The following is a 254,537-nucleotide window of genomic DNA, read 5'->3' as shown; positions in this document are numbered from 1 at the left end:
GGAGGGCGGATCGATAAGGGAAGGGACAAGGCGCAGAAGACTAGCGAGGGGCAAGCTACAGGCGAGAAGTCGAAGCGAGGACAGGGGAAGAGGTGGGGCGTGGGGAAGGTACAGGTTCGGGAGAGGGACGGGTCTAGAGGCAGGATCTTGTACCTACGCAGGGCCCGAGCACGGAGAAAGGGGCGGTGCGGAGAAATGTGGGGGGGCGGGGCAAGACGTGGGGGCGGAGCCAGGCCCAGGTATGCGAGGAGAGGAACTGGGGGCAATAAGTGGGGCATAGCTAAACCGGGAAACAGAAATAGAGACCGACTGAAGAGTAGGTGTCGGAGGCAGAGCACAGGCAGAGCAAAGAAGGATAGGGCAAAGTTAAGGGGTGAGGCTGGGAGGCGGGGCGAAACCAGAGGTAGGGGCATGGCCAGGAGCAACAGTAGGGGAGAGCCCTGGAGTAGCCGCAGAGGCGGGGTCCGGAAGAGCAGTAGTTGCCCGCCGGAGGTCTGGAGCAGAGGTGGAACCAGGAGCAAGAACAGGAGAGAAGCCAGGAGCAAGAGCACAGGCGGAGCCGGGAGCAAAAACAGGAGAGAAGCCAGGAGCGAGAGCAGGAGAGGAACGTGGAGCAAGAACAGGCGAGAAGCCAGGAGCGAGAGCAGGAAAGGAACCTGGAGCAAGAACAGGACCGGAGCCAGGAGCAAAAGTAGGAGTGAGGCTAGGAGCAAGAATAGGGGTGGGGCCAGACATCTGAGCAGAGGCGGGACCAGGAGCAGGGACTGGGCGGGGCGCAGGAAGAAGGCGGGATCTAAGACGGCGCCTACCAAGAACAGTCTGGCCGGCTGGTGACCTCCGCCTTCCCCAGGTTGAAGCCACGTTACCCACTTGCCCGAGATGTTCCCTGTTGGCCCTGCTCCGTGGCCGAGGCTCCGAGTCCTGTGGGCGCTGTGGGCACTGCTGGTGGTGCTGTTGGCACCGTGGAGGTTGTGGGCGATACAGGAAACCCAGGAGTGCACCTGGCAGGTTGTCCTGAACAACTTAGAGTCAGTAGGCAAGAACGACGCGATTGATCATTTCGTCGATCAAGAGCTGTACACAGTGGACAAAGTGTTCGACCTGCTAGTGGACGCGCCCATCGACCGGGACGAGGTGAGGGGACTGGGGGCAGACGAATGGGAGAGGCCCTGGAGCTGCACCCTTCTGGGCTCTGGACATTTGCTCACCATCTCCTTGCAGACATACTTGGGCTTTCCTTACTACCTGAAGATCAACTACTCCTGCACAGGAGAGGTGGTGAGTGGGTGCGGGGGCAGGGGATGTTCATTCTGTTGGGGCCTCAGTTTTCCCCCTTTCTAACATTTAAATAGGCATGCCACCATTGAACCCTAGGGACCTTAAAGATTCAAGAAGATTCCTGGTATCTCACCAGGCACATAGTTCGTGCTTGTTAGCTTTTAATTTCCATTAAAAAAAAAAGAAAAGAAAAAAACCAGAGAGATACTCCCTGGTGGTCCAGTGGTTAAGACTGAAAGCTTCCACTGCAGGAGGCACAGGTTGGGCCCCTGGTCAGGGAACTAGGATCCCACATGCCAGATATTGGGGTCAAAAAGAAAAAGAAACAGATATTTTCCTCATAAAGTAAAGAAAATATTTTTTAACTGAGATAGAATTCACTTGTCCTAAAATTCACCATTTAAAAATATACAGTTCAAGAGTTCCCTGGTGGTCCAGTGGCTAGGAGTCCCGGCTTGGTGTGCAGGGAGCATAGGTTTGATCCCTGGTTGGGGAACTAAAATTCTGTAAGCTGCCCCTGGAGACCACTAATCTGTTTTCTACTTCTGTGAAATTGTTTATTCTGGACATTTCATATAAGAATGGAATCAAGCAATATGTGGCCTTTTGTACCTGACTTCTTCCACTTAACATGTTTTCAAGACCCATCCATAACATGGATCAGTATTTCCTTTTTATGGCTGAGTCACCGATGCAATGGACTTGAACTTGGGCAAGCTTTGGGAGATGGTGAGGGACAGGAAGGCCTGGCATGCTGCAGTCCATGGAGTTACAGAGTCAGACACGATTGGGCGACTGAACAACAATATTCAGTTGTATGGATGTGCTACATTTTGCTTAGCCATTCATTAAGTGATAGTGATTTGAGTTATTTCCACTTTGGGGGTGGTTATTATGAATGATGCTGTGTTTGTGTAAGCATCTGTTTTCAGTTCCCTTCAGTATATACCTAGGAAATGAATTTCTGGGTCATATGATAACTCTGTTTAACTTTTGAGGACCTGCTGGGCTGTTTTCCAAAGCAAATCCATGTCATTTTACATTCTTATAAACCATATATGAGGGATCCAGTTTTTCTATATTGTCATTTGTTGTTGTCCATTTCTTTGATTCTTGCCATCTAATATGTGCGAAATGGTATCTCAGTGTGGTTTTGATTTGCATTTGCCTCATAACTAATGATGTTGAACATCTTTTCATATGCCCATTAGCATATGCCCATTTATCTGTCTTCTTAGGAGAAATGTCTGTTCAGATCCTTTGCCCATTTAAAAACTGGGTTATTTGTCTTTTTATTGTCACATTATAAAATTTCTTTTTAAATACTGGAAAGTAGTTCCTTCTCAGATATATAATTTGTAAATATTTTTCACTTTCCATGTCTTTTCACTTTCTTAATGATGTCCTTTAAAGCACTAAAGCTTTACATTTATTGAGATATAATTCACATATCATACAATGGCACCACAGTTTTAATTTTTGATAAAGCCCAATTATCAATTTTTTTTTTCATTTGTTGCGGGTCCTTTTGGTGTTGTCTAAGGCTTTACCTAACCAGAAGTCATGAAAATTTACTCCCATGTTTTCTTCTAAGAGTTTGTTTGTTTGTTTTAGGTCTTATGTTCAGGCCTTTGATTCATTTTGAGTTAGTTTTTGTATATGGTGTGAGGTAGGGGTCTAATTTTTACCTATGAATATCCAGTTATGCCAGGACTGAAAAGATTATTCTTTCCTCATTGAATTGTCTTGACATCCTTGTCAAAGATCAGTTGACCATAAGTATAAGGGTATATTTCTGGATATGATTCTATTCCATTGTTCTATATGTCCATATGCCAGCACCACACTGTTTTGGTTACTGTAGCTTTGTATTAATTTTCAAATTGGGAAGTTTGAGTCCTCCAAGTTTGTTCTTCCTTAAGATTGCTTTGGCTGAAATAAGCAGAATGTGGTGGTTTAGAACTGAAATTCTGAAGGCTACAGACCTGGGTTTGAATCTACCGTGGACTCATATTATCTGGAGGAAGTACAGCATGATTGTGAATCCTTTGAGCTCTGAAGCCAGGCTACCTGGTTTCAAACACCAGTCTGCTCATAACAGCTGAGTGATCTCAGGCAAGTCACTTAACTTCTCTGTACCAAAGTCTCCTCATCTTTAACAAGGCTACAATAATGATCGTACCCACTTCATGAAATGATTAAATATGTGTGAAGCACTGAGCACAGTGGCTGGTTCATAGAAAGTGAACACTAGCAATAAGTTCTAGAGTGTGACCTGGGCAGAGAGTTGACTCCATCAACCTTCTCTCCTTATCTGTGAAAGCCTGATAGTCATTCCTTTATCTGTTTATGCAACACTGAACTCTGAGTCGGACCCTCTTTTTTTTTTTTTTTTCCCACAACGGGGTGGGGAAGCAGTACAGTGATAAACAATGTGGCCTGAATTTTCTTCTGGATTCAGCCCACCAGGGAAGCAGACAATCAACAAGTAAATACAGAAAACAACTTAATAGTGTAATCAGTGCAAAGATGAAAATAAAATAAGGTGAAGGCGTTAGCTGGAATGGTTGGGGAAGATCTCTGAAGAGCTTGAGCAGAGGCCTGAATGATGAAAAGGGAGAGAACTGGGGAAAACATTGGAGCCTAGGGAACAGCAGGTGCAGCAGCCCTGAAATAGGACCGAAGCCCGTGTATATGAGGAACCGCCCAGAGCCCATGTGTGGCTGGAGCAGACTAAGCAAGGGGGACAGTGGGAGGGGAGAGTGAGACCTGGCTTTCTCTCTAGTGAGATGAAGCCATGAGGTTTTGAACAGAGGAGGGATGCAATGGTATTCAGGTGTTAACAGGCTGAATGGGGGGCAGAGCAGGAGCAAGGAGACAGGGAGGAGGCTGATGCTTGGTCCAGACAAGAGTTAAGGGTGGACAGCACCAGGGCAGTTGTGGCCAGTATAGCCCTGATAAGGAAGAGGTCCCCAACACACCCACACCTGCTCCCCTGTGATTGGAAGCCAGAGGTAGGGCTGGGACAGGTATAGGGGGCAGGATTGAAAGGGCCTGGGCTGAGGCATTCCTCAGGATGAAGGCCTGTGCCAAAGGAATCAGACTAATTTTAATTAAATCTCCCACCCGTGTCTCATAGCTCCCCCCACACCCCTGCCCACAGTGACTTGAGCACAGCTGTCTCTTGGGGTTGCCTCCAAGCCTTTTCTAATGCTCTTCTAGAGACTTCCCTGGTGGTCCAGTGGTTAAGACTCCATACTCCCAGTGCCAGGAGCTTGGGTTTGATCACTCATCAGGGACCTGCATACCGCATGGTCTGGCCAAAAAATGAAATGTTAATGCTGTTCTATACCCTAGAACCGGCTTTCCCTGGTAGTTCAGCTGGTAAAGAATCCGCCTGCAATGCAGGAGACCCCTGTTTGATTCCTGAGTTGGGAAGATCCTCTGGAGAAGGGATAGGCTATCCACTCCAGTATGCATGGGCTTCCCTGGTGGCTCAGATGGTAAAGAATCCTCCTGCAGTGTAGGAGACCTGGGTTCCATCCCTGGGTTGGGAAGATCCCCTGGAGGAGGGCATGGCAACCCACTCCAGTATTCTTGCCTGGAGAATCCCCATGGACGGAGGACCGTGGCAGGCTACAGTTCATGGGATCACAGAGTTGGACACAACTGAATGACTAAGCACAGCACAGCACATACCCTAGAATACATGTCTTCCTCCTTCCATCTCCATGCTAAGTCAGGGGTCCCCAAACTCTGGGATCTAACGCTTGATGTTCTGAGGTGGAGCTGATGTAATAATAATAGAAATAAAGTGCACAATAAATGTAATGCACTTGAATCATACTGAAACCTTCCTCCCACCCCCCAACCCTGGTCAGTGGAAAAATTTAGTCCCCACTAAACTGGTCCCTGGTGCTAAAAAGGTTGGGGACTGCTGCTCTAAGCCCTGCCCTCCCTTATTAGCCCAGCCAGGATCCTGGCATTTCTGGGAGGTTGTCCCTGGCCGCCCGGTCACCCTCGTCCCTAGTTCCTTTCTGTCTAACTGCCCCTGCCTGCCTGCTTGCTAAGTCACCTCACTCATGATTGACCCTTTGTGACCCTATGGACTGTAGCCCCTCCAGGCTCCTCTGTCTGTGGGATTCTCCAGGCAAGAATACTGGAGTGGGTTGCCATGCCTTTCTCCAGGGGCTAACTGCCCCATCATATCCCAGATCCCAGTCCCTAAACCAGAAGCCCCAAGAGTGAGAATGGAATCCCTGAAGTGAGGGAAGATGCTGCTAGTAGTTATGGGTGCCAGGTGCTCCCACCTTTACATTTTTGTTTATCCCACGCTTTCTTGCCCTATGCATTCCCTATGTCTAATTTCTGTCTGAGGACCTTGCTCTGGACTCACCTCCTCCGGGAAGACCTCCTGACTCCCTCCCAGCCGAAAGCACTTCCACCCTTCTCCTAGACTGGTCCCGTCCCCCTCCTGAGCCCCAAACCTAGAACATGTTCTCTGACCTTCCCACGATGGAGAGTCTGTTCTCCTGACCCAGCCTAGGAAGAAGGCAGGCTAGTAAAGGTTGGGTCAAGGCAGGGGGACCCACAGGCTCTCTTAAGGGCACCCCTGTGGGGCCATCTCGCCCTCAGTCCTCTGAGGCCCTGGTCCGCAAGGGCCACCTGACAGGGCTGAAGCCAGTGGTGCTGGTCACCTTCCAGTCCCCAGTCAACTTCCATCGCTGGAAGATAGAGCAGCTGCAGATCCAGATGGAGGCAGCCCCCTTCCGCAGCCCAGGTGAGCCTGGATGGTCACAGCCTGCCTGGTGGGTGGGGGCGTGGCCGTGTGGGCGTGGCCAGGGAACCTCAGCAGGGTTCATGGTCTCAAGGGGCGGCTAGGAACATCAGAGGGGCCTATGACCTGATGGGGATGTGGGGATGGTTGGGGGCCTCACAGGGATCTCTGACCTGGGAGGGGGGTGGCCAAGGAGGCCTCAGCAGGTTCCGGGGCCCAGATGGGGCCACACAGAGGCCCCAGGGGTATCCATGGCTGAGAATGGAACATGCCAAGTTGTGGGGGGATCCCAGTGGTTTGTGGCCAGGGTGGGAGGAGGCTACTGGAAGGCCCCAGCAGCCTCAGTGCCCACCGCCTGCCAGCAGAGAGATGTGACGCAGAGGAGGTGTGTCTCATGAGCTGGTACACACCCATGCCCATCAAGAACGGCAGCGTTGTCATGCGCGTGGACGTTAGCAGCAATGGCCTGGGGCCCTTCATTCCCAATAAAAGGTGCCCTTTCCCGATCCCGGGCTGGGTGAGGTGTGGAGACTCTGGGAGGGGCTTCCTAATTGGCGGATTCCCATAGAAGACAAGAGGGGTCCTCAGGGAGGGAAAGGGGCAGGGAAGAGGCTGTGAGCCCTGGCAGCAGCCGGAGCCCACACCCGTGCTTGCCCCACACCCACCTCCAGGTTTCATGTGAACATCAACGGCTTCCTGGAGAGAGGGCGAGACCACGAACTCCAATTCACTGTGGGAAATGAGGTGAGGGGGCCCCGGTGATGGGAAGCGCCCTGGTGCCATGCTCTGCTAAGTACATGTTAAGTCTTGACAGTGACCTGTGAGAGAAGGTCCTCTAACATACCCATTTTAAAGAGTAGCAAACTGAGGCCCCAAAAGGATGGAGCCATTTGCCCACAGACTTGAAACTGTGTCCACCTGACTCCTGCACCCATATTCTTAATCACAGTGCATTCATTCATTCAGTAGGCACTTCCTGAGCACAGAGTGTGGCACCACAGGAACATAACAGTGAACACACAGACCCAAATCCGTGCCTTCTCTTTGAGCTGACAGTCTAGTGGGAGAGACAGACACCAGACCAGCACACATGAGATCAGGTCAATCCCATAGCAGGTTAAAGTGCAGTCAGTGTGCTGGAGAGAATTCAGACTGAGGGGAATTAGATCTCTGTAAGAGGGGGTGGTGGGGGCTTCCCAGGTGGCTTAGGGCTAAAGAATCCATCTGCCAATGCAGAAGACACAGGAGACATGGGTTTGATTCCTGGGTCAGGAAGATTCCCTGGAGTAAGAAATGGCAACCCACTGTGGTATTTTTGCCTGGGAAATCCCATGGACAGAGGAGACTTGTGGGCTACAGTCCATAGGGTCACAGAGAGTCAGACACAGCTGAGCACACACACAGGAGGGGACAGCAGTGTTTATATGGATGCTCAAGAAAGGTGTAGTTGAAGTCGACATTTGAGTACAGTCTTGGTGGAACAGGGGCAGGAATTACATGGTTACTAGAAGAGCATTTCGGGTAGAGGGAACAGTTGGTATAAAGGCTCTGAGAACCAGTGAGGAAGCCCATGTGGCCGGGAGAAAGTGAGCAAGGGGGAGAGTGGTGGAGGATGAGGTCAGAGAGGTGATGGAGGCAAATTGCACATGGCCTTGTGAGTCAGGGTAAGTTCTTTAGGTTTTATCTTAAACGAGACAGAACCGTGGGAAGAGAGGGGCTTGTTGAGCAGCCCTCTGGCCCCTGCCCCACAGCTCTTCCATCTGATACCCCGGCACTTTGTGAATGTCCCGTCGAGGCCGCTGTGGTACACTGTGGACCAGACACCCGTGCTCATCCTGGGCGGCATCCCTGAGGAGAAGGCCATCCTACTGACCGACACAAACTTCAAGGACTTCTTTCTCATGGAGGTGAGTCACTGCAGGGCAGGTGGTGGGCTGGGTTCCAGCTCCTAAAGTGGAAAGGGGCCCAGAGCCACGGAAGGGGTCCCCAAAGGTACACCAAAGCCCAGAAGAGGCAGATAACATCAACAAAAGACAGACTCTGCAGGCTGGGTTCAAATCCTCCTTCTGCCACCTCCTGGCTGTGTGATGTTGGGCAAGTCGCTTCACCTACCCTGGCCTCAGATTCCCCATTTGTAAAATGGGAACGATATTTATATTTACCTTACAGAATGATTCTGAGAATGATACAAATGCATAGCAGTCAGACCCAGAATGAGTAATATGGGAGTTGAAGCTATTATTTATAGGTCACCATTTGTAGTTCTGAAATCCCAAATCTTTGAAATGGCATTTTCACAATTCAAGGCTAAAACACATTTGTCAAGAAACTCTGACTTGAGCTAACAAAGACTTCTTCTTCTTTTTTTTTAATCTTTATGCATTCTATTTAATAATATTCTGATGCTGCCCTGCAGAAATATTAAGGAATTTGATTATGGGGTGCTGCCCCAGGCCTCATTGGGTGTTTGGGTGGTATATATGTGCCATGATGTGTGCTCAGTCACTCAGTCATATCCAATACTTTTGTAGCCCACCAGGCTCCTCTGTCCATGGGATTTTCCAGGCAAGAATAGTAGAATGGTTTGCCATTTCCTAATCCAGGGGATCTTCCCGATCCAGGGGGCTCCAGCATCTCCTGCATTACAGGTGGATTCTCTACTCCTGAGCCACTGAGGAAGCCTCATATATGTGTCATCTTACCTTCTAAACACTGGAAAATTCTGAATTTCAATATACACCTGGCATCTAGGGTTTCAAATTTGGCTTTGTGAGCCTATATTACTTCCAAAACATGGAAGTAGTATCTGAAGCAGGGTCCTTTCAGTGTGAAAGACAAACATGTTTGGGTTAATTGCAGTTGTAGACAGAACTCCAAACCAGTTTGGTTTCAGCAGAGAAATGGGATTGAATAGGTGCACCCAACTGCAAAGCCTGGACACAGAGCAGCCTGCAGGCCTGGCTTGATTCAGGGCTCGAATGAGGACTCCAACTTTCAGCTTCACTTCTTCTGGATTAACTCCATCCTCAAAGTGATTCATATCATCCCAGCTCATAGGCAGAGAAAGGAAGCACCTCTTAGAAAAAATTCCTGAAATTTATTTGCTTGGTCCTGATGGCCCCAGCTTGGGTCATGTGTCCCAAAAGAATGGAGCGTGCCAGCTGGCTTAGCACGGGTCATGAGAAGACAAGAGACAGTGAAAGGATGACTCCCCCGGAGTGAAATCAGGGTAGCTTTGCCACATGCTGGGGGGACAAGATGCTGGTTAATTTTGTCTAAGATAACAATGTGCACTACAGCAACCCCTAAAGACTGCTTGAACCTCCTCCCATCAAAGTTGAAAGTGCCATCCATGATTTCTTTTTTTTTTAATATTTGTTTGGCTGCATCAGGTCTTAGTTGCAGCGCACGGGATCTTCATTGCATCACGTGGCATCTTTTGTACTGTGGCCCATGGGATTAGTTGCTCCAAGGCATGTAGGATCTTAGTTCCTCCACTAGGGATAGAACCCACGTCCCCTGCATTGAATGGCAGATTTTTAGCCACTGGACCACCAGTGAAGTCCTCCCACACATTGATTTCTGACAGCGCCACGTGGGTTAATGTTCTCTCAGTTCCCTCTGGCTCTGAATTCCTGCTTCTGTTGAACTCCTCCTGTTTATAGAACATCTCTGGTCTATAGAGCTGTCCTGTCAGTTCGCTCTCTGCTTCTCACTCAGGTCTTTGCAGACCTTGTTCAGTTTTCACGCTCCTGACGCAAACACACCCACAGGAGAGATGTAGCCAATGAATTCTGCTGAAGAGATTTGGAGGGCAAAGGAGGGGAGTTAAGTCATGAGAATTAAAGGGGCAATTTGAACTTCAGGCATCCTTTTTTTTTTTTTTAATTTATCAAGATGAAAATCATAAAATTCATAAAATTCACCATTTTAAAGTGAACAGTGTAGTACCATTGAATATGTTGGTATTGTGCAATCACCAATTCTATTTCCAAGGGATTTCCGTCACTCCAAAATCAAAGTCTATTTATTGTCATTTTTTAACCAGAAGGACTTTTCCCACATTGCTGTCTCTGCTGTTTTCCCTCTTTCTTCCTGTTTCACACCTCAGCACTCCTGTCAACTGCCCCTAGGATCTCATAAGAACAACCCCTGCCCCTCCCCCCCGCCCCGTCCCCCCCACACACACTATGCAGCTATCGTCAGCCCTGTGTTGGTCATGTTTAGATGCTGTAACAGGAATTCCCCAGAAGTCTAGTGATTAGGATTCCAGGCTTTCACAGCTGTGGCCCAGGTTCAATCCCTGGTCAGAGAACATTCCAGAAGCTGAATGGTGCATCCAAAAAAAAAAAAAAAATTAATAGATGCTGTATCAAAGAGACCCCTGAGAGAGAACAGCTTAAATGGATGGTATTGCTCATTTGCCAAACAGTCCAGATGTGAGAAACCCCAATCTCTTTTACTTTCCTGCTTCACCATCCTCTAGGCCCCAGGTGTTGATCTTACCCGTGTGACTGGAGCTGCATCATGCCCATGTCCATATTGAAGCCAGCTTGGAAGGAGAAAGAGCAGAAGTGAAGGGCAAGCTATTTTCTCTTAAGCAAGTTTCACTTGCAGTCACATTCCATTGCTGAGGAATTAGTCAGTTGGCAACATGTACTTCAAGGGAGCCTGGGAAGTCTAATTTCCACCTGGCTGGCACATACTCTGCTAAAACTCCATTACCAAGGAAAATGGGAGAAATGGAGTTGAGCCCAACTAGCTACCTGCCAAAGATGGAAGAGGGAATTTGTTGGTTCATGTAACCAAAAAAATTCAGGACTTCAGGTCCAGTTTGATCCAGGATTTCAAACAGTGTCACCAAATCTGAGTCTCTCTCTCTCTCTCCAGTTCTCAAACCTGGTTCCTCTGTATTGACTTTCAGTTCAGTTCAATTCAGTTCAGTCACTCAGTCACGTCCAACTCTTTGCGACCCCATGGACTGCAGCACGCCAGGCTTCCATGTCCACCACCAACTCCCAGAGCTTGCTCAAATGATTGACTTTATGCTCAAACATCTCTGGACTTGGAACTGCAGAGGTTGCATCTTCTCAGGCCCACATCCAGTGGGAAATATCTTTCCCATTATCTTCTAACCCTCAAATCACAAGATTCCTTCCACTTGGTGTGGCTCACCATTCGCCCACCTTGACTCAGTCATTGTGGTCAGAGAATCCCAACAGGCTGCTTGTTGGGGGAAATGAGTCAGAACTCTCAAACACTGCTCAAATAAGAAATGCAAAAAAAAAAAATCCAGCTGACTCACAGCTTTTCTTTTTCTCAGGCATGTGGAGGAAGAGGGGAGATGTGATGATCTTCTAGTTTAACAAAGAAATTTTCCAAGTATTTCTTCCAGAAAACAGAGGCAGCACTTTAAATATTAACAGGGCAATACATTGTGATATCCAATCAAAATGACAGATTGTGAGGGTGCACGTTAGTTTGCCCAGGCATAGCAACAAAGTCTGTAGTCTGCAGAAATCTCATGTACTGAATAGATAGGGAAGTGAGAATGTTTATGTTCCTCTTAACTTGGTAAAATTTCCCTTAGCAGCAGAGCCTAGAGTTTTATTTTGATTTATACTTTTTTTTCTTTTTCTTTTTTTTTACATCCACTTACTTAAATTCTCCACAAGACATTCATCACTATTAGATATTTTTCATGTTTATTTGTTTTGTGTTTGCTTTCCATCACAGAATTTAAGCTCTTATCTCTCAACAAGGAATCTGTTTGTCTCCTTCAGTGTTGCATTGCCAGGTCCTCAAACATTGTCTCAATATTCTAGGACAATACTTCCATTGTCTTTATAGGCTCTAAGAAATCTGCTCTTACTTCTCTGACCTTATCTCCAACTACCTCCTCCTTGGCTCACTACTCTACTTACAAAGAACAATTTGCTGTTTCTTTGCCAGCCTCCCTCTTTCTTCAGGTCTTTGCTCAAAAGTTACCTTCTCACTCAGGCTTTCTCAATTTGGGAACTTAAAATTGCAGCCCCTTACCCTTTGCCTCTTTACTTGCTTAATTTGTTTCCAAATTACCAAATTGTTATATACAGTTACAATTGTATATTACAATTGTATATTTTCTTATTGCCTGTTCGCCTCATGAAGGCTTTGCTGAACCCCCAAGCCTACAGCACAAAACAAAAAATGTTTATTAAATGAATGGGTTTGTGAAATAATTGCTTAAATGAATATCAGATGTGAAATTATTTGCATGTGTAAGGTATCATTATGGGCAGTAAAATTATCTATGTTAATAAGTAATCTTAACTTCAGTATTCATGCTTTAATTCTTCACATTTCGGGCATGGAGTCCTACACACGACAGACTCCGATTTATACTTTTTAAAAGTAAAAAATAAATTTTTCTTGTCTTCATTGCACAGCATGTGGGATCTTAGTTCCCCAACCAGGAATCGAACCCATGCCCTGGACATTGAAAGCTCTGAGTCTTAACCACTGGACCACTGGGAAATCTCTGATTTACACTTTTTGTTGGAAAAGTTAGTAGAAAATTCCACTTTCTAGTGGAAATTTTCAGTCAAACACATAAGTAGAGAGAATTGTATGATGAACCCAGCTTCAATAATTAACATTTTGCTTTTTTTTGCCCTACTTTTTTCCCCCTAGAATGTTTGAAAGAAAATTCTAGCCATCATACCATTTCACTAGTAAATTCTGGGAATACTTGAGGAAATATCTCTAACACATTAGGACTTTTAAGAAATAAAATCACAATGCCATTATGATGCCCAGCAAAATTAACAATAAGCCCCTAATATTGGATGGGCCAAAAAAATCATTTGGATTTTTTGGTAAGCTGTTACAGAAAAATCCAAATGATTTTTTTGGCCAATCCAATATCATCTGACCTGGTCATAGTTAAATTTCCCCCATTATCTAAAAATGTGTTTTATAGTTGGTTTGCTTGAATCAGGATGTGCACGTTGCATTTGGTTGTAAACTCTCTTAATTCTCTTCTCACCTATAAGTCTGCTCTCCCCCAACCCACAACCATCAATCACCTTTTTTTTTTCGGGTAATTTAAGAAGCCAGGCCTTTCGTCCTATAGAATTTGACTGTTTGCTGCTTTTTTTTTTTTGGCTGCTCTGGGTCTTCATTGCTGCACGTGGGCTTTCTCTAGTTGTGAACGGGGCTACTCTGGTGAATGCATACTACTCTGCAGTGCATGGGCTTCTCATTGCAGTGGCTTCTCTTATTGCAGAGCACTGGCTTGAGGCACGTGAGGGTTACTGGTTGCAGCTCAAGGGCTTAGTTGCTCCATAACATGTGGGATCTTCCTGGACCAGGATTGAACCCATGTCTCCTGCATTGGCAGGTGGATTCTTTACCACTGAGCCACCAGGGAAGCCCTGGCTGTTTTCCTCTTCATAGAATCAGTTAACTTATTCCTCTGACCTTATGTATTGAATATTAGTCTCAGGGTGCCATAATAAAATATAACAGACTGGGTGGCTTAAACACAGAAATTTATGTTCTTGTAGTTCTGGAGTCTGGAAGTCCAAGATCAAGGTGTCAGCAGGGTTGGTTTCTAGTGAGGCCTCTTTCCATGGCTTGCAGATGGCTACCTTCTCACTGTCCTCATGTGGCCTTTTCTCTGTGCATATGTGGAGAGAGAGATAGCTCTGGTGTCTCTTCCTCTTCTGATAAGGACACCAGTCCATTAGGATTAGGGCCCCATCCTTATAACCTCCCTGGACCCTAATTATCTTCTTTAAGGCCCCAACACAGTCATGTTGGGGGATAGAGCTTCAACATGTAAATTCTATCCGCAACACCCTATATTGCCTATAAACTGGTAGTGAGTTCTAGAAGCTTGGTTAAAGTTATACTCAGTCTTTTAGGCAAGAGCCCTTCATTGCTGGTGCTTTCCCACTGTTAATGATATTGCCAGTGTTAGTGATCAGTCAGTGAGTTCAGATAGCCAGTTGTTCAAATAGAATAGGATAGGGACTTGCCTGGTGGTCTAGTGACTAAGAATCCAACTGCCAGTGCAGGGGACATGGGTTTGATCCCTGGTCTTGGAAGATCCCACATGTTGCGGGGCAACTAAACCCATGAGCCAAAACTACTGAAGCCCGTGCTCTAGAGCCCATACTCTGCAACAGGAGAAGCCACTGCAATGAGAAGCCCTCGTACCACAACTAGAGAAAGCCCACATGCAGCAGCAAAGACCCAGTGTAGTCAAAAATAAATGAATATAAAAAACACAGAATAGTATTATTAAAATGTGCCTTAGGCCAAGCATGGAATCTTTTGGATCCACTTGAGGACAATCCTGACTGTAGCCTGGGGAACTAGCTGTGCTGAGCCCTGTTGAGTACATGGAGCACTGCCCAACTCCAGGGAGCATAGAAAGCCCCCACTGGCTCTGGCCTGGGTCACCTGCTTCCAGGGGAAGTTTGTTGGGGGAAGTTTGGCCACCAAGATGCTGCTGGAGGGTGAGCAGAAAGGGAGCCCTGGGGGCAGCCACATGTGTCCATCCCAAGCAGTGGTCAGAGCAGGTGCCTCCCCATAAGGCGGGACACGGGGGTGGAGATCAAGGCCACCTGCTCACCACTGGCTCCACTCCCCTGCAGTTGAGCATTGACAGTTGCTGGGTAGGCTCCTTCTACTGCCCCCAAGCCAGCTTCACCGCCACCATCTACGATGCCATTGCCACTGAGAGCACCCTCTTCATCCGGCAGAACCAGCTCATCTACTATTTCACAGGCACCTACACCACACTCTACGAGAACAATCATGGCAGCGGTGAGGGGTCACTGGCCGGGTCACATACCCGGGCGTCCTGGGCATCTTAGGCCGTGGGACCTGCCTGTTGGAGCCCCAGGGAGGGCACTTCAGGGACTCCATCACTGGAGGCACCTGGGAATGGAATTACCATGGGTGGGAGAGGGGGATGTAGGAGGGACTTCCCAAGCTCCTGAAGCATCACTTCCCACCCTGCAGGCGCCTCCTCCTGCCCTCTGTATGTTGGGGCAAGGCTTTCATCCAGACCTTCCCAGGAGTCTTGAACCGACTAAGGGCAGAGAGAGGCCTGAGAGTGAAGGGAGGGAGCAAAGAGAGAAAGACACACGTGCATGCTCACTCATATGCAAAGGCGCAGAGAGTGTCAGAAAGACATACGAGAGAGAGATGCACACCAAGTGAGAAGTGTGGGGCGCTGGGGAGGGGCAGAAAGTCAGACAGAGAGAGAATCAGAGATGGGCTGTTGGAAAGGCAGAGCCATGAAGGAGACTGATCAGGGAGGGAAAGAGAGACTTAATTTTTAAAAATTTACTTACTTGGCTGCATCAGGTCCTAGTTGCAGCGTGTGGGATCTTTAGTTGAACACGTGAACTCTTAGCTGTGGCATGTGGAGTTTAGTTCCAGGGCTTGAACCCAGCCCCTCTGCTTTGGGAATGCAGAGCCTTAGCCACTGGACCACCAGGGAAATCCTGAGAGAGACTTTGGATTCAGCCTCGTCTTTTAAATGATATCAAAGCCCTAGTTCTTCTGACCCCTGCCTCCTGCCCCTGCCCCATGTAAATGGGCGATGTGAACTTACAGGACCACAGAAACTTCCACTGTAACCCCTATTTCATTAGTTAGTGAGTGTTCCCAAAGGCTTTATTTTTCTCACTTTCTTTCTTTAGGAACTTTGACAATGGGAAGAACCAGGTTAGAATAGGTATAAGTCAAAGAAAGGGGTGTTTACTGGCTTAGCTAGAAAACTCAGGAGCATGTTGGTTTCAGGCATAGCTGGATCTGGGGGCTCAAGGTCCCAGGCTCAAATGTCTATGCTGGCCCCCACAGAGAGATGGGTTCGAGTCCTGGCTAACGAGTGCATCAAGAGGTTGTGCCCCGTGCATTTCCACAGCAATGGCTCCGAGTATGTGATGGCCCTCACCGCTGGCAAGAACGAAGGTTACGTCCACTTTGGGACCATCACAGGTAAGGTCTGGGGTCTCCAGCAGCCCAAGAGACCCCTCTGGATCCTCTCACTCCTAAGCGTTCTGACCCCAGGCCCTCACCTCTCACCCCTTCCTTCAGGAGGGGTCCCAGGCTGTGAGTCAAGATGGGTTTATGCCTTTGTAGTGGCAGGGCTTGGCGGGGTGGGAGGGGTGGGTAATGTATCTTTCACAATGTGTTTGGTTTCAAAGAGCAGAAGCCCAATTCAAAAATCATTTAAGTGTAGAAAGTGTATAAACTTATATAGATGAAAAGACCCAGATGCAGCATCAGGCATAGCTGGATCCAGGGCTTGCAGAGTGAATCGTCAGGACTATCCCTTGGCAAGGGAGAATAGCCTAGGGATTATAGCATGGGTTCAGGAGAGAGACTGCTCTAACACACCCAACTCAAGTCACCTGTGGCTTTGGACAGGTAACTCAACCTCTCTTTTCGGGTGCTTACCCTCATTTGCAAAATGGTGCTGAGAATACTAATACCCACATCATCGTGTTGCTATCAAGGTTAAGTAAGTTGACATATATGAAGATCTTAGAGCACTAGGGACATGGTGAGTCCTACTCAAGGGTTTGTCATTATTAGCCCTGTAATTTGGCCTCATTTTCACAGGGGTTAGAGATGGCATCCAGGAACTCGGGGCTCACATCTCCCACTGGTTTGAGTCACCCCTAGCGAGTCTTTCCCCACTGGCCTTAGCACAGATCCCAGGGTTCACTCTGGCCCATTTCTTGGTCATGTGCTCAGACCTGAGCCAATTACTGTGACCAGCAGGCAGACATATTCTGATAGGCCAGTTGTGAATGGACAGAAAGGCCAGTTGGGGGAGAGCTGCCCAGGGCTAAGAAGGAGGCACAGGTATTCAACCCTGGATAACTGAAGAGCTGGTGTGGTGGGGTGCCACATGGGCTGGGAAGGGCCTGAGCATTGATCTGCTCTGTTCCTCAGATGGCCTTGTGTCCTTCAAGTTGCTGCCCAGGGATCGGTCTGTGTGCAATGCAATTCTAGGTACCCTGCTCCTACATGGGTCTGCGGGGGTGGGGAATAGGGCGGGTTTGGGAAGGTTGGGGGGCAATCGGGGATGTGGGAGAGCAGGGAAGAGTGGGAGAGGCCACGGGAAAAGACAGGCAGTTTCTTGGGGACGGGTGGAGAGTCACCAGGATAGACATGGCAGTCACAGAGACCATGGAGGGGGACGGGGCTGGAGGGGCTTCTCTGGACCTCTATCTTCCCTCCCCAGTTGACAACTGCTCCATCACCTGGGCTGTATTCATTGCCGGTGACTACAATCTACTGATGCTGGTGGAGATTGTAGGCCCTACCTCCTCGAAGTATTTCCAGGTGGTCAGCTATGACCTGGGTAATTGGGGCATCATTGGGGGCTGCTAAGCAGGAAGGGGCAGGAGCTGGGGTTATGAACTGCTGCTCCATCCTGTGGCATCTGTGCTCAACAGATAGCAGAAAGGAAATGTGGCTCCTGCCACTGCTAGGTCAGGGGGCAGTGGTGGAGAACAGGCTGAGTGGCCTGGGGAAACTGAGAGGAAGTCAATGAGACTGGAGCAGAGGGGGAAGGGGAGGGAGGGAGATTGAAAGCATGAGCAGATGTGAGACCTGGGAGGGCCTTGTGGCTCCCAATAAGATTTGATGTGAGCTGACAGAGTGAGAATAGGGCTTCCGAGGTGGTACTGGTGATAAAGAACCCGCCTGCCAATGCAGGAGACAATAAGAGACATGGGTTTGGAAAGATCCCCTGGAGGAGGGCATGGCAACCCACTCCAGTACTCTTGCCTGGAGAATCCCACGGACAGAGAAGCCTCTAGGGCTACAGTCCTTAGGTTTGGATACTACTGAAGCAACTTAGCAGGTGTGCATGTACAGTTGTTTAGGCTGTGTCTGGAGCTCCCCAGCCAAGGAATCAAGTCCTCTGCCCTCACAGGACTGTATCCTCTTAGAGGAAGTGCCTTTTTATAATTCACATGAAGAAATTCTAAGGTCTAAAGAGCCTAGTGGGCTATAGCCCATGGGGTCACAAAGAATTGGACACAACTTAGCAACTAAACAACAGCAACAACAGTGGGCCCAAATGGGAAGCTGTTGGGATGGGGTTGGAGGCGTTGGGGAGCTGGGGACTTGCTCAGTTGCAGGTCTTGAAAGCTTAGGGTCTCAGGAGATTTTGCTGTCTTCCCCACCTGCAGTCAGTGATTACCTGGTTGTGCTCTACACCATCCCAGAATTCATCCCTGACGGTAGGAGGGGAAGGCAGAGGGGGCTGGAAAAGTGGGTGGGTGCCAGGAGAGGCCCAAGCGACCCCACCTCACTGCTGTGTCCACTTTGCTGTGTACCCTGCCAGCTCGAGGCCTGGAGTTCCTGATGATTCTAGGGACAGAGTCCTATACCAACTTTCCTATGGTCCCCAAGGGCATGTCCTACAACCCATATAACAACCTGCTGCTCATCTGGGGCAACTTCCTCCTCCAGAGGTATGGAGCCGGCCTCCCCAGCCCCACATAGGGTGGGGCTCCTCTCTGAAGTCACCAAGTTTTCAGGGTGTGAATGCCCAAGGCCAGAAGAGATCAGAACCATCATGGGAGAAAACATGGACTGGGGTGGGCACAGATAGAATAGGGGAAGCTGATATTTTAAAGCTGGGAGTCCTTTAAAAAACAAACAACGTTTTATCCTTATTTATTTTTGGCTCCACTGGGTCTTGGTTGCTGTGCACGGACTTTTCTCTAGTCACAGCGAGCAGGGGCTATTCTTCGTCATGACGCACGGGCTTCTCATTGCAGTGGCTTCTCCTGTTGCAGAGCTCAGGCTCTAGGCATGAGGGTTTCAATAGCTGAGGCACTTGGCCTTAATTAGTTGTGGTGCACGGGCTTAGTTGCTCTGCGGCATGGGAGACTGAACTCACATCCTCTGTATTGGCAGGCAGATTCTTAACCACTGGATCACCAGGGAAGTCCCAGTGGTGGGAATCCTTTCTTAAATGAAACCTGCTATGAGGACCCAACCTGTGTGAGCAATAGAGGGACATGGCCCAGGCAGAGGGTAGGATGCTTTTCACCATTCAGGAAGCTGGAGGACCCAGAGCCAACTCTGTGGGGGGCTGGCAGTTTTTGGTTGAACGCTCCTGTTTATGGATGGGCAGGTCAGCCAGAGGGTTTGGAGGTGGGGGGCAGAAACCAGAGTCCCAGGCTTCCTTTGTGCGTTCTCATCAGGCTGGCGGAGAAGCGAGTAGATGGTTCCCGCAGCGGCATGTCACGACTAGTCAGGGAAGCAGATATTCTCCAGGCCTCACCTGGGTGTCCTGACCTCCCACCTCTGCCGTTTCAGTTTTAACAGTGAAAACTTCATTTACCTGGCGGACTTCCCCAAGGAGCTGTCCATCAAGTACCTGGTGAACTCATTCCGAGGGGACATGGCCATTGTCACCGAGAATGAGGAGGTGGACTGCCCTGCCCCTCTCCCCACTTCCTTTCTGCCCAGCCACAAAGCCCAGGGGTCTCTCTTCTCCCCCACCCCCATCAGGGTAAAAGGGCCCAGGAGAGGGAACATTCTCAGGGACCCTGGGGAATGGAAGGGCAGCAGAAGCTCCATTTATAGCTGAGAATCCTTGAACTCAAAAAGGAGGTGTCTTTTCCAAAGTTACTCAGTAGGGTAAAGGGCCTGTGCTCAGAGTCACAAGTGGATGTCCAGAGGGAGCCCTCTTTCATTCTGCCATGCAGCTCAGCACACTTGATCCAGTGCTAGAGACATAGTGGCCAATGAGTCAGCTGTGGGCCCTGCCCTCACAGGGTCCCAGTCCAGTTGGGAGGATGGATTCATTCCCAGACAGTGACAGTTCAGAGCAGCCAAGGCTACAGTGAGGAAAACAGCACCCATGGAAGTTCAGACGCTGTCTGGGGGTATACGCGTCAGGGAGGGCTTCATAGCGAAGGCCACATGGAGGGGGGATGTACTGGAGGCTGGAGAGGATCCTCCAAGCTGAAGCTAAGGAGGAGATTTGGTCTACAGCCAAATGTGTTAGAGGATAAGAGGGTGGGCATCAGTGCAGAGGAGGGAAACTGGGGCCAAGGGGATACTAAGACCCTGAAGGGGTCAAAGAGCGAGAAGGGAGACTTCCCTGGCCATCCAGTGGTTAGGACTTCACCTTGCATTGCAGCAGGTGTGGGTTCGATCCCTGGTCGGGCAGCTGAGATCGCACATGTCTCAGGGCCAAAAAACCAAAACAGAAAACAGAAGCAGTATTGTAACAAATTCAATAACAATTTTAAAAAAGGTCCACATTAAAAAAGAATCTTAAGAAGGGTGAGAAGGGAAAAAGAGGGCTTAGCCCTCAGATCCCCAGCCTTCTGGCATTGTGTATATAAGGAATGGTTACATTGCAAGTAATAAAAACCCAAGCAGACTGAAACACTGAAGAAATGTATCATGGGGAGTGAGGGCTGGAAGCAGAGGTGGCTGGGTCTGAGAAGCAGAAAGATGGCTCACCTGGTCCCAGCCGGAGGTGAGCACCCAAGACCCACCCCTCAGGGAGTGGGGTCCTCACCCCTCGGGGGGGGGTGGTCACAGCACCCCCGGGCCTCACGCACACACCCGGCTGTCACACCCCCAGATCTGGTACCTGCTGGAGGGCAGCTACCAGGTGTACCAGCTGTTCCCGTCCAAGGCCTGGGAGGTGTACATCAGCCTCCAGGTTCTTCAGCAGTCCTCTCGCTACGCCCCCAATGAGACCATGGTCACCCTCTTCTACGAAGACAACAAACTGTACCAGGTGCCAGGGCGGGGGGATGGTGTGGGCGAGACATGGGGGAGCTGCAGGGTGGTTGACACCGGCTCATGTGGCCCGTGCCTTCCCACTGCAGCTGGTGTACCTGATAGACAACCAGCAGGGCAGGCTCATCAAGAGGCTCATGCCCGTGGAGCAGCTACTGATGTACCAGCAGATCAGTAAAGAATATGTCTTGGAGCGGCAAGGGTGAGAAGATACTGAACCACAGAGATAGTCAGAGAGCCTTAGGCACTGCTGTCTGAAGCTCCCATTATGGGGTGGGGGGGATGGGGAGGGGAGACCAAGCCATCCCCAGTGACAGCCTTTGGGCTCAAAGGAGGAGGGGTCTAACCCAGCCTGAGGGCAAGGTGCATCACAGAGGGCTTCAACGAGATGTGCATGAAGGGTGAGGAGAACTGACGAGGTGGTAGATGGAGAAGGGTGTTCCAGACAGGGGGAACCACTTGTGCCAAGCGGAAAGGAGATTGGGTGATCAAGAACTGAGAGGGAGCGTAGTATGGATAGAATGCATTGCCATTGAAGTGCCCTGAAGACCAGGCGGAAAAGGTGACCCTGGTGGTCGTAGGGAGGAACTTGAACTTCATGATCAGATTTTTACATCCTTCTGCTCACCTGCAGAGGATCCTCGCCCAGGGAGGCAGCTGGGAGTGGTGGAGGAGTGAGGTGGAAGAACCCTTAGAAGGTTGAGTACTGTGGAGGGGCCGGGGAGAGTCTAGGATGCGGTCCAGAACTCTGTTCTGAGGGGCTGAGGGACAAGCAGATGAATATGTCCAGGGGCTGAACCTGAGGAGGAAGGTCAGGGATTGCGTAGGTCAGGATCAGCCTTGCGTAGTCAGCCGCGCAGGGGTGGGAAGCAGGCCCGCGGAGGTACCTGGTGAGCGGATCCCGGAAAAGTCAGCTTCCGTCCTCCACTACCACCACTCAGGAGCCACCTGACGCTGTCCTTCTCCAACTTCTGCCCCTTCACGGTGATGCGTCTGCAGGAGCTGCCCAATCCGCAGATCTACACGCGCCAGGAGCGCTACCGCGCGCAGCCGCCGCGTGTCTTGGAGCCCTGGGGCTTCCACAGCGAGAACTCACTGGCTGTCTATCAGGGCCTCGTCTACTACCTGCTCTCGCTGCACTCGAAGTACGACAAGGTGGGCGCTGTCCGGGTGGGCGCCATCCTGCCTGAGGCGGTATCGCAGGGGCTTCTAAGCCTGAGAACCGCGGCGGAGGGCGGAGCAGAGCAGAGCCGCCTCGGTGCTTCCGAGGCTGAAGGGGGGCCGAGGAGGGGATCGACCTCGGCTCAGAAGAGATGGCTTTGGGCTGGGGGCGGGGGTGGGCGGTCGGGCCGAAAGCCGGGCTTGGGTGTATATCTTTCAGTTTGGGTCAGGGGCTGGGACTGAGGCTAGGGACACTGCCTGCCTGGGCACGCCCCTTGACATACCCACCCCCTCCCCTCGGTGCCTGCAATTCCTGCAGCCATACGCGGACCCAGTGCACGACCCCACCTGGCGCTGGTGGAAGAACAAGAAGCAGGACCAGGTGCGTGGAGAGGATGGCGAGTCGGGGGAAGGGGCCGAGCACGGATCTCCCCCTCACCGTCCCCCTGTCCGGGCACTGACTTTGCCCCGGACCCTGTCGCCTAGGATTACTACTTCTACCTGGCCAACAACTGGCGGAGCACGGGCAGTGTGCACGTTGACATGACCAGCTACGAAAAGATCTACGACCTTAAGGCCGAGAACGAGCTGCCCGAGCGCATCTTCCTGGACAAGGGTACCAGCTACAGCTTCTCAGTCTTCCTGACCACCCGGAAGCCGGAAGTCCAGCACGGTCTGTGGGCGGGGCCTGAGTGGTGCCGAGGGGCGGGCTTCGGCTGGATCACGCCCCCAGCCTTAACCCCGCCCTCTGCTCCAAGCAGGCCCCTCCTTCCAGGTGCTGAGCCCGGTGGATCTGGCTGTGGTGCTGGCGGACCCCGACTGCATTGAGGCAATGGTGAAGGAGAAGGTCCTTGTTAATCGCAACTCTGTGCTTTTCTGGGTGAGACCAGGTGGAGAAGAGGCGCTAAGGTGATGGCGGAGCAGTGGACCTTTTAGAAGCCCGCAGTTATTTGAACGGTGCCTGGGTCCTCCTGCTGGCCTACTGACCCCTTCATTTCTGCCCCCACGCCCAGGTTACGCTCAGTGATAAAAGGTCTTGCTTTGACCAGGGAATTAGTGGACATCACCTCATGAAGACCTCCATGCTCGTCAAGGTGTGTGGTCCAAGCCTGGAGGGCAGGGAAGCAGATGAGGGGAAGGATTAAGTCATGGGGTCCCGTCTCATCTGCTCCTACTCCGCAGGTGTTGGGCTCATCTGGGCACTGCTTCCAGAACACGAACCGGGGCCCCCGTATGCAAGTATTGGACTTGGGGTCCTGGGCCCTGTGCTGGGAGGGAAGGGTGTGGGTCAGTCTCAGCAGGGTGGGATCTGAGGGGTCTAGCTGAGAATCCCATGAATGCCTTCCTAATTTTTTCTTTCTCATACATTTTTATCATTTACCCCACCCAGACGCCCCCTCCCTCCTTTAATCCCATGTTTTCAGGAAGGGCTGCATTGCATAGATTGTACACAAATTTGTGTGTTCCTTCTGATACTGTTCTTCTAGGGGAAGTTAAGTATCTGTGACACAGGGCTTGTTTTTCCCACTGGTCCAAAGGTTGCATGTGAACAAGCTTGGCTCTCCCTTCATGCCTTGCTCTTCCTTTGCCCTCTCACACGTGCTTTGTTAAAGCCTTTGGGTCCTTGGTTCTTCACCTGCTATGGAGGCAGGCAGTGAGGCTCTGAGAGATGCAGACATCTGCTCCAAGTAACCCTCGGAGCTAACAAGTGGTAGAGGAGGGCTTGTTCTCACCCACTTCCCTGCCCACTCTCCAGGAGACAGACTCTGGTATTTCTCTTTGCTGGGTTAGTATGCGTGCATGCTAAATCACTTCAGTCATGTCCGATACTTTGCAACCCCATGGACTGTAGCCTGCCAGGCTCCTCTGTTCTTGAGATTCTCCAGGCAAGAATACTGGAGTGGGTTGCCATGCCCTCCTCCAGGGGATCTTCCCAGCCAGCCCAGGGATAGAACCCTTGTCTCTTATGTCACCTGCATTGGTAGGTGGGTTCTTTACCACTAGGGCCACTTGGGAAGCCCGAGTTGCTATGACCCAGGGCAATTTAAAAAAGGGACTTGTAACAGCTCCCAACTCCTTGGATTACATGGGATATTCAGGGTCAAATGCAAGGAAGAGTGACCACAGCCCAATAACTGTTTCCTGCTAAACTTAGTAGTGCACACTATTTTCCTCTTCATCATAACCCCAGAGTGTCAGTTCGTATCTCTATTTGGGCCCAGCAGATCCCTTCCAGGAATCTGATCCGCAGCACACTGCAAAAGACTTGGAGACATTCTAAATGTTCATTACTAGGGGAGTGGTTAAATAAAAGGTGGTACATCCATTCAGTGGAAAACTATGCAGCTATTTAAAAAGAACAGGGTGTGTGTGGGGGTGGGTGGTGCAGGCGGGTGAACTCCCTGGTGGTCCAGTGGTTAGGAGTCAGTGCTTTCACTCTTGTGGCCTAGGTTCAATCCCTGGTTGGGGAACTAAGATCACACAAGCCTCGTGGTGTGGCAAAAAAAAAAAAAAAACAAGAGCAAGGGGGCAGAGATTTCCACATACTGCAACAGTGTATACTTGATAACATATATTCATGTTTGCTTTTATTTTCATGAAGAAATTATGGAGAAAAGAGCAAGAAAGTATTCATAATGGTTCCCTACTGGTTGAATGAGCCCTTCCCTGGTGGCTCAGATGGTAAAGAGTCTGCCTGCATTGCGGGAGACCTGGGTTTGATACCTGGGTCAGGAAGATCGCCTGAAGAAGGAAATGGCAACCCACTCCAGTATTCTTGCCTGGAAAATCCCATGGACAAAGAAGCCTGGCGGGCTACAGTCCATAGTGTTGCAAAGAGTTGGACACAACTGAGCAACTTCACTTTCTTTCTTTCTTTCTTTCTTTACTGGTTGAATAGGGAAGAGTCAGGACAGTTGGAGGATAGGAATGGAAGTGAAATTTTCACCATGTATATATGTGTGTGTCTGTGTGTGTATCCCAATATATATCTACGTATCTGTCTGACCATGATACCCGCCTAAAGATTGTTTTTAAAAAGTCAATGATTTTTTAAAAATCATCTACTCTTTTTTTATTGTAGCTTTTTACAAAAATAATTTTTTTTTAATCTTTGGTTGCACTGGGTGCTCCTTGCTATGTGCAGACTTTCTCTAGTTGCAGCAAGTGGGGGCTACTCTTCACTGTGGTGAATGGGCTTCTCATTGGGGTGGCTTCTCGTTGCAAGACACAGGCTCTAGGCATGTGGGCTTCAGTAGTTGCAGCACTTGGGCTCAGTAGTTGTGACTCCTGGGCTCCAGAGCACAGGTTCAATAGTTGTGGCACTTAGGCTTAGTTGCTCCGAGGCTTGTGGGATCTTCCTGAATCAGGGATCGAAACCATGTATCCTGCATTGGCAGGTGGATTCTTCACCACTGAGCCACCAGGGAAGGCCCCAAGATACTGTGTTAAGAGGTGATGTGCACTAGGAGAAAAAGGAGGCAAGAGGCATAGGTAGGGAAGCCTTTTCCATAAGATGGCTTGGGGAAGACCCGGCTGAGGAGGAAACATTTGAGCAAAGACTTGAAGGAGAAGAAGTGAGCATGCGGTTATGTATCAGAAGGCATGCCAGTGAGAGGGGACAGATAGCAGAGGCCTGGAGATGGGAGTATGTTTCCTGTCTTAGACTAAAGGAATAGCAAGGAGCAAGCATGGCTGGAACAGGGTGTACACGGAGGACGGTGTAGAGAGATGAGGTTGAAGAAGTTTTGGGCAGGTCACATGGGAGGCATCTGAGCAGAGGAGTGACTTAAGTTTCACAGAGTCCCTCTGGCTGCAAGTGTGGGACAGCCTGGAGAGGAGAGATGGGAGCAGGGAGACCACGGGGAAAAGAAGGTTGGGCCAGCCCAAGTAGGGCAGAAGAGTTGGGGAAGAGTGGCTCTATCTTGAACTCCAGAGACAACAGGATTTCTGAATGGACTGAATGTGGGGTTGAGAGAAAGAGAGGTTTCCAGGAAGAAACCAAGGCTTTTTAGCTTGAACACGGAGAGATGGAGTGGCATGAACAGAGGTGGATTGTGGATAGATTGAATTTGAGAAATCTTCCTAGTGATTCAGTGGCTGATAGGTGTTAAGTCTTTGGCTCAGGCTCAATCTGTGGCCAAAACCCCTCTCCACAGAAGCCAGCAAGCCCAGATTTCAGTCTCTAGATGCTCATGTCCTTCTGACAATGAAATCCTTGAGCCCTAACCCCAGAATGGGCCAAGAGCCTTTCATTCCCAAGATACTGAACTCCCATCCTGGGCCCTACTTCCCTCACATATCCCATGCTTCCCCCAAGTCTACTGTTTAGGAAATCAGGCTCCACCTCAGCTCTTCATCTTATTTTTTGGCTATGCAGGCTTGTGGGACCTTAGTTCCCCAACCAGGAATTGAACCCAGACCCTTGGCAGTGAAATAAGGGTCCTAACCACTGGACCACCAGGGAATTCCCTCAGCTTCAGCCAATTAAAGTCCAACAAGGAGCTGGGACTTTCCTGGTGGCTCAGACTGTAAAGAATCTACCTGCAATGCAGGAGACCTAGGTTTGATCCCTGAGTTGGGAAGATCCCCTGGAGGGGGAAATGGCAACCTACTCCAGTATTCTTGCCTGGGAAATCCCATAGACAGAAGAGCCTGGCTGGCTAGAGTTTGACATGACTGAATGACCAGCACACAGAGGAGCTGGCTGCTCCATGGGTGTAGGTGTTAGGGGTTTTATATGTCTTACTCTGAAGAAGGCAGTTGGTAGCCACCTGACTCAGTTTGAATCCCGGCTCTACCACATTCCCAGCCATGTGTGTGACTGCAGATAATTAATAAGTGACTTGATTTCTCTGTGCCTCACTTTTGCCATCTCGTTAAATGGAGCTGTTCATGGTCTATATTACCCAAGGTTGTTTTGAGGATTAAACGAATTTGAATATGTAAAGCTCTGCGCAGAATCCCTCCATGCCTTGTGCACAGTAAGAGCTATACAAGCGCTTGCTGTTTTTATTGTTTTAACGGTAATAATAATAACCAGTTTGGCCCTAGTGAGGGTGAGCCTGGCAAGCAGTGGTGGTGTGTGGGGGAGGAGGGGTGTCCCTCCTGCCGGACCCCCAGAACCAGGCTTTTCTCCTCCCTCTCAGAGCAACCTGATGGTGCCAGTGCTTATTGGCTGCCCGCCAGGCAAGCGCCTGGCCTTCGATATCACCTACACGCTGCAGTACAACCGCGTGCAGAACAAACACTACTTCGACTGCGTCAAAGTGGACCCGGAGATGCCCTGCTTTCTCTTCCGGGACAGTGGGTGTCCAGCACCCTCTCCTTTACTCTCCCCGGCCCTCCCTGCCTGCCCGCTCACTGCCCCCACCCATCCTCTGCTCTTCCTTTGGGTCCTTTCATCTCTCCTCCTTCCCCTCTCTCATTTCTCCTCCCGGCCTCCACCCCTCCGACCCCACAGTCTTCTACCCATTCTTCTTGATCCAAGATTTGGTGACGGGCGATTCTGGCAGTTTTCAGGGCAGGTAAAGTGGGGGCCAAGCCAGCGGCTGACGGGAGTAGGCTGGGGGCAAGGGACTGGGGGCGGGGCGGCGCGGAGAAAAGGGGGTGGTAGAGGTGAGGCAGGACTCCAGACAGCCCCTTCGAACCTCTGCTCCCCATAGCTACGTGCTGAAGGTGGTGGGCGGCGGGCCCACCCTTGACACCATCAAGGAATACAGCGAGGAGGAAATCTACCGCTTCAACAGCCCCCTGGACAAGTAATCCCTGTGGGACCGGGCCCATAATCGGCCCTTCTTCCCCTGCAGGCCCCCTCCAGCTGCCCAGCCACAGACCAAACCTGGGATGCAAGCCATACCCACAAGGCCCCGCCCACAGCGCAGGCTCCCAGGCTCCTGCAAACTCTAGCCCTCCTGTGGCATGAGGCTCCACCCACCCAATCCCCGCCCCCTTCCCCGCCTCCTTTTGGGGCCTCGGTCTGCTGAGGCCCCGACCCCAACTGAGGTTACCCCTGCCTGCGCAGGACTGGCAGCCTCATCTGGACCACGGAGAACACAACGACCACCGAGGACTTGGCCTTCAACATCATGTCCCACAACAGTTTAGGCATCGAGTGAGTGCCTGGGCCGACTGCAGGCCCCTTCTCCCCCACCTGCCCACATTCTGTTGGGCCTTTCCATCCGTTCTGCCTCCGGAGACTCCTTGGTCCCAAGCTACACTGTCTTTGAGTTCCTCGAATGAGACTGACTTTGACCTTTATGCAAACTGGACCCTTTGTCTGCAGGACTGGTCCCTCTTAATCTTTCTTCAGGCCTTGGTTCAGATGCCACTTCCTCCAGGAGGACTTTTCTGACTGTTCTAGGTGGGACAGTTGGCTCTTGCATCCTCTTGCACCTTCCCTACTCTCACCCTGACCCTCTGAGCTGTCACTGTCTCCCGTGGAGTCTGTCTCTCTTATAAACCCAGGTCCAGAATAGATAATATAGTATTTGTTGAATGAGACAATGAAAAATTCATTCATTCTTGGCAGGCATTTATTGACCTTTGAATGGAGGTATCAATGAATGAATAAAACAATGAGGTAATAAGTTAGCATATAGCAGGAATTCCCTGGCGGTCCAGTGGTTAGGACTTTATGCTTCCACTGCTGGAGGCCTGGACTTGATCCCTGGTTGTGGAACTAAGATCCTGCAAGCTGTGTGGCATGGCCAGGAGAGAAAAAAAAATTAGCATATAGGGCCTCAGTAGCTATTTTTTTTTAAGTTCTCAAAATTTTTATTATGAACAGAACAGTGACAGAATATAAGCTTAGTCTATGGGGTCACACAGAGTCGGACACAACTGAAGTGATTTAGCAGCAGCAGCAGCAGTCTATAAGTTGTATCTGACTCTTTGCCACCCCGTGGACTGTAGCCTGCCAGGCTCCTCTGTCCATGGAATTTCCCAAGCATAAATAACTATTTTTGATTCAATGAATGAAAGAAAATGATGCCATAAGCAAATAAAGGAAACGAATGAGTGAACAAAGTAGCCGACTTGCACCTAGTCAGTATTCAACCTGCATTTATTGACTATATGAAAAAAGGAATGAAGATGCGACTTTGTACCTAGCAGCTGCTCCAGCTCCATTTGTGCCGTGAAGGAATAAAGGCAGCAAAGAATAAATGAGGAATTGGCACATCATAGGTATATAATCCATAATCTAGATGAATACATAGTAACGGAGGAATTGACAACTCCCCTAAAGAAGGGAGGAAAAGAATGGATAAACGAACAGCCTGTCTCCTGGTAGGGGATCAGTCAGCCTTACCAGCTGAATGAGTGAAGGCGTGAATCAGGGAGGGAGGGAGGAGGTTGCACCGAGTTAGCGCTCATCCAGAATTTGTGGGGTAGAGGGGAAGATCGGGCTGTCATGCGCTAGGCATGATTTGTACCACAAGTGCCTGAACTTGCTCCCCCAGGTGGCTATGTCTGGAGAACTCACCGTGCCATGACACCATTCCCCACAACATCTTTGCCCCTGAATTCTTCTTCAAGGTGTTGGTGAGCAATAGGTGAGGCACACACACAGCTGAGGTGGGATTGGGGGCTTCCTGGGGGAGGTGCCCACCTCCTCCCCACCCCATCCTGACCCCCATCCCCACCAGAGGTGTGGATGAGAGCACCTATTGCGACTACCAGCTCACCTTTCTGCTGCACATCCATGGGCTCCCGCTCAGTGCCAGGCGGGCGTTCCTCATCCTCCTGGTAAGTAGCTGCCTTGGAGCTGCCCTGCCCAGTGGAGGGCCCCCCCACCCAACCCAGACCGCCTACCGTCACCTGTTGGCCCATTTCCTACAGGTGTCAGCCAGCCTGTTTGTCGGCCTGGTGATTCTCTACATCATCTGCTGCCTTCTGTCACCCTACATGGTGAAGGTTTGCAATATCCTCCGCTGGAAGATCAACAGCATCATTGGCTTAGAATCTAACTACACCTACAGCACCCCCTCCGACAGCAGGGCCTTCAGCCACTCCGGGACCGTGTCTTGGAGGAGCTCCAGGTTAAACTCCAGGGTTGTCTACAAGGGGGCAGAGGAGAACAAGGCTGAAACTTAAGGACGCCTTGAAGAGGAAGTCTACCACCTAAGCCTCTGGCCTGCCTCAGTACCACCCACCCTTGTCTCTTATTTCCTGGGTTGCCTTGGACATGCAACCCATCGCTTACTCATCCTAGGCCTTTCTCCTTGTTTTGCTTGAATTTTCACTTCGCATTTCAGCATCAGCTACGGAACCTTGTAAGGACTCGTGTTCAGTTAGTTTGTACCACCCAGCTGCATAGGTTATTAAAATATCAAAGTCCTCCTGTGCCAAGCTGGTATATAGTGGCTTCTCTGTATGCCTTCTGGCTCAACCCCTCCCCAGAGTGCCCCAGACCTCCCTACAGTCCAGCAGGGTCCTCCATGACCCAGGCCCATTGCCATGGCCTGCAGTCTGTTCTGATCAGTCAGTGCCTAGGTTTAAAACTAATTGTGTAAGATTTTGAAAGGCAACACCTATCTACCGTCTAGTTTAAGGAAGGGTCTCTGGGGAGGTTTAGATTTTTGTTTTAGTTGCAAGTAGCAAAAAATTTCGGAGACGGCAATGGCACCCCACTCCAGTACTCTTGCCTGGAAAATCCCATGGATGGAGGAGCCTGGTAGGCTGTAGTCCATGGGGTCGTAAGAGTCGGACACAACTGAGTGACTTGCCTTTCACTTTTCACTTTCATGCATTGGAGAAGGAAATGGCAACCCACTCTAGTGTTCTTGCCTGGAGAATCCCAGGGACGGGGGAGCCTGGTGGGCTTCTGTCAATGGGGTTGCACAGAGTCGGACACGACTGAAGCGACTTAGCAGCAGCAGCAGCAAAAGTTTCTGTGGTCCACATGGAAATGGTAATTTATGGACTTTGTTAAGATGGGTTTCAGGTACAGCTTGATCCAGAAGCTTCAATGTCCGTAGAATTCTGGCTCCATTTCTCTAGCCTTCCCTGCCCTGCCCTCATCTAAGGGTGCTCTCTGACCTCAGGCCAGTGCATCTCACAGTCTGAGGCAGCACATCCATATGGTTTATTATCTAGAGAAGAAAAGGGTCTGGAGTCCAACATTCCCAGGCAAAAGTCCTATTGGTCACTCTGATTGGATGGGGTTGAATCATAAACTCAATACTTTGCCACTCACTCTGCCAGACAGATGAGCCCTTGCTTGGCTTAAGCCCTTCAGAATCCACCCCTGGAGCTGAGGGTTGTCAATCCCATCCTAATCTCTTGCTTATGTGTGGGGAAGGGACATTCTTGTAAGGAACATGTGTGTCAAGAAGGGGAAAAGGAGGACTTCCCTGGTGGTCCAGTGGTTAAGAATCCATCTGCCAATGCAGGGGACATGGGTTCCATCCCTGGTCCAGGAAGATCCCACATACCTTGGGGCATCTAAGCCCATGCACTCCAACTATTGAGCCCCCGCACTCTAGAACCTGGGAGCCGCAACTTCCGAGCCCATGCACCACAACTACTGAAGCCCGCACGCCCTAGAGCCCGTGCTCCGCAGCAGGAGAAGCCTCTGCAAGAAAAGCCTGCATGCCACAGAGAGAGCGTATCCTCCACATGCCACAACTAGAGAAAACCCACACCCAGCAACAAAACCCCAGCACAGCCAATAAATAAAAATTTTAAAATAAAAAAGAAGGGAAAACGGAGACCAAAAGTCAAAAAGCAAATGTGCCCATGTCCTCCACTTCCTGTCCACCCAGTAGGCTCCACTCTAGCCCCTTCCCAGAGGTCTTGGATGGAGTGACTGTGCAAGTCCTCTGACCAGCCCCTCCACTCCTTCACTATAGAAGCAGAGCCCCAGGGGACACACCCTCTGAGGGGTCACCAGGGCAAACAGCTGAACCAGCTTGTCCATGTTGAGGCAGCATAGCTCCAGAGCAGGCATGGCCATTGAAGTTACATTATAGGGTTTGGGAATCATCAGAGGAGCATCAGAGTGGAGAAACTGAAGGACATGGTCAGATGTAGAAGGATGCTCTGGCTGCCCTGTGGAGGACAGCTCAGCTCTCAAGGCAGCAGGCCAGGAACTGGTGCAGAAGGAGACGGTGCTGGACCAAAGCCTGGTGTAGGAAGGAGGAGAAGGGGCAGGCAGGAGGGATGCTCAGGAGGTCTAGTGAACAGGCTGTGAGGCTGGCAGGCCATGGAAGGGGAGTGGGTGCTTTTAGGAAAAGGTCCAGGCCTCTACCCTGGGGACTGGGGGACAAAGAGGCTATTCCTGAGATGAAAACTGAGGAAAAGGAACAGGTTAGGGGGAGACACTAAGACCATTTGCGGTCACAGTAGGTGTGGGAGGTCCCCGAGACTTCTAAAGAAGTCTATTCAGGAGGCTGCGGGAACCTCAGGTCTGGGGTTCAGCAGGGAGGTCAGCGATGGCCAGGCAATATGCTCAATAATCAAAGGTACAGATTTATCAACAAAATTTATTGCACTAATGCAAATTAAGGAGAATGTGACGAGACAACATCCTATTTTGACCTAAGTCCATTTGAACTGCTGTAACAGAAGACCATAGACTAGGTGGCTTACAAGTAATGGAAAATTATTTATCATACTGCTGGAGGCTGGGAAGTCCTAGATCAAGGTGCCTGGAGATGAGGCGTCTGGTGAGAACCTGCTTCCTGGTTCATGGGTGACCATCTTTTTACTGTGTCCTTGTGGTAGCCACCAGGGCTTCCCTGGTGCTCAGTGGTAAAGAACATGCCTGCCAATGCAGGAGAGGTGGGTTCAGTCCCTGGGTCGGGAAGATCCCCTAGAGAAGGAAATGGCAACCCACTCCAGTATTCTGGCTTGCAGAATCCCCATGGACAGAGGAGCCTGGAGGGCTACAGTCCATGGGGTTGCAAAGAATCAAACATGACTGAGCGACTAAACCACAGCGACGACACATGGCAGAAAGGATGAGGAAGTTCACTGGGGCCTCTTTTATAAGGGCATTAATCTCAGTTACGAGGGTCCTGCCCTCACAGTCTAATCCCCTCCTGATACAGTGACGTTGGGGGTTAGGTTTCAACATAGGAATTTGTGTGGCACTCAAACTTTCAGTCTATAGCAGATCCCTTTTCTTAGATGAGCAATCTAAGAAAATCTTCACAATGTTCTATAAGGAATATTCTATCATTATCCCCATTTCATAGATGAAGAAACAGAGGCTCAGGTGTGCCACCTGTTACATGAATGTTGCTGCTGCTAAGTCGCTTCAGTCGTGTCCAACTCTGTGTGACCCCATAGACGGCAGCCCACCAGGCTCCCCTGTCCCTGGGATTCTCCAGGCAAGAACACTGGAGTAGGTTGCCAGGTATCTGCAAAAGCTTTTTCTAAAATTCAACATCCATTTCTTGTATTAACCCTAAATCAGATAAAAATAGAAGGAAGCTGAGCAAGATTATAAAATTACCTGATTACTAAAGACAGGTGGCATATGGCAGATGGCAATTAAATGCCAAAGCCATTTTCAATAAAATTTTATAGGTAGAGTCCACATACATGGAAAACAGCTAATAAACATGTTCAGTTAAGTTGAAATACACAAAATCAACCCAAAAATCGGTTGCATTTCTATACACAAGCAATGAATAATCAGAAAAAAAAATTTTAAAAACAATCCTACTTACAACAAAAAGAATAAAATATTTAAGAATAAATTTATACAAGAAGGAAAAAGACTTGTGTACTGAAAACGACAAAATATTGCTGAAAGGAATTAAAGACTTAAATAAATGGAGAGACATCCCATTAACATTGTTGGCAATACCATCTGTATTAGTTTGCTAGGGCTGCCGTAACAAAACACCTTTTAAGACCTTTTATGATTGGTTTCTGAGGCCTCTCTTCTTGGCTTGCTAATGACTGCCCTCTGGTGGTGTCCTCACAGTCTTTCCTCGGTGTGGTCAAGTCACTGGTATCTCTTCGTGTGTCCAAAAGTACTCCTCTTATAAAGAAACCTTTCAGATTGGATTAGGGTCCACTGGGCCTTGTTTTAAAATAATCACCTTTTAAAAAATGTATTTCAGGTCTTAGTTGCAGCATGGGGACTCTCTAGTTGTGGCACCCAGGCTGAGTTGCCACCCAGCATGTGGAATCTTAGTTCCCTGGGTTGGTCGTTCAGTTGTGTCCAACTCTTTGCAACCACATGGCTGTAGCCCACCAGGTTCCTCTGTCCATGGAATTTCCCAGTCAAGAATACTGGAGTGTGTTTCTATTTCTTCCTCCAGGGGATCTTCCTGACCCAGGGATCGAACCTGGGTTTACCCATGTCTCAGGTAGATTCTTCACCATCTGAGCCACCAGGAAAGCCCCTGACCAGGGATCAAACCCATGTCCCCATGCATTGCAAGGCAGATTCTTGACCACTGGACCACCAGGGAAGTCCTGAAAATAATCCCCTTTTAAAAGGTTTCCTACCTAGATAGCATATTAAAAAGCAGAGATATTACTTTGCCAACAAAGATCCGTCTAGTCAAGGCTATGGTTTTTCCAGTGGTCATGTATGGATGTGAGAGTTGGACTGTGAAGAAAGCTGAGCACCGAAGAATTGATGCTTTTGAACTGTGGTGTTGGAGAAGACTCTTGAGAGTCCCTTGGACTGCAAGGAGATCCCAACCAGTCCATCCTAAAGGAGATCAGTCTTGGGTGTTCATTGGAAGGACTGATGCTAAAGCTGAAACTCCAATACTTTGGCCACCTCATGTGAAGAGTTGACTCATTGGAAAAGACTCTGATGCTGGGAGGGATTGGGGGCAGGAGGAAAAGGGAACGACAGAGGATGAGGTGGCTGGATGGCATCACTGACTCGATGGACATGAGTTTGAGTGAACTCCGGGAGTTGGTGATGGACAGGGAGGCCTAGCGTGCTGTGATTCATGGGGTCGCAAAGAGTTGGACATGACTGAGCAACTGAACTGAACTCATCTCCAAATACAGACCTGTTCTGAGGTCCTGGGGTTAGGGCTTCAACATACACATTTTAGGGGAATACCATTTAGTCCATAACATGACCCATAGTGCTATACAGATTCAGTGCAATCTCTATCAAAATCCCAGTGGCAATTTTGAACATCTTAAAACTCATATGGAATTGCAAGGGACTCCAAATAGCCAACACTACCTTGAAACAGAAGAACAAAGTTGTAGGACTCATACTTTCTGTTTCAAAATTGCAAAGCTACAGTAATCAAAACAGTGTCTAACTGGCATAAAGACAGACATACAGACCAGTGTAATGGAACACAGAGCTCAAAATAAACCCTCACATATAGTCAACTGATATTTGATCAGGTGCCAAGACCCATCCAAGGAGAAAGGACACTCTTAACAACAAATGGTACTTGGAAAACTGGATGTCCACATGCAAAGGGAAAAAGTAGGCCCTTATCTTATGCCAGGTACAAAAATTAACCAAAATCAGACCAGATTTCTAAATTTAAGGGACTCTCTGGTGGTCTAGTAGTTAGACTCCCCACTCCTAATGAAGGGAGCCTAGGTTTGATCCCTGGTCAGGGAACTAGATCCTACATGATGCAACTAAGACCCGGTAGAGCCAAATAGATAAACAATTTTTTTCTTAATGAAAAAGCAATGATTTTAAAACAGAAGATTTCTAAATTTAAGAATTAAAACTACTGGGAATTCCCTGGTGATCCAGTGGTTAAGACTCAGCACTTTCACTGCCATCAGCCTGGGTTCAATCCCTGATCAAGAAACAGATCCCACAAGGAATGCAGGGTGGGAAAAAAAGTTAAAACTATAAAAAAAAAAAAATAGGGGGAAATCTTTGATATGTCAATGGTTTCATAAGTATGATGCCAAAAGTACAAGCAACATAAATTGAACCTCATCAAAATTTAAAACTTTTGTGAATCAAAGGATACGATCAAGACCAAAAAACCCAACCCATAGGAGAAAATATTTGTAAATCATGTATCTGATCAAGACTACAATATAGAAAATGAAAAACTTCTGTAACCATAAGCAATTCAATTAAAAATGGCAAAAGACTTGAATAGAGATTTTTCCAAAAAAGATATGTAAAATAACCAATAAACACATGAAAAGATCATTAATTTTTTAATGAAAAGATCATTAAAAGCACATTCTACATCATTAATTATCAAGGAAAGTCAAGTCAAAACCACAGTGAGATATCCCTTCACACCTATTAGGATGGTTATAATAATTAAAAAATGACAACAGATACAGCTATTGCAAGGATATTGAGAAATTGGAACCCTCATATATTGCTGGTGGAAATGTAAAATCGCTTAGATGCTGTGGAAAAGAGTTTGGGGTTCATCAAAATGATTACCCTAGACTTACTGAGTCATTCAGCAGATCCATTTCTGGATATACAACCCAAAAGAATTGAAAATATGTTCTCAAACAAGTACATGTACATACATGTTCATATCAGCACTATTCACAAAGTCAAAAGCTGAAAACAGCCCAAATGTTCATCAACAGATGAACTGATAAGCAAATGTATATCCATACAATGGAGTATTTATTATTCAACCATAAAAAGGAATGAAGTATTGATGTATTCTGCAACATCTATTAAGGTCGAAAACATAATGGTTTTTGTGAAAGAAGCCAGACATCTAAGGTCATGTATTTTAAGATACCGTTTATATGAAATACCGAGAATAGGCAAATACACAGAGACAGAATGCAGACTGATCATTACCAGGGGTGAGGAAACAGTAGGGAATGGAAAACAACAGCTTAAGGGGAATGGGGTTTCTTTCTGTGATGATGAAAATGTTTTGGAGGTAGATAGAGGTATTCTTTTTTTAGAGGTGGTATTTGCACAACATTGTGGATATAATTAAGGGACACTGAATTGTTCACTTTAAGATGATTAATTTTATGTCAGTTTTACCTCAACATGAAGTATATATGTATACATATATAAAATATATACAAAAAACAGTATGATATTTACCAAGAATAAATATTTAAAAAGCAGCATGGGGCTTCCCTGGTGGTCTTGTGGTTAAGAATCCACCTAACAATGCAGGGGACACCTGCCAAAGCAGGGGATCCAGAAATACCCCACATGCCACAGAAGAACTAAGCCCATGTACCACAGCTACTGGGGCAGCACCCTAGAGCTCTCGAGTCACAACTACTGAGGCCACGCAATGCAACTACTGAAGCCCGAGTGTCCTGGATCCTGCACTCTGCAACAACAGAAACCATTGCAATGAGTAAAGTAAAGTGAAGTTGCTCAGTCATGTCTGACTCTTTGCGACCCCATGGACTGTAGCCCACCAGGCTCCTCCATCCATGGAATTTTCTAGGTAAGAGTACTGGAGTGGGGTGCCATTTCCTTCTCCAGGGGATCTTCGGGACGCAGGGATTGAACCAGGGTCTCCTGCGTTGGGGGTAGATGCTTTACTGTCTGAGCCACCAGGGTATCAATCATTGCAATGACAAGCCTGTGCATTTAGAAGTGGGTGCTTTCACTTGGATGTCCCAGGTTCAATCCCTGATTGGGGAGCTTGCTGCTAAGTCTGCTGCTAAGTCGCTTCAGTCGTATCCGACTCTGTGCGACCCCAGAGATGGCAGCCCACCAGGCACCCCCGTCCCTGGGATTCTCCAGGCAAGAACTCTGGAGTGGGTTGCCATTTCCTTCTCCAATGCACGAAAATGAAAAGTGAAAGTGAAGTCGCTCAGTCGTGTCCGACTCTTAGCGACCCCATGGATTGCAGCCCACCAGGCTCCTCAGTCCATGGGAGTTTCAAGGCAAGAGTACCGGAGTCGGGTGCCATTGCCTTCTCCAGATCGGGGAGCTTAGATCCTTGGCAAATAGGCTGGGCGGGGCGAACCGCGGGGGCGGGGGCGGGGGCGGTACGAGCCCAGCGGAGCGTGGATGAAAGACACAATTTATTTACACATTCGTTCATTCATTCAACAAATATTGTCTTCCTCGCGCTGGGAATACAGCAGTAAAGAGAACTGATAAATATCCTTACCTCTTATGACATTTTAAATGATGGAAGACAAGAGAATTGGGAAAAAGTAGATGTTAAATAGGCAGGTGTGATGGAGGAATCAGGGGTAGGATTAAAAAAAAAAAGAATTGGGAATTCCCTGCATATATGGTGGAATTTAAGCCATTAATACTGGATGATTTTTGTAAAGTTTATGCGTATTCGTACAAGCTTGGAGAAAATGTGGAAAGATGCACTGAGAAACTAGTGAGAAAGATCTAGAGTCAAATCTCAGCCGTTAGTCTCTTGGAAGTTTACCCAGTCTCTCAAAGCCTGTCTGTAACATGGGAAGAATAATAGTTAATCAAGTGGCTCCACCACCGCCACCTCTTGGTGTAGAAAGAGGTGCCGCGCAGGTGAAATCTCCAAGACACAGAGCCCAGGGTGAAGCCGGTGCGGCCATATTGGCTACGGGAACTGCGGAGGCGTTGCGACCGCTGCCATTTTCAGTTAGGGCATGGGGCGACTTCCGGTTACCATTTTGAGTGACAGTAGAGGCGGAGCTCCGGCTGACAAGTTCATTCAGGGCCGGGCTTCGAGGGCACCTCCCTGAGAGCGACTGAAGGCTAAGCCCGGAGGGCGGAGGCAAACCATCGTAGCCTCGCCCCCGATTTGGGGCTCCACCTCCCGGCCCCACTTCCGCCGGGGGTGCGTCGATAGGCGTCGCTGCCGTAAATCGGGCTGTCGGTTTGCCGCATCACGGAAGATGGCGGCCACGGCGGTGAACGGGGTGGCCGGCACCTCGAGCTCGGGGTCTGCGGCGGCCTCGGGCGCGATCCTGCAGGCCGCGGCCGGCATGTACGAGCAGCTCAAGGGCGAGTGGAACCGGAAAAGCCCTAATCTTAGCAAGTGCGGGGAAGAGCTGGGCCGTCTCAAGGTAAGGATCGGCCGGGGGTGCTTCGAGGGGTCCAGACCCAACCGAGCTTCGGGCTCAGGGGGAAACCGCGGCGCCGACGGGACTAAGGCGGACTGGGCCATCTAATAGGGTGAAGGATTCAGAGGAGCCGAAATGCGGTTTGGAGGCATGTAGATGTGAGAGGGACCTCGAACGGACTAAATGCGGCCCCACGGTTGGGGGTGATGGAGATGGTGTTTCTGGCACACCGAGTGAGAGGTTAAAATTTTGGTGCTTGGAGGCCTAGCTGGTTGGAGTGGTAGGATGGGGCTGTCAGCTTTTGTGATGTAGGGTTCTGGCCGCCACCAAGTGGGAAATGAGGACTGGACAGGGAGATGGAAGAAGGAGGCTGGGATGATGGGGTTCGTGGTTAAGACCAGGCTAAGCTGGGGTCCTAAAAATCTGGGGCTTAGGGATAGATCTGTGAAGAGAGGGGCCCAGCTAAGTTGTGAGGGCAGGATTGAAGCTGGGAAAAATACTCTTAGAGCAGAGGACCTTAATGGGGCTTGGGTTGCTTCAGGCCGGGTGGAAGGGGTACAAATACAGTGGGCTGGACCACGTTACTGAGGTGTGTGGGGTGGTGTCTGTTAAGGGATGATGTGTGAGCTGGACCATAGGAAGAGATTAGCCCCCTTTCCTCCTTGGTGTAGGTTGAGGTGGGTAGCTGGTCCCAACCCAGCAAGGTGTGGGAAAGTGTTGCCAAAGAACCGAAGAAGCTAGTGTCTCCCCTCCCTCTTGATTCCACTGGGTCAGGCATGGAGTGGGTCTCTCCAGTGGGTCTATTAATACTTGTAACATGAAGTCATCCTAAATGAACCCACATCATGTGTCCAGGCCCTGATCTGACTGACTTCTTTAATACTCATAACAACCTTATGAGTCAGGGATGATGGCTAGCTCCATTTTCTAGGTGGGAAAATGAAGGCCTAGATAAAAGTAAATAACTCATACTTAAAGTCCCATCTTCTTTCCTTCCTTCCCCTGCCCTCCTCTTCAGCTGGTTTTGTTGGAGCTCAACTTCCTGCCAACCACAGGGACCAAATTGACCAAGCAGCAGCTCATTCTGGCCCGTGAGTGTCACTGGAGTTGATGGGGGTGGGGGCGGTTTATGGACTTAGGTTGTGGCAAGAATGGTAGCAGTGGTGGTCAAGGTCGGGACTCTGGTCACCTCCTGAGAACTTCCTCTGTTGCCTACAGGTGACATACTGGAGATCGGGGCTCAATGGAGTATCCTACGCAAGGACATCCCCTCCTTCGAGCGGTACATGGCCCAGCTCAAGTGCTACTACTTCGATTACAAGTGAGGATGGACCTGGCCCCTAATTTGGGGTGTGTGTGTGTAGCAGCTTCCTTGGTGGCTCAGTGGTAAAGAATCTGCCTGCCAGTACAGGAGATGGGCAAATCCCTGGGTTGGGAAGATCCCCTGGAGAAGGGAATGACAACTCACTCCAGTATTCTTGCTTGGAAAATCCCATGGACAGAGGAGCCTGGCGGGCTACAGTCCATGGGATCACAAAGAGTTGCATGCAGCTGGGCACACAGTAGTGTGTGTGTTGGAGGGGGTGGGTGGTTTACATGGCAGCTTTATATCCTTGTTGCTCTAGCCACTTGGGACATCTTCCTTCACCTGGGAATTCCCCCTCTGCATAGCTGTGTGCCCAGAAGCCTCAGGGTTCGTGGTTGGCCTGGAGGGCCTGAGTCTGGGATTATGCTGTCCAGTCTCAGTTACCCTCTGGTCTGTCTCCTTCTTCACTTTCCCATTCTAAATTTCCACTCCCCAAGGTAGCCACAGTCCTGTTTTACCTGCCTTGATCCCAGCCTTGCTCTCTTCCATTCATCCCTCCATGGCAGCTGGTAGGATCTTTGTGACGCTAAAATTTGACCATGTTGATTGTCTGCTTAGAACCTGTCATGACTCTCCGTAGCACTCAGGTTTCAGACCAAGCTCTTTCCTGTGGTCTCCAATGGGGTATCAGCCCTGACTCCTCTGTCTGTGTGTCTCCTGTCCCGGCCTTGTCTCTCTTACTGGACTGTGAGTCTTCTAGAAACAGAAGGGTCTTGGTCACTGTTGGGTCCCAGCACAGCCTAGTATGGAGCCTGGCCCAGAGCAGAGACTCACTGACTGCACGTTGAATATGAAACTGAATGGTTTCATAACCGAATGGGGTTTCCATGGAGACTGATGGGTAAGAATTTGACAGGAGAAGCTTGGAAAACCGAATTTGAAGCTATTTTTCCCCTTTCCTGATTATATGATCTTGGGCAAGTGGCTTCACCTCTCTAATTCTGTTTCCCCCTAGAAGTGAAGGTAATGCTTATTAATATAATTAGCACTTCTGTGGTATTTGTTGGGGCCAGATACCATTCTAATCACTGTACCTGGATTAAATAACTTAATCAGTTAACCTTATTCATTTAACCCACCTCTATGAGATGGGTACTGTGATGAAACCTGTTTTACAGTTAGGGGAACGGAGGCTTAGTCACTTTACTGGAGAGGTCACTTTCTAGGGCCCATATGATTGTGACTTCTTTATGTCTCTTTGAGCCTCAGTTATATCTGAAAATCCAGGAACTAGTGGTCCTCCAAGGAGAGAGCATCGGGCAGTCATCAGGGTGGATCCCTGGAGCCTGTGGTGTGGGGAGCCTGGTTGGCACCTAAGCCCTCCTTACCTTGGATTCCCACTCTGGTCCATAGGGAGCAGCTCCCAGAGTCAGCCTACATGCACCAGCTCCTGGGCCTCAACCTCCTCTTCCTGCTGTCCCAGAACCGGGTGGCTGAGTTCCACACAGAGCTGGAGCGGCTGCCTGCCAAGGACATCCAGACCAACGTATACATCAAGCATCCGGTGTCCCTCGAGCAAGTGAGGCTGAGGAAGCGGCGGGGGGAGGGCCTGGCTAAAGGGAGGGGTGCAGGGAGAGACACTCGGGAGGGCTTCCTGGAAGACTAGGCAGGGCTCAGCCTGAGGACTCATTTGCTTATTTGTCTAACAAATATCGAGCCCTAGCCATGTACGCAGGCACTTTGGTTGGTTTTCTGACTGTACAGTGAACAAAACAGATCAAATCTCAGATCTTATGAGGTTGACATTCATATGAGGAAGCAGATAGTAAATAAAATGATTGTGTGTGTCTGTGTGTGTGTGTGTGTACATACCAGGGAGGGCTTCCTAGAAGAGGAGGACCCCATCTGCATGGGGAATGGTGACTATGGCAGAGTGGTCTGGCAGAGTGTAGATTATGGAGGCACTGGGATTACAGTGAGGCCTCAGTGGGGATGCCTCTCTGCTGCCTCTTCCTCACCCTCTCTTCTTCCCCACCCGTCCTCTACAGTACCTGATGGAGGGCAGCTACAATAAGGTATTCCTGGCCAAAGGCAACATTCCCGCCGAGAGCTACACTTTCTTCATCGACATCCTGCTTGACACTATCAGGTGTGTGGGGGCCAGGGCCCTGCGGAGTGTAGAAAGAGCTTGGACTCCAGAGTCAGATAGCTCTGTGTTTGAATCCCATTCGGGCCACTTGTGATCTGGGGAGGCTGGGCACATGAGTTTCCTTTTCTGTGAACTGGAACTGGTCATGAGATGGTGGTAAGAGCCCTCTTCTCACTCTGGGCCGTGTGTGTGTATGGGCCCATGGAATTCGACCCTGAGCATGGGCTTGGTGCCCAAACTGCTCAGCTCAGTGCTCAGACAGAGACCTGGCTGCCTTTCTCATGGAAGTACTCCTTGAGTCATCTGGCTTCACCTCAGGTCACCTAAACTGTGGAACCTCAGTTTTCCGTTCTTTAGAAGCGGGCCACCAAATCCCGCTAGCTCCTTGGGGGTTGCTGTGTACACAGGTGGCACTGCATGGGTGGATGGGCGTGACGTGTACAAGTCCATGTGTTCAGGTAGTATCAGAGTTGGTTCACCCGGGCAAAGCGCCAGACTGAGTGGCGTTTTCATTCCTCCAGTGACAAAGCTGGGCCCAGAGAGGTGTGGGGAGTGAGGAGGGGCAGTTGAGTAGGTTTAGGTTATTTTTAACTCTGAAATATTTCTACTCTCTGCAATGCACAGGGAATAATATAATGAGTGCCCACATACCTACCACCTAGCCTAAGAGATATTAATAAAATACCTCCCAAACAGGCAAGCTCCTCCTTTTCACTAGTTTTTGCCCAGAGCTACTCCCTTGTCCCATTTCAGTGCCTTGATGTCTTGCTGTTTTTTAACTTCAGTGTTGACCTCTTAAAGTGGGTACAAAGATCCCCCTTGGGATTGGATCCTGTGGGGAGGGTGTTAGGTGAAGAGATCGCCTTATGTGAATCTGAGGCTCAGTTTCAGCCAAGCCTGAAGTCCTGAAGTGGCTAGGAGTGAGAATCTGAGCCTGGGCCCAGGAGTCCCAGAGACCTGAGTGTGTGCCCTGCTGTGGCCCTAGCTTTGCAGCTCTAGTCAAGCTACTCTCCCCTGAGCCTCGATGGGATAAATGGGGCAGGTAACATACTTCAGTTGTAAGTGCTGAATTGAAGGACCAGGCCTTGTCTGTGCACAATAATGAGACTCATCTTCCCCCAGGGATGAAATTGCTGGTTGTATCGAGAAGGCCTATGAGAAAATCCTCTTCACAGAGGCCACCCGGATCCTCTTCTTCAACACACCCAAAAAGATGACAGACTACGCCAAGAAGGTGGCTGGGGTGGAGGTCAAGGGACCATAGGTGCACTCACTAACAGCAGGGAGGGATGGTCTGGAGGGACACTGGAGCAAGACTCCAGTTGTGTGACCTCAGGCAAGTGGCCAAACTGCTCTGAACTTCAGTTTCCCTATCTGTAGAAAGGGGCTAGGGTTTCATGTGTGGGATAAGCTGAGCCCAGCACCTGGCACCAGCCAGAGCGGGAGGCTTAGCGCTTGATGGTGTCTGTCCTCAGAATTCCTTGGAGAGTGCAGCTTTTCCCCACAAGACTTTGGTTCATTGGCTCTGGGGTGTTTGTGTGGGATCAGGGTCCCTGGAGGTGCTGATGCTTGTGGTGGAGTAGCCCTGGTGACTGACGAGGGTCACGGTCAGACTGGAATAGGTGAAGCTCAACTCGGGTGATGGGGACAGCTGATATCTAATGATCGTTTACTCTGGGCCATTGTTCTCAGTACTTTTGATTCATATGATTCCCCACAACAGACCCAGAGAGGTGTGTGATTAGGGTCCCATCTCAAACATGGAGAAACGGGGGCACAGAAAAGTGAAATTACTTGCCCAGGGTTGGTGAGGAAAGTGAGCCAGGGCCTACATGGGTTAAGTGCTGGCTCGGGGGGCTGGGGAGGGTGTGTGTGATCACCCCACCCATCTCCCATCTCTCCTTTCTTGCAGCGAGGGTGGGTCCTGGGCCTCAACAACTACTACAGCTTTGCCAGCCAGCAGCAGAAGCCAGAAGATACCACCATCCCTTCCACGGAGCTGGCCAAACAGGTCATCGAGTATGCCCGGCAGCTGGAGATGATCGTCTGAGCTCACCAGGCACTGGGGTGGGGCAGGGCTTGCATTATTTAAGGCAGTTGCAGTGCAGAGTTCCCCCCACCCCCAATAAAGATGGATTGACATTTTCTTTTAGGCCCTTGTCGCCCCAAGTGGACTGGTAGGGACATAAGTTCTTATCTCTGAAGAACTTGGAAGTTTGAGGGCACGAGGAAGTCTGAGATAACCCTGGATCAGCCTCTTTCCAGTGGCCATTGCTCCGAGTCTCCAACACAGATGCCCACTGCAGGGCCCAGTGGCGCTGTGGCCTGGGGGAGGGACAGGCCCCAATAGAGCAACTATTGCGGCTAGCTGTGGACACTCAAAGGCCAGGCCAAGGTACCAGTGTTCAGTGAAGGGGGTGAAATGTCCTGATATTGAAAAATACTTGCAGTGAATTAAACCAGTTTTTAAAAATGACAGGCTAAATCGACCTCTGTGGAACAAAAGGCACAAGGCCCTGGCCAGGGTGGGCCTTACTCCCACTCTTCTGAGCCAGTGCTCTGATGTAGGACCTCTGTACCTCCCAGCCTATGTTTCCTGCCCTTGAAGTTCTCAAGGTGTTGAAGGCAGAGTCCAAATTTGGGCCATTTGTGTGATTTTCAAGATTTTCTTTGAGTCAGTTTCCCCAGCTGCATAATGGGAATGAATCATTCCTGCTTTCCAGAGTGATTTGTGCTAAACCCTGAGCTTGGCACCAGATTGATTGGTTGGAAATGCAGTTGATATTAAGGGGAATGAGAACGTCTCACCTGTGGCCTCATCAGTCCACATGCTGGATGAACAGAACCTCCCTTATTGCTGGTCCTGGTCCAGCTTCCTGTTCGCAGGATATGGTGCTTTCAGGGAGACCTCTGCCCCACCTCAGCCCTCCAACGCTTAGCTGGCAGGCATCTCGGCATCTGGATAGTTATTTTATTGTCAAGGAGGGGGAGGCAGAGGGCATTGGGCAGACTACTCAGTTGGAATGGGTAGCCTGCAAGTCATAGTGCTCCAGCCCGGCTACCAGGGAGCCGGCCAACTTGATGGTGGCGACCCAGGGTGGCTCACTCAGGTGGTTGGTGGGTGTGCTCAGCCTACAGGGAGGGTAGAATCATCAGAACCTGTGTGGCCAGGCCTTTACCCATTCTAGGCTCCTCTCTCTCCATCTGTATAAGAGACCATGACTGAATATCCCAAAGGGAGTTTAGATCAGGGCTGTATCTGAGTAATAAACTTAGTAGGAAAGAGAGCTGAGGGCTGGTGATAAGGTTCCCCCAACTCCCCCTCCAGGCCCCAGCTGAGCCCCAGAGGTTCCAGGGCAGAGGGTCTCCCTGTGACTCAGGACCCAGGGTCCAACAGACCCGGATGATGACCAGATTCTGAGATTAAGGGGTGAAGGAGAGGTAACCGGAGGATGCAGTGTCTCCCCTGAATCTGCAGAATCAAGGGTAATCTCTGCAGGACAAGGACTGGGACATCAGGGCCCTCTGGTGGTCAAAGACTGGAGCGGTCAGGAGTCAGGGACTAGGCCTGGGGCTTCCTTTGGAAGCCTGCATTTATAACCATTTGGTTCCAGAAGACCATCATCTTCTCTGTCCCTGAAGAGCCTGGGACATGGTCCTTCTTAATGTCATCGGGGACAGGGTCAAGGAAGTGAATAGGATCAGGCCAGCTGGGACCAGTACCCCTGATGGCTCCAGAGAGTAACAAGGGAGGTTATCCATCAGAGGTCTGGATACTAAGGGGCTGGGCCAAGGTGTTCTCTGTCAGGGAGCAGTGTGCTATTAAGGCTCCTATTGGTTCTGAAAGGTTGGAGTTCAGTTGGGTTTAAGATGCAGCCAAGGGGAGGGTCTAGGGACAGCTGGGGTCAGGAGGCCAAAAGGTTGAATGGGGCCCCTCCAGGAAAGTGAAGTTCAAGACTTGGAGGGGTATCCCCTCCCCTCCCTCCTCCCTGACCTCCCCTCACCAGGCAGACACGTTTCTTGGCAGGCGGCGGTGGCGTGGCTGGTGGCGGCAGTAACACTTGCAGGGACAGGAGTTAAGCACCTGGAAGGGTGGCCAGTGGCGCACGGCGCCCGAGTTAGCTGTCCCCGCCGGAAGAGCTCCGCTGCCACCACCCCCTGCACCACCGCTGTCAGTCACAGTAGTGGCTGTACGTTCGCGGGGACCATCTCGGGGGGCGCCATCCTCACGCGGAACCGCGCGGGCTGCACGGGGACCCTTGTTCCTGCGCGTGCGGGTCTTGGCGGGCGCGGGCGCAGGTGGCAATGGCTCGGCCACAGTGGGAGCTGGAGCCGGGGATGGGGCCGGGGCCGGGGCCGGGGCCGGGGCCGGGGCCGGGACCTGGGCCTGGTCAGCAGCCAAGGCGGAGGACAGAGAGGGAGCCGGGGCGGGAGTCACGGCCGACTCCAAGTGGCCCGGGCCCGGGGCGGGCGGGAGTGTCACGGGCAGCGGCGTTGTCTGGATCACGGGCGGCTGCGGTGTGGGAGGCGGCGCTGGAGGCGGCGTGGGTGGTGGCGTGGGCGGCGGCGGCGGCATCAGCTCCGGCGGGCCGGGAGGTCGGGGGCGCACAGGCTCGCCATTGGTGGGCGCCGGGAAGATGAACATAGGCGGCGCCAGCAAGGCGGGTGCGGGCCTCCGGGACCCGGGAGCAGGATGCATCTGCCCTGAAGCAGGCGGTGCGGAGCCCCAGGGCCCTGAGAAAGCGGCTGCGCGTCGTCTGGGCGCCCCGACGCCTCCGCCAGCTCCATTGAAGCGAAAGTGGCGTTCAGGGCCATCAGGAGGGCTTACCCAGTCAAATTTGGGCTTCGAGCCTGGGAAGGTGGTGTAAGGTGGCGGCGGAAGAGTCCGGGCGTGGGACGCAGAAGCCGAGGGGGGTCCAGAACACCCCTCGCCATCTCCATCACCGCCCTCTGCTTCCTGAGTTGCCCGAGGCACCTCTCCCGAGGGGCGAGAGGCCCCTGGAGCCAGGGGCCCCTGCTTCAGGACCTCAGCGTAGGAGATGGCGCCCGAGGCGGCGAAGAGTCCGCCGCCGCCGCCGCCGCCCCCCAGAGAGGCTTTAGTGGCTAAAGAACTCGACGCTGCCGCAGGGGGCAGCGGGGGCCCCGACTTGAAGGTGACTTTACACAACAGACTCAGGCCGGACTCGGAGGCCGCAGGCCTGGCCATTTCGCCCTCGCCTGCTTGAGGAGGTGCCCCGCTGCGGGCCCCGCTGGCCGTCTGGCCCTCGCTGCCGAGTCTGGCCTGGCTTTCTGTAGGGGTTGCGGCGGGTGTGGCCAGAGCAGGAGTGATTCTGCGGTCCGGGTGCTGCCCGTCGGAAGGTGGCGGTAGTGGCGGCTTCCGCGGCTCCAAGGGCGGCGGAGTCGGAGATGGGGCCCTCGGGACAGGGTCGGGGTCCTCTTCGGCTAGTTGCAGGGATGGCGGCGGCAGCGGGCGGAGGCTCGGAGGGTCACCCTGGCCTCGATGACTCGCCTCCAGCAGACCGCGGATCCGGGGCACTGGAGTGCCCATGGGTTTTCGCCACTTAGACGGCGCGGGCAGCAGGGTCCCCACGGGGGGCGGGGGTGGTGTGGAGACCGCGGCCGCAGCCGCCTCCTCTGAAGGGGGCGTCACTGGCGAGGGCAGTTCTAAGGTCAGGGGCAGGGGTGAGGGTGAGGCCTGGGGCTCCGGGGGTACCAGGAGTCCCGGGGGCGCGGAGCTGCCAGGGAACCAGACGCCCAGCCCGCGAGCCAGGCGCATGGCCGGGGAGGAGGGGGTCACCTCGGGCTCCACCAGGGATGTCCGGCGGGAGTCGGAGGACCGGTCCGAGGCCTGCTCTTTTCGGGAGCCCCCGCCCGCGGACGGCTCCGACTGCACGTTCCCCATTTCTGACGGAGGTCGGGGACTGTGGTCAGAAAAACTTTAGCCAGTCAATCTGCCAGGGCTGTGGGGAACCCCCCGAAGCTGGCTGAACTTGGTCCTGTCCGCCAGCACCGCCTACCCTTGTTCCTCAAGACCTACTCAGGCACTGGTTTCTCCCCTCATTCCTGTTCCCTGACTCTTGACGTTCACGCCTTCTTCCTCATGGCCCCATACAGCTAGCTGCTGCTCAGATACTTAGTCTCCCATCCTCTTAGTGTACTAAGGTCCGGTCCCTGTGTCTCTAGCTGGTCCCTCATATCACATCCCTACACTGTGGCCACGTTTCAAGTCTTTAAGCTCCGAGACATTGGTCTTGCCCGCTTCCCTGGCAATCACGCAGGCCGCGACACTCATGATGTCGGCTTCTGTAGCCTATAAGGCCTACAAAGAGTTCAAGCTACTTTCCCAGGACTTTAACTGGGCTCCAGAGGCCCAAGCCCCGCCCCGCCCTCTTGTCCCGCCCCCGAGTGTCAAAGAATCGGGCCTTCTCAAGTCCCCTCCCACCCCTGCCCCAGGTTTGGCCCCGCCTCCGCTTAACAATTCCTGGTATTCTTGTCAGTCTAACCCCTCAGTCATCACCTCTAACCCTCAGATCCCTCTCTCTGTGTTGATCATTTGGTCCTGTCCTCTTCCCGGCTTTAATCCTAAATTTCTTTTCCCGCTGCTGGTCTAGAGGCAGGCCTCACACTCAGGCCCCACCCCTTTCCCCAAGCTCCTCCTTGGCTCCTCCTTCGCTCGGAGGATGCCACTCACCAACTCCTCCAGCTGACCAAAGTTCAGACCGCGGCCCCCTGGGCCCAGGGCAGGGCAGGGAACGGCCGTAGCAGAAAATAACCGAAAAGAACGGGGGTGCGGGTGAAGGCAAGTGGGCGAGACAGCGAGGGCGGACCCCGAGATCTAGGCCCCGCCCCCGAGCTCGAGGCTCCGCCCTCCTGTGAGCCATCCTAAGCACAGCCCCTTACGAACCTGGATCTCCCTTTGAAATACTCCGGTGTCTTCTTCCCCGCCCCCCAGACCTCGTAGTCCTAGGCCTCATCCCTTTAGAACCTTCTTTTAGCCCCGCCCATTTACAATGCCCCGCCCCTCAGTTATTACCTCTCCCGAAGCCCCGCCCATTACGAACTCTGCTACGTAGCTCCTCCCTTTTGGAACACTCCGTCGTCCTGCCCCTAAAGACAATTTACTTATAAGCTCCGCCCTTCTAAGACCTAGCAACCTCTCTTCCCAAGACCCTGTTCTTCCTCGGGGCGGCCTAGAAGGCCCTTCCTCCGTGGGCCCGCCCCTTCCCTGACGCACGCGCTCGTCCGCGCCTTCGGCGTCCGCACCCTCTCCACCTCTAGGCCCTCCGACCCCGCCCCCTTGCGAAGGCTCCCTTCTCGCCCCACCCCATTTCGAACCCAGTCAGGCACCCAGCCCCTCCCATTTAGAACCGCAAACTTAGACCCTCGCCTCTATAGAATCTTGAGAGCAGGCTCCGTCCTGGACCCCTTCTCCATATCCTCAGGGGCCAATGGCGCGGATGGGTGGGAAAGTAGGGGATCCTTTCTGGATCCTGAGAAAATGCGGGCTGGGGGGCTGTTCGCTAGAGCCACTGCCGGGCTCTAGGACCCAGCGGGCAAGTGCGCCTGCCTCGCGTTTACCCCTCCCCCAAGCCGCCCCCTCCCCCCCACCCATCTTCCAGGTTCCCCCTCCCTCCCCCTGCGCCCCGGCTCCCGGTGCCCGTGTCTAGCGCCGCCGGAGCCAGCGAGGGAGCCGGAGCGAACAGGAGGAAGAGGAGGAGGAGGAGGCCACGTCGCCACCGCTCGGAGCCCGGCCGGAGCCTCCCAGGCAGGTGCCGAGGGGGGCGAGGGGGCGGGGGCTGACGGACCGCCTGTCACGATGAGGGGGCGGCCAGGACCGCGCTGCGCCTCCTGCCCACCCGGGCGCCCCCCAGACCCTGGCTGGAAGGAAAAGGAGGTGGGGGCCCCTGAACTGCGCGGCAGCCATTTGGGGTATCGGTCACCATTTAGGGGGCCTGGACTTCCTCCGAGGACTCCCCATTCATAAAATTCCGTACTGGACCCTCACCATTGAGGAACTCAGGGGACCACTCCCCCCCGGGGAACAGCTGTGTGAAGAGCGTAGGGCATCCAGAAATCCCGGCGTCCCATCCCAGTAGGCCCTGGAGAGGACCCCTGCCCTCTCTCTGTTTCACCTGTTGTCGGGGGAGGCGGGCGGACAAAGGAAGCAGCGTCACGTGACTGCTCATTCACAAAATCCCATCCCATTGAGAAAAGGGGGCTGGGGGCGCTGCAGCCTCCCCCTCCCCTCCCGAAGGACTGGGGAAACCCGGCAGCCTACTGGTAGGGGAAGGGGCTAGAGCTCGTTGCTGGGGTCCCTAAGGCCGGGGCTCCAATGTCCCAGCGCTAGGTGGTAGTGAGGGGTTGGACGCTGATCCCTATTATGGGCGGAGGGCTACGTCCCCTGAGCTGGGGGGCGGGGTAAGATGGTTCTGAAGGATGCTGGGGCGGGGAGGGAAAGGAGGAGGGATCAGTTCCTCCCCCAACCCCTCACCCTGCAATCTCTCCCCCTTGCCTTTCCTCGGCAGGGGCCTGAGGGAGCAGGCTTGATTTTTGTGAATGAAATGCTCTCTGGATGTCTCTCGATCGCCCGTTTCTGGCTTCCTCTGCCTCCATCTCCCTTTCGGCCTGTCTCTGGCCATTTCTGGTTCTCTCCCTGCTCCCTGCCCATCTCCCGTTGCTGGGTGACTCAGTGAGCTTTGCATCCGGTCTCATTCATAAATCCGGGAAGGGGTGGGGGGGGGGGGTTGGGGAGGAAGACAGCCTGGGTTTCTCACCCAGCCAGTGGCCTGGGTGGCAGGGTGCGGAGGCAGTGTAGGGGGGACTGGAGCTGAGTTGATGGGCTCTAAGAAAATACATATGCGCAGGCACCCAGCTGTGAGGGGGACGATGGGTGGGGCTGTGGGTACGTGCTGAGGGAGGAGAAGGAGACAGGGTTGATAGGGGATGAGCAGGAGGAGGAAGGGAAGTGGAAGAGCGAAGCTCTGGGGGTGAGGATGGGGAAGATGGGGAAAGGGAGGCAAGGTGAGTATGGAAAAAAAAGGTAGATATGGAGAAGGAGGTAGGCATGGGAGAAAAGAGATGGCAAGAGGAAGAAAGAAGCCATGCTGGAAGAAGGTGGGCATAAGAGAGGTGACGGGTATGGGCTGAAGGTGGGCATGGGGAAGGAGGTGGGTGTAGAAGGTAAGGGGAGTATGGGTGACTAAGGAAACAGTAGATCGGGCTGTGAGGGATGAAGAGGGGAGGTGAGGGTTGGGGAAACCCTGACTAGGAGAGCAGGAATGACGCTCACTGACCATATTGTCCCTGTCCCCCTACCTCCTCCAGGTACATGGTTCGGGTCCGAGCCGTGGTGATGGCCCGAGATGACTCCAGTGGGGGCTGGCTGCCTGTGGGGGGCGGGGGCCTCAGCCAGGTGAGCGTATGTCGGGTCCGAGGGGCCAGGCCCGAGGGGGGGGCCCGCCAGGGGCACTACGTCATCCACGGGGAGCGCCTCCGGGACCAGAAAGTGAGCCACCCTGGGGCGTGGGGGTTGGGGTGGGGGTGTGGGGAAGTAGGGGGATGGGGCTGGGAATGCAGAGGTGAGGTCAGGTCATCTCCCAGCCGAAATCAAACCCGGGTGTGGGATGGAGCTGGAAGTGACTCTGTCCTCTGGATGAGAGTGGGGAGTTTGGGGACTATTGAGGGTGTCAAACAGGTCCTGTCCCCTGCCACTGCCCACTGGACGGCCACAGCAGCCTGCTCACTGGTCTCCTTGTCGTCCTGCTCCCTCCCCCAACCTCAGCCTGTTCCACTGGGGCTGGGCTAACACCTGACTCAGATCACATCCCTCCTCTGCTGGCTCAAAACCCTCCCCGTGGCTCCATCTTGCTCAGAGATCCTCACCCCGGGAATTTTACACCACCTGCCCCTCTGGCCTAAGTATATGGAGGCCTTTGGTGGGGGGACCATCTGGAAGTGTCACATAGGGTTTACCATCCTGTTGTGGGTTCAGCAGGAATATTCTGGGCTGTCTGGCATGAAATGGAAAGAGACTGTTGACGTTTCAGCTGGGGATGTAGTAGAAAGGTTTGGATTGTTCGAAAAGGCTTGGGGTAAGGGTTGCATTTCAGAGCAGGGGTTGGAAGGAATAGTGTAGGGGGATTTGAAATGGTGTGGAAAAAAATATGGTGATGTTGGGCAAGAAGATGGGAGAACATCTAGGGTGTTGACCAGCATCTGAGGGGAAATCTGTGGGATTTTGATTAAAAAAAATTTGGGGGGTAGTATTTGGGGAGATTACTGGGGCATCAGAAGGGGATTAACATTTTGAGATGTTCAGTAAAGCTTGGGGAGTACAAGTGAGTCAGATGGGCAATACTGGCTATCAGAAGGAGGTTAACATTTTTTGAGGCATCCAATAAAATTTGGGGTGCCTACTGAGATATCAGAGGGAGGGAGGTGTTAGGAAAATGTAGAGATCAAGGGTTTGGGGGGAAATATTGGAGTATCGGAGGTGTGCTCAGTATCGGGGTGTGATCGGGGTTCAAGGGTGCACCTGGGATGGGGAATGAGATGTGTGAGGTGCTCTGGCAGGAAGGGAATGTCTGACCTGGACCCTTCCTGCCTGCCCCCACTTCAGATCACCTTGGAGTGTACCCTGAGGCCAGGCTTGGTTTACAACAAGGTGAACCCCATCTTCCATCACTGGAGCCTGGGTGACTGCAAGTTCGGGCTGACGTTTCAGAGCCCGGCCGAGGCAGATGAGTTTCAGAAGAGCCTGCTGGCAGCGCTGGCTGCTCTGGGTCGAGGTGAGTGGTGCAGGTGGTGGGGGCTGGAGCCTGGGCTGGTTTGGGTGGGGAGTGGGAGAAGCTTGGCCCCGAGAACTCACTGCTCTGCGTCTCTCCCTACCCCAGGCTCGCTCACCCCCTCCTCCTCCTCCTCTTCCTCCTCCCCTTCCCAGGACACTGCAGAGACCCCCTGCCCTCTGACGGTGAGTCTCCTGGGTGCAACGCTGCCGGGAGGGCAGGGGGCTATTTCTATTCTGCAAACATTCTTGAGCACCTACTGTGTATCTACTTTGTATCACGTGCTGGGGACACAAATTTGGGCCAAAAACGATCAGTGTCAATTTCAATCCCAGTGATTTTAGTTTTTCTGTTCTATTATGATATACCCATTCATCCAAGGGTATTTATTGAACACCTTCCATAAGAAGTGTTTTAAGCACTGGGGATACATCAGTGAATAGAATAAAGTCTCTTTCCTCGTGGAGCTTCTATTCTAGTGTGGAAAGGCAGAAAATTTTTTTTAAGGTACACTATAAAAATGAATAAATATTAAAAGTAAATAGATGAACAAATCAATGGGAAATCCAACCTTCTAGTTGCTCAAGGTACAAACCTTGGAGCCATCCTTGACTCCTTTCCTTTTTTAATGCCCCCTCATCTAGTCTCTCAGCACATATTGGCTCCACTTTCTTTTTTCCACTTTCTTTTTTTAAAAAGTTGGCATCACCTCACAGCACACAGGATCTTAGTTCCCCAACCAGGGATGGAACTTGGGCCAGTCAGTGAAAGCACCAAGTCCTAACTACTGGGACCTCCAGGGAATTCCCTGGCTCTACTTTCAAAATGGTCAGACTGTGCCTCCAACCTGGTGACTATTCAAGCTCATCTCCCAACTGGACTGTCTCATCAGCTGCTCATCATCAACTGCCCCCCTCCTCCATCTCCTTTCCTCCCACACAGCCAGAGGGACCCTACTGACATCTAAGTCTGATCACGGATATCCTCCACTTAGAATCCTACCGGGGCTCCATCTCACTCCTGGTAAAGGACAAAGTCCTCACAGAGGCACATAAGACCCCACACCAACTGGCCCCCTATTACTCTCCCTCATGCTCACTAGGCTCCAGCCACATTGGCCTCCTCACTGTTAAGTCAAAAGGGAAGACAGACTCCTGTCTCAGGGCTTTTGCACTGGCTGGTCCTCTTGTCTTGGAACATTCCCAAATTTCCACATGGCTTATTCTCTTATTTCCTTCAGGGCTTTACACATGTAGTCTCCTCCTCAGTGAGGGCCCTCCCTGTTGTTATTCAGTTGCTAAGTTGCATCTGACTCTTTGCGAACCTGTGGACTGTAGCCTACCAAATTCTTCTGTCCATGGGATTTCCAGGCAAGAATAATGGAGTGGGTTGCCATTTCCTACTCCAGGGGATCTTCCCAACCCAGGGATCAAACCCAGGCTCCTGCATTGGCAGGTGCATTCTTTACCACTGAGCCATCAGGGAAGCCCTGAGGCCCTCCCTGAGTAACCTGTGTAAAACTGCAGTCTCCTAATTCTCCTTATCTTGTTCTTTCCCCCATCTTCTAAGATAGTTTTATTTCCTCTCCCAATAGACAATTTTCTTATCTATGACTTTACTATCCATCTCCCATGCTAGAATGTCTGCTCCAGGAGGGCAAGGATCTTTTGTTGCTTTCTTGCTGCATCTTCAATGCTTAAAACAGTGCCTGGTAGACAGTAAGTGTTCAGTAAATATGTGTTGAATAAATTGATTGAATGAATAAATGCACATAATGTCGGATTCGATTTGGCCCTTGCTGGGAACAATGGGAATGTCTCAAGAACACATGGAGGAACAAACCTGGTTCCCTGGGCAGAAAGGGGGGCTTCCCAGTATAATAGGAGATGTAGAGGGGTCTACAAAAGTCACACAGACAGATCCCATTTATTGAGTGCTTCCTCAGGAAAGATGCTGTGCTTTCTGTGCTCCATCTCATATCCTCCCAATGGCCTTTGCGAGCCTGGCAAGTCACGGGTGCTCAATGAATGTTTATTGAGGATAGTAATCTGTTGAGGTAGGAATGATTCCCAAGTCACAGAAAGGAATGGAGGGTCTGAGAAGTGATGTTTCAGCTTGTAAAAAGGACAGAGCTTGGTTTGGACGGGAAGGAACACATTCTAGGTGGGTGGAACTACCCCACTAAAGGTGTGGTGGTAGGCAGGAGGCAGGAAGGCAGCTGATGGCCAAGGGACAGGGGTTCTGGGAAGGGAGGATGATTTGATGTTCTGTAGGTTGGTGAGCTGAGCAGATAAGAAGAGGGAATCCAATAATCATAACCATTTCCTGCTCTTCCTGTACTTCAGGCATGTTTTATGCCCTTTACAGTGGGTCCTAACCACATCCTTATGAATAGACAATATTATGATCCCCATTTTACAGAGGAGGAAACTGAGGCTCAAAGAGCTGAGCTCACTTGCCGGAGGTCACACAAGCAGTCAGTGGCATTGCCGGGGCTTGAACCCAGGCCTGTCTGGCCGCAGAGCCCTCGCTCGCAATGGGAGGGGGTCTATATAAGGGCATCGGCTGTGCCAGAGGTCCCGGCTCTGAGGCCGCCAATCTCCCCCAGTCCCACGTGGACAGCGACTCCTCCTCCAGTCACAGCCACCAGGAGACGCCTCCCAGCGCAGCGGCGGCCCCCATCGTCACGGTGGAGTCAGCTTCCGGCTTCGGGCCGGCCACGCCCCCCCAGCGCCGCCGCTCATCAGCTCAGGTGGGGCTCCCGGGAAAAGGGGGCAGGGCGCCGGGGTCCCGAAGTGGGCGGGAGCTGAGGCCGCAGAGGGGCAAGAAATCACAGATTCTAAGGGATGGCTGACATGTCTTGTGGCGAGGGAGCTTAGGCCTGGGAAGCTTAGTTCCTGGGAAGATTGGGTGAGGGCTTCCCGTGCGTCTCCTGCGCTCTTGGAGACTGGAACGCTCTGAATTCCAGAGGGGTTTAGGGGACGACTTGGACAATGAATATATATTAGGGAGTTGGTGGTACTCATGGAAGGAGTTCTTTAGTACTTAACTCACAAGGAGTGAGACTCAATATCCAAGGGAGTAAAAGGGACCTGGTGACCAGACTCCTGCAGGAGAAGGAGAAGATGGCTGGAGTCCAGGAATCTGAGAAGGGCTGGGTACAGGAATCCTGGATCTTGAGAGAGGACAGGACTGAGAGCCTGGCCCAATGAGTCCTTAAAGTCTGGGCTTGTGCCTGGAGTCTTCTGTCTGTCCCTGGGAGTGGAATGGGCTGAGGACTTAAAAGTTCGGGACCCCAGGCAATCAGGATTCCAGTACAGGATGCTAAGATAAATGAGGCCTGTGGCTGGGTCTTTGGATTCTCGTGTCTTCTAAGGCCGGGATGGATTGTGGTGGCATGTGGGGGATCACAGAGCCCGTTAACCTGTTCTCCTGTATCTTGGTCCCACAGAGCTACCCTCCGCTCCTACCATTCACGGGGATTCCGGAGCCTTCAGAGCCCCTGGCTGGGGCAGGGGGCCCGGGCTGGGGCGGCCGCGGCTATGAGGATTACCGGCGTGCGGGGCCGCCCGCGCCCCTCGCCCTGTCCACCTGCGTCGTGCGCTTCGCCAAGACCGGCGCTTTGAGGGGCGCAGCCCTGGGGCCCCCCGCAGTCCTACCCGCCCCTCTCACCGAGGCTGCTCCTCCAGCACCCCCGGCTCGCCCACCCCCAGGCCCTGGCCCGGCCCCTGCGCCAGCCAAGGCCTCCCCGGAGGCGGAGGAGGCGGCGCGCTGCGTGCACTGCCGCGCGCTCTTCCGCCGTCGCGCTGATGGTCGTGGCGGCCGCTGCGCCGAGGCCCCGGACCCGGGTCGCCTGCTTGTGCGCCGTCTCAGCTGCCTGTGGTGCGCTGAGAGTTTGCTCTACCACTGCCTGTCGGATGCCGAGGGCGACTTCTCGGACCCATGCGCCTGCGAGCCGGGCCACCCGCGCCCCGCCGCGCGCTGGGCCGCGCTGGCTGCCCTCTCGCTCGCGGTGCCCTGCCTCTGCTGCTACGCGCCCCTGCGTGCATGCCACTGGGTCGCAGCGCGATGCGGCTGCGCCGGCTGTGGAGGTCGCCACGAAGAGGCTGCGCGGTGAGAACGGCCTGATGGGTCCGGTAGCCGGACCAAGGACCCCAAATTGAGGGTCCAGGACCCCGGACTCCGTTCGGACCCCAAACCCAAACCTAGGCACACCCGGAACTTGGAGCTTGAGTTTGGATTGAGAGACCCCAGACCTGAAACCTGGACCCCAAATGTAGGACTGAGAGACCCCAGAACCAGCTTCATTGGGATGTCTGTCCAAGAGGTTCCAGGCACCCTGAGTTCTGGCTTCCTGTTCTCAACCCCCACCCCGACCTAGACTAAGGAGATTCCAGGGATCCCCAGACTCTTCACCCCAGGCAGGCAGGGAGCACACAGATCCCTGAGAGCCGGGCTCATCCTGACTCCCTGTTCAAATTACCAACCTAGACCCCCGTCATGCCTGGCACCATGAACCCCGTCAGATTACAGCCCAATAATTAAGAATGGCCAGAACCTGACCCTACCTGTATACAGTTACTCCCAGATCTTAAATCATAGGACCTGGAATCACCCCCCAATGATTCTTGAATGCACCTAAAACCTGGGGTACCTGTATCTAAGATGTTCTTGTAGCCCCAGGACTTCTTAGACACCAAATCCTCTTAAGATGCCCTGAGTCCTTGGATGTGCTCAAACGGCTGTTCTCTCACCCAAATGACTTGGGAGATCCACCTCAGAGCCCTCCTTCCCACATGCACATGGCCCAAGATCCAGAAGTCAGACTCCGAGATGCTCTGTGAGCCAAGGATCAAAGACCTCTGTAGACCCACCCATCCCAAGCTGGTGTTCCCAGGAATTTTCAATTCCATATATAGAACTCTGAAGTCCTATATACATAGGACTGATCTAGGACTGAAGGCCACCAGTACCTCAGGGTCTAAGACATGGGTCCCAGCCCTTCAGATACCCTTCTTCCAAACCTCCTTGGACTTGGATTTCAAGCCCCAGATCATCCTGGAATCTTCAGCTTCTTTGTACCCACATATTCCCAGTCCCCAAAAGGCTAGGAGCCCAGTTCCCAGAAGATGGGACATTCATGGCAACTCAGACCTCTGACCCCTTGCCCCTGAGCGGCCCCAGAGTGCTTTAAGAGCACTCCATCAAGACCCTAAGGTGCCATTGACCCTCCAAATTCAGAACTCAAGCCTACACAGTATTGGGATTGTCCCTGACCCAAGACCTTGGCCCCTCCATGCCAGAAACAAATCTGAGGTGCCCTGGGACTTTCACACCTTCAGATCCCAGATTTTTTGGGGATTCCAACCTCTCTAGCCTGATAATTTCCAGGCCCAGCTTGTGCATCTCCTGAGACCTGCTGCCCGTTGAATCCTGCTGTCCACAGGCCCCTGAAACCCCAAGGTCCCACACTCTCAGAATTCTAGTCCTAAGAGCCCCGGCCCAAGCTCTCAGTATCATACAGAACTACCCTTTACCCTAAAGGGAAAAAAAAAAAAAAACATTTTGAGCTAATGTTACTGGATTCCAGGACCACCCAAGAGCTTCCCTGCTCCCATATCTAGGAACTAGCATTGCCATAGATGAGTGTGCAGGCTGTTCACTAAACAAAGGCTCACAGCCAAGGCTGTGAGTGGGGCTGGCCATGCTGTGCCTTCAGAGGAAGGTGTGCATTTGTGTAAGTTGCACAAAGGCAACTAGATATGGCTCTATTGGCACAAATGCCCGTGGTTGCACACTCACACCTATACACACCCACACCCACACAATTCCCAGCCTTGCAGACTCTCTCCCAAGCCCAACGTTGAGTCCTAGCCTTAGTCCAAGCCTTTCATGTTCTGCCCCTCTGTTAACCCCTTCACGTCCATCTCAGAGTTGGGGGTTGTTTCAGAAAGTTTGAAAGCCTGGTTCATGGCCTTCTGAGACTCCTCTTCTGGGAAAAGGGGATTCCAAGATCGCTTTCTCTTCAATGGAATGGGACTTCTAGTGTACCACGGATCTGACAGCCTGCATGGGGGAGATCACGGTCTTGGAGCAACACAATCTCAATGTTGTTTGGGCTTGGGACCTAAATCTGGTCCTAGGCATCTTGAAGTGTGCCCTTACCTTTCCTCATTACCCAGACCTGGATGGCCTTGTGGGGGTTCAAGGGATAGGTCAAGGGGGCCAGAGGGATGGATCCTCCTGTCACTTCCTTTAAATTATTAACTATTTATTACATCCGGAACCTGTGAGATTCAGCTCTCTCAACCAGACCCTGGGATGGGTGAGAGAAATGAGGGGTGTCCCTCCCATCCCCACTCTGCCCAGCTCTCATCAGTGTCAGACCCACCAGAGCTGAGGGCGGAGGGACGAGGGGCTGGGGCAGCCTGGGTCCCCATCCCCCTCTCTGTGCCTCGGTCTCCTCCCTTCCGTGGTGGGCGGGGGGAAGCTCCATTCTTAACCTACCTCGTTTTGGGGAGGGGTGGGACGGGGGACCAGAGTGCTGTAAGGTGCTGTGGGATCTGTGGATGAAGTGGTGGGGGCTGGGGGAAGGTTCCCTGGCTCCACCTCCCAGCACCGCCTCTCCCAGGTCTCCCAGTCCTGCTCCCTGCTAATACCCACCTCTGATCCATGATTACTCTTCATCACCCCTAAATCAGGGGCGCATGGAGGGATGACCCTGGGAGCCAGGAAGACCTCAAACCCTGGAGCCCCCAGGCCCAATTTCCCAGCTGCTTGCCCCTCAGATTGGATGCTTGGCCCCCAGGCTTGGGGGAGGCACCTCGACATTTATCTTCCTGATCTTGATTCTAAGCCAGTCTGTGACCTCAATATTGTTATCAGTGCAGGCTGAAGTAGTGGGGGAGGATGGGGGCCGAAGACCAGCCTTGTCATTGGGGGAGGGGGCATGAGATATCGGCTCCAAGAAATGTCTGTGACAAAGTCTCAGCCTGTGTTCTTTATTTGCATTGATGCACCCCATCCGCTCACCTTCCTGAGTCACCAGACCAGACAAATCCTCCTTTCCCCTTCTCATCCTTTAGTCCCAAGCAGACCCTCTGGCTGAATTTTATACATCCAATCACTCCACAAGTACATTTACTGAACACTTGTTGTACACCAAGCCCTGTTCTAGGTGCTGGGGATAAAACAGTGAACAGAAAATTTCTTTCCCACAAGGAACTTGTGAACTTTATAGTGAAGGAGACAACATGTGAAGGAGATAGCATGTTAGTGAAGGAGATAAGATATAATGAAGGAGATAACATATTAGAAATGATATATGCGTACATGCTGAGTTACTTCAGTCGTGTCCAACTCTTTGACTCTCTGCAACCCTATGGACTATAGACCATCAGGCTCCTCTGTCCATGGAATTCTCCAGGCAAGAATACTGGAGTGGGTTGCCATGATCTTTTCCAGGGGCTCTTCCCAACCCAGGGATCGAACCCGTGTTTCTTATGTCTCCTGCATAGGCAGGTGGGTTCTTTACCACTAAGAAATGATATATCCTATAAAGAAAAAATAAAGTGAAGATGGGGGATACAGACAGTTATTGCCTTGGTGGTCAGGGAGGCCCCATGGAGGAGGCTGGCATTTAAATAGCCCTGAAGGTGAGGGAGTCCTGGGGATGTCTGTAGGAAGAGCATTCCAGGTAAAAAGGACAGTCGTGCAAGGCCCTGAGGGAGGAGCATGTCTGGTAAATCTGAGGGATGTCAAGAGAGCTGGAGAGGGGGAGGAGCAAGAGCAGGAGGGTGCTTAGGAGATAGAAAGGTGAAAGAAGGGGTAAAGGTGACAGGGAAGATCTCTGGGACCTTGCAAGCCATTGCATGGACTTTGCTGTTCACCCTGAGTGACATGAAGCTACAGGAAGTCTCCAACATGGCAGCTTGGAGCTTCTATGTCACAGCAGATGTGACCTGACTCAGTTATTCACAGGTTCCCTTTGGCTGCCTGTGGGGACAGATCCTGGTGGGCTGGTGGAGGCGGCAGGGGGGAGGCTTGGAGACAGGGAGGAGGCTGCTAGAATGGTCCAGGGGAGACAGTGGTGCACAGGACCAGGGTGAGAGGAGCAGAGGCCAGGAGAAGTGGGCAAGATAATGGTCGAGTTCAATTTAGGTATGAAAGTGAAAGTCTCAGCTGCTTAGTTGTAAAGTCATTATCCCACCTTCTTTATCCTAAGAGGTGGTGGTGGTTTAGTCACTGAGTTGTGTCTAACTCTTTGTGACCCAATGGACTGTAGCCCACCAGGCTCCTCTGTCCATGGGATTTCCCAGGCAAGAATACTGAAGTGGGTTGCCATTCCCTTCTCCAGGGGATCTTCCTGACCCAGGGATCAAACCCAGTCTCCCAAATTGCAGGCAGATTCTTTACCATCTAAAGCACCAGGGAAGCTCAATTTAAATAAGGAGTACACCATAAAAAGAGTCAAGGTTATAACTCCATGGCTTTGGTCTGAACGATTTTTAATATTAAGATCAATAACTGCTGCCCCCTCCTCACCCAGTACCCAGCCATGGAGTAGACAGGACTATGGAGGAACCAGATTAAGGGTAGACTTCCCCCTAAGAATCAGGTTCTGGCTCTTTTTCTCCTCCGAGTCTCTACTTCCAGTCTATTCTCACTCCCAGTAGAACTATCTAGAAACTACTGGAGATCAGGACAGAGTTGGGAAGAGAGTAAACCTGGAAAAATAATATGAACAACAGCTACAAAAGCAAGAGCAGTAATAACTAGTAACAGGTTAAGTGGTTAAAAGCATGGACTTTGGAATCATCTGAATTTGAGTCCTGGCACCACTGTGCAACTCACTCTGTGATTCATCCTTTCTGCACCTCAGTTTTCTCTTCCATAAAATGGAGATAAAATACCTAGCCTAGTACCACATATGAAATGCACTAGGTGGCATACGATATCTTAGTTTCCAAATTAGAGATTAGACAAGTGTTCCCTCCAGTAGAAGGGTGGAGGCTTAACCACTGGACAGCCAGGGAAGTCTCTCTGTTAGTCATTTTTAATTGAGTACCCCTTAGATGTTTGTTAAGCACTTACATACAGGACTAATCCTCACAAACAACTGTAAGAGATAAGCGTTATTACACTTACTACACAGATGTCAAGCAACTTAGCAGGAACACAACGATGGTGAATGGTGGAATCAAATACCTAACCTTTGCCTGCGGACCAAATTGCACTGGTAGAGTGCAGTCTCTTAATCACCATGGTATATTGCCCTTGCTCCCTCTCTGAAAGGCTTAGGGAGGCAGAGGGGTGAAGGTGCAACGGGCGCACTGTGATCGATGAAGACTAACTCGGCTGTGTGTGTGCGTAACTGGGATTCCTGGTCCCTGACAGAATTCCAGCTCTAAATAGGAAAGGAGGAAACGGGTTTCTGGACTTAGAGTGGAGTTGGGAGAACAATATTTGGTATGGGATGCTTTAAGAGCAGAGGGCATTTGGGGGAGTTGGAGGAAAAGCTGCTTCTATGTCGCAGCACGAGCGACACCGCTGGTCTGTCGCGACAGCCGGGATCCAAAACGTCTGCTCTGGATTTTTACAAAGCCAGGTGGGTTTTCCAGCACCCTGACTGGTTACCCGAAAGGACGCGCTCTAGTATTCGGCTAAGGCGGCGAACTTGAGAGAGGATTCTACCTCCTTCTACACCAATTGGAATGACGAAGGCCCTTAGCGAGAAGAGGCTGATTGGTCAGTTAAAGGGGCCGCGCGCACGCCGCTCCTGGGGCGGAGCCTCCCACCGACCGGCAGGGGGCGCGCGCCTGAAGAAGAGGCGACACTCTCATGGAGGGGGCGGAGGCCGAGGAGCAGGAGTGGGCCGCAGTGGCCCAGGACCTGCTGGCCCTGGGGTAAGAGGAGCCGGGTGTGGCTGGGGGTGCAGGAAGGGGCAGGTCTTCCCTCAGAAATTCCTATTAACCTCTCCCACCCGCTCCCGCTCTCTCGACCGCGCCGCAGGTATGAGGGTTGCCCGGGGGCAGCGTCGCCGGGCACCTCGTGCCCAGACTTCAGGGCGCTGTGCGCGCGGCTGGCGGCGGAGCTGGCGACTCTGGGTGCTCTGGAGCGGGAGCGAGAGGAGGGCACGGAGGCGTTGAGCGCCGGCGACGGTACGCATGGAGGGAGGTCGGGAGGTTTGGAGCCTTGGGTGCCGCCGCCACGCCCTGACCATCTCCCGCCTCCAATAGATCCCGGCGCTGAGGAGGAATTCCTGCGGCAGTTGGCCGGCCTGTTGCGGGAGTTGCACTGTCCGGACCGCGAGCTCTGCGGCGGGGACTGCGCGGCCTCACTGCGGGAGCCCGACGCGCGCCTGCGCCTGCTGCGTGAGCTGGGGGGGGGGGGCCAGCCGGGAGGCGGAAGTGGGCGAGGCCACAGTCTCGAGGGGGGCGGGCTCCGTACGTTGAGGTGGAGCCAGGATTCCCCCCGCCTCCGGGGGGCGTGGTCATAACTTTGAGGCGTTCGAGCCGGGCGGGAGGCGGGTGGAGTAGAACTCTGGGGCGGGCTAAGGGCTCTGAGGTGGGCGGGGTTAGGATTCTGATGGAGGTTCTTGAAGCTCAGGTAGATCGAGTAACACGGAGTCAGACAGGGTGGTTCCGAAGTGAGCAGGGTTTGAATTCTGCAGCTGCTGCTGCTGCTAAGTCGCTTTCAGTCGTGTCCGACTCTGTGCGACTCCATTGAATTCTGCAGAAAGAGCTAGGTCTCGAAGTGGGTGGAGCTTATCCTGGTGGTGGAGTCAGGGCTCTAGGTGGGTGGAACTAGGAGGCGTAAGTTTCGAAGCCGCTTGAACTTTTCGACCCCGGTAGCGGGGGTGGCGGCCCTCCTTGATTGTACTGCTCCTTTTCCCTACTTTTAGGCTTTCTCTGCTCCGAGGTCCAGGCCGCCCGCCTCCTCCGCCTGCGCTCCCGTCTGGATCCCAACCCCGAGCCATCCTGTGGGGAGGAGGCAGAGGAGGGATCTGGCATGGTCCAGGAACTGATCCTTACTCTCCAAGCCCTGGGGCTGCCCAGACCCACGCGGGGGACCCCAGCCTGTCAGCTGCTTCAGGACTTGCATGCCAAGGTAGCCAGAATCCCCTCCACACCAGGGCCACCCCACCTTCCTCGTAGGGGGAGAGCCCCCTCTCCAAGAGGCTCCAGGAGGAGTGCCACCGCCTCCGATGTCTTCATCAGCAGAATTGTGACTGCCATTCTTGGTTCTATGGCCGGGGTCCTCAGGGTCATAGGGAACTGGGGTTCACGGAGGAGTCTATCCGATTTCAGCGAAGTTAACTCTAGCTTCCTCCTTCTCCCATCAGATCTCCGCGCTGCTGCCTTCCCTGCCCCCAGAGTCCCTGCAGCCCCTCCTCAACCACCCACTGGACGCACCCAGATGGGTAAGGTTGTGTATGGCTGTAAGTGAACAGGGTTCTCATCCAGAGATGGGAATGAGGGCGACCCCTGGCGTGACTGAGACCTTTTCCCCCAGGAAGCGTTGGCGTCTCTGTCCCAAAGCCTGCGGGATCAGTACGGCTGCCGCCGCTCGCTCCTCCTTAAGCGCCTTGACCTCACCACATCTGCTTTCCACTGGAGTGATCGGGCTGAGGTGTGGGCAGAAGACCTAGGCGGGAGCAGTTGTGGGAGCTGCGGCTGCAGCGGGGAGGAAGGGAGGGCCAGGAATAGGACCCTCTTGCTGATTCTGAGACCTAGGTCATTTTAGAATCCTGTGAGGTTGGGGATGTGGAATCTCTGGGCCCCCAGGGCATTCTAGGATTTCCTGGTCTGAGCAGGAAGAGTATTTAGAGTAATACTCCTTATTAAAAGATGTGAGGGCCCTCCCTGGCAGCCCAGTGGTTAAGACTCTACGCTTCCCTTGCAGAGGGCAGGGGTTTAATCCCTGGTTGGGGAGCTAGAATCCCTCGTGCTGCATGCTGCGTGGCATGCCTCCTTCCAAAAAAAACATACATAAAAGATGTGGGAAGCACACAACATTGTAAGTCAACTATACTTTGATAAACAAAAATCGTAATGAAATATTAAAGAAAAAAAGATGTGGGCCTGAGTAGGGAAGAGAGATGCTTTCAAGATTACAGGTCCCATCTGATGAGGGCTCATGGGCATGTTTTCCCACTACCTCGTAGGCCCAAGGAGAGGCCATGAAGGCAGTGCTGATCCCAATTCGAGAGGCTCTGACCTCAGAATCAGACATCTCCATCGCACACGTCCTGGCTGCCCGAGCCGATCTGTCTCGCCTTGTCCCAGCCACTAGCAAGACTGCCCGCCAAGGGACTTGCTGTGCTATCAACAAGGTGAGCACCTGGGGATGGGGAAGGGCGCTAAACACCCTTGGCCTTCAAACTGGCCTTTCAGCCGCCTCTGCCCTGGACGAGCTTGTCCTCTCCAGCCTGGGCTGCTGCTCTGGCCTTCTCCTTAGGTTCCTGGCCTCTGGACTCACCACCTCTATCGTTCCCTCTCCACATGGCATTTAGAAGGAAATTTCCAACTCAAAAATCTGACCATGTCCTTCCCCAGCTCAAAACCCTTCTATGGCTCCCCAGTGCCTTCAAAACAAAGTCCATCTGTTTACTGAGTCCTTGCCCACCTCTCCTGCTTTGGCTTAAAATCCTCCCCTATCACCGCAGTCTGTTGTTTTGGGTTTTAACCATTTTTAAAAGCAAAACTACCCTCTGTTCAAATGATTAGTCTCAAATTTAGCCTCATAGATCTCTGTTTAAACAGTCTTATATGACCTGGGCGTCCTAGCTGGCGCTAGTGGTAAAGAACCTGCCTGCCAATGCAGGAGACATAAGAGACACAGGTTCAGTTCCTGGGTCAGGAAGATCTCCTGGAGGAGTGCATGGCAACCCACTCCAGTATTCTTGCCTGGAGAATTCCATGGGCAGAGGAGCCTGGCGGGCTACAGTCCACGGGGTCACAGAATCGGACCTGATTGAAACGACTGAGCACACATATGATTCTTAGGGCATAAAATCTAGCACAGCAAAAAGTGAAGCAAAATTTTAAGTGAGGGAAAAAAACCAAAACACTGATTTGCTGGAAATGTTATACAAAGCCCAACTATGAAACAGACAAAAGGTGGAGTGCCCTCATTCATATTGCTGGGGATGTGGACCTCTATCATCACCCTCCCCTGTATTCCTCTTCTGCTGAAGCCCCTTGACTGAAAGCTCCAGGACTGTTTCTCCCACCATGCAGTCCCCACCACTGTACCACGCAGCATGCAGGATCTTGGTTCTCCGACCAGGGGTTGAACTTGTGCCCCCTTCATTGGGAGTGTGGAGTCTTAACTACTGGACTACCAGGGAAGTCCCCAAATCTGCCCTTCCCTTCCTGTTCTCTTGGGTCTCTGGTCCCCTTGTCCAAGATATTTTTCTTCTCTCAAACTCAAGTCTAATCATCTCTCAGGTGCTTATGGGCAGCGTTCCAGACCGGGGGGGCCGCCCAAATGAGCTGGAGGCTCCCATGCCCAGCTGGCAGAGCAGAAGAGAGGACGGAGGTGGGCGGAAGGCAGGCCGCCAGTGCTGGGGCCGGAAGAAGAAGAAGAAGTAAAGGGGACTGATGATTGCAGGGAGGGTTCCTTCATGCGATGCTAATCTCTGAGGAGTCACTCTGAGGGTTTCTCTTGGCACCTGGCATCCCAGCCCCATATCCCGTTCCTGAGGCCCCAAAGTCCTCCCCGCATCTGCCATTCAACACCAAGGACCGTATTCTCTGGAAAATAAATGTGATTTATTACAGCCCTAGGACCTGTCTCTGTGGGGGCCAGGGCAGGGGTGCTCAGGTTTGAGGTGAGATTGGAGGTCTCTGTCCCCTGGGTCTGAACAGGCAGGCCCCTGCTGCTCTGACCCTTCAAGTCCCGTTCTCTTCAGCAACAACCTTTGCTCCTGTGGGCATGGGGCAGGAGATAGGCAGGCATTGGACAAACATCCGTCAGTAAGCACTGTGTGCCAGCCCTGTTCTAGGCATTGGGGATACAGATAATAAACCTCCCTGGTCTCCTGGGGCTACCTTTCAGGTGAGGGAGGGCAGACAAGAAAGTTTAGTTTGTCAGATGAGGAAAGGGCTTTGGAGAGAAATAAAGCAGGCAGGAAGCCAGGATCGGGGGACTATGGGGGGACTGCAGCTTTGTGTGATCCGGGGAGGCCTCACTAAGGTGATACTTGAGCTAAACCCCAGAAAGGGAGCCACGTGGACCCCCTTCCCGGCAGAGTGTCCTGTGCAAAGGTCCTGAGCTAGGAGTGTTTGGGGGCATGATCAGGGACCACTGGGGCCAGTGTAGCTGAAGCAGGATGAATGACGGGGTGAGTGCCGGGAGGGGAGGCTGGAGAGGTGACGGGCAGACCATGTGGGGTGGGGCACAGTGAGGATTCTGGTTTCCCTGAGTGAGATGGAGCCACAGGAGGGCTCTGAGCAGAGGAGGGGTTTGATCTGACTTGGGTTTCAGAGGTTCCCTCCCTGTTCCACCCTTTCTCTGGCCTTCTCTCCCATCTGAGTTTGGAGCTCTACCCCCTGTCCCCTCTGGCTCCTGACCCATACTGACATCAGTGCAGTATATTGGTCAGTAGCTTCCATGTGAGAGGCAGACAAACTGGGTATGAGTCCTGACTCTTAACACTCAGGAGTTCTGCCCCCTTTGGTGAGCAGTTTGACCTCACTGAGCCTGTTTCTTCATCTGTAAAATGGGAATTTAAGGACTTGGCAAGATGATGATGTGGTTTAGTCACTCAGTCATGTCCAACTCTTTGTGACCCCATGGACTATAACCTGCCAAGCTTTCCTGTCTGTGGAATTCTCCAGGCAAGAATACTGGAGTGGGTTGCCATTCCCTTCATCCAGGGGATCTTCCCAACCCAGGGATCCAACCTGAGTCTCCTGCATCGGCAGGTAGATTCTTGACCACTGAGCCACCTGGGCTAGGTCTAAACGTATCCAACACAGAGCTGCACGGATATCACATGCAAGAGAAGGGAATACGATTAACAGCCACTCTGATGCAAAAGAAGAAAATAACTTTCTTTTGGGGTAAGAGATGACAGAAGCTTCAACAAAGGCAGTGTGGATGGGAAGGAAACGGAAGAAGAGGACTTGAGACTGACTCTGGAGGATGAAGTAGGGACGAGACGAGACCAAGGCAACATCTAAGAGTTCAGCTTGGAGGACTCGGTGGGTGGTGAGGCCTTCGCTGGCAGAGGGACCTGGAAGGAGGAAGACATGGGGTGACGTGGGGAGTGTACAGTGTTCAGGTTCACTGCGGGGAGAGCCTCTCCCCAATGTGTCAAAGCAAAGTTTCCTTAGCTCATTCTGAGAGGTCGCCCTTTTGATGAGTGGAATTTACTCCAATATTTATTAATAGTATCTGATCTATTTGGCCTTATTCTTGACATCTTATAGTTTTCTTTCTGTTTTTATTCCTAAACTCACTTTTTCTTTTGTACTAGGGGTCACCCCTTCCCCTCCCTGCCAACATACTGAAATTGCTGTCAACATTAAATATTAACCCATATCTACACCCTCCTGCCCAAGCACTTGAGGAGTTTTGCCTCGTTTCACTTTTCCTTTGCTTCCCCATGTCTATCTGGGTTCCTCCAGGCAACCAGGCTGGTCTCCCCGTATCCAGTTGGGGGTAGGGGGCAGTTCCTCCTCACCGTCTCTGGTTCCCAGGAGGGGTGTGGGGACTCTGTCTGGGTCCAAGCATGGCGAACGTGGCACCCAGTCTCAGGTTCCAGGGATAGCGTGTAGGAGAGATTGTCCTCGGAGCCTGTGTGCAGGGGCGCAGGTGGGAGGGACGTAGGTATGATGGGAAAGGCCTCATGACCTCGGAATGAATCCCCGTCCGTCCACCAGGCCCCCCTTCCCAGGACTGCCACACCCTGGGTCTTACCACAGCTGGCCTGGGGAACTGGAGTGGGTGGGACAGGGGCTTCTGGGGGACTCGCATCGCCCTTGGCCCCTGGCCTCTTCTTACACTCCACCTTCACTTGGTCTCTGCAGTGTCTGTGGCAACACAGCCCACAGTCTGGGGGAAATTCAGAGGTTAGTGCCAGAGGCCCAGTCCATGTCCCCCATTCTTCCAGCTTGGAGGTCCTAGATCCCCTTTCTCTACTGATGCTCCACTCACCCCGACAGCGGTAGCCTTGCTTGGTGACACCCCAAAGCTGGGAAGAGAGAGCAGAACAGGTTACCTAGGCTAGGAGAGGGAGAGCTCTGATTGGGGTAGGGACAGGGGCTGTCTGCAGGAAACCATCCAGGTTTTGGAAGTGCCCAAGGCTAGAGGCCTATGTGGAGTCTGGGAGACTCAAGGAATTTGGAGATTTGTCTCAAGTTTGGAGAGTCACCTATGATATGAGAATCGGACAAAATCCAGAGTTAATAAAACATACATTCTATGGGCAAGGGTTGCGTCTGTTCTGTTTCCGCCTGTCCCCCTCCACCCCCGCCCACAGCCTATAACTGCGCCTAGCGCCCTGGAGGTGCTCAGTGTCTATTCAGTGAATTAAAAAAGTGAATTTGGAAAGCAATCCAAGGTTTGCAAATCGGTCTGGGTTTGGGAGTGAGAGATCTGTCCGTTCCACAGATTGGAGGACAGACTTCCAAATCCAACTGGTTTTGGAAATTGTACAGAGTTTGAATCATTCAGGGCCTAGAGACTTGGGAGCCTGATTCAGTTTGCAGATAACCTACCCATTCAGTCCAGTGCGTGGATGCTCAGTTGTATCTGACTCTTTTCGACCCCATGGACGGTAGCCCGCCAGACTTCTCTGTCTGTGGGATTTCCCAGGCAAGAATACTGGAGTGGGTTGCCATTTCCTCCTCCAGGGGATCTTCCCAACCCAGGGATCGACCTTGTGTCTCTGGTGACTCCTGCATTGGCAGGCGGATTCTTTACCACTGTGCCACCTGGAAAGCCCTTATTATCCAGGGTTTGGCAGTTATCCAGGATGGAGACTGGGATTTGGGCATTGTCGAGACTTCAGCATTATCCAGGGTGTAGGGAACAGCCATTATTTAGGGTTTCTGTGAAGTGTTTGTTGTTGAGTCGCTCAGTTGTTTCTGACTTTGTGACCCCATGAGCTGAACCACGCCAGGCTTCCCTGTGAAGTATGGGGACTATTTGAGCTGGAGGATTTTCCTGAATATGGGCATTATCTGGGGCTTGGGGATTGTGAGCGCCACAGGGAAGGGTTGGCTTTCCCAGCCCAGGCTGTGAAGAGTTAGGGTGCTCCAGGAGGGGTCCCTCAGGGTGATGGCGGGCAGAATGCTCACGAAGCCACTGCAGCTGTTACAGAAGGTGGGCTTGCGGAAGGTGACCTCCTGGAAGGTGTGCAGGAAGGCCAGGCCCAGCTTGGAGCAAATGGCACTGGCCCGAAGCAGGTATCCTGTCAGCTCCTCACGGCTGAAGGAGCCGCTCCTGGGGGAGAGACTGCACTTTAGCAGGCCTGGCCCTGTTCTCCCAGACCCAGGAGCCCTGGCTACCCCATGTCCTCATCTTAAGGGAACCCAGGAGTCGGGAGGACCTACCCCTGGCAGGGGGGTGGGTGAAGCCCATGGCAGGCGAAGGGGAAGTTGCCTGAGAGTCGCTCAAAGTCCTCCTGAGAGATAGTGCCGCGGCCGTCAGGGTCATAGTTCTTGAACACAGACTTGGGAGGAGCATGGGAAGGGGAGAGTAAGGTCAGATTAGGGTCCCCACCATTATCTTATTTTTTTAATCTTCTGTCCACACCCCATGGCATGTCAATCTTAGTTCCTTGACCAGGGGTTGAACCCACGCCCTCTGCATTGGCAGTGTGGAGTTGTGACCTCTGGACCACCGGGAAAGTGCCCGGGGTCCCCACAGTCTTAGATCCCTCCTCCGGCTCAGGGCACCTCCTCACCTCCACCAGCTGCTCCACGTGCCGACCCAGAGTGACCGTGTCAGGCTTAGGTGTCACACCAGGGGCCCACTCCACCACCAGGGGCGCCTTGAAGGGCGAGGGTGGCTGGGGCAGGGACAGAGGGGCACAGTTAGTCAGGGCAGAGGCTTGGGCTGGAGGTCAGAGGTCAGGGCTGGGGTCTCACCAGACTCTTGGGACAGCGGGGCTCCCGGGCGTAGGAAAGCTCATAGATCTCGTCCTCCGTGTAGAAGAGATCCAGGGAAAGCTGGGGATGGGCAGGATGTTAAGGACCATTCTTGTCTCCATCCTCCCCCTGCAAGCTAGGACTGCCCAGACCCCCAGTCTCCTCCTCTTTCCAAAACCCCTCTCTCCATGGTCCTCTCTCCCACTGAGCCCCCATTCACTCTCCATACCGCCGGCCTCCTAGTCCAGAAACACCATCTTCTCATTGAGGTGTTTTTTGTGTGTTGGTTTTTTTTGATCCTATTTAGAAGTGCAAACCTCTATCACTTTCCATTATCTGTTTCTGCTGTAATTTTCTCTATAGCACCTATTTTCTAGAAGACCATACGATTTACTTATTTACTTTTTTCACTGGCTCTCTCCCCCACAAGGAAGTCAGCCCCACAAGACAGCAATTTTTTTTTTCCTGATGTGCACACTGCTGTGAGCCTAAGTGCCTAAAGTAATGCCTGGCTCACAGCCGGTGTGCAATAAATATTTGGGCTGATGGCCTCAGAGCCAGCAAAGCATGGCAGCTTAGGCACCAATCATCAGAGGGCAGGACCAGCTTCAGAGGCAGGCCCCACACATAGAAGGGCCTTTGGTTCATTTAAGGCCCTGCTGTCACCCTCTTGAAATTCTCAAAAATTTCAAACAAGGAGCCCCACATCTTCAATTTCCTGGTGGTCCTGACTTAGGATCTGAAAGTCAACTTTTCAGTCTTTGACTACATGGTCCTCGAAATCCCAGTCTCTGTCAATTTATTGCTCTTTAGAAAGAAATCCTCTATCTTCCTATCTATCTATGTAAAATAAAATATAGCCAGGACTGCACATTTGCAGTCTTGGGACATAGTGTGATGGTTAACATATGTTAACACTCATGTTCTGAAGCTGGCCTGCTGTGGGACAGGGGGCAAATGACCTCACCTCTGTGGGCCTCAGTTTCCCAGTCTGTAAATGGGCAAATAAGGGTCCCTTCCTTGTAGGCGTGTGAGGATGGAATGAAGTGCTCTGTTTAACATGGAGACTATTTAACATGGTGTCTGGCACACAGAAAATGATTAATAACATTATCTTTTTGCTTAGATTCCTGAATATGTTATAGCTTGGAATTTTGATCTGTTGGTGTGAGAAGCTCAGAACCTTGAAGTTTAGGAGAACGAAAGCCCAAAGCAATTCTGGAGCTAAGATCAATGGATATTTGAGTTCCTTGGCGAATTGGGGGAAAAACGTATTTTTAAAAATTTATTTATTTGGCTGTGCCAGGTCTTAGTTGTGGCATGTGGGATCTTTAGTTGTGGCGTGCAAACTCTTAGTTGCAGCATATGGGATCTAGTTCCCTGACCAGGGATCGAACCTGAGCCGTCCTGCATTGGGAACTTGGAGTCTTAGCCACTGAACCATCAGGCAAGTCCCTCAAAATACATTACTTATATAGAGCTCATTGTGTTCCAGATACTACTTTAAGTACTCTGTGTGAACTGTATGAGTGATATTTACATGAATTATATTATTGATTCTTTTCAACCACTCTCTGAAGTACATCCTATTAGTATTCCCATTTTGCAGTTAAGGAAACAGGCTGAGGAGTTAAGTGACTTGCCTGAGATCACAGGAAAAAACAAGAACAAAACTTACAAGCTCTGGCTTCAAAACCCATGCATTCCAGGGCTATTCTACTATTCTGTCCTGATCCTCATCCATCAGGACCCTAAATCTCAGGGCCCTACAGGCGCAGTCTCTGGGAGCTCAACTGGGGCAGCTCCGGGCAGCTCACCGTGAGCAGGTGCAGAAGGTCCTCACTGGCATTGCCCGGGGGGTGCTGTTGCTGCAGGGCTGCCAACTCCTGCAGCCGCAGGTAGAGGCTGTTGAGTTTGGGCAGGTGCAGGCGGCCATCAGGCAACCTGTCAGGCTGCGCCTCGTTCAGGGCCACCAGATCCTTGAGGTGCACACCCAGGACAGGCAGCCGGAAGTCCATGCAGCCAGCCCAGGTACGGCGGTAACGGGCGTAGTTGTTGTGGGCTGCCAGGAGCTCTGTCAGCTCCAGCAGGGCCTGTGTGGGAGGGGCATGGAATGGGGGAGGCTGGCATTGTTCCCCCAGCTCCCTGAAGGGGAGTGCCCAGCAGTCTGTGGTGTGGCTTCGGATCCCCAGGGGCCCAGTGGAATTTTGGACCTCTCCCCAAGCCCTTCCTGTCCCACACTGGCTTCAGCACTATCCAGACTGCTCTTTTTCTTGGGTCCCCATCTCAGAAAGGCCCCACTATCTCCCATTCCCCAGCCAAGAGTGATTTTTAAGAAACCCAACTCTGATCATGGGTGCTGTCATCTTTCCTAACTCCCCAGTGCCCTCTAGATAAAAACCAGACACCTTAGCTGGGCTTGCAAAAGACTCAACAGAATCCTCCCTGCCCCCCACCCTGGGGCATCTCTAGCCTAATATCCTGTCACGTCCTGACCTCAGCCACACACCAGACTCATGGATGACGTACTCTCCTTAAGACACTTTCTTAAGGGACACCCCAACCCATGCTCTCCCATGGGTAGCCCAAATGTTGGTATCCTTGGGGACATCATTTCACTCCCCACCTAGACTGCAAGTTCTCTGCTAGCATCTCTCATCTGTCTCCCTCCAGTGCTGCTCAGGACCAGACACTCAGGAGAGAGGTCAGCACCATGGGTGAAGAAGGAGGAAGAGTGACAGGGAGGACAAAGCCTGGGGGGCTGTCGGATTTGGAGGAGCAAGGTCTCCAGGTGGCTCCAGGGCTCCTGGGAAGGGGTGGAGGGGGTTGGGAAAAGTGTGGGGGTTCAGGGTAATTGATCACTGGAACTTTGAGGAGGGCAATAGGAGTTCACCTTGGTGCTGTCAGGGCTCAGGTGGGCGTGGGAGTCCTTGAGTCTGGAGATGGCACTATGACAGAGGCCGCCGGTGACTGCCATCAGCGTGTTGAAATTGTGCAACTGGAGGAGCTTCTAGGGAGGGAAGGTGATGCAGAAGTGGCGGGTACCACATGGAGGACAGGTAAATTGGGGGTTCAAGTGACAGCATCCCCCCAGCTGAGATGAAGTCTTAAGCATGCGTGGGGGGTTGCCGTGTAGGCATCAGATAGGTGAGATGTGTCAGGCAGGAGTGGGCCGCAAGCAGGTATGTGGGCATTATCAGGGGGTCATGCAGATGATAGACTAATGTGAAGTCAGATGAAAGTGGGGGGAGTCAGGCGAGTATGGGGAGTTGGACCAGTTTGGGGACTCAACAGGTCTGTGTCAGGTGTGAAGGATTCAGAGAGAGGTTAGGGTGTCAGGCAACTAGGCGGTCTCTGCCCTGGGAGTCAGACAGGTGAGAAGGGGCAAGAAGGCCCGTGCTCTGGGCAGGAGTTAGGGGCCGGGCAGAAGTAAATGGGGCTAGAGTGATACGGAGGGGTCAGGTAGATATGAGAGGCAGGTGCGGGGTCAGCCAGTCACCAGGAACAATAGCCTCACCCTCCCCTTTTTCAAGTTTAAGAGCGGAGGTCGCTGGGGGGAGAAGGTGGGGCCAGGGAAGAGTAAGATGCTCAGACTGAGGAGACCGCAGGTAGAGGCCAGAACCTCTAAGTCTAGTGGGCCAAGGAGGGGAAGCAAGGCGAGGAAAGACGCCAGAGGAAGGGCGTGGTCTGCGAGGAAGTACGCAAGGGGGCGTGGCCACGCTGGGGGAAGGAGGGCTTCCCTTTTCTCCAGAAGGGAGGGAACCTAGGAGGAGGGGGGAGGGGAGAAAGGGGGTAGGGGGAGGAGGGAACGGCGGGGCCTAGGGAGACCTCAAGTGGTGGGGCCGGATGCTGTCACTGTCCTGAAGGGGCAGCTGGGGCCTAGGGACCGGGGCAGGGGATGACGCAAAGGTGGAGGCACGAAAGAGCCTCCTCTTCCGTTGCCCTGGCGACAGAATATTTGGGCATAGGGCTTGGGTGTCGTCACCTGCCACCTCTGGGACCAAGGAGTGGGGCCATGGCGGGTTTGCGTGGTGAAATCAAGGCCAGAGAAGAAGTGCCATCACAGTCCTGAGTTAGAACGATGGGACTGAGGCCTCTGGGGCATGGCCAGGGTGGGACGAGATGCGGCAGGGCGGGGCCAGGAGATGGTGACGTCACAGCCCGAGAGCCCCGCGGGCCAGGTGTTCAGAAGGCGGGCCTCACCTGTGCCACTTGGATGAACTTGTCCAGCACCTGTGCTCGCTGTGCAGGCCCGGGACGGCTCAGCACCATGACCTGCACCCAGCGGGACACGCTGTTGCTGAGACCTACAGATCCCTCCAGGGTCGGGCAGCCCCGTACAGAGCCCTGCAAAACGTAGTCCCGCAGGTCCTGGGGCTGGGGGAGAGGTGGGCGTCAGGGTGGGCCCTGGAAACCTCAGGCCCTAACCCTCACACTCCCATCCCCCAAGCAGTCATGACCTCCGATGTCCTAGCCAGGCCATCACATGTCCCTGACGTCACCATGGCCCCCTTTCATCTGAGGAGACACGTTTAAAGAAAGCTGGGCACTATTCTGAGCCCTTTGTCACAACCTTACAGCAAGTTGATGAATAGAATACTATATGATTCCCATTTTACAGATGAGGTCATTGAGGCACAGAGAGGCTAAGTAATTTGCCCTGGGTCACACAGGCCCAAGTCACAGTGGGAACTCAGTCTATTGCCCTTAACGGTATACCTGACTTGTGTACAGAAGAGGATACAAAACTAACTGCTATTTGTTCTGCACAAGGGGTCAACATTACATACCCACATCCACTGCAGTGTACGGTCAGGAAATTTTCACATTAAGGAACCAGATCCCCACCTACCCTCAAAATGATGTCAAGATGGCAATAACTAAATACATATATAGTTTGAAAGTGAAGTCGCTCAGTCATGTCCAACTCATAGTTTGAAGCATTTTAAATAATCATTTGAGTAGGTAAAATATGTCAAACTATGCCAATTTCATATGGTTCAACTGTATGGCATTTACTCTGCCTCAGGCACTGATCCTATGAAAATGAGTGTTAGTCGCTCAGTTGTGTCCGACTCTTTGCGACTCCATGGACTGTAGCCCACCAGGCTCCTCTGCCTATGGGATTCTACAGGCAAGAATACTGGATTGTGGTTCCCTTCACCAGGGGAAATTCCCTACCCAGGGATCGAACCCAGGTCTCCTGCATTGCAGGTGGATTCTTTATCATTTGAGCCACCAGGTACCTACGAGACAGGAACTAAGCCCCCCTTTTACAGAAAACAGGCCGAAGCACAGTGTATTTAAATGCTTCTCAAATAAATGAACAATTAATAAAAATATTTTGAGCACTTACTATGTGCCAGGCACTGTGACAAGCCTTTTAAAAATATTCATTTATTTGGCTGCACTGGTTCTTAGTTGCAGCATGTGAGATCTAGTTTCCTGACCAACGATCAAACCTGAGCCCCCTGAACTGAGAACAGAGTCTTAGCCACTGGACCACCAGAGAAGTCCCCTGTGATGAGCATTTTTAAATGGACATATTGATTTAATTTCCCCAACGAGCCAATGAAATATTATGACTTCCATTTTTACACATGAGAAAACTGAGTCCCATAGAGGTTGAGAAACTAATTCAAAGTCACACAAGTAGGAAGGGGCTGATGGGATTTGAACCCTGGGGGCTCCGTATTGAGCCAGCTTAACTCATTTTCCGGTACCTGCTAGCACCCAAGTTTGACAGTTTGGGTCCTCTCAGTCCTTCCTGGCCCCAGCCAGGCCCAGCTCCACCCTAAGCCATCCCTAGCTGGGAGAAGAGGGGTCCTTACTGTGATAGCCTGGAAGGACCGGAACTCCAGGTAAGTGAGGTGCTCTGCCAGCTCCCCAGTCTCCAGATGGTCGAAAAGCAAGGACACTTTGCGCTTCTTGCCCAGGCCTGGGCTGCTCATGGGATGTGGGGGGCCTGGGCCACCCGGGCTAAGCCTGGGGGTAAAGAGAGGCAGCGTATTAGAGGGACTCAGGGTGGGAGGTGTTGGGGTGTGGGTGGGGAGGGAAAGGGGCTGACTCACCGACTGGAGAAGTCTCCTAGGCTCTGCTGGACTGAGTTACCCTCCTGCTCCACAGTGGCCCAGAAGCGGCCTATAACCTCTTCTAACTGGGGGTCCTGGTGCATCGTCTCAGGGTGTTGGGTCAGCCAGTACCTGCGGGGTGGTTTAGAGGCGGTGGGATGGAGCTGGGGGGAGGGACGCAGGTCTCTGAAAGCGGTCTCAGGCTGAGGGATCTCTAGGTGCTGGGCTTGGGGTGGTGACTCTAAATATGTACAGGGGGGTCTCTGGAAGGCCAGGGTTCAGAGAGGCACCAGGCTGGGAGGAGCTCTGGGAGTAGGACTGGGGGCCTCTTAGTACAGGTTGAGGGATCTATGGAGGATAGACTGGGCAATCTCTGGGAAGTGGTTAGGAAGCAAAATAGTCAGGGTGGGTCTCAGGGACTAGGTTGGGGCTTATGGGATGAGATTTTGGGGTAACAGGGTGAGCAGAGTCTTAGAAGCTAGGTGAGTATATGGGAGGTTTCAGGAATTTCAGGAATCTGAGCTGGAGGTCTTGGGGTACCAGATGGGAAAGGGTCCATAGGATCTGGTCAGGGGTCTCTAAGAGGTGAGGGTTCTCAGGAGAACTGGGAGGTTTTAGGAAAGAAGCCATGGGCTTCTCAGAAGTGGGATGTAGGGGAGTAGGACTGCATAGTCTCTGGGAAGTGTTTTTTTTGGGGGGGTGGCAGCAGGGTGAAGATCCTGGGTCATCATGGGCGTAGTGTCTTGGCCCAGGCCTACCTGACCAGGTGACAGATCTGCAGCCGTCTCAGCTCCTGCGTGCTCCCTGTGGCCTCCTGGTACTTGAGTTCCAGTCAAGGCTCGGTCATCCAGCATCTCACACCTGACTGCTCACCCCGTCCCCACAGGTTCTCACGTCTCTGTCCTCCGCCCTCTACCCACTGCTTATGGCCCCAGGAGGATATAAGGTCAGCAGGCGGGCAGCAAAGTGGGCAGAAGGCAGCACCCAGCTGTGCATGGCAAGTACCATGTTGAGAACGTGGTCCCCGCGGCGCAGGCTGCCAGCTGAGTCTGCAGGCAGGAGAAGGGGACTCTGGGTCAGAATGGCCCCTGTTGGACAGCCTGGTTCAAACCCCAGTTCTACCAGTGACTCGTGTGTGAGCTCGGGCACACAACCTGGCCTCCTTGTGCTCCAGTTTCCTCATCTGGACTGTGCATGGACCAACATTGTGCCTGGCAAGTCATGCTGAAGATGGAAATAAGAGTCAGAACCCCACCCCACCCCTGCCCGCCAACCTGCCACCCCATCCATGCAGGTCAGGAAAAGGAAACACAGGTATCTCTTGTGTTCCTACTATAGTGATTGAGATTCATTCCACATACTCCTGCTTCTGTTTCTATACCCCTCAAACTGAGCCCGGAGAGAGGTGGGTGCTTGGCCCAAGCTCAGACTTGGGGGAGGCTGGCCAGGGAAGGGGAAGACTCACCAAAGGACTGAATGCATTTCTCCAGCAGCTCATCTTCACTGCAGCCACCCTCGTTCAGCATGCCCAGAGCCATGGAAGCCATGACCTTGCTGATTTCCCGGGGGCTGGGGCATGTCTTGTGGCGGCGGGCCTGTCGGGGCCGGCCCCGCCCCCCTGTCTTGACTGGGCATTCCTGGTGGGACTTCCTGTGGGAACATCCCCTGGGGATTCATGGGAGCCCCTTCCTTTAGACAGACCCCTAGCATTCTTCTTGTCCCCAAAGCCCCAAGGCATCCTGGGAGAAGCTTCCTAAAGGAAAGGGGCTGGCATTAGTCCTGACCTACATTGGATCCATAGGAGAAAACCCCAGTAGTCCGGATCATGGGAGCCATCTCCTACAGGTAAACTCCAAAGGAACCAGGGGGAAAACCCCTAAGGCTACCCTGATTGCCCCCCGAGGGAATCATGGGAGAAGACCTCCCAAGGACTAGTAAGGACCCACCAGGAATCATAAGAACTCTCCACCGGCCACTGCCCCTGAATTCCCCTTGACTATGTGGTCCCAAGACCTCATGGAAGAGACTTCCTGTTGGCAGACGGGTTACTCCAGACCTCCCAGAGAATCATGGAGAGAAGACCCCCAGAACTATTCTTGTCCTCCCTAGGGGGAATCATGGAAGGTTCTGCCTTCAGGGCCGCTCCTCAGAGTTCCTCTTTGCAGGGCTTCCCTGTTGGCTCAATGGATAAGAATCCACCTGCCAATGCAGGGGACTTGAGTTTGATCCCTAGACTGGGAAGATTCCACATGCCATGGAGCAACTAAGCATGCACTGAGCCCATGCACAACTACTGAAGCCTGTGTGCCTACAGCCCGTGCTTTGCAACAAGAGAAGCCACTACAATGAGAAGCCCGAGCACCCCAATGAAGAATAGCCCCCTGATCACTGCAACTAGAGAAAGCCAATGCAAAAAAGCAATGAAGACCCAGAGCAGCTGAAAAATAAATAAAATTATTGAATTTTAAAAATTGGAAAAAAAAAAAAAACTAGAAAAAAGAATTGCCCTTTGCCTTCCAACACCCACCCCTCCTTCCCTGAGCCCTCAGGAGGGAAGCAGACCCCTGAGATTTCATTTCTCTCTTCTCCCCCTCTCCTTGATCCCCACTAAGATGACAGACCCCTCCCCCAAGCCAGCCTTTCAGCAGGACTGAGTCTCAGCTATGAGCCTGGGTCTCTAGATTTGGAGCCTGGAGAGAAGATACGGGTGCAACGTGGCCTCACCAGGGCTCTTCAGAGCTGGGTGCGGTCCCTTGGGCTGAGGCAGCTTCAAGAAGTTTAAAAATAGCCCTCACTCTGCCCTTCGCCTCTCTGAGGCTCCTGTTCTAGTTGGGGAACGAGGGTAATGGGGAGACAGGGGTGGTGAAGGAAGGAGGGAGCAGAATCCAGGCAGAAAGCCTTGACTTCCGCAGGAGTCAGATAAAACTGGGTTGGAAGGACTTCCCTGGTGGACCAGCAGTTGTCTCCATGCTTCCACTACCAGGGGCAGTTCAATCCCTGGTTAGGAAACTCACCTCCTGCTTGCCTCGAGGCCAAAAAAAAAAAAACCCCAAAAAACTGGGTTGGAGAAATTTGTGCTGGCTGTGTAACTTTATGTAAATGACATCATTTCTCTGGACCTCAGTTTCCTCATGTGAAAAATGAGAGTCATCTTGGGACCTTCCCCAGGAATTTATTATGAACATTCAATGTCCTGCTCTTCAAAAGTGCTAAATAAGGGATTAAGTTTGCTGAGACTGTTAAGTGGCCAGGGGTGGGAAAGTTAGATTTGAGATGCAGAGAGAGAATGTGATGGAGCAAACTGAAAGCCAGGCTAGGGGGATGGGGATGAACAGAAATTGGGAAACCCCCATAACAAGGGCACTGCTATGACCCTGGAGCATCCTGAGGGCTCAGTAAATCAGTACTGAATGTTGTCGAGTAACAGCTGGCATTATTGAGCACCCACTGTGTACTGGGCAGAGAGGTAAACACCTATCTATAGATCAGGAATTTTCAAAGGAGGTCCAATCCCAACAGCATTACCTGGGAACTTCACATAAATAGAAATTCTCAGCCCCCACCTCAGATCTACAACATCAGACACCTTGGAGGTGAGCCCAGAAGCCTGTGTTTTAGAAGACCTCGGTGGCTCTGATGTGTGCGCATGCTTGAGAGCCATAGGTCTAGGCTGTACCACTGAGGGCTTATGAGCCAGTCTGAGGAGGGACTATGACTCTGAAGAAGCAACTGAGGCACAGAGTGGGCAAGTCTGTGTGACTAGGGTCACACAGCGAGAGAATGAGGCAGCCAGGTCTCCACCACTAAACTCCTGGATATTATAGGGGAGGGGACCTTTTGCCATCAGAGACAAACCGGGGGAGGAAGGAGAAGCTGCCCAAGCTAGGGATGCAGCCACCATTGCCCCTGTGAGGACAGGAGGGCAAGCTTCTCCAGGTTATAGGAAGCCTTCTCTAGAACCTGCGGGCATAAGCAGCTGCTAGGCCCTTACCTTCCGACTGTCTGCCCCCGGGGGACAGCCAGGAGTTGCTTAGGCAGGGAAGCCGCCTTGCCCCTCGGCACACTCCCCTCCCCTAGGGTAGGGCCCTGCAGGAGTCTGGAGTTTCCAGTCCAGCGGGCAGCCAAGAAAACCCCCGGGGAGGACAGAGACACCCAGCCTAGAGAGCCAGGATGATTGAGGGGCGTGAAGGGTGCGGGGGAGAACGGGATCAGAGCAGCTCGAATTCCAGCAGAGCAAGGATAAGACAGCCGCCCGAGCCAACAGCCCCAGCCTGAGCTTTCTCTGGACACCCCGAAGCATCTTTCTACCTGGCGCCCCCTGCTTCTGCGGCGGCTGCGAAAGTAGCTGGACACCGTGCCCCACCTCGTCAGAACCTCCCCGACCTTCCCCCTGCAGCCCGAGAGAGACCCAGGGGCTTACGGAGCTCCCGGTCTCCTTGGGGAGGGTCCTCTCACCTCTTGCTGTCTTTCCTGTTCATGCTTCCTGGGGGGGGAAGGGGGGTCTTATAAGAGTGAGGCTCAGCTCCTCCCCCCTCACCACAGCTCCATCTTCTTAGCCCCTTGGGAGCTGGGGCCTCCTCGGCGCTTGGGAAGGAAAGAGGAACTGCCCCTCCCCACCCAGCCCCAGGCCAGGGGGAAGGAAGAGGCTGGGGAGAGACCAAAGGTCCCCCCTCCCCCCACTTGGGGATCCCTTCAGGCTGAGGTTTCCGGTGCTGCCGGCCCCCACCCCCAATCACCCGGCGGGCTCTCTCTATCTCCCCCATCTTTCGATCTCCAGACCCGTGATTCTCTGTTCTGTCATTGTCATGCTTCAATAAAAGCCCTTTTTAAAGAAAATGTGCCTAATATGACACATTTATGTACACACACTCAAAAGAAAAGTCTGTATTTCTGTAAGGACATACTTAACGTCTAACAGTGCACAGAAGTTTGACTGGAAAGTCACAAGACATGGTATTTTGTATATTTCTTCTTCTGTTTCTTTTATTTCTAGCTTAGTTTTAATGCCATTTGTGCCCCCAGAAAACATTTTCACTCTATTCCTTTTATTGTAAGAAAACCTCATGTAGCATCTACTGTATGCCTCACACTGTTGTAAGGGCTTATATTAACTCATTCAATTCTCACACAATCTTAAAGACTGTTATTATCAAAACGTTGCAGATGGAAGCTAACCCCCTGGGAGCCCCCACCCTAGCCCACTGCCCCTCTTAGGCAGGGCTGACACATGGTTGGCTTTCATCTGACCTGTTGGCTGCGAGTTTGTTTAAATACATAGAAACATGCTCATAGAAACAGACTTTTCTTTTGAGTATGTGTGCTTTTTTTTCGTTTACCTAAATGTGTCATGTTGACATATTTTTAAATGAAAGTACAAAAAAGAGTCAAATCATAAGTGTTTAGGTTGCTGAACGGTGACAAACTGAACACGTCCATGTGACACAAATCAAGGGAGAGCATGTTTCTGTTTCCCATAAGCCCCCTTGTGTTACCAGCAGCCTAATTTCTAGCAAAGTGGTTTTGCCTGGTTTTGAGCTATGTATAAACTGAATCAACTGTCTTGTCTGGCTTCCTTCATTTCACCTGGTGTCTTTGTGATTCTTTTGTATTGTATTTAGTTGTAGCTCATTATTTTGGTTGCTGTATAGTCTTCCATCGTGTGATTAGTTCATGATCTATCGATTGGTTTTTCTGTCATGGACATTTGAGTTGTTTCCAGTTTGGGGCTGCTGTGAATAATGTTGCTGTGATCATTCTATCCCCTGTCTTTTGGTGAACGAAGCAGTGCGTAGTCCTGTAGTGTAGATACCCGGGAGTAGAGTAGTAGTTGCAGTATGATTCTGCCAAACTTAGTAAGTGAGTCCATTCAACCAAAGCTCTCATATAAGTCTATTTTTTAAAATATTTATTTATTTGGCTGCACCAGCTCCTAGGTTGAGGCATATGGAGTCTAGTCCCCTGACCAGGGATTGAACCCAGGCCCCTGCATAGGGCGTGCAGAGTTCTAGCTATTGGACTACCAAGGAAGGTCCTAGAAGTCTATTTTTGTTCCTTTCTTTTTTCCACTGAGAGAAGTCACCATGGATTTTTTTTTTTTTTTCCAGACTGGAACATTTAGACAAGTACAGAGTGCATTCTCTTTAACTTTTCCATTCCACGCCATGTGATACGGTTTCAGACCCTCTCCTCCGTTTTCCTCCTCCAGCATTTTCTCTTCTCTCTCCTCTAATCTCAAGGATGCTCTCCGTGATGTGCTGTTTGTGACTCTCAGCCAATCTCCTCAGCACCCGCTTCACACAAGGTGATGTAATGGCCCTGACTGAACTGAGCTCATAGTGAGAAAGTGTCTCCAGGCCTCCTGGACTCAAAGGAGGATCAAGGAGAGAGATTGGAAAGCTCTGGGCACTGGTATATACATGTGTCACCCCGCCATGGCCCTCAGGGATGGTTAATACCAGCAATAACACCAGCAACCACAAAGGAAAAGACTTCTCAAGCAAACCACAAAAAACTTATGAGGCAGAAAAGGGTGCATTTAATAACATCCAAATAAAGATTTCTTTTAATTGAGGACACTGTGGAACAAATATCAAATGACAGAGAGGAAAAACTATATTTAAAATGTCTAAAATCAATGAAAGGAGCTTCCCTGGTGGTCCGGTAGTTCAGAATCCACCTTCTAATGCAGGGGGCGCCGGTTTGATCCCTGGTTAGGGAACTAAGATCCCACATTCTGCGGAGCAACTACACCTGTGTACTACAACCACTGAGCCCCTGTGCTCTAGGGCCCATGCGCCACAGCTAGAAAAAGCCCGCACGCTGCAACAAAGACCCAGCAAAGCCAAAAATAAAAAAGTAAAATCAATGAGAAGAATATCCAGAATGTATATAAAAAAGGAATAGCTGCAAGTCAGCAAGAGAAAAAGATAGCCACTCTGGTAGAAAACTGGGCAAAGAGGATGAGCAGGTGAGGAGGAGACCCAAAACTCTGACAGGCACCTGAGCAGATGCTAGAAATTATTGGTAAGGGATCAGGGAAGGGCAAATTGAAAGAACATTGAATCATCCTATCGGTCTGGCAAAAATTAGGACTTGGAAAAATGCCAAGTAGAGGTTGAGACTGTGGGGACCTCGGGACCCTCCTTGTACTGATAGCAGACAGCCATTCCTGAGGACCACTTGGCACGGAAAGTGAAAGTGTTAGTCATTCAGTCGTGTTCAATTCTTTTCAGCCCCATGGACTGCAGCCCACCAGGCTTCTCTGTCCATGGGATTCTCCAGGCAAGAATAATGGAGTGGGTTGCCATTCCCTTCTCCAGGGGACTTTCCCGACCCAGGGATTGAACCCGGGTCTCCCGCATTGCAGGCAGCTTCTTTACTACCTGAGCCACCAGGGAAGCCCCAACTTGGCAATATGGTCAAATCAAACGTGTACATGGAGCTGTGACCCCCTCACTTAGCTCCTGGATGTGCATCCCTCGGTTCCACTCAGGGACATATACTAGGACGTTCACCACAACATTATTTGGGGAGACCTGGGGGCAACCTGGGTGTTACCTTCCCAGATGAGAGGGTGAATAAACAGAAGCAGACAGTCACGAGAAGGGCCTGCAAAACTCCCACAGGCATAGACAAGGTGTCCACAGAGCAACATGGGTGGGTCCTAAGACACGTAATGATGACTAACAGGAGAAAGAAATGCTATTAATATCTTATGATATAAAGCCCAATGACATAGAATAATTTTCTGTTATATACACAATTCTAAGGAAAATCTTAGATACTTAATATACAAGTGTGCATTAAATAGTGTACAATAGATAAACATATAATTGGTTAACAATTATATTAGCCTAAATATCTAATTTTATAATATGCATTATATCATCCAACGATGTGGTACAAGCTTGTGTGCCATATAGTACAGTTGTATCAGTAAATCGGTATTTATGTAACATGTAGCAGTCTATTATACTCAACTCTCTAGGTATCAACATAATTTTATTAAACTGCAAGATATTGTTTTGTATAGCTTAATAGATACCATTTCATGTTAATAATATATTTTTTTCGCTTCACCATATGGTGTGTGGGATTTTAAATCCCTGACCAGGGATCGAATTTGTGCCACCCGCAGTGTAGGTGCAGAGTCCTAACCACTGGACCACCAGGGAAGTCCCAAAAATATATATTTTTAAAATATGTATTTATTTGGCTGCACTGGGTCTTAGTTCCAGAACCTTTTAGTTGTGGCATGCAACTCCTGGATGTGGCATGTGGGATCTAGTTCCCCAACCAGGGATTGAACACTGGGCACCCTGTATTGGGAGCACAAAACCTTAGCTACTGGACCATCAGGGAAATCCCCCAATAATAATTTTAATAGATCCTTAAATCAATCAGTTACCATGTGGTAGGCTCTAATTGGTTTCCTCATGGAATCTTCACAATCCTAAAAGGAGGGAACTATCCCAAATTAATCTAGTGGACAAATGAAGAAACTGAGACCCAGAGGCAAGAAGTTAACTGCCCAGCAGGAGGCCCAGGTGTGTGTGGGATCCCACTTTGGGACTTAAGTCCCCACAGGAGCAGGAAGGAGCTGGTTGCCCCCCTCAGGGTTCCCCAACTTACAAAGCCCAGGGCACTCATCTGCATAAAGGGTGGCCCAACTAGTGGCCATGGGTGGCTCAGGCAGCCCCTGGTGAGATGAGGATTAGTATTCTGGGGGATGTAGCCTGGCTCTGCTAAAGTGTCTTTTTGCTATAACTAAGAGATTTTATGCAAATAGAGAGACAGTATAGTAAAATGGTTAAGAACCTTGGCTCTGGGTTCAAATTCCTGGCTCAACCTCTGTGTGAGCTTGGGCAGGTTGCTCTACCTCTCTGTGCTCAGCTTATCTGGAAAATGAGCATCATAAAAGTACTGACTTCCCAAGATTATTGTGAGGAATACAGTCATTGCTCAGCAACTGCAGAGGCTTGGTTCCCAGACCCCCTTGGAAAGTCTGTCCCGTTTTATATAAATTGTATAGTATTTGCATGTAACTCACATACATCCTCTGCTGCTGCTGCTAAGTCAGTTTAGTCGTGTCTGACTCTGTGCGACCCCATAGACAGCAGCCCACCAGGCTCCACCGTCCCTGGGATTTTCCAGGCAAGAACACTGGAGTAGGTTGCCATTTCCTTCTCCAATGCATGAAAGTGAAAAGGGAAAGTGAAGTCGCTTGGTTGTGTCTGACTCTTCGAGACCCCATGGACTGTAGCCCACCAGGCTCCTCCATCCATGGGATTTTCCAGGCAAGAGTACTGGAGTGGGGTGCCATTGCCTTCTTCGCATACATCCTCTGGCAACATTTAAATAATCTTTGTGCGTGTGTGCTAAGTCTCTTCAGTCATGTCTGACTCCTTGCAACCCTATGACCTGTAGCTCGCCAGGCTTCTCCGTCCATGGGATTCTCTAGGCAAGAATACTAGAGTGGGTTGCCATGCCCTCCTCCAGGGGATCTTCCCGATCCAGGGATCAAACCCAAGTGTCTTATGTCTCCTGCGGTGGCAGGCGGATTCTTTACCACTAGCACCACCTGAGAAGCCCAAATCATCTTTAGATTATTTATAATACCTAATACAGTGTAAATGCTATGGAAATAGTTGTACATACAATGTAAATGCTATGGAAATAGTTGCAGGCCTGTGCCAAATTCAAGTTTTGCTTTTCGGAAACTTCTTGAATTTAAATGCATGCTCAGTCTCTTCAGTCATGTCCGACTCTGTGCAACCCTATGGACTGTAGCCTGCCATGTTCTTCTGTCCATGGGATTCTCCAAGGCAAGAATACTGGAGTGAGTTGCCATGCCCTCCTCCAAGGGATCTTCCCGATGCAGGAATTGAACCCACTGAGTCTCCTGCATCTTCCGCATCACAGGTGGATTCTTTACCGCTGAGCCACCCAGAAAGCCCCTGAATTTAAATATATATATATATATAATTTAAGTATATGTATATAATTTATATACAGTTGGTTGAATCTGCAAATAGGAAACCCACAGGTATGGGGGGCAGCTGTACTTCATTTATTTAGGTCGTGTCCTTAAAACCATGCATGGCAAGGACCACACATGTTCAATTTCCCCTCTAAACAATGTAAATAATGACAGGATTGTTGTGAGAACTAAAAAATGACATGCAGGAACAGGTCCTAGCTCAGGGCCATTAATGCAACAGGTACACAAAAGACATCTGCTCTGGCTAGTACTCCTTCCTCATCAGTTTTTATAGTAGTGATAATGAAGATGAATTTCCTTGTATAGGGAGTTTTTAAATACAATTTTAAAGATTATTTCCATTTACAGTTATTACAAAATATTGGCTATATTACCCATGTTGTATAATGTCCTTGAGCCTGTCTTGCACCCAACAGTTAGTACCTCCTACTCCCCTCCCCTTCATTGCCCCTCCCACCACTAGTAGCCACTAGCTTGTTCTCTGTATTTGTGAACCTTCTTTTTTGTTATATTCACTAGCTTGTCGTATTTTTTAGGTTCCACATGTAAGTGATATCATACAATATTTGTCTTTCTCTGTCTGACTTATTTCGCTTAGCATGCTGCTGCTAAGTCGCTTCAGTTGTGTCCGACTCTGTGCGACCCCATAGACGGCAGCCCACCAGGGTCCTCCATCCCTGGGATTCTCCAGGCAAGAATACTGGAGTGGGTAGCCATTTCATTCGCTTAGCATAATACCATCCAAATCCCTCCATGTTGCTTCAAATGGCAAAATTTCATTCTTTTGTTAATGACTGAATAGTATTCCATTGTGTATATGTACCACATTTTCTTTGTACATTCATCTGATGATGGATAGTTAGGTTGCTTCCATCTCTTGGCAATTGTAAATAATGCTATGAATACTGGGTGCATGTATTTTTTTTTGAATTAATGGTTTTTTTGCTTTTTTCGGATACAAACCCAGGAGTAGAATTGCTGGTTCATACGGTAGTTCTATTTTTAGTTTTCTTAAGAAACTTCCATACTATTTTCCATAGCAGCTTCACATGTATTGGTACAGTTTTAAGTGCTGGAAATAATCTAATTTAATACTTGCAGCAGCCCTGTAAGGTAGGTGCTATTAATATCCTCCTTATTAATTGAGGAAACTAAGCACAGAGAGGTGAAGTGACTTATTCAAGGTCACACAAAGGAGTGGCAAGGCAGGAATTTGGATCCAGCCCGGCATATTCTTAATCATTGTGTGTGATGCTTTCTTTTTAAAAATTTTTAAATTTTCATTATTTATTTATTGGCTGTGCTGGGTCTTTGTTGCTGCATGGACTTCTCTAGTTGCAGCCAGCGGTGGCTACACTCTATTTGTAATTTGCGGGCTTTTCATTGCAGTGGCTTCTCATTGCAGTGGCTTCTCTTGTTGCAGAGCGTGGGCTCTAAGGAGCGGGTTTCAGTAGTTGCGGCACATTGGCTCAGTAGTTGCAGCTCCCGGGCTTTAAAGTACAGTCTCAGTTGCTGTGACTCATGGACTTAGTTGCTCCGCAGCAGCTGGAATCTTCCTGGACCAGGAATCGAACCCGTGTCTCCTGCCTTGGCAAGCAGAATCTTTACCAGAGCCACCAGGGAAGCCCTGTATGATGCTTTTTAAAGCCAGGAGAACCGGGTGCTCATTCCGACTCTGCTGTGTGACGTCAAGCAGGGCCTTCACCACTCAGAGCCTCAGTTTGCTTTCTGTGAAATAAGAGAATGATGGCACTATGGCGTAGAAGGACAGAGGGTAGCTATCTTATAGACACTCCCCCTGAGCTTCCTCACCCCAAGCACACCTTTGGCAGAGGTTTGGAGTCTGCGGGCCGGGCACCGTCTAGGGGCGGGGCCTTGGTCGCCCTGGTCCAATGGGAGCCCGGGGGCGGGGACCTCCTCCCAGCTCTGTCCAGCACACGAGTCCTCCACGCAGTTCCATCTACCCCGCGGGTGCCTCTGGTGTCCCCAGAGGTCTCCGACCCCAGCCCGCCCCCAGCCCACCCTCCCGGCCTTCAGCCCCCTCCTCAGTCCCCGACTTCAGACCGACTTCAGACGCCTCGGGCTTCGACATCATGGGTGACGGAGGAGAGGGCGAGGATGAGGTCCAGTTTCTGCGGACGGTGCGTATCTCTGTGTTGGGATCTCTGGGACTGTCTCTCGGGTCCCTCTGAGTGTCTCTGTCTCTGAACTCTCTGCCCTGATTGCTTGTGGTCACTGAGACTCACGGTATCTTCCTCTATCCCTGTGGGTGACTGTCACTCTTTCTCTTTCTCTCTCAGTCTTCCCCTACCTTCCTTGCCAGAGAACCAGCAGAATTTGGGACTGCAAAATGGGGAGTGGGGGTGTCTTCTGCCACCTTCTCTGACACTAGCAATTTGTCCCAGAGAACAGGGCCGCTGAGAGAGCACCCCCCTCCCACCTCTCTGGAAGCAGGCACTTGGGGAAGGTGGTTCTAATTCCTGAGCTTAATTTAGCTGTCCCCCTCCCCACCCCCACCCCCCCCCCCTAGCCCTAATTCTCTTCTTGCTTCAGACTCTGACCTATTTAAATTCTTGGGAAGGGGGCTGGTGTGGGTTGACAGACCGAACTCCTTTGAACTCCCAGCCCTGGAGGGTCTCCTGAGGGTCCCTCTGGTTCTGGGTCTTCTTTCTTCCCCCACTTGGTCTTCAGAGGAGGGTCAAATATGGATGCTAATGGTCTCTGGGTGGTGTCTCTCCGGATCTGTCTCTTTGGGTTGTCTGCACCTCTGTCTCTCTCCATCTCTGTCTCCCTGTCTCTGGCGTTGTTCTTCAGCTTCAGGCCATCTGCGTTTCACACTGCGTCTTCAGTGTCAAAGACTGTGTCTCTCCCCGCATTTCTGATCCTTGGCTGGCAGAGGGTGGCGGGGGGCAGGGCAGGGTACTGGAACAACAGGTGTCCCTCCCAGAATAGACCGTTTTTCTGGGGCCTGGGCAGGGGACAGGGAGAGAGGATGGAGGAGGGGCTGCCCATCTCAGAGTCCTTCCCATTTTTCCTCCCAGTGGTTCTGCTTGGTGTAGGGGTGTGAGGAGGGGAGGGGACGTTCTCAGTCCTGGGCCAGGTCTGCTGATCCTGCACTAGCCCTTCCCCACCCGCTCCCGGCCCTGGGAAATGCTGACACAGCATTCCGGCCCCAGAATAGGGCCCTGGTGAGCCAGCTCTGGTTTCCTGGGAGGGAGGAACAGCTGGGGCTGGTAGTGAAGGATGGGGACAGCTGGACATTCGGCCACGGGAGGAGGCCTAGCTTCACCCTAGACGCTTGCCCCAGCCCCAGCCCCTTAGCAGACATCATGGGTTGGGCTCTGCCCTGCTCCCCAGCCCTAATAAGACCATGGCCATGGCTATGAGCCCTTGAGCAGCCACTCTATGTCAGGCGCCATGCCCAGGGCCTCAACCTCCAGAGGCATCTAATTATATCCTTGCCGCTCTATCTTCTGAGGTAGGGCCCTATCTTTATCTCCCTGGGAGTTTTGAGGGAAACCGAGGCCTGAGTGGCAGAGTCACTGACCAAGGTCAAGGCCAGGAAGTGTCATCTCTGGATGCCCCTGGGTACAGCTCTCCTGCTTTCACAAGAGGAAAACTGGACTCTGACTTGCCTGGGTAGTCAGCATTGGGTTCTAGAGGCTTGGCCTTGGCATCTCTTGGCCCCAGACTGGGTCCATTTTACTGAACTTTTTTGAGGTTATCAGGTGATTTTCTCAAACTCTCATCCCACTAGTAAGAAATATATTTTATATTGCAACCCAGTACATGCATCTATACACATGTATTATAAAAAGTCAACTTTGTTGAGTTATAATTGACAGGCAATAAATTGTACCCATTTTAGGTGTTATAGTTGACAAGCTGTACATGCCCATGTAACCATTATCATAATCAAGACATAGGATATTTCCTTTACCCCAGAAAGTTCTGTTGGGCTCTTTTCAATAATCATCCTGGCCATCTGCTTTATGTCACCATAGATTCCGTTAGTCACTAACCAGTGTTTTGTGTAAAGTATATGCTCATTTGTCTTGCTTCTTTTGCACACTGTAATATTTTTGACATTAATCTATGTAGCATGTATTAAGAATTCATTCCTTTTTTGTTGCTAAGTATTCCTTTGTGAATATGCTGCAATTTGTTTATCGGTTCACCTGCTGATGGACATTGGGTTGCCTCCAGTTCATGATATTATGCTCAAATTAGGTGCACTCACACACGCCTATTTTTAACTGAAACAAGTTTCATAAAATGTAGGTAGCCCTTAGAACACGAGGGGCATGCTGCTATTTTCTGTTCTTGCTCTACTTTTATTTCACTTTTTAAGCATGATGGCCATGGTTCCCAAATTCCTTTCATTTCCTTCTGATGCGTGGCAACATCCAGCCCTGCGCAGGCTGGGATTCATCAAAGCTTGGCCCAGGTCAGAACCTCCTGGGGGCTGGCTAATGGTCCAGATTCCCCGCTGACCCCAGAGCTACTGAATCAGGCTCTTGGTGTTGAGGGGGAGAGTAGGGCAGCTAGGAAGTTGCCTTTTTAACCAGCCTCCTCCCACTTCATTCTGATGCAGGAGAAAGTTAGAGAATCATTGGCATAGGAATTAGGCTCCCTGTCTCTGGTTTACATCTTGATTTTGACATCTTCCTGTTTCCTAACTTTAGGCAAGTGATTTTTATTTTTCTTTCTGAGCCTCAATTTCCCAGTCTGGAAAATGAGTACAAAAATATGTACCCTAAGGGTTCAAGGGGTACATGCAAATATGCCTCTGAGCTCATCTCCCACTTTCTCCCTTACTCTTGAAGACAGCACCACCAGGCTGTCTCCCTTGCTTTTTCTATTTTTTTAATTATTCATTTATTTGGCTGCACCAGGTCTTAGTTGCAGCATGTGGGATCTAGCTCCCGGACCAGGGATCAAACCTTGGGCCCCTGTTATTGGAAGCACAGAGTCTTAGCCAATGGACCACCGAGGAAGTCCCTCCTTTGCTTTTTCTGAACACTCTCAGCCCCAGGCCTTTGCACAGGCTGCCTCCTCTTCCTGGAGCATTCTTCCTCCAGAGATGATCAGGCCTGATTCTTTCTTGTTATTCAGACAAGGTTCAGCTCAAATGTCATCTCCTTGCAGAGGCAGTCACTTCACCCCCCTCACTGATGTCATCTCTACCCCAAGAGCCACTCACTTACATCACCCTGAGTTATTTTTTCCATAGCACTTATTACTGAAATTAAAATTATAAATTGATTCACCTGTTTTTTTTCTTCACTGAGCAGCATGCAGGATCTTAGGTTCCCAGACCAGGGATTGAACCCATGCCCCCTGCAGTGGAAGCATGGAGCCTTAACCACTAGACCACCAGGAAGTCCCTGATTCACCTGTTCATTACATCTCCCAGAAGGATGTCAGTTCCACAGCCAGGGATTTTGCCTGCTTTATTTGCTGTTTTATATCCACACGTAGTCAGTGTCTAGCACAGAGCAGATGCTCAGTGTTTATTAGATGCATGTAAAGCCCTGAGCATGAAGTCTAGCAGACAGCAGGTGCTTGATAAATGCAAACCATACGATCCTTTTGAATAGATAGCATACGCCCGGATGTCGGGGTTGGGGGTTATGGAACAGGGTAGTCCTGGGGCTCCTCCTCCCAGGCTGGATAGAAAGAAAGAGGGCTGTCTGTGGGGAGTGAAGCCCAGGATTTGCTGGAAGGACTAGGGGCTGTGTGACTTCCAGCAGGATGCCTAACCTCCTTGAACCTATTTCCTTGGCTGTAAAATGGAATAATCACTGCCTTACTTGGTGGTTAAACACTGAAGTCTCCATCAGTATTTCCCCCCCATCAGTTGTGATTGAAACCTCTGTCAGTAAAAATGTTGAGCATGCCCCTAAGTACATTTATATTAGTTATAAATGTAATATAGGCTACTCAACTAACATATCAAGAAGTAGTCTAGTGTTCTAAGAGTGAGGCATATTGGGAATTCCCTAGAGGTCCAGAGCTTTCACTGCCAAGGGCCTGGGTTTGAATGGGAAAAAAAAAAAAAAAAAAGCAGTGTGTGGCATATAGAGCCGCAGCATTGGGATCAAATCTCAGCTGTGTCATATTCCGGCTGTGTGACCTCAGGCAAGTCACTTCACCTCTCTGGGCCGTGTTTCCACAGGTTCAAATACTAGGACTTATCTCAGAAGGTTGTTTATTTTACCTACATTTTAAATTTATTTCAAGCTTAGAGAAAAGTTGTGAGGTTAGCTCAAAGGACTCCCATGTAGCCTTCAGTCATTTTCCCCAGATGTTAAGATGCGTTCCCTTCCCTTCTCCTTCTCCCTCTCTCCAAATGTCTTTTCCTAAACTGTTTGAGAGTAGGTTGTGGACATGATAACCTTAACTCCTAAATCCTTCAGTGTCTGATTCTTAAAAACAAGGGCTCTCTCTTACAAAGGGGAAGATGATGGCTCAGATGGTGAAGAATCCACCTGCAATGCTGGAGACCTGGATTTGATTCTTGGGTTGGCAAAATCCCCTGGAGAAGGGAATGACAACTCACTTCAGTATTCTTGCCTGGAGAATCTCATGGACAGAGGAGCCTGACAGACTACAGTCCATGGGGCCTCAAAGAATCAGATAGAACTTAGCACCTAACACTTGGTTATTGTTGGTGGTCTCTCACAAAACCACAGCACAGTTATCAAAATCAGATTTCATGGGAACTTCGCTGGTGGTCCAGTGGTTAAAACTCCACGATTTCAATGCAGGTGACATGGGTTTGATCCCTGGTTGGGGAACTAAGATTCCACATGCTGTGCAGCATGGCCAAAAAATAAATAAAAATCAGGAGATTTACTATGGCTGTGATACCATCATCTAATTCACAGGCTGTACTCACCTGTCACCAGCTGTCTCTATACCATCTTTACATCTATACTCCCCTTTATCCAGGATCCAGTCCAGGCTCTGGCACTGCATTCAAGAGTCACTAGGCAGCACTCCTTAAATGATAACTACTATTAAAACAACACACAAAAGAAAAGTTAGAGAACACTGAGCTTAAAAGCCATTTAACTCCAGGCGCCCATATTTCCCATCCTTGTGGACCCCCACCTGGGAGTCCTCTGGAGCCACTTGGCGTGGGTGCGTGCTAAGTCGCTTCAGTCGTGTCCAGATCTTTGCAGCCCCATGGACTGTAGCCCGCCAGGCTCCTCTGCCCATGAGATTGCCCATGATTCCAGGCAAGAATACTAGAATAGGTTGTCATGCCCTACTCTAGGTGATCTTCCGGACCCAGGGATAGAACCCGTGTCTCTTACGTCTCCTGCTTTGGCAGGCAGGTTCTTTACCAGGGCGCCACCTGGGAAGTCCGGAGACCGTTAGACTGGAGTTCAAATACCAGTTCCTCCTCTTATCAACCATCTGGCCTTGGACAGGCCAGGTCCCCTCATTGAGCCTCAGTTTCCATATTTTAACACTGGGATGACACTGGCTCGGATCTCATGGGGATTTTAGAAGCGTGCAGCGCCCTCAACACGAGCCCCTACTGGATAGCTGGCGAGGGTGGGCGTTACTAGCAGTATCTTTTTCACGAGAGGAAGGGGTGGACCGGGGGGCGGTGTCCTGGGGCGGCGCCGCCCCTGATGCTCCGCCCGCCCCCAGGACGACGAGGTGGTCCTGCAGTGCAACGCCACGGTGCTCAAGGAGCAGCTCAAGCTCTGCCTGGCCGCCGAGGGCTTCGGCAACCGCCTCTGCTTCCTGGAGCCCACCAGCAACGCCCAGGTCTGTGCGGGACAAAGGGAGAGGGGGTCTGACGAGCAGAGAGGCTGGGACCTGAAGAAAGGGGTCTGGGGGGGGGGGTCTGGAGAGGGGGTGCTCTCCCCACGAGGGAAAGGGGCGAGGTCTGGGGTGGGCGGAGGTCTGAAAAGAGCGGGGCGGAGGGTCTTCAATCCAAGGCAGAAGGGCTGGGAGGGTCAGGGGGTGCTAGCAGGGGGCTGACTAGGGAGGGGGCTGGAGGTTGGAGAAGTGGAGGGAGTTTGGGGTCTGAGCCTGAGGTGTACTCAGGATCTAAGGGAGGAGGTGACCTGGGGGGATGGGGTTGGGGCTGGGAGAGGGAGGGGATCTGGAGACTGACGGAGGACGCGGCCGGGGGCCTGAGGTGCCTGGGGTGGGAGGCTCAGGGGGGCGGCGTGAATCCGTGACCGCCGTTGTCTGAGGGAGGGGCAGGAGCTAGGCCTGTCTGCTGGTGATGGCGGGAGGTGGGGGTTCTCTGCGGGGAGGGCCAGGAGGAGGCTCCAGGGTTGGAATGGGCGCAGTGTGTATGCCGGGGCCGGGGCGGGGCGGGGGGATGAGGCCTCCTATGAGATTAGGTGGGGTGTGGAAACTTCTGTGAGGTTCGGGCGGGATAAAAGAGTGTGCAGGAGGAGGAAAACAGGTATTTCCCGGGATGTTGGCGCGGATGTGGGGTGTCTGAAGTGGACGGCAGAGGGCAGGGCTTCTTGGAGGGTTGGGGTCAGGTCTGGGTCTCTAAGGAGTGTAGGTATTTCGATTAGGGGCAGGGGGTGCACCAGCACTTTGGAGCTTTCAGGGCCCCGTTCACCTCTCCCTACCCGCCCCGCCCCCCAGAATGTGCCCCCCGATCTGGCCATCTGTTGCTTTGTCCTGGAGCAGTCCCTGTCTGTCCGAGCCCTACAGGAGATGCTGGCCAACACCGTGGAGGCCGGCGTGGAGGTGAGGCTCCCCCAGGCGGGATGGGTGGTGGGGACAGATGGGAAGACCTGGGGGTCATTTACCGTCCTCTCTTCTTCCTCTCTCTGCCCTGCCCCCCGCAGGCCCTCAATTTGGATAAGTGGGTAGGTCTGGCCTTGGGTGTCATCTGTTCTTGCCACCTCTCCTGACCCCAGGCCTGCCTCTTGGGCTCACATCCTGCACACAGGGGTTGGGGGTCTCCCCCACCCCAGTTGTCAAGGTCTGTGGAGCCCAGAAAAGGCCAGGCAGGCAGGAAGGAAGGGGTGGAGGCTTTTGAGCCCCCTGTTCCCCCACCTGTTCCTTCCTCCTCTTTTCCTTTCCTCCAACCCCGCTCCCAGCTCTTCTCCGCATGGGACCTCTCCCCTCATCACCTCCTGCCGCCCCAAGTGTGGGTCCCCTCTGGTCCAGGAGTGGGTCCGCCATGTGATCACGTGGCCCCATCACATGGCCCCCTCAGAGCATGGGCATGTGATGGGCATGTGATAGGGGCATGATGCCTTCAAGCACCTGGGTGTACCCACCCCTCCAAGAGGGGCTGAGTCTCCTTGTGCCCAGGGGTGAGGGGGTGGTGGAAGCACAGGGCAGGTCTCTATGGACGATGCTGCAATGTAACAACTGGCAGGACAGTACCGGTGCACAGACGTGTTATGACGGTGACAGCAGAGGGGCCAAGGTCCGTGGAACATGAGATACGGGGCTTCCCTGAGTGACCCTAGGAATCTGAACCTCTGGAAGAGGGGTTCAGCTCCCTGGGTGACTTTGGGGCCTGGCTAACAAGTTGAAGGAGGCGAGGAGGACAGAGTGGGCTTTGGGGAATATAAAACACCCCATCCACAGGCTTCTCAGAGACCAGATGCTGCTTCCCTGGGGAAGCAGGGAAGCTGAGGCAGAAAATCTGTTTCTGGTCTAAGCTGAGTTTTCTTCGAATCCAGGCCTGAGAATGGTGTTTTCTGGGGAGCATATTCCCCCCTGGTAGGCCAGATGTTTCGGGGGGCCCTGTTCTCACTCTGTGCCCTCTGTGCCCCCACAGTCGTCCCAGGGTGGGGGACACAGGACACTCCTGTATGGCCATGCCATCCTGCTCCGGCACGCGCACAGCGGCATGGTGAGTGCATCCAGGAGGGGGCGGGGCAGGGGGTGAGGGGGCAATGCCCGCCAGGAGGCTGACTCCCTGCTCCAACCCTAGTACCTGAGCTGCCTCACCACCTCTCGCTCCATGACTGACAAGCTGGCCTTTGACGTAGGACTTCAGGAGGATGCAATAGGTATAGGGGCTGGAGGCAGGGGGTGTGATGGGGACACCGCAGGCAACGAGTTGGGGTGCAGGTCTGCACCCCAGACCTTTGGAACTGAGAGTCTTGGGGTGTGGATAGACATATTCTGGACAGAGAGACTTGGGTAGACGTGGGGGAACTCTAGGCAGAGAGTCTGAGGGTGGGAATGGGAAACTGAGGCAGAAGTAATAGGAGAATTTGGGGAGGAGGGTTTGGAAGGCTTCGTGTCTGGGAATACCTTGAGGAAGAGCACTGTTACCTGGAAAATTCCATGGACAGAGGAGCCTGGTGGGCTACAGTCCAGGGGATCGCAAAGAGTCGGACATGACTGAGTGACTGAGCACACACGCACACACATTCAGAGAGCCTTTCCCACCCCCGCCCATAGGAGAGGCCTGTTGGTGGACGACGCACCCAGCCTCCAAGCAAAGGTCAGAAGGAGAGAAGGTCCGAGTTGGCGATGACCTCATTCTTGTCAGTGTCTCCTCCGAGCGCTACCTGGTGAGCAGTCCCTCCCCCACCACAGCACCTACTGTGCCCCGGGGCTGGGGGTCATGGGATCCACCCCATCTCCTCATCATGGGTTTGCTTGGTCTCTGGCCCAGTGTCCTGACTCCCAGTTTCCGGTTTCCATCCAGTTTCTGGTTTCTGATGCCCCATTTCCTGACTTGATCCCCGTTTCCTGATCTGTGACCTCTAATTTTCTGTCTGCCCATTTCTTGGCTTCCACTTTGGTTTCTGACTGACTCTGGAACTATTGTTCACACCCTATCATCTCTGACCCCTACATCCTGGTGGCCTCCAGCACCTGTCAACAGCCAGTGGGGAGCTCCAGGTTGACGCCTCTTTCATGCAGACACTGTGGAACATGAACCCCATCTGCTCTGGCTGTGAAGAGGGTGAGGACCCCAGGCTTCTAGACCCTAAGCAGATACCCCCAAATCAGACCTCCAACCTCACTCCTCAGACCCCATCTCTAGATCTCCCAATTATAACCCTCACTTAGATCTCCAACTGACCCCAAGTCTGAGACTCTAGAGCTCAAATCTCCAAACTGATTGTCAGATTCTAAATTCAGACTGCAAAGCTTAGATGCCAAACTCAAGTCCTAGAGGTCAGACCCCTAAACTCAGATCCAAAGCTTTAAACATTAAATTTGGAGCTTATCTCTTAGACTCAAAGCCTCTAAAGGCAAGCACAAGCTTATCCCTCAACCCCCAAAACCAGCCCCCCAAATTCAAACTCAGATCTCCAATCTAAGACCCCTAATTCAGACTCAAACTCAGCCAATCAACCTCAAACCTCCAACTTTAACCTTAAATCTCCAATACCATCTCCTAGTTCAGACTGCCATGCTAAGACCCTGAATAAACTGGCCCTAAAACTTTGACCCCAAATCTCACACATCAAACCTCAGGGCCTTAAGCCAGACCCAAGCTGAGACTCAAGTCACAGATAACAAAATTCAGGCCTTAATCTCAGACCCTCAAATCCACCAACTTGTAACTACAAAGCTCGTATCTCCCCAGACTCACACCCAAAAGTTAAAACTTTCAAACCTCAGACCTCAAACCTCAGATACTAGCCTCAGACCTCCAAAGTAACACTCAAAATTCAGATCCCAACTTCAGATCCAGCCATTGTACTTCTAAACCCAGGCCCCAAAGCAAGCCCTGGAACTCAGACCCCAGTGTCAGGGAATATTAGACCCAAATCTCTGAGGACGTTTTCTGACCCAACGTCAAAAATCCAAACTCAGACCTTTAAACCCCAGACCTGCAAACCTGCCAACCTCAGCCCCACACACCCAGACTGCCAAAATTATATCCCCCACCTCAGACCCCAAATCTCATGCCCCCAGCTCAGGCCTCAAACTGAGCCCAAATCTCAGACTACCACTTTGTACCTTCAAACTCAGATGAAGGGGGGTCTCAGATTGCAGACCCCCAAACCCGGCCCCCAGCTTCCCACAGGGCAGAAGGAAGGCCCCCAGTTTTGGTTCCAGACCTTTTGGGGGCTCCAGCTCCCCGTGACCACCTGCCCTTGCTTCTCGTCCAGGCTATGTGACCGGTGGCCATGTCCTCCGCCTCTTTCATGGACACATGGATGAATGTCTGACCATTTCCCCTGCTGACAGTGATGACCAGCGCAGGTCTGGGCTTGGGGACAAGAGGGTCTGGGGTCTTGGGGCTGGAGGTGGGGTGGCAGAGTTTGGCTGGGGGACTGGACCCTGAACCCTTGACCTTGCTATCTTCCATGTACGCAGACTTGTCTACTATGAGGGGGGATCTGTGTGTACCCACGCCCGCTCCCTCTGGAGACTGGAACCACTGAGAATCAGGTACAGGTCGGGTTGGGGGAGGCAGGCTGCAGGGGGGGTGTGAGGGGTTCCTGGGGGGCCTGGGAGGAGAAGAGGGTTTTGGAGGAAGAGCTGAGGAAGAGACTGGAGGGTTCTGAGGGAAAATCTGGGGTCCCTAAGGGAGTAATGAAGGTCCTTAGGGGTCTTGGGGGTGGTGAGGGTTCCTGAGGGAGAGATCGGGGGTCCTGACTGAAACTGTGGGAAGTGGAGGGGAGAAAATGACAGATCTGGGAAACTTGGGTGCACCAGAATTATCTGGGGAAGCTCTGAGGAGGCGATGAGGGCTTGAGAGAAGTTTGGGGTTCCTGAGGGAGACCTGGGGGTCCTAAGAAAGATCTGAGGGCTTGGAGGAAGGCTTGGGGCCCCCTGGAACAGGGTAGAGGGCTTGAGAAGGTTTCAACAAAGACTGTGGTGTCCACTGGAAGAACTGGGGGGCCCTCTGACCCCCACCTCGTCCTTACCCTTTGCAGTTGGAGCGGGAGCCACCTGCGCTGGGGCCAGCCGCTCCGCATCCGGCATGTCACCACTGGGCGGTACCTGGCGCTCGTTGAGGACCAGGGCCTCATGGTGGTTGACGCCAGCAAGGCCCACACCAAGGCCACCTCCTTCTGCTTCCGTGTCTCCAAGGTTGGTGCAATCAGGATGCCCGCGCTCACCTGGAGCTCTAAATTCCACTCCAGCCCCACCTCACACTTTGCAATCTCTTGTCGGAGGCGGGGGTTCCCCATTAAACTCACAGGCAGAGGAGGCTGACCTCTGACCCTTGCCCCTGTAGGAGAAACTGGATACGGCTCCCAAGCGGGACGTGGAGGGCATGGGCCCCCCGGAAATCAAGTATGGGGAGTCACTGTGCTTTGTGCAGCACGTGGCCTCAGGCTTGTGGCTCACCTATGCTGCCCCGGACCCCAAGGCCCTGCGACTTGGTGTGCTCAAGAAAAAGGTGGGTGCCTGGAATGGGGAGGGATGGGCTGCAGGAAGGGGACTGGGGGTGGTCATGCTTGGACCTTCAGGGTTTGAGCATGGGATTGAGAGAAAGAAAGGCTGAGAGAGAAACTGAGATTGAGAGACACAGGAAAAAAGAAATTTTATATATTTAGTGGGAGGGAAGTTCAAGAGGGAGGGGAAATATGTATGCTTATGGCTGATTTTCATTGTTGTATGGCAGAAATCAATGCAGCACTGTAAAGCAATTATCCTCCAATTAAAAATAAATTAAAAAAGAATGAAAATAAAGTGAAACATTTTGGAGGATTTTGTCAAATTATACTAAAAGCTAAAAAGATATGTCCTTTGGCATAAGTAATTCTGATGTTAGACATTTATCGTAAGGGAATCAATTGGATAATTGTACAAAGATTTGGGTATATTTATCAATGTAAATGTCCAGTTAAAAAAGAATATATATATATATGAAGAGAGAGAGAAATATAGACAGACATGAAGACATAAAAATAGAGAAAGATAGACAGAAATAAGAAAAGACAGAGATGGAAAGAAAAAGATGGACAGTAACAAACTGAGAATAATATTCAACCAAGTATTGAGTAGCCCAGTTGTTCTGGATGTATATGTGGAAAAATAGGCAAGCTAGATTGACCTGTTCCCTGCCTTCCCCATGCTCAGACACTGGCTAAACTGTCTCTAATGAAGTACATAGTTTTACAACCGAACAGTAGGAAAGCTATTAATACTTTTGATAGAGGGAACAGCATGTGCAAAGGCCCTGAGGTTGGGAATGAAGTTGGTCTGTTGCAGTCACAGAAAGGAGATCTAGTTTGGCTGGAGGAGAGTGAGCAAGGGGTGGATTATAGAGATGAGGGCAGAGAGGGGATGGGAACAGATTGTGTAGGGCCTTGTGGGCTGTGGTGATGGAGGTGTGGGGGGTGGGGAATCTTGACTTTTACCATGTATGAGATGGAGCCACAAGAGAGTTTTGAGCAGGCCTGGGGGTGACCTGATTAAGGGTCACAGGGTTCCTGAGCTGCTTGTGGGAACAGACTATGGGAGTGAGCAGAGCTGGAGGAGGGAGATGGGGTGGGAGGGGGCAGGTGGGGGATAACAGTGGACAACACAGGGGTTTCTGTGGAATGAGGAAAGGCAGAAGAGCCTGGTTGTATTTTGAGGGCAGAGCCAACTGGATTTTCTGACAGATTGGATATCAGGGTCAAAGGGATAGGGATTAAGGATGAGGCCATTATTTTTGCCCTTTTTGTCCTGAGCAGCTGGAAGGAGGGAAGTGCCATTAAGCGAGTCAGGGACAGCCAAGTGTCAGTTCAGGAGAACAGGCCCCAGTGCCAAGAATAGAGACATGCAATAGACTTGCTAACGGAATAAGTGGGAAGACTAGAGTGGCACCTGTTTGTAAAAAAAAGTGAGGACTGAAGTTGGATACAAGAGCAGAGGATTTAGAGACAGGCCTGGACCAGAGAAGAGAATGTGGGAGTTGTAGGCAAGTGGATGATATTTAAAGTTGCTGGACTGGGTGGGGTCCTGGACTGGGAGGTCAGCTCAGGGGAAAGCCAGCTGCCATGATGGGCTCACCTTCCAGAAAGGTGTGCAGGCATTCTGTCTGGGACATGTTAGGTTTGGGGTGCACTAGGGCTTTCTGATGGGGGGGGGATGTTAAATAAATAGGAGATACAAATGGAGAGGGTCTGGCCTGGACAAGATAGAGACAGAGAGGGAGAGAGTGAAAATCAAAGAGGGACCGAAAGAGAGAAAGAAGACAGATGCTTGGACTTACCTGGTGGTCCAGTGATTAGGAATCCACCTGCAGATGCAGGGGACATGGGTTGGATCCCTGGTCTGGGAAGATCCCATGTGCCTTGGGGCAACAAAATCCAGGCACCACAACTACTGAAGCCTGCACTCCTTGACTTTGTGCTCCACAACAAGAGAAGCCACCACAACGAGAAGCCCACACACCACAGTGAAGACCTAACACAGCCAAAACTAATAAATAAATAAAATTAAAAAGAGAAAGAGGCACAGAGAGAGAGATAGAGACAGAGAGGGAGGGAGGGAGAAAGAGACAGTGTGGGATAGACATGAGAGAGAGAGATAAAGGTAGAGAGACACAAGCAGAGGACAGAGACAGAAGGATGGAGAAAGAGGAGAAAGCTAGAGGGGAAAAAAGAGAGAGGGATTGAGGATGAAAGACACAGAGACAGATGGAGAGGGATGGTGGGGGACTGGCAGAGATCTGGTGAAAGATGGGGGCAGTCAGGGGGCTAGAGAGTGGGTGGAGGTCTGGGGAGCATGGCCCTTAGGGACTGGGTCCCCTTCCTGACTTCTCTGTTCCACCACTGCCAGGCCATTCTGCACCAGGAAGGCCACATGGACGACGCACTGTCACTGACCCGCTGTCAGCACGAGGAGTCTCAGGCTGCCCGCATGATCTACAGTACTGCCGGCCTCTACAACCACTTCATCAAGTGAGCCACCAGCCTGCCCTGCCCTGGGGGGCCAGGCCACACCTTGACCCCCGTGCTTCTGGAGTTTTTGCACCTGACCATTACATCTCTATCTCTGACATTCACATGCCCAACATAGATAAACTCCTGACCTCTATACACTTGGGGCTTCCTTGGTAGCTCAGCTGGTAAAGAATCTGCCTGCAATGAAGGAGACCCCGGTTCAATTCCTGCGTTGGGAAGATCCCCTGGAAAAGGGATAGGCTACCTACTCTAGTATTCTTGGGCTTCCCTGGTGGCTCAGATGGTAAAGAATCCACCTGCAATGCGGGAGACCTGGATTTGATCCCTGGGTGGGGAAGATCCCCTGGAGAAGGAAATGGCAACCCACTCCAGTATTCTTGCCTGGAGAACTCCATGGACAGAGGAACCTGGTGGACAGTCCATGGGGTGGCAGAGTCAGACACGACTGAGCGACTAACCACAGCTATACACTTGACCCCTAATCTGTCTCTACCAGTCATGACTTTGACATCACATCCCTGATCATTACCTAGTTTCACACCCCTGACACCCAGACCCTCGACCCTAGACATCCCTTAGCCGTGACCTATGCTTGCATGACGTGTCCTACACAGACGCTTTGCCCTTGGCGACTGTGTGAACTCAGGCCGATGCCCCTCTATCCCTGCGCCTCCGTCTCCCGCTCTGTTAAACAGGTGTATCTGTGGGAGTCCTGCGGGGACTCGGGGTGGGAGGGGGCGGGACTTGCACAGTGTTGCGGGTCCCTTGCTGACTAGTGCGCGGTCCCCGCAGGGGCCTGGACAGCTTCAGCGGAAAGCCGAGGGGCTCGGGGTCCCCGGCGGGCACAGCGCTGCCTCTCGAGGGCGTCATCTTGAGCCTGCAGGACCTCATCGGCTACTTTGAGCCGCCCTCCGAGGAGCTACAGCACGAAGAGAAGCAGAGCAAGCTGCGCAGCCTGCGCAACCGCCAGAGCCTCTTCCAGGAGGAGGTGAGGCCACAGCCCAGGAGGGCATGGTCTGTGGGCGCGGGGGCGGGGCCTGTGAGGGGGGCGGAGCCTGCCGGGCCTGGAGAAGCGGTGGTCTGAGTGGAGCGAGGCAGGAGGAAGGACCTGTCCTGTGTGAACAGAGCTGGGGAGCGGGTCATCAGGGACACGCGAGGGGGCGGAGTCTTGAGTGTCCTGACTGAGCGGTGGGCGTGGTTTTGGTGAGGGGCGGGGCGTGTTGGCAGAGCAGGGGCAGGGCCTGTGAAAGCAACTTGGGACCGGAGCCTGGAGGCCCCGGGCAGGACTTGTTTCCTTTCGTGGGAGGACGCGGCGCGGTGAGGCTAAGCTCTGAGCCAAGACAAGCCTGTGGAGGGAGGCAAGGCGTGAGAAGTCAGAGGCTGAGCTGCTGGCCTCAGGGGGCGGTGTCTGTAGGGGCGGAGCCTGCGGGATGGGAAGACAGAACCTGAGCGGGGCATGGTGAGGGTCAGGGCCAGAGAGGTTTTCGGGTTTCAGGTGGGTGGTGTAAGGAGGGACTTCAGCTTGAGTCAGAGGCTGGGAGTTTGTGTTTTACGAGGCTTGGTGGTCTCCACTCGGCGAGAGGTCTGAGTGGGAGGGGCCGAGAGAGGTGAGAGGCTGGGGCTGGACAGAGGCCCAGGGTCAGATATTTCCACACGGTGATTGGGGAGCATTTTCATTTAGGGTCTAACAGCTTGGGCCCCCTTCCTCTTCAGGGGCTCCCATTCTGATGGGGGCGGCAGACTTAGAAATGATAATACTAACAATAACAAAATTTATGGCGTGGGATTAGTATACACAAAGTGTTTGGAACAGTACCAGCACATAGAAGATGCTATATTGACTATGGTTATTATTAGCGAATTTAGCCCTTACTGTATGTTATGGGTTTTGTATACCTGATATCCTCCCCATAACCCCATGGGGGATTGTAATTCCCATATTGCAATGGGAATTACAATGGGTCACTGAGTCGCAGAGAGATTAAATAACAACCACTTATTGAACAGATATACCAGAGGGATTATAGTTGTCAACAAAACAGAAAAATCCATGTCCTTGTGGAGCTGACATGGGGGAGAGGATAAATGATCAATAAAATAGAAGGATTATAGGGTATATTAGATGATGATAATAAACGCTAAGGAGAAAAACAAAGCAGGGCAATAGTAGAGAGTGCTGCTGCTGCTGCTGCTGCTGCTGCTAAGTTGCTTCAGTTGTGTCCGACTCTGTGCGATCCCGTAGATGGCAGCCCACCAGGCTCCCCCGTCCCTGGGATTCTCCAGGCAAGAACACTGGAGTGGGTTGCCATTTCCTTCTCCAATGCATGAAAGTGAAAAGTGAAAGTGAAGTCGCTCAGTCATGTCCGACTTTTAGCAACCCCATGGACTGCAGCCTACCAGGCTCCTCCATCCATGGGATTTTCCATGCAAGAGTACTGGAGTGGGGTGCCATTACCTTCTCCGAGAGAGTGCTGGGGTTGTGGCAATTTAAGGTAGAATGGTCAGGGACTTCCCTGGCAGTCCAGTGGTACTCCCAATGCAGGGGATGCAGGTTTGATCCCTGGTCAGGGAACTAGATCCCATTTGCCACAACTTAAGATCCCATTCCTGCAACTAAGACCTGGCCAAAGACATAGATATTAAAAATAAATAAAACAGAATGGTCGGGGAGGATGACCTGAATGAAGATAGGCAGTTACACCTACACCTGAGGGAAGGGAGATAGAACAAGTACAGGGGCCGTGAAGTGGGAGTGTGCTTGAGAGTTTCCAGAATAACCAGGAGGCTGAATTGACTGAAGCTGGGTGAGCTAGAGGAAGAGTGGGAGGGGATGAGCCGGGAGAGGTGACAGGGCCAGGCCATGGCGAGGACTTTTGCTTTGGGAGTCACAGAAGAGTTAGGTCTTTGAAAGTCACAACTGGCTAGGGGCAGAGCCACTCTGTGTGACTCCAGCTGGTTGTGTTCTCTACCACGAGGCGCTGCATCTCTTACCATGAGCCCAGGATGTAGATACAATGGTTGTCATAGCAGCCTTATTGTCTGTTACTGCTGGAATGTATCCACAAATGTGGCTTCTCCATACGATGGCTATGGATGCCTCTCAGCAATGAAATGAACAAATGACAACTGCGTGAGACAATGCTCTTCATCTTTTTTAAACAAAATATTTATTTTTTTAATTGGCTGAGCTGGGTCTTTTTAGTTGTGCCATGCGGGATCTATAGTTTTGGCATCTGAACTCTTAGTTGCAGCATGTGGGATCTAGTTCCCTGACCAGGAATTGAGCCCGGGTCCCCAGTACCAGGAGCACAGAATCTTAGCCACTAGACTACCAGGGAAGTCCCACAGTGCTCTTAATCTTAAAATCTAGTATTGAGCAAAAGAATCCATGTACAAAAGGATACTTACTGTATATGTCAAGTTCAAAAAGAGGCAAAATGCCACTAGACTGTTTACCAATGTGCACATAGGTAGTAAGCATAGAGAGGCAAGGAAAGAATTTCCATACAAGTTAGGATGACAGTAATCCCTGGCTGAGAGAGTTGTATAATCAGGAGGGGCATAGAGGTGACTTCTAGGTGGCTGGCAATGCTCTCTTTCAAGGTTACACAAGTGTTCTTTATATTTGTTTGTTAAACCATAGTCACTTAATCTTTATTATTTGCAGATACTGTCTTTGCAAACATGCCTACTTGCTCAAATTTATTCGTAACCCTCCCCGCCACCAAATCAATACTTGTAGTGTATTTGTGGTCATTTGTGGACGTGTACAGAGAGGAAAAAGTTTAAGTCAGCTGATGCCATGTTTCTAGTTGAGGTTGAATAAGGTGACAGTCTGCCTTTTTATTTCAACTCTCACCTGTAAACAAGCGTCCTTTTCATATTGGTATATTGAGAGCCACACTTCATATTTTTGTGCTTTTTTGTTAATTTTGTTGATTAAAATGACCCCTCAGCACAGTGGCAAAGTGCTATCTAGTGTTTCCAAGTGCAAGACAGCTGTGATGTACCTTTCTGAGAAAATACATGAATTACAGTGTCATTGGTTGTGATTTTAATGTTAATGAATCAACAGCATCTATTAAATTGGTGTCTTTAAACAGAAACACACATAAAACAAGAGTGTGTATTGATTGTTGGAAATGTTGTGCTCAGAGACTCAGAGATGCTCCCTGAGTTTCCTCTTTGAGCCATGATTCTCAGGATTCACTAATTCAGTGCTCACGTCGACTATACAGAACTTAGCTACTGTGAAAATCAAGAATTGATTGTGCATTTTTATGTGCTTTTCTGTATATCTGTTATAATTCAAAATGAAAGAAGACAAAAGGAGAGAGAGAAGGCAAACATCTCTCTGATGGTTAGTATGGAGAGTGAGCTGAGCCAAATGGGACCAGGAGTAGGGTGCTTGGAAGTGGAAAGGAGGAAAGAAAATGCTGGAAGGAGAAGCACAGATACAGTCCTGATGTTAATAGGAATGTGTTATGCTGGGGACAGAGGCAGAGCAGGACAGAGTCAGGTCTGGGCAGCCGAGGAGGAGAAGAGGGAAATAGGAGTGAAGGTGGACACGGAGCCGGTGGCTCTGATTTAACATTATTTATGTATTTATTTGGGCTTCCCTGATAGCTCAGCTGGTAATGAATCCCCCTGCAATGCAGGAGACTCTGGTTCGATTCCTGGGTTGGGAAGATCTCCTGGAGGAGGGCATGGCAATCCACTCCAGTATTCTTGCCTGGAGAATCCCCATGGACAGAGGAGCTTAGCGGGCTACAGTTCATGGGGTCACAAAGAGTCAGACACAATTGAGCGACTAAGCACAGCACACGTGTATTTATTTATTTATTTGGCTGTACTTTACAGCATCTTAGTTCCCTGACCAGGGATTGAACCCATGCCCTCTCAGTGGAAGTGTGGAGTCTTAACCACTGAACCACCAGAGAAGTCCCTGTGACTCTAGTTTAGATCTGAGAACAAGAAGTCACTAGCTACTGAAGGATTATGAATTAGCAAATTCAAGAAAGGTAAGGAAGGGAGGGCCTGGGGTTCCTGTGATGACCCCCTATTTTCTCTATTCCAGGGGATGCTCTCCTTGGTCCTGAATTGCATTGACCGCCTAAATGTCTACACCACTGCTGCCCACTTCGCTGAATTTGCAGGGGAGGAGGCAGCAGAGTCCTGGAAAGAGATTGTGAACCTGCTCTATGAAATCCTGGGTAAGGGGCCCCAGTCTGGACTCCCCCTTGAGCACCCCGGGTTCCCAGTCCTATGGGATCTGACCCCTCTTTCCACCTTCAGCCTCTCTGATCCGTGGCAATCGTGCCAACTGTGCCCTCTTCTCCAACAACTTGGATTGGCTGGTCAGCAAGCTGGATCGGCTAGAGGCCTCCTCAGGTAGGAGAACTCACGGGGAGGGGATGGGGACTTGGGGGAGGGGAGGGCTGCATCCGTGTCAGCTCTCATGCTGGTCCCTGTGCAGGGATCCTGGAGGTGCTGTACTGTGTCCTGATTGAGAGTCCGGAAGTCCTGAACATCATCCAAGAGAACCACATCAAGTCCATCATCTCCCTCCTGGACAAGCATGGGAGGAACCACAAGGTTGGCCCCTCATCCCCTGAATTCTGAACCCTGACCTTTCCCTATGGCCCTCAAATTGCCCCCCCTTCCCCAATTTGTCCCTTACCTGGACTCTCCTGCTACAAGCTTCCATCTCAATACCGAGTCTTCAACTCATGGTTCTTAAATGAGCTCTGCGCGACATCAGATGCTTCATTAGATCTTTGAAGCAGTTTATTCAGTTTCTAATTTTGTAGTCTTCAGTGGGAGCTGCACAGATACCCTCCAGTTTGCCACAAGTGCTACTGGTTCCCATAGAATTATTTCTAACCACCTCAGATACTCGACTGCAATGCAGGAGATACGGGTTTGATCCCCGGGTTGGGAAGATCCCCTGGAGGAGGAAATGGCAACCCACTTCAGGATTGCTGCCTGGGAAATTCCATGGATAGAGGAGCCTGGCAGGCTACAATCCACGGGGTCACAAGAGTCTAAAACGACTGAGTGCCTAAACGACTAAACTGCCACCACCACCTCACATGTTTACGTTATCCACCTGGGCCCTGAAGACACTCCACTAATCTGAAAGCCTCATCTTGATCCCTGTGCTCTTTCCCTGACTGATCCTTTCACTCTTCCCCTGACCTCTCAGCTGTTACTGCTGTCTCCCCTTCCTTACATTCCTGATGTCTTATCCTAATTCAAATGGCCCCTCGCTTCTCGCCTGACCTTTCCTTTTGACCCCAATCTCGCTCAGTGATTCCTGACCTCCCACTTACATCACCTCGTCTCAGTCCAAATCTCTATCTCCCATCCTGGTGCATCATCCTTCTGGTATCCCATCCTGGGTCTCCCATAGACCCACCTCCCCCACTTCTCTGGTGCCCTCACACCCTGACCTCTGACCTTGACCTCCAGGTGCTGGATGTGCTATGTTCCCTGTGTGTGTGCAATGGCGTGGCCGTGCGCTCCAACCAAGATCTCATCACTGAGAACTTGCTCCCTGGCCGCGAGCTTCTGCTACAGACAAACCTCATCAACTATGTCACCAGGTCTGGCCCCTGACTCCTGACTCCAGGACTCAGAACCTCTCAAGCCCCTCCCTAACTCCCGGGTGGGTGGGCCTTCCTCCACCTCCCACCCTGGGACTTGACACCGGTCCCCACAGCCGTTCCCAGGTCATCCCTGGCTTCTCACACCTCTTGTCCTCTCTCCCTGCTCTGTTTCTGCCTGTCTCTTCCTCTCTTTCTGTGTTGCTCTTTCTGTCTTCCTCTGTCTCTATTTCTCCTCCACCTCTTTTTCCTGGGCTCTCGTCCACCTCTCTCTTCTCTGTCCTTTGATGCTTCTGTCTCTCTCTGCTTTCTCTGTGTGTGTGTCTCTCTCTGTCTGTTACTCTCTGTCTCCATGTCTCTGCTTTTCTGTTTTTCTTGGGTGTGGATCTCTTGGTCTTTCTCCCTTCCCTTCCCGCCCCCAGCAGCCTGGGTCTCCTCTCCATCTCTCCTTCACCCTCCTCTCCTGTTCTGTCTCTCCTGTAGCATCCGCCCCAACATCTTTGTGGGCCGAGCAGAGGGCACCACGCAGTACCTCAAATGGTACTTTGAGGTGATGGTGGACGAGGTGGTTCCGTTCCTGACGGCTCAGGCCACCCACCTGAGGGTGGGCTGGGCCCTCACTGAGGGCTACAGCCCCTACCCCGGGGGCGGCGAGGGCTGGGGCGGCAACGGGGTCGGCGATGACCTCTATTCCTACGGCTTTGACGGGCTGCACCTCTGGACAGGTACCTGGACCCTTCTAGGGGATCCTCAACCCTGACCATTGACCCCAGGGTTTCTAAGGGTCTCACTGAACACCTTGGGGTTCTTGGGATCTTGACCCCCCAAACAGGCTAATTTTGACCCCTTTACTCCTCATTTCCCAAGACCCTAACCCTAGAGCTTCGAGAATCTTGGCCCTCACCTGTTTCTTCATAAGCCCCAGAACTCTGATCCCAGAGGAGGTCTGATCTCTGACCTGAGAGATCCTAGAAAACTGCCCCGATTATTATGACCTCTGATCTTTGACTTCTGACCCCAAAGATTCCAGAATCCTAACTCTAGGACAGCTTTAATCTCTGACTCCTACACCTCTCAAGAACCTAACCTCAGGGGAAACTTGACCTCTGCCCCTAATCTCTAAGAGCACTTGACCTTGGAGATCCTAAAACCCCATTGGACCCTCTAATATCTACCCTTGTCTCCTGAGCCCACTGGTTCTGCTGGACCTCTGACTTCTGACTTCTTCCCGGTGATCTGGGTGCAGGACACGTGCCACGCCTGGTCACTTACCCTGGGCAGCACCTCCTGGCCCCCGAGGACGTGGTCAGCTGCTGCCTGGACCTCAGTGTGCCGTCCATCTCTTTCCGCATCAATGGCTGTCCCGTGCAGGGGGTCTTCGAGGCCTTCAATCTTGATGGGCTCTTCTTCCCTGTTGTCAGCTTCTCGGCTGGTGTCAAGTAAGGACTCATCCCTGCCCCCTTGCCAGTCTCCAGACCAGGGCCTGTCCTAAGACAGCTTCTGCAGGCATGCCGTGGCCTGCTATGGGGCCAGGACCCAGCGGCCTATCCTCAGGACCGACAGGCCAGACCCCTGTGTGAGGGTCACTGTGACACTCTCAATGACCTCCGCTTCTCCCCAATCTCTGTGTCCCCAAATTTCACAATGACCTTCTAATGATTAATAAGTTTCTTCCAGTGACCTCCCAAATGAACCTCTGATCCTCCCAATTATTCTATGCCATTCCAATAACCTCCAAATGATTTCAAAATCTGAATGATGATCTTCCAGTGACCACAAAGCCTCCCAATGATCTTGGACTCTCCCAATGACGCCATGCTCTTAACAACTCCTCAATGACCCCAGCTTCTCCCAGTGGTACTCTTAAGAGCTCCATAATCTCTCAGCTACCCTTCAATGACCACAGTTATTTCAAAGACTTCTCAGTAGCCCAGTGTTTTCCCAATGACCCCAAACTCTGTGTGTGACTTCTCACCATTTCAGTGGTAATTACAGTTTCTCAAGGTTACACCTTGAAAGTCTCAATGACTTCTGGATGACCACCTTCTTGGTCTCCCCCAAACCTTCTGGTATCTCTAAATGCTCTATTGACCCAGGACCTCCTCCAAAGGACCTTCCTGTGACCATGGATTAACTCCTTAGTGACCTGGCCCCCACTTTACTTTTTTTGACTTTCTAACAATTCCTATTGCCTTCTGACAGTTTCTTTGACCTTAGACTTTCCTGATTCCTAAAATCACTTCCATGACCCTATGACTGTCCACTGACCTCAAGTCAACCCAGCACCTCCCACCAATTCCAGGATTGCTCCCTTCCCCTCCCTGAGTACAGACTCTGCTAGGTAAACTGTCCTCACTAGTGACCCCGCTCTCCCATCTAGAGTGCGGTTCCTCCTTGGTGGCCGCCATGGAGAATTCAAGTTCCTCCCTCCTCCTGGGTACGCCCCTTGCCACGAGGCTGTGCTCCCACGAGAGCGACTCCATCTGGAACCCATCAAGGAGTACCGGCGGGAAGGGCCTCGGGGGCCCCACCTGGTGGGCCCCAGTCGCTGCCTCTCACACACCGACTTTGTGCCCTGCCCTGTGGACACTGTCCAGGTACTGCCTGCTCTGTAAGGGTTTCCTGGAGTGGCAGACCCCCTTAGGAGTCAGTGGGGTGGGCAGCTGAGCTGGAAGCTGGGGACCTTGTTGTTTGACAGATGGGGAAACTGAGGCAGGAGGGAGGCAAAGGAATCTCTCCAGGCAGAATCTGAGTTTCAGGGGGTCCTCACGATAGCCCCCTAAAGAAAGGACTATTATTTGGACTTCCCTGGTGGCTAAGGCTCTGCGCTCCCAACACAGGGGCTCTGGGTTCAATCCCTGGTCAGGGAACTAGATCCCACATGCCACAACTAAAGATCCCGCATGCCGTGATGAAGACAGAAGATCCTGCATGCTGCAACTAAGACCTGGTGCAGCCAAATAAATTAGTAAAAATAAATATGTAATAAAAGAAAGGACTATTATTGCCCCAATATACAGTTGGGGAAAGTGAGGCCCAGAGAGGTCAAGCAGGTCGTGCAAGTCACACAGCTGATTTGCACCCAGGCAGTCTGATCCCAAAGCCTGTGATCATATCCACCACAATTTGTGGAGCAAGTTTTCTATTCCAGGCCTCCCCCCATTCCTCTTATCCCAACCTGAGCTCCCCACCCTTCTCTCCAAGTGTGTTCCTCTAGAAGGGGATGTAAGTCATGTTTAAGAGCCTGATCACGAGGGTCTGACTTTCAGCATGTCTCTGTGGGCATGCGACTTCACTTCTCTGTGCCTTGGTCCCCTCACCTGTGAGGAAAAGGGGAGAATGAGCGAACGTATCTGTGGCATGGTAGTGAAGTTTAGATGAATTAATATATGTGAAGTGCTTAGCACAGTCCTAAGAAAGTGTTAAGTCCTCAATTGAGTTATTGTCATTATGGGTAAAGTGAGTGAGTGAAAGTCACTCAGTTGTGTCCAACTCTTTGTGACCCCATGCACCATACAGTCCATGGAGTTCTCCAGGCCAGTATGGAGTGGGTAGCCTTTCCCTTTTCCAGGGGATCTTCCCAAGCCAGGTCTCCCACATTGCAGACAAATTCTTTACCGGCTGAGCCACAAGGGAAGCCCAAGAATACTGGAGTGGGTAGCCTATCCCTTCTCCAGCAGATCTTCCCGACCCAGGAATTGAACCGGGGTCTCCTGCATTACAGGTGATTCTTTACCAACTGAGCCAGGGAAGCCCCATCATTATGGGTAGTAGTAATGTTATTGCAAATCAACCTGCCATCCCCCTGTAGCTTGGATGTCTCCCTTCCTGTCCCCCACCGGTCAGCCTCAAGAGCCGTCCACTTGGTCTCCTGGACATCCCCTCCCCACTCCTCCCCTCACAACCCAACCTGGTCCAACTATGTGCCAGGTATTTATACAAACTACAGTTGATCCTTGGACCATGCAGGGGGTTTAGGGGCCCAACCCCAGCAAGCTGAAAGCCCCAGTACTACTATTTCTGTCTTAGGTCAAAAGAATTCGTAAATAGCACATGAAGAGCAGGAAGCTGAAACAGTTTGGATAGAATGACTCAAACCCTTCTTTTGATTCCACATATTGTGATCTCAATCAAACACAAACTTTTTCCTACCTTGAGTTAATTAGAGATCTGTAAAATGAAAACATGGGGCTTCCCAGATGATGCAGTGATAAAGAATCCTCCTGCCAATGCAGGAGACTCAAGGCACAGGTTCAATCCCTGGGTTAGGAAGATCCCCTGGAGTAGGAAACGGCAACCCACTCCAGTATTCTTGCCTGGAAAATTCCATGGACAGAGGAGCCTGGCAGGCTACAGTGCATGGGGTTGCAAAGATTCAGACATGACTGAGCACATACACACACACACACAAAATGAAAATACAGCTACTATATTTACTGAAAAAAATCCACGCAGTTTAAGCCTGCATTGTACGAGGGGCTACTGTATATAACATTTAGTAACTTATGTAGATGATTTCACTGAACCCATATAAAGTATTGTGTTGGCTAAGAAGTCTGTTCGCGTTTTTTCATATGATTCTATGGAAAAATTAGAACGAACTTTCTGGCCAACCCAATGTTATGAGTTAACATTGTTCCAGTGTTCATTGTACAGAGAAGGAAAGAGACCCATCCGTTCATTCAGAAAACATCTCCAGAGCATCTCCTCTGGGCTGGGGAGGGCTGGGGAAATGCTGGAGACAAACGCAGCCCCAGCCCTGCCCTCATGGAGCTCCCAGTCCACAGGGGGAGACAGACTCATCCCCAGATAATTCCTTGATTCTGAGGATGTCAAGTTCTGAGCATCCATTCTGGAGGCAGGATAAGGTGATGGGGAGCAGGGCTTGGATGGCAGGAAAGGTCAAAAGAGCTCCCTGGTGAACTGTCGAGAGCTGGTGCGTGTTCTTGGGAAGACTTTATAGCACGGGGTGGAGGGAACTCAGGGACCTCACGAATGTCCCCTGCCCCCAGATTGTCCTGCCTCCCCATCTGGAGCGTATTCGGGAGAAGCTGGCCGAGAACATCCATGAACTCTGGGCACTGACTCGCATCGAGCAGGGCTGGACCTATGGCCCGGTGAGTGGACTGGGGAGAGAGGCTAGACTGGCTATGGAGGAGTGAGAACCGCTTGCTATTGGGGAGGGACCGGGGGTTGGAGGAGGAGACTTTGGGAGGGCTCCTTGGGTTTCAAGTGGCAGAACGAGGGGTAAGAGGTCAGAGGTCACAGTCTGGGAGTCTTGGGGAGGGAAGAGGAGCCAAGGAGTGACTCTGGGGTTTCTCCAGGTTCGGGATGACAATAAGAGACTGCACCCCTGCCTTGTGGATTTTCACAGCCTACCGGAGCCCGAGAGGAATTACAACCTGCAGATGTCGGGGGAGACGCTCAAGTGAGGAGGGGACTGGGGAAAGGGCCCTGGGCCTGGCCGCTGGGCGGAAGGGCACAGGGAAACAGGGACAGTGAGACAGAGACTGAGAGAGAGAGAAATAGATAAAAGAGCAACACAGGGAGTGGGAGATGGGGATTGTGAAACTGACAGAGGGTGAGTAAGAGATAGAGGCATAAAGAGAGATGCTCAGGACTTCCCTGGTGTTCCGGTGGTTAAGAATCGCCTGCCAAGGTGGACACGGGTTCAATCCCTGATCCAGGAGGATTCCACAGGCTGCAGGGCAAATAAGGCTGTGTGCCACAACTACTGAGCCCAAGCACTGCAACTACTAAAGGCCGAGTGCCCTGGGGTCTGTGTTCTGCAACAAGAGAAGCCACCGCCATGAGAAGCCTGAGCACTGCTACGAGAGAGCAGTCCCCACTCACTGCAACTAGAGAAGAGCCTATGCAGCAACGGAGGCCCAAGGCTGCCCAAAATAAATAATAAATGAATAGATAACCTAAAGACAAACATTTCTATATACTAGCAATGTATACACTGGAAAACAAAATTTTTAAAAATACTATTATTTAAAATGGTTCCCCTTGCTAAATAAAGATGCACAGTAAATGGAAGAAAGAGAAAGAGACAAGGAAAGAAGCAGAGAGGAAAAGAACATAATCAAAGAAATACAGAGACAGAGATACAGGGAGAGACAGGAGTCAGAGAGGCAGAGAGATGGGACAAATAGTCAGAAAACCAGAGCAGAAAACAGGGAGAGAGCTGGTGACCCAGAGACAGAGTTGACAGGGGCCTGGGGAGGAGGGTAGCCGGGCTGGGGGAGGGGAGGCTAGGGACAGGGTGGCCATGTGGGGTGACCTGCTCCCCTGCCCCCACCCCCTGCCCCAGGACTCTACTGGCGCTGGGCTGCCACGTGGGCATGGCAGATGAGAAGGCGGAGGACAACCTGAAGAAGACAAAACTCCCCAAGACGTGAGTGTGGGTGACCTGGGCCCTACCTGGGGAATAGAGTAGGGGGCTGGGGATGCCACAGTGAGGGCTGGAGTGATCGAGAGCTGGAGTGGTGAGGCTGAGGTCAGAGACAAAGGGGCCATGGGTTGGGGTGGAGGTCTAGGACCAGGGATCAGAGCTGTAGAGTTAGTGGTGAGCGTCCTAGGGAGTTGAGAACACAGTTAGGAGTTCCTGAGAGAGTAGGAGTGAGTCAGACTCAGGGTCAGGGTCTCCATGGAGTCGGGAAAATGAGAGAGCAGAAGTTGTGTCTCTGAGTTAGAGGTGCGGGGTCAGTGGAAAGAGGTGAGAAATTGCTGGAGTTGTCAGTAAGGGATCCTGAAATGATAGATGAGAGGTCACAGGTCCTGGGGATAGATGCCAAGGTTCAAAAGTCAAGGACTCCAGAGTGAGCAGTTTGAAATGATAGGGTCCTGGAATCAGAGGTAAGAAGCCTTCAAGTCAGAGGTGAGAGGTCAGAGCACCCCAGGACCAGAGATGAGGCTCCCAAGATCAAGATGAAAGGGGTCACAGAGGCCAGAGGTCAGTGAAGTCAAAGCCCTTGCTAAGGTCACAGGATCCTGGGGTCTGAGGTCAGGTAAGCTTATTTGAGAACCTTGATGTCAGATGGGAGTTCCCTGGTGGTCCAGTGGCTAAGACTTCATGCCCCCAGTGCAGGGGGCCTGGCTTTGACCCCTGGTCAGGGAACTAGATCCCACATGTCACACCTGAGAGTTTGCCCACCACAACTAAAGATCCTGCATGCTACCCCATGCAGCCAAATAAATAAACAAATATATTGAAAAAGAACCCTGCTGTCAGAGATCAAAGGTCAAAAGTTTCAAAGATCATGGGATCCTAAGGACCAGGGTCAGAAGTCAAGGATCCCGTGGCACAGAGCCCAGTAGTGGAGGCGAGGGTCTCGTCCCACTGGCTCCCCACCACCACCCGCAGGTACATGATGAGCAACGGGTACAAGCCGGCACCGCTAGACTTGAGCCACGTGAGACTGACGCCCGCGCAGACCACGCTGGTGGACCGGCTGGCGGAGAACGGGCACAACGTGTGGGCCCGAGACCGAGTGGCCCAGGGCTGGAGCTACAGTGCCGTGCAGGACATCCCTGCCCGCCGGAACCCTCGCCTCGTGCCCTACCGCCTGCTGGATGAGGCCACCAAGCGCAGCAACCGCGACAGCCTCTGCCAGGCCGTGCGCACCCTGCTGGGCTACGGCTACAACATCGAGCCGCCCGACCAGGAGCCCAGTGAGTGCTGACCGCAGGCCCCTGACTCCGCCCCTGGACTCCAATCTCTGACCCAACTCAGCCCCTCAGTGGGCTACATCTGTACCACTGACACTTTCCCCAACCATGACACTCACTCTGTCCCTGAGCCTGAACCCGATCTTGACCACTGACCTTGACTCAAGCTCTGCCTGGGCTACAGCTGCAACATAGACCAGGAACCCAGTGAACCCTGACCCCTGACTCCAGTTCCTGACCCCCAGCTCTGACCCCTGACCCCTAACCTCTGGACTATGTATACAACGGGGAGCCACCCAACCAAGCACTCAGAAAGCCTCTAAGTACTACTCCTAACTTGACTGCTGACCTATTATTGACCCCTGACCCCAGCCTCAACCCCTGCCACCAACTCCAATTTCCATCCCCCTTCCTGACCCTGATTCTGACTCCCTCTCCCCGATCCTGCTTTCAGCCCTTGATTCTTAACATCAGCCTTAATCTTGACCCTTCACCACAGACCATGACTGTGACCGACCCAACTTTCTCCCTCCATGTCTCTATTGCTAGTTCCTCTCTGAAACTCTTGACTGCTAGAGGGACAGAGGAGAAGTCTCAGTAGGTCCCTCCTACTTCTCTGTGACTGCTCTGAGAGTCCCCAGTTCTTCTTCTCTAACACCAAAAGCTGTGCCTTTCCCCTCAACGCCCCAAGGCCCTTACCTCTCCTGATCTCGCCCACCAACCCAGCCTCTCTTACTCTGCCTGGCCCCATGTTCAGGTCAGGTGGAGAGCCAGTCTCGCTGGGACCGGGTGCGCATCTTCCGGGCAGAGAAATCCTACGTGGTGCAGAGTGGCCGCTGGTACTTCGAGTTCGAGGCAGTCACCACCGGCGAGATGCGAGTGGGCTGGGCTCGGCCTGAGCTGCGCCCAGACGTGGAGCTGGGAGCGGATGACCTGTCCTATGTCTTCAACGGGCACCGCGTGGGTAGCTCCCTGGCTCCGCTCTGCCAGGCTCTGTGATCCTTCCCACACTCGTGTAATCCAGCCCTGCCTCTCTGTGTCTCACTCTGTCCGCCCATCCCTGAATCTACCTTCCCATCCATCCCTCCATCCTCCCCCTCCCTCTGTCTGTGCATATATCCGTCCACATCCATCTCTCTATCCAACCATCCATCTGTCATTTCATCCATCCATCTTCTCGTCTGTCCAAAGAATCACTTAGGCATCTACGGTTCCATATATTCGGGTAGTTGTCAGTTCAGCCATTCACCTTTTTTTAACCAATTTGTGATTTCATTTATTCGCTCATCTATCTAATAATTCAATGTTTCATTTATCCATTCATCTATCCAATAATCTAATGCATACAGACGTCATCTATTTATCTGCCACCTACACAGACCTGTGTGTCTGTCTGTACTTTCTTTCTTCCCTCTGTCATCCCAGGTAGACCCTCAGCTTTCATTTCATTCTTCCATCCAGCCATACACCTGCTCCCCATCCATCTATCCATCTCATTATTCATGTATCTGTTCTGGAGCATATGGGTATAGATGCGTACATATGGGGGACGTTGATAGTTAGTTTCTCCTTTCCATTCCTCTACTTTCTGCTTCTCCCAACCCTCCAAGACCACCTGGGTGGCCTGTACAGCCCCAGTCATGAAAACAACAGAGAACCCAGGCAAAAGGGATGAGATAGAGAGATGGCTGGGAAGGGAAAGCACGAATGCCTAGCCCCTACCTTCCAAGGACCATGGATGCAAATGTGGGGACACAAGGGGGACGCTGTGGGGCTGACCCTTCCTCTGTTCCCCATGCACTGGGCCTGGTGCCTTGTGTGTGTGTCTTGACATGTCTCCCCTCGCTCCCGTATCTCTCCATTTCTCTGTATGTCTCTCACACCACGTCTCCCCCTCACCTCCTCACAGGGTCAGCGCTGGCACCTGGGCAGTGAACCGTTTGGGCGTCCCTGGCAGTCGGGAGACGTTGTGGGCTGCATGATCGACCTCACAGAGAACACCATCATTTTCACCCTCAATGGCGAGGTCCTCATGTCCGATTCCGGCTCAGAAACAGCCTTCCGCGATATCGAGATTGGGGATGGTGAGGGCCGGCCTCGGGGCCCCTCTCTGGTTTTCTTCCATCTCACCTGACCCTACACCGCCCCCTCCAGCCCCCGGGTCTTCCATCCCCTCTTTCCACGCACATCCTCCCCATGGCTGCCCCCGCCTCGCCCACCTATGCTCACCCCTGCCCATCTATCCCCTCCCACCAGGCTTCCTGCCTGTGTGCAGCTTGGGACCCGGCCAGGTGGGTCACTTGAACCTGGGCCAGGACGTGAGCTCCCTGCGGTTCTTTGCCATCTGTGGCCTCCAGGAAGGTTTTGAGCCATTTGCCATCAACATGCAGCGCCCGGTCACCACCTGGTTCAGCAAAGGCCTTCCGCAATTTGAGGCCGTGCCTCCTGAGCACCCGCACTATGAGGTGAGGACCAACCCCACTCAACACCCTCAGATCTGCTTCCACACCTCATTCTCGCCACAGTTCTCTTCCCCAAGCTACTCTTTGTCTTCCGTTAATGTTAGACCACAAACGTAGAAGTGAGTGTCAGGATGGTGGACTCCCCGGGCTGCCTTGTAGGGTATCATTTCAGTCACTGTATCATGCCAAACTCTTGGCGACCCCATGGACTGCAGCACGCCAGGCTTCCCTGTCCATCACCAATTTCTGGAGCTTGCTCAAACTCATGTCCATCGAGTTGGTGATGCCACCCAACCATCTCATTCTCTGTCGTCCCTTTCTCCTCCTTCCTTCAACCTTTCCCAGTATCAGGGTCTTTTTCAATGAGTCAATTCTTCACATCAGGTGGCCAAAGTATTGGAGTTTCAGCTTCAGCTGAAATCAGTCCAATGAATATTCGGACTGATTTCCTTTGGGATTGACTGGTTGGATCTCCTTGCAGTCCAAGGGGCTCTCGAGAGCCTTCTCCAGCACCACAGTTCAAAAGCATCAATTCTTCGGTGCTTAGCTTTCTTTATAGTCCAACTCTCACATCCATACATGACTACTGGAAAAACCATAGCTTTGACTAGGTGGACCTTTGTTGGCAAAGAAATGTCTCTGCTTTTCAGTATGCTGTCTAGGTTGGTCATAGCTTTTCTTCCAAGGAACAAGTGTCTTTTAATTTAGGTAATTTTAATGGTAGGTATAACCTTGGAAAAAACATACCTTTCTGAGCTCCAGGTAGCTTGCCTGCAAAATGGGGGAAGGGAGGAAAGAGAAGCTGGATTAAGTGACCTCACTGGAAATTTTCAGCCCTTATAACTATTTGATCCTACCAAGGGTTTCTGCTTGTGTGCTTAAGTCGCTTCAGTCGTGTCCAACTCTTTTCGATCCTATGGACTGTAGCCCGCCAGGCTCCTCTGTCTGTGGGATTCTCCAGGCAAGAATACTGGAGTGGGTTGCCATGCCCTCCTCCAGGGGATCTTCCCAACCCAGGGATGGAACCCATGTCTCCTGTGGCTCCTGCATTGCAGGAGGATTATTTTACTGCTGAGCCAACAACAAGGCTTAAAGAAATATAAATCCCTGGGCACATTTCGGGACCTTCCTTACTAATTGTTACCTAGGGTGGTTTTTTGGGGGCAGTTACTTTTGGGGGGGGCTGTGCTCAGTGTTTGTCGCGGCATATAAGCTTCTCTGGTTGTGGCACTCGGGCTTAGTTGCCTCGTGGCATGTGGAATCTTAATTCCCTGACCAGGGATTGAATCCATGTCCCCTGCATTGGAGGGTGGGTTCCTTACCACTGGACCACCAGGGAAGTCCCGGGGGTTACTTATTTTTTAGTAACTCTTCATTAATCTGAGTATCCTAATTTTTAGACCCTAGTGCCTTTCTTTCTCAAGGTTAAACTCCGCGTCATATTCTGACCATAAAAACCCCATGTAGACCAAAGTGATGGTCCTTTTCTCAACCTGGGAAGAACTTGAATTCCACATGGCTGAGCTTTGGCTGGTACTTTACAGTCAGACAGGCCTTGAGTTAGCCTTTTCCCTGTTTTGTGCCCTGGGGCATATGACTTTCCTTCTGATCATCAGTTTTCTCTTCCTAGGCATAGCCCCGATCTGCCGCTCATACACTCTCTCTCTTTTCTAAATTACTTAGATAAGTTGGAGACATCTTGCCTCTTTATCCCTAAATATTTCAATATGCATTTCTTTGGAACAAGCTATACTCTTACAGAGCTGCAGTTATGAAAATCGGGAAATTTAACATTGATACATATTATTACCTAATTTACAGTCCATATTCAAACTATGTTCATTGTGGTAATAGTGTCTCTTTTTATTTTTCTGGTCCAAAATCCAAGCCAGGGTTACACGTTACAGTTAGTTGCTGCTGCTGCTGCTGCTAAGTCACTTCAGTCGTGTCCGACTCTGTGTGACCCCATAGACAGCAGCCCACCAGGCTCCCCCGTCCCTGGGATTCTCCAGGCAAGAACACTGGAGTGGGTTGCCATTTCCTTCTCCAATGCATGAAAGTGAAAAGTGAAAGTGAAGTCGCTCAGTCGTGTCCGACTCCTAGCGACCCTATGGACTGCAGCCTTCCAGGCTCCTCTGTCCTTGGGATTTTCCAAGCAAGAGTACTGGAGTGGGGTGCCATTGCCTTCTCCGCAGTTAGTTGTTATGTCTCTTTAATGTATATAAAATGCTTTGGAGTCTTTCATTGTCTTTTATGACACTAGTGTTTTTGAAGGGTACAGACCAGTTATTTTGCAGAATATACCTCGATTTGGGTAGTTCTCATGTCTCCTTCGGAGAAGGCAATGGCACCCCACTCCAGTACTCTTGGCTGGAAAATCCCATGGATGGAGGAGCCTGGTGGGCTGTAGTCCATGGGGTCTCTAAGAGTCAGACATGACTGAGTGACTTCCCTTTCATGCATTGGAGAAGGAAATGGCAACCCTCTCCAGTGTTCTTGCCTGGAGAATCCCAGGGACGGGGGAGCCTGGTGGGCTACTGTCTATGGGGTCACACAGAGTCAGACATGACTGAAGTGACTTAGCAGCAGCATGTCTCCTTGGGCTTCCCAGGTGGTAAAGAACCTGCCTGCCAATGCAAGGAGACATAGAGACCTGGCTTTGATCCCTGGGTTGGGAAGATCTCCTGGAGGAGGGCATGGCAACCCACTCCAGTGTTCTTGCCTGGAGAATCCCATGGACAGAAGAGCCTGGCGGGCTACAGTCCAGTGCATGGGGTCACAAAGAGTTGGACGAGATTGAAGCTACTTAGCATGCATGCATGCATGTCTCCTCACGATTAGGTTCAGGTTACACATATTTGGCAGGAACATCATAGCAATGAGGTTGTATTCTGCTTGCTGCAGGATCTCAGAGAGGCCACCATGGCACTATGGCTTACAGCTGATTATATTAACTCTGACTCTATGTTTATCGTTACCACCATCAAGTTAGTGTGTTTCCCTTTGTAATTAATAAATAATTTGTGGGGAAGCATTTCAGGCTAGGTAAAAACAGAAGGGTGTTTTCCTTTCTTTTTTGGCTGAGCTTCAAAGCTTCCAGACTCTTAGTTCCCCAACCAGGGATCACACCCGGGCCCTGGTAGTGAAAGCACGAAGTCCTAACCACTGGACCACCAGGGAATGCCCCCATCCCTGACTTTTATTCTATTTTTTTAATCTTAAATAGAAGGGTTTTAAACAGGGGACTATCCAGTCTAGATCTGAGTTTTGGGAAGATTCCTTTTGACAGTGAGTTGTAGGTGGAGAGAATGGGGACACAAAGACTAGAGAGGTGCCTGGGGTGGGAGAGGATGGTAGAGTAGACATGCGTGCTAAGTCGCTACAGTCGTGTCTGACTCTTTGTGACCCTAAGGACTATAGCCCTCCAGGCTCCTCTGCCCAGGGGATTCTCCAGGCAAGAATACTGGAGTAGGTTGCCATGCCCTCCTCCAGGAGATCTTCCGGATCAAGGAATCCAACCCGAGTCTCTTAGGTCTCCTGCATTGGTAGGCAGGTTCTTTACCACTAGCGCCCCCTGGGAAGCCCAACAGGAACCTCCCAATACTTGCCACTGCCAGATGGTGTTCTCAACCCCAAGAACAGGATGTTAGACAGCAGGGAGAATGAATCAACTAACCCACCCACAACCACACAGACGAATCTCACAGACATCGTGTTGGCTGAAAGAAGCCAGACACAAAAGAATACGTACTGTAGGATCCCATTCATAGGCACTTTAAGGATGATGGACGCTACGCTGTACTGTGAGTGAATAATCAGACATTTAGTTACTTAGCCTACAAGTCACAGGAGGAAGATGGTCAGTAGACTTGTCAAGGAGCAGAGGCAAAACAGGGTTTATTTAATTAATTTATTTATTGGCTGTGTCGTGTGGCCTGGGGGATCTTCACTGAGGTGCGTGGGCTTCAGAGAGCGTGGGTTCTGTAGTTGCATGTGTGGGCTTAGTTGCCCCCAGGGCATGTGGGATTTTACTGAACTGGCAGCTCAAACCATAAAGAATCCACCTGCAATGCAGGAGACCAGGGTTCGATCCTTGTATTGGGAAGATCCCCTGGTGAAAGGACTGGCTACCCACTCTAGGAATCTTGCCTGAAGAATCCCGTGAACAGAGGAGCCTGGTGGGCTACAGTCCATGGGGTTGCAAAGAGTCAGACATGACTAAGTGCACACACACACACACACACACACACGTGGGATTTTAGTTCCCCAACCAGGGATCGAAACTGTGTCCCCTGCATTGCAGAAAGAATTAACCACTGGACCTCCAGGGAAGTCTCCAGACAGAATTTATAAGAGAGAAAGGAGAGAGAGGAGAGAAAAAGATTCTGCAGACAGTTTTGGTTGCATGGTTTTGGGGTGAATTCATTGGCTGACAAGGAGCACAGAGGTCTGTCTTGGCAATTGGTCCTTGATGAGGTCATCTTGAGGTGGGGCATCAAAGAAAGGGCACTGCTTTAGTTGTTATGGAGTCTCCAGAAAATCTGAGCCTGTCCTTTGGGTCCACAGGCCAGGCACCTGTCCCGCTCTCAGCTCCTGCCCCTTATTTAGGCCAGGTTGTTGGATTTTCCTCATCAGAATCCCTCACTATCTTTGAGAGGGTAGTGACTAAAGAGGCACTGAGGAGGCTTCCAGGGGGACTGGTTATGTGGTCCATTTCTCCGTCTGAGTGCAGGAGACACAGGTGTGTCTCTCCAGAACCTCATAGTGTTGTACACCTATGATGTGTGCATTCTTCTGAGTGTTGCCTTTCCACAAACAACAAATGTAACAAAAATTCATCTGGGGGACCTTTAAAAAAAAAAACTCTGACCCTTCTGGGCTGCTGTCCCCAAGAGGTCTCCATAAGAAAGCAGGAGGGCAGGGCTCATGTTCTGTTCACTGATGTGTTCCTAGCACTTGGGAAAGTGCCCGGCACACAGTAGGTGCTCAGTAAATGTTTGTGGAGTGGATAGATGGATGGGTGGGTGGAACAGTGGATAGATGGTTGGATGGATGGAAGAATGCAAGAATGGATGGATGAATGGATAGGTGGGTAGATAGAAGGGTGGATGGATGGATGGATGGATGGCCTAGGCTGGAGTGGATCAGGTAGGTTTTGAAAGCTCCCTGAGTGATTCCAGTTTCTGACCAGGGCTGCTCATGCGCAAAGGTGTCCAGACAGACAGAAGGTGAATGCACCCGTGGCCAGGTTGTGTATCCCATAGGAGCTCCTCCACCCAGAGGAGTGAGTCTCTGTCTGGTTCTCACACAGTGCTCTAACGCCGAATGGTGACTCTGTGTGTAATAAGGTTTAGGGCCAATGGCCCAGCCCAACCTCCTGGCTCAGGGCTTCCTGCTCCCCTAACAGGTGACTCGTGTGGATGGCACTGTAGATACACCCCCCTGCCTGCGCCTGACCCACCGCACCTGGGGCTCCCAGAACAGTCTGGTGGAGATGCTGTTTCTCCGGCTGAGCCTTCCAGTCCAGTTCCACCAGCACTTCCGGTGCACCGCAGGGGCCACCCCACTGGCACCCCCTGGCCTGCAGCCTCCTGCGGAGGATGAGGCCCGGGCAGCGGAACCTGATCCCGACTATGAAAACCTGCGCCGCTCAGCTGGGCACTGGGCCGAGGCTGAGGGGAACAAAGAAGGAACTGCCAAGGAGGGGACACCTGGGAGTCCTGCCCAGGCTGGGGTGGAGGCCCAGCCTGCCAGGGCAGAGAATGAGAAGGATGCTACCACAGAGAAGAACAAGAAGAGAGGGTGAGTCAAGGGAGGGGCAGGGTGGGGCTTGGGGGTCTGTCCTGGGACCCCTCAATTAGGCGACTTCAATAACTTGAGAAACCCCACTGTATCCCATATGTGTTATGTGGACTCAGATTACTAAGGGATCCTATTATGTCTCAAGTGAAGGCTATTATTTCTCTGGGACACTCTAATTTCCTTGAGAATGTAAAATTGGGATGCCCCACTATATCTATGAAGAACTCCACTGTCCTTGGGGGTACCTATTGGGTCCCAAAGCTTTTCATCCAATGGACTTCATTATCTGTGAACACTAAAGGGGACCTCAAATTTTTGGTCAAGTTATCTATGCCCCCGAGGCATTCCAATGAACACCACTGGTCTTCTAAATTGGGGTCACTTCTGTATCTCAAATGTAACCCCCCAAAAAAAAACTAACTTTAAGGGGAACCCTCAAAGGGCATTAAACTTGGATTGAAACCAAATCTGCTTTTCCCCTGTGGTGGCAGTGGTTTTCAGTAGGATGTATTTCTGTGTCTCTTGAGGGGATGTGTGGAAATGATGGGAGATTTTGGGTTGTCACAGTTTTGAGGAGACATACTGCTTGCTGGGGCTCCAGGGATTCCACATGCCTTCAGTGTACAAGCCAGTGCCACAGGGAGAGCTGTCCTTTCCCAAATGCCTTTAGCACCCACGTGAGGCATGCTGACTTGGGAGGACCACTGTACACTTCCCAAGGCAACCTCCATGTTCCCAGAGGCACCTTTAAATCTGGGCAACCCGACATCCAAAAACACAGATATCCTCCAAGGTGGACACTCCTGACGCAATTGGGATTTCATCCCTCTAGAAGCGAGGCCTTGGGTATTAGAAATGGGGTGTAGTTAGGATGGATGTGGGGCTTTCCTGGTGGCTCAGCGGTAAAGAATCCACCTGCTGATGCCTGCCAATGGGGGAGGCGTGGGTTTGATCCTTGGGTGGGGAAGATCCCCTGGAGAAGGAAATGGGAGCCCATGCCAGTATTCTTGCCTGGGAAATCCCATGGACAGAGGAGCCTGGTGGGCTACAGTCCATGGGGTCGCAAAGAGTCAGACACAACTGAGCATGCACACACGCACACACATAGATATGTACATATGTAGGATGAATGTGGAGGCATGAACATTGTGATGGGAGGGCTGGGGGACTGGGCTGGAGAGTGAGCCTCATGACAGCCTCTCCTCTTCACCACCAGGTTCTTGTTCAAGGCCAAGAAGGCTGCCATGATGACCCAGCCACCAGCCACACCCACTCTGCCCCGACTCCCTCATGAGGTGGTGCCTGCTGACGACCGTGATGACCCTGAGATCATCCTCAATACCACCACGGTGCGAACCAAGGGCCCTCGGCAGATTTCCAAATTCCATGCCATGATCCCCAGTAATTGCCCTTATCTGGGGATACCCCAGTACCTACTGGAAACCACAAAATATAGTACACATCGATTCAAACCCTTTGAACCCCTAATTCCATATAGCTAAGGGCCTAAAAATCACAGGGAACACAATGAAGTCATGAGGCATGCTGACCTAACTCCCAGGGATCCCCAAATCCCAAGGATAAACCAACATAGACTCAGGATCCCAATATCTGGGTTCATCCTTGTAAACTCACCACCCCCAAATTTAACAGCTATTCTAGTGGCTCAGATGGTAAAGCATCTGCCTACAACACGGGATACCCGGGTTCAGTCCCTGGGTTGGGAAGATCTCCTGGAGAAGGCAATGGCAACCCACTCCAGTACTCTTGCCTGGAAAATCCCATGGATGGAGGAGCCTGTTAGGCTACAGTCCATGGGGTCGCAAAGAGTCAGACACGACTGAGCGACTTCACTTTCACTTTCACTAGTGTATTCCTGGGAGCCAGAATTCACAATAATCCCAATGTAGTTTTGGGATTCCCCAAATCTGGAATATTTTCTGACACAAATAGCCTAGTGGTGGGAGGGACCCAAATTTGAGGGTATCACAAAACTGTCCCAAGTTTCCCAGATCTAGAAATGTATCAGTAGATACAGAAAGAGAGGGTCTCAAATGCAGTAACTTCTTGTCAAAGCCCCAGAGGACACTGAGAATCCAGGGAAACCAAGAGCCCCAGGGAAGCCCACTGACTGCTGGTCTCCCCTTTGCCTCTCCAGTACTATTACTCTGTGAGGGTCTTTGCCGGCCAGGAGCCCAGCTGCGTGTGGGTGGGCTGGGTCACCCCTGACTACCACCAGCACGACATGAACTTCGACCTCAGCAAGGTCCGGGCGGTGACAGTGACCATGGGAGATGAGCAAGGCAACATCCACAGCAGGTGTGGGCAGGGGTGGGGGCTGTGGGGGGTAGGCACGCCGGGCACCGCCCTTTCCTTTCCTCCTGTCTTCCTGCTTATCTTCCTCCCCATGGCTCCTATTCTGAGTTTTCCCTCCTCCTCTTTTTTTGTAAATTTTGGCTGCGCTGGGTCTTCATTGCAGCACGCAAAGCTTTCTCAAGTTGCAGTGTGTGGCTTAATTTGCCCCACAGTATGAGGGATTTTCGTTCCCTGACCAGGGATCGAACCCACAACCCCTGCATTGGAAGGCGGATTCTTAACCACTGGACCGCCAGGGAAGTCCCCTCCTTCCCCATCTTGCCATCCTCTTTCTAGGTTACCTCCTTTCTCTGTTCTCTCCTTCTGCTCCCCTTCCTTCTCCTTCCAGAATCCACCACCACCTCCTAAGAATTCTAGCTCCGCAGGGTCTGGGGTGAGTGGTTTCAGTGCTCAGGTCTGCAGGTGGTGGCTGTTTAGGGGTGGGACTCTGAGTCCTGGTATTCTGGGAGCTCGGGGAAGGGGGTGTCCAGGTGTTCAGAACGCCTGGGGATCAGTGTGCTGACCACTCCTGTGTCCTCCAGCCTCAAGTGTAGTAACTGCTACATGGTGTGGGGCGGAGACTTCGTGAGCCCTGGGCAGCAGGGCCGGATCAGCCACACGGACCTTGTCATTGGCTGCCTGGTGGACTTGGCCACTGGCCTAATGACCTTTACTGCCAACGGCAAAGAGAGCAACACCTTTTTCCAGGTGAGCCCAGCCCCTCAGCAACTTAGTAATAGCATCCTCGTGACCTAGCATCCCAGGACAGCCCACCGAGAGGACAGACCCCAGGGATACAGGACAAAAACAACCTCATGACAGGCCAGAGCTGTATTGTGGCTATGGGAGGTGCCTGTGAGACCCTCTACTGATATCTAGGAAAAGGGAGACAGAGCAGAGCCTTGACCTTGGAGAGAGATCCGTATTCCATCTTGGGCTGGGTGGTACCAGTCCCCACCTTTTCACCAATCAAGGAAAATCCTACGATGGACCAGAATTCTAAAGTGGTATTTTCCTATTCAACATTTGATTATGAAAGGTTTCAAGCACACAACAAAATTAAAGGAATTGTACAGTGAGGGCCTATATACCTCCATCATGAATCTGCAAAGTCCCAGATGACAGGTTCCCCTTAGGAGGTGGAGGAGGTTGGCCTTGCTGGATCAGAGGTGGTACAGTCCATGAGCAACCTCAGGGCCACTGTGGAGCCTCCTATGCCCTTTGGACCTTTAGGCACCAGCAGGATCAGGCTGGGCCGACTGGCTCCAGAGTTTGGGATCTAGAGTCAACACCACCTCCAGTTCATCCTCTTCCTCACCCTGCCCTCTTTTCCCTTGCTAGGTGGAACCCAACACAAAGCTGTTCCCTGCCGTCTTTGTCCTGCCCACGCACCAGAACGTGATCCAGTTTGAGCTGGGGAAACAGAAGGTCGGTGATGGGGCGCGAATGGGGGCAGGCTGAGGAAGGAGGTGCGGGATGTCAGGCTGAAGTGTGTGTGGCGGGAGGGCAGTCTGGGATGTCTTCCTGGAAGTGGAGTGGCTGGATCCAGCAGACTGGGAATCCTGACCTGTGCACACCTCTGTGCCCCGCAGAACATCATGCCGCTGTCAGCCGCCATGTTTTTGAGCGAGCGCAAGAACCCCACGCCGCAGTGCCCTCCGCGGCTGGAGATGCAGATGCTGATGCCCGTGTCTTGGAGCCGCATGCCCAACCACTTCCTGCAGGTGGAGACGCGGCGGGCGGGCGAGCGGCTCGGCTGGGCAGTGCAGTGCCAGGAGCCGCTCACCATGATGGCGCTGCACGTCCCCGAGGAGAACCGGTCAGGGCCAGCCCCATCGCCCAGGGGTGGGGCGGGTACCTCAAGCCCTCTGGGGTCTGGATCCCACTGGGTTCCCCTTCCCCACTACCTTTGGGGCTCCAGATAACACTCCAAGAGGCCCCAGACCACCCTATTTTCTGCAGATAGCACACCAGGGGGCTCTCAATCCATTTCAGCAGGCTCAGACTCACCTCCAGAGATGCAGACTCAACCCAGGCATGTCCAGATAACACCCCAGAGGACTCCAGACCCATCTCAGGGAGCCAGATCCACATCAAGAATCCCACACAACACCCCAGGGGCCTCAAGTATACCTCAGAGGGTCTTGAACATTATTCAGAGAGGCTTGGATGCATCCTAGGGTCTCTTGGGCATATGCAGGGAAACTTTAGATGTGTCCCATGGAAATCTCTAACTCACTCCAGGGGACCCAGACACACCCAGCTAGAGAGTATTCTCATGGATGACAGCAAAGCTTTTACGGACTCTAAATGTGGCCAGGATCCCAGACTGACCCCAGGAGGCTTCCAACATGCTTCATCTTTTCTTTATTCACTCATTCGACAAATAGCTCTGAGCCCCTCCTGTGTGACAACAGCATTCCGGGCTGGAGACACCAAGCTCTTGTAAACGGACATCTAGCAATGCTCAGACCTGCCCAGAAGGATTCAGACCCATCCCCAGAGGCCCCAGATGCACCCATATTCATTTGTTCCTACAGAAAATATTTATGGAGCACATTTGTTGTGCAGTCACTCAGTCATGTCCGACTCTTTGTGATTCCATGGACTGCAGCACACCAGGCTCCTCTGTCCTTCACCATCTCCTGGAGTTTGCTCAAACTTATGTCCACTGAGTCAGTGATGCCATCTAACCGTCTCATCCCCTGTCATCCCCTGTCATCCCCTTCTCCTCCTGCCCTCATCTTTCCTGACATCAGGGTCTTTTCTAATGAGTCGGCTCTTTGTATCAGGTGGCCAAAGTATTGGAGCTTCAGCTTCAGCATCAGTCCTTCCAATTAGTATTCAAGGTTGATTTCCTTTGTGTTTAGTCCTTTTTAGGTGCTGGGAATATAGCAAACAAAGAACAAACAAACGAAACAGGCAGGAATGTCCTGTCCTGATGAACTTTACATTCTGGTGGTGTTCAAATATATCCAGGGTACTCAGACTTGCCAGAGCGGGATTTAGACCCAACCTGGAAGCCCACATACATCTCACAGTCACCAGATCTTTTCCCTGGACTCTTAGATCCCCAGGGTACCAGACCATCCTATAAACCCCAAACGTATCCCAGGGAGCCCCCAGACCAGTAAGGGACTTCCGGAACCATTAAAAAGTCTCCTAGACTCAGCTCCACAGACCTCACAGAATCTTGACCTAGCAGAACACTGGGATTCCCTTCTAGGGCCACCAACACTCGCCTGAGCACTCTGCCTCTCGGGTCTGTGCCTCTGTCTCCCACCTTCTCTGCTTGCTCTGTCTCTGAATGTAGCCCATCTCTACCACAGATGCATGGACATCCTGGAGTTGTCTGAGCGCTTGGACCTGCAGCGGTTCCATTCGCACACCCTCCGCCTCTACCGGGCTGTGTGCGCCCTGGGCAACAACCGCGTGGCGCATGCTCTGTGCAGCCATGTGGACCAGGCGCAGCTGCTGCACGCCCTGGAGGACGCGCACCTGCCCGGCCCTCTGCGGGCAGGCTACTACGACCTCCTCATCAGCATCCACCTCGAAAGTGCTTGCCGCAGCCGCCGCTCCATGCTCTCTGAGTACATCGTGCCCCTCACGCCTGAGACCCGCGCCATCACTCTCTTCCCACCCGGAAAGAGAGCGGATAACGGTCCCCGCCGCTACGGGCTTCCTGGCGTCGGCGTTACCACCTCGCTGCGGCCTCCACACCATTTCTCAGCCCCGTGTTTCGTGGCCGCCCTGCCAGCTGCTGGGGCGGCAGAAGCCCCGGCCCGCCTCAGCCCCAGCATCCCTCTGGAAGCTCTTCGGGACAAAGCACTCAGAATGCTGGGGGAGGCGGTGCGAGATGGTGGGCAGCACGCTCGTGACCCAGTCGGGGGCTCCGTGGAGTTCCAGTTTGTGCCGGTGCTCAAGCTGGTGTCCACCCTGCTGGTAAGGACTTCCTCCTGCTTCCCTCTGTCCCGGTCTTTCCCGCTACCAAATCATCCATACATCCATTCATCCACCCGTACCTGCATACCTCCCATTTATGTATCCAACCATCCATGCATCTCTCCATCCATACACCCTTCACCTTCCAACTTATCCTTTTATCATCTACTCATTCACTTTTCCTTCCATCCATTCATCTGACATCTATTCATTTTCCTTCTTTTTGTTTAATCATGTAACCAACCATCATTCAGCCGTCCTCCACCCACCGTTCCATCCATCCATCTGTCCATTCAAACATACCCTCATCTGCCTATCCAAAAGTTCACCATCTATTTATCCTTCCAGTCTCCACCCAATTATCTATTCGTCCACCTCTCCATCCATCCCTGCCTCCATCTATCCAACTTTCAATCTAGTTGTCCATTCATTCATACATCATTTCATTCACTGTTTCATCTATTCATCTATCCACCTACCCATTTATTTATTAATCTATTTCCCCTTCATACATCCAACCATCATCCACCTTCCACTGTGCATCCATTCATCCACATATCCATTCATCCACCCATCCATGGATTCATCCATTCTTCCATCTTCCACCTACCTATCCATCAATCCATGCATCTCTCTATCCATAGGTATTCAGTTCAGTTCAGTCGCTCAGTCATGTCTGACTCTTTGCGACCCCATGAATCGCAGCACACCAGGCCTCCCTGTTCATCACCAACTCCCGGAGTTCACTCAGACTCACGTCCATCGAGTCAGTGATGCCATCCAGCCATCTCATCCTCTGTCATCCCCTTCTCCTCCTGCCCCTAATCCCTCCCAGCATCAGAGTCTTTTCCAATGAGTCAACTCTTCGCCTCAAGTGGCCAAAGTACTGGAGTCTCAGCTTCAGCATCATTCCTTCCAAAGAAATCCCAGGGCTGATCTCCTTCAGAATGGACTGGTTGGATCTCCTTGCAGTCCAAGGGACTCTCAAGAGTCTTCTCCAACACCACAGTTCAAAAGCATCAATTCTTCGGCGCTCAGCCTTCTTCACAGTCCAACTCTCACATCCATACATGACCACAGGAAAAACCATAGCCTTGACTAGACGGACCTTTGTTGGCAAAGTAATGTCTCTGCTTTTGAATATGCTATCTAGGTTGGTCATAACTTTCCTTCCAAGGAGTAAGCGTCTTTTAATTTCATGGCTGCAGTCACCATCTGCAGTGATTTTGAAGCCCCCCAAAATAAAGTCTGACTGTTTCCACTCTTTCCCCATCTATTTCCCATGAAGTGATGGGACCGGATGCCATGATCTTCGTTTTCTGAATGTTGAGCTTTAAGCCAACTTTTTCACTCTCCACTTTCACTTTCATCAAGAGGCTTTTTAGTTCCTCTTCACTTTCTGCCATAAGGGTGGTGTCATCTGCCTATCTGAGGTTATTGATATTTCTCCCGGCAATCTTGATTCCAGCTTGTGTTTCTTCCAGTCCAGCGTTTCTTATAATGTACTCTGCATAGAAGTTAAATAAGCAGGGTGACAATATACAGCCTTGATGTACTCCTTTTCCTATTTGGAACCGGTCCGTTGTTCCGTGTCCAGTTCTAACTGTTGCTTCCTGACCTGCATACAAATTTCTCAAGAGGCAGATCAGATCTCAAGAGGTAGATGATTGGATGGATTTGTGGGTACTTAATACATGTACCCACAAATCCATCCAACCATCTACACCTGTTCATTTACCCACTCATTCACTCATTCTCCATCCTTCAATATCCGTTCTTTATTTCATGTACTCTTTCATTCACTACCCATCTAATGATTCTTACATATAAACATCCATCCAGTTTTCACACACAAATCTATCCACCCATCCATATATCCATTCCATCCCAGTACATGGTTATTTATGCATTTATCTATTTACCTATCCACTCATGTATTTGCGTATGCATCTATCAAAGCATGCATCCTCCCACGTCTCTAAACATCATTTATCCTGTCATCCATCTACCCACCATCTCTTCTTCCCCCTTTACCTTCACCTTTCAATCCATTATCCACCCATCCATAGACCTCTCCTTCACACCTCTGCTATCCCATCTATTCATCCACCCAGTCACCTAGTCCTCCCCCATTCATTCATCTCTCTCTTTCCCAGCTATTTTCCCTTTCATTTACCCCCTCTCCTTCCATCTCTTAGCATCTCCATTATGTTGACTGAGAGCTGGCATATACTGGGAGCTATGAGGGCCTCGATCAGATGTAGGATGTGTCTTGTCCCAGAGTCACAAATGGTCAGGTTTGGGAGAAAGGACATTTACTTGTGAAGGGAGAGGTGCTCATGTTTGGCTATGTGGTCTGGGCCATGTAGATGGGACACAGGGTATGGATCTGGGAGTATCTTAAGGAAGGTGGATGGTGGGACAGGGGGGATGCCATTCCTGTTTGTAGGAGGAATTGTATCCAGTCAGTGCAGGGATGAATCTGGCTTGTGCTGGAGAATCAGGTCTGGGGAGTGAGGCCGGGACTTGATTATGGAAGCCTTGCAGCCTGCAGTAACACAGCCGGCCTTTGTCCCCTAGGTGATGGGCATCTTTGGCGATGAGGATGTAAAACAGATCTTGAAGATGATTGAGCCTGAAGTATTCACTGAGGAAGAAGAGGAAGAGGAGGAGGAGGAGGAAGGGGAAGAGGAAGAAGAGGATGAGGAGGAGAAGGAGGAGGACGAGGAGGAAGAGGCACGGGAGAAGGAAGATGAGGAAAAAGAGGAGGAGGAGACAGCAGAGGGGGAAAAAGAGGACTTGGAGGAGGGGCTGCTCCAGATGAAGTTGCCCGAGTCTGTGAAGTTACAGGTGAGCTGGTTCTTCCTGTTTTTCTAGCCTCCATCCCTCTGGGCTGGCCAATGCAGGGTCTGGTGGGGCTGGAGTCTGGACTTTGACCCAAGGTAGTGGGTGCTGCGGAGGGGCATAAAACAGGGGACTGCTGCTGGGTTTTGAATGAGCTCTCTGGTTTCCTTGTGGGAGGTGAATTAGAGGGATGAGACCATGGAGATGGCCACCTTGAGGATCCAGGCGGGAGACAGTGGTGGCTCGACCCGAACAGGGCTGTGGAGTGGGGAGGGAAGGCAAGAAGAGTTTCAAGGAAGTCCTCATGGTCTCACCATCATCCCACCTACCACATGGCTATCATCCCACCTACCACATGGCTATCATCCCACAGATGTGTAACCTGCTGGAGTATTTCTGTGACCAAGAGCTACAGCACCGTGTGGAATCTCTGGCAGCCTTTGCAGAGCGCTATGTGGACAAACTCCAGGCCAACCAGAGGGACCGCTACGCCATCCTCATAAAAGCCTTCACCATGACTGCAGCTGAGACAGCCCGACGCACTCGCGAGTTCCGCTCCCCACCCCAGGAGCAGGTCCTCTGACCCCTGACCCCTGACCCTAGCTGGCCTTACTGTTTACCCCTCAACCTCAGCCTCTCCCCTTGCCCTGATCACGGATGATACTCAACCTCAAAATCTGACTTTGACCTCTGACCCTATTGATACACTTATCTGTTACTCTCTTGTGTGTGTGTGAGTTGCTCAGTTGTGTCTGACTCTGCAACCCCATGGACTGTAACCTGCCAGGCTCCTCTGTCCATGAAATTCTCTAGGCAAAAATACTGGAGTGGGTTACTGTGCCCTCCTCCAGGGGGATCTTCCCAACTCAGGGATCAAACCCAGGTCTCCCTCTTTGCAGACCGATTCTTTACTGTCTGAACCACCAGGAAAGCTCTGAGTAACAGAGTAACAGTTACTCTCTTACCTCTCTCTGAACCAGACTTCTGAGTCACTGCAGACTGACCCTGACTCCTTTTGAACCTTTAGTCGCCCAGATATTCTTCACTGATTCATGAGCTTAGACAGGAACTCACAGTTGGATATTTGATGCTCAACCTCAGAGTTCCTGCTCTGGGGTCTCTCACTCTAATCTTTGACCTTCCCTAGATCAACATGCTATTGCACTTCAAAACTGCTGAGGATGAGGAAGATTGTCCTCTCCCTGAAGAGGTCCGACAGGATTTGCTCGAATTTCATCGAGACCTGCTGACACACTGCGGTACGAGAGGAGATCAGAGAATCCACCTCCCAAACTTTCTTCTGAGACCCGTCTTGAAGTTTTCCTAAGATTTTCTGATCTTAAATATCTACAGTTCTTGTGAAGTAACTGTTGGTAAAATGAATGACTGAATGAATGAACATATTAGTGAACAGGTGGATGATGTGGAAGGATATGTTTATGTGGGTGTTTGGGTGGATGTACTATGGGCTTCCCAGATGGCGCTGTGCTGTGCTTAGTCACTCAGTTGTGTCCGACTCTTTGTGACCCCATGGACTGCAGCCTGCCAAGCTCCTCTGTCTTTGGGGATTCTCCAGGCAAGAATACTGGGTTGGGTTGCCATGCCCTCCTCCAGGGGCTCTTACTAACCCAGGTATCGAACCCAGGTCTCCTGCATTGTAGGCGGATTCTTTACCAACTGAGCCAGCAGGAAAGCCCAAGAATACTGGAGTTACCCCTTATCCCTTCTTCAGGGGATCTTCCTGACCAAATCAAACCAGAGTCTCCTGCATTGCAGGTGGATTCTTTACCAGATGAGCTACCTGGGAAGCCCCAGCCACCAGGTGGCGCTAGTGGTAAATAATACACCTGTCAGTGCAGGAGACCAGATTTAATCCTTGGGGTGGGAAGATCCCCTGGAGGAGGAAATGGCAATCCACTCCAGTATTCTGGCCTGGGAAATTCCATGGACAGAGGAGGAGCCTGGTGGGCTACAGTCCATGGGGTTGTAAAGATCAGACATGACTGAGCGCGCACACACACACACACACACACACACACGGATGAATGGCTATCGGTTCAGTTCAGTCTCTCAGTCGTGTCCAACTCTTTGCGACCCTATGGACTAAAACACATCAGGCCTCCCTGTCCATCACCAACTCCCAGAGTTTATTCAAACTCATGTCCATTGAGTCGGTGATGCCATCCAACCATCTCATCCTTTGTCATTCCCTTCTCCTCTCACCTTCAATCTTTTCCAGCATCAGGGTCTTTTCAAATGAGTCAGTTCTTCACATCAGGTGGCCAAAGTATTGGAGTTTCAGCTTCAGCATCAGTCCTTCTAGTGAATATTCAGGACTGATTTCCTTTAGGATGGACTGGTTGGATCTCCTTGCAGTCCAAGGGACTCTCAGGAGTCTTCTCCAACACCACAGTTCAAAAGCATCAGTTTTTTTGTGCTCAGATTTCTTTATACTCCAACTCTCACATCCATACATGACTACTGGAAAAACCATTGCTTTGACTAGACAAACCTTTGTTGGCAAAGTAATGTCTCTGCTTTTTAATATGCCGTCTAGGTTGGTCATAACTTTTCTTCCAAGCAGCAAGTGTCTTTTAATTTCATGGCTGCAGTCACCATCTGCAGTGATTTTGGAGCCCAAAAATATAAAGTCTGTCACTGTTTCCACTGTTTCCCCATCTGTTTGCCATGAAGTGATGGGACCAGATGCCATGATCTTAGTTTTCTAAATGTTGAGCTTTAAGCCAACTTTTTCACTCTCCACTTTCACTTTCATCAAGAGGCCCTTTAGTTCTTCTTCACTTTCTGCCAAAAGGATGGTGTCATCTGCATATCTGAGGTTATTGATATTTCTCCCAGAAATCTTGATTCCAGCTTGTGCTTCATCCCAGCCCAGCATTTCTCATGATGTACTCTGCATATAAGTTAAATAAGCAGGGTGACAATATACAGCCTTGACGTACCCCTTTCCCTATTTGGAACCAGTCTGTTGTTCCATGTCCAGTTCTAACTGTTGCTTCTTGACTGCATACAGATTTCTCAAGAGGCAGGTCAGGTGGTCTGGTATTCCCATCTCTTTAAGAATTTTCCACAGTTTATTGTGATCCACACAGTCAAAGGCTTTGGCATAGTCAATAAAGCAGAAGTAGATGTTTTTCTGGAACTCTCTTGCTTTTTCAATGATCCAGTGGATGTTGGCAATTTGATCTTTGGTTCCTCTGCCTTTTCTAAATCCAGTTTGTACATCTGGAAGTTCATGGTTCACGTACTGTTGAAGCCTGGCTTGGAGAATTTTGAGCATTATTTTACTAGCGTGTGAGATGAGTGCAATTGTGCGGTAGTTTGAGCATGCTTTGGCATTGCCTTTCTTTGGGATTGGAATGAAAACTGACCTTTTCCAGGCCTGTGGCCACTGCTGAGTTTTCCAAATTTGCTGGTATATAAGTGAATGGACAAGTGTGTGAATTGATGGAGAGAATAGCTGAATAAAGGAGTGAGTAAAGAGTTGGCTGACTGGTTGGATGAATAAAAAGAAAGATGGCTTGAGGGATGGTTGGTGGATCTCTATTGTTTCTCATAAGGAGTCAGCTGATCATCTTACTGAGATTGTTTTTGTATGTGATGACTCATTTTTATTTGGCTGGCTTTCAATATTTCTCTTTGCTTTGGCCTCTAAGCAGTTTGAGTACGAGTTTGCTGAGTTTCTTAAATGTGTAGATTAATATTTTTCATCAAATTTCAGACTTTGGGGCCATTATTTTTCTAAATAGTTTTCTTCCCCATTCTCATCACTTCTTCTAGGACTCCCATTATGCATACGTTGTTATGCTTGACGGTACACTATGGGTCTCTGTGGCTCTGTTAATTTTCGTCATTCTTTTATTAAGGTTGGATAACCTCTGTTGTTCTATGAATCAAGTTCATTGATTCTTTCTCCTTCTATCTCAAATATGCTGTTGTGCCATTCTAATATATTCCAGTTATTGTACTTTGTCACTTCAGCTTCTATATGGTTATTTTTGTATCTAGTTCTTTTTATTATTATTATTTGGCTGTGTTGGGTCTTCATTGCAGCGAGTAGGGGCTACTCTCTAGTTGCAGTGTGGAGGCTTCTCTTATTTCACAGGCTCGAGGGCTCGTGGGCTCAGCAGTTGCAGCTTGTGGGCCCTAGAGTGTGGCTCAGTAGTTGTGGCCCTTGGGCTTAGTTGCCTTGAAACATATGGGATCTTCCTGGACTAGGGATCGAACCCAAGATACTTGCATTGGCAAGTAAATTCTTAATCACTGGACCACCAGGAAAGTCCTACCTCTTTATCAGGAGTCTCTTTTTGATGAGTCACTGTCGTCATACTTCTCTTTAATACTTTAGACATGGTTTCCTTTAGTTCTTTGAAGATACTTGCAATAGTTGATTTAAAAGACAAACAATTCAAAGAATGAATAAGTGAACAAATAGATGAACATATAAAGAAATAAATGAAAAACCCCATGAACACACACATGAGTGAGAAATGAATGTGTGAATATGTGAGTGAATAAAGAAGTAAATGATTCAGCAGATTAATAAGCAAGCAGATGAATGACATGCCTTCCCTTCTTGTCTACCTCCAGGAATTCAACTGGAGGGGGAAGAGGAGGAACCAGAGGAAGAAGCCACCCTGGGCAGTCGCCTGATGAGCCTGTTGGAGAAGGTGCGGCTGGTGAAGAAGAAGGAGGAGAAATCAGAGGAGGAACCACCCGCTGAGGAGCGCAAACCCCGTGAGGACTGGGGCCACCAGGGAAGAGACAGGGGTGGGCCAGGCAGCCCTGTGCTTACGGAGCTTCTGGGTACAAGACAGGCCCCAGGAGCAGCACGAGGGATGGGTAGGTGGTATTAATGAGAGAGGAGGAGCGGAGAGTGGGGTGAGAGAGGAGGCCTGCTGGAGGTGTGGCCCAAACGCGGGGGCTGCACAGTGTGTGTGTTGAAATCGTGTGGTGCATGACTGCCAGAGGGGAGAGCCACACCTCCAACCTAGGACTGGGGGCAACTCCTGCACCACCGTGGTTTCCAAGGCTTTTGATTGTTTTTTGTTTATTTCTTGGTGAAACAGTTACTGTGCTGAGGGATAGGAAAACAGTCATGGGCCAGTAGGTCATTATACAAACTGTGTATTAGCACCATATTACAAGGACGGAGTCCCTGACGTTGCTGCAGACTTTATTCTATGACATTTCACAAATTATTGGACCAACTCTGGGCCAGGCACTATTGTTAGAGCTGGGGAATCTATTGCTTCATGGCAAATATAAGGGGAAAAAGTGGAAGCAATGATAGATTTTATTTTCTTGGGCCCCAGATCACTGTGGATGGTGACTGAAGCCATGAAATTAAAAGACGCTTGCTCCTTGGAAGGAAAGCTATGACAAACCTAGACAGCATATTAAAAAGCAGAGACATCACTTTGCCAACAAAAGTCTATATAGTCAAAGCTATGATTTTTCCAGTAGTCATGTATGGTTGATTCACAGAGTTGATTCACAAAGAAGGCTGAGCACCAAAGAATTGATGCTTTCAAATTGTGGTGCTGGAGAAGACTCTTGAGAGTCTCTTGGACTGCAAAAAAAATCAAACCAGTTAATCCTGAAGGAAATCAACCCTGAATATTCATTGGAAGGACTGTTGCTGAAGCTGAAGCTCCAATACTTTGGCCACTTGATATGAAGAGCTGACTCACTGGAAAAGACTCTGATGCTGGGAAAGATTGAGAGCAGGAGGAGAAGGGGGCAGCAGAGGATGAGGTGGTCGGATAGCATCACCAACTGAATGGGCATGAATCTGAGCAGAGTCTGGTGGGCTACAGTCCGTGGGGTCACAGACAGGTGGACACGACTGAGCAGCTAAACACAGCACACTCCCTGGAAGATAGGGGAGGACAGAGGAACCTGGCAAATAACAGAGGGACAAATAACAACAAAGAGTCAAAATCTCTACCTTGAAGGAGTTTAGAATATTACAAAAGATATATATATATATATATATAACCATAATGTCAAATGACTATAGATGCTAATAAGAAAAATGAAGTTGAGTAGAGGAGAAAGAGGGACAAAGATGAAAAGGTTAGAATGGGGGGAGAGGATGCAAAGATTTGGGAGAAGATGGCTGGTACAGAAAGAATAGCCAGTGCAAAGGCCCTGAGGCAGGAACACCCTTGGTGCATTTAGAGGCCAGCATGGCTGAAGCCAGGTGAGCAGGAGAGGTGCTGAATATGAAGTCTGACGTGATGGGTCCAGAGTGTACAGAGCAGATGGACGGAGGGTAGGACATGTCACAGATCACCATTCAGTGCCAGTGCAAGAAGGTTTCCCCTAACTCTGAGACATGGGAAACATTTATCTTCTTTCCCAGAAATTCTGGGAAGAAAAAGTGCTGGGAGAGAAAGACAGAGAGAGAAATGGATGCTGGATGTAGGGAAAGAAAGTCCCAGGGAAATCACCAGGGAAAGAGAACAGTTCATTTTTGACATTATTTTCAAATGCCACCAATGTCCTCACAGTTTCTTTTTGTGTCTGTTGTCTCCCATGAGGAAAAATTGGCTGGCTGGTTTGTTTGTTTGTTTGTTTGTTTGTTTTGGCCACATCTTGTGGCACATGGGACCTTAGTTCTCTGCCCAGGGATCAAACCCTTACTTCTTGCATTGGAAGCGCAGAATCTTAACTGCTGGACCACCAGGGAAGTCCCAAAATTGCCTGCATTTTTACAGAACAAGGGCTTCCCTGATAGCTCAGCTGGTAAAAAATCCGCCTGCAATACGGGAGACCTGAGTTCAGTCCCTGGGTTGGGAAGATCCCCTGGAGAAGGGAAAGGCTACCCACTCCAGTATTCTGGCCTGGAGAATTCCATGGACTGTATTGTTCTTGGGGTCGCAAAGAGTCTGACAGTACTGAGTGACTTTCACTTCACTCTACAGAACTAATGGAATTACCATTTGTGCTTTTAAAGATGCTCCTAGTAGCGCTCTAGTACTTTGTATCTGGTGGTACACATTCTTTTTCCTCTTGAAAAGGGGGCTCTTGTGGTCTGGTTATAGGGTGAAGATGACAAAGAGACTCTTAGGGCCATAGAACAGAGTCTGCCAGCATCTGCCCAGTCCTGGCAGGGGTAGGGTGGGGCTTAACAGGTAGCAACTGAGAAGCCCTTTGGCAAGAAGGGCCCCTCTTGCATTGTTCTGGCTCATAGCCCTGTCCTGGGAAGACCGTTCAGACCCTGTGTCCCCTTCCCAGAGTCGCTGCAAGAGCTGGTGTCCCACACGGTGGTGCGTTGGGCCCAAGAGGACTTCGTGCAGAGCCCGGAGCTGGTCCGCGCCATGTTCAGCCTCCTGCACCGGCAGTATGATGGGCTCGGGGAGCTGCTGCGCGCCCTGCCCCGGGCCTACACCATCTCCCCCTCCTCCGTGGAGGACACCATGAGCCTGCTCGAGTGCCTCGGCCAGATCCGCTCACTGCTCATCGTGCAGATGGGCCCCCAGGAAGAGAACCTCATGATCCAGAGCATCGGGTGAGGCCCCCGCCCTTCCCCTACTGAACCCCTCCCCTCCCCGCTGAAACCCCGCCCCTCCCCCCCTGAGTCCTGTCCCGCCCCTGCTGAGGCCCCTCCCCTTCCCTGCTGAGCCCCGCCCCTTCCCCCCCCCGCCCCCCCCCCCCCCCCCCCCGCCGCCGCCGCCCCCAGCTCGTCTTCGCGGGAAGGGACCGGAACCCTCTGGGCTCCAGCTTGTCCCTGCCCCTCCCCACTTCTGCCCCATCCTCGGGGTGGTGTGCTCCTCCCAGCTGCTAGACTGTCTCCCCTTATCTCTCCACTCACTCCTGGGGAGCCTCTCCTACTTGCCTGTGACTCTGGGCACAAGATTTGCACCCTTTGAGCTTCCATTTCTTTATCTGTAAACTGAGAAAGAGCCACACCTACCTCTCGGAGTCGTGGTGTGGCTTCAGTGAGCTGCTGTGTTTTTGTTTAGTCGCTAAGTTGTGTCCGACTCTTGTGCAACCCCATGGACTGTATCTGACTCTTTTGCAACCCCATGGGCTGTAGCCCAATCCCATCTGCCCATGGGATTGCCTCGTTGTCCCAGGCAAGAATCTTGGAGTAGGTTGCCATTTCCTTCTCCAAGGGATCTTGCCAACCCAGGGAGCAAACCCACATTTCCTGCTTGGCGGGTGGATTCTTTACCACTGAGCCACCTGGGAAGCCCAGTAGCAATAATAATAGGTTTGAGCACTCACTCAGTGTCAAGTGTGCCTCGTTCATTCATTCAGCAAACATCTGTCGAGCACCTACTATATGCCAGGCCCTTTCTAGGCACTTGGCAATACAACATGCAACATGCTAAAGATGTCTGCCCCAGGGGAGCCTACCCTGGATCTTTGCCTGGTTTTCTTGTCTGTGAAACAGGGATAATTATAGATCCTGCCTTCCAGAGTGGACATGAGGCTTGGATGAGTTCAGATCATTAAAGGGGGCGGTGCTGGGCACAGACTAGGAGTTCAGTAAATGTGAACTCTTACCACAGTCTTGATGATGGCTCCCCCAAAGGTCTGGGGGCTCTCCACGGACTTGACCCCATGCACTCGGCCTGTCCACAGGAACATCATGAACAACAAAGTCTTCTACCAACACCCGAACCTGATGAGGGCACTGGGCATGCACGAGACAGTCATGGAGGTCATGGTGAACGTCCTTGGGGGCGGTGAATCCAAGGTAAGGGGGCTGTGTGGGCCAGGGAGCTCAGGGGAGGGGGCCAAGGGAGGCAGGCACTGACCACTGGCCCACCCTACCCACCCAGGAGATCCGCTTCCCCAAGATGGTGACAAGCTGCTGCCGCTTCCTCTGCTACTTCTGCCGCATCAGCCGGCAGAACCAGCGCTCCATGTTCGACCACCTGAGCTACCTGCTGGAGAACAGCGGCATCGGCCTGGGTGAGAAGCCCTGAGCCCACTCCTGGCAGTCCATCCAGGCTGGGCCCCACTCTCCGCTGGCTCACTCAGTCATTCAACAAATGTGCGTGTGTGCATGCTAAGTCACTTCAGTCGTGTCCGACTCTTTGTAACCCCATGGACTTAGCCCGGTCAGGCCCCTCTGTCCATGGGATTCTCCAGGCAAGAATACTAGAGTGGGTTGCTATGCCCTCCTCCAGGGGATCTTCCTAACCCAGGGATCGAACCCACGTTTCTATGTCTCCTGCATTGGCAGGCAGGTTCTTTACCACTAACGCCACCTGGGGAACTCAACCCACCCCAGATCTGGCCCTATAATGAGTAGTGCTGGGGACACCCAGACGCCCTGGGCCTGGCCCTCATGGGGCTCACAGTGGAGTGGGGAAGACAAACCCATCCTGGATTGAGACAGCTTGGACTGCTCAGGCCTGGGATGGGGAAGCACGGGTCCGAGGAGGCACCTGACCCAGACTGGGAAAGAGGTGGTCAAGGAAGCCTTCCTGGAGGAGATGAGATAAACAAAAGTGAGACAGGCAGCCAGGCACCTCTAATGAGCATTCTCACTGCCTCTCACCCCCACAGGCATGCAGGGCTCCACTCCCCTGGACGTGGCAGCTGCCTCTGTCATCGACAACAACGAGCTGGCCTTGGCGCTGCAGGAGCAGGATCTGGAGAAGGTATGGAGGGAAGAGGCCTGGCCCGTACCTGACCTCCTGGGGCACCTGCTGATTCGGGATGCACTCTAGGGGTGCTGTTGTGCAGGGTCCAGAACTGAATCACAAGGGGAATAATCTCAGGGGAGGAACAGGACCTAGTCACTCAGTCACGGTGTGTGTCTGTGCTTAGTCGTTCAGTTGTGTCTGATTCTTTGTGACCCCAGGGCTGAGTGAAAATCCACGCCCCACCCCCCCAGCCGTGTGGACTTGGCACATTTCTTGGCCGTCTGTGCTCCCTGCTTCTGTGTATAGCAGTGAAGAGCAGGGGCTATGGAGTTCAGCAACTTAGGTTCACCTCTCCACACTGCCCCCCTTTGCTGTGTGGCTTTGGGCTAGTGACTTAATTCTCCAGGCTTCCATCTCCTCATCTGTAGAATGAATATAATAGAAACAGTTTCATGTAGTTGTTCTGAGGATTAAATGAGTTAACCCACAAAAGCATTTACAAAACAGTACACACTCTCTGACAGTTAAGTAATTTATTTAACAAATGTTTATTGAGCACCTATTATGTGTCAGGACCCGTCCAAGGCAGTAGGGGTATGACAGTGATTGAGACGGTCAAAAATCCTTGTCCTTGTGAAGCTGACATTCTAGTTGGGAAGATGGAAAATAAACATGATGAATAAGTAAAATATATGGTGTATTAGGACTTCCCAGGTGGCTCAGTGGTAAAGAATCTGCCTGCCAAGTAGGAGCTGCAGGAAATGTGTGTCCGACCCCTGGGTCAGGAAGATCTCCTGGAGGAGGAAATAGCAACTCACTTCTAGTAATCTTGTTAGGATAATTCCATGGACAGAGAAGCCTGGTGGGCTACAGTCCATGGGGTCACCTGGTGACCAGTCCTTGGGGCCGACACAACTGAAGTGACTGAGCACGCACACGTGCATGGTGTATTAGCTAGTGACAAGTGTTAAGGAGGAAAAATCAAGAGAGAAATATCAAGTGTCGGAAGGGTGTGACCAAATTTAGACAAGAGTGGTCACAGAAAGCTTCACTGAGAAAGTGATAGATAAAGTTCTGAAGGAGACAGGGGCCATATGGACATGGAGGGGGAAGGAGAGCCTTCCAAGCTGGGAAATAGCCAGTGCAAGGGCCCTGGGGCAGGAGTGAACTCAACAAGTTTGATAAACAGCAAAGAGACCAGTGTGGTTGTAGCAGAGGGAGACAGGGTGAGTGCTAGGAGGTGAGGTCAGGGAGGTGACAAAGGCAGGCTATATGGAGGGTCTTTGGGCATAACCCTAAGAGAGATCGCATCACAGTATTTGCAGGGTCCCTCTGACTGTGTAGGGAACAGTCTGGGGGTTGAAGGGAACAGTGTGCCCAGGGAGAAGGGGGCTGTGATGGTCCTGGGGGGAGATGATGGTGGAAGATGAGGCTTATTGGCTGAGGGATCCAGAGACAGTCGGATTGCAGAGGTCCCGGGGCAGACAGGGACTTACGCCTTGGGGAAGAAGGTGGTGTGGGTCGAGCCCCTGGCTGAGCCACCCTCTACACTCAGGTGGTGTCCTACTTGGCTGGCTGTGGCCTCCAAAGCTGCCCCATGCTCCTGGCCAAAGGGTACCCAGACATCGGCTGGAACCCCTGTGGTGGGGAGCGCTACCTGGACTTCCTGCGCTTCGCTGTCTTTGTCAATGGTGAGGCGGGAGGTGGCGGTAACAGGGCGGGAGGCTGGGGGGCGGTCATGGGTGGTCAAACCTCCCTCGGGTGTGGTCCATATTCTAGGCCACAGGCCTGGCCCGGACAGGGGTGCCTCCTAGTGGGCACAGGGCAGGGTCCGGAGGTCAGCGGGGGCCTGGAGTTCACCCTGAGGTGCCAGGTTGAGGGCTGCCCAGGGACGAACCCTGGGCAGTGGCTTAAGAGGCCTCCTGACTCTGCGCGCCACCAGGTGAGAGCGTAGAGGAGAACGCCAACGTGGTGGTGCGGCTGCTGATCCGCAAGCCCGAGTGCTTTGGGCCTGCCCTGCGGGGCGAGGGCGGCTCGGGGCTGCTGGCCACCATCGAAGAGGCCATCCGCATCTCCGAGGACCCCGCGCGGGACGGTCCAGGCGTCCGTAGGGACCGGCGGCGCGAGCAGTGAGTCTCCTGACCTCTCCTCGACAGAACAAACCACCCTCCCCAAGCCCCTTGATGCCGCCCCCTCCTCACATCACCACCTTCCCTTGCAGCTTCGGGGAGGAGCCCCCTGAAGAAAACCGGGTGCATCTGGGACACGCCATCATGTCCTTCTACGCTGCCTTGATTGACCTGCTGGGACGCTGTGCGCCAGAGATGCATGTGAGACCTGAAGCCTGGGCTGGGGCGCGGGGCATGGCCAACCTTGAACCTCCTCTTTCAGACATTCAGCGACCTTGATTTAGCTCTTGCTCTGTGGGTGGTCTTAGGCCAGGCAATGCTGGGGACACACCAATAACCAAGAGAGCCTGTGGCCCCACTCTCATGGACCTCCCAGTCCAGTGGGGGAGACCAGGCAATGAGAGCTGGGGTTGTTAGGGCTGCAGACGAACAGCGCAGGCAGAGGGATCAGGGCTGGAAATTCTAGCATTCACTCCAGGAGACAGGGTCCTACTTTATGTGCCAGTGGGTCAGGAAGGGATGGAATGACCAAATGGGGCATGGGGTGCCTGATGACATGCCCACCTCCCCTCTCCAGCTAATTCAAGCCGGCAAGGGTGAGGCCCTGCGGATCCGTGCCATCCTGCGCTCCCTTGTACCCTTGGATGACCTCGTGGGCATCATCAGCCTCCCGCTGCAGATCCCCACCCTGGGCAAAGGTGCGGAGGGGCGGGACTCAGCAAGGGAAGCAGAGGGCCCCCAAGGGCAGCCCTGATCCCAGTCTCGTTGCCCACAGACGGGGCTCTGGTGCAACCAAAGATGTCAGCATCCTTTGTGCCCGACCACAAGGCGTCAATGGTGCTCTTCCTGGACCGGGTATATGGCATTGAGAACCAGGACTTCCTGTTGCATGTGCTGGACGTGGGGTTCCTGCCCGACATGCGGGCGGCTGCCTCGCTGGACACGGTGAGTAGCCTGGCCACCCTCCCAGCCTCCATGGCTGAGATGGGTCATGGGAACGCCTGCAGAACAGTCTAATCTGGATAATGAGGGTTCATTAATTGACTCCTGGACTTTTGTATATGTTTGAAATTTTCTTAGTCCAAAGTAATAAGGGTAATAGAGACTGGGAGGAGCAGATTTGGGGCGAAGATCAGAGGCCCGGGTGGTTGAGTTGCCAGGGCAACCCCAGGAGCGTGCACGGGGACCTGATGTCCCCACCCTGTGCCCCAGGCCACTTTCAGCACGACGGAGATGGCGCTGGCGCTGAACCGCTACCTGTGCCTAGCGGTGCTGCCGCTCATCACCAAGTGTGCGCCTCTGTTTGCGGGAACGGAGCATCGTGCCATCATGGTGGACTCCATGCTTCACACGGTGTACCGCCTGTCCCGCGGCCGCTCGCTCACCAAGGCGCAGCGCGACGTCATCGAGGAATGCCTGATGGCGCTCTGCAGGTGGGGCGGGACCCGGGTGGGCGGGGCTACGAGTGGGGTGGGCCTTGCGGAGAGGTAACCCCGTCCTGTGCGTGTCCCCGCAGGTACATCCGCCCGTCCATGCTGCAGCACCTGCTGCGGCGCCTGGTGTTCGACGTGCCTATCCTCAACGAGTTCGCCAAGATGCCGCTCAAGGTGAGGGCAAGCCCTCTTCAGCTGCGTATTTCCATGCTCCACCCACCGCCTTGCTCTGCGCTCGGACTATGGAACTTTTCAGTATCACATCGCCTGGGCCGGTTAACCTGCAAACATTCGGGCAGCAGGCCTCATAGAAACTTCTTTAATATTCTTACTGCATACTAGGATTCCCAGGTCATTCACTTTGCGTCATTGGTGCCTCTAGCACTCCCTAATTAGAGTTTAATTGCCCAACAGTGAGCCAGCCCCCCTTAATGAACATATATTTGTGTGGGGCGCACTGCTTTTCCTAATCAGTATGCTTATTCGCGTGCTTAGACCACCAGCCTGCCGCTATTCAAATAAGAGCATTTATTTGAATCAACAGTACCACAGCTATCCTGCATGTTTGCACACTGTCTCGTCTATTATTTTTTCATTTGCATGCTTCTTTGCCTAAGGAGATACCCGCAACTCACATATCTTAACTATTTTGCACAATATATCTAAATCAGCCCTATTTTAAATTTGCATATGGATGGTAGAGGCTCTGTCCCCAATTACCATATGTTTGCATGGAGTACTGAGTATGTTTCTACTTGCCATGTTAATTGACGTAAGGACAGATCACTTCATCCTTATGCCCATTTGCACACGACCCTTCCCATGGATTAATATCTGCATGCTTATTTGCGTAAAGCAACACCAGACAAATCCAGCTTTGATTTAATGCCCATCCCGATTCTGAAAAAGAGTGCCAAATTTACATAATCAACTGTCCAGGATCACTTCCCAATATGCTTACCATTCTCTTATTAGCATGTCATTTGCATGATCTACACCTCCTTCATAATTTAAAATCAGTGGTACCCCTCATTCGTTTGTCCCCCTCTTGCTCCCACCCAGCTCCTCACCAACCACTATGAGCGCTGTTGGAAGTACTACTGCCTCCCCACAGGTTGGGCCAACTTTGGGGTCACCTCGGAGGAAGAGCTGCACCTCACTCGTAAACTCTTCTGGGGCATCTTTGACTCGCTGGCCCATAAGGTCTGAGCACCCAGGGCTCCTGAAAGAAACCTGTTTAGAGGGCTTGGGATCTGAAGTCAGTGATCTAAAATGAAATTCCCAGTTTGGGAGTTCAGGGAGGGAAGCAGTTCTGCAGGTCTGGATCTAGGAGGATCTATGATTTGGGTCTCTGGTTTGAATGTCATGGAAGAGGGAATGGGGGACTCTAGTTTGGGGGCTTGGAGAGGATTAATTAGGGGTGCTTTGAGAGTCCGGGTGGGTCTGAGGTTTGAGTTTTAGAGTGAGACCATACTTCAGGTCTGAGGGCTTGAGAAAGAAGGTTGATTATTGGAGGGGTGAATTTGAAGTCCTGGGGCTCCAGAATTGGAAGGCTCAGCCAGGCCTGCAGTGACCCACCCTGCCCCCCTCACATTCCCCAGAAATATGATCAAGAGTTGTACCGCATGGCTATGCCCTGCCTGTGTGCCATCGCAGGGGCCCTGCCCCCGGACTACGTGGATGCCTCATACTCATCCAAGGCTGAGAAAAAGGCCACGGTGGATGCTGAAGGCAACTTTGATCCTCGGCCTGTGGAGACCCTCAAGTGAGGCCTGAGGGCAGTGGGGGGCTGGGGGAAGGAGAAGGTTTCAGAGATGGAAGGAAGGGCCAGATCCAACATCTGCTGACCCCATTCCTCCAATAGTGTGATCATCCCAGAGAAGCTGGACTCCTTCATTAACAAGTTCGCGGAGTATACACACGAGAAGTGGGCCTTCGACAAGGTCAGCATCAGGGTCCTCCCCTCCCCGGAATTCCCAACCCTTGCCCACCTTCCTCAAGACCCCAGCTTTCCCCCAGACCCAGATCCTCCTAGAGGGCCCCAGATTTCCCTGAGACCCATAACTCCTCCTGGAGCCCTCAACCCCTCCAGGGCTCCTCTTCAGGGTCCCCCAGGCTGGTGTCCACCCCTTATCCTGCTCCCACCCTCAACTCCGTAGTGACACTGTCCCCACCTATCCCATCTCATCCTTCAGATCCAGAACAACTGGTCCTATGGGGAGAACATAGATGAGGAACTCAAGACCCATCCCATGCTGAGGCCCTACAAGACCTTTTCAGAGAAGGTGACCAAACCTTGGGGCCCAAAGTTGGGGGTCCAAAATTGGGGGCTTCAGAGAGGAGGAGGCAGCTTCATAGGCTTGGATCTAGCTGGATCTGTGGATTGGAGTTCCTCACTCATGGACTTTTGTTGTTGTTCAGCCGCTCATTTGTGTTCAACTCTTTGGGACCCTGTGAACTGCAGCAGGCGAGGCTTCCCTGTCCTTCACTATCTCACACTTGCTCAAATTCATGTCCATTGAATCAATGATGCCATCCAACCATCTCATCCTCTGTAGCCCGCTTCTCCTCCTATCCTCAATCTTTCCCAGCATCAGGGTCTTTTCTAATGAGTTGGCTCCATGGACTTTGCCTTCTGGCAAACCTGACTGCCTCCCGTAGATCACAGACTGCTGGTGTCTCTTCTTTTAGAAACACTCAGAGGGACTAGGTTTGATTCCTTGACCATACAGCTTAACTTCTCTGAGTCTCATGTGTAGAATGGGATAATGAGAGCTTGTTTGGGAGGCTGTGTTACAGGGCAGGTAAGAGACTTGGTTTTGAATTCGGACTGGATCACTTCCTAGACATATTGTCAAGGTTTTCCCCTTCTTGGGACCCTGGAGGCCAATGAGGCTGAGCCAGGAGGTCCAACCTCCCCCTCCCTCTCACCCCATTCCACTAACTCCACTCCCTCCTGTGCACCCCAGGACAAAGAGATTTACCGCTGGCCCATAAAGGAGTCCTTGAAGGCCATGATTGCCTGGGAATGGACGATAGAGAAAGCCAGGGAGGGTGAGGAGGAGAAGACGGAGAAGAAGAAAACCCGGAAGATATCCCAAAGCGCCCAGGTGGAGGCGGGGCTGGGGCAGGGGGTGGGGTCATGACGGGGTGGAGGGCGGCTAGGAGAAGGGGCGGGGCCAGGAGGGCTGGGGCCAGGTAGGAGGTGGGGTCGAGAGAGGGAAAAGGGCCAAGGGAAGGAAGTGGGGTCAGCGGTAGCGGGGAGGCCAGGAGCGGGGTGCAGGCCAAGAGATCTGGAGCCTGAAAAACTGCAAAGGGCAGAAGAGCAGAGGGTGGCTTAGAGGCAGGCCTTTAAGGAAAGGTCGCAGAGGAGGGGATGAACTGGATTGGGGACTGGGCTTCCTGCGAACCAATCAAGCCCCCCCCCCCGCCCCTCCCCTGTCACCCCAGACCTATGATGCAAGGGAAGGCTACAACCCACAACCCCCCGATCTCAGTGGAGTTACCCTGTCTCGGGAGCTGCAAGTGAGTCTTCTGGCCCTTTATTTGGGAACATGGAGGTGTCTGTGGTGAGAGGAGAACATCCTCTGAGTATGGGCCTTGACCCCTTTGCATCCACTCCTAGGCCATGGCGGAACAACTGGCGGAAAATTACCACAACACATGGGGGCGCAAAAAGAAGCAGGAGCTGGAAGCCAAGGGTGAGGGCGCCCATCCCATTCCAGCACAGACTCCCCTTCTCCGCAGTTCCCTAGTCACAGGCTCCGGAGTCCTAAGGGCCTGGGTTAGAGTTGCAAGACTTTGAACGATTACTTTCACCCCATTGAACCTTCCTTTCTGTGTCTCTCAGTTCAGTTCAGTCGCTCAGTCGTATCCAACTCTTTGCGATCCCATGGACTGCAGCACACCAGGCTTCTCTATCCATTACCAACTCCCAGAGCTTGCTCAAACTCATGTCCATCGAGTTGGTGATGCCATCCAACCATCTCATCCTCTGTGGTCCCCTTCTCCTCTTTCCTTCAACCTTTCCCAGTATAGGGGTCTTTTCCAATGGGTCAGTTCTTCACATCAGGTGGCCATCACATCAGTACTGGAGTTCCAGCTTCAGCATCAGTCCTTTCAATGAATATTCAGGACTGATTTCTTTTAGGATGGACTGGTTGGATCTCCTTGCAGTCCAAGGGACTCTCAAGAGGCTTCTCCAACACCACAGTTCAAAAGCATCAATTATTCAGTGCAGTACTCTTGCCTGGAAAATCCCATGGACGGAGGAGCCTGGTAGGCTTCAGTCCATGGGGTTGCTAAGAGTCGGACACGACTGAGCAACTTCACTTTGACTTTTCACTTTCATGCACTGGAGAAGGAAATGGCAACCCACTCCAGTATTCATGCCTAGAGAATCCCAGGGATGGGGGAGCCTGATGGGCTGCCGTCTATGGGGTCGCACAGAGTCAGACACGACTGAAGCGACTTAGCAGCAGCAGCAGCAGTCGGCCTTCTTTATGGTCTAACTCTCACATCCATACATGACTACTGGAAAAACCACAGCTTTGACTAGATGGACCTTTGTTGGCAAAGTAATGTCTCTGCTTTTTAATATGCTGTCTAGGTTGTCATAGCTTTTCTTCCAAGGAGCAAGCGTATTTTAATTTCATGGCTGCAGTCACCATCTGCAGTGATTTTGGAGCCCAAGAAAATAAAGTCTGTCACTGTTTCCATTGTTTCCCCATCTATTTGCCATGAAATGATGGGATCGGATACCATGATCTGAGTTTTTCGAATGTTGAGTTTTAAGCCAGCTTTTTCTGTGTCTCTACAGTGAGCGTTTACTCCTGTAGAGCTGTGGGGAGGATGTGGGGAGCATCTGAAAGCAATGTTAGGTTATGCTTATCTCTGTCTATATTCCTATAATTATGCACACTTTCAACTTCAGGAACCACGTCAATGAGAGATCTGGGTTCCCCCTCCTACCAACGCCCCTAATTTCTGGTCTTCGCTCTCCCAGGTGGTGGGACCCATCCCCTGCTGGTTCCCTACGACACGCTCACGGCCAAGGAGAAGGCACGAGATCGGGAGAAGGCCCAGGAGCTGTTGAAGTTCCTGCAGATGAACGGCTACGCGGTCACCAGGCAAGAGGGCTGGAAGCCGGGTCGGGGAGCGGTAGGGATCACGCGCGGAACCCCAGCATAAGCTGGGAGAGGCGAATCCGAAGTAGCGGAGGCGGAGCCAGAGAGAGGAAACTGATAGGGTGGGGCTGGGGCGGGATCAGAGGGGTGTGGCCTGTGGGCGGAGGCGGGGCCAGAGGGGAGGAGTCTAAGAAGAGTGGGGCCTGGAAAACGAAGGTGGTTCCTGGAGGAGTCCAGGGGAAACTGGAAAGAGGCGGGAAATACCGGTGATCTGGGTCTGAGCTGACCCCTCGCTCCGCCTGCACGCAGAGGTCTTAAGGACATGGAACTGGACACGTCTTCCATTGAGAAACGGTTCGCCTTCGGCTTCCTGCAGCAGTTGCTGCGCTGGATGGACATTTCTCAAGAGTTCATCGCTCACCTGGGTACGAAGAATTCCCTCCTCGCGTCCGCCTTAGCTGCAGTTTCATCTAGGGACCCAGTTCATGCATTTCTGTCCCCGCCCCCGCGCCCTCCCCATTTAGTCATTGAGCTAGACTTTGTTCTAGGGATTTAGAATAGGACGATGAACAAGATAAAGATCCCTGTCCTTTGGCAATTTACATTCCGGTGGTGGATACATTCCCGAGGTGGATTCAGACAATTAACGTTGGAAATAACGTGATCACTTAGTGTGTTAGAAAGTGATTAGTGTTATGGGGAGAGGAATACACTAGAGCCAGCTAAAGAGGGCTGGGAGTGTGGGCCAGTTGTAATAGAATATTCCAGGAAACTAGGGAGAGCGCTACTTGGTCATCTGGGGAGAGTAAATCAGGCAGAGGATCAGCCCGTGCAGAGGCTGCAGATGTATTAGGAGGTCTGTGTGGCTGAAGCAGAGTGGGGTGGGTAGGGTGGTGGGGAGAATGAGAGGAAATGGGGTCAGAAAGGTGACAGATCAAACCAGGCTTTACACCATGGTGAGGATTGTGGCTTGTTACTCTGAGTGAGATGGTGCCCTGTGGGCAGTCTAAGCAGGAGAGGACCCTGGTCTGCCTTGGGTGTTCACAGGCTCCCTCTGACTGCCTGTGGGGGGTCAGGAGCAAAACAGAATTAGAACTGGGAGATTCTGGGCCTAGTTTGAAGGCTGAGGCTGTTAAGATGTCTTGCAGATGCCTCTTATATGTCACTAAGAGTCACAAGTGGGGACCCTGTAATCCAGGCTTCCCCCAGAGAGCGAGCCACCCTGGAACCCCCAAATTCCCTTCAGCTAAGTGAAAGGCCCAGCAGGATTCACTCACACATCTCACCCCAAATCCCATGCGAGTGGGACCCCTGTGCTGCACACCCTCCTGGATATTCCCTTTCCTCCTGAACCTCAGTTTCCTCATCTGTGAAACGGGGATTCTGTTCACTATAACCAGCAGTGGTTCTGTCCCTTATTTGCTAAGTGACCTGAAGTAAGCTGTTGCACCTCAATTTCCTCATCTGTAAAATGGGGACGAAGGACCAGCCAGGCCTCCCATGTTGGGAGGAGATTTTACGAGGACTTTTCTCACGGTGTCAGAGACATAGCAAGTGTTTAGTAATTAAGCCTTATTTTATTATTATTTTAGTAGTATTATTTTAATAATATGAATTATTATTATTACTATGATGATGATGATTGAAACAGATTTCCACCTTAAAGTTAAATCTAGGGGACTTCCCTGGCAGTCTAGTGGTTAAGACCATGCTTCCAGTGCAGGGGGCACGAGTTTAATCCTGGTCAGGGAACTAAGATGCCACATGCCATGCACTGCAGCCAAAAAAAGGCTAAATTTAGCTTTTAAAATTTCCCCTCCTCACCTATCACAAATTCTTTTCTTCCTGTCTACACTGACTTCTTTTTTTATTTATTCATTCCATATTTACTCAGTGCCAGGTGAGGAGGGGGAATGGCCTTACCCCATTCCAGTTTGTCCTTCTCTCCATTTTCAGCATCAGGAAGGGATTGATCAAGGAGTTGGGATCAGATGAAAACAGGGAAGAGAGGTTTGCCTCAAAGCCGACAGCAGTGACTTCATACCAGGAGCTTATCTGCTGTCATACCCTCAGTCTGCCCCATCAGAAAACCCTGATTTCCCTAGACTTGAAGCCACCATGACCGCTATTTGCCTTCCCCCACCAGAGGCCGTGGTCAGCAGTGGACGAGTGGAAAAGTCCCCTCACGAACAGGAGATTAAATTCTTTGCCAAGGTGAGAGGTGGCCACAGAAGCTGAAGGAGGCTGGGGACTGGTGGGCTTTCCTCGCCCTACACCCAATCCCCTTTATCTCTTCCCCATGCCCCCAGATCCTGCTCCCTTTGATCAACCAGTACTTCACCAACCACTGCCTCTATTTCCTGTCCACCCCGGCCAAAGTGCTGGGCAGTGGTGGCCACGCCTCCAACAAGGAGAAGGAAATGATCACCAGGTGCGCCCCCCGCCCCCACCAGGACTTCTGACTCAGACCCCTGACCTCATGGCGTTGTAATCCTGGGTCCTTTTCTCCCAACCTTGGACTTTAAAGGCTCTGTCCTGGGTGCTGGGCACTGATCAGTCTACCTGCAGAGGTGATTGAAGGGCTGGGGTGACAAGCTGTCCTGGTGTGCCCCCCAGGATACGGGACTTTCAGGCCGACTGGGATGAGTCAGTCATCCTATTAGAAAGGCAGATCGGCCTCCCCATCCCCAGCGTCCCAGTTACTGCTTGAGACTCTCTAGCTGGTTCATCTCTCTGCCCCTCCCCCTCCCTCTGTCTCCTTCATTTTCTCCCCCATCATCCTTTCTCCTCCTGGCTCTGTCCCTCTCTCCCTGTCTTCCCTGTCTCTCCTCCTCTGATTGTGTCCCCTCGCTGTCCTCGCTCCCCGTTTCCCCTGTCCTGTTCCTTTCTCTTTCTTCAGCCTCTTCTGCAAGCTTGCGGCTCTTGTCCGTCACCGAGTCTCTCTCTTTGGTGAGTAGGTCTGCTCCCCAAGCCCTTCTCCCAAGTCTTCCCTCTCTTCGCCTCTTCACAACCTCACCCTGAAGAGATATGGCCCAGGTTCATGCCTTAATCTGAACAACCTTCACTGTTCTTCCTCTGGACTTGGACATGGAGTGGGTAGTCCTGGGAATGGGACAGTGGCTGGGAGAGTCCTGGGCCCTGCCACCCAGGAGTGCCCAGACTCCTCACCAGACAGCGATGGCCCAGAAGTCAGGGCTGGGGTCGGGGAGGGATCGGCAGGGGGTCACAGGATGAGGAAAGGACAGGGGCCTACGGAGTTGGGGTGGGGTGGGTGGAGAGAGATGAGTTGAGGTGGGTGAAGAGGGAGCTGCTGTCGTCATTACCCTTCCTTCACCCAGGCCCACCTTCCTCCCCCAGGCACGGATGCCCCAGCTGTGGTCAACTGTCTTCACATCCTGGCACGCTCCCTGGATGCCAGGTGGGGCCATGGGTCACGGTGCCCACTCCCATTCTACCCCTGCCCCCCGCCGCCCCCACCCCTGTTCTCCTGGACTCTCTGCCGTCTCAAATCTCAGATTGCAGAGTGCCCCCACTTCCCTCCTAGGACCGTGATGAAGTCTGGCCCCGAGATTGTGAAGGCTGGCCTCCGTTCCTTCTTTGAGAGTGCCTCGGAGGACATTGAGAAGATGGTGGAGAACCTGCGGCTCGGCAAGGTGTCACAGGCGCGCACGCAGGTGAAGGGCGTGGGCCAGAACCTCACCTACACCACTGTGGCCCTGCTGCCGGTCCTCACCACCCTCTTCCAGCACATCGCCCAGCATCAGTTTGGAGACGATGTTATCCGTAAGGGCTACTGATCCCAGGGACCGTGGTGGGGCTGGGGGTGTCAGTTCCACCAACACCATCCATCCCAGTGTGCCTGGTAGAGTCTGCGGGTGTTTCAGTGTTACGTTTATTGAGAGGTTTCATTGCCGTAAGCAAAGTGTGCATTCAGTTCAGTAAATTGGTAGGGAAGAGAATGAGTTAATCAGAATATTCATTCCATAGATCTAACAAAAGACCCTCCTTCACTGTAGCTTAACCAATTACATGTATATTTCTTTTTAAAAACATCTTTACTTATTTATTTACTTTTGGCTGTATTGGCTTCCCAGGTGGCGCTAGTGGTAAAGAACCCACTTGCCAGTGCAGGAGACATAAGAGACACGGGTTCAATCCCTGGGTCGGGAAGATCCCCTGGAGGAGGGCATGGCAACCCACTCCAGTATTCTTGCCTGAAGAGTCCCATGGACAGAGGAGCCCGGCGGGCTGCAGTCCATAGGGTCACAAGGAGTCAGACGCAACTGAAACAGCTTAGCACACACATACATGTTGTGTCTTCATTGCAGCACACGGGCTTCTCTCTGGTTGAGGTGTGCGGGCTTAGCTGTCCCTTGGTTTTACCTTCCACTTTGAGTGTAGCTTCCCAGGTGGCTCAGTGGTAAAGAATCTGCCTGCCAGTGTAGGAGACGTGGGTTCGATTCCTGGGTTGGGGAGATCCCCTGGAGAAGGAAATGGCAACCCATTCCAGTATTCTTGCCTGAAGAATCCCATGGGCAGAGGAGCCTGGTGGGCTACAGTCCATGGGGTTGCAAAAGAGTTGGACACGACTTCGCAACTAAACCACCACCGCTTATGATGAAGGGATCTCCAAACTTTTTGTTGAACTCTTGAATATGAGCTGCACAAACAGTGACACCTCATCCCTAAATATTCAGCCTGGAACATCTAGATGTTGCAGAACCTTTTCTCCTGTAACCACAATTTCAGTATCACTCTTAACCTGACTATGGTTAGATTTCCCCATTACCCTCAAAATGTCTTTGATTTGTTTTTTAATTCAGAATTCAGCGAGGTTTCTCTCACTGCGTGTGGTTGTCATGTCTCTGTCGCCTCTTTTCAATCTAGACAGTCCCCCTGCCCCCTCATGACATTTAGGAAGTTGATGAGGTTCTTAACCTGGCCTCCTGGGGAGTGTGTGGATAACCGAGATTGGAGTCAGGATTGGATGTCTGTTTGCATATTCTGGAGGCAGTGTCCAGCATTATCATCAAAGAGATCCATGACCCTTCTCCAAGGAAAGAAAAACTAGCCTTTATTGAATGTCTGCTGTGTGCCCTGTCCCAATTGCTTTCTGAGTATTAATTATTAATATTAATAATTATTAATTATTATAATTAATAATACTTTCCGAGTATTGTTTAATCTTCACAGCAACTCCCTAACGAAAATACTATATTTATCCACATTTTACAGAGAGGGAAACAGGCCCAAACTAGTAAATGGCAGGCTGGCTCTACAGCCCCTGCTCTTACTCTGTCATTTGGAGACAAAGGAGGGGTTAGGGGAGGACCGGACTAACCCCAACCCCACCCTTTCTCCCCTACTCAGTGGATGACGTCCAGGTCTCTTGCTACCGAACACTGTGCAGTATCTACTCTCTGGGGACCACCAGGAACCCTTACGTGGAAAAGTAAGGAGAGAGATAGTTTGGGGCTGGGGTGGGGACTGTTGGGGCTCAGGGACGTGAGGGCTCAGGAGAAGATGGGAGTGAGTGAAAAGCTGGGAGATGGTTTGTCCTCAGAAGACATGCGCACGGTGGCAACTGCAGTTCCTTCAGTTCCTCAGTGTGGCCACGTGAGGGCACTCAGGTAGGCCAGTGAAGGTGGCCAGAGGCCCTTGGCACCAGGATGCTAGGTTGTTCTCCACTGGCAGGGGGTACGCAGAAACTCTGGTGGCCCACGGGAGCCAGGCATGCTGGGGGGAACTGGGGAGGGTGGCTGGCAGTGCCCAAGTGGGCTTTCCTGAGCCCAGATCACCGACGGAGAAAGAGGACATTCAGGAAACCCAGGGAAATGGCTACATCGGTGGCCACCAGTGAATGGCAGCTCTGCTCCTAAGGGTTCTGGGAGAGGCACTTCTGTGGAGTACGGGACTGGGATCCAGGACTGGGCAGAGGGGGCTTGGAAGCTAAGTACAACCTTCTCTTCCAGATTGCGGCCAGCCCTGGGCGAGTGCCTGGCCCGCCTGGCAGCGGCCATGCCAGTGGCATTCCTGGAGCCGCAGCTGAATGAATACAATGCCTGCTCAGTGTACACCACCAAGTCTCCCCGGGAGCGGGCCAGTAAGTGGGGTGGGGCTGGGGCGGCTGGCAAGGGTTGTCTTCCGCCCACACAGGGTCCAAGGAGACCCATTGTGAAGGTAGTAGGGTCCAGTCTGGGCCCTGAGGTGTTGAGGATTCCTCAGTTTGCGGGTGCTTCAGATTGGGGAACCCCAGAGCTTATGGAGACACCAGTTTGTGGTATGGACACTGAGGTCTGGGCATGAGGAGTTGGCATGCCCTGACACCCTCCCTGTACCCCAGTCCTGGGGCTCCCCAACAGTGTGGAGGAAATGTGTCCTGACATCCCAGTGCTGGAGCGGCTCATGGCTGACATCGGGGGGCTGGCTGAGTCGGGGGCCCGCTACACGGAGATGCCGCACGTCATCGAGATCACGCTGCCCATGCTGTGCAGTTACCTGCCCCGCTGGTGGGAGCGCGGGCCCGAGGCACCCCCACCTGCCCTACCTGCCGGGGCCCCTCCACCCTGCACAGCCGTCACCTCCGACCACCTCAACTCGCTGCTGGGGAACATCCTGCGAATCATTGTCAACAACCTGGGCATTGACGAGGCCACCTGGATGAAGCGGCTGGCTGGTGGGTCTGGCGAGCGCGCAGGTCCAGAGAACTGGGGCCAGTGTCCTGGGACTCAGGTCTCTGGATCTCAGAGGGAGATCTCAGGGTCTGTGGTTTTCTGGGAATGGGGAGGAGTCAGATCTCGGTTTTCTCAGGATCACAAGGCCAGAGATCATTCCCAGGAGCCTGAATCTCAGGGTCATAGCGTCCGAGATGGATGCATGGATCCTGGGAATCTTCCAGGCTGGATTTGGAATTTCTGGAGCCTTGGAAAGGGTTAGGGGCTGAGTCAGAAGGCTGAGTTCCTTATACAAAGGGTCAGAGAACCAGGTCAAACATCGGGGTCCCTGATATGGACAGTTAGGGTTCTGGGTCCAAGGTCAAGAAATGAGTCTTTAAAAGGTTGGAATTCCTGGTTCATAAGTTCCATGTCAGGGGTTGAGTTTTGGATCAGGGCCAAGCTAGAGATCAGAGCTGAGGTCAGAGGCCAGGGTCAGAGGCCAGAGAAGGTAAGAAGCCAGAGGTATTGGTCAGAAATCATGTGGTGAGCTCCATCTGGGTATAGACCAGGTCAGAGGTTAAAGACTGGAGTGAGATCTCATGGGCTAGGGTAGGGTATCAGGTTAGGATTCACTTGTTGGGGTCAGAGGTCAAGGACCTGTGTCAGGCTAGAGGGTCACAGTTTCAGGTCAAAGGTTATGGTGGGTGGGATGCAGATTCAGGTGCTATGTCAGAGGTCACAGTCTGAGGTCAGGCGTGGGATCGTAAGTTGATACTGGGGTCAGACATGAGGGTCAGGCTGGGATCAATGTTAGTTTGTAGGTCAGAGGTACAGGTTGGAAGTCAGGGATGGGAACAGAGGTCAGGGGTGGGATCAGAGGTCATAGATGAGGTGCTGGAGTCAGCAGCTGGCCAGCAGCCCATGCGCCCGGTCTGCTCCTGCAGTGTTTGCCCAGCCCATTGTGAGTCGGGCCCGGCCGGAGCTCCTGCACTCTCACTTCATCCCCACCATCGGGCGGCTGCGCAAGCGGGCAGGGAAGGTGGTGGCCGAGGAGGAGCAGCTGCGCCTGGAGGCCAAGGCGGAGGCCGAGGAGGGCGAGCTCCTGGTGCGGGATGAGTTCTCTGTGCTCTGCCGGGATCTGTACGCCCTTTACCCGCTGCTCATCCGCTACGTGGACAACAACAGGTCAGCATGTCCCCAGCTGTCCCCCACACCCCTCAGCCTGGCCTCTGGCTTCCCTGGACCCCTTCTGACCTCTGGCCTCCGACTTGCTATGTACTTGCAATTCCCACTTCATCCCAGCCTACCTCCTGACCCCCAGCCCCTGTTGCTTCTGGACCAATAGAAGCCAGCGTGTGTTTGCTCCCCTTCTGCTCCTTTAAACCTCCTGAATCTGAGGCCCTGTGAGGGTTGCAGTGTTAACCAGAAGGAGCCGTATTTCCCTCTTTCATCACTGGTCACCATCCAGACCTTGCCAGCCTAATATGCCCCAGAAACATGAGTCTTTGTAAAGGGCAAGCTCAGATATCAATCAGTTGCTAAAACATCTCCCTGAAATCAGAGGCACCATTTAAAGTATTCAGTCTTAGGTGCAGCCAGATCCAGGGCTTGAACAAGTTTCAACTCCAAGTTCCATCTTGGTTGGAAAAGATTTTAAGGTTGTACCAGGGCTTTGTAAGCAACGGTTCACGGATTGATTAGCTATGTCTGTCCCGGGAGCAGAAGCACACAGCAGTATGCATGCTATATATATCCTCGCGAGCTCATCTTTGTGCACATGAATGGGTATTGCTGTAGGATAGATTCCTAGGAGCAGAAATCGAAAAGTTTGGACAAGTAAAGCGAGGTATATTCAACACAGTGAAAATACTAATGGAATGAAATTGAACAGATTGTTGTAGCATGAATCTCACAAACATCAGGTTGAATGAAAGAAACCAGAAAATTTTAAATAGTGTACATATCATATCATCTTTTTATGTAATGTTCAAGAACAAAGATAATTCATGGTCTAGAAGCCAGGATAAGGATATCTTTCAAGAAGAGGATGGGGGCACAAGGTAACTTCTGGGAACTGGAACTGTTCTTTTTTTAAAATTATTTATTTATTTATTTGGGTGTGCTGGTCATAGTTGGGGCATGCAGGATCTTTAGTTGTGGCATATGGGATCTAGTTCCCTGACCAGGGATTGAACCCAGGCCCTCTGCATTGGGAGCATGGAGTCTTAGCCACTGGACCACCAGGCAAGTCCCTAGAAATGTTCTATTTCTTGACTTGGGTGGTGGTTACCCAAATCAAGTGTGTTCACTAGGCACTTTATACATATGTTATACTTCCATAAAAAGGGTTAGAGACAGAAAAAAATTTTCAGTAATTGTCATTTATAATTTTTAAATCATCTGAATGGCCAGATTACCATAGAAAGCTCTCCCTCTCCCGTTTGAGTCTCTGGGTGCCCTCCCCTGAAGTGTCTCCCTGCTGCCCCCTTCCCTGGGGGTCCCTGCCCTCATCCCTCACCAGCCGCTTCCCCTGCCTGCTCAGGGCACACTGGCTGACCGAGCCCAACCCCAGCGCGGAGGAGCTGTTCAGGATGGTGGGCGAGATCTTCATCTACTGGTCCAAGTCCCACGTGAGTCCCCACCCACCCGCCCCTCCTCTCTGGATCCCCGAGCAGCTGCTGCCCAAAGAAGCCCTCCCCCACCCTGTCTGATCCTCAACACCTCTCCCCCACCAGAACTTTAAGCGTGAGGAGCAGAACTTTGTGGTCCAGAATGAGATCAACAACATGTCATTTCTGACGGCCGACAACAAGAGCAAAATGGCCAAGGTTGGTACTTTGCTCTTGGAGGAGGACTTAGCCAGGAGGGAAGGGGGGACAGCCTCGGGCTTCCTAGCTGACCCCTCCTCACCCCGCCCGCCCTCCTCATCCTGGTCACGTTCCCTGAAGCCCTCACAGCAGCCCCTTCCCCATCCTCCTTCCTCCCCACCTCCCCCTTCTCTCAGCTCCATCCCCTCCCTCCCCCATTTCCCTCTTCTTTCTTCCTCTCCTCGCTCCTCCCTACCTGCTTTCTCCTCCCCATCACCCAGCACCTCATCTTACTCCATCCTCCCCACCTCCCTCTTCCACCCCAATTTCCTCCTCTCACTTCTCCCACTTCTTTCCTCCTATTCCTTTATTCCACATCCCCACCTCCTTCCCTCTCCCCTTAGCCTTCCCTGAACTGCCCTCTAAAGGGCAAGGTCAAAAGGACAAACCCACCATCCTCAGCGAGGTCTGGAATTCCCCAGTTGGGGGGTACACGTCAGGGTGGGGCAGAGGAGCTGGCTTGGAGGGGCCCTGGGGTTCTTGGAGGGACTGGGGTAACACTTCTTGTCTCTGTCTGCACCCTGATGCAGCAGACGGGAGATGTACAGGTCAGCTCCACATCTGGGACCTTCTGCATGGCTCTTGGCTAATACCCTCTACCCACCCGCCCCCAACCCCAGCCTCTGCTCTGCCTCCAGAAAACCCTTCCCCTGTTCCCTGCCTCTCAGCCTTGGCTTTCGGCCCCGCCCTCTTTCTCTTGCTCCACCCCTCCTCCCACTAACCATCCCCTTCCCGGCCCTCAACTTTTGGTAGTTTTTTTTTTTTAACTTTTATTAAAAAAAAATAAAAACTCTCCTCTCAGCTTTCCCCAGAGCTTCAAAGCATCGTGGACTGAGGTTCTAGGGAATGGGAATGGGGGTGCAAAAGGCACGTGCATGATTGGGTTTAAGGCCTGGACTTGAGAATTAGACCGACTCAGGTTAGAATCCTGATTCTTGGCAGTGTGATGTTGGTCAAGTGTCTTACCCTTTTGAGCCTTAGGCATCTGGTCGGTGGCCCCTGGCCCCAGAGCTCTGTAAGGACCCAGTGAGATGCCGCATGTGCTGGCACACGGGTCACACTCTGTATCACGAGCTGGCGTGGATGTGGCTCTGGCTGAAGCTTGCCACTGGGGCTTTTCATTGGCATGACTGGGGTGGCCCTGGCCGTGGGTCTGCACCCGAGGCTCCAGAACACGGCTGTGGGACTCTGTGCCCCGTGTTTCTGCTTCCAGATCTTTCTGGACCTGTCTTCTCTCTTGTATCTTCTGTCTTCCTGTCTCCTTGTTCATCTTAGTCTCTCAGTCTCTCTCTCGATCTCTTTCTTCCCACTTCTCTTGTCTCTTGGGACTCTTCCCTGTTCTACATCTTCATTTCATTCTCGGGAACTCTGTCTGGGGCTCTGAGATGGGGGTTGTATGTGTGTTGTAGGGGCAGGAGGGGTGTCCTAGTGAAAGTTCTGAGGGGATTCTGGGAGAAGAATCCCAAGGTTGTGGAAGCCTGGAATTGGGGGAAATCTGGAAGGATTTGGGATAGAAGCTGAGAATTCGGGATAGAAGCTTTGATCTGTGAGACTCTGGGGTCAGGGCTCAGGGTCTGAAATGAAAGATCGGCAAGGGCTGGGGTGGAAACTGAGGTGGCTCTGGGATCGGGGAGGGTCTTTCTAACATTCAGGCGCGGGGCTGGATTGTGGACAGTGGTGGCAGGGTGGGGCTGGGGCAGAGGCCAGGCTGGGACTCAAGCTGGCACTGAGCTCTGTGTTCCCACAGTCAGGTGGCTCGGACCAGGAGCGCACCAAGAAGAAGCGCCGGGGTGACCGGTACTCCGTGCAGACGTCGCTGATTGTGGCCACGCTCAAGAAGATGCTGCCCATCGGCCTGAACATGTGTGCCCCCACTGACCAGGAGCTCATCACACTGGCCAAGACCCGCTATGCCCTGGTGCCTGCTCAGCCCCTTTCTGGGAACTGCCAGGGTCCAACTCAGCACCTTACTGAGCCCCACTCAGCACCCCTACTAAACCCCTGCCATCTCTCAGGGGCCCTCCCTAGGACCCTCCTGAGTCCTCCAGGACCCTGAGGGCTCACTGGGCCCTCTAGAATGCCTGAACCTTCCCACAGGATGCTGAGGGCCCCACTTGGGATGCTGTCAGAACTCTGGATCCTAAGGACCCTAACTGGGACCCCACTGGAACCCAGGAAGGCCACTAAGACCCCCCTAGGACCCAAAGACCACATCAAACCTTCAGGAACCCCACTGAACACCAACCCCACCTCTGCCAAACTTGCTAGAATCCTGAGGATCCCATCTGAGACACCTTAAGCCCCCTGAGACTCCTCCAAGTCCTCTGCCAGGACCTGCCCAAGTCCCTTGGGACCCACAGAGCCCCTCATGATCCCACTGGCCCTCCTCTGAACCTCTGGATTCCCACTGGGCTCTCCAGCTCACTCTCTCTTTTCCTCAGGACCCTGTGGATCTCTCCCCTTGGAGTCTGTTAACCCCCAACTGAGCCCCAAAGACTCTTAGGGGCCCAGTGAGCACCCTGTGACCTTAAGTAGCCCCCAGGTTCCTAATGACTTCTTCCCTAGGCTCAGAGACTGAGACCCCTTCTAAGCCCTCTGGGACCCCAAAGAGGCTCCTGGGGCCCCTTTTATCCATTATATGGGAACTCCCCCCCCCCCAGATCATTTTCAGCCTCAGGGACCCAAGAAGTCCTCCCAGGATCCTGCCCCAAGACCCTTAGAACCTCCCCCAGGACCCTGCTAAGCACCCTGAGGATCTACTAATCTCCAGGACCCTGAAGACCACTGATTCTCCGCTGATATCACAAGCATTCCCTTTCCCAGAACCCTAAAGCCTCCTTCCCTCAGGACCTCAAGCTTTTCCTAGGACCTGTTGAGGCCTGCTGGACCTGTTGAGGCCTGCTGAAATCCCAAAGGGCCCTTCTGACCCCTTAACTTGGTTCTTGAGCACCCCCTCTCCTGGGATCCTAAAGAACCCCCACCCTACTGATCCCTGTTTTAGTCTCTGTGTGAACCCCGCCAGTGACAAGTGATTTGCCTGACCTCCTTGACCTCTGATGACCTTGCTGCCTCTTATAATCCCCCTCACCTACCTCTGATTTTCAAAAATTCCCTGCCCATCTCCCACTTACTCCCAGCCCCACTCTGACCCTCTTCTGACCTCCTTTTATGACCTTTGAGGATATCCTCATGTCAACCCCTACCTCCTCTCATACCCCAACGAGGCCCCTCTAATCCTGATTCTTCAAGGTGCCTTCAGTGGCCACTCGGACTCCTCTCTGACCATTCCTGACCTCTGGATCCTTTTCATTTCTCTTGAATCCTCTCTTGGATCTTGGGGTAGTGGGGCTAGAAGGGAGAGGGTTGTAGGACAAGGAGGATGCTGGGCCCTCCGGAGTGACCCAGCCTGGCTTGTCTCTTCAGAAAGACACAGATGAGGAGGTCCGGGAATATCTGCAAAACAACCTTCACCTTCAGGGAAAGGTACGCCTCTGCCTCCTCAATCTGCAACTGAAAGGGGCGCATCAGGATAATAGCAACAGTCACAGCCAGCTTTTGAGCCCTCATATCGGTGCCAGGCATCGAAAGAAGGACCTTAACTCGTACTCAATCCCTCAGTGAATCATCGTGGCATTGAATCGTGGGGTGGGGGCGTGGCCCTCCCAGAAGCCCGGCTGAGGGAGGAGGGAGCGGGCAAGGGAGAGGCCTCAAGCCGGACGATCTTCCTCCTCTCAGGTCGAAGGCTCCCCTTCTCTGCGCTGGCAAATGGCCCTGTACCGGGGCCTCCCGGGCCGCGAGGAGGACGCTGACGATCCGGAGAAAATCGTGCGCAGAGTTCAGGAAGTGTCCGCCGTGCTCTACCATCTGGAGCAGGTGTCTTACTGCTGAGTGGTCAAAACTTGGTCTCTGGGCGGAGCCTGGGGCGGGTCTTAAATCTTTTGTAGGGGATGGGCCTTGAATTTTACAACGAGACTTAAAATGGAGGCTTTGATATGGGAGTCAGACCTGGCGCGCAATCTTGGACCTAGGGACAGCGCCGGTGCAGAACTTTGGGTCTGAGAGTTAGGCCTGGTGGAGACGCGTTGACTCTGTGGGCAAGACCTTGGGCGGGTCTTGAGATTGGGGTGGGGCCTAAGGGGGCGGGCTGAGTCTGTGGGCGGGGCCTATGAGGGAAATAATTGGTCTGCGAGCGGAGAACAGGTCAGAACTTTGACTCTATTGGCGGAGCCAGGGTGTTCCTTTGACCCTGTGAATCGTCCTGAATTTGGACTGGGCACAGATGGGCATTTTCACTCGGGGCTGGAAGTGGGAATCAGACCAGGGGCAGAACCTGGAGCCATGACACATAATCCCGCCATCAGATCGAGCACCCTTACAAGTCCAAGAAGGCCGTGTGGCACAAGCTCTTATCGAAGCAGCGCCGGAGGGCAGTCGTCGCCTGTTTCCGCATGACCCCCCTGTACAACCTGCCCACGTAAGACACCCCGCCTCCAATGGAGGAAGGGAGCCTAAGCCGCCTTGGAGAATGGGTGGGTGAGGAGGCGAGAGGATGGGGTGCGCACCCAGTGGGGTCTTGAGGAATGGTTAGCGGAGGCAGAATGGTTAGGGGAAGCGGTGCGAGGGACGTGCATGGGGAAATCTTGCTGACGCCTCAAATCTTCCCCTGCGAAGGCACCGGGCCTGTAATATGTTTCTGGAGAGCTACAAGGCGGCGTGGATCTTGACAGAAGACCACAGTTTTGAGGACCGCATGATAGATGACCTTTCAGTGAGCTGGGGCCTGCCTGGGAGTGTGGGGGCAGATGGGTAGGGCTGGGGCCCACCTCCAGGGGTCATCCTTCACACTGAGCGGTGTGGGAACAGGGGCCCCTGGCTTGGGCAGAAGCAGGGGAGGGTGCAGGATGTGGGAGAAGAGAATAAAAAGTCTAGCAGGGCTTATCGGAGAAGGCAATGGCACCCCACTCCAGCACTCTTGCCTGGAAAATCCCATGGATGGAGGAGCCTGGTAGGCTGAAGTCAGTCCATGGGGTCACTAAGAGTCGGACACGACTAAGCGACTTCCCTTTCACTTTTCACTTTCATGCATTGGAGAAGGAAATGGCAACCCACTCCAGTGTTCTTGCCTGGAGAATCCCAGGGACGGGGGAGCCTGGTGGGCTGCCGTCTATGGGGTCGCACAGAGTCGGACACGACTGAAGCGACTTAGCAGCAGCAGCAGCAGCAGCAGCAGGGCTTATATGAGAGACAGATGGGGACTCTGGAAACCCCTACCCAAAGCCCCACTCCTTCCTCCAGAAAGCTGGGGAGCAGGAGGAGGAGGAGGAGGAGGTGGAAGAGAAGAAGCCAGACCCCCTGCACCAGCTGGTCCTGCACTTCAGCCGCACCGCCCTGACTGAAAAGAGGTGAGACCCTTCCTGGGTCTGCAAGAGGGACTCACTACCTCTTCCCACCCCAGTCCTTGCTCCTCAAGAGAGAACCTCTGTGTCCCGGGAAGGGGGGACACCCACAGCTGATCCTTTAATGTCATTTAACTGGGACAGGCAGAGTCGCCTTGTACCACTGTGCAGACTGGGCACTTCACAGGGGCATCTCTTCTGAAGGGTTCACATCACAGGCAATATCCATTTAGGCTTATTCTAGAAGAAAATGTCTTGTTCACATAAAATCAGTTGCAGTATATTATAGGGGCGAGGTCAGTATATTGCGATGCATTTCCAGCAGATGGCAGTGAGGAACAGGGCACTTCTAATTCAGACAAAAGCTTCATATGGGCCAATGGCAGTCTTGGGAATAAATAGCAGTAATAAGGGCGCTGCCGCTAACGGTAACAACAGGCAGTATTTATCATATGCTTTTCATGTGTCGGGCATCATGTTAAACACTTGATGGTGAGATCCTCTCACTTCATCTTCACACTATGAGATAGATATTATTATCACCTTTGTGTGTGTGGATGAGGAAATGAGGCACAGAGATTTGTTTTTCTCATGGAACACCAAGTCAGGAGATAGAGAGTCCTGGGCTGGGCAGGGGCATAGTGACACTGACAGAGACCCATGCTCAGTCAGGATTTCTGCCCTGCCATTCTAAGCTGTTGCCTCATAGCTACAAAATGAATGCTGAACCTCCAGACATCGTGACTACATGTCAGACAGAAAGGAGAAAGGCTTTCCTCTAAGGAAAACCCAAATCCTTTTAGCCAAGGAACGCTCTCCATGGTGGGCTTAGGCACATGGCCCATTGGCTAGAATTCTGACATCAGGCCACCACCAGCTGTGAGGGAGACTGGAAAGCCGAGTGTTCTGTTTTCTATTCTCTGGGAAAGCAGTGACTCTGGAGTTAGACTCTTCAGGTTTGAATTCCAGTACAGACTTTGTGACATTGGCCAAGAAAATTATTTGTGCCTCAGTTTCCTCATCTGTATAATGGGACTAGTCATTGTGACCCTTGAACAATGCAGGGGTTAGGAGCACTGATGCTGAAGCTGAAGCTCCAGTACTCTGACCACTTGATGTGAAGAGCTGACTCATTGGAAAAGACCATGATATGGGAAAGATTGAAGACAAAAGGAGAAGGGGGTGGCAAAGGATGAGATGGCTAAATAACATCACTGACTCAATGGATGTGAATTTGAGCAAACTCCAGGAGACAGTGAAGGACAGGGAAGCCTGGTGTGTTGCAGTCCATGGGGTCTCTTAAGAATCAGACACAACTTAGTGGCTGAACAACAAAGGGGAACTAACCCTTCACACATTTAAAAATTCATGTATAACCTTATAATTGGCTCTCCATATCCATGGTTCTCCATCCGTGGATTCAACCAACAATGGATCATGTAGTACTGTAGTAGTATTTATTGAGGGGAAAAGACCCCACATATAAGTGGACTCATGCAGTTCAAACGCGTATTGTTTAAGGATCAACTTTATATCTACCTAGTTGGATTACTATGAGAATTAATGTTATTATGTACCAACACTTAGAATAGAGACCAACCTAGAGTAAACTCAATGGTTGTTGGCCATTACTTCTGCTATCATTAGTATTATTATAGAGGAGATGCAAGGAAGTGGTTGATCATAGTTGTCAGGTGAGCTAACCAGTTGTCAGGTGGCAAGATAGTCCCAGAAGCTCTAGGGTTCCATCACACCATCACAACAATCCCAGTGGAAAAGGAGCACTTCTATCAATAGCTTCAGCAAAACTCCCAGAATGAATTCCACCGGACCAGTGTGGATCACATGACCATCTCTTACTTATTATTGTAGTCAAGCAGATAGAAGGTAGCAATTGGCTCAGCCTTGATCACATGCCCAGTCTGGCAATGGAGAGCCTACCCCATCGGCACCACACAGCCTGAGCGTGGGGAGAACTGACTTTCCATAGGAAATCTGGAGGCGCTTATAAGATGGAGTTCCTCCATACTGGGCCCTAACTGTCTCCCCACTTACTTTCTCAGCAAACTGGATGAAGATTACTTGTATATAGCGTATGCTGATATCATGGCTAAGGTGAGGCCCTGCCCCCATCTAGGGCAGGTTCCCTTCCCTGCCCACCGCCGCCCAGCTGCAATGCCTGTCCACTGAAAGGGCTGGGACTGGACTGGGGTATCTTTTCTGTTCACCATCATCTCTAACTGATGCCCCATCCCCAGAGCTGCCACCTGGAGGAGGGAGGGGAGAATGGCGAAGCTGAAGAAGAGGAGGTTGAGGTTTCCTTCGAGGTAGGTGTGATCAAGTAGTCCCGGAAGAAAGGGGTAGGGGACCCTGACTCCATCATCCCCCATTCATTCAGCATGTGTTCACAGAGCAATGCTGTGGGCCCAGCCCTGGGCTGGGTGATGTTGGGTACACAGCTGTGACCAAGCCAGTCCACTGGGGAGACAGCTACATCAGGCAGACAATAACAGCATCGAGTATCCATGGTGATGATGAGGGGAGCTAGGCAAAATGGTCCTGGCAGGAAGAAGGAGGCACAAGCAGTGGGGTCAGAGTGGGGGAAGCCAGGGAAGTTCAGGGGGTCATGGGGACCCTGGAGAGACACCTGATCCAGCCTGGGGGGACGGGCTTCAGGGAGGGCTTCTCAGAGGAAGGGATGTCCGCAGAAAAGGATAAAAGAAATGTGCCAGTTGAAGAAAAAGAGGAAAGTGTTCCAGGTAGGGCCACAGCATAAGCAAAGGCCAGACAGTGAGAGAGTAGTAAATGCAGTGAGCCCAACCTTTCATTCATTAAGGTGATCAGCAAGCATTTCCCCGAGTTTCTCAACCTTTTTTGTGTCAGGGTCCCTTTTGGCATCTGGCAGTTCTTTTCTTAGGATCATGTATTTATGTTTAGAAAATATTTGTTTGGCTGCATTGTGTGTTAGTTGTGGCTTGAGGGATCTTTGTTGGGTCATGTGGGGTCTTTCATTGCAATGCATGGACTCTCTAGTTGTGGCTCAGTAGTTGAAGCACTTGAGCCCCAGAGCACATGGGCGTCAGTAGTTGCGACACCCAGGCTCTCCAGTTGTGGCTCAGGCTCAGCTGTGGGCTGTGCGCTTAGTTGCTCCACAGCATGTAGGATCTTAGTTCCCTGATCAGGGACTGAACCCATGTCCCCTGCATTGCTAGGAGGATTCTTAACCACTGGACCACCAGCGAAGTCCCTCAGAATAATGTGTCTAAATGTACAAAATGAATTCATAGCAGAAGAAATAGGTGTATTAAAACAGTTACTAAAATATTATTTTAAAAATTTGTGATACAGTAATATCTGTATCTGTTTATTAATCTACCAAATAACAAGAACTAACAGTGGATCCAGTAGCTACTGTAATTGATAAGTGGTGATGAACATAAGTGACATTTCAAGAATGTCTTCAAAAATAATGTGGTATGCAAACATCTGTGATTCTGATGGGTGACACAACCACAGATTCTGCTAACATTGCCATGATTTATGACCTCATCTGTAATGGAAGGAAATGCTACATTTCAGCCAGAGGCGGGGAAACATAAACATAGACCTTCCCCCGCCATCCGTGTTCACAGATCCCTGGGATTTTATCCATTGACTCCTTGAAGGTGTGTGGGGCCACGTTACAACCACTCCAGGCCCAGCCCTGTGCTCAGTGCAGGAGACCAATCACAGATCTAAATCCCAGGGGACAGAGGAGCTTACAGTCGAAGGAGTGAGCCAGGGGATGTGGCTGGATCAGGAAGAGCAAGGGTGAGGGCAAGGCCGTGAAGGGGAAAGGCTGGGCTGGTGGGCCTGGATTCACTCAGCAATGTGGGCCGGACTCTACTGCAGGAAAAAGAGATGGAGAAGCAGCGTCTCCTGTACCAGCAGGCGCGGCTACACACCCGGGGGGCCGCGGAGATGGTGCTGCAGATGATCAGTGCCTGCAAAGGTGCCCTCCGTGTGCATTTGGCTCCCCCTGAGTACACCATCCTGTCCCAACCCACCCAGCCCCTCGGGACCCAGCAGGCACACCCTCCCACCCCTTCTGCATGTGGTTTGCCCTCTTGCCTTGCAATTTCCCACTAATTCCTTCAATCCTGATCACCCCTGCCCACACACCCTTGCACACTCCTCTAATCAACCTTGCACACACACCCTTGCACACTCCTCTGCCCAGTTCTCTGACATTCCCCCCGGGGTGGCTGTTTTCTGGTGGGCGGAGAACACTGATTCCAAATTGAGCAGACCACTGTTTGCCCCCCGCCGTGCCCCCCCTGCAACCCGTTCCCCCAAGGAGAGACAGGCGCCATGGTGTCCTCCACCCTGAAGCTGGGCATCTCCATCCTAAATGGGGGCAATGCTGATGTGCAGCAGGTAACGAGTGAAGGGACTTGGGAGGAGGGCTAAGAGGGCTGGGAGGTTCCTGTGTGACTCCCAGGTCCCCCACTCCTCCCACCCTTCTGCAGAAAATGCTGGATTACCTGAAGGACAAGAAGGAAGTTGGCTTCTTCCAGAGTATCCAGGCACTGATGCAAACCTGCAGGTGGGCTCTAGTGCACATATTATTTAAAAAAATAATGTTATCTATTTATCTTTGGCTGTGTTGGGTCTTTGTTGTTGCACAAGTGTTTCTCTAGTTGTGACAAGCAGGGGCTACTCTCTAGTGGCGATGCATGTGTGTCTTACTGTGGTGGCTTCTCTTGTTGCAGAGCACAGGGCTGTAGGGCTTGTGGGCTCCAGTAGTTGGAGCACGTGGCTCAGTAGTTGTTGCACACAGATTTAGTTGCCCCAAGGCATGTGGGACCTTCCTGGATCAGGGATCCAACCCGTGTCTCCTGCACTGGCAGGCAGATTATTAACCACTGGATCACCCCACTGAGCCACCAGGGAAGCCCCCTAGTGCACATCTTTCATAAGCTGAGTCCCCAGTCCTGGTACCACCTCCAGTTCTAGTTCTGTTCTCTTGGTTCCAGGAACAGAGACCCACTCAGGCCAGCTCAGATAACAGGGAGTTTACTGTAAGGAGTCACATGGAACAATAAAGGAGGCAAAATGCCGCAGACTTTAAGAATGAGTCATGTTAAGGATCCAGATAGCTGGAAGGTATTTGAGACTTCAGGGGCACTCAGGCAGCAGGGACTTGGGGCTCTTTCTGATGACCCCCATTCCTGCGGCTCCTCTGCTGTCTGCTTTCGCTCTCCTCTTGTGGTTGACTGCCTTTCACTGCCTCTCTGAAGCTTTTGCTAATTGATGGTTTCTGTTTCCTTCTGATTTCAGCTTTTATGTATTTCATCCTTGCCCCACCTTACCCCACAGCTGCTACTGCATAGCTTCTATCAACTCTTAGTTTCTGCTTCCTCTCGATTTCAGCTTACTCTCTCTACCACCTTCCCCCATCATGGGGAGGGCTGCCAGGCTCTGGAATAGAGGAGGGCAGAGGCCTCAGCGCATCTTCACCGTCTTTCCTTTCTTTCCCTCAGTGTCCTGGATCTCAATGCCTTCGAGAGGCAGAACAAGGCAGAGGGGCTGGGCATGGTGAATGAGGATGGAACTGGTGAGGCCCTTTTGGGCTTCCCTCTCCCTGGGGCATCCCCTTCCTTCAGGTTTTTCTACTCCCTCCCCCAACATTGCCCAGAACTCCCTTCCCCCAAACACCCTCCCTCCCCAAGAGCATCCTCAGGTTCCCCCTCCTGCAGTGGTCCCAGTCCTGCCCCGCTCCCATTCCTCCAGAGTTTCCCTCCCCCTGGTCCCAACCCTGGGTGTCCTTCTGTGTTCTCACCTGTCGCCACATGGATCCCACCCTCCACATGCCCCAAGTCTCCAGCCCGGGTTGCTGTTCTCTCATTAATGTCCCTAATCCGAGTTAATTGAGTCTCCTCTTTGCTGTGTTGTGACGTGTCTAACCTTTCTGCCCTGAACCTTGCCTCCTGCCTCTCCATCTCTACCTGTCCATCTCTCTTTCTCTTCCCTCTTCTTTCTTCCATTCTGCTTTCACCCTCTTCTTGTTCTCTTCTTTGCTTTCTTGCTCCTTCTTGCTCTTTCTCTCTATGGGTTGTTTCTCTCTGTATGTCTTCAATCCTGACCATATCAATGTGTGTTTTTTTTCCTGTCTCTCTGTCTCCTTCTGTCTTTCTTTTTCCTTCTTTTTCTTCTGCTTCTTCCTCCCATCCTGTTGGCTGCCTCAGTCATCAATCGCCAGAACGGTAATTCCCGGAGCCCATTCCTTGCTATGCTGCTGCCACCCCTCCCTTCTAACCCCCAACTGCCCCCCTCCACCTGGTGGCTGAGGATCTGGGACATGCAGAGGAGGGAGGTACCATGCCGGCGGAAAATCTTGAGATCAGGGCTCCAGAGACCAAGAGTCGGGTCCCAGATTAGCCACTGACAACACATGGAACTATGAATAAATTGCTTACTTTATGTAAGCTTGTTTCCCCATGTGTAAAATAGAAGCAAGAGAAGATGGCAAAGATCCTTTTCCAGCTGGATGTTGTTGGACTTCCAGACCCAGATTCGCAGTCCCGAGGTGGGGTGAACCCCACTCCCACATACCAGGCTCTCTGCACCCGCGACCCCAGATTGATCGAGTCTGCTGTTCCCATCCACCAACCGGATTGGTTGCCCCCAAGCATCCACTCTGATTGGTGTGCGTGCCTCCTCTGCACCTGCTCTGGTTGGCCTGAACACTCACTATCTAGCTTTCCCCTCGCTCGTCCCGCCCCTATAGTCTACAGTGATTGACTCCTTTCAGATGCCCATTCTGATTGGTCCATGTTTACACTCCTCCCCCTCTGCTTTTCTTGGATTGGCTGCTTTTAAGACATCTGAGCCAATTGGCTTTCGACTGCATCGCCTGCTCATTTCTCTCCTGCACAGACCCTTTGCGTGAAAGTGACTACAACCCCCATAATCCATTAACCACACCCCCCACCCCGGAGTCCTGGAGCGAGGTTGAGGGAGGTATCAGCAGCCCAAACCTCTTCTAGGTCGACAGACACTCTTGGATGTCACACAAGTGGTGACATCAAGGAGACACTGATACTGTAGAAAGACGCTTGAGGCCGCAGCTTCATGACTCAGGGCCCCTCAGTCTCCTTCTGCTGATGTCCTGGACTCTGAGGTTGGGACCTCTGGTGTCATGGATTCCCATGGCCCTCATAGTGTCTTTAAAATGGTGGCTGCTGCTCCCTGCACACCTGCCCTTTGTGCATGTGTGTGCAGTGTGCATGGGCCGTGTGCACACTTTCTGGTGTCCTTGCGCATCTGACGTCTTCTGGACCGTGCCTTACCCCCGCTTCCACCCAGGAGAGAAGGTCATGGCAGATGATGAATTCACCCAGGACCTGTTCCGATTCCTGCAGTTGCTCTGCGAGGGTCACAATAATGGTGAGGAGGAAAGGAGGGTGAGATGGAGAGGCGGCCAAGGTCTGGGGTGGGTCTGGAAGGGTTGCCTGAGTTAACCTCCAGTCCCATTCTCCCCTGATCAGTGACGACCTCACCACCCTTCCAGGCCCCACTGTCCTCGACCCCACAGTCCTTCGTTTTTTACTTTCAACCAATGTCAAGCCCTGTCTGCCCACTTGCCTAAATCTCTCTTGAATTTCAGGAATCCAGCCACTTTGTTTCACTTTCACCTCCTCTAACCAGTCCAGTTCCCCCAAAGCAATCTGCCAAAACCCAATTTGGCCAAAAATCAATTTTCACACATGAGCAGTTCGCCACATGCCGTTTTCCCACAGGCATTTTGCAGCAGCTGCCAAAGTTCAGTAAATGCGGTGGATTTCCTTTAACTCTGGGTCTGCAGAGGGAAAAATTGCCTGGCATTTCTAAATGAATCTCTTAGAACCACTTATTAATTTTGCTTATAAAATACTTTGCCAGGAGGAAGTCTCGCATTCTCTTGCCTAGCTTAAACAAGTTTGAGTTTTCACAACTTGTGTTCTGGTTCAGACAATATAACCAGATGAAGGATGACACAGCAAGTTAATGAAATACATCACTGGTGAGAAAATGACACCTCACGTGGCACACGGTGTACAACGTTAAAGGAACAGTTTGAAGTTCTGAACAGCAAACATCCCACCCAATGCAGTTTCCTATGACAAACACGCACAGTCTCGAAGTTGTGGTTATAACACTTAGCAGGTGATAAGAAACCACAGACTGCCCAGAAATTAACTTCATGACAAGAATGGGAGTGATTCTAAACCTAACTTCCATAGAACCTGCACCCCACTTGGCTAGTATTCTTTAAGGTAACTGGTAAACATCTTTAATTTTTACTCTTTTCTTTTCAACAAAGGATAAAGCATGAGCCATTGTTTCCACAGCTAGTTTTCCTTCAAGTTCTGTTACATACCTTAGTGCCAGGTGACTAAGGTTTTCTTTCTTTAACGAAGGTGGAATCAGTCTTTGGGATTTAAAATGAATTTTCGTCCCTGGGTCTGTGACTTTTGGAACTAAGAATGTTCTTTCGGTGAAATTTCTTTCTCCCACCAAATCTGCCATCCAGCCTTCTGCCCAAATTTGTGGATTCGTAAACCAGTCTAGTCGAATAAATGTTTGAAATATCTTTCAAATCTTAGAGGCTTTGCATGTCTTGAGTGTTCCGTGTCATTCAGAGCAGACAAAACCAGGGAGTTGTAGCTAACCATTTAGGCTTATGGTCTGATTTAAATGAACACAGAAAAAGGAATTAGAAAACAAGGTTGGTGGGAAAGCCTATCAATTTGCTTATAAAATCTTGAATGTCTGACTATTACTTTTTGTCTATCACATGAAACCAGGCAAAAGGACATTCAGACTGAAATAGTGATTGTGAAGTGTTTAGAGGGAAGTCAAGTAGAAGTAAAACTTCAGGAGAAAAAAATTCCAAGGGGCTGTTGAAGCCATCCTGGGCAACACACTGCTATAACATCAAAAGGATTTAACTGAAGTTCTATTCATTGCCTTGATAATCTGATGAATTGGTCATTTGGCAAATGGGTCTATAGAAGTTGTTCTCAGACTCAAGTGTGCCTAGGAATCACCTGGAGGCCTTGTTAAAATAGACTTTTGGACCCCATCCCAAGTTTTTTGATTTAGTAGTTCTGGGATGGAGCCCAGGAATTTGCATTTCTGACAGGTTTCTGGGAGATGCCAACTCTGCTAGTCTGGACTGGTGCTTTGAGAATCACTGCTCCAAAGCGCAACTCTTAACCTCAGCACTCTCTTTAAGGCCCCTTAAGAACCGCTGTTGTTGGGACTTCCCTGGTGATTCAGTGGTTAAGACTCTGTGCTTCCAATGCAGGGGGTGCAGGTTTCAGCCCTGGTCTGGGAACTAAGAGTCCACAAGCTGTTGTTTATTGAGCACTTACATACCTGTTATAAATTTAGAACAGATCAGTGTTCTAAATTCATTATATATACTAACACATTAAAATCTCAGGACAGCTCGATAAAGTAGGTCTATTGCGACTACCATGTTACATATGGGAAAACCAAGACAGTCTGCCGCACACAGAGGTCACACAGTGAGGAATTTGAGCAGCCAACGCCTACTCATCTTTCAGGTCATAGCTCAGAGGTCCTCTCCTCCACGAAGCCCTCCCTGACCACCCAACCTGGGTCAGGCAGCTCTTCTGGGTTCCTCCAACCCCCTGACCTTCCTCCATCACAACCGTGATCATCATAATTATTATTCCAGAATTTCTCAACCACACACTAAAGAAGGGAGAATGGTTTAATAAGCACCCAAGTAGCCATCACTCAGCTCAAATTATAAGCTTTCTGCCATAGACCGTTTTTCAAATAGTGGGAACTGACTCACTAGATGGTCCTGAATCAAGTTTATCGCCGAGATTCTCATCTCTAATTGCACATTGGTATGCCTGGGGAGCTTTGCAAGACGCTAACGCCCAGTTTTCACCCCAGATAGTCTAATTTAATTGGTCTGGGATGAGGTATGAGCATTGGGAGTTTTAAAACTCTCCAGGTGTCTCTAATGTGCAATCAAGGTTGGGAGGTTAAGAATATACATTTAGTGCATTGAGATCAGAATTCTTTCTAGTTAACTCAACTAGTACAGGACACAAAATAGCAGAATGCATGGCACATACTGGGGTTCCCAGGTGGTGCTAGTGGTAAAGAACCCGTTTGCAATGCGGGAAACTGGAAGACTCGAGTTTGATCCCTGGGTTGGGAAGATACCCTGGAGGAGGGCATGGCAACCCACTCCACTATTCTTGCCTGGAGAATCCCATGGACAGAGGAGCCTGGCGGGCTACAGTCCATCGGGTCACAAAGAGTCAGACATGACTGAAGTGACAGCAAGCATGCACACATGGCACATAGTAGGGGTATGTGAAGCTACTGGCTCGGTACATGTGTATGTAATGTCAGATTAGACACCCCTCCTGGGCCTCAGTATAAACATGTACTGTATTTCCTGCTGTGGGTTGCAGTTAGAAAACATTGAAAAATTACTACATGACAATAGAAACTTCACAAGGGCAGAGACTTTGTTTTCTTTTATTCCTGTATCCCCAGGGCCTTGAACAGTGCCTGCATATGTGCTAAGTCACTCCTGTCATGCCCAACTCTTTGCAACCCTATGGACTGTAACCTCCCAGACTCCTCTGGCAGTCCATGGGATTCTTCAGGCAAGAATGCTGGAGTAGGTTGCCCTGCCCTCCTTCAGGGGATCTTCCCAACCCAGGGATCGAACTCGAGTCTCCTGTGTTTCCTGCATTACAAGCAGATTCTCTACCACTAGCGCCACCTGGGAAGCCCTGAACAGTGCCTGGCACAGAGTAAATGCTCAGTAAATTTATAGTACTAAAGTATAAGTGACCAATCTTCATCTATCATTAGCATATAGCATGTGCTCAATAAATATATATTGACTAAATGAACAAGTAAATGGCAGATGCTTATCTCCTCTGATTCTCAGTAGGTGTGCAATGAATTTTTTTTTGAGAAATGAATGAATAAATAACCAATCTTCCATCTCTCCAGCACATAGTAGGCATTCAGTAAAAAAAAAAATTGCAAATGGCTAAAGGTTGAATCTCCATTTCCCCGTGCTGTATTATAGATGCTCAGTAAATATTTTGGGGGGAAAATGAATAAATGACCTTCCACTACATCTGGCACACAGTAGGCCCACAATAAATATTTATTACACAAAATGGATAAATGATCCTCCATCTTCCTCTAACACATAGTAGGTACTGATAAAGAGTTATTAGAAATGATTATATGCTTTCTGACATACAATAGGCACTCCATAAATATTTATTGCATAAATGAATAAAGGGCCCACTGTCCATCTCCTCTAGCACATGTCCATCTCCTCAAGCTCAATGAATGAATAACTTTTCGTCTCTCTAGATTTCCAAAATTACCTACGGACACAGACAGGGAATACAACCACTATTAACATCATCATCTGTACTGTGGACTACCTCCTGCGGCTGCAGGTGAGGCTGTGAGGCCGTCCAGGTGTGACCTGGGCCGGGGACTGTTGGGCCATAGCTGGCCCCAGTAGCCGCTCACACTGCGTCTACCCGCCAGGAGTCCATCAGCGACTTCTACTGGTACTACTCCGGCAAGGATGTCATTGAGGAGCAAGGCAAGAGGAACTTTTCCAAGGCAATGTCGGTGGCTAAACAGGTGTTCAACAGCCTCACCGAGTACATCCAGGTAGGGTTCGCTCTCTGGGGGAGGCGGGGCAGTCTCGCATCCCTCGCCCTCCCTGGTGGTCACGTAGAACCTTTGCCACCCAGGGCCCCTGCACTGGGAACCAGCAGAGTCTAGCGCACAGCCGCCTCTGGGACGCCGTGGTGGGATTCCTGCACGTGTTTGCCCACATGATGATGAAGCTCGCTCAGGTTCGGGCCCCTCCGTTCTTCATCCTACTGCCTCCGGACATCCCCTAACTGGCATGTTTACAAGTTTTGCCCCCTCAGTCAGTTTTCCACCCCAGGGTTCCCAGCGGGTTCCGGACGGGTCCCATCTTCCTTCTGGATGGGCTTTCTGTATGACCTCGCCTCCTCCCCTCCACCGCCAATCGGCTGGTTATCCATCTATAGTTCCATTGGTCTGCGTTTGGGCCCCGCCGCCTCCAGCCCAGAACTCCTCTATGGTTGGTTGGTGTTCACACCAGTCGGATAGATAATCAGTCGATAGACTGTGGAGGGGAGGAGGCGGGGTCATGCAGAAAGTACATCCAGAAGGAAGATGCAACCAGTTTGGAACCCGCCGGGAACCCTGGGGTGGGAAGTTGACTGATGGGGATAGGAAAAGGGTTGGCTTCTAGATCTGGGCCTGAAGCTGAAGCAGTGTTTTGCTTCTTTATTCTGCTTGCGGCAGATGACTCCTATCCAGGGCGTCCATGATGTAAGGTCCCTGTCGAGCCCCGTCTCTAGCATCTTCATGCTCCCTTTGCCCCACCAGCCCCACCCCTTTGCAGTCTTGTCAATTGTCTCACAAACACCTTATCCGTTTGCTCTGCTTGTCTGGTAAACATATTTCAAGGCTGCCAAATGCACTGCAGGAGGGCTCAGCATCTGAAAGGGCACCATCCAGAACCTAGATCAGTTCAGTTCAGGTCAACGTATTTCAAGGCTGCCAAATGCGCTGCAGGAGGGCTCAGCATCTGAAAGGGCACCATCCAGAACCTACACATCCTACGTAAATACATCGGTGTGTTTATTCCAGTAGTTTTCCAGCAGGTGGCAATATTTTATATTTTATAATTTCCCAACAGGAAGAGTCTTGAGGAAGGGAAGCTTTTTCTAATTTACTCAAAGGCGCCACAGGGGCTGGCAGAAACCCTGTCTGGTGTCATCTGACCTTTTGAAAGAAATTGAGTTTAACTACACAGTTTCTCAGTGTGGGTGAGTTGAAGTCAAGCTGTTGTAATCTTAAAATTCTAGAGAATACTGGTATCTTTGTGGAGATTTCCAAATCTTACAGAATTAATTCATTAGCCATAGCCTAAGTTAAATTGCAAAAGCTAGAAATCCAATGCAAAGTGGTGGCTTACAAAAAAAAAAAAAGAACTTATCAGCTCACATCACAGATCAGATCCTGGATCTGATCTGATCTGTGATGTGAGCTGATAAGTAGAAACGTCTATCTCCTCTCTAGCTTCATTATCAAGCAAGCACTTCCCAGGGCCTGGAAAGAATGGTGTCCTGGGCTTCCGTGAGCCCCTCTAACAGCTTCAGAGGGGAAAGAACCCCTCTTTAGCTCCAAGAAAAGACTTGCCATACTCTTACTGGACTACAGAGTCACATGCCCATTCCTGAACCAATCACCCTGGTCAGGGAAAAGAAAGCTCTGATTGGCCAGACCTGGTCCAATACCCACCCCTAGAACCAGGAAGGTGAGTTTAGTCCTATATTCTCTGAGAGCAGGATTGTTGAATCAATTAAGTAGCTGTGTCTTGGGCAGGCACACACCACAGGCACTCACCAGGATCTGAGATCCTGGAATGTTGGAATCTTTGAGTCAGAATGCAGAGCTTTGGAATCATGGGAAAGTGTTAAGATTAGAGGGCTTTTTCCCAGGTGGCACTAGTGGTAAAGAACCTGCCTGCCAATGAAAGTAGACATAAGAGATGCGGGTTTGATCCCTGGGTCAGCAAGATCCCCTGGAGAAGACAATGGCAACCCACTCCAGTATTCTTGCCTGGAGAATCCCACGGACAGAGGAGCCTGGCGGCTATGGTCTATAGAGTTGCACAGAGTCAGGCACGACTTAAGCGACTGAAGCAATTTAGCACGCATGCACGCACTTTAGGATTAGAATTAGCAACTTAAAAACTAGCATGGGGTAGCCTTACATCAAGCCTTACAACTAGCAAGGAGGAGCCTTACATCCCATTTACCTGGTACCCTTACCCTTCTTCCATTTTATTAAGTAGAACCTTATGAAATTACCACTTTGTTGGCGAGACATGCCTGAATATTGGCAATTTTTGTAGTTCAGCCTCATACAAATAGGGACCATGAGGCAGAACTTGATCATGTTGGAGACTTCTGTGGGCCCTCCATGAGACACTATAACAGGAGAAGCAAAGTGTCCCCACATTCTTCCCAAAAGGCTTACCAGAGAGCCCATAGCTGTGTCCTGCAGCCTTCTTCCTGAACCCAGAGTCTCACTTTTTTCATCACATACTCATTCAACAAACATGGGTCAACCTCCCACCATAGGCCAGGTGCAGTGCTGAACTCTCATCCCTTCCCAGATCTGTGTCAGTGTCCCCGGTATTTGCTCCTGTCTGTCTCTGTCTCTCTTGGTTCCAAGCGTCTGCTCTCAGCCCCATACTCCTCCCAGCCCTCCTTGTCAACCAGCCCTTGCCACTACACATCCCCCGTTGGGCTCACTTTCCCCAAAGTGTCGACCCCACCCCCACAATCTTGTCTGTCTGCCCTTTGCCCTGCTTCCGAGGAACATGTCTGGACTCGGGTCCCCTCGGAGGTAAGATGGGGAAGGAAAATGGTCTTAGGCCCTGCTGGGTGGATGGAAGCAGCTGGAAGTGGGGGAGGCATCTCTGCCAAAAAGAACCCTCACACAGCTGGGGTGTGGGGTCCCTAGGACTCAAGCCAGATCGAGCTGTTGAAGGAGCTGCTGGATCTGCAGAAGGACATGGTGGTGATGTTGCTGTCACTACTAGAAGGTAAGTGCCCAGTGGCTGGGGGTAAGTGGAGGGCACCAAGGTGCAGACAAGCTCGAGAATGGCCCTCAGACCCAGGAGAGCCTAAGCCTCAACCCCATCTGACGTCATGTCAGGGTCAATGCATTTAAACCGCTGTAATAAGCTCTCCAGACACTTACTGAGCACTTATTATGTGCCAGGTCCTATGTACATATGGTAATTTATTGATTCCCCAGAGAAATCTTAATCAGGGGGGTGGCCAGGACACTTTTTAAAATGTCTGCCCTGAATCATTATTTATTTGCTGAATGTGTCAGTTAGTTCTTGCTGCCTAACAAATATTCCTAAAATGTAGTGACTTAAAACAACCATAATTTATTAGTAATAAAGTAATTTAACTTGCAGACAAAGACTTTTTCTATAGCGGTTCATAACAGCATCCTCAGTCTTTCATATGGCTGCATATTACCAGTTGTATTGTGATACAGTGATTCATTTAACCACAACCCTATCAATGGACAGTCAGGGTTTGTTTGTTTGTATGTGTTTATTTATTATGTATTTATTTTTGGTTGCACTGAGTCTTCATTGCTGCACACAGCTTTCTCTAATTGCAGCGAGTAGGGGCTACTCTTCATTGCAGCGCACGGGCTTCTCATTGTGGTGGCTTCTCTTGTTGCGGAGCAGAGGCTCTAGGCACACGGGCTTCAGTGGTTGCAGCTCGTGGGCTCAGTAGTCGAGGTGTGCGGCTCTGGTGCGTGTAGGTCAGTGGTTGGAGCACACGGGCTCAGTCGTTGTGGCTCCCAGACTCTGGAGTGCAGGCTCAGTAGTCGAGGTGTACGGCTCTGGTGCGTGTGAGTCAGTGGTTGGAGCACACAGGCTCAGTCGTTGCGGCTCCCAGACTCTGGAGTGCGGGCTCAGTAGTCGAGGTGTGCAGCTCTGGTGCGTGTGGGCCAGTGGTTGGAGCACACGGGCTCAGTAGTTGCAGCTCCCAGACTCTGGAGTGCAGGCTCAGTAGTTGTGGTGCACAGGCTTAGTTGCTCCCCGGCATGTGGCGTCCTCCCAGACCAGGAATCAAACCTGTGTCCCCTGCACAGGCAGCTGGACTCCCATCCACTGTGCCCCCAGGGAAGTTCCACATTCAAGGTTTTTAAAAAATATTTTGCTATGACAAACCATTTGGCAATGAATAATCCTCCTACAATGTCTTAAGTTTTTGGTAACTAGTCATTAGCTTTTAAAAAATCAGATTTAGGGACTTCCCTGGTGGCTCAGTGGTTAAGACTCTGTGTCTTCCAGTGCAGGGGGCACAGGTTCCATCCCTGGTCAGGGAACTAGGGTCCCATGGTGCGGTGCATGGTGCAGCAAAAATAAATACATAAATCATAAATATAAATTAAAAAAATCAAATTAAAAAATCAGAAATCCCTTTAAACATTTTGTTTTTGAAAAATTGAAAGACTCAGTGCCCAGGATCTACATTCTCACATGGCAAAAGTCAACTGAATTGGATTAAATAACAAAATCATATCAATATTCAATCTGATGTTGATGACAGCGCTACGATTAGATAAGAGAATGTCCTCATCGTTTAGAACATATATGTGGAAATGTTTGGGGTAAAATGCCTCATGTCTGCAGCTTACTCCTTAATGATTCAGTGAAAAAAACAGAGGGAGAAGTATTATAAAGCAAACACGGCAAAATGTAAGCCATTGATGTATCTGGAATCCATGAAGTTCCCTTGTACTCTTGGAAACTTCATGCATTAATACATTTGAGACTATATGAAAATTGAAAGGTCCAAAAGGAAGCTGGAGCCAGTTTGGGGAATTTCCTGGTAGTCCAGTGGTTAGGACTTGGCAGTTTCACAGGCATGGCCTGGGTTCAATCCCTGGTCATGGATCCTGCAAGCCATGTAGTGTGGCCAATAAACAAATAAAAGTGAGATTGTGTTTGAAAAGAAGCTGGAGCCAGTTTGCTTTGGGGGGTGGAGCGTGGTGTCCTAGTTTACCAGTCTCCACCTCTCCCTGTTGTCTGCCCTTCAGCCTACTTCAGTCTTCTATGGACCTCCCTGGCCCCTATGGACTTGGGAAAGACTTAGGTGTGTGAGCTCTGAGGTCTCGCCTCTCTAGGTTCAAGTCCGCCGCAGCGCCTCACTGGCTATGGAACCCTGAGTGTGGACTCTCTCTGAGTCTTTTTCTTCATCTGTACAAGTGAACAGGGACACATGTTTCTTACAAAGATGAGGTCACATCAATGTAGCAGTTGCCATGGCATCTGGGACCTGCTGTTAGCTGATGCCGTTGTTATCGTTATTGATGACTCCCCCAGCTATAGGGGGAGGAGGACGAAGACAGGATCAGCCAGGTTCACACCTGATGCTGTTGCAGAGCAGGAAGTGACCCTTTGGGGAGGGGTCAGAGCTGGCCAGGAAGTTCCACCAGCATAGGGCATCCTGGCAGCTCCTGAGCTGGAGAGGGAGGCAGGCCTCATGGGGATCCAGAGAGGAGGTGCTTTGGGGTCACACTGACCGGGGGCTGCCTACAGGGAACGTGGTGAACGGCATGATTGCCCGGCAGATGGTGGACATGCTTGTGGAGTCCTCATCCAACGTGGAGATGATCCTCAAGTTCTTTGACATGTTCCTGAAACTCAAGGACATCGTGGGCTCTGAGGCCTTCCAGGACTATGTCACTGATCCCCGTGGTCTCATCTCCAAGAAGGACTTCCAGAAGGTGGGTACTGGGAGGTGGATGGGTGGGGGTGCTAATGGCCACTTGTGCACCTGCCTGGCTTCCTGCTTTGGTCAAGAGACTCTTCTGGGCACCTCCATTTCTTTATCTGTAAAATGGGAATAAAACCATCCTTGGCGGTTTTTTTTTGGTGTTTTTTTTTTAAATAATTTCATTTATTTAAGAAAATTTTTTAGCTGTGCTGGGTCTTCGTTGCTGCACCAGCTTTTCTCTAGTTCAGGCGAGCAGGAGCTGCTCTCTAGTTGAGGCGTGCGGGCTTCTCATTGCAGTGCCTTCTCTTGTGGAGCACAGGCTCTAGGGTGTGTGGGCTTCAGTAGTTGCGGCTCCCTGGCTCTAGAGCACAGGCTCAATAGTTGTGGTGCATGGACTTAGTTGCTCTGTGGCATGTGGGGTCTTCCCAGACCAGGGATTGAACCCATGTCTCCTGCATTAGCAGGCAGATTCTTTACCACTGAGCTAGCAGGGAAGCCCTTGAGCTTTGTTTTTGTTTTGGCTGAGCAGCATGTGGACTATCAGTCCCCAAACCAGGGATTGAACCTTCCCCTGCATTGGAAGCAGGGAATTTTAACCACTGAACTGCCAGGGAAGTCCTCCTTGGAGTTGTTTTGAAGATGAAATGCATTAATACAAATAAGAACTAGTATTTCTATTATCATTATTAATAGTCATAATTTTATCATTATTATAAATAGAGATCAGTTTTTCAGTTGATAAACATCCATTGGGTTTCTGCTCTGCATTGGGCCCTGTGCTGGTACCATGACCATGGACAGAGCAACGACTGAGACAGACACAGCCCTGCCTTCATGGGGCTTATAGACTAATGGGAGAGGCAGTCACTAATGACCACTGCAGGTCTAAATAATGAGACTGTTAGGAGGGAGATGCAGGAGCCAGCTTTATCCAGGAGTCCACTCACCTGGCTTTGCCATCCTTTCCACCCCAGGTAAGTCACTCATCTGCTCTGAGCCTCAGGCTCCCCATCTGTGAAATGGGGCTAAGATAATAACATTAACTGTTTCAAAGGACTGCTATGAGAGTGGGCAGTGGGCGAACAGTGGATAATGACTGGAACACAGAATACAGGAGATATTGCCTGTTATTATTTCTGTTATTACTGCCAGATCTTTTCCATCACTATTTTATCTTTTTCGTTTCAAATAACTTCAGGCTTATGGAGAAGTTGCCAAGAACATTACATAAAATTTCTGCATACTGTTTCACCCAGATTGCCAACATGTTAACTTTTTACGTCGTTTGCTCTGTCATGATTCTCCTTTACCTCTAAATACTTCAGGTAGTGAGAATGAGTTCATTCCCTTACATAACCACAAAACATTTATGCAAATCAGGAAATTAACTTTGACACAATGCCGCTATCTACAGATTTTGTTCAATTTTCACCCTTGAAGGAAGTTTTTCCCTTGTCAAGGATCCAGTCTAGGATCGGAGATTGAATTTAGGCATTGTGTCCCCTTGTTGCTGCTGTTCAGTCACTCAGTCGTGTCTGACTCTTTGCGACCCCATGGACTGCAGCACGCCAGGCCTCCCTGTCCCTCACCATCTCCTGGACTTTGCCCAAGTTCATGTTCATGGCATTGGTGATGCCTGTCTCTTTAGCCCTCTTCAATCCCGAACCCTTCCTTGGTTTGTCTTTGCCTCTTATGAGCTTGGCATTTTTGAAAAATAGAGGCCAGTTGTTTTATAGGATGGCCCTTAGTGTGGGCTTGTCTGAGCTTTCCTTGTGATTCGACTGAGGTTATGGACTTTGACAGGAATATAAGAGGAGCACTGTGTCCTTCTTGGCGTATCATATCAGGAGGTACGTGCTTTTAGTTCTTCACATTTCAGTTTGCATCAGCTCGGCTCACTTGGTGAAGGTGTTTACCAGGGTTTCCACTGTAATGATACTATCGTTTCCCTTGGAACCTTGTGAGGTTGTGCTTTGAGGCTATGTAAATATCCTGTACTCAGGTTGGCATCCGTCAGAAATGCTTGTGTCAAATGATTATTACTCTGGCAGTTGATAAGTGGTAGTTTTTTAATTTTCTGATATCCTTTACCTTTATTGTGTGTGTGTGTTCAGTCATGTCTGACTCTTTGCGACCCCAGGGACCGTAGCCCGCCAGGCTCCTCTGTCCATGGAATTTTACAGGCAAGAGTACTGGAGTGGGCTGCCATATCCTACTCCAGGGGATCTTCCTGACCCAGGGAACCAACCCACATCTCTTGTGTCTCTTGCATTGGCAGGCAGATTCTTAACCACTAGTGCCACCTGGGAATTAGGTACCTTTTAGAAAATTTTTATTGCAATATAGTTGATTTACAGTGTTCTGTTAATTTCCACTGTACTGCAAAGTGATTCAGTTTTACATATATAGTTGGTGATGGACAGGGAGGCCTGGCGTGCTGTGATTCATGGGGTCCCAAAGAGTCAGACACGACTGAGCGACTGATCTGATCTGATCTGATATTAATTATGGAGTATCACAGGATGTTGAATATAGCTCCCTGTGCTATGCAGCAGGACCTTGCTGTTTATCCATTCTACATGTAATAGTTTGTATCTGCTAAATTCACACTCCCAATCCTTCCCTCCCCCGCACCCCCTCATGCAACCACAAGCCTATTCTCTAGGTCTGTGAATCCGTTTCTGTTTGTGTCATATTTTAGATTCCACATATAAGTGATATCGCATGGTATTTGTCTTTCTCTTTATGACTTACTTTGCTTAGCACGATAATCTCTAGGTCCATCCATGTCGCTGCAAAGTCATTATTTCATTAATTTGTATGACTGAGTAGTATTCCATTGTATACATGTGCCGCATCTTCTTTTTATGTCTTTATGGCTGCACTGGGTCTTCACTGCTGCATATGGGCTTTCTCTGTTTGCCAGCGGGGGCTACTCTTTGTTGCCATGTGTGGGCAACACAGTCTCACTGTGGTGCCTTCTCTTGTTGTGGAGCATGGGTTCCAGAGCATGCAGGCTCAGTCGTTGTGGTGCACACGCTTAGTTGTTCCGAGGCACGTGGAATCGCCCCAGATCAGGGATTGAATCCACGTCTCCTGCATTGGCGGGCAGGTGCTTAACCACTGGACCACCAGGGAAGTCCCCGTACCACTGGGATTATCCATTCATCGGCTGATGGACATTCAGGTTGCTTCCATGTCTTGGCTATTGTAAACAGTGCTGCTATGAACATTGGGGTGCGTGTGTCTTTTTGAATTAGTGTTTTGTCTGGGTATATGCCCAGGAGTGGGATTGCTGGATTATATAGTGATTCTATTTTTAGTGTTCTTAAGGAACTTCCATACGGTCCACACCAATTTACATTCCCATCAACAGTGTAAGAAGATTCCCTTTTCTGCACAGATTAAGTACCGTTTTACTGTAAGGAAGAGTTTTTCCTTTCTCCTCCATTTGCTTGTTTTTTTATGCATTTGTTCATTCATTTATATCGGTATAGACCTGTGGCTTCTTATTTTATCCTACGGGTTGTAATTGCTGCTGTTCATCAGCATTTAGAAGGCAATGGCACCCCACTCCAGTACTCTTGCCTGGAAAATCCCATGGACGGAGGAGCCTGGTGGGCTGCAGTCCATGGGGTCGCTAAGAGTCGGACACGACTGAGTGACTTCACTTTCACTTTTCACTTTCATGCATTGGAGAAGGAAATGGCAACCCACTCCAGTGTTCTTGCCTAGAGAATCCCAGGGATGGGGGAGCCTGGTGGGCTGCCGTCTATGGGGTCGCACAGAGTCAGACACGACTGAAGTGACTTAGCAGCATCAGCATTTAAATAAGCCAGGGTCACCCAAGTTAAGTATAAAGTGCCCCATGCCTCCCAGTTGTCCTCCGAGAGCCTCCCTCCCTCTCTGTCTCTCCGCTTCTCAGCCACGCCTCCCAAGAGCTGTCTACACTTGCTCACTCCTTTCTCACCTCCCACTCCTTCCCTCATTTGGGGTTTGCTGGCTTCTGTCCCTGTCACTCTCCTGAAACTACACCAACTAAGATCATCAGGGATCTCTCCACCCTACAATCTCTCCTCTGACTCGTCATCTTGACACCATTTGCCACGGTTGGCCACGTCCTCCCCCATCCCTGGCAATGCCTGCTTCCTTGGGTATCTGTGCCACCCACCCCTGGGACCCCTACCTTCCCTGGCAATTCCTCACAGATTCTTTTTTTTTTAGGATTTTTAAAATGTGTACCATTTTAAAAGTCTTTATTGAATTTGTTACAATATTGCTTCTTTTTTTCTATGTTTTGGGTTTTTGGTCCCAAGACATGTGGGATCTTAGCTCCTCAAATAAGAATTGAACCTTCTCCCCCTGCAATGGAAGATGAAGTCATAACTACATTGCTACCTAAGCTTTAGGGAGAAGGGATAATATGTATCATGTTCTCACTCTGTGCCAGGTCCTATGTGTAAATGAATGGTAATTTACAGCAACCATGAAGTAGTAAGGACTATTTTTTATTCCCATTTTACAGAAGTGGAAACTGAGGCACAGGGAGGTGGAAGTGCTCTGTTTAAGGTCACACAACTAATTGACAAGTCTGGGATTTGAATTTAGGCAGTCTGACTCCAAAGTACACTGCCTCCAGGGTCATCCACTTACTAGCTCAATAAATAGTCAATGAGCACCTCCTGAATGCCAGGCCTGCTCTGGGGAGTCCTAGCCCTACTCTCTCAACCAGCAGATTTTCAGCAAAAGTCTGAGGGGGGAAGGGAAGAACCAGAAAGAATTATGCAGGAGCTAAAGTCATGTCATCTATCTATCTCTCTCTCTCTCTCTCTCTCTCTCTCTATATATATATATATATATTTTGGCCACGCTGTGTGTCATGTGGGATGTTAGTTCCCCAACCAGGGATCGAACCTGTGCTCCCTGCAGTGGAAGCATGGAGTCTAACCACTGGACTGCCAGGGAAGTCCCCTGCGTCATTTATCATTTTAAAAGGACTCTACTCAGCAAAGGAAACCATCAACAAAATAAAAAGGCAACTTACAGAATGGGAGGAATATTTGCCAACCACGTATGTAATAAGGGGTTGATATGCAGTGCACACAAAATGTTCACAATAACTCCAACACAATAAAATCAATAAATCTATTTAAAAATGAGCAAAGGACCTGAATAAACATTTTTAAAGAAGGCATACAAATGGCCAACAGGTACATGAAAATGTGCTCAATATCACTTATCATCAGGAAAATGCAAATCAAAAAAACCACAATGAGATATCACATCACACCTGTTAGGACGGCTGTTATAAAAAAAAAGAGAGAATGAGAGAGATAACAAGCGTGGCAAGGATGCAGAGAAAAGGGAACCTTTGACCATTGGTGGTGGGAATGTAGACTGGTGCGCTATGGAAAACAGAATAGAGGATTCCTCAAGAAATGAAAACTAGAACCACCATATGACCCTGCAATCCCACTTCTGGATATCTGTCCAAAGGAAATGAAACTATTGTCTCAAAGAGAGGTTTGCACTCTCATGTTCATCGCAGTATTATTCACAAAGGCCAAGGTGTGGCAACAGGCTAAGTATCTGTCAATGGGTGAATGGATAAAGAAGGTGGTGTGTGAGGGGACGTATGCATACCTATGGCTGATTCATGTTGATGTTTGACAGAAACCAACACAATTCCGTAAAGCAATTATCCTTCAATTAAAAAATAAAAAAAATTTTTAAAGTAGAAGTACTATCAAAAAAAGAAGGTGGTGTGTGTACACACGCAATGAAATATTATTCAGACATCCATTATTTTTATAATTTATTTATTTTATTATTTTTATTTATTTTGGCTGTTCTGGGCTTCGTTGTTGCACAGTCTCTTTGCCAGTGGTGGGGGCTACTCTCCAGCTGTGGTGCATGGGCTTCTCATTGCAGTGCTTCTCTTGTTGTGGAGCACGGGCTCTAGGGCAGGTGGGCTCGGTAGTTGTGGCCACGGGCTTAGTTGCTCTGTGGTATGTGGAATCCTCTGGGACCAGGGATTGAACCCATGTTCCCTTGCATTGGCAGGCGGATTCTTATCCACTGGACCATCAAGGAAGTCCTGCAGTATATCTAGAGATACAGGGAGTGTCCTGATTATTTTTTATAGGTATCCAGTATTCCACTTTGCGTATATATTATGGTTTATTTGATAATTTCCTATTTTTCTTCAAAAATAATTTATTATTCTTATTGGTATTTTTACTTACCTATTTTTTTTTTTTTGGCCATGCTTTGAGGTGTGTGGGATCTTAGTTCCCTAACCAAGGATCCAACCCATGCCCCCTGCATTGGAAGCACAGAGTCTTAACCGCTGGACTACCAGGGAAGTCTCTGAGTATTCCCTGTTGATGGACACTTGCTTTGTGCCCAGTCTTTTGCCATTACAACGCGTGCTGTCATTAGGGCTGCCATGCATATTTGTACAAGCCGTGCACTGTACAAAGGTGCCAATGAATAGCACAGATATTGTAAATTTGTACCACAGGTTTCCAGCAGATGGAAGTAAGTGTGTTGAGGAAGGCTCCTTGTGGGCCACTAGCAATGCTGACCAGAACAATATGTACATACATCGTTTTGTATGTGCAGTTGTATCTGAAGATAGACTTCCAAAAGTGGGATTGCTGGCTTAAACAGTAAATGCATTTGTCATTTGGACAGATTTTGCCCTCTGTTTTTCCTTCTCATAAGCAACATGTGAGGCTGCCTGTTCCCCACAGCCTCACCACCAGACCACATTTGTCAAATATTTGGATTTTTGCCAATCTGATAGGTGAAAAAGGGTAGTGCTGTGCAGTTTTAATTCACATTTATCCTGTTATGAGTGCCGTGAAGCATCTTTACACATTACTTTGGGCTTCCCAGGTGGCACTAATGGTAAAGAACCTGCCTGCCAATGCAGGAGATGTAAGAGATGCAGGTTCAATCCCTGGCTCAGGAAGATCCCCTGGAGGAAGGCATGGCAACCTACTCCAGTATTCTTGTCTGGAGAATCTCATGGACGGAGGGTCTTGGTGGCCTAGTGCCCATAGGGTCACAGAGTCAGACACGACTGAAGTGACTTATCACGCACACGTTACTTCTTTTGTATTACTTGTTCAGTGAACTATGTCCTTGGCTTACTCTTCTACTGGGATGTTAGCAGTTTTCTTCTTGATTTCTAGGAGCTCTTTATATATTGGGCTGCTTATAACTTTGCTAGTGATATGAGGTGTACTTCTTTTTCCTAGTTCATCATTTGTCTTTTGCCTTTGCTTATGATGGCTTGTTTATTTGTTTTTGGGGGAGGAGGAGTTTGGACATGCATAGAACTTATTTTTTAAATTAAATTTTGTTTTCTGGCTGCACTGGGTCTTCATTGCTGTGCTTTCTCTAGTTGCGGTGAGCGGGGGCTACTCTCTAGTTTCCATCCAAGGGCTTCTCGTTGCGGTGGCTTCTCTTGTTGAAGAGCACAGGCCATAGGCACACGGGCTTCCGTAGTTGCAACACGCTAGTTGTGGCTCCCAGGTCCTAGAGTGTGCAGGATTCGGTAATTGCAACACCCAGGCTCAGTAGTTGTGGCACACAGGCCAAGGTGCCCCGTGGCAAGTGGAATCTTCCTGGACCAGGGTTTGAACTCATGTTTCCTGCATTGGCAGGCAGATTCTCAACCACTAGACCAGGGAAGTCCAAGACTTGATTTTTATGTAGAAAATCACTTAAAATATTTTTATTAATTTTAAACAAAATAGGTAATACAGGGGTACATTCCTTTTATAAAGAAATTCAGAACTTATAGCTATGGTTGAGGTTACCTTTGATCCCTACCTACAACCCATTCAAAGGCTGCCACGGTTATCCTCTTGGTGGTTCAAATCTCCAGACATTTATTTCTGCATTTCCTTTCATATGTAAATCTGCATTGAAAAACATACAGAATTATTTTAGGGTTTCCCAAGCTCTTCATGGTTGACAGAGTTCTGGACAGTTTGCAAAACACATCTCCGATGATAAGTACTTGGCAGATTCCAAAACATCTACTACAGTTTGGAAAGCCCTTCCTGGTGGGTGACAACATATCTCAGGCTACTAATTTATTCTTAGCACTATTTTGTGGTTTTCTTTGTTTTTTTTTATTAGCAAATGTTTTTGTACATCTCTCTGAATTCAGGACTTCCTTTTAAAAACATCTTTATTGAGATATAATTCATATACTATCAAATTCACCCATATAAAAGGTATAATTTAATGGGAGGGATTTTTTGGTATATTCACAGAATTGTGCAGCCATTGCTACAATCTAATATTAGAACATTTTAATCACCCCGAAAAAAGAAACACCATGCCCTTTAGCAGTCACTTCCCATTTCCCCGACTCAGGCCCCTGCCAACTCTAATCTGCTTTCTGTCTCTATAGAATTGCCTATTCTGGACACTTCATATCAATGGAACTGTCCAGTATATGGTCTTAAAAGGGTTTCCTTTTATTTAACAAGCCACAGTGTCATTATCATCCCTAACTGAAAACAAAGCAATGAAGACAAATGGAAAAGATCCATAGCTCATTAAATCATCAAATGTCTGGTCTGTGTTCTAATTTCCAGATCTTCAAAATATCACATATAACTTTTTGTAATTTCTTTGAAGCAGCATCCAAACAAGGTCACCTAGTGCTATTGATTGCTAATTCTTCTCTTGTAGAAAAAGAACAGCTTTATTTCTGTCTTTATTTTTTGGCCGTGCGGGGTCTACGTTGCTGTGCGGGCTTTTCTCTAGTAGCGGCGAGTGTGGACTACTCTCTAGTTGGGGTGTGAGGGCTTCTCTTGGTGCGGAGCACAGGCTCGAGAGCGCATGGGTTTAGTAGTTGTGGTTCCCGGGCTCTAGAGCACAGGCTCAGTAGCTGTGGTGCACGGGCTTCATCGCTCCGTGGCATTTGGGACCTTCCTGGACCAGGGATTGAACCTGTGTCTCCTGCATTGCAGGTGGATTCTTCTCCACTGAGCCACTACCAGCAGGGAGGCCTGGTTGCTATTTCGTTAAACCTCCTCCTATCGACTGCTGTCCCTCCTTCACTTTTTCCTTTCCTGGCATTTTATCTGCTAGAGACCCAGGTTGCTGATCCAGTAGAGCAGCAATGCCTGATAGAAATACAGGGGCTTCCCTAGTGGTCCAGTGGCTGACGCTGTGCTTCCAGCGCAGGGGACCCAGGTTCAATCTCTGGTCAGGGAACCAGATCCTACATGCTGCAACTAAGACCCAGCACAGCCAAACAAGTAAATAAATGTTTTTTAGAAAGAGATACAATGGGAGCAACACATATAGTTAAGGAATTTCTAGTACCTGCACTTTTTAAAAAAGGGAAAAGAAATACATGAAATTATTTTAAACAATATATTTTATTTAACCTCCTCCACCAAAATTATATTTTGACATATAATCAATTTAAAAATTATTAGATACTTTAAATTCTTTTGTTTACACTGTCATCAAAATCCATAAGTATACACTGTTGCCACATCTCACTTGGCACCAACCACGATTCTATGGCTCAGTAGCCACATGTAGCTCATGGCTATCCGTAGATACTTCTCTGTTAATTATAGAGTTTCCTGCCTTTGGATCTGGCTGATGTAACCTTATGGTGTCATTTAATCTGTTCCTCTGGCCCCTGCATTTCCTGCAAACTGAGACTTAGGTCACGAAGCTTGATCAGACTCAGGTTGGAGTTTTGCTTTTTATTTTTTTTTGCCAGCACCTTCCTTTATGGTGCTTCATACATCCATTAAGAAGCACAGCCTGTCCCCTCATCACTCCTTTTGTGATGTCAGCAATCATCAATGCTTGATGTCCAGACACATTAGTTCATTAGAAATTGCAAAATGGCGATATTCTCATTTCTAAATGTCTGACTGTTACCCAGCTTCACATGGTTTCCCAAACCCAAAGCATCATATGATTTCCCAAACTGTACAGATCTTTATATTTTACAACAGGCTTTTCAATTATTTTTATGATTTAAAAGATAAGGTCAGCCTTCTTTTAAAAAAGGACTTCTTGATTTTCCAAAATTGTAACAGAGTTAAAAAGTCTTCTCGGTTTTCAAAATGCTTAATTCATTTGACAAATATGTGCTGAGTGCCTACTGTGTGTAGCAGTGAACAAAACAGAGACCCCCCCCCCCCTCAGAGCTGATAGCCCAGTGGGGAGGCACAGATGAAAATAAATAAACAAGATAATTTCAGGTTATAACCTGTGGTCTGAAGTAAATGAGCAAGGTGGTGTGCAACAAAGCGAGATGTAGTCAGCCCTGTAAATTGGGTGGTCAGGCAGGGCTGAGGACATCGAAGCCGAGAGCTGAATGCTACCCTGTGAAGGTAGGAGAGTTTGTAGCCTCCCCAGCAAAGGGAACAGCAAGTATAAAGGCTGAAAAATGGGAACAAGAGGGGTGCAGAGGAGGCCAGTGTGCCTGTTGAGAGGGAGAGAGGCAAAAATAAAGTCTGAGAGGTGATGGGGGGGATGTGCTGAGCCTGGCTGGCTGTGGGGAGGACTCTGACTTTTAACCTTAATGAAATGGAGCTAAGGGAGGATTCTGAGCAGGGGAGGGATGGGATCTGACTCGGATGTTTACAGGGTCCCTCCAGCTGTGTGTGTGGGGTTGGGGAGAGACTCTGGGGAGAGAAGAGGAGGAGAAACCAGGGAAGAGTTGCTGTGACCCTCTACTGGGGGATAGAATCGTGGAGGGGGTAGAAGTGTTGTGTCCTAGATCTTCTGAAAGCAGAGCTGACAGATTTGCTGATGGATTCGGTGTGGGTAGTGAGATAAAAGGGAGGAATCAGGGATGACTCAAAGATTTTAACTTAAGCATCTGGGTGGGTGGTGATGCTATTCCTGAGATGGGTAAGACTGTGGGAGGAGAGGTTTTGAAATCAAGAGTTCAGTCTGGCCTTTTCCACACAGAGATGTCAGATAAGGCTTCATCTGTCAAGTGTATGGATTCTGGGGAGCAGTCAGGGCTGGGATGTAGACTTCACAATCATTGGCATGGGATGGCTTTCCGAGGCTTGAGCCTCAAGGCTCTCTCCATGGAGTGTGTATATCTCACGAAAAGAGTGAAGATTTCAGACCTGGGGCCCCTTTAACCTTTAGAGGTCTGAAAGAGGAGACTCCAGCAGAGGAAACTGACAAGAGTCAGAGAGGAAGGTATTTCGAAAGAAGAGGGCAGGCAAATGGACAATGACAAAGAGAGAGCAGCAGATCACAAGAGCATGCATAGTCCAGGACGAATGGAGGGGATGGAGTCCCGGGCCCCATGCGGAGCCGGGTGGGGGAGTCAGATTTTACTCTGGGGCAGTGTCACACTGTATCATAAGAAAAGGAGTCAGGTTGATGGAGCGACAGTAGAAGGTGAAGAGTTCCTGTGTGATTATGTCTCCACGCTCTGTGGTTTCTAGAGCCCTTCATGATTTGCAAAGCATGTTACTCATTTAGAAAGCATTTTTGCAAAGTTCTTGGCTACAAAGCACTTTTTAGAGCCAGAAAATTTCGCTTCTGTTCATACCCAGAGCAACGTTTCTCAGACTGCATGTGGCAAACCATCTGTTGGTCATGAAATTAATTTAGTTAAGTCATGACCAGCATTTTTAAAAATAAAATAGAACATTGCAGAGCACGTTACATAGCGAAAGTCAGAGTTGTGTCCCGAAATCTTTTTTTTTTTTTTTGTCACATTATAAAATGCATTCTTATTGTGGGTGCTGTCAAAACATTTAAAATATTTCCCCAGAAAACCTTTTGCAAAAAGTGCAGCAGAGAGCAGTATGAGAATATTCAATGAAAGTGTCTGTAAAGTAAAAAACTGGAGATCATCTAAATGTCTTGTCATCAAACCTTCTTCTATGATGGTTGTCGGTTTTCTTTCCTGGAGTCTCCTTCTCTTCCGGATAGAATGCTGTATTTATCAAACAGGAATACTACACAGCAGTGAAAATGCATTCATCTGACCTATACATCAACATGGATAGATCTTGAAAACACACAATTGTGAGAAAAAATTACATGATTATAATAGCAATTCTTTGTATCAAAATAATGTACAGGATACCAAATAAACAACAGGATATAGACAGTAGAAGTACTGACACATACTTCTTTTTTTATTGAAGTAGAGTTGGCTTACAATATTATGTTAGTTTCAGGTGTACAACATAGCTATTCAATGTTTTTGTAGATTATACTCCATTTAAAGTTACAATAAAATATTGGCTATATTCTCCTTGCTGTACAATATGTACTTGTAGCTTATTTATTTTATATGTGTTTCGTACCTCTTAATCACCTCCCCACTGCCCTCTCCTCACTGGTTTGTTCTAGTTTGTCCTCTTTATCTGTGAGTCTGTTTCTGTTTTCTCCTGTGTTAATTTGGGTTTTTTTTTTTTTTTTTAGATTCCACATAGAGGTGAAAACATCAATATTTCTCTTTGATCTATTTCACTAAGCATAATACCCTCTGGGTCCATCCTTGTGACACACAGGTCTTTCTTAAAAATTAATTAATTTTCTTTTTGGTTGCACTGGCTCTTCATTGCTTTTCCCAAGGCTTTCCCTAGTTGGGGTGAGCAGGGGCTACTCGTCATGGTGGTTTGCAGGCTTCTCAATGCAGTGGCTTCTCTTGTTGCAGAGACAGACTCAAAGCCTGCAGGCCTCAGTCGCTGTGGTTCACGGGCTTAGTTGCTCCAAGGCATGTGGAATCTTCCCGGACCAGGGATTGCACTGACGTCCCCTGCATTGGCAGGCAGATTCTTAACCACTGCACCACCAGGAATGCCCTGACACATAGTTCTTGGGAAGGATACACCAACTCCAGGATAGTGGTTACCTTGGGGGAGGGTGGGGAAATGGAGTAAGAGAAGGGTACAGAGGGCTCCAATCACTGCTGGCATGTTTCAGTTCTTAAAAATATAGTAGTTGAAAATGTGTCATCGTGAGCATTTGTTAATTCTGGGGTGATGAGTATATGACTCTATTCCCGGTTGGGATTTGCAGGCCTCCATTGTGTCTGGTGCCAATTATCTAGATGCTGAAAATGGAAGGATGGGGGACCAAAGGGTCTTGGGGAAGGGGTAGAGGTGGTGGCATGTATTGCTATCAGTCAGGGCCCTGGCCTTGAGGGGGCTGGCCTGGAGGAAAGAGTGAGGATCTAACTGGGTGATAGAGGGAGCTGTTTGGACAGGATGGCAGGACTGACCTTTGAGGGAGAGATACAACCAGCACAGGGAGGGAGCCAAGGAGAGAAACGCCGCAACTCCATTCTCCTCCTGCTCCCTGACCCCACCTGGGTGGCTCCCAGCTGCAGCCAGAGGGTCATGAGAGCCTCTGGTACAGACCACAGGTGCCACTGTAAGGGGTGAGGGTGGGAAGATGGGTGGAGAGCAGGATGGCCGGCAGGGAGCTTGGGACAGCATCCCTTTACCAGCTGCTACCCAAGTGCTGGGAGGCTTCCCAGGGGGCTCAGTGGTAAAGAACCCTCCTGCCAATGCAGGAGACATGAGATGCAGGTTCAATCCCTAGGTCGAGAAGATCCCCTGGAGGAGGGCATGACAACCCACTCCAGTATTCCTGCCTGGAGAATCCATGGGCAGAGGAGCCTGGTGGGCGACAGTCCATAGGGTCACAAAGAGTTGGACAGGACTGAGCGACTAAGTGTGCACATGAGTGCTGAGTTTCATCAATTCACATCTTCAGATCAGATCAGTCGCTCAGTCGTGTCCGACTCTTTGCGACCCCATGAATCGCAGTACGCCAGGCCTCCCTGTCCATCACCAACTCCTGGAGTTCACTCAGACTCATGTCCATCAAGTCAGTGATGCCATCCAGCCATCTCATCCTCTGTCGTCCCCTTCTCCTCCTGCTCCCAATCCTTCCCAGCATCAGAGTCTTTTCCAATGAGTCAACTCTTTGCATGAGGTGGCCAAAGTACTGAAGTTTCAGCTTTAGCATCATTCCTTCCAAAGAAATCCCAGGGCTGATCTCCTTTAGAATGAACTGGTTGGATATCCTTGCAGTCCAAGGGACTCTCAAGAGTCTTCTCCAACACCACAGTTCAAAAGCATCAATTCTTCGGCGCTCAGCCTTCTTCACAGTCCAACTCTCACATCCATACATGACCACAGGAAAAACCATAGCCTTGACTAGACGAACCTTTGTTGGCAAAGTAGTGTCTCTGCTTTTGAATATGCAATCTAGGTTGGTCATAACTTACCTTCCAAGGAGTAAGCGTCTTTTAATTTCATGGCTGCAGTCACCATCTGCAGTGATTTTGGAGCCCAGAAAAATAAAGTCTGACACTGTTTCCACTGTTTCCCCATCTATTTCCCATGAAGTGATGGGACCAGATGCCATGATCTTCGTTTTCTGAATGTTGAGCTTTAAGCCAACTTTTTCACTCTCCACTTTCACCTTCATCAAGAGGCTTTTTAGTTCCTCTTCACTTTCTGCCATAAGGGTGGTGTCATCTGCATATCTGAGGTTATTGATATTTCTCCTGGCAATCTTGATTCCAGCTTGTGTTTCTTCCAGTCCAGCGTTTCTCATGATGTACTCTGCATATAAGTTAAGTAACCAGGGTGACAATATACAGCCTTGATGAACTCCTTTTCCTTGAACCAGTCTGTTGCTTACCACCAATGAAAAATGGACTCAGTCTGACAGTGGATGTGTGGCTCAGCTTTGTGGAAATGCAGCATTCAGTAATTTTTTTTTATTATTATAACAAATTCTATTAGCTCATTTTATTTATTTTTATTTTTATTTTTTTTCAGTAGATAACATTTAATTGTATGTACAAGTAGAATTCGGGGAGGGAACACAGATGACTGAGAGGTTATACAGCCTTGAGTTCTGACATTAATGGTTAACAAAAAACAGGACTGTTCATAAATCAGTGCTGGTTATGGCTACAGATCAAATCTTCTCAGTTTCTATGTATGGATTAGGCTTTCTCTTTTCTTCCCCACGTTCTACACTTCATCTTCAATCCCTTCTTTTACTCAAACTCAATAAAACTGTGGCGATAAATGCCTTAAAGATAAATACAATACACAGAATAGAATATAATTTTAAACTACCGACTTCTTTCACATTTAGTTCAACTACTGAGATTTTGGCGATCTCAAAAAAAAAAAAAATTTGAAACTGGCATTTATGGAAATTAATTTTCAAGGGGCCTTGTGCAATTTATTTGACAATGAATTAAGTAATTTTTAAAATATTTATCAGCTGTGTTGGGTCTTTGTTGTGGTGCATAGACTCAGTTTCCCCATGGCATATGGGATCTTAGTTCTCCCACCAGGGATGGAACCACAGTCCCCTTGCATTGGAAGACGGTTTCTTAACCAGTGGACCACCAGGGGAGTCCTAGCATTCAGTATTTTAATAACTGGTACAGTCTCACCCATGTCAACCTCTGGGTGTCAGCCTTGGGTGGTGATTATATGATCCTGGACTTTTCTGTCTTTATGAAAAGTCCATAGTGGTTTCAGGAAGAGCATCGGGGCTCCCCAGGCCACCCTTCTGACCTCTCCTCCTTCTCCACGCACCGCTCCCCCCCCCCCTCCCCCCCCCACCCCCCGCCCCCTGCCAGGCCATGGACAGTCAGAAGCAGTTCACCGGTCCGGAAATCCAGTTCCTGCTTTCGTGCTCCGAAGCGGATGAGAACGAGATGATCAACTGTGAGGAGTTCGCCAACCGCTTCCAGGAGCCAGCCCGCGACATCGGCTTTAACGTGGCGGTGCTGCTGACCAACCTGTCAGAGCACGTGCCGCACGACCCGCGCCTGCGCAACTTCCTCGAGCTCGCGGAGAGCATCCTCGAGTACTTCCGGCCCTACCTGGGCCGCATCGAGATCATGGGGGCCTCCCGCCGCATCGAACGTATCTACTTCGAGATCTCGGAGACCAACCGCGCTCAGTGGGAGATGCCCCAGGTCAGCAGACCCATGCATGTGCATGCTCGCCTCCCGGGGCTTCCGGGGCATGCCCCTCTCATGCTTGGACCCCACATGGGGCAGTGCACGCTTTGCACATGTCCTTTGCAGACCCCATTGGGCCCCTGCTCCATTCGTGTAAGCCCATGCCCACCCTCTTGCACACGTTGTATGGGTACTGCTGTGCCCTTGCAGACCTTGCAGACCTCTGGCTCTCCCATGCCCACCTTGTGCAGACATAGACATACCCTGATATGGGGCTTCCCCTGTAGCTCAGTAGTAAAGAATCTGCCTGCAATGCAGCAGACGAGGGTTCGATGCCTGGGTTGGGAAGATCCCCTAGAGGAGGGCATGGCAATCCACTCCACTGTTCTTGCCTGAAGAAACTGCATGGGCAGAGAAGCCTGTGGGGGGCTACAGTCCATGAGGTCACAAAGAGCTGGACACAACTGAAGCGACTGAGCACACAGCATACATACCCTGATGCAACACCAGCAGCATTGGCATGCCCTTAGTGTGGCTGCTCACACCACGCCTGCCTCTTGCACACTCACCCTGGGAGCTCTTAGTAGTCCGGATGCAACTGTACCCACACGGTGTACTTGAACCCATGTGGTTACACCCACCTTGCTCACCTTACCAGCAGCTTCTGATATGCTCTCGCCTGCCCGTGCCCACTCTTCTGCACATTCACCCTGAGGGCTCCGGGATGCCCTAATGCTGGCCCATCCCTCACCAGTCACCACGTGCGTGCATGCTAAGTCGCTTCAGTCATATCTGACTCTTTGCAACCCTATGCAATGTAGCCCACCAGGCTCCTCTGCCCATGGGATTCTCCGTGGGCTGCCATTTCCTTCTCCACACCAGTCACCACATGTGCCCCCAAATGCCCTCTGAATTCCTAACACACAATTCCCATCTCACTTGTTGTGGGCCCACCTGTGGGTGCACCTGTCTTGCACACTCATTCTGAGGATGCCAGTGTGCCTTTCTGAAGCCTTGGCATGCCACATGGTTGCCTGCCCCTCACTTATTCACCCACACATGCCCTGGCACACCCATGCTCACCCATAAGCCCTTGGACCGCCCTCTCCAACATGTTCACAAGAGCCCCCCTCACCCGGTCCTTGGTGGCCAAGCCTACCCCTTGACCTGATGTGCTCCTAATATGCCCAGCCCACAGTACTTGTCCCTTACATCCTCTCTTGCTCCAAGAGTACACTCACATGGCCCTGGCATGCCCCCAGTCCACCTCACACACACAGCCAGCATGTGGTTCCCCTCCCCCATTCTCTCACATGCCCACGTGCCCTTCATGCAGGTTCGGGCCCTGTTGTCCAAGTGGCCCTCCTGCTCACAATCACAATGCACACCAAGACTGTGTGCCCCTTGCACTCAGACTTCCTTTTTTGTTGTTGTATTTTGGCCATGCTATGCAGCATGCAGGATGGTTCCCCGATCAGGGACGGAACCCAGGCCTCCGCAGTGAAAGCACAGAATCCTAACCCCAGGGTCATCAGGGAACTCCTCCTACTTCCCTTTGGTTTCCCAGATGCCCACCCCCCAGGAACCCACACACTCCTCCTACTTGCTCTTGCACACCCTTCCCACATCACACAGTACATGAGGCTTGCACTCCCATCAACTCCGCAGCCCTGGGCCCCTCAACTCTCCTCCGTGAGACCTGGCTCATGCACTCCCAGGCCTGTACCCCACCCTGAACCATGCCCTCATGTTCCAGGCCCTCTTACCCTTATTCCTGGGTCCCCCTGCGTGAGGCGTGAGCATCGTGGTGAATACACACAGCCTGTATGAACTGTAGGCCCCTCCCACATTTACAGGACTTCCCAGGTGGCACAGGGGTAAAGAATCTGCCAATGCAGGAGACACAGGTTCAATCCCTAGGTCAGGAAGATCCCCTGGAGAAGGAAATGGCAACCCACACCAGTATGCTTGCCTGGGAAATCTCATGGACAGAGGATCCTGGTGGGCTACAGTCCATGGGGTCGCAAAAGAGTTGGACACGACTTAGCGACTAAACAGCAACAGCCCACATCTACAGCCTCCATCCCCGGTTGTGCCCAGGTCCACACATGCCTCCCCCGTATTCCCATGTCCACAGGCGCACTGAGCCCGGCATGGTCACCTTCTCCCCCATGTTCTCCCATGCCACCTTGGCCCCCTCACACCCGATACCTCCCTAAGCCCCTGTGCCCTCTCACAAGGCTTTTGCACATTGGCCCCCATCACATACTCCACCAGAACCCCCAAGATATTGCTCACTCATCTGTATCCCTTGAGGCATCACTGTACATTCATCCTGCTCTCCAATCTGGCTTAAAAGCCATTGCATCATCCTTGCACCCAGGATGGCCGCACATCCCTTCATCTGCAGGAAACCGTGGCTCGTCACTGGTCCTTCACACTCTGGTACCTGCTGTGGGAGCTCCAGCCCCCCACCTCTGCCCCTCAAATGCACTCCACGGGCACACTCTTTGTTAGGGTTATTCCTCCAAACACTCACTTCCTCCTGCTCACTCCTTGCCATTCGCACCTTCTGGTGGTCCCAGGAGTCCATGTCTGTCTGCATGGCCCTCCAGTGCTCAAACAGCAGTACCGAGATAGCAGGCACGTAGGGCATTTCGTAGGCGCCAGGCCCTGTTCTAAGCACTCAGCATCTATTAACTCATAAGGGGAAACTGAGGCCCAGAGAGTTCCATCTAACAGTGGTAGAATTGGGATTGGAACCCAGACAGGCTGGCTGCAGAACCGTTGCCCTCAACCACCATGCCCCCTTTCTCAAAGAAGCCAAAAACATCGATTCTGGAGCCAGCTTGTTGGGAATTCAAATTCCATGCCTGTCACCTTTCGGCTGCGTCACCCTGAACACGTGACTTTCTGGGCCTCCACTTCTTCGTCTGTAAAATGGGGATAACAGCCCATACTTCTGGGATGGTTTGTAAGGATTAATTGTGATTACGATACGCAAAATGCCAGGATACTGGCCCTGGCCCAGTTGAAATTCATACAAGTGCACCTACAGCGAGCGCAGTACAGGTGCACTCCTCGAGAAATAAAAACCACGATGATGCTTAGAACAGCGGCGAGCGCCCGGCCGCCTTCGCTGTGGTCCCAAGTGCCCGCCGACGGCGCCCCCATCATGTCCCCTCCGCCCCGCGCTGCAGGTGAAGGAGTCGAAGCGTCAGTTCATCTTCGACGTGGTGAACGAGGGCGGCGAGTCGGAGAAGATGGAGCTCTTCGTGAGCTTCTGCGAGGACACCATCTTCGAGATGCAGATCGCCGCGCAGATCTCGGAGCCCGAGGGCGAGCCGGAGGAGGACGAGGACGAGGGCGTGGGCGCGGCGGAGGCGGGCGCGGAGAGCGCGGAGGAGGGCGCCGCGGGGCCCGAGGGCGCGGCGGCCACGGCGGCGGCGGGCGCCACGGCGCGGCTGGTGGCGGCCGCGAACCGGGCCATGCGGGGCCTCAGCTACCGCAGCCTGCGGCGGCGCGTGCGACGGCTGCGGCGGCTCACGGCGCGCGAGGCGGCGACCGCGGTGGCCGCACTCCTCTGGGCCGTGCTGGCGCGCGCGGGCGCGGCGGGCGCGGGGGCCGCGGCGGGCGCGCTGCGCCTGCTCTGGGGCTCTCTCTTCGGCGGCGGCCTGGTGGAGGGCGCCAAGAAGGTGACGGTGACCGAGCTCCTGGCGGGCATGCCCGACCCCACGAGCGACGAGGTGCACGGAGAGCAGCCGGCCGGGTCCGGGGGCGACGCGGACGGCGAGGGCGCGGGCGAGGGCGCGGGCGATGCCGCCGAGGGTGCGGGCGACGAGGAGGTGGCGGACCAGGAGGACCCGGGAGTCGCCGACGGGACGGTGGCTGTGGCCGATGGGGGGCCCTTCCGACCCGAAGGGGCCGGCCTCGGGGATATGGGTGACACGACGCCGGCGGAGCCGCCCACGCCCGAGGGCTCGCCCATCATCAAGAGGAAGCTGGGGGTGAGAGTGCGGGCGGGGGCTTCAGGGCTTTGGAATGACTGAGGTAGGAGGGAGGGTGAGAAAGGGGAAGAGAGACTCTAATAGAGGGTGGGTGGCAGTGCACAGAGAGAAGGAAAACAAAAAACGACGGTGAGAGGGCCTGAGAGATGCAGAGACGCACAGAGAGACACACTCAAAGACCGACACAGAGATGGAGACCTGGAGAAAGGCTCCCGGTAATACGCGCAGTGTTTCTGGGAGCCACGGAGGAAAAGATATCTGGAAACTATTTAGAGCCAGCGATCCAGAGACCAAATTAGAGGGGAAATGGGATCAAGACCTAAAAAGACCCAAGATGGGGTCAGAGACACTGAGGGGAAGACCCTCAGAGATACAGGCGATTGAGGGGAATTAAGTAGCCCACTTGACAGAAGCCCCTAAAGCATTCTCAGTCCCTCAGTGCAGAGTGCTGGTAGGGGTGCCGTTGTCAAGGTGATGAGAGGCCCTGCGGGGAGAAGCTCCACTGGGAGTCAGCCTGACTGCACAGTGCTTTGGTCACGGCTGCTCCATCTTTCTGAGCCTCAGTTTCCCCTCTGTAAAATGAGAATTATACTCCTTTTCTGGTGGGGGTGGAAGGAGAGTACACCTCAGACTGCCTAGGAGAAAAGTGCAGAAGGGACATGGAGAGGAATAGGCAGATCTGAGGGGCACCGAGGGTGCGGGCTCTGCCCTGATACTTGCCCGGCCGCCAGGTGGACGGAGAGGAAGAAGAGCTGCCTCCAGAGCCGGAGCCGGAGCCGGAGCCCGAGCCGGAGAAAGCTGAGTGAGTGGCCTCAGGTGCAAGGGCCCAGCCTCTATCACTCCCTCATGGACTGGGAGCCTCCCGAGGTCAGGGCCTGAGGCTGTCCTGGTCACCCTGTGACCTCAGCATCACTCAGCCCAAGCCCAGACCCAGAGGAGGGCCTCTGTGAAAGACGGTAGAGGAAGAAATGCTCCTCTCTTCCCCACAAGCCTTTCTACCAGCCGTTCCCTCTGCCTGTAGCACCTTCCCCCATGCTTGGTCTCAGCCTTCCTCCTCCTTCCCATGTTGGCTCACCCATCTCCTTCTCCTGGAAGCCTACCTTGACTCCCCTGCTAAGATGAAGGGATGTCTCCTTCTCAGCGTTCCCATGAGCCTCTGAGCTTCTCCCATCCCAGCCCTGACTGCTCTGGGCTGCGACTGTCTGGTGATGGGTCTGAACCCCATTGGACCCTCACCCCTTGAAGACAGGGCCGGAGGTTGGTCTCACCACTATGTCCACAACACCATCTAGACCTGGGCCAGGCATGGGAGGGGCCCCACACTTGGCTTTGAATGAATGCAGGCATGCATTTCCCGGGCACCTTCTCACTCTCTGTGTTCTGCCCTGCAGTGCTGAGAATGGGGAGAAGGAAGAAGTCCCTGAGACCCCACCAGAACCCCCCAAAAAGGCAGCTCCTCCTCCACCCCCTCCAAAGAAGGAGGGAGCTGGTGGTGCAGGCCTGGAATTCTGGGGAGAACTGGAAGTACAGCGGGTGAAGTTCTTGGTGAGGACCCAGCAAGGGCATCCGAAGCCCCCTCTCAGGGAAACCCAGCATTCACATGACTTCTGCCCCCACCCTGTTCTTGAGCCCACCTGTGCCCAGCTCACCTCTGAGGGGAAGCCAGTCTGGGCAGAGGGCAGAGATGTCCCCAGACAGAGCAGGACCTGGGCACAGGGCAGCATTTTCAGGTGGTCCTCCCTTGGCCCCTCAGCCTCTCCCTGCCCACAGTCCTTATTCCCACCTCCATGCCTTTGCGCACCTGGGGCCACCTGCTTCGATTTCCCTCCTCCACCTCTATCCAGAGCTAAATCCAGCTGAAGCCATGGCCTATTTCTTGGCTCTCAGCCTTCAGGTGGGAGCTGCCACACAAGCCCCAGCTCCTCCTGTGCAGGGGGTGGGGGGAGGTGTGAGGTGAGACTCACCTCCTCATCCAGGCCCGGAAGAAGGGAGAGTGAAATTTGGGAGGGCAGGGCCCAGGGCTCCACCTGTCCTGTCTCCTCTCCAGGCCAGTCTGACATGAGGAGCTTAGGAAAACATGCTGGACAAAAGGGGGGGGGGTCCTGTGAGGATTTGGGGAAAGAACAGGGAATGGAGAGAGCAATGGAGAGGAAAAAAGAAAAGGAGAGTTAGGAATAGATGTCCTCTGCCCGGATTAAAGCAGACCAGGCCACCTTGTCCTGGAAGCAGCATGGCAGAGGGGTTGGGAGAGTAGACCCTGGAGCTGGACTGCCTGGCTTCAAAGCCCAGGTCTGCCACTTCTTACCAACATGACCTTGAACAAGACAGCTCACTCCCTGAACCTCCGTTTCCTCATCCAGAAAGTGGGCACATCAGCGCAGAACTAAACAAATTCATGTAGATAAAGCACTTAGCCCAGGTCTTGGTATACAGTAAGCACTCAATAAATGGGAAGTTGTGGGACGAGTTATTCAGGACCCCAGTGCTTGGGTTGTGGGTGAATGTTGGGATAAATTCTCCAAGGGAGAGGATGGACTGTGAGCTCTGTCTTTCTCTTTCTCTCTGCATCTTAGAACTACCTCTCAAGGAATTTTTACACCCTGCGATTCCTTGCCCTCTTCTTGGCATTTGCCATCAACTTCATCCTGCTGTTTTATAAGGTGCTGGTCAAGAGGGGCTGGGAGGATCAAGTGCTGATCTGGGCTGTGGGATGGGAGGTTCAGTCCCAATAGGTCCCCAGGGCCCTTGAAATTCACCAGGAACAAGGGATTGGGCTCAGGGTCCCGGGGAAGGGTTGGGCTGGACACCTGGATCTTGAGATGGGTATCTGGGTCCATCTGGAACACATGCCTAAGGCCCTGGGGGAGTTAGAACAGCGAACAGGTTGTGGGTTCCACATTCAGCTCTGCCACTGGCCAGCCCTGTGCCTCTGGGTACAGGCCTTGCCCTCTCTGCAGCACCCACCAATTCAGTTACTTCTCTTTGCTTTCACAAAAGCTAAAGAGAAATCTGTGGGGAGGAGGCAATGGGAAGCTTATGGGAATTCTTTTAATTAAATTAATTCTCTTAATTCTCACAGTTCAGGGACTAAGATCGTACATGCCATACAGTGCGGCCAAAACAAACAAACAAACAAAAAAACACATGTAAAGCTCTCAGAATAGTACCTGGTATATAAAGATGCTGTATGAATAGATGATAGCAACCACTAATTTTAGTATTAGTATTAATGTTAGTGTTAAGGGAATTCCCTGTCAGTCCCTGGTTAGGCCTCCTCTTTTGCTGCCAAGAGCCTGGGTTCAATCCCTGGTTGGGGGACTAAGATCTCACAAGTTGGTATATATATGCATGCGTGCTAAGTCGCTTCAGTCCAGCTCTTTGCGACCCCATGAACTGTAGCCTGCCAGGCTCCTCTGTCCATGGGATTCTCTAGGCAAGAATACTGGAGTGGGTTGCCATGCCCTCCTCCAGGAAAATCTTCCTGACCCAGGGATTGAACCTGTGTCTCTTATGTCTCCTGCATCTATAGGTGGGTTCTTTACCACTAGTGACACCTGGGAAGACCCTGATATATATGTGTGTGGGCGCGTTAAAATTAGTCTCTCTTTAAGGCTCTACTATCAAGACAAATCAACTCGGTTTTCAGTTCTCCTGTCACTCAGTTCAATAGTCAAGATTCCCAGAACAGAGTCTGATTTGCTAGCTAGGATCCTGGACGTGCCCCTTGATCTTGATTGACAGTCCTGTGGAGACTGCCTCTGACAGGGGCCCAGACCAAACCTCAGGCATGGAGGCTGTTCATTTGCTTTGTGGGTTCAGGCTGTGGTGGACCAGGTACCAGGACCCCTGGTCCCCACCCTGACTGACCTGTTCCCCCCGCTTTAGGTCTCTGACTCTCCACCTGGAGAGGATGATATGGAGGGGTCAGCAGCTGGGGGCCTGTCAGGAGCAGGGTCTGGTGGCGGCTCCGGCTGGGGCTCGGGGGCTGGAGAGGAAGCAGAGGGCGACGAGGATGAGAACATGGTGTACTACTTCCTGGAGGAGAGCACGGGTTACATGGAGCCTGCCTTGCGGTGCTTGAGCCTTCTGCATACGCTGGTGGCCTTTCTCTGTATCATTGGCTACAACTGCCTCAAGGTGGGTCATGACCACAGCCTTGGGGCCGGGACGTGTGTGTGTGTGTGTGTGTGTGTGTTCGGTGGAGAGGGGAGAACATGAGCTGGGGCCCTGGCTGAGAGGATCTGGGACAGGGGCTGGGGTATGGTGCACAGCATTGGGACAAAGGGAACCTAGGGCTGGGGTAAGGCCAGGGGCTGAATACAGTATTGGGCTCTTTAGCAAGTGTGATATTCAAACTGGGAACTGATGCAGCTCACACTGAAGAGATGGGTCCCATGTTGATGTTAATTTCTGGGTCAAGAAGCACAATTTGTCATTTGGGACTACGTGTCATATTCTACGTGTTGGTCAGCTGGTGAATCTGTGAGGGTGTGCGGGCCTCAGACGCAGCCTGGGTGCCAACAGGGGGACGTGGATTCTGACATAACTGTGCTCGAAGCTTTGTGATGCCCCATAAGTTGTGTTACAAAAATTTCCACTTGAGTTCCACGGGAGCTGACTGTCCAGCTAATCTTGACAGTTTACAGTTGGACGAACAGAGTTCTTTGGGCTTCGAATGTCTGCATGTGCAGTTCCCTCTGCCTCGAAGGCTCTGCCCTGCTTTGATCTCCTCTCACCTGCCTGATTCATTCCTCCTCCTTCCCTTGGGAGGCCACCGACTGCAGCAGGCACCAGTTCTGGGCCCTCCTGGGTTTTTTGCGCATCCCAGCCCTGACCTTATCATTGCGTTTCCCCACCGCTACTACCTTGATCACTCTGGGAGCGCGGCTCTGCTGTGGGGTCTCATGAAGGCTCCAGCAAGACATCACTGTTCCTGCCGAGGCTGTGGTCTCCTGACACTCCACCCCTAACCCTGTTTACCTCCATGCACCCTCTAGGTGCCCTTGGTGATCTTTAAGCGGGAGAAGGAACTGGCCCGGAAGCTGGAGTTTGATGGCCTCTATATCACGGAGCAGCCTGAGGATGATGACGTGAAAGGCCAGTGGGACCGGCTGGTGCTCAACACTCCGTAAGGGCTCAGCAGCCCCCGCAGTGGGTGGGGGATGCAGAACTGGGGTACCACTCCATCCCCAGCCCAGGCCTGGCAAGCCTGGGGTTCCAGGCGCTGCCGATCCTGACTCATTCTCTCCAAGCCTCCACCTTCCTCTTTGTAATACACACCGGTTGCCTGTGCATTAAAGTACCTGTTGGGGTGCTGGTGACACATGGAGATTCCCGGGGCCCCAGCCCAGGAGATTCTGGTTCAGTGAGTCTCCAGAGGCGCCCAGGAGCTGCATTTTAAACTCCGTCCTCACGCAGGATTCTCACCAGGTGTCATGAATGGGAAACTGATGAAATCATTTGGGTTTTGAACTGAGCCCAGGGAGGAAATGAGGGTTATGCGGGCAATGTGGTGGGACACTGGACCCCCAAAGAGCACTCCCAGCCCATCCCATTCTCCCCAAGTGAAGTCCCATCTTCCATGTTCATACAGCCAGGCTGCATCCTGAGAGGGAGGCATGTCTAGAATAAGAACACCAGGTCAGGACTTCCCTGGCAGTCCAGTGGTTAAGACTCCGTGCTTCCAATGCAGGCGGCGCGGGTTTGATCCCTGGTCAGGGAACTAAGATGCCGCATGCTATGGGAGCCAAAAACAAAAAAACAAAACAAAACCTGGTAAATAAAGGGCCAGAAGCATCAAATAAAATTAAATAAAACAGCATGAGAAAGCCCTCTGCTCCCTGGATGCCAGAGCGGGGCCATGCTGCTGGCTCCAACTCCCCCCGACGCCCATCACACACTCTTGTCTCCCATCTGAGTGCAGTTCAGGTCTTTGTACATCCCCGTCACCTGGGCTCCACCGATGACAGCAGCGGGTCCTGGGGGTGGGGGCAGGACGTTAAGGTTGACCTTGGACAAGCGTCACCTGGCCTGGGGTCTTTAGAGACTGATCCTGAGTGAGAGAGGTTGACCCCACTGTCTGGGATCCCCTGTGAGAAAAGCATTCGAATTACAACCCCACCGCACCCCCCACCCCACTCCCACCCCAATCTGGCTGGCAGCTCCTGTTCCTTCCTCCCTGAACATCTTGTGGCTTCTTTCTCTTGGCAGGTCTTTCCCTAGCAACTACTGGGACAAGTTTGTCAAGCGGAAGGTGAGACGCTGCGAAAAGGGAGGTCGAAGGTCTTCCCCAGCTGGGTCCCTTGATGCCATGAGCCCAGTCAAGCACTTGCTTTGCATGCAGCTTTGGGCAAGGCGCTTTGCCTCTCTGAGAAGCACCTCAGTTTGCCCGTCTGGAAATGGACATGATAGTCACCCCCGACCCCCCCCATAATGAGACAATGCATGTGACAACCTCAGCAGTGCCTGCCGCAGAGTAAATACTTCATGAATATTACTTTTGAGGGAGGAGCTAAGGCATCTTATCTTCAGCACATAGACTCTGGTGCTGGATTGTCTGCTTTTCTCTTTTTTGTTAATATTTCATTAATTAATTAATTTGACTGCATTGGGTCATAGTTGCGGCACCTGGGATCTTCACTGCTGTACTCGGGCTACTCTAGTTGTGGCTTAGCTGCTCTGCGGTCTGTGGGAACTGAGTTCCTCTACTCGAGACAGAACCCATGTCTCCGGCATTGGAAGGCAGATTCTTATCCACTGGATTATGAGGGAAGTCCCTTGTCTGCTTTTCCATTCCTGGGTGTGTCACCCTTTCTGTGCCTCAATTTCCATCATGTTGAGTGAGGTACTAAGAGGGCTGACCCCACTGGGTTGTTGTAAAGATTGTTTGACCTGCTTCGTGAACAGTATCTGGCACAAAAAAAGACATTAGACAAGTGTTGGCTGTTAGAATCATTCATTCACTCAACAAAAGTTTATTGAGTACCTCCTAGGTATCTAGTCGGTCCTACCTACTAGGAACTGTTCTAGGGTTCCTAGCAGTAAACACATCTTGGCCCTTAAGTTGGAAAGACAGATGAGGAACACATTTTATAATGTTCAGATGGTGATAAGTGTTGTAGGAGAGAAAAAGACGGTGCGGGGCAGGGAGGAGTGTGTGGGGGCCGGCCCAGAGAGATTACTCTTTCGTGCAGGGTGATTAGGAGGGGAGGGAGTGAGGCAGGTGAAGATCCGGGGGAAGTGTGTCCTGGGCGGGGCGAGAATGGCAGCTGTAAAGGTCCTGGGGCAGGGATGTGCCTGGAGCATTTGAGGAGCTGTGGGGAAGCCAGTGTGGCTGGAGCAGAGTGAGTGAGAGGGTGAGCAGGAGATAAATTCAGCAGTGATGGGGTTGGTGGGCAGTTATATAGGATTATATAGGGCTATATAGGTTATATAGCTACATAGGATTCCTTGCCTACCTGCCTAATTATAATAAATTATCCCAATTAATTTGGCTAATGAGCTAACTGCTGGGGGGCGCTTTATTACTTTTGGACCCTACCCCTGAGGATCTGAAGAAAGCTCTGGCCCTTCTCCCCAGAAAAATGCACCCCCAATCTCTCACACAAAGTTCAGAATGTCCCCAGACCTCCCCCCGACAGAGCAGACCACCACCTTCCCCACTCCAGTCATGTCTGCACAGCTCCATGCTCCCCATGCAGGTCTTGGACAAGCACGGGGACATCTATGGGCGGGAGCGGATCGCCGAGCTGCTGGGCATGGATCTGGCCACGCTGGAGATCACAGCCCACAACGAGCGCAAACCTGAACCACCGCCAGGGCTGCTCACCTGGTGAGCCAGGGAGGACCGCCCCCACCCCCAGGCCTGGGGCAGGTGGCCGTGGTCTGACTCTCCAGCATCTGGCCATCCTTGTTTTCTCTGCCCTACAGGCTTATGTCCATCGATGTGAAGTACCAGATCTGGAAGTTCGGGGTCATCTTCACAGACAATGTGAGGAGGGCCCCGTAGGTGGGGGAGGGGCCTGCAGGTGAAGGGCGCTAGGAGGGTTGGGGGCTCCACCCCCAGGTATCCCTGACCAGGGACCCACTCCTGAGCTCTGCGCACATCTGATCCTAGGGCACCCTCAGTCCTGCCTAAGGCTCCTTACCCTCCACACACTCTTTGTTTTGTTTTCCTTAATTCATTTTCTTTTATATTTAATCATTAATTTGGCTGCACTGGGTCTTTGCTGCTGCACACAGGCTTTCTCTAGCTGTGGCGAGTTGGGGTACTGCTCTCCAGTTGCAGGTAGTTTGCAGCCCGTGGGCTCAGTAGTTGTGGTGGACAAGCTTAGCTGCCCCCACAGAATGTGGAATCTTCCTAGACCAGGGATCAAACCTGCATCCCCTGCATTGGCAAGCATATTCTTAGCCACTAGACCTCCACGGAAGACCCAGAACACTCTTATATTCCCAGACTACATTCTTCTGCCGAGGGTTCCCCAGCTCCTCGAAGAATGGCTTCCCACACCGAGTGCGCCATTGTTCTAGAGTGTTCCTGATCCTTCAAATAATCCCTAGCCAGAGATGGCACCCTGACCACCAGAGCACTCCCGATGCTCTTGAATGGTCCTGGGCCTCCAGAGAGCTCCTTGACCCTCATGTATGCCCGCTGACCCCTGGTTTGTGTGCCCACAGTCTTTCCTGTACCTGGGCTGGTACATGGTGATGTCCCTCCTCGGGCACTACAACAACTTCTTCTTTGCCGCCCACCTCCTGGACATCGCCATGGGGGTCAAGACGCTGCGCACTATCCTCTCCTCCGTCACCCACAATGGGAAGCAGGTGTGGAGGGATCTGCCCGAGTGGAGTGAACCTGGCAGGGGCCACCTTAGCTGTCCCTTAGGAGGGATGGAGGGTGAAGGCTGGGCAGCTCGGATGAGGAGGGCGCAGGGTTGGGTGAGGAGGGACAAGGCTGGGCCGGCTGAGCCAGGGTGGATGTGGGTCGTGAGACCCCGGCAGGAGGGCCATCTGGGCTGAAGTGGGGCAACAATAGAGAAGGTGGGCATGGGGGAGCGGCAAGCCGAGCATGGAGCTGACCCGCCCCCTGCCCGCCCCCAGCTGGTGATGACCGTGGGCCTCCTGGCAGTGGTGGTCTACCTGTACACCGTGGTGGCCTTCAACTTCTTCCGCAAGTTCTACAACAAGAGCGAGGACGAGGATGAACCTGACATGAAGTGTGACGACATGATGACAGTGAGCCCCACCCCCCACGCTCTTGGACCTGTTACCAGCCATCCCTGACCCTTAGTTTTCCCATCTGTAAAGGGGGTTAGTAGTAGGACCTACCTTGGGACTTCCTGGGCTGTCCAGTGGTTGACTCCCCCTTCCAAGGTAGTGGGCGTGGGTTCAATTCCTGGTCAGGGAGCTAAGATCCCACATGCCAGAGAGTGCAACCAAATTAAAAAAAAAAAAAAGTAATAGACCCTACCTTGCAGACTTATTTCCGGGGTTAAGTGATCTGACCCTTGTGAGGTACTTGGAACGCTGCCTCAATGAATGGTAGCCACTGTTGTAATATTTGAGCTTTTCAAGGTATTATTATTGGAAAGGTGCTCAAGCACAGTGCCTGACTTACAAGCCATGTGATTTGGGGTTGACAGCTCAACCTCCCCATGCTCTGGTGTCCTCACCTGTGGAATGATTGCATAATAATAGAGCCTATATCCCAGGGTTGCTTTTAGGACTCAGTGATGCTCCCTGGTAGCTCAGCGGTAAAGAACCCACCTGCCAATGCAGGAGAGATGGGTTCGATCCCTGAGCTGGGAAGATCCCCTGGAGAAGGAAATGGCAACCCACTCCAGTATTCTTGCCTGGGAAATCCCATGGGCAGAGAAGCCTGGTGGGCTACAGTCCATGGGGTCGCAAAGAGTTGGACATAACTGAGCACATACGATGCTCCCTGACCATCAAAGACTTAAAAGCTTAGAATAGTGCTTGACAGGTATTAAGGATTCCATAGACGTGAGCTACTATCATCATTATCTATCAGGAAAAGTTTTATGCCGTGCGTGTTTCTATTTTCTCTTCTATTCTAATAAGTGGTGGTCATCACCCAAATTGAGTTTAACCTACTATAGGCAGGGGTCACAGTTGAAAGAATCACTCCAGTGCTTTATCTCAGAACGGCCTGTAATCTGGCACTATGCTCACGGGACCCATCTGGCTCCTCAGTCTGATATTTGAGGCCCCACCAGACTTGGTCTTGTCACTCAGCCTTGTTCCCACCAGTCACTGGTCTTAGCTCTTACCCAAGGCCACTGGGTTCTCTCACTTCCTGAGACACAGAAAAAAAAAATTGTAAGGTCTTTCCCAAGTCTCAGGCAGACCATGTCCTTCCCTCTGCTCAGAACCTTCTTGTGGTTCCCCAGTGCCTTCATGGTGTACAAAGCCAGGGGAAAACTAGCCTGGCCTGAGTCTAACCACAGTCCTTGCCTTTTGCTCTCTGGCTGCCTGGGCCTCCCTCAGTTCCCCTAAAATCATGTGTTTCCTCCCAACCCAAGCCCTTTGCATCTGACAGTCTCTCCACCCGCCCTCTCCCTGGCCCTACGTACACATGCCTATTCACTTGATGCCTCATCTTCAACTTAAATGCTGCCTCTTACAGGAAGCCCTCCGGGACCATTAGCTGGCCCTCATTTCTCTCCTTGCTCTTGCTCACAGGAACTCTGTTTCCAGCCTCACTGAACCTCTTTTCAGTTCCTCACAGGAGCAAGATGTATTCTTTCCTCCCCAGGGGTGACGAAACACATGTGGTTTTCTCTGCCTGGAACTCTCTCTCCCACCTAACATTTTCTTCACGTTTCCAGTTCACACATGTCCTCTCTTCTAGGAAGCCTTACCCTATCACCCAGGCGGGGTCAGGCTTTCAAAACTTCAACGTTTCCTGTGCTTCCCCCATCTTGCCCATGATTACACTGTGCTTTCCTGGCTCTGAGCCCTCCCTATCACAACCCTGATCATTTCTGGGCTGTCACTATCTGATGCCAAGCTTGTGAGCCCTGTAAGAGCAGCGTTCAGGGCTGTCTCAGTCATTGCCGTGTGCGCCCTGCTCCGCCAATCCGGCGCCCTGTAGGTTCTCAGTGAATGTCAAAGACTGAACCTGCGACTCGTGTTTCTCACCCTGCCCCTGCAGTGTTACCTCTTCCACATGTACGTGGGTGTCCGAGCTGGTGGGGGCATTGGGGACGAGATAGAGGACCCAGCAGGCGATGAATACGAGCTGTACCGGGTGGTCTTCGACATCACCTTCTTTTTCTTCGTCATCGTCATCCTGTTGGCCATTATCCAGGGTCAGTACTCATCAGGGTCTTGGGAGTGGGGGCTGTGTCCAGAGGCAGGCTAGCTCTTTAGCATACAAATCCAGGATCTGGTCAGCCTGGATTCATGTCCTGGCTCTACCTCCCTCTACTGTGAGACTTCAGGCAAGTGACCTCTCTGAGACTCAGTTTTTCCATCTATAAGATGAGGATATTAATTATACTAGCCACATAGAGTTGCCAGAATTACGTTAATTCATAGGTGGTAAGTATCTGGCTCATGGTAAGTGCTCAGTAAACACTAGGTATTATTTTTAGTAAGTGGGGTGAGATTAGAGAGATGGAGTACACGACTCAAAGGCAGATAGCTAGAAGAGGGGAAAGCCTGAATTAGGTGAGAAGTTAGACACTGACATGCACCCTGCAACTCCCCCCAACCCCCCAGGTCTGATCATTGACGCTTTTGGCGAGCTCCGAGACCAACAAGAGCAAGTGAAGGAAGATATGGAGGTAGGTCATGTCTGGGGGGCGACCCTGAGGGATTACAGGACCCTAGGGGGTTGAATGGACCTTGATTCTGATGTCTCCTGCCATGCACAGACCAAGTGCTTCATCTGCGGTATCGGCAGTGATTACTTTGATACGACACCGCATGGGTTCGAGACTCACACACTGGAGGAACACAACCTGGCCAATTACATGTGAGTGTGGGCCCATTGGCCAAACAGGAGGGTGGGGCGTGGCCACCAACAGCGGGGAGGGGAGGGAGATACTATTGACTAGTCTGGGGAGAGGGTGCGGTGTCCATGTGTGTGGACTCCCAGCCAGCTAATCAGGAGAAAGTAAGGGAAATCGTGACCTGTCTACTGCTGCCTCCCATCCCCAGGTTTTTCCTGATGTATCTGATAAACAAGGACGAGACAGAACACACGGGCCAGGTAAGGGTGTGTAATTGGAAGGACAATGGGCAGGGACATGGTGAATTTTAATATAAGGTCAGGCAGCAGGTGGCAGTGAAAAGCTCATGTCAATACGAAGCATTTGAAGATGTGACCAACTAACTCTTCCCCATCCCCCACGGCTAGGAGTCTTACGTCTGGAAGATGTACCAAGAGAGATGTTGGGATTTCTTCCCGGCTGGCGATTGTTTCCGCAAGCAGTATGAGGACCAGCTTAGCTGAGACACCCCCAGCTGGCCCTTCACCCCCCACCTCAAGTGCCTTATTCTCACAGCAAACCCCGTAGCCCTCAAACCCCTCCCCACAAGGCAGCTGGGGGAGGGGTGACCATGTACTGACAAATAAAGTCTGTGCTACACCCCTGACATCTTTGTATTGGATTGCTGATGGGGGGGGCATCCAGGAATTCTGCTCTCCTCTCCTCCCCCCAACCCCAAAACCAAGATGAAAGCAGAGACTGAAGTCATGTTTATTGGGAGACAGGGGCATGCCAGGATCAGGAGTATGTGTCCGTTGGGGAGGGAGGTGTCGAGACTGGTTCCTAACACCCCCTCGGGGACTCATTCCTGGATGTAGAGATTGCTGGGGGCAGTGGGATCGTCTGCTGGGCGCGTCTCCACCACCACAGGCCTGGGGAAGGAAAAGAGAAGTCAGTTGATTCACTCATTTGTTCATTCACTCATTTGCAGAGAAGTCGATAGAGTTTGTGCCAGCATAGTGCTGGGTAGAGCAGTGGATGAGCAGACACGGCCCCTGCCCTCAGGAGACCAACATGAACCAGTGAATTCGATAAGTACAAAGAAGCATGAGGCACACAGCAGGGAAACCCAGCTCGAGGGGTCAGCCAAGGTGTCCCTAAAGAATGGATGGTGGAGCCTGAAAGAAGCTCAGGAGGGAACCTGGTGAAAGGGCAGGGACGAGTGTTCTGGGCAGAGACAACAGCCTGGGCAAAGGACTCACATGGGAGAGGGCTTGACTGCACAAGTCGTGGTTTGTGGGCTGTGACCAGGATTGGGATATTTATCTTGAGGCCACAGGAAGCTTTTAACCAGGTGGAGAGTGACACAATCAGATCTGGATTTTAAAAGGCCCCTCTGACATATTGAAAGATCAGAGAGATCCTTGAAGAAGCTCTCACTGGCTAAATCTGTGAGTATTTGTGCCTCAAAACAGATAATGATAGTAATAGGTTATAACCCATAGAATAAAATGAAAACCAGCTCTCCTGGTGGTCCAGCAGTTAAGAATCTGCTTTGCAATACAAGGGACACCAGTTTGATCCCTGGCCCAGGAAAATCCCACTTCCCACAGAGCAGCTAAGCCCATGAGCCACAGCTACCAGAGCCTGTGCTCCACAATAAGAGAAGCCACGACAGTGAGAAGCCCACACGCTGCAACGAAGAAGGGTGGCCCCCGCTCTCGGCAACTAGAGAAAAGTCTGTGTGTAACAACAAAGACCCACCGCAGCCAAAAATAAACAATAAATCTTTAAAGAAAAATAAAGTGGAGGATCCTTTTTTAAAAAAGAATAAACTAAAAACCCTTGAGACTATGCTGAAATACACACACACACACAGTCATATATACACACATACATACAAATATATATACACACATACATGGTGGAGAAGGGACAGCTCTTTCCTACAGTAGAATGCTGACTTATAAATGTAGAAACAATGATAGAAATAGGAAACTCACCATTTAATAGGCTCAGGCAAAAATCATCAAGTCATGGTAAAATTAGGTGAAACAATAGTTTTACATTGTTTCAAGAAATTACCCAAAAGGATACTTATTTATACAGAGGAAAGAAGAGTAGCATTATAGTCAAGAAAACTGGCTCATTCCATTTTAACCAAGTGACCGACCACAGATAACCTCACCAGTAGCGGGACAAACTGACACACACTTCCTGATCCGATGCAGTGAGAAGGACACCCCATCACTTCTGTGGTATTCCTGCCCCAAACGTGTAACCTGGAAACCTCAAACCCAACTAAGGGACATTCTGAAAAACAAATTTCCTGTGCTCTTCAGAAGTGTCAAGGTCACGAAAAGCACAGAAAGTCTGAAGAATGTTCCGGGCACAAGACTAAAGAAACATGACCCCAAAATGCAGCCTATAATCCTGGATGATATCATGGACCAAAAAAAAAAAAAAAAAAGTATTATTTTTTGGTTACAAAGAGCATCATTGGAAAAACTGGTGAGACTTGAGTGGGTGTGTGAAATTAGAAGATAGTGCTATCTCGGTGCTCTTTTCTTGATTTTGACAGCTGTATTGTGGTTTGTAAGAGTATGTCCTTGCCTTGATTTAGGAAACATACACTGAAGTATTTTGGGGTAAACTAGCATCATGCTTGCAATTCATGTGCCAAAAGAAAAAAATTACACATATATCCAAGGCAAGAATAAAGCAAATGTGGTTAAAAATAATATACAGGGAATCTGGGTGAAGGGGATACAGAATTCTTAAATTTATTTTGGCAACTTCTCTGAGTCTAAATTTGCATCAACATATCAATAAAAAGTTAAAAAAGAATGAAAATTCCACCTTCGGGCTTCCCTGGTGGCTCAGTGGTGAAGAACCTGCCTGCCAATGTGGGAGACACGGATCCAGTCCCTGATCTGGGAAGATCCCACGCACCATGAGGCAACTAAGCCCGTGCACCACAACTACTGAGCCTGTGCTCTAGAGCCCGGGAGCCACAACACAGCCAAAGCACAGCCAAAAATAATTAATCTAAAAAGTTTTAACAAAAGAAAATCCCACCTTGGCTGCTCTGTGGGGAATAGACTATAGGGGACAGAGACAGAAGCAGGGAGACCAGGCGAGAGGATGTCCAGGCCAAAGATACAGAGGGCTGGGGACACCTCAAGATACCCTCTTTACCTCCAAAGCACCCCCCCTCCCTGGTCCTCTGTTCTCTTCCCCAAGTTCATACCTGGGGGAGCCAAGCAGACGGAAGGTGAGGGTGGGGTCTCTGAGCTCCTGCAGCAGCTGGGGGAAAAGGTGCTGTATCAGTGTCTAGAAGACTCCTCCCCTCTCCCTTAAAGAGAGTAAGGGGCAAGGTCTCTGAACTCCTCAGGTCCAGAAATAATCTTTGCTGCTAACACCATTCATCAACTGTGTGACCTCAGGCAAGATACTTAACCTCTCTGCACCTCAGAGCACTAACCTTTGAAATCATAATACCTACCTGACAGGTGATCCCGAAGATTAAGAATACAAAAGTGTAAGGGCAGAGCCTGACACATGGTGTTCTGTGAATTAAGCATCATTTTCACTCCATTTTCCAGATGAGAAAAGTGAGGCACAGAAAGATTAAGTCATTTGCCTAAAATCATTCAGCTGGATTCCAACCCAGGCAGTCTGGTCCGTGCTCTTAACCCACTTGTCTCTATCTGTGACCCCATTTTACAGTTGGGAGCCTGAGGGAGGCTCAGAAAGATGCAAAGTCACACAGTGACCCTGGATGAGCTCTGGTCCCAAGAGACACTGGAGCAGAGAAGGGGACCTGTCTGAACTGAGCCTAGAGGAAGTGTCACCTCCAGGGACTTTACACGCTGAGTTTGTTTTCCCAATCGATCTGATGAGTGAGATGACTGACGTGGGAGGGGCTTGCGGGTGCTAGGAGGGAGGAGCTTACCTGGTCCGAGCCTAGAGCCCACACCTGCACTCCATGCTTCCAGAAGGCCTGGAGCCGACCCCCGACCATAGCTGGGAGGAAAGCAGTGCCTGTTACCCTTGGGTTTCACTTAAGCCTCCAACCTGGACCCCGGACCCCGGAATTATCATTCCGGCACATACCCACGGCCTCCACTGCTTCAGTCATGGGGATCTCTGGAGTTCGAAGCCCCCGGACCGGGGCCCCCTCTGGGGTTACCAGCTTCAGGGACCCTAGAAGGAGGTAGAGAAGGTACTTTAAGAGCAGTAAGCGGGCTTGAGAAGGTTATCGAGGGACCGGACAATACGTTCAGTGTAAGAAGCAAAGCAGGACGAGTAAGGACTGGAGGCGCTCAGAGTTTCTGAGAGGTGCGGGGCCTGGGGGTCGGTACCTAGGAACAGTGGAGGCAAGGGAGGAAGGAAAGTTCTTACCGTCCATCAACACCATCACCTTGTCTTCCTCGACCTGGGTCACCTGTACTGGTCCCTTGTGCTCTGCTTGAGAGATCCGGGTTTAGGGACCAATTTCCCCGCATTACGCCTTCCTCCGCTAGGCCCCCCTCTCCATTCCCAAGCAATCGGGCTAAACCGCGCCCCTCACAGAATTCCCCACTCCCCATCATCAATCTCACTAATTATATATACCCAACGTTCTCCCGCCCCGCTCTCGGTTCATCCCCTTTCCCAGTTACGCCTCAGGCTAAGCACCGCCCAGCCACTCAGACCCAACCCAACCCAACTGATAAGCCTCACCCGTCCCAGAGCCTGCCCGACTCACCCGTGCTCATCTCGCCCAGCCAGCAGGAGAGCGCACCGAAGCGCACGGTGTGGAAGAGCACCGACTTCGCCGGCCTTCCGGGGCTCACGCCGATGCACACTGAGGGCAGCTCGGAGCCTGGCCCGGTCAGCAGTGCAAACACAGGCAGAGGCGTAGGGAGCGGGAACAGCACCTGCTGCGGGCCACGCAGGGAGGGGCGGGCTCAGAGGAGGACGGGGCGGGGCCTGAGGGGCGGGGTCTTGGAGGACAGTGGGCTTGGGGCTTCCGAAGTATTTCCCCTCCCCACCAAGTATTTCTTGAGCCCTCAGTTTTGGGAAGCACCATCTAGAAACTTCAGGGGGGTGAGGCCTCAAAAGGCTTAGAAAGTGACGGGTGGAGTGAGGGCCGGAGCTTAAGGATCAGAAAGACTTCAGGGGAGAAGCCTCCAGGTGGGCGGAGCCTTGGGGAGATTGTGGGAGGCCTCAGGTGGAAGCCCAGGTTCGCGGAGCTCGCGGCAGAAGCGTAGAGTGGACGGCCCCAGCCACCCAAACTGACAAAGCCCCTAGCGTCTCCAGGCTCCCTACCCGGACCAGCAGGAACTTGTTCATGGGCTGGTACCACTGAAGCAGGACCACGGATGTCTCCAAAGCCCCGCACAGGAACGGGCCTCCGGAGCTGGTGCCCTCCGCTGTGGAGGCGGGTAAGTAGTGGTCAATGGTCTCTCCCGCGACCCCTCGCCCCCAAAGGCCACACACCTCTCCCCAGGCTCTACTCACCCTGCCTTAACTCTGCAACCCTCTCCCGTGGAGAGGAGTCCAAGTCCCACCCTTGGTCCTGCCCCCTGTCTGCCCACCCCTGGGTTCTCACCCACACAGCACGCCCGGCAGCCTTTGGTGTCCGGGATCTTAGTGGAGACTATGTTCTTCCTGTGGCAGAAGGTAGGCATGAATGGGGGCGAGGGACAGCAGGAATGGGGCATTAGAGGGGTCAGTGGTACCACTAGGGGCTGGTACCTTGCAAGTAGCCGGTGGGGGCTAATGTGAGCGATGGGGCTTCCTGTTCTGCCCTCTTTCCGTTCCAGCAGGCCCAGGATGCTATGAGAATACAGGTAGGGGGTCTTTCCTGCAGTGTGTGTGTACATAGGGAAAGCAGGCAGTTATAGGCTACTGCACACTCCCACCCTTCTCTCAGCCCATCACTTGGCCCCGTCCCTTTTAAATGCCCAAGTCTTCAAGTCTCAAGCACCTTTATTTATTCATTTTTTCATGCAACATGTTTAAAAAAATTTTTTTGGCTGTGCCCCATGGCATGTGGGATCTTAGTTCCCTGACCAGGGATTGAACCCATGCGCACTGCTGTGGAAGTGTGGAGGCTTAAACACTGGACCACCAGGAAGTGCCGGTGCAACATATTTTAAATGTCCACTATAGGCCAGGCACTGTGCTTGGCTCTGGTGAACAATGGTGAGTAAAATAAATATGTTCCCTACCCTCATAGTACTTGTGGCCACATGAGAAATGACAGACACTTAACAATCAGATGAAGTTACACATATTACAAAGTTCAAGAAGGAACATCTAGAAATTCTGCAAAAGTTTGTCATCACAGATGTGATATGAATGAGCTCACTCATTCTATTTGGCTCAGGGTCTCATAAATTAGAAATTCTTTTACACAAAGTGTTTATAGAACAATGACACAAAATTTTAATCCACAACCTGCTCACTCCATTTTAGTAAAGCATGGACCAAGTATTGTCAAAGAAAGGTAAAGACTGACTTCTTGTGAAAATTACCTCAAAACTGACTTGAGAGGTGGGCACTATTGTGAGCCCCATTTTAAAGATGGGGAAACAGAGGCCTAGGAAGAAGTGTCTTGCCCCAAGTCCCACAGTGAAAAGGTGGCTGGAATTTGAACTGTAGTCTCTGCGCAGGGGGAGCCTAATTGTTTTCTCTGTGCCCACCTATTTCCCAACCTCCTGACCTTTGACCCCTTAAGTTCTGACCCCCAGCCCTCCCACCCAAGCCACAGCCAGACCTGAGAGAGACATGAGGACATTGTTGATGGAGTACACCCAGGTAGTCCGGCCAGAAAAAAGCTGCAGGGCAAGGGGGAGATGGCTCCTGTAAGACCCCAGCAACCCCAACTCCAGCCCCCACCCTCGGCCGCCCTTGACCCACCCCAGGGACTGCCCCTCACCATTTCCAGCGTAGCCTCCTGGTCATTTCGGTTCAGGATAAAAATGCCTTCCTCAGCCCCCAGGAGCAGGTGCTGGTCTAGGGGGCAGACATGATGATGCTGGGACCTGCTTCATCACATGGGCCCTCCCAGACCCCATATGACCCCAAACACTGATGCTGTTCCTTCGATTCTCTACTCTCCCCCACCACACTGACATTTCCAGCCTTTGTTTTCACAAATCTGAACTCAAACCCTGACCAGTTCCCTTGAGCTGGTCTCATTCTCACCAGCCTCTGACTTCCCCTGTTCTGGTGGTTCTCCCATCTCTGACCTGCAAACCTGACCATCTGTCCCCTCAATTCTGACCCCAACATCAGACATGTCTTCCCCAGTAGCCCTCTCAATTCTATCTGTTTTTCTCCCCAGTTCTGGTCCCTGAATGCTAATCCTATCTCAACACTGATGCTCAAATTCAAATACCCTTACATGTGGCTCTTTGTGTCCAGCGTGACCCCACAAGCTCTAATACTGTTTGCTTAACATTTACCCCTCACTGACTGTGATCCCTAAACTCTGTCCCTTTCTGCTACATTCTAATCCCTAAAACTCCTGACCCCAAATTGCTGATCCCAGTCTCTCTACCATTAACCTCCAACTGAGGCTGTGTGTGTGCGTGTGTGTGTGTGTGTGTGCACACGCAGTTGTGTCTGACTCTTTGAGACCTCATGGACTGTAGCTCACCAGGCTCCTCTGACCATGGGATTTTCCAGGCAAGCATACTGCAGTGGGTTGCCATTTCCTTCTCTGGGGCAACTGAGGTTAATGGGGTCCAACTGTCCCAGATCTTATACACTGAACTCTGACCTTTCTGGTTTATCTGACACTCTTTTTAAAATTCCTATTTTATTTATCTATTTTTTTGTGGCCACACTGTGCAGCATGTGGGATCTTAGTTCCCCAGCCAGGGATCAAACCTGTGCCCCCCTACAGTGGAAGCTCAGAGTCTTAACCACTAGACCTTCAGGGAAATTCCATGTCTGACACTCTTGACTTCCAAACTAATTTCCCTAATCTTCACTCTCAAACTCTGCTTCAGTTTACCCAGCTTTGATCCCTAAACCCCAGCTGTAACTCCTGTCTCTGCCCCTGCCTCCACTCTGCCACTCCCTACTGTATTAAGACACTTCCCCTCTCCCTGACTTTCTGCCTTCCACTAAGGGTCCTCCCCAACCCTGCCACATTCTCCCGTGGCCCTCCTGAGTACTCACCCTTGGTGGAGGGGTGTGTCCAGGCCGCCGTGCTGTGGATCCGGAGGGGACAGCCATTGAACAACTTGACGAGAAGGGCACATCCCTGGGTGGGCCATGGGGGGATGGGGCAGCAGCAGATCCAGCAAAAGGGGGAGGGGACAGGAAGGCATAGTGGTTAAGACTCAGAAGCAAGAGTGGCAAGGTTCAAATCCCGCCTCTGCCTGCTCAAAGGTTTATGACCTTGGAAACTGTTTAACCCCCCTGTGCCTCAGTTTCCCCATTTTGAAATGGCAGATAATATGTGTCTCTGCAGTATCTGCAGGATGGCATCCCTGACTCACAGAACATGAATTTGAGCAAACTCCAGCAGAGAGCAAAGGACAAGGCAGCCTGGCATGCTGTAGTCCACGGGGTCACAAAGAGTCGGACACGACTTAGTGACTGAACAGCAACAACTGCGGTATCTATCTCTATCTGTGCAGGTACACACCACGCAAAGACACGAGAGCAGGGTCTCGCACAGAGGCTCTGCTCAACTAATGTCACCTGTCATTAGTCTTCCCTGCCCCACCCCCCACTCCCACCAGGCATCCCCAGCTGCATCCGGAGATATCAATCCTCAGCATCACTGGCCTCACCTTTCTCTTCATCTTTTCCTTCTTGGGGGGCAACAGTGGGGGCTGGTCAGGCTCTCGAGGGGCTGGGTTCCAGAGTGAGGGTTCTGAGATGGGGAGGGGAAAATCAGCCCCCAAAGCCCCCCGATCCCTGCCCAACCCCCACCTTCACCCACCTCCCAGCCCAGCCTGCCCTGTTACCTGAGTGGGCAGTGAGGTGGGGGCTTCGGGTGGCTGGGGGAGGCCCGAGATGGGGGGTGCGTGGGGGAGGCCCACTGGCACACCGGACCAGCACCCCCGGGCTCAGCTGGCCATCATCCCCAGTCCCCCCAGGACCCTCATCCGACGGAGAACGGAACTTGGGCTTTGGAGAGAGAGGAAGAGGGTGGGGAATACATTAGATCAACTCAGAGAGAAGGTACCTTGCCAATCACCTCTGCCAGAACCGACATTAGGTCATGGCTCTGTGATATCTAACCACCCCTCCAACCTTCCTCTCTGACCCATGCCCCCAAATCAACATACTCCAGCAACTAAAGGGGAAGGGTTGGGTGCAGCAGGGTTTCCAAAGACCAGCTACTGACCAGCATCCATTGGGCTAAATATTCTGAGTCCCACCCCTAGGGTCAGGGATGCCATTTCCAGATCCCAGTCATCCCAGTCTCTCACATCTCAAAGGACCTGGTGTCCCAGACTCCAGCCCAAGAGAGCTTAGTATCTCAGTGTCTATGGGCCCTGGCCTCCTGGCCCCCTGCCCCCCATCTCTGTCCCAGGGCCTTACCTTGGGGGGCAGTGGAGGAGGTGTGTCTTCTGCAGGGGCAGGGCTGGAACACAAAGATGGGGTCAGCAGGCGGGAGGTGTGGCAACAAAGGCCTGGGGACGGTTGGGGCTGGAGGTCTGAGCTCAGGAAGGTCAGAGGGTGACTCGATCTGGGGCTCGAGCTGAGGGCTAAAGGACTGATGACCATGATGATAATGGTCCCAGTAACTCTTAGATATCAAGTGCTGACTGCATCAAGTCTCTGCAACTTCACACCCTACTAGGAACACAGACTATACGGTGCTCCCAGGGGTCAGGTTCTCACGTGGTGCACGTGAATCTATTACAGACGACAGGTGTGCAATGGACAGGTGGGCCGTGAGGCTGACACAGGCCTGGGGCTGGGGGAGATGGGGGCCTGGGCCAACTGCTGGGGTTGAAGTTGGGTCTGGGGCTGAGGGCCTGACATGGGGGAAGGTTCGGTCTGAGGGTGGGTGAGAAAATGAAGAAAAATGAGGGGCCCAGGGGTTAAAGGTTAGGGCAGCAGTTGAGGCCTGGGGTTGAGAGAAACATCTGGTAGGAGCTGGGGACTGGAAGGTAGCAGGGGACCCAGGGTTGAGTTGGCTGGGATTGGAGAGGAAGGAAAGGGGAGTCAGGGGTTGGAGGTGAAGGAAGGTGGGTATATTGAGGGTCCGGTCAGGGGTCAGGGGTCAAGGATCAGCACTGAAGGGAAGCAGGGCTCAGGCTGGGATCGGGGGAAGGGAGATGGGTTGTAGGAAGGCAAGGAAGGGCTGGGTGGGGGCCTGTGGAGCTCTTACATGTCCACGTCGTCATAGTCATCATCGGACTCTGATAGGTTCCTCCTGAGAAGGAACAGGCATGAGCCTCGGGTGGTCCCCACGCATATCCCTGCCCCACTCCCACCCTGAGAGTCCCTGACCTAGGACTGCCGCTCTTGAAGTCTTCAGGGGGCTGTAGGAGAGCCTGTGGGATAGTAAAGGGTCAGCAGTGGCCCAGGGGGAGAGGAGGGCGGCTGGGCAGTCAGGGAGGATCTCACCGTGTCCACCGGGGGCCTGGACTCCATGCCTCTGAGCTTCCTGAACTCCATGTGCCGCCCTGGGGGATTGGGGCGGGGGGGGGGGCGGGTCACACAGTGAGCTGGGGACGAGGATTTAGGAACAGAAAGAATAGAAGTGGGGGTGGGCTCTGGGGTCAGGATCTTAGCACTGGAGCTGTCCCTATAGGGAAGGGATCCTTGTTTACAGGGGTCTCATCTGGGGGCTTCCCAGGTAGCACCAGTGATAAAGAATCCACCTGCCATCGCAGGGGATGTGGGTTGGATCCCTGGGTCGGGAAGATCCCCTGGAGGAGGGCATGGCAACCTGCTCCAGTATTCTTGCCTGGAGAATCCCATGGACAGAGGATCCAGGTGGGCTAGTCCACGGGGTCACAGAGAGTCGGACACAGCTGAGCATATACAGCATTTAGGGGTCAGGAATGGAGATCAGGGAGGTGGGGGTTCAAAATGGGTATAGAGTGGTTGCTTTTAGGTTCCATTTGGGGATCAGGGAACAAAGATTCCTGAGGTCTCTGGGAGTCCTGGTGGTTATGGGAAGCCTCATGAGGTCTGTTTGCAGGACAGAGAGGTGGGGGTCTCCAGAGGCATTTTGTAGACCAGGTGGTGGTGAGGCCCTCTGGGGTCTCCTGCAGAGTCAGATGGTGATGGGGGTCTCTGAGGGTCTATTTGGAAGTGATGAGGGTCTCTAGGGCAATCTGATGAGGGGGCATCTCCTGGATTATAGAGTCAGGTGTCCAGAAACGTAAAGATTCTCTACTCACGACAGCAATCTGCATCTGGGATCCCCAGAGAGCTGGCCCGATGGGTGGATCGGATCCGCCGAGGGATGGCCGGGGGGAGCTGGGCAGAGCGGCGGCTGCATCAGACCCGAGGTCCTCCAGCAGCAGCCCCCCACCATGTGGGTCCAGCCCAGAGTCCTGGGCCCTCCCATAACCCATGTGCCCCCAAAGCCCTGTGCCAAGCCACCACCCCATCCTCCCTGGCTCTTTTCTGAGAGAGGCAGCAAGGGGGCGCTCCAGGCAGGGAAACAGGCTGAGCAAAGGCAAGCTGGTCCCTCACCTCAGGGTCTTCATCTTCAATCTCGCCCACAGGGGCCCCCTTCCCGGGGTTCCTCAGTTTGTCCAGAAGATCTAGGATCAGGCCCCTGTTGAGCCCAGGCTGGGACACCAGTTGATGCTGGAGGAGGGAAGGAGGGTGTCAGCAGATAGGGGGCGGGACTGGAAGGAGGGGGTTGGGATGGGGCTGGAGAACTTGTCTAAGAGGAAACTTGGGGGGAAGTTGCCAACACAGGAAGAAGGCAGGGAATTCTGGGGAGCAGCAACCTGGGGGATTCTGAGGTGTCTGAAGAGATTAGAAGAATGTGAGGTATTTTGCAAAACTCTAGAAGTGTCTCAGAGGGGACTGGAGTTCCCCTGGAATTCCGGAGCACACCCAGGAATGGGTCCTGAGGCCCTTAGGAATTTGTGAGATTTAAGAACTCAGTGTAGGGAACTTTGCTGGCGGTCCAGGGGTTGAGAATCTGCCTGCCAATGCAGGGGACACAGGTTCTATCCCTGGTATGGAAAGATCCCACAAGTCACAGAGCAGCGGAGCCCTTGAGCCACAACTACTGAGCCCTTGTGCCCTAGAGCCCCTGCTCCACAGTGAGAAGGCACCCCAGTGAGAAGCCCGTGCGCTGCGGTGAAGAGAGGAAAGGCCACAGGCAGCAGTGAAGACCCAGCACAAAGAAAGCAAAAAAGGGGGCCTGGGAATCAGCTTGGAGAGTCTCGAGGGTCCTGGGGAATTCAGAGGGACCAGTGACTTTGAAAGGGCAATGGGCGTTCCATGAAATGAAATGATCAACGTTGTAGAGGCCCTGGGGAATTCCAGGGGTGAGTTTGGGAAGGCTTCTAGGGGAGAGAGGCTTACAGTGAGCATCTTGGTGGCACTGGGTCGCTTCTTGGGGCTCTTAGTGAGGGTGACTTTGACGAAGTTGTGGAAAGCAGCCGACCTTGGGAGGAAGAAGGTGAATTCTGGGGTGAGGGGACCAGAGGCCCTCCCATCTGACCATCACCCTCGGCCCCGCCCTCCCTCCTCCACGTGCCCCTCTCCTACCATTTGCCTTTATCCTTTAGCCTGGGCGGCTGGTAGCCACTCTTGGTCATGAGGAAGAGAACCCTGGAAGAGTAAGGACAGAGCATGGGGCTTAGACTTCCAGTGGCGGCCAGACCTCGCAGCTGCAGGGGCCCCTAATAGCACTGAGGTCGGCAGGGAGCAAAGTGAGGGACAGAACAAGAATGAGGGGTACGTTTCACAAGGCATGGGGTACCCCTTTGAGGGGACACCAGCAGGCTCAGGGGGAGCCTCAAGATGGGGCTTCCTAAATTGGGGCCCCTAGTGTGGAGGGATGGAGAAAAGGCTTTCTGGGTTGAGGGACTCCTGAGGGTCTCAGATTGGGCTCAGAGTAAGGGGGGGTCTCCTCTAGGGGGTCTTGAGGTGGAGAAACAGGCTGGGGGGATGGTGTTCAGGGTCAGAGTTGAGTGGGGTCTCTGGGACCAGGGGGACCTGCCACATCTGCCTACCTGAGAGGATGCACGTCAAAGAGTGGTGGCTGTAGCTCGGCTAATTCGATGGCTGTGATGCCCAGGGACCAGATATCACACAGTTCGTTGTATCCCCCCTTCAGGGCCACGGCCGCCACTTCCGGAGCCATCCTAGGGGCAGAGACCCTCAGAGAACCACGGAGTGACACAGGAAGGGGAAGGGGAGAAGAGGAGAATGGGCAGGCATAGAGAGAGCCAGATGCAGAGGCAAACATAAAGATGGAAAGAGACAGAAATCAAGACTTCCCTGGTGGACCAGTGGCTGAGACTCCACGCTCCCAGCGCAGGGGGCCTGGGTTCAATCCCTGGTCAGGGAACTAGATCCCACATGCTGCAACTAAGACCCAGCACAATCAAATAAATATTAAAAAAATAAAAAGATGGAGAGAGATAAAGGCAGAGAGATAGAGACAGGCTGGAAGATGGAGACTAAGAGAGAGACAGTGAGACAAACGTGGACAGATATGGAAAGACAGACAGACCAGGATAAAAATCAACATAAACACTGGGAGGAATGGCTGGAGGGTGCTCAGAGAGACCTAGGTAAACGGAAAACTCCAAAAAGACCCAAAGAGCAGATAGACTGTTTACCAACTAAGCCACCAGGGAAGTCCGGTCCAGAGAAAGGTAGAGGTGGGCAAAAAAGCCAGTACAGAGATGCCCAGAGATCTGGGCTAGTGAAAGCCAAGCCACCCCACACCACTCCTAGCTGCCAGCCAGGCATTCCTCACCAGTAGGGCGTCCCAATGAAAGAGAGGCGTCGAGCTAGTGTTGCCCCGATCTGGGCCGAGATACCAAAGTCAGCTGGAGACAGAAGGAGAGACATAGTGACCTGGGGTCCCCTGTCCCCTCAGTCTCCCCTCAGGCCCTCAGTCAGCCCCTCTCCCCATCCCCACCAGCCACACTCACCCAGTCTGACCTCCCCAGCATCGTTGATGAGGATGTTGGCTCCCTGGGGAAGAGGGAGGGATTCGAGGCTGTCAGAGATACCCCCAAGTCTAATGCTGCTGACACTCCCTGGGCCCACGACACCCTGACCCTCCTGACTCCTGTCTCCCGGGTCCCCCACCCACCAAGGCCATCTCTCTGCCCCTAGGTCACCTTGATGTCCCGGTGGATCTTCTTCTGTGAGTGCAGATAGGCCAGTCCCTGGGGAGGAGGGCAGAAGTGGGGGCTATGAGCGTCCAGAGGCAGGAGCAGGGCCCTGCCCCACCCCAAGCCCGGAGAGCATCCCCTTACCTGGAGCACTTCCCGGCAGACGTAGCTGATCTGGAGCTCTGACAGGGAGCCTGTCACTGCAAAGGTCACCCAGGCACTGTATTGGGTGCAGGCCAGACCCCTGGCCACCACCCACACCAGCTGAGAGGGTACCACGCAGGGAGGGGAGAACTGGGATGGGACAGGTGGAAGGAGGAGGCAGAGAGGCAGTCAGCAACAGAGAGAGGCAGCGATGCAGGGAACCAGAGAGACTCATTCAACGTGATTATCTGCTGCATGTCTACTGTGTGCCAGCCACTGTGGCAGGCAACAGGGATACAGCTGTGGACAAAAGAGGCAGAGATCCCTGCCCCCATGGCAAGAACATTCTAGCCCAGGAGACGGATGGCAGACAAGATAAACAGGTAAGATACATGATACACGAGACGCCAATAAATAGTAAGAAGAAAAATTAAGCAAGAAAAGATAACAGGAAATATGTGTGGGAAATATGTGTGGGAAGGAGTATGACATTTTACACAGGTTGATCAGCGAAGGTGACCCTGAGAAGGCGGCGGGGGTGGAGATGGGGAGCAGTCCCACTCGGAAAGGGAAAAGCAAGTGCAAAGGCCCAGAAGCAGGGGAGTGCCCCCGGTGGGGCTGGAAAGCAGAGGAGTGGGTGGAGCAGGGTTGAGAGCGCCAGCCTGGGATTGCCAGTGGGGGCCAGACTCATGGGCGGTGTTGAGAAACTTGGGCTTCACTTTGGAGGGAGGTGGAGGGCATGGGACAGCTCTGAGTGATGTCACTCTGTAGAACGAGGAAGGGCAGAGAGAGATGGGAAGAGACATAGAGAATCAGGAACAGACTCAAGCTGAGGCAGAGAAAGACAGACATGGCCAGAGACACCCCCAACTGGGAAAACAGACACAGTGAGAAAGAGAGACACAAAGGGGTGAGGCGAATACACCAGAGAGAGACAGCAGACTCAAGGGGTCAGAGACTCGGTCTGACGGGCTGGTGGGGTGAGTCACTTCCTCTCTGTGGGCCTCAGTTTCCCCCACCCGCCCTGAGGACTTCTTCATGAAGTCCTTCCTTTCCTGACATTTGAGGTCTAGGGCTGGACGGAGACTGGGAGACTGGGAGATGGTCAAAGATAGAGGTGCACATCAGAAATCTGATCAAGGCCCACCCCGTCCCCACCCTCCAGTGCTCCAAGACAGTGAGAAGCAGGCTGAGTGAATCAGAAATGCATTCACTCATTAAATGAACAGATGGGCACTGACGATGAGCTAGAAACGCAGAGATACTCAAAGGCATGAATAGACCTCGGTGAGAAAATGCAGGCACGGGGGAAGACGGGGCAGGGAAAGTCAAGGGGATCATTGCAGAAAAACCAGAGCTGGACTCTCAGGTCCTGAAGGATATAGGGTTCAGGGCCCACTTGGGTACCACAGTCTCCCCAGCATCTTCCGGGCCAGGCCTGGTGCAGAGGAGGGGTTCTGTGTGAAATATAGGCCAGAAAGACAGTCTCCGGAGACGCAAGGGTAGAGGGACGGGACAGGTGGATTGGAGGGCCAAGGGCTGCCTGGATCTCCTCGCCCCGCCACTCACCTTGGTAGATGTCCTGGAGAGAACCAGCCCCACAGAATTCCATGCAGATCCAGAGTTTCTGCAGCCTACAACAGTTCAAGAGCAATAATAATAATAACAGTAATAAATCATTATTGGGACAGTTCCTGGCTCCCTGTCCATCCTATCCTAGTTCAACAAGAACTTGAATGTAAGAGCTGTCATCTCTCTATTGCCTACCAGAGTGAGATCATCCCATTTTACAGATGGGGAGGCTGAGGCTCAGAGAAGAAAATATATATTTAGAGTCAACTGGACCAAACCCAGGTCCCTGGGCTCCTACCATGACGTTCTCTGTTGTCCCATGCTAACCTAGGAGACAGGGCAGAGACTTCACAGGTTGTGGAAGTTCAAAGGGGACAGAGGAGCCCAGGATGCCGGGTCTGGGGGGCAGAGATCATTCCTGGGGCATCTGGGATATTCAAGGGTCAGGGAAATTAGGGGTTCATATTAAAGGAACAGAAAGTGAAACTGGGGGACCTGCAAGTCAGAACGATGATCAGTTTTAGGGGGACTTGGTTTCACATTTGATTACCACAAAGGGATCAATTTAGTGAGAAATGCTAGTTATTTATTGGAGATGAGATTTGGAGGTGCTCTGGTCAAACAAGTGGGACTTCGGGCTGGGGATCAAGTTAGGAGGCCTCAGTTAAAAATGGAGGTCCGGGATTAGAGGTTAGGTTGAGGGGGGCCTGGTCAGGAATGGGAGCTGGGGGCTGGGCTGGGGGGCAGGGCAGGTCTGCGGCTCATCACCAGAGATAACTCCCATGGTAGGCCACGATGTTGGCGTGCCGACAAGTTTTCAAGATGAGGATTTCCTTCTGAAGGGTGGAAACATCATCGTCTGCAAGGAGGGGCAGAAGAGAAAAGGCTACTGCAGAGAGGGAGTATGGGGGAGATCCCAGGGTCCCAGGAGGTGGGGGCAGGGGAATGAGGGCCTGGGTCCTCTCCTCACCAGGCTCCATCTTCACCATCTTCAGTGCCACCAGGTCCCCTGTCACCTTCTCTCGAGCCTTGTAAAGGGGAAGTTGGCAGTCAGGCAGGCTCCATTTGCCCGAGGTCTTCCTCAGCATCCCTGAACCCAAGCCGAGGACTGGGACCCTCTCGCATCCCTATCCCTTCTTGGGGCTCACCCCCAAGGTCACAGGGTTGAGGGTGTCGGAGAATGAGGGGGTTCCTCACCTTGAAAACTTCCCCATAGGTGCCGCCACCCAGCCGCTGCAGTAGGTCATAGTGGTCCCGGGGGTCCCTGTTAAAGATGTCAGGGTCTACGAGGTCCATTCCTGGGGGCCGGAGCTGGGCCTGCGCCCAGGGGCCAGCAGGGCCTCAGGGCTCCGAATGCTGGCACCTCCCTCCCTCCCCACACGCCCTGCACCCGCCTTGCCTCCACCGGCTGTGGGCTCCCCCCTCCCCACTCTCGCTTCCTGCCCCAGCACAGAGCTGTGCAGCCGGCGGCTCCACCCCCTGTCCCCTGGGCCCTGGCAGCCTGTGAGGGGCAGCTTGCCTTGGGACCCAGGGGACCCCCCCCTCCACCTCCGGGGACCTGGGCTGCATGTAAACCAGATGCAAACTATCTTCACTGTGACCTGGAGGGTGCCCTCCCCCTCCCCCGTTCTGGGCAGCGGCTAAAAACTACACTTGAATCTCTGCTGAATGCTGAGTGTTGGGCCACAACCTGGAGATGGCAGGTCTACACTGGGATGACCATGAAGCGTACATTATTGTTCACCCATACAGGGACACATACAGGCACTTAGTGGTAACTCCCTGTGTGGCGCGCAGGCCAGTCGACGTGCACACACCTGGATACCCGTGTGCACGTATGTGGATGTACCCAGAGCATATACATATAATAACACAAGCATGTGCAGTCATGCCTGCTGTGGACACATGCAGGGCGCTCGCCTTCACCCGCAAAACTGGAGCCTATGGGGATTGGGCGTGATCTGGAGGGGTCCACGAGCCTCCGTCCGCCCCTGCCGGGCTGAGCACAACAGCTTTGCGGGCCACTACCCTCGGCGTTAGGGTGAAGTGTGGGGGACCAGCGTGGGGGACCTGCGAAGCTCAGGATCCTGCCTCAGGGGCCGAGGCCTGGGGCCAAGGGGACCTCAGAGAGCACCTTCTTCGGCACATGCCCATGGACCAAAAGAATTGTACTGATGGAACCCCAGCAGTTTTGAGTTCACAGCCGCGCGCATCGCAACGTGCGTCCACGCCGCCACGGATCAGTCTACTTCCCGGTAAGTTCGCGCTCACGCGCCTGGGACTATAACTGGATACGCTAGGCCCGGGAAAAGCTTAGTCCCGCCCCATCGCCGCGAGAAGGCGCCTGCGCACTTGGTTAGGCTAGGTCTTTTCTCGCGCCGTAGCTTCTGCTCGAGTAGAGCGTATGCGCACGCGCTAACTGCGCCGGCTGGGAAGAAGTCACGCGGCAGCCGGAAAGCGTGGCAGCCGCCGCAAGACCCAAAGCACGATTCACCGCCCCCGGGGCTGGAGAGAAAATAATTACGTAGTTTCCGTTTCCACCAACTCTTCCTCTTCCGGTCCTCGAGGACGCTTTGCCGGCAGGGTCTTCGGCTATAAACCTGGTGTGGGAGGCGGCAGCAGTCATGGCGATGTTTGAGCAGATGAGAGCGAACGTGGGCAAGTTGCTCAAGGGGATCGACAGGTCTGAGCCCGGTCGGAGGGAGCGTTTCTGTCCAAGAGGGGTGGAGGAGAGCGTTTTCTGGAGTCAGCAAGAGGTGGTCAGCATCCTGGGCTTGCCCAGAGGTGGGATTTTTCAGTCAATTTAGAGCAGTTGTTTAAGAAAACAGTATTGTATAGGCCTAAAGGCAGGAGGTGGCCTTGCCTGCCTCTCAGTCCGCTTTAATACCTTAAGGCCGCCCTCTCTGCTTAACTTACCCTCTCTCAGCCCCTCAATTTTCTCTCTCTGCACCTCAGTCTCCCTGAGCCTCTTAGTGCCTCTTTGTGTCTCGCCTCCCCCCTCCGCCCCGCCTATTTCATTCATCGAACACATGTTTATTAAAAGCTACACTGTGAATTCTGGGCACTCGTGCGGACCAGAGATAACCAAAGACAGCCACTGGCCATGCTTTCATGGAGTTTCTAGTTCAGACAAACTGGACTGTAGACAGTGATAGCCAGGAGTGGTCAAGGCGGTGATGGGGGAAGCACAGGTAGATTGGTGGGGGCTGGGATGGGGAAAACTAGGCAGGAGAGTATGGGCTGGACCAGAGTGGGGTCTGGGTATGGGAGGAAGGGGTGGATATCAAAGATGTCCAGGAGGCCAGATGTACAGGCCGCAAGGGCTGGTTGGCTGAGAGATTGAGGAGGCATTTTTCAGAAAAAAACCCATGGCTCTAAACCCAGCCCGGGGTTTAGAGCTGGGGCTTAGGTCTGGGATATGGATAAGTTTCATCAGAGGTTATAGAGCTGATTCAATATTTGAATAAAGCAAGTGGCCAGTGACAGAGGGAGGGAGGAAAGGAAGAGAAGGAGGAGCAGGCTACATTCCCCCCGCTACTCCCACCCCATGGAGTAACTGGCCTCAGCTCTTGTCTCTGCTCACTGATCTTGTTTCTCCTCTAGGTACAACCCTGAGAACCTGGCCACCCTGGAGCGCTATGTGGAGACACAGGCCAAAGAAAATGCCTATGATCTGGAAGCCAACCTGGCTGTCCTGAAACTGTGAGTATCTGCCTCCATTCCCACCCGGTTCCCATTGTCAGCAGTCTGCCACTCCCAGCACTGGGTGGGGTGGGAGTGAGAGGTAACCTGCAAGATGTGACTTCTCTCTCTTTTTTAAAAATTGGAGTATAGTTGACTTACAATGTTATATTAGTTTTATATGTACAACATAGTGTTTGAGTATTTTTATAGGTTATACTCCGTTTAGAGTTATTATATAATGGGGGTTATAGCTTCTGTGCTGTTTGTTGTGACTTTGTATTTTACTTATTTCATATATATTTTGTACCTCTTAATCCCTTTCCATTATCTTGCCTCTCCCCCACCCCATTCCCATCTACAACCACTAGTTTGGTCTCTGTTTCTGTTTTGTTGCTTTCATTTTATTCTTTAGATTCTGCATGTAAGTGAAAACATGTGGTGTTCGCCTTTCCTTGTCTGACTTAACTTCACTAAGCATAGTATTCTCCAGGTCCATCCATGTTGCAAAAGGCAAATTTTCATTCTTTTTCCTTTTTTTTTTAAACGGCTGAATAATATTCCATTGTGTGTCTGTGTTATAGGTACCACATCTTCTTTATCCATTCATTTGTCAATGGACACTTAGGTTGCTTCCAGATCTTGGCTACTGAAAATAGTGCTCCTGTGAACACTGGGGTGCATGTATCATTTCAAGTTAGTGTTTGTTTTCTTTATATATATACACACACACACGCATACCCAGGAGTGGAATTGCTGGATCATGTGGTAGTTCTAGTTTTAATTTTACGGGGAACCTCGCTACTGTTTTCCATGGTGGCTGCGCCAGTTGACATGACACTACCAAGCGTTCTCTCCTCCGCATCCTTGCCGGTGTTTTGTTATTTGTTGTCTTCTGGTTGATAGCCATTTTATCAGGTGTGTGATTCTGATTTGCATTTTCCTGATGTTTAGTGATGTTGAGCATCTTCTCATGTGCCTGTTGGCCATCTCTGTGTCTTCTTTGGAGGAAAAAAGCCTATTCAGAAGTTTCTGACAGGGTTTTGGGGGATTTTTGGTATTGAATTGTATGACCTCTTTATCTACTTTGGATAGAATGTGGATAGAATGTGCAAGACTAAGGAGCCAGGAAGTAGGGGCAGGAGGAGGGATGGTTTTTGCAAACTTAGTTACAGGGCTGCAGTCCAGCAGTTAGGACTCCAGCCTTCCACTGCAGGGGATACGAGTTAGATCCCTGGTTGGGGAACTAAGATTCCACGTGCCTTGAGGTGCAACCAAAAAGTAAAAAAATAAATAAATAAAAATCATAACAAGGCGCACATAACAGGCTGCTGCTGCTGTTGCTAAGTCGCTTCAGTTGTGTCCAACTCTGTGCGACCCCATAGACAGCAGCCCACCAGGCTCCCCCGTCCCTGGGACTCTCCAGGCAAGAACACTGGAGTGGGTTGCCATTTCCTTCTCCAGTGCATGAAAGTGAAAAGTGAAAGTGAAGTCGCTCAGTTGTGTCCGACTCTTCGCGACGCCATGGACTGCAGCCTACCAGGCTCCTCCATCCATGGGAGTTCCCAGGCAAGAGTACTGGAGTGGGGTGCCATTGCCTTCTCCGTAACAGACTGCTGCAGAAAGCAAATCTATGGTTTAACGTGGAGTTATAAACACCTGTGTAATCAGCATCCCAATTGCAAATGGGTGTTGCTAGCACCCCTGTCCTTTGCCCCGTGTGTTTTGTGCCAACCACCCTGACCCTGGTGACCACTCCTGTGCTCTCATGGCCTGGCTTTGTGTGAATTTACCATACGCTTGCAGACATATGTACACACATACACATCCTGATTCACTTAGCTCAGATTTGCCTGCTTTGAACCGAACATAAGAGTAGCCGTACGACTGGAGCCCTTCTGCGTCTGGCAGCTTGCACTCAGCCCTGGGTTGTGAGCGCCACGCTTTTCCTGTGTGGCTGCAGTTGGTTGTCATTGCTGTGTAGTGTTCCATGTGGAACCAGGTCCTAATTATCTGTTACTCTGTCGGTGGATATTTGGTTTCTTCTTTCTAGATGCTTTACGGACACACCGTTATTGTTCCTTGTTTTAGTCACTAAGTCACATCCAACTCTTTTTCAACCCCAAGAGCTGTAGCCTGCCAGGCTCCTCTTGTCCATGGGATTCTCCAGGCAAGAATACTGGAGTGGGTTGCCATTTCCTTCTCCAGGGGATCTTCCTGACCCAGGGATTGAACCTGTGTCTCCTGCATTGGCAGTCAGGTTCTTTATCACCGAGCCGCCAGGGAAGCCCAACTACCAGCTTTGTAATGTTTAGAGCTTTCGTGACCTCGATTTTGCCATCTGTAAGATGGAGACGGTGGGTGTGTTGGGGAGGTTGTTCAGCTTGTTAGTGGTGATAACCACTGCCTAGTGAGCACTCCCCATGTGGTACCTACTGTGCTGTAACCTTTGTATTAACTCACTTTGAGGCTATGTTTTGTTTGTGAGGTAGATACAGTTGGGTTTTTTAATTTGTTTTGGTTTTTTTGTCGTAGCACCACACTGACACGCAAGATCTTAGTTTCCTGAACCCCCTGCAGTGGAAGCACAGAGTCTTAAGCATCGAACCACCAGGGAAGTCCCGATACAGTGGTTTATTCTCACCTCTTGCAAGAGAGGAAACTGATGCACAGAGCATTTATTATTTTTTAGAATCTTACTTCATTATTTGTATTTTTGGCTGTGCTGGGTCTTCAGTGCTGTGCCAGCACTTTCTCTGGTTGTGGGGGGCTTGTGAGCTGCACAGGCTGCTCATTGCCGTGGCTTCTCTTATTGTGGAGCACAGGCTGTAGGGCGCATGGGCTTTAGTAGTTGTGGTGCACAGGCTTAGCTGCCCTGTGGCACGTGGGATCTTTCCAGACCAGGGAAGTCTACTTATTTTAAATGCTCCATGCTGGGGCTTCCCTGGTGGTCCTGTGGTTAAGAATCTGCCTTGCAGTGCAGGGGGACACAGGTTCCATCCCGGGTACAGAAAGATCCCACATACCACAGGGCAGCCAAGCCTGTGTGCCACATCTACTGAGCCTGAGAGCTTTAGAGCCTGTGCTCTGCAACAAGAGAAGCCTGTCCATGGGGATTCTCCAGGCAAGAACACTGGAGTGGGTTGCCGTGCCCTGCTCCAGGGGATCTTCCCAACCCAGGGATTGAACCCAGGTCCCCCGCATTGCAGGTGGATTCTTTACCATCTGAGCCACCAGGGAAGCCCAACAAGAGAAGCCAGCATACTGCAACTAGAGAGTAGCCCCTGCTGTCTGCAACTAGCGAAAGTCCACGCGCAGCCACAAGGACCCAGCACAGCAAAAAATAAAGTATTTTTTTAAAGAGTAGTCCAGGGCCACTCAGCGGTGAAGTTTAAATCCAGGCAATTGGCTCCAGAGGCTTGACCACTGCTACTTATGTACTCATTTGTGAATCACTTAACACTGTCTGCCTTACTGAGTGGTTGTGAGGATTAACTGTCTCCATCTACAGAGCAGGAAAGTAGGGGTCAGGGAGCTTAAAGTCCCAGCCAGACAGTGGGGTGGTTGGTATCAGAGCGCAGACATGTCCAGCTCCCAGACTCCGGGCGGAAGCAGCGAGCAGCCTTCCTGGTACCCAGTGAAGCCCAGGGACAAGGAGATGGCACTACTACTGCATCTGTTTCCCTTCTCAGGTACCAGTTCAACCCGGCCTTCTTCCAGACCACGGTCACCGCCCAGATCCTGCTGAAGGCCCTCACCAACCTGCCCCACACCGACTTCACGCTGTGCAAGTGCATGATCGACCAGGCCCACGCATCCTTCCCGCTTCATGCTGGGACTGGGGGACGGGGAGCGGGGGGACGGAGTCACAGGGGCGTGCTCTTGAGTTCGGACATGGACACCGATTGCCTGCTCTGGTCTTGGCTCCGGGCTGGCCGCGGCTGGGGCAGTACCGTCACAGAGCTCACAGTCTAGCGGGGGAGACCCGTCCTCTCTGGAGTAGTCAGGACTTGCGGTGTGAGGGGCTAGAGGAGGCACCTGAACTTGCCTGGAAGCCAGGAAATCTTCCTGGAGGAGGGAGCAGATACAAGATGAGGAATTGGGTGATTCGTGGGGAAGGGTGATCCAGGCAGAGGGGAGCGTGTGTAGGGAAAGAGGAAGAAAAGAGCTCAGTGCCATGTTAGAGTCAGTAGAGGACGTTCGGCTTAGCCACAGAGTTGGTCAGACTCAGAGCACTGGGGAGCTGAAGAGGCATTAAGGCTGCAGAGTGATGGGGGAGAAACATGCTTTAGAAAGATTCCCATGAGGCTTCGTAGCTGAGCAAAGACCACCAGGCCAAAGGTCGGAGCCACGAAGAGCTGGCTTGTCGGCTTCCCTTCATTCTGCTTATCCCCAGGGACTGGCCAGTGTCTGTCTGGTACAGCACTGTTCTCCAGTGAAGAGATGTTGAGTGAGATACCACTGAGCTGGCCTACTCATTGGCGGCAGGGCTGAGAAATGTCTTCCTCATTGAACCTGCTCTGACATGTGTGTCCACGGGGGCACCTGCCTTCTGACAGACAGTCCACCTCCCCCAGAGGTCTGTTCTGATGGCTTAAAAACCGCATAGGATCCACTGTTCAAAGTACAGCAAAGTGTACCATGAAAAAACCAAGGCTTCCTCCCTCCTCGGCCCACGGCCACCCGCTCCCCTCCCTGAAGGCCACAGTTGTTTACAGCCCTCTGCCTTTCCACGATAGCCTACGGATGCAGAAGTGCGGGTGTGCACGTCTATATACACCCGTTCCTCCCGACCCGGTGACGGGCTGTTACACACGTCTTTCTGCATCTTGCTTTTTTCATCTTGCTAGAGGTGTGTCTCATCACGTTTTCCATGTCAGTTCTGTAAGGGGTGACTCGATCTCAGTGTGTGAGGCGGCCCCTGTTGAGTTGTCCCCATCTGTGGATCCTTAGGTTCTTGCTCATGTTTGCCATGACAGGCTGTGGTGAGCAGGAGGTGGGCGGGGCGGTTGTGGGCGGGGCAGTCTTGGGCGCAGCAGCAGCCTCCTCTGTCTGGAAGGCCTTTTGCCCTTAACGCCTCCCCCCAGCAAGAAGAACGGCCCATCCGGCAGATTTTGTACCTCGGAGACCTGCTGGAGACCTGCCACTTCCAAGCCTTCTGGGTAACTTCCCTGGGGCCCCAGGGTAGGGTGGTGACTAGGCTGTGCAGAAAAGGCTGCTGGAAGTCAAGACCACACACATTTATTGGCTTCCTCCATGGCAGTGGGCCCTGGGTTCAGAACTCTGCGTGTGGGATGGCATGGAATGTTCATCCCCACCTGGAGCCAGGACACCCCAGGCCTCTCCTCTGCTGACAAAGTTCAGGCTTTCTCTCTCTCTCTCTCACTCTGTCACACACAGACAAGCACCTGTTCTTTCAGCAAAAGTCCTCTGTCCTCTAAATACTCTCCCCCCCACGGACTTCCCTGGTGTCCAGTGTTTAAGATTCTGTGCTTTCACTGCAGTGGAACCCGAACCAGGAATGGGTTCAAACCCTGATTGGGGAACTAAGATCCTGCATGCCATGGGATATGGCCACATAATAACAGTTGAATAAAGAGTGAATTCTGTTCCCCCTTTCTTGTCCTAACTGGACCTGGTGTCCCAAGGGGGAGTCCACATGGCCTCCTAGCTCTCACCTCCACTCCCAGACCCATCTCCTCCCCCAGCCCCCCAGTCCTGAAGCTCCTATCTTATCATACCCCACCACACTCCATGACAGCTCATTTTTCTGAAGAATGTAACTTACAGCCACTCTTTATTCTTAGGTGCTTGAAAGGGCAGTTCTGTGATCCTTCCATCACCCTGACTTCTCAGTTTCCAGATTTCTTGTTCTCCCTGGGCCCTGAGCCCCTCACTCCCTCCCCTCACATCCAAGATGAGACCAGTTCTCAGCACACTGAATCCCTAAGAAGTTTAAAAAAAAAAGAAACAACAAATATGATACTAATACTTGAATTGTGCCTTCATGAAATCTGACATAATTAGTCTGGGTGCGGTCTCAGCTTAGTGATTTTAAGCAATTATCCCTGGTGATTTTGCTACCCGGCTAAGTCTGGGAGTTACTGACCTATACTTGTCTTCATCAGCAATTGCCTCATCTGCCCGTGAAGGTCAAACATTTCCAGCCTCTGACCACTTCCTCCTCGCCCCTCGATTCCCAGCTCGCCCCCATGAGGCCTCCGACCCGACATTCTTCGGCCTGATCAGCAGCCCCTGTCCTCTGTTCTGCTTCCTCCTTCACAAACTGTGCGCTCCTCACCTGGGGCTGTGGGGCTGCAGGAGGCTGGAGAGGAGCTGTCAGTGCCCACCCACAGCCGGTCCGTGCTTCCCTCCCCCTGTTCCTGGATGGCTCTCCGCAACTCCTCACCTCAGCCTATGACCTGGCTTCTCATTTCATGTGAAAATAGAAGTGGCCAGAGCTGAACTTCCCACCCCTGACCCAACATCTGGCAGCTGACCAAGCCCTGTTCTGCTCTAGTGGGTGACCCGTCCCTCCTCCTCCAGTGCCCTGATCCCCTGCCCTCTCGCCCACTCAGTGGCGTCACACCAGCCATTCTCCCCACTCTGCAAACTTGACCTTTCCACACTATTTCCATCCCCATGCAGCACGTCCACGCTGCAGTGGGTTCTAACATAAAAAAGAACTCCCCCTGCACCTCCACACTCCCCACCAGCTCTGCCACCGCCCCCTCCCTCTGCTCCCCTTCCTGCCTTGCTCCTGGCTGGGACCCCAGCTGTCCCAGTCTGCCCAGGGCTTTCCCGGTCTTAAAGCACAAAGTCTCACATCCCAGGCGAATCAGGGCTGTGGGTCAGCCCACCCCAGGACAGGTTGCCTGTGTTCAGCCTCGTCTTATCCCTCTGCTCACATGAACCCATGCCATTCAGGCTTTTGTGGCCAGCCCTCTGACGCCTGACTCAGGCACAGGCCACCGAAGCGCTCTTGTTGAGACCCACAGTGACACCCCCATTGCTAGATCCCATGGGAAGTTCTCAGGCCCCGGCTCACCTGCCCGGCCAGTGTCTCTTGGCTTCCAGGACAGCTGCTCTCCCACCTTCCTCCTGCCGAGCTGGCCGCTCCCTCTCGTGGTCCTAGTGAGTTCCTCAGCTCCCTCCCTGATGTTGGGGGAGCCCTTGCTAGGAGGGTGACATTTGAGCAGAGGCCTCAAGGAGGCGGGAGTGCTAGCCATGGGGGAAGAGAGTTCCAGACCCCAAAACAGCCAGCGCTGAGACCTTGAGGTGGGCGGATGTCTGGCAAGTCTGAGGGGCAGCGAGGAGCCCCTGTGGTTGGAGTGAGGTGGTAAGTGGGAGGAGGTGATGGGTAGTTCCCAGGGGGTTGGGGAGGGTGGGCTCATGGGCCATGGTAGGGCTGTTGCCCTTTTCTCTGAATTAGGTGAGATCCGAGAAGAGGTGGTTGAGTGCAGGTACCTCATCTGTCTCCTCTCTTGTCATTTCATGGGAAAATAGAAGCGGCCAAAGCTGAATTTCCCACCCCTAGCCAGTGCTGAGGGCTTGAGGTGGCTGAGTGTCTGGCATGTCTGAGGGGCAGTGAGGAGCCCCTGTGGTTGGAGTGAGGGGGTGAGTGGGAGGAAGTGATGGGCAGATGGGGTTTGCCAGGTGCAAACCCCACTCTGTGATTTTGGGCAAATCTCTTAGCTGCTCTGAGCCTTGGTTTCCCCATCTCTAAAATAGGAGAAAAACCAGCATTGTTACATCATAAGGTTGCATACAGAAGAAGGGCTGACCTGTGGGGTGAATGCTAGAGTGTTCGCTTCTCTTATTTTATTATCGGGGTTAATCTTCTTGGCATTATTTATAACTTTTTTCTTTGGCCACATGGCTTGTGAGATCTTAGTTCCCTGACCAGGGATTGAATCCAGGCCCTTGGCAATGAAAGTGCCGAGTCCTAACCACTGGACTGCCGAGGGGTCCCCTTGACGTTACTGACAATTAGCGTTATTGTGAACATCGTCTTTCCCCTCACAGCAAGCCCTGGATGAAAACATGGACCTCCTGGAAGGTATAACCGGCTTTGAAGACTCTGTCCGAAAATGTAAGTTCCTCTCTGAGCTTGGGCTCCCTGAGGGGAGGGAGTGGCAGCAGGTTCTGAGAGTGGCCCTTCGTCTTTGTCCCTAATTTCCGCAGTTATCTGCCATGTCGTGGGCATCACGTATCAACACATCGATCGCTGGCTGCTGGCTGAGATGCTCGGGGATCTGACAGGTAAGGCCTTCTCTGGGTCCCTAGTGCCATCTAGGAGGTCAGAGTGAGCAGGGCAGTGGGCCTCAGCCAGCTCCTCAAATGGGCCCACTCCTGCCTTACCAGGTTGTTATTAAAGGCCCAGTCCAGAGAGGAAATAAGGAATTAATATAACACCTCCCTTGCCTTTTCAAACATCCTACAGCATTCATTCATTATTCTGCATAAATTAGTTGAATGCCCACTCTGCACTGTTCAAGGCCCTGGGGCACGGCAGTGAGCAGCACAGAATGGCTTAGATTCATTCTCATGGAGGTAGCAAAACATGACAAATGAAGCTGTTCATGTCTAGTGGGATCCATGCATGACAGCCCCTGGAGAGGGCCGGGAGGGTGGGGAGTGAGGGAGCAGGAGGCACCTGGAGGTGGAGGCGGCAGCCTGAGCGCAGAGTGAGTGTGAGGATGCAGTGCTCAGAGAGCAGCCAGGAAGCCCTTGGCCGGGGCTGGGGGAGCCAGGGGGCAGAGCCAGGGCAGAGAGGTGGTGTGGGGAGGGGTTTCAGGCACTGAAGGGTCTCCTGCCTGAGGACTTTGTCCTCTATCCTGAGTGAGATGGAGCCACTGGAGGGTCTGAGCAGAGGAGAACATGATTAGATTTATATTTCTAAACATCCCTCTAAAAAGAGAAAAAAAAAGTGTGCATATTTGCTCATTTTTCAAAAAGAAATACAGGAAGGGAAAAATTTTTAAACAAGGAAAATGGTTACTTCTTGGGAGCTGAGGGTGAGAACAGGGAGGAGAGTTGGGGGATTGGGGGTGAGATTTCTCTGAGCACCTTCTTGGATAGTTTTGCCTTTTAAGCCAGATGAAACATTGTTTTCAGTGGAAGCTAACTTTTTCTGGACACTTTGTGTCGGGCACTATACTAAGTGCTTTACATCGTGTCGATATTTTATGTGTTTAAAAGTGAAATTAAATCAGAAAGGGATGAAACAGCCCTTAGAGTTGAAGGTAAAGAGAAACAGATGAATCTGTATCAAATTGATAGTAGTCACACAGAAAAGAATTATTTCAAGTTATAGAACACTTCTCTGGCCAGAAAATATTTTTTTTTTTGGTGTTGTTCACTCGCTAAGTCCTGTCTGGCTCTTTGAGACCCCATGGACTGCAGCATGCCAGGCTCCCCTGTTCTTCATTGTCTGCTGGAGTTTGCTCAAACTCACATCCACTGAATCAGTGATGCTAGCTAACCATCTCATCCTCTGCTGCCCCCTTTCTAAAGGCAAGAAAGAGCTGCAAAGAAATTCTTAAACATGGTGCCATAAGCTTACTGTTCTTGGAAATGATGAAATCATCATTTTGAAGCCATTTCAATGTAGATTGGGGGGAAAGCAGAGAAGTAAGCTCTCTGCTGTTTTTAGGAGCTGAGCTTTTACCCTGGGAGACATGAGAGGTAAATAGAAAATGAAACTCAGAAGCCCTGTAGTGGGAAGGATGAGAAAGCTAAAAGGCTCCCCCTGGCGGTTGTTTGGAGAATGAACCGTAGGAGCCCCAGGCTGGCAGCCCGAGATCAGATCTGCCCAAGGCAGGCAAGGAGGACACCCTGAGTGCGCCCCCCATCCCCAGTACTGTGGGATCCCTGTGCAAAGCCCCTGCGCTGCTGTGTCCTCTGCAGACAGCCAGCTAAAGGTGTGGATGAGCAAGTACGGCTGGAGTGCTGACGAGTCGGGCCAGATCTTCATCTGCAGCCAGGAGGAGAGCATAAAGCCCAAGAACATCGTGGAGAAGATCGACTTTGACAGTGAGTAGTGGCCCGAGCCTCAGGCTGTGGGGCTGAGGAGGGGCCTTATAAGAGAGCAGGGCTGGGTCCCCAAAGATTCAGGTAGATAAGTTCTGACTCAGGGCCAAGAAATGTGTACCTGCCAGATTCCCCTGATCTCTTGTGTCCCAGGCAGGCCGCCTTCCCCGGGGAGAAAGGGCGGAGGGTCCTGGTGTCCTTCCCTGGAATTCTGGGCACTGGATCCTGCCCTGAAGCGCTCAGTAAGACTTCCCAGGGCCTGGAGGGACCCGGCAGGGTATCCCCACACCCTCACTGGCCCTGGGGCCTCGGCCCTGACATCTGTTAAAACACAGCAGAACACCTACCAGGAAGTGCAGGCTCTGCGGCCGGGGCAGCTGGGTGGGATCCGGGTTCTTTATTCATCTGTAACTTCGGGCAGGCGACCTTACATCTCTGCCTCCAGTTTCTCATCTAGAAAGTGGGGGGTGACAGCCCAATAATTATGACTAACTCCATATAGTTTTTACACTTTTTATTATTAAAGTCATTGGTCCTTGGGTGAACCCCATAAGTAACTGAATAATAAGTAACTAATAACTATATAAGGAACTAATATAAGTAATAATAAGTAACTAAGTAACTGAATAATACCACAGTACCCACCCCCTGGAGGTATGAGTGTGAAGTGAGACACTGCATGTGCAACACTTAGCAAAGAACCAGTCCTGCAGCTCACTAAATGTTACCCTTGTTGTCACCATCACATTAACTAACACTCCACTGGCTGCTCAACTAGAGCAAACCTGCTATCGCACCTTCCCACTGCGCAGGCGTCCTGGAGTAAGAGAGAACTGGCGGGGCAGGGACGGGCTGCTTCCTTAGGCCCTCGGTTTCCTCCCCGCCCTCTTAAGTGTGGTTCTGGTGTGTTAAAGATAAGGACTGGTACGCTGTGGCCTCTGAGTACAAAATGACTACATTGCTATTTAACTGAGGAACAAGATTGAGCAGGCAGGCATCTCCATACCTGGGGGCTGCGGACCTTCAGTCTAAATGAGATGTGCCCACCGAGTTGGGGTTCTTTGTGAGAATTCCTTGGAGCAAAGGGTTCTGCGGATGAGATGCAAGTCCAGCGCTCAGAGCATCTCGCAAATTGTTGCTTAGTCACTTCAGTCTTGTCCCGACTTCTGTGACCCAGTGGACTGTAGCCTGCCAGGCTCTTCTGTCGTGGGGTTTCCCAGACAAGAATATTGGAGTGGGTTGCTATTTCCCTTTCCAGGGGATCTTCCCTACCCAGGGATCGAACTTCTGTCTCCTGCATTGGCAGATGGTGGATTCTTTACCACTGATCCACCAGGGAAGCAAATACTACCATAGTAAATGTTATCAGGATGGTGATGAAAATAGCAAATCATACTTTTAAAATCCAGGCATTGGGACTTCCCTGGTGGTCCAGTGGTTAAGACTGCCTTCCCATGCAGGGGTTTGCGGGTTTGATCCCTGATCGAGGAGCTAAAATACGATTCAATAAAGACTTTAAAAAAAGAAATAAAGGCATTGTTCTTAGCCTGTTGTTTAAGTCTACAAGGCCCCTAAACAGTTGTGGGCGCTGCGGTTGGTGGTTGGAGGTTCATCTTGTATCTTTGCCACATTGACCCTGGCCTTCCCTTTTCTTCTCAACAGGTGTGTCCAGCATCATGGCCTCCTCCCAGTAACTTTGCAGTCGTTTAATAAAGATGTGTTGACTTCTTGGCCTGTTGTCTCCCCTTCGACTTCCTGCCTCTGCCCCTCCCCGACCAGCATCAGGGTCTCGCATCACCGGGTGCTGGGGCCACCTCTGATCTGTCTGCCCACCCCCACCCCTCAACCCAGCAGCAGAGCTTCTGTCTCCCCAGACCTGCTCCTCTGCCCAGACCCAGTGGCTGACCTTCACCGCCCCCCTCCTGACCCGTCAGATCACAGGTGGAGGTCCTGCAGCCATGAGTCAGCACGGAGGGTATGAATGGGTTGTGGGTGAGTCAGCAAGGTGTGAGTAAGAGCTAGGAGCCCAGCCCTGCACCTGGGGCTAGCCAGGGCCCTCCTGTCCTCCCGAAAACCTATTCGAACAGGTGCGGCCCCTGGGTTCCTGGAGGGGGAGGAGCAGCACCCTGACCCTTGGGCCTCCCAAGCAGCCCTAGGGCAGTGGCCGGAAGGGTGAGTGGGGGAGGACTCTGGTTGCTTGCTCAACCTGTGAAAGTAGTAGTCACTCAGTCCTGTCCTTATGCGACCCCATGGACTGTAGCCCACCAGGCTCCTCTGTCCATGGAATTCTCCAGGCAAGAGTCACTGGAGTGGGCTGCCATTTCCTTCTCCAGGGGATCTTCCCCACCCAGGGATCGAACCTGGGAATCCCTTGTCAGAATCATAAGGATTCCATGGGCTCTGGCCAGTGACGTTTTCAGATCAAGACCTAGCCTGTTCTTGGCACTGAGCCAACCAGAGTCACTTCCTTTCAGAGTCAGGAGAGTTTGTTCCCCCGCCCCCTCGGCCCCACATTGGGAACTAGTCCCCAACATTCTTTTTGGTGAGACTTTTTAAGAAAGTTGGGATTTGCAGCCAGGCCATTCTGCCCCTATCCTCAAGTCTTAGCCTTGGGTTGGTTATTCAAATTTGGTAAGGTATTCCACACATTCTGATGGAATGACTGGTTGAGCTTTCACCTCTGAGCCTGTTGTCTGCAGGAAGAAGGAGTGGGCACAACAGTGACTGCCTCTTAGGGAAAATGAGAGGAAATCAGATGCTGCGATAGATGCATATCCCGCCCCGAGGGAGTGCCTCACTCTCATGCCCTTGTGTGTGGACTCTGCTTACAGAAAGGGCAGTGCCAGAGCTGCCAGCCCTCCCTGCTGGCCGGCACTCACACCCATCATTCTCTAAGCCAGGGCAGGACAGGATACCCTTTACGCCGAGATCCAGACCTGAGCAGGAGCCAGGAACTAGGGTGTGCCGGAATCCGGGGACAAAGGGTACTATTGCAGCTCAGGACTTGGGAGCCAGCTCTATGGGGTGGGGGGAAGGAGGGGACACTGGATGCTGTCCCCCACCCATTTAGTCCATCAGCAGAAGAGCACCCACTCTGGGTGGGCATGCTCCCACTCCCCAACTTGGCAAGTGCCTCTGTGTAGGATACAAGCTGGTCACGGCCATTCCACAAAGGGAGAGGAAACGACCTTTAAGTGTTCTGGAAGCCACGGCTTTTCCTGCTTTGACAACCTGCTTCTGTTCTAGGAAGATCACCCTTTGAGCAGCTAAGAGGCCTGGGTCTGCAGAAAGACCGAGTTTAGACACCAGCCCAGTGGCTTTTGGGTGTGTTAAGGAGAGTACCCCTTCAGCCGTTGCACTCAGGGCTTTGAGATCATCGGCATGTCACCTGTCGTGGTGACTTGGGCTTTGGTCTGCTGGTACAGCTGCTTCCACAGTCACCCCTAGCATCCCAGGACCTGCTCATGTCCCCACCCTGAGAGGTCACAGCCCTCTCTCCTTTCTTTCTTCTAGGTAGGGTTAATAACAGGATAGAGTGTTATTTTTAATTCAAAATTTACTGTCTATCATTTCTTTTTGGCCATGTGGCTTGCAGAATTAAGACACTTGTGGGGTCTTAGCTCCCTGGCCTGGGACTGAACCTAGGGCCACAGCCGTGAAAACGCCAAGTCCTAACCACTGGACTGCCAGGAAATTCCCAATAATGGGATATAGCATTTAATACGGAGAAGGCAATGGCACCTCACTCCAGTACTCTTGCCTGGAAAATCCCATGGACGGAGGAGCCTGGTGGGCTGCAGTCCATGGGGTCGCTGGGAGTCGGACACAACTGAGCAACTTCACTTTCACTTTTCACTTTCATGCATTGGAAAAGGAAACGGCAACTCACTCCAGTGTTCTTGCCTGGAGAATCCCAGGGACGGGGGAGCCTGGTGGGCTGTCGTCTATGGGGTCGCACAGAGTCGGACACGACTGAAGCGACTTAGCAGCAGCAGCAACAGCAGCATTTAATAAGTTCTGACTGAAGTCACAAAAAAAGTCACAAGTTTTCCACCAAATGATGATGTGGAAATTGTGAACCTAACCCCAGGGCCCCCTGGCCAAACCCCTTCATGTAGGAATCACCCCCTGCCACCTGAGAGCCCCTGCCCACTGTCCCTCAACCCTCTGCAAACAGTAGCTATTATGAGTTCAGTCTCCATGGATGGCTTCTGGGAAGTGCCCTCAAAGCTGACAATTAAAGGGAGCCTTTCATTTAAACCTCACTGGCTGGGGACATCCTCTTCATCTCTGAGCCCTGGGTCTAGGGGTTTTCTCAGTGTCGACCGGGAGCAGGCAGGGAGGGGCAAAAGGTCCATTGTTGAAGAGGACTCTCCCTGCCTAGCAGGCCCAGCATGAGAGTCCCGGGCTTGTTCTCCAGGTCAGGCAGGAAGAGATGCCTGGCCCCTACCCAGCCTCGGCCCAGCCCTGCTTTGGAAACGGTCAGCGCTGCCGGGCCTTTGGCCAGGTCATGGCTGTCCGTGGGGAAGTGGGCTGCCTCATCCTCTGGCTTCGCTTGTCCTTGGATCTCTCCCAGTGCCTTTGAGAGAAGATGAAAGAACCTGGGAGCTCCCGTACCTGGAGAAGTCGTGTCTTCTCATCCGCCTTCCCCAGCAGGTGATTGTGACACAGTCCTTTTGTCCTGTGTCAGACCCTGCCTTTAGTCAAACCCTTACCTTCTTACTTTCCCTAACAACAGTTCCCCTCACGGCCGTCCCTGAATTCAATACAGTTCTTCATACTGTTGCTCAGGTCCATAACTTAGGAACCATCTTTTGTTTTTTAAGAATTTATATTTATTTAACATTTTTTGCTGTGCTGGGTCTTCATTGCTGCGTGCGGGCTTTCTCTAGTTGCGGCGAGCGGGGCTACTCTCTCGTTGCGGTGCACAGGCTTCTCATTGTGGTGGTTTCTCATGGAGCACGGGCTCTAGGGCTGACGGGCTTCAGGAGCTGCGGCTTGTGGGCTCTAGAGCACTGGCTCAGTAGTTGTGGTGCACAGGCTTAGGTGCCCCACGGCATATGGGATCTTCCTGGACTAGGAATGGAACCGGTGTCCCCTGCATTGCAAGGCAGATTCTTACCCACTGGACCGCCTGGAAAGCCCTAGGAGCCATCTTGAGTCTGGATTTTTTTTTTTTTTTTCTTTTTCACCTCTGCATCCCACCCCCAACAAAGTCTAAAGTCATAGAGGCTCCACTTTCTCATATCCCCCCACTGCCCTTCCTCCACAGCACTCTCCTCCTCTACCCTCCATCTTCCTGTCCAGCTTCATCCGGACCACTGCAGCAGCCTCCTCTTGGAGCTCCCTGAGCACACTCCACCTTCTACAGTCTGTTCCCCTGGTGCAGCCAGAGGACCCAGGAGACCGTTGAATCAGACCCCAGCCCTGCTTACAGTCTTCCTTAACTTCCCATTGTATTTAGAGTAAAATTCACTATATGGCCCCACTGCACTTAGAATAAAATAAAAACTTCTTTTCAGGCAAATAATAATAATCAAATCATTATATGTCAATTATATATCAATAAAAAAGACTCAAATTCCTCACCATGGTTTTAAGTCTATTCATTCATCTGGGGTTTATTAAGCTTCTATCTTTGATGTGTGAGTTCAGTCCCTGGGTCAGGAAGTTCCCCTGGAGAAGGAAATGGCAACCCACTCTAGTATTCTTGCCTGGGAAATCCTATGGACAGAGGGTCACAAGAATCTGACCCGACTTAGCAACTAAACAACAGACAATCTTGTGCCAGACAGTGTTTCAGAGACTAGGAATATGACAAAACAAAGATTCCCACCATCATGGGCTGACATTCTTGAGAAAGAAACTAAATAAAGCAGTCATATTTGTATATTAGTGGTGATCAGTATTCTGGAAAAAATAAAGCTGGGAAGGTGTGGATGCTATTTATAAAAAAGTGGTCAGGGGAGGTCTCACTGAGGAGGTGGCATTTCCTCTAATCTTCAGGAGAGGAGGCTATGAGCCTTGGGGATCCAGTATCTAGGGAGAGTGTTCCAGGCAGTGGTAGCAAGGTATCACTATGTTCAAAGGCCTTGAGACTGGAGCATACCTAGTATGTTGGAGGAACAGTTAGGAGGCCTAAAGGCAGAAAGGGAAGAGGAACTAAAAAGCCTCATGATGAAGGTGAAAGAGGAGAGTGAAAAAGCTGGCTTAAAACTCAACATTTAAAAAATTAAGATCATGGCCTCTGGTCCCATCACTTCATGGCAAATGGATGGGGGAAATATGTAAACAGTGGCAGGTTTTATTTTCCTGGGCTCCTGTATCACTGTGGACAGTGACTGCAGCCATAAAGTTAAAAGACCCTTGCTCCTTGGAAAGAAAGCTATGACAAACCTAGGCAGAGTATTAAAAAGCAGAGACATCACTTTGCCAACAAAGGTCTATGTAGTCAAAGCTGTGGTTTTTCCAGTAGTCATGTATGGATATGAGAGTTGGACCATAAAGAAGGCTGAGCGCTGAAGAATTGATGCTTTTGAACCGTGGTGCTGGAGAAGACTCTCACTGAGAGTTCCTTCGACAGCAAGGAGATCAAATCAGTCAATCCTCAAGGAAATCAATCCCGAATATTCATTGGAAGGACTGATGCTGAAGTTGAAGCTCCAATACTTTGGCCACCTGATGAGGAGAGTTGACTCACTGGAAAAGACCCAGGTGCTGGGAAAGACTGAGGGCAGAAGGAGAAGGGGGCGACAGGATGAGATGGTTGGATGGTATCACCGACTCAATGGACATGAGTTTGAACAAACTCTGAGAGATAGTGAAGAACAGGGAATCCTGGTGTGCTACAGTCCATAGCATGGCAGAGAGTTGGACCCAACCGTGGTGAAAGTTCAGAAAGGAGGGGAGAGTAGGAGGGGAGCTGGGAGAGACATGAGGACCAGCATGATCAGGATGTGGAAAAAAGACCTTGTGGGTTTGTTTGAAACCCCAGGAGTCTCAGGGGTTTCAAAAGCTGGGCCAGAAAAAAAACAAAAAACTGGGCTGGGCTGGGTCAGGGCAAGGAAGGCCCCAGCAGCCTTTCCTCCTTTCCTTGACTTTGACGTGTGGCACCAAGGGAAGGTTCTGAGCAAGCAAGGGAGGGATTTGACCTGATTCAGGTGTTTGCAGGCTCCTTCTGGTTTCTTGTGAGAAAGAGAGTTGGTGGTGAGTGGAGGAGCAGAGAGATGGTGAGGCTGCGGCAGAGGTCCGAGTGAAGACAGGAGAGGGTGGGCAGGACCAGGGTGTGGCCATGGGAGAGAGAAGTGAGTGGATTCCATACATACTTTGAAGATGGAACTGACAGGATTTCCTGAAGAACTGGATGTAGGGTGCGAGGAGAAAGA

The 254,537-nt window shown here is 51.4% G+C and overlaps 9 protein-coding genes and 1 long non-coding RNA gene across 27 annotated transcripts; 6 read left to right on the top strand and 4 right to left on the bottom strand.

Moving 5' to 3' along the window:
- The first annotated feature begins 213 nt into the window (after window positions 1-213).
- Window positions 214-30,352, top strand: CATSPERG (cation channel sperm associated auxiliary subunit gamma). Its single transcript, XM_027515935.1, has 28 exons — window positions 214-1,134; window positions 1,222-1,278; window positions 5,914-6,058; window positions 6,421-6,547; window positions 6,727-6,799; window positions 7,807-7,962; window positions 14,698-14,869; window positions 15,914-16,051; window positions 17,015-17,074; window positions 17,307-17,426; window positions 18,262-18,312; window positions 18,417-18,546; window positions 19,400-19,511; window positions 20,682-20,840; window positions 20,932-21,044; window positions 21,784-21,997; window positions 22,323-22,385; window positions 22,490-22,676; window positions 22,765-22,883; window positions 23,017-23,097; window positions 23,186-23,242; window positions 27,151-27,307; window positions 27,465-27,528; window positions 27,667-27,762; window positions 28,026-28,115; window positions 29,464-29,556; window positions 29,650-29,749; window positions 29,843-30,352. Exons 1-28 carry the CDS (start codon window positions 880-882, stop codon window positions 30,095-30,097), a joined length of 3,444 nt encoding a protein of 1,147 aa, XP_027371736.1. The 5' UTR covers window positions 214-879; the 3' UTR covers window positions 30,098-30,352.
- Window positions 19,680-22,670, bottom strand: LOC113876558. The gene is made up of 2 exons (XR_003506524.1): window positions 21,730-22,670; window positions 19,680-21,641 (listed from the first exon to the last, which is right to left on the bottom strand). It is a non-coding gene; the product is annotated as an uncharacterized LOC113876558 (long non-coding RNA).
- An 8,161-nt stretch (window positions 30,353-38,513) lies between the features above and the next one.
- PSMD8 (proteasome 26S subunit, non-ATPase 8) lies at window positions 38,514-44,860 on the top strand. Its single transcript, XM_027515934.1, has 7 exons — window positions 38,514-38,932; window positions 39,948-40,020; window positions 40,148-40,250; window positions 41,649-41,814; window positions 42,284-42,384; window positions 43,507-43,618; window positions 44,297-44,860. Exons 1-7 carry the CDS (start codon window positions 38,762-38,764, stop codon window positions 44,432-44,434), a joined length of 864 nt encoding a protein of 287 aa, XP_027371735.1. The 5' UTR covers window positions 38,514-38,761; the 3' UTR covers window positions 44,435-44,860.
- Window positions 44,861-45,338: 478 nt separating this feature from the next.
- Window positions 45,339-48,741, bottom strand: GGN (gametogenetin). Its single transcript, XM_027515929.1, has 2 exons — window positions 46,389-48,741; window positions 45,339-45,516 (listed from the first exon to the last, which is right to left on the bottom strand). Exons 1-2 carry the CDS (start codon window positions 48,284-48,286, stop codon window positions 45,399-45,401), a joined length of 2,016 nt encoding a protein of 671 aa, XP_027371730.1. The 5' UTR covers window positions 48,287-48,741; the 3' UTR covers window positions 45,339-45,398.
- Window positions 48,742-50,070: 1,329 nt separating this feature from the next.
- SPRED3 (sprouty related EVH1 domain containing 3) lies at window positions 50,071-60,489 on the top strand. 4 transcript variants are annotated; one of them, XM_027515931.1, is made up of 6 exons: window positions 50,071-50,149; window positions 51,709-51,889; window positions 53,003-53,171; window positions 53,277-53,353; window positions 55,777-55,920; window positions 56,620-60,489. In XM_027515931.1, the coding sequence occupies exons 2-6, from the start codon at window positions 51,713-51,715 to the stop codon at window positions 57,283-57,285; spliced, it is 1,233 nt and encodes a 410-aa protein (XP_027371732.1). In that variant the 5' UTR covers window positions 50,071-50,149; window positions 51,709-51,712; the 3' UTR covers window positions 57,286-60,489. The 4 variants fall into 4 exon arrangements, with proteins under 4 accessions (XP_027371732.1, XP_027371733.1, XP_027371731.1 ...); XM_027515932.1 differs by having other exon boundaries at window positions 50,076-50,153; XM_027515930.1 differs by lacking the exon at window positions 50,071-50,149 and adding an exon at window positions 51,143-51,498.
- Window positions 60,490-62,967: 2,478 nt separating this feature from the next.
- On the top strand, window positions 62,968-66,954 carry FAM98C (family with sequence similarity 98 member C). The gene is made up of 8 exons (XM_027515927.1): window positions 62,968-63,073; window positions 63,180-63,328; window positions 63,407-63,541; window positions 64,072-64,277; window positions 64,513-64,590; window positions 64,683-64,799; window positions 65,335-65,502; window positions 66,620-66,954. Exons 1-8 carry the CDS (start codon window positions 63,009-63,011, stop codon window positions 66,761-66,763), a joined length of 1,062 nt encoding a protein of 353 aa, XP_027371728.1. The 5' UTR covers window positions 62,968-63,008; the 3' UTR covers window positions 66,764-66,954.
- Window positions 66,955-68,201: 1,247 nt separating this feature from the next.
- RASGRP4 (RAS guanyl releasing protein 4) lies at window positions 68,202-81,958 on the bottom strand. Of its 5 annotated transcripts, XM_027515923.1 has the most exons (17): window positions 81,796-81,953; window positions 78,806-78,990; window positions 78,284-78,389; window positions 78,099-78,161; window positions 77,341-77,472; window positions 77,101-77,254; window positions 75,473-75,646; window positions 74,163-74,279; window positions 73,087-73,362; window positions 71,270-71,350; window positions 71,086-71,190; window positions 70,733-70,851; window positions 70,478-70,622; window positions 69,333-69,369; window positions 69,096-69,230; window positions 68,860-68,972; window positions 68,202-68,409 (listed from the first exon to the last, which is right to left on the bottom strand). In XM_027515923.1, the coding sequence occupies exons 1-17, from the start codon at window positions 81,816-81,818 to the stop codon at window positions 68,353-68,355; spliced, it is 2,022 nt and encodes a 673-aa protein (XP_027371724.1). In that variant the 5' UTR covers window positions 81,819-81,953; the 3' UTR covers window positions 68,202-68,352. The 5 variants fall into 5 exon arrangements, with proteins under 5 accessions (XP_027371724.1, XP_027371723.1, XP_027371727.1 ...); XM_027515922.1 differs by having other exon boundaries at window positions 69,096-69,369; window positions 81,796-81,954; XM_027515926.1 differs by lacking the exons at window positions 73,087-73,362; window positions 74,163-74,279; window positions 75,473-75,646.
- Window positions 81,959-89,326: 7,368 nt separating this feature from the next.
- Window positions 89,327-218,102, top strand: RYR1 (ryanodine receptor 1). 9 transcript variants are annotated; one of them, XM_027515909.1, is made up of 108 exons: window positions 89,328-89,481; window positions 95,006-95,125; window positions 95,969-96,073; window positions 97,122-97,196; window positions 97,278-97,356; window positions 97,754-97,866; window positions 98,171-98,264; window positions 99,424-99,517; window positions 99,632-99,706; window positions 100,195-100,351; window positions 100,500-100,664; window positions 103,037-103,158; window positions 103,954-104,149; window positions 108,239-108,374; window positions 108,457-108,552; window positions 108,638-108,756; window positions 109,633-109,766; window positions 110,250-110,491; window positions 111,013-111,205; window positions 112,147-112,363; window positions 114,779-114,883; window positions 115,091-115,194; window positions 116,083-116,166; window positions 117,136-117,443; window positions 118,198-118,400; window positions 119,350-119,524; window positions 119,697-119,905; window positions 125,310-125,704; window positions 126,921-127,053; window positions 127,863-128,023; window positions 128,602-128,767; window positions 129,401-129,487; window positions 129,652-129,878; window positions 131,389-132,001; window positions 134,582-134,851; window positions 135,219-135,419; window positions 135,993-136,104; window positions 139,457-139,603; window positions 142,109-142,382; window positions 143,462-143,576; window positions 143,662-143,794; window positions 144,395-144,489; window positions 146,030-146,165; window positions 146,417-146,603; window positions 146,696-146,804; window positions 147,181-147,301; window positions 147,379-147,548; window positions 147,816-148,036; window positions 148,120-148,210; window positions 149,099-149,239; window positions 149,638-149,801; window positions 149,901-149,979; window positions 150,232-150,321; window positions 151,006-151,146; window positions 151,487-151,561; window positions 151,662-151,737; window positions 153,042-153,165; window positions 153,472-153,587; window positions 155,309-155,376; window positions 155,472-155,593; window positions 156,062-156,111; window positions 156,520-156,580; window positions 156,707-156,945; window positions 158,533-158,614; window positions 159,135-159,265; window positions 159,506-159,838; window positions 160,763-161,003; window positions 162,361-162,448; window positions 162,554-162,646; window positions 163,219-163,233; window positions 164,433-164,603; window positions 166,109-166,168; window positions 166,421-166,558; window positions 167,047-167,159; window positions 167,357-167,453; window positions 167,981-168,087; window positions 170,145-170,196; window positions 170,340-170,408; window positions 171,973-172,072; window positions 172,418-172,497; window positions 172,590-172,666; window positions 173,604-173,677; window positions 174,309-174,326; window positions 175,429-175,509; window positions 179,494-179,582; window positions 179,677-179,805; window positions 179,889-179,993; window positions 180,475-180,501; window positions 182,560-182,589; window positions 182,707-182,788; window positions 185,318-185,505; window positions 201,148-201,489; window positions 204,675-205,481; window positions 206,213-206,283; window positions 206,873-207,026; window positions 208,055-208,141; window positions 209,367-209,618; window positions 210,479-210,609; window positions 211,692-211,734; window positions 213,182-213,312; window positions 213,411-213,471; window positions 214,158-214,304; window positions 214,581-214,715; window positions 216,655-216,811; window positions 217,224-217,288; window positions 217,379-217,479; window positions 217,665-217,716; window positions 217,864-218,102. In XM_027515909.1, exons 1-108 carry the CDS (start codon window positions 89,434-89,436, stop codon window positions 217,957-217,959), a joined length of 15,180 nt encoding a protein of 5,059 aa, XP_027371710.1. In that variant the 5' UTR covers window positions 89,328-89,433; the 3' UTR covers window positions 217,960-218,102. The 9 variants fall into 9 exon arrangements, with proteins under 9 accessions (XP_027371712.1, XP_027371710.1, XP_027371708.1 ...); XM_027515907.1 differs by having other exon boundaries at window positions 163,216-163,233; XM_027515911.1 differs by lacking the exon at window positions 174,309-174,326 and having other exon boundaries at window positions 89,327-89,481; window positions 163,216-163,233.
- Window positions 218,103-218,187: 85 nt separating this feature from the next.
- MAP4K1 (mitogen-activated protein kinase kinase kinase kinase 1) lies at window positions 218,188-234,844 on the bottom strand. 3 transcript variants are annotated; one of them, XM_027515917.1, is made up of 31 exons: window positions 234,637-234,842; window positions 234,410-234,467; window positions 234,208-234,298; window positions 233,437-233,501; window positions 231,868-231,923; window positions 231,730-231,777; window positions 231,538-231,580; window positions 231,360-231,432; window positions 230,608-230,739; window positions 230,141-230,203; window positions 229,955-230,036; window positions 229,106-229,222; window positions 228,808-228,886; window positions 228,026-228,084; window positions 227,909-227,952; window positions 227,787-227,831; window positions 226,991-227,033; window positions 226,411-226,573; window positions 226,234-226,316; window positions 225,614-225,698; window positions 224,364-224,440; window positions 224,202-224,262; window positions 223,178-223,286; window positions 223,032-223,090; window positions 222,749-222,852; window positions 222,186-222,360; window positions 221,840-221,905; window positions 221,552-221,641; window positions 221,391-221,461; window positions 220,686-220,741; window positions 218,188-218,367 (listed from the first exon to the last, which is right to left on the bottom strand). In XM_027515917.1, the coding sequence occupies exons 1-31, from the start codon at window positions 234,733-234,735 to the stop codon at window positions 218,298-218,300; spliced, it is 2,466 nt and encodes an 821-aa protein (XP_027371718.1). In that variant the 5' UTR covers window positions 234,736-234,842; the 3' UTR covers window positions 218,188-218,297. The 3 variants fall into 3 exon arrangements, with proteins under 3 accessions (XP_027371718.1, XP_027371720.1, XP_027371721.1); XM_027515919.1 differs by having other exon boundaries at window positions 218,193-218,367; window positions 221,840-221,902; window positions 234,637-234,840; XM_027515920.1 differs by lacking the exons at window positions 220,686-220,741; window positions 221,391-221,461 and having other exon boundaries at window positions 218,193-218,367; window positions 234,637-234,844.
- A 1,035-nt stretch (window positions 234,845-235,879) lies between these two features.
- On the top strand, window positions 235,880-248,884 carry EIF3K (eukaryotic translation initiation factor 3 subunit K). Its single transcript, XM_027515921.1, has 8 exons — window positions 235,880-236,122; window positions 237,043-237,141; window positions 240,813-240,933; window positions 242,208-242,282; window positions 245,146-245,212; window positions 245,305-245,382; window positions 247,030-247,155; window positions 248,815-248,884. Exons 1-8 carry the CDS (start codon window positions 236,064-236,066, stop codon window positions 248,844-248,846), a joined length of 657 nt encoding a protein of 218 aa, XP_027371722.1. The 5' UTR covers window positions 235,880-236,063; the 3' UTR covers window positions 248,847-248,884.
- Window positions 248,885-254,537: the final 5,653 nt, after the last annotated feature.

The sequence above is a fragment of the Bos indicus x Bos taurus genome, chromosome 18 (genome assembly GCF_003369695.1).
Source record: "Bos indicus x Bos taurus breed Angus x Brahman F1 hybrid chromosome 18, Bos_hybrid_MaternalHap_v2.0, whole genome shotgun sequence".
In the NCBI taxonomy this organism is placed as follows: domain Eukaryota; kingdom Metazoa; phylum Chordata; class Mammalia; order Artiodactyla; family Bovidae; genus Bos; species Bos indicus x Bos taurus.
This window is presented reverse-complemented; position numbering and strand designations above follow the sequence as displayed.

Coding starts and splice junctions, on each gene's coding strand:
- RYR1 (XM_027515907.1), top strand. CDS start 89,434: ATGGGTGACGGAGGAGAGGGCGAGGATGAGGTCCAGTTTCTGCGGACG. Junction 108,553..108,637: donor TCGGCTAGAGGCCTCCTCAG/GTAGGAGAACTC, acceptor GTCCCTGTGCAG/GGATCCTGGAGGTGCTGTAC. Junction 119,525..119,696: donor CGATATCGAGATTGGGGATG/GTGAGGGCCGGC, acceptor CCCTCCCACCAG/GCTTCCTGCCTGTGTGCAGC.
- MAP4K1 (XM_027515917.1), bottom strand. CDS start 234,735: ATGGACCTCGTAGACCCTGACATCTTTAACAGGGACCCCCGGGACCAC. Junction 234,299..234,409: donor GATGGTGAAGATGGAGCCTG/GTGAGGAGAGGA, acceptor CCCTCCTTGCAG/ACGATGATGTTTCCACCCTT. Junction 229,223..229,954: donor GTGCCACCAAGATGCTCACT/GTAAGCCTCTCT, acceptor TCCCTCCTCCAG/CATCAACTGGTGTCCCAGCC.
- FAM98C (XM_027515927.1), top strand. CDS start 63,009: ATGGAGGGGGCGGAGGCCGAGGAGCAGGAGTGGGCCGCAGTGGCCCAG. Junction 63,329..63,406: donor GGCGTTGAGCGCCGGCGACG/GTACGCATGGAG, acceptor CGCCTCCAATAG/ATCCCGGCGCTGAGGAGGAA. Junction 64,591..64,682: donor CACTGGACGCACCCAGATGG/GTAAGGTTGTGT, acceptor CTTTTCCCCCAG/GAAGCGTTGGCGTCTCTGTC.
- SPRED3 (XM_027515930.1), top strand. CDS start 51,431: ATGGAGAAGGAGGTAGGCATGGGAGAAAAGAGATGGCAAGAGGAAGAA. Junction 51,499..51,708: donor AGAAGCCATGCTGGAAGAAG/GTGGGCATAAGA, acceptor TACCTCCTCCAG/GTACATGGTTCGGGTCCGAG. Junction 51,890..53,002: donor AGCGCCTCCGGGACCAGAAA/GTGAGCCACCCT, acceptor CCCCCACTTCAG/ATCACCTTGGAGTGTACCCT.
- CATSPERG (XM_027515935.1), top strand. CDS start 880: ATGTTCCCTGTTGGCCCTGCTCCGTGGCCGAGGCTCCGAGTCCTGTGG. Junction 6,800..7,806: donor AATTCACTGTGGGAAATGAG/GTGAGGGGGCCC, acceptor CCTGCCCCACAG/CTCTTCCATCTGATACCCCG. Junction 17,427..18,261: donor GGTGGTCAGCTATGACCTGG/GTAATTGGGGCA, acceptor CCCCACCTGCAG/TCAGTGATTACCTGGTTGTG.
- RASGRP4 (XM_027515922.1), bottom strand. CDS start 81,818: ATGAACAGGAAAGACAGCAAGAG. Junction 78,991..81,795: donor AACAGGAAAGACAGCAAGAG/GTGAGAGGACCC, acceptor ATGTTCCCACAG/GAAGTCCCACCAGGAATGCC. Junction 73,363..74,162: donor TGAGCCCTGACAGCACCAAG/GTGAACTCCTAT, acceptor CCTCCCACACAG/GCCCTGCTGGAGCTGACAGA.
- GGN (XM_027515929.1), bottom strand. CDS start 48,286: ATGGGGAACGTGCAGTCGGAGCCGTCCGCGGGCGGGGGCTCCCGAAAA. Junction 45,517..46,388: donor CCAAGAAACGTGTCTGCCTG/GTGAGGGGAGGT, acceptor CCCTCCCTGTAG/GCTGAGCACACCCACCAACC.
- PSMD8 (XM_027515934.1), top strand. CDS start 38,762: ATGGCGGCCACGGCGGTGAACGGGGTGGCCGGCACCTCGAGCTCGGGG. Junction 41,815..42,283: donor ATCCGGTGTCCCTCGAGCAA/GTGAGGCTGAGG, acceptor CGTCCTCTACAG/TACCTGATGGAGGGCAGCTA. Junction 42,385..43,506: donor ATCCTGCTTGACACTATCAG/GTGTGTGGGGGC, acceptor ATCTTCCCCCAG/GGATGAAATTGCTGGTTGTA.
- EIF3K (XM_027515921.1), top strand. CDS start 236,064: ATGGCGATGTTTGAGCAGATGAGAGCGAACGTGGGCAAGTTGCTCAAG. Junction 242,283..245,145: donor GCCACTTCCAAGCCTTCTGG/GTAACTTCCCTG, acceptor TTCCCCTCACAG/CAAGCCCTGGATGAAAACAT. Junction 245,383..247,029: donor GATGCTCGGGGATCTGACAG/GTAAGGCCTTCT, acceptor TGTCCTCTGCAG/ACAGCCAGCTAAAGGTGTGG.